The sequence below is a fragment of the Ahaetulla prasina genome, chromosome 5 (genome assembly GCF_028640845.1).
Source record: "Ahaetulla prasina isolate Xishuangbanna chromosome 5, ASM2864084v1, whole genome shotgun sequence".
NCBI classification, from domain to species: Eukaryota; Metazoa; Chordata; class Lepidosauria; order Squamata; family Colubridae; genus Ahaetulla; species Ahaetulla prasina.
Window position 1 is genome coordinate 31,621,149 of NC_080543.1, and position 226,838 is coordinate 31,847,986.

The 226,838-nt window shown below is 38.6% G+C and overlaps 5 protein-coding genes and 2 long non-coding RNA genes across 19 annotated transcripts; 4 read left to right on the top strand and 3 right to left on the bottom strand.

Annotated features, from left to right (window-relative positions):
- Positions 1 to 29,005: 29,005 nt before the first annotated feature.
- On the top strand, positions 29,006 to 47,422 carry SERTM1 (serine rich and transmembrane domain containing 1). 3 transcript variants are annotated; one of them, XR_009155441.1, is made up of 2 exons: positions 29,006 to 31,586; positions 46,389 to 46,528. XR_009155441.1 is itself a non-coding variant. In XM_058186072.1 (2 exons), exon 2 carries the CDS (start codon positions 46,535 to 46,537, stop codon positions 46,856 to 46,858), a length of 324 nt encoding a protein of 107 aa, XP_058042055.1. In that variant the 5' UTR covers positions 34,052 to 35,803; positions 46,389 to 46,534; the 3' UTR covers positions 46,859 to 47,422. The 3 variants fall into 3 exon arrangements, 1 of the variants encoding a protein (XP_058042055.1); XR_009155440.1 differs by lacking the exons at positions 29,006 to 31,586; positions 46,389 to 46,528 and adding exons at positions 34,052 to 35,803; positions 36,174 to 37,631; XM_058186072.1 differs by lacking the exon at positions 29,006 to 31,586 and adding an exon at positions 34,052 to 35,803 and having other exon boundaries at positions 46,389 to 47,422.
- On the bottom strand, positions 31,915 to 61,511 carry LOC131199849 (uncharacterized). The gene is made up of 3 exons (XR_009155442.1): positions 61,335 to 61,511; positions 33,959 to 34,030; positions 31,915 to 32,998 (listed from the first exon to the last, which is right to left on the bottom strand). It is a non-coding gene; the product is annotated as an uncharacterized LOC131199849 (long non-coding RNA).
- A 93-nt stretch (positions 61,512 to 61,604) lies between these two features.
- RFXAP (regulatory factor X associated protein) lies at positions 61,605 to 66,683 on the top strand. Its single transcript, XM_058186390.1, has 3 exons — positions 61,605 to 62,331; positions 64,322 to 64,429; positions 65,414 to 66,683. Exons 1-3 carry the CDS (start codon positions 61,786 to 61,788, stop codon positions 65,519 to 65,521), a joined length of 762 nt encoding a protein of 253 aa, XP_058042373.1. The 5' UTR covers positions 61,605 to 61,785; the 3' UTR covers positions 65,522 to 66,683.
- Positions 66,684 to 68,933: 2,250 nt separating this feature from the next.
- SMAD9 (SMAD family member 9) lies at positions 68,934 to 127,736 on the bottom strand. Of its 3 annotated transcripts, none has more exons than XM_058186181.1 (8): positions 127,364 to 127,735; positions 86,998 to 87,573; positions 85,023 to 85,277; positions 83,083 to 83,193; positions 80,649 to 80,870; positions 78,428 to 78,684; positions 73,327 to 73,419; positions 68,934 to 69,226 (listed from the first exon to the last, which is right to left on the bottom strand). In XM_058186181.1, exons 2-8 carry the CDS (start codon positions 87,407 to 87,409, stop codon positions 69,188 to 69,190), a joined length of 1,389 nt encoding a protein of 462 aa, XP_058042164.1. In that variant the 5' UTR covers positions 87,410 to 87,573; positions 127,364 to 127,735; the 3' UTR covers positions 68,934 to 69,187. The 3 variants fall into 3 exon arrangements, with proteins under 3 accessions (XP_058042164.1, XP_058042162.1, XP_058042163.1); XM_058186179.1 differs by lacking the exon at positions 68,934 to 69,226 and adding an exon at positions 69,251 to 72,348 and having other exon boundaries at positions 127,364 to 127,736; XM_058186180.1 differs by lacking the exon at positions 68,934 to 69,226 and having other exon boundaries at positions 69,256 to 73,419; positions 127,364 to 127,734.
- LOC131199908 (uncharacterized) lies at positions 127,075 to 140,756 on the top strand. The gene is made up of 4 exons (XR_009155469.1): positions 127,075 to 127,183; positions 129,041 to 129,170; positions 130,024 to 130,157; positions 139,841 to 140,756. It is a non-coding gene; the product is annotated as an uncharacterized LOC131199908 (long non-coding RNA).
- A 20,381-nt stretch (positions 140,757 to 161,137) lies between these two features.
- B4GALT4 (beta-1,4-galactosyltransferase 4) lies at positions 161,138 to 202,559 on the top strand. Of its 7 annotated transcripts, none has more exons than XM_058185489.1 (9): positions 161,262 to 161,278; positions 163,059 to 163,187; positions 163,938 to 164,120; positions 181,755 to 182,217; positions 184,390 to 184,622; positions 188,412 to 188,599; positions 193,923 to 194,045; positions 201,625 to 201,729; positions 201,995 to 202,559. In XM_058185489.1, exons 4-9 carry the CDS (start codon positions 181,947 to 181,949, stop codon positions 202,134 to 202,136), a joined length of 1,062 nt encoding a protein of 353 aa, XP_058041472.1. In that variant the 5' UTR covers positions 161,262 to 161,278; positions 163,059 to 163,187; positions 163,938 to 164,120; positions 181,755 to 181,946; the 3' UTR covers positions 202,137 to 202,559. The 7 variants fall into 7 exon arrangements, with proteins under 7 accessions (XP_058041473.1, XP_058041472.1, XP_058041469.1 ...); XM_058185486.1 differs by lacking the exon at positions 161,262 to 161,278 and adding an exon at positions 161,289 to 161,621; XM_058185488.1 differs by lacking the exon at positions 161,262 to 161,278 and adding an exon at positions 161,289 to 161,621 and having other exon boundaries at positions 163,941 to 164,120.
- Positions 202,560 to 203,323: 764 nt separating this feature from the next.
- On the bottom strand, positions 203,324 to 217,461 carry LOC131199570 (beta-1,4-galactosyltransferase 3-like). 3 transcript variants are annotated; one of them, XM_058185482.1, is made up of 8 exons: positions 217,305 to 217,450; positions 217,033 to 217,112; positions 215,194 to 215,666; positions 213,235 to 213,470; positions 209,789 to 209,979; positions 208,763 to 208,885; positions 205,319 to 205,423; positions 203,324 to 204,046 (listed from the first exon to the last, which is right to left on the bottom strand). In XM_058185482.1, the coding sequence occupies exons 3-8, from the start codon at positions 215,438 to 215,440 to the stop codon at positions 203,878 to 203,880; spliced, it is 1,071 nt and encodes a 356-aa protein (XP_058041465.1). In that variant the 5' UTR covers positions 215,441 to 215,666; positions 217,033 to 217,112; positions 217,305 to 217,450; the 3' UTR covers positions 203,324 to 203,877. The 3 variants fall into 3 exon arrangements, with proteins under 3 accessions (XP_058041465.1, XP_058041464.1, XP_058041466.1); XM_058185481.1 differs by lacking the exon at positions 217,033 to 217,112 and having other exon boundaries at positions 217,305 to 217,461; XM_058185483.1 differs by lacking the exon at positions 217,033 to 217,112 and having other exon boundaries at positions 217,237 to 217,443.
- Positions 217,462 to 226,838: the final 9,377 nt, after the last annotated feature.

The window sequence follows — 226,838 nt, forward strand, 5'->3', positions numbered from 1 at the left end:
GCATCCCCTGGGCAATGGTGATGTCACTTATTAATTCTTTCAATCTGGAAGTGCCTCGGTACTTCCGACAAAAATATGAATACAAATCGCTATACTGCAGAAGGTTTAAATTTATTTCCAAATAGAACCTTTATATTTCACTTGTCTTATTTCTGCAAAGGTGTAAATGCAGATAAAATAAATGCAGATAAAATAAAGCCAGCAAATCTGTTTAACACTGCATTGCATTAGAAATATATTAAAATGTGGAATAAAGGAATTGCTTCTATGGAGCTTAAAGGGGGTTAGAATCTTTCAGCTACTTCTAACATTATTTTCTTTAATAGTCAAATTTTTATTTCTTAAAATATAGATCAAATGTGACGCATCCCTTATTTAGAATGCAATACTTATTCATACTTTGACTTTAGATCTAAAGAAAAGATTGATTTCAACTGTGCAAACCAAATAAAATTGTATGAAGAATGTTCCCTCTAGATAATCTGCCTTTAGGAACCTTAGTTTATTCCTTATAAAGGGAAAATCTTTCTGATTCTCTGAGGCAGCTTGAGAAATGAGTTGCATGCGAACATTATTAATATAGACTAAGGCCAGTTCTGACTGTAAACTTCACTAATGAATGGTCCAGAAATAAATATTTAAAAGACCCTCAAATGTTTTCTACATCCCTTCCACATCATAGCACCATTTGCAAATTTGGAAGAAATATGTTGCTAAGCTGGGAACATCATTCTTCTAAAACCTAAAGGCATCCCATCAAGATGCATTAGCACTCTTGATTACAGAACTGAAAACATTTCAGGTTCCCCACCCCCATCCCCGCTACAGCTTGTTTTACATTTCCATGCTGCACCTTGGAATTTGTCTTGGAACTTATCCTGTCTGAATCCTGTCAAATATATTCTCTTAGTTATCTCTTTTCCCAGTGTCTCACTACCCCAATGAGTGCTCTGATGGAAATAAGTTAATGAAATGTGATGGTATCTTGTGGACTTTATAAAGAACCTCTGATACTGAACAGTTATGCTCACAAAGACACATGAAGGGGGGCAGTTTTTATTATTCAGCTCAAGGTTTTAGTTCAGATTAGCATAATTAAGGACTGCATTCAGTCAACCAGTTTTGCAGCCGTTTTTTTTCCTAGGCAAGAGAAAAGACATGGCAATTGTAAATAAGTATGACAGATGGGATAAAAGCAGTGGCATACGATTCCCCCGAAGTACCAATATTAGGCTGAATGAAAGCTCTCACAGTCATAGAGTGGGAGGTGTTGGCTTCAACTGTCACATCTGGATAGAAATCTCAAGGCTGTGACAAATGTTTGCAGAAACTTTTTTTTAAGGTCCTGAGCAAAACCAGCTACTTGGTAATTGGCTTCTTGCTCTGTAAATATATAAAGATACAAGGAAGATCAGAATGATCTTTGGATAGGCAGCCTGATCGAATCAGGTCAAATCTTTGGCAGATTCAACATGATTGCCATTCTGAAATGTATCCTGTTAGAATATAAACATCTGAGTAAACAACTTTTTAAATGTAATGTAGACGTGAGAAAATTGTTACTGCAGAATTTCCAAAGGCTTCTGGAATTGAAACAGGAAAACTTTACCCTAAGAACAAAAGTTGTACTGTAATTTTGTTATAGTGATGTCATTTTTTGTGTTTCAGTCTAAGTTTAGGGTTGTAGGAGTAATGGTCAATATCAGGGGTGGGATTCAGCCAGTTCGGACTTTGACAATCAGCTGAGAGCGAACCAGTTTACTCCAATGATCAGCTAGGCCCACTCGCCTGCCCCTGTGCTATAACGACCTATATTCCTTTGTTTGAAGCCCAGCTGATAGGTGTGGCAGAGCGGATTGCCACGTGTCGTGTCCCACTCCTCCGCTGACGGCCGGGTCAGGGAAATCCGAATCAGGCTTGCCTCTGCAGCTCTGCCCAAAGTCCTAGCAAAGTCCTCAGAGCAGGCAGGAGACCAGAAAGTGACTTCAGCAAGATAAGTTCGACTTTGCCTGACTCAGAGACTGCCAGAAAGCAGATCCTTTATATAGGCCATGGGGTGTGGCTCCATGACTCAGCACTCATTAAGGCCTGCCCCTCCCTTCCTTCTGTTGCCTCCGCCTATCCAGTCTTCTGATGCGAGGTCACTCCAATCAGCAGCTGTTGGAAATAAACTTTCCTCAGGCTCACATGCCGTGGAGGAGGGGGAGGGGTCTAGCTGCTCCGTTTGCCTGGGCATGGAGCCAGGGCTGGGGCCGGGGGTGCTCCCTCCTCTGCAGCCTGCTTGGGCATGGAGCCAGGGCTGGGACCGGGAGGTGCCCCCTCCTCTTCAGCTTGTCTGGGCATGGAGCCAGGACTGGGGCCAGGAGGCATACATTCCTCCGTGTTCGGGAGCAGATAAGAAGGCCCCGGCTGCTGTGAGAGCGGGCAAGACACAACACCACGTGTCAGCTGCTTTACTCACTGTTTTCAAATGCACTACTCATGCACAAGTGCATGTTTGGTGCATGCACGCTCAGTGAACTGGTTGTTACACTGGTTGAATCCCACCATTGGTCAATATCCACGCAACGTCCATTGATTAGGTTGATTGAGCATCCTTGTGTTTCTGCTTCTGACTCTTGTACTAGTTTGTAAACCACAACATAGCAGAAAATTGAAGAGTACAGGAAAATAGGAAGCTATTTAGGGCCCAGAGGTTTATTTCCTTCAACACACTCATCCAAGAAGATACATACTACATTCTTTTGACACAATTGCTTAGGAATTTCTGTTTGTGGCCTTATTCTTTTCTTGGACATTCTGAAATTAGAAACTCTCAGGTATATCTTTTACAATACTTGCTGGTTTTAATCTATTCCCTAAAAGGTAATCAACACTGAGTCCTTTTCTAGCAATGGGCAATGCTGAACCACTCCATTAATTAATATTAACGATGTTTCCTATCATGGCCTCATTAGAAAAGATTACTTATTCCCCACCTCTGATGCTATTGGTCTTCCTGCCTGTTTAAAGCCAGTTACCCTGCTGCAGTAAGAAATTGCCTCCATGGAACAAGTAAAAAAGCCAATACTTATTTTCTATGATGAGATGTAACAAGGAGCAGCTCCTGGTTCGCTCCGGTTCTGGAGAGCCGGTAGTAAAAAATTGCTGGCGTTCGGAGAACCGATAGTAATGGCTGGCTGGTCACGCCCCCAAACTGGTTCCCCAATCATCAGAGGTTTGTTTTTTTTATTTTTAAAAGCATCTTTTCTTCAGCCAAAAGAAGGCTTTTAAAAGTAAAAAAAGCCTTTGATGATTATGGGGCTGAGCAGGGATCATCAGAATCCTTTAAAAGTTGTTTTTTTTAACCTCTTTAGTCGAAGAGGTTTTTAAAACAAAAGGTTTTAAAAGGCTCCTGTGGCAATCCCAGTTGAGTTAAGAGCTTCTGGGCTGCAATTAGGCAACTTCAGCTGGGAGGAGCCTTTTAAAATCTTTTTTTCCTCTGGCCCACCCAATCCCCTCCTCACTTACCTAATTATTTACTGCTCCTTTTAAACTTGCCCTCCTTCGGCTTTTGCAATCAGTTGCATCAGCTAGCAACTGAATCTGCCTTTGCTGTCTGAGGAACTCTGGGAGTTGAAGTTCACAAACCTTAAAGTTACTAAGATTGGAGACCCCTGATCTAAAAAATATAAATAAAATAAAATAATAAAATAAAATATTTGTGCAGCTTTCTGAGATTTGGTGTGTTTTTGTAGTGTTTCTACATAAACACACAAAATCTCACAAAGCTGTATTTTGTGTGTGTGTAAGTCGTGTTGTGGTGTGTGTGTGTAAAGTGTGAAAGTTGGTTTTTGAGCTTTTTGTGGCTGTGTGAGTTTCCTGCTTGTGCAGGGGCCATTTTGGGTGAAGTGCAGCTGCTTTTACATTGTATGTGAGTCTGTTGTGTTGTGTTGTGTTGTGTGTCCCTTCGCAAGGACTTGGAGGCAGCTCCTCTGAGGAAAAGAGGAGGCAGCAAAGCTCTGGCTGTCCCCCAGGAGAAATCGCTCGGTCTCTGCAGCATTGGTCATGTGACTGAGTACATGTGGCCAACTTGATGTCACTCACAGCAAGGTGCAGCCTCACCTTGCCCTGAGTGACTTCAAGTTGGCCATGCCCACTCAGTCACATGACAACCAAGCCACACCCACCAAATAAGCCATGCCCACAGAACCGGTAGTAAAGAAAATTTGGAACCCACCCCTGAACAGGAGCAGTCTGCATGAGATTCAAGACATAAATGTCACTCTAACGTAAGACAAAAATCCAGCTGATTCCTGTCACCAACTTCTCCCAGCAGTTAGCTTAACAGTTATAATAAATACATTAATTTATTACATTATAATAAATACATAACTGTTTGTTATTATAACAAAAACAGTTATAATAAATACATTATCAAGTAATGATTGCCAAATGATTGCTAGACCACTGCCTATAAAACAACACCGTAATGCCCCTAAACTAAAATCTCTCTTTCTGCTGACATTCCTATGAATTTTCTTCTGACACTTTGACATTATTAGTGACAAGCTGATCAATATCACACACTATACTGCTAATTTTCCCCTTGTAATAATTGGACAAGCAAAAAAAGGATAACAGAAACCCAATAATAGATTCCCAATAAATGCAAGAAGGTGAAGAGAAATTAAGAAATAAATCTTGGCTGCAGATAAAATGAATATCAGAGGCATAGCAAAAAGAAAACAAAATCTTACCTCTTGGAGTTATCATCAAAAATAAAATAATATATTTAATTGACATGAGAACATGGTTGTTAGGGACTATTATAATTCAGCATATGCAATTATCTTTTATAAATATCTACGGTAATTATTTACTTGCCTAATGACACAGTGTTATTGTATTTCTGAAAAAGTGGCTGAGAAAGAGGCCTGCATTAAGCAGTTCCATTCACTACTTTAAAGGCTTTTAGAAATAATGAGAGCCAGGCAAGCTCATTTGGAAATGTCTATCCATTCTACTTTTGGAGCCTTTTTTTACTCCATTAACAACCTCACTGAATGGTGGAACATAAAGCAAAATATATTTAATATTGGAAGATCCATTTCTCTGGATCTGAACCCATCTTAACCTTAACTAATTGGCCACTCTCAGCAATAAATATAGAAAAGTTAATGTAGGAATCCCTACATTTTGATTATAACAAAATCATTTTTATAATATCAGGAGAACTGGAAGTGATAACAGTTCTGAGAATCTAGGCAAGTAGAGTAGGATGTCTCGTAGTTGATAACACTGTGAACCTCTATATCATGGGTGTCAAACTCATGGTGTCATATTGCCATCATGTGATGTTTTGAGAGCTGGGGTGGGCATGGCCTGCATGTGACACATCTGGCCCGGGGGCCACCAGTTTGACACCCCCACAATTAATGAATTGCTGTGAAACAAATGGCCCCAATAAAAGTAAGTATTTTCCTTTGGATAAGAGTTAAGTTGTGATCAAAGTGATAGGGCAGATTTATCTTAGCTGCCGAATAATACAAACTACAGAATATAATCCTATTCAAAATGCTGCTGGACATGCTGAGGTGGAATGTTAGAAACAAGAAAGCCAAGCACATAATTTGCATATTCATATTAAAATAAATTACATGGAAAATATCCAAAAGGTTGAGAATGTCATTTTGTCAAAAGACCATGCCCTCACATTGCAACTCTGTAATAAAGGATGCAAAATATTGAAAGGCACACTCTGGTTTTAGGAACAATAAAAGGACTGGAGCAACTAGATGTAAAAAGTGTCAGGAGTGGCTAAATTTGGTCTGTTCCACGATCTGCCCGAGGTAAATGAATGAATGATTAATTTTCTGCAGCTCCAAAATATTTTGAATTTGAGTTTATGCATTGCAAGGTAAATCATTTGCAGTGTCAGTTCAAAATTAACTTATATAAGAAGTGTGTAATATATTTCTCAAAATAATTGTTATTGCAATTTATAAGAGAAATACAGAAAAAAGAATTTAAAAGAATAGTAACATCTAACAAACTGAGAAACTATAATAACAAAATGAGACAGCCAGTTCAGTGTAGTGGTTAAGGTACCATACTAGAAACCACGAATTTGTGAGTTCTAATCCCACCTTTAGGCATGAAGCCTATTAGCCAGTACTTTCTTTCAGCCCTAAGGAGGAGTCAATGGCAAACCACTTCCCAAAAACCTTATCAGGAAAAATGCATGGATTGTCCAGACAATCACCAGGAGTCAAAACTGACTCAGCACCCCTCCCAGTCAAAATAATCAACAAAATAAATAAATAGCTTCGCTAAAATTAACACCAAAATTGTGCAAACAAATGTTTTTGTTCTTGTAAAATATCATGAAATCTATGCCACAAGCAAACACATTGTACCTTTTTTTTTATTAGTAGAAAAAATATCATCTTTAAAAATGGATAAGTAACAGATTTATTGAATTAAGTCTTTTATATAGTGGTGTAATGATTTTCTGATTCCTCAATAAAATTTTATCCATTCTTCACATCTGATGTAACCAATACTCCACAAAAAATAGATTCCACAACATGCAACATAATTCAAAATAATATTGACTTATTTAATTTGAAAACATTTATTCAGACATCTACTTACAAAATTTCCTCAAAAACAACCCCTAAAATTGGATATGACCACATCATATAAGTTAGCGTACTCTCAAATTTTTTACATCACCAACAAAAAAATCCCTATAGTCCATCCTAATGTAGCTTATGTGTCTAATAGGTTAAAAGCTTTGATGGAGTAATTTCAACTTTAGATCCAAAGAAACAAATGTATTATTTTAAGGACTTTTTTTTAAATTTACATTTATATCCCGCCCTTCTCCGAAGACTCAGGGCGGCTTACAGTGTGTAAGGCAATAGTCTCATTCTATTTGTATATTTACAAAGTCAACTTATTGCCCCCCCCAACAATCTGGGTCCTCATTCTACCTACCTTAAAGGATGGAAGGCTGAGTCAACCTTGGGCCTGGTGGGATTCGAGCCTGCAGTAATTGCAGGCTGCTGTGTTTTAATAACAGGCTATCTTACAGCCTGAGCCACCACAGCCCTTTGATCCATTGATGTCCTATTTATTTTATAAGTCATTCATAAGTCAAATTTAAAAATATTTTCCAATTTTTGATTTACATTCAAAAATTCCAACTGGCTTTTCTTGCTATATAATGACACAAATCATTGCTGGGATCTTCACAGCTGTAAATAATAATTTGCCAGTAAAAACATACAGGCTGATAGTCAATTAAATTTACATGCCATATAAACATAGATGATAAATTATTTATTAAATTAATAGGGCTGCCCAACTCACATATAGGTGATTTCAGGCTGCCCAATGATATTTTTAAAAGTCTGGTAAATTAAATCTTCCTTCTTCAAGAGATAATCTCAACTAAACCAATAAAATCCTTGGTGACCTGTCATGCCATATTTAAGAGCTGCCTCTTAAATCAGGCCAAAGTCAGTTGTCTTTAATTAAGATAGCTACTACCTTAGTTGACAAGGAGCCTCACTGAGCATCTTTGATCTGCTTTCCATACCTCCTGCCAAGTCTGAGGGCTTGGAGACTGTACTTCAACATCTGACTGCTCCAGCTGTTCTGATGGTTCCTGTATTTCATCAAATCCAGGTGATTCGTGGCTGGTGTCTTTTGAGGGTGACATTCTAGAAGTTCTGTTGGAGCAGCTTTTTCAAAGTCAGAGTCGGAATCCTGGGCCATGACACAAAGGAACCTTGGAGGTGTCTTTTCTCTACAGGGGTGTCAAACTGGCAGCTTGCGAGCTGGATGTATCATGCACAGGCCACGCCCAGCCCAGCTCCGCAAATGGGAAAAATATCATATAGAGCCAAGGTGGCACAGTGGTTAGACTGCGGTACTGCAGGCTACTTCAGGACTGCAAGCTGCAGTTCGGCAGTTCAAATCTTACCAGCTCAAGGTTGACTCAGCCTTCCATCCTTCAGAGGTGGGTAAAATGAGGACCCAGATTGTTGGGGGCAATATGCTGACTCTGTAAACCCCTTAGAGAGGGCTGTAAAAGCACTGTAAAGCGGTATATAAGTCTAAGTGCTATTGCTATCATAAAACATCACATGACGGCAAGTGATGTGGCGAGTTTGACACCTGTGCTCTAGAGATTTCTGGAAGAAATATTATTTTCCTCAAATTTGCAGATGATTTTTCAAAATATTTTTTTCACTTACCTTTTTAAAGAGAAAGTTGAAACATCACAGAGACAGCCAGACAGAGAAAGAAAGAAAGAAAGAAAGAAAGAAAGAAAGAAAGAAAGAAAGAAAGACAGACAGACACAGACAGACTTTTTCTGCACTGCAGCCTAGGTTGCTTGACTCCCTCTATAAATCAGCACGAAATGACAATTTAGGTATCCACTCCTTTGCTTTGGTCATAATGATAACCTGGTATTCTACTGAGATTGTTCTTACTACAATCCATGATTAATGTATTCCCTGGCTTCTTTACCCTTCACATTTTTACCAGAAAATTAAGTACCAAGGGCTTTCCTTTTCATGGACAGATTGGATGTAACCAATTTTTCACTTTAAATGAGATGCAAGAGAAGATATTCAATGCTATCAAATCAAGTTGGTTGCCAAGGATTTGTCCCAAGCATGGAGGATTATGTTGAAACCCTTGTGCCAGTATTGAAGCACACTTCCATCTGAATTCTTCTTAGCAAGCCTGTTGGATAACTTCTGAATATGAAGATATCCTGAAGAATGATATATAAAGCAGAGGTGGGTTTCAACAGGTTCTGAACCGTTCTGGAGAACTGATAGCGGAAATTTTGAATAGTTCAGAGAACCGGTAAATACCACCTCTGACTGGCCCTGTCCCCATCTATTCTCTGCCTCCCAAGTCCCAGCTGATTGGGAGGAAATGGGGATTTTGCAGTATCATTCCCCTGGAATGAGGATGGAATGGAGATTTTACAGTATCCTTCCCCTGCCACGCCCACCAAGCCATGCCACACCCACCAAGCCACACCCACAGAACCAGTAGTAAAAAATTTTGAAACCCACCACTGATATAAAGACAACAACCATAAGGTCTTAAGTTGAAGTTACAAAAAATTAAGTGGTTAAGAAATAAATTAAATGCTTCTTAGTTAGGGGTTTCCCCAAGGTAAAAATGAGACCTGTTTAATATGTGAGATGCATGTAGGAGAGGTGGACGATTATCTTAGGTTGCTGATTAATATTATGTTATCAAGATAAAAGGGATAGTCAAGATATAAACAAGCAAAGCAATGGAAAGAAATCTATTATCTCAGGATGCAAATTGAAAGAGAATTTGGAAGCATCTTCCTTAAACAGAAACAGAAGGCTCTTGATTCTTGACAGTATCATAGCCTACAGAGGTTAACTAAGTAGAAGACACTAAAATCTATTTGTTTGTTTATATTTATTAGTCACCCAATTCCAGAGGGATAAAGTCAGCGGTGGGCAGTTGCCGGTTCGGACTGATTCAGGCAAACCAGTAGTTCCAACCAGCGGCTGGCTCCACCCGCCCGCTCTGGTGCTATCACGTCCTATATAATCGCCAATTTTTCGATGTTGCACACATGTGCAGAAGGTCCACGCTCACATTTTCAGTTCCGGCCAAACCGGTTGTTACAACTGGCAGCAGCCCATCACTGGATAAAGTACTTTTCTAATAGACAACCACAAACTAGCTAACTCACATTTTACCCTATCTGTTATGTGTACACTGCTTAATTTATGGTTCAACTTCATGCCATGTAAATCTAGAAAATTGGCCTGAGATAAATTGCAGTTAAATTAGCCAGGCACGATCAGGCTGTATTGCATGTATAGCTAATGTTTGGATATTTGTATAGATAAATATTTTAGGCTGTTGGAAATGCACAAGACAAAAATAATCACCTTAAATATTTGTTTTATTATTTATTTAGCCACCAGCCATGGTGCACAGGAACTGAAATATTCTTTCCCATTTTTCCTAGGAAATATTGACAGTAGTGGGTGATGCTAAGAATTAAAGATCAATTACTGTTGCCAAAGATTGCTACTCCATTTCCATTACAATATGGTAGTCAGAATACAAGTTGCTACTAAAGTGACAACCTCCCTGTTGCAAAAAAATAAGTCCTGTTGCGCAGTTTTATTGGATCAACAATGCAGGAAGGAAAAATGAGTTTGGTTCATCATTTCAAATGAATTTTGCTGAACTAATATTCCACAAAGCAAAACAAAACTACAGGCAGTGTATGCAAAGATTTCTGCTATAATAGACAAGAGCAGAGGCTATTGTTTTCAGAAGTCTTTAGCTGATGATTTGGCTGTGTAGGTCATCTTCTTTTGACTGTATACTCAATATTTTAATAGGGTGTTCAGTCATGATTTTTTTTAAAAAAAAGAAAGCAAGTTGCCTGCACAAAAACAAATGTCTCCAGAAAATATGCTACACAAACCATGCATTTTGCGAAGTATCTTTGGCCAGCCAAGAGAAATTTATGCAAATAATCCAGCTGGCAAGTTGAAAATCTGTCACAAGTGCTTAATGAAGAAGAAGTATAGAAAACAGAGAGAATTTGTTCAAAAGTATTTAATCAAATTGTACATTCCAAGTTTGTGTGTCAGTGTATAATGAATTGTGTCTGGGTCTGGAAATGAAGAAAGTTTAAAACAATAGAGGATAATCTTTTAAAAGACTTATAAACAAGGCTTTTCAAATGGATGAAGGATTTATCTTTCTTTGCTAGATTATAGATTGTTAGCCTATATCAGTGATGGCTAACCTTTTTGCCATTGCGTGGCAGGAGGGGAAGGCGGGGGGGTTGCGTGCATGCCCACACCCATAATTCTATGCACCCTCCTGCATGCGCATGTGACCTCCCACTCACCCTGCTCCTGGCACACGATGGCCCGGTAGGCCCGTTTTTCTCTCTCACCTAGCTCCAGAGCCTCTCTATGAGTCTGGAGAGGGCAAAAACGGCCTTCCCCACACCCCCAGAAGGCCCTCTAGAGGCAGAAATGAACTGTTTGCCAACTTCCGGTTGGACAGGAAGTTGGCAAACAGGACGTTTTTTGCTGCCTCCAGCCTCCAGAGACTCCTAGAGAGGCTCTGGAACCAGGTGAGAGTGAAAAGCGGGCCTTCTCCACCACCCCACAGGCCCTCCGGAGGCAGGAAACAGCCTGTTTCCCTACTTGTGGTGAGCCCAATAGGGCTGACAATCATCTGGAGCTGAGCTCACATGCCCACTGATATGGCTATGCATGCCACCTGTGGCATGCGTGCCATAGGTTTGCCATCATGGGCCTATATCCTATCTTTCTTCCAGGGTTTTAAGGCAACTCACATAGATATCTGCTCACAAGAACCCTTTGAAGTGGATTGGGTGGAGGGAAGTCAAATGTCCAAAAATCACCTAATGACCTTCATTTGAATATATGTATTTCCTATCCTGGTCCTCTAGGTCACATTGTTTTTTTTAGCAAGATCATAATCAAGAGTGACAACTATTAATCAGATATTCATTTGTGTGACTGATCAAATAATATCTTATATTAGGCAGTGTTGAGCTTCAGGGTTTAATGACTGTGGTCTAGACAAGATTTCCTGATGTTTCACCAGCAACTGTGGCTGACATCTTAACACTTTGTCTCTGAAAATGCCAGCCACAACTGCAGGCGAAATATGAGGAATTCTACTGTCTAATAGTCACTAAAACTTGAAGTTCCAACATTGCCCAACCAAGTCTGACCCCAAAAACTATTGTAATGCACTGTATCTTATATTCTTGCCTTGCAATGTTAGTGTTGTGTCTTGCTCGCCCTCAGAACAGCCGGGGCCTTCTTACCTGCTCCCGAACACTGAGGAATGTATGCCTCCCGGTCCCAGTCCTGGCTCCATGCCCACACAAACTGCAGAAGAAGGAGAATCTCCCTGCCCCAGCCCTGACTCCATGCCCAGGCAAACGGAGCAGCTAGACCCCTCCCCCTCCTCCACAGCATGTGAGCCTGAGGAGGGTTTATTACCAACAGCTGATTGGTGTGACCCTCGCATCAGAAGATTGGATAGGCGGAGGCAACAGAGGGAAGGAAGGGGCAGGCCTTAATGAGTGCTGAGTCATGGAGCCACACCCCATGGCCTATATAAAGGATCTACTTTCTGGCAGTCTCTGAGTCAGGCAAAAGTCGAACTTATCTTGCTGAAGTCACTTACTGGTCTCCTGCCTGCTCTGAGGACTTTGCTAGGACTTTGGGCAGAGCTGCAGAGGCAAGCCTGATTCGGATTTCCCTGACCCAGCTGTCAGCGGAGGAGTGGGACACGACAGTTAGCATGCGGTTCATCTTTTGCTATTCCGTTTTTGACCAGCCATCCAAACGCTCCCTTCCATTCTTCCCTTACTGCATCAGATAATTACTTTATCCCTTCAGCCTTTTTGGATAGTATGTGAGGAGATTTCTTGCTTTATGGATCATTTTTCTACAGAGCTTTTTTCCCAGAATGCTTCACTCCATTTGTTCATGAGTAAGAACATTTTGATCAGAAACTTGGGGAATAGTTCATTCTTAACCTACAGCAGTCATTTTCATCCAGAAATTCTGGATGACTGATCCCTCCATTGTCCAACCTGGCTGAGGTTTATGGGAATTGTTATTTCAAACTTCCTGGGGATGGTTTTGCTTTAAAAACCATAGATAACTTTAGGGAATATGATTCTGCCAATAATAGTTACCAAACACCATTATAAGGGAAACTTTATTCTTAAATACTAGGAAAGTAAACGATGAACTTCACAAGGCAGCTGCCTCTCCATCTGAAGCAACTGCCTAAGTCATTATAGTTGGACTCAGTAACATTGGGAGTCAATGTACTTTTTTTGACAAGTCATTTATCACATAGATGAGCTTTCTCAGGTGCTTTCTAGATGTATTGCACTTAGCACTGTGCTGAAACCTTCCTTGTAGTTTCTCAGGGCCATTTTTTCCCCTGGGAAAGAGGCTTCTCTTTTTCTAATTTATGCTCTCTGAGCTTGAACATTTTGGATTTCTCTTGGCAGGAGAAGTGCTGGTTTTGCTGCTGCTGCTTTTTGTTACATGTCTTTTCATTGCTCTAAATGAAAAATTTCTTCACTGCCTAACCATCTTGTTCAGAGAAGGGAGCATAGAAGGAGCTTGTTCATTACGTCTCCTTTTGGGAGTCAACTGAAACAAAATATAGCAGATAGTTTATTGATTATTCTTATGACATATCAATATAAAGCAAAAATACAAGAGAAACAAGAGAAAAGGAAGGAGGGGGAAGGAACTAATGGAAATAGAAACCTTTAGTCCTATTTTTTTATGATAGAAATTTTGAAAACAAATTATTTCTTTTTAAAAATATAAATATTTTTTTATTAGTTTGTCTTTAAAAATCAATCACACATAGATAAAAACAAAACACGTTAAGACATAATGTATTGAACATTACGTACCATTAATGGTAATTTTACAGCATTCCCTATCGACATACATATTTTGCTTTTGTAGTTCTCTATTCTGTCATTTCTATTTACTACTCAATAGTAGGATAATCACATTAGTCCAATGTATATATATATATACATACATTATAATATTCATTGTTCTTATCTACGTATTTATATTCATTTATATTTACATCCCTTTATTTAATGTTATTCAGTTACTCCAATTTGTGCTTCACCAGTATTAAATTAAACATTTCTTGTTCTGTTTTCTGTTTTTGAGCCAACTGTACATTTTATTCCATATTTCATAATATTCTGAATCCTCTCTCTATTTCAACTCTATAGTCATTTTATCCATATCTGCGCATTCTAGAATTTTCCTAATTTCTGTTTCATCTGAGGGTACACTGTTTTGTTTCCAATTTTTTGCGAATGTAATTCTTGCTGCAGTATGTGTAGTGTAATGTATTGAAGGTTTTTGTTCATTTTTGGGTCCAGTATTCCTAATAAAAACAGTTCAGGTTTCAAATCCTGAGTCTCAATATCACTTCTTTCTCTCATATCATGTTCCAGTTCCTTTTCCTCTAGGTGTTGTTCCTCTTGACTTTGGGTTTCCAGTTCTTCTCTGCTGTCCAATTCTTCCTCTATATATCGTGCATAGAATTCCTGGGCTTTTTCTATTGTGTCTATCCTTATTTTCTTATCCTGCCATGTAATTAGCAGTCCTTCTGATATCAGCCAGTGAAACATTATTTTGTTTTTTATTAATGGTGTGATAAAGAACTGGTAGTCTCTTCGTTTCTCCCTAATTCTCTTTGGTATCTGTTTTAGGGTTATGATTTCTCTTCCTTTGTAAGTCAACTGGACGTCCCTCATTCTTCTATAAACTTCATCCCTGACCACTCTTTTTGCAAACCTCATATGTATCTCCCGTGGTAAGCTGTGTCTCCTAGCACCCTGTATACTTCATCAGCTAGAATATCCATCATCAATTTGTATAAATCTTCTCTTCTCTGTGATATTTTGAAACCTCAAGTAGAAAGCAGATCTCTCTAATTCCAAGTGGATAATTGCCTCTTCCAAGTCTCTGTTTGCTGCTACCAATCTCTCTTCGGTTTCTTCTAATTTCTTTTTGGTTTGTTCTGTTCTTACTTCTATCTCTTTTATTTTCTGTTCATTTTTCACTATTGTATCTTGAATTTTTCCCATTCTATTGTCCAATTTCTTTATGTCTTCTTTTATTTCTCCTAATTCACCCTTCATTTCTTCATGATTGCTTGTTATAGATTCCTGCATTTTTATCATAAACTCCTGAATCATATTTAGTGAAGATTGTCAACTTTGCAGGGTTTGTGTCGGCCCTGGTTTTTCACTGGATGCCATATCTGTAAACTTTTGCCCTGCTGGAGAAGCTGTTATTTATATTGGTGTTGTTGTTTTTTTGCCACTTTAATAAGTGGATGTATTTGACATTTTTAAATTTTTGAAAAAAATATTCCACAATACCATCAATTGTCACTTTTTTCACTCTAAACCTTCCTTATAATAATGATACAGTATTAACATCCAATTTCTTTATGTCTTCTTTTATTTCTCCTAATTCACCCTTCATTTCCTCATGATTGTTTGTTATTGATTTCTGTGTTTTTATCATGAACTCCTGAATCATATTTAGTGAAGATTGTAGGCTTTGCAGGGTTGGTGTCAGCTCTGGTTTTTCACTGCACACCATATCTGTAATTAACTTTTGCCCTGCTGGAAAGGCTGTCATTGATATTGTGTTTTTTTTGCCACTTTAATTACTGTGGATGTATTTGACATTTTTAAATTTTTGAAAAAATTATTACACAATACATCAATTGTCACCTTTTTCACTCTAGACCTTCCTTACAATAATAATACAGTGTTAACATCCAATTTCTTAAACTATTATATATATAAATCTCAGTTATAGCTTCTTATATTATTCTTATCATTAACTATATTGAATATGAAAAAATAGTATCTTAAATATATGAATATATATACAAATTATTAATCGACAAATGAGTATTTGATATTAATTAATTCATTTTATTATTTTTAAATCAATACAAAGTTTGAAGACAGGAGAATCAATATGTTTCTATGAACTGTTAAAGTTTGAAGCTAGTAATTCCATGTAAATATCTCAGTAATAAGTCTCTTTGGGACTTATCTAAGTTTTTAAAGTATACAATAAAAGTTTGAAATATCTTGGGTAATCACAATATACAACTATTTAAAAGTAGATCTTATTCAAAGTTGTTTAAATTACCACAGTTCTTTGTCTTCGGTCTCTCTGCTCACTCTGCAGCTTCCTTGTTCTCTGCTTTCTGAATGGTGGCTACCTTCAATTTGCACTGTCACTGTCATTGTCTTTCTCTTCACTTCTTTATTTTCTTCCATTTCTATCACCACTGTCCCAGAAAGGTAGCCTTTTCTTTCTTTCTGCCATGTTCCTCCACAGAATTTTGTCTCTTGAAACACTGTTTCCAATATATCAACTGTTCAATCCACACTCGCAATCAGTTTCCCTCTTCGCCAATCAACAATTCCGTCTTCTTCCTTCTCCGCTCCCACCACTAAGGCGCTGCCACCTCCACCTCAGAGACTCACTTTTATTCAGTAGTTTTTGTAAGTCTCATCCACCAGAGAGATAGTTCAATGTCACACGGTTTTTTTCTTTTCCTTTGCCGCTTCTCACTTTCTGCTTCCTCTTATATCTCACCCTTTGTAACAGGGGATCGCTCCTCTCCCATCACTCCTGGATGTTCCCCTCATTATAGCTGTCCCCTCCAAGGACCTGCTTTGCCATTACTGGCTTCCAAAATGCAGAAAATCAGGCAGGGAGAATGGAGTCTAGTTCTCCTGCACCGCACCACTGTGGCGCCACCCCGGAAGTCCTGAAAACAAATTATTTCCGTTAAGTTAAATTAAGTTAAATCAGTGGAATGACTTGCCTCCAGAAGTTGGGGGTGCTCCAACACTGGATATTTGTAAGAAGAGATTGTCTGACATGGTATAGGATTTCCTGCCTGATCAGGAGGTTGGACTAGAAGACTTCCAAGGTCCCTTCCAACTCTGTTATTCGGAATGAGGACTGATGGAAAAAATGCTTCTCTGTGGCACTAGTTGAAATATAAGTTCTATTGCCAGACTGTGAGTGACAGAGGTTGCAGTCTAATATTTCTGCAAGAGTTATTCTCAGAGAAGACTTAATTTTTGGCAAAGTTTCCTATAATCTTTCTTTATGGTGGTGTGATTTCAATGCTTATCCTTGTGTGTTAAAAGAAGTAAAGCAGACAGTGACTGTGGAACTACATTATCCTTTGGAGAAACCTCCAGGGAGATGCTGATGCTCTCAGGCAACAGACTCAAACAGAACATTGAATGGCACAATGAGTGAGCTTGATAGAAGTCTCTCTTGAATGATCAGGTGTCAGTGTATTTCAGCACAGAAAGTTCTGGCTCTGATCATACTGAAACAGGAAATTAATGTAAGAATTCCATCATCACAGTGGTGTCTTTCAATATGATGATGCAATGTAACAATAGCTAGGAAAACCAGCAAAAGGTGGGGAAAAATAATCACCAGTAACTCTATTTTAAAATATATATTAATTGTACAGAGAGGAAGACTTCCGCTCAGATATAATGGTACTTATATTCAAATACATTTCAATAGCCGTGTTCAAAACAAGGCAAGCTGGAAAACTGGAAATTGTGTGCAAAGGTATGTATGAAGGGGGAATATAAAGCCAATTAAATTTACAAAAAATGCCTTATTATATAAAACTTGTAGCAGAAAAAGAATGCCAATTGACCTAGACAGGTCCCCAACCTTCATTGCCAGTGAATCCAACAGGTTCTGCTTTTCCCATGGCATACTTAATTAACCTTAAAGTACCTAGCCACCTCTGGCACAATGTCATGCCCTCCCCTCACCTGTCCTTGAAGACCAGTGCAAGAAACACCTGGAGAGCCAATGCCCCTGTGATTCTGTACAGAGAAACAACAGAGCTTGTGCTCTACCAGTACCTGTACTACTGAGACATTTGTATTATCTTCATCTCACCAATACTGTATGAATACGGTACACAGATATCCAAAATGGTGTCTGCCAGGACTCATTGTTTAAGTGGGCTCTTGTCTCTACCCCTCAGTGTGACTCTTGACAAAATATCCATCACATTCTGTCCAAATGTCCATCAAGCGCTTGCATTGGCCCAATGTCTGATTTTTTCAGGACATTAACATTTGAACTACTGTAAATCCATGTATTTGCCATACGCTATAAAAAAAATGTGTGAATACCCAAGGGTGCACAGCATATACTTTTATACTTCCTTGCTGCTTTCAGGCAATAATCCTACTACAACATAAAATGTTACCTGAAATAATCAAAACCATAAAAAAGCGAAAGTTAAAATATTTTGGACATGTGATGCGACACCCGGAAAAATACGTCATATTTCACTTAATCCTCCAGGGAAAAATTGAAGACAAATGAGGTCCAGGCAGAAGAAGAACCTCATGGCTTCAAAATCTAAGAGACTGGTTTGGACAAATCTTAACAGCACTGGCTGTTGATAAAAATAGGATCACCAACATGATCGCCAGTGTCCAATAACGAATATGGCACAAGAAGAAGAATGATTAAAAATCATTAAACGATGACCTTTGCCACAAACCAGCTTTAATGAGTATTTAGTTTGCTAGTTAACACTGTATATTATAGATTAGCCAGCTATATATTAACATTATGTTTCCCTTTTTTAGATTTTGTGTGTGTGTGTGTGTGTGTGTGTGTGTGCAAGTATATGCATACTTTTAAAAATTTTCGAACCTTGTATATTTTATATTTTTTTAGTATTTAAAATTACTAATAGTTTGTATTTTATTTTTCTTATGCTGGTCTATGACATTAATAATAACGGTCTTGATATGATACTATATAAAAACCAAACTTTAATCTCTTTCTAATAACATTACAGTTTCCAAAATCTTTCCAAACCTATACCTCAAACCTGCAAAATCTTTTCTATTAAATAATACAGTAGTCACTAACCATTCAAAATCATCACTATTTTTTTTTTAAATGGCCAGAGACAAACAAAGCTATGTATTCTATGGCAGCCCCATAACAAAATGTTTTTGCACCATCTGGTCTTTTAAAATCCAGTGAAAGAAATAAAGGCTGTCAAATGTTCGGATACTTTTTGTAAGAACAAGCTGCCAATGCCCTGGAAGTACAATCACACACACACACACACACACACGCCTATGACTTGGTGAACTCTGAAAAACTGACACAGACTAATGAATTTTGCAGTTGAAGGTCTGAAACCATGAAACCATGTCCCAAGCAATATTTAACTTTTCAAATTGTAAATGAATGTAAGTATTACAAAATGTCATGAGCCTTCAAAACAAGCCAAAGATGTGAGTTTTGTGAGGCACAAAAAGGATTCAGGGGACACATATAATCCTGAGACCTGCCCAGAGTTGTGTTTTGTAAGATGGGTGATTGTATAAGTCTTTTGAATGAACAAATAAAATAAATAATTGGCCAATTTACCAAAAATCAATAGTGGGATATGTACATAAAAATGATACTCTAAACTCCAAAATAATCTTAACATTATTGCACCAAAACAGTCAACAAAAACAAAACCATCTTCTACCCTCATTAACTTGGCTGCTACACCAAAAGTTTGCCACTCTTGTTTACTGAGTATTAAGTAAGATAAAGTAAGTCAAGGAGTCATGAAAAATCTGGCCATTGTGGATCATCGCTGTTGAAATTTTGAGACAGAGCTTGGTTTCCCAGATTATACTTTTGTTTTTGGGTACTGAAGGATTTCATTCCTTTCAGGTAGCCTTGTGATAAAAGAACTTAATATAATACATAGTAAATATTTTTAAAAATAAAAAAGATTTCTTATTTATTGAGCTTTGCAAATTGTCAGCAGCCATGGGCTGAAAGAGATTAACAATTTGAATTAGATTTGAGTGGAGCTAAACATGACTGACAAGTGCATCTTATGTAAGCTTGCTTCTTTCATTAAGAGTATGTTTAATAAGAAAGGGAAACAACTAATTAGGGCAATATAATCAGTGAAAACAGTGGTGAAATACACTTACCTTTGCTACCGGTTTGGGAATGTGAGCACGTGTGCCTCTTCTGCACATGCACAGAGCCTTCTGCGCATACACAGAGGGTCAAAAATGGGACATAACGACGTACCAGTGAGTGGGAGGAGCCTCCCACCGCCGGTGCTACCAGTTCGCTCAAGCCGGATAGATCCAGCCAGATTTCACCACTGAGTGAAAAGCATGCTCACACTGAATACACTATACTTAAAAAGAGAATAATATTAAAGAATTATATCAGAATAATATCCTGGGGCCGTGGTAACTCACATGGTTAGCACACCGAGGCAGAAGACCATTGGGAGGTTGACAGTTTGGCAGTTCTAAACCTGAGAGCACAAGCTGAATGACTTTCCGTCAATTTGTCCCGGCTCCTGCCAACCTAGCAGTTTGAAAACATGGAAATACAAGTAGATAAATAGGTACCAGTTTGGTGGGATAATAACGGGGACATAAAAGGAGCCTCCTAAGGTATCCCCTGGGCAACAGTGATGTCACTGGCTAATTCTTTCAACCTGGAAACAGCATGGTAGGTGCTTCCGACATGAATCAGTATAATAACAATAAGTAAACTTCGATGGTGATGTTTGAAAATAATCTATATGCAGAAAATATTGCATCTGATCAAAGTATGTAACAGCTAGCCTGGAAAATAGCTTCATTCCATTTTAATGACTTCTTGCCCAGTGTTTTATAGCAGAGCTTTAGTATATTGAAGTTCATCACTGCAGGAACTAGGGAGATTATATTAATTACTAATTAGCCTAACATATAGTTTAGATATTGCCTTGATTATAATGAGACAGAGAATGGCAAATCATAGAGATATTTAATTTTAATCCAAACTATTTTTCTTTCATTGGGACTATAGGAAGCATGCATTCAAAAATAAATTGTTAATTTTATTATTTATTTGTTAGATTTATTTGCTGCCTAGTTCACCTCAAGGATCCTCAGTAGAGGTCGCCAATCCATAACCATATATGTAGTTTCCTACTAATTTATTGTATGATCAAAATTTAGCTGGGAAATGGTCATTTTTAATGAATTCTCTGGTTCTCTAGATCAAGTAGAAGCGGGAAACTGCTAGAGGGAAACTGCTTCCATTTTTATCCTTTTAACAAGTTGGCCAATTATTTATTTGTTCATTTCAAAGACTCATTTATTCATTTTCAAAGACTTCAAAATGTCATGAAATCATGACAGCAGCCACATTTCGTCTTCCGATATTTCTCTTTTTTCATCTTTGCATTCCTCCTGAACACAACACGTCCTGTGATATCATCAGCTTTCCAGTTGCTCATGGGAGCTGTTTGTGTTTGCCAGCCTTGGGGAATTTGTAATCCTAAATGGTAGAGATTATTAAATGGAAAATGAGGTAGTATTTCCTTTCCGTAAGACTTATTGATTCTTCCTACCTGTATATATAAATGATGTTGCTAAGGTTTTTAAGAAACTAGAATATTCTCCAGATATTTTTAGCTCACCACTGAATTTCCACACTATTATTTGCAAACCATGTGGCCATTCCTTCTGTAACTCCAGTAGGTTTACAAAGATGCTTCCAAGGCTTATCATTCTAGTGCTCCAAATAATTTCTTTAAATCAGCTATCCAAAAAGGGCAATGCGGGGATTCACTTCAACATCGGCATGAAGCTGGAATTAATTAATTAATTAATTAATTAATTAATTAATTAATTAATTAGATTTCTAGACCGCCCTTCTCCCGAAGGACTCAGGGCAGTGTACAGCCTTATTAAAACACATAGGAACACAATAAATTTAAAATACATTTAAAATGAAATATTTAACCGGCCAATTTAAAACTAAAACGGTCAAACGACCGATATAAACTATAAAATTATAAACTATAAACTAAACTATAAAATTATAAATAAATTAATACAGTTTAAAATTCAATTAAAACTAAGTTAAACTAAAATATCAAATTAAAATAATATTTAGGCTAGTCCCGCCTGATTGAATAGCAGAGTCTTCAGTTCCCGCTTGAAGGTACGGAGGTCGGGAAGTTGGCGTAACCCAGGAGGTAACTCATTCCATAGGGTCGGTGCTACCACAGAGAAGACTCTCCCCCTGGGGGTCACCAGCCGGCACTGTTTGGCTGATGGCACCTGGAGCAGGCCTGCTCTGTGGGAGCGCACAGGTCGTTGGGAGGCTATCGGTGGCAGAAGGCGGTCTCGTAAATGTAGTATCATCAGTACGCTGATGATATCCAGTTGCACTTGCCTGAAGCAGTCATGCTGCTGAAGTCTTATCCCAGCATCTGAAGGCAGCTGTAACCCGAATAAGATGCAATAGGTTGAATATGAACCCAAGCCAGACAGAGATGCTGATTCTTTTCTTTTATTGAAAAAGTTTTTACAAAAAAAAGCTTCCCCCCCTTTCCCCCTCCCCCCTTCTAGCCCCCCTCCCCCTCCCTTCAAAAACCCTCCCTTCAAAAACCAAAATGGATTGACTATATTCAAAATAGATATCAGACTAAGAGCTATCAGACTGCCTTTGAATGATTAGGATGTATTATTTTTGATTGCTATGGGGGAGGTTAGGATTTGATGAGAATTGCAGGAGTATAACTGAGTTAGGAGGAAAAAAATTTAGCATATGTTTGTTTTATCTTTAAACTATATCTTGTGTTTGTTCCGGGAAGTCAGGGAGGAGGAGGAGGGAGGGTTTTTTTTTGAAGAGATGCTGATTCTTCATTGAGATTCTCAATCTGTTCCAGCCTTGTCACTCAAGGGGATGGCACTGTTTGTGATGGAGCATTTAAGCTGTTGCAGTTTACACATTTATTATCATTATTATTAAGTTCAGTGATGTGTTCATTATGTTTGCAATCTAAATAATTGTGGCATACCTTGATGAATGTTTTGATAAGAAAAAAATATAATCTGGACCAATAGTGGTATCAAAGAATTTAAAATCTATTAAGATAATTGCTAGAAAACCTGGAGAGCCACATAACTAAAGTGATACACAATTGAGAAAGCAGGGGCTGACAGAGTGAGGAAGAAAATAAAAAGAAAATTCATATCCCACTTTATGAAAATGAAGAGGATGAAGGTTTTAAATAGCATAGAGTAGGAGTGGACAGTAGATAGTTGACCTGGATTCATAGATGGCACTGTGAGTGATTTGTAATACTTTAATTCTAAGCATATTTTTAAAAAAATTCCAGGCTCTAGCTGTGAGTTCCTAGTGAAAATATTCTTCTCCTTCTCTAATAAAAAAGATGAAAGCAGACATTTCACGATCCTTAAAATCCACCTATAATGTATCAAGAAAATAAAAGCCATGGAGAAATCTTTTCAAAAATGCTATGGGCAATAAAGATAATTAAAATGTAATTATCAGCCTCCCCTAATCTGGCTGGCACCCTTATTATGGGCTGAACTACATCCCCCCAAATTCCCAGCCAGTATAGTCATGATGCTTATTTGAAATTTGTGGAGTTGGCATTCTATACCTTCTGAGCAAGTTGGAAGATGCTGACATTTATTGCTTAAAATATAGAATCTTCGTTTACTGTATATATCTCAAAGGACTCATTGGACTATTTGAAGAAAGCTAAAATTATTACAAAGATGAAATTTAGGCAAATACAGAGGAAGAGACTTGAAAGAACAAAGGACAGATATGGAAAGAAGCTGGGATTCATAATATATACATATTTTATGTGTATCATGATAAAAGCAACATCTTACTTAACCTGAGGACAAGTTGTACTGGACAAATATATTTATTTCTTATATAATTTTGTTAAGGATTTTAATTACAATAATTAAAATTTAATTAAAATTAATTAAAATGTAATGCAAAGTGAAAGAAAAAAGAATAGAAAGAAAAAGTGAAAGGTGCAAAGGAAAAGAAGAGTAGAAAAATGATATAGTAAAGAAAAAAGAATTATAAAAATTGACTTCCAACTTTCATCACAAGTATAAACAATTTTTGTAACTCTTCACTCCTTCGTTTACAAAAAATGGTATCTTCATCCCACATCCCATCTTCTATTGATAAGCAGATCCATCTTTTTAATCCTAGAATGAGTAGGAAGTCTATTAAGGAATACCAGAAATAATATATCTTATTTTAATCTTGATCAAATAAATCAACCTTATATTCCTTCCTTTTACTTCTAACAGTCTTAATCTTTAGTCCATTCAAATAAATGTAGACTTTGAGTTTTTGTTTCTTCTTTGTCCCTTCACACAAGATTCTTCAAAACTTTAACAGGCCTCTTTTGTAAATCTAATTTTAAAAAAATTATCCAGGTCACTGGCTTGGTTTGTTATTTGTATTTCTGTTTGATTTTTGAAACATCAACCAATTTCTTCTGTATATCCGGTGAGTCATTCTTTTCTATGTCATTCTGCAGCCTGTCATTTGTAAACCATTTTCAATGCTATCTCTATCTTATCAAATAAGACTTTTCTTCCATAACATTTTTGAACATAATTTATTCATAGAAGCAAACATCACTATTGACACTGTTAATATTAACTTTTGATTCAATTTTTAAAATAGTCCTTCAGTATTTTTAATGCCATAATGTTTTGCATCCTTTATAGTACTAGTTAATTAACAATTAATGGGAGTTGTGTTTAGTTAAAAGAAAAAAATGGACCTTTTCCCTTTAACTAAAATATTTAGTTCCCTCTAGTGTTCAGCTTTTAAAATTACTTACATTAATTGTATCCTGAGAAAAATCCAAACAAATCTATTTTCCACAGGAAAAAATCTTTATAATTAATTCTCAAATTTTATTATAAATGAATCTGGACCCTTAATCTGTTTGCAACTTTCTAAGATCAGTCTTTAGTTTTTTTCTGTTCATTATAAACAATCTTAAGATTATACTTAAATTTTGACTGATGTCTAGAATTGAAGACAAACCGACCTTTTACACATTGAACAATCCAAATGTCTCTAATAGCTTAAAAGTAGTTAACAAGCCATTTCTGAATGTGATTCGAAAAGAAGTTTGTGAACTTAGTGTCCTTAAAAAGATGTTGACTATAGTGGTAAGCAAAATGGTTATTCTCATTGTTTCCTGCTCAAAACCCATCAGCAATCACTGCCATGTGAACATATCACAAGAAGCAACTGTTCAGAGTGCATGTAGGTGATCTCCAATCATCTCCTTGTCTGGAGAAGTTTTGAATAGCTCATCTACTCACGGTCATTGTTTCACTCTGCTTTCCTTCAGAAGTCATACTGGACCAATACATCTAGATAATCTTCAAAATTCTTCTTTGCTTAGTGAACAAAATTTTAAATACAAATTTCTAGGTACAGAAAATTCTCACTGACTGACCTTAACTGGGACAGGCAACTCTGTTGCTGAGTGACACAGACTAAATGAAACAAATGATCAGATCATACTTACATCAGTCATTAAGCAAATCACTGCGCTGAACAACTAAAACATGGTATTATATGACCACCACTTGTAACTTTTTGCTAGCTTCTCCATTGACCTTAAGATTGACCTCCTTTGGCAGCTGTGGAGGTCTTAAATGGCGATCATGTAACTGTGGCACTGTGAACTTTGCAGATGTGCACCAACTGTAAAGTGCCCAAATCGTAACCTTGAAGAGTTTGCTCCACAAGGTTTCAGTAAGCGAGGACAACCTGTATATTGAATCTCAAGCATTCTATAGTTAATGAATAATCAATTAATACAGGTTGGATGCTAATGAAATTGGAAAGCATAAAGCAGGAGCTGCTTATTTAGAACTAGAAGAAAGCATTAAAATAATGCTTAACTAAAGCATTATAGAAGTCTAACTAAAATACCAGGAAAACATTGTCCAAACAATTAATACCTCTTTGGCAGCTTGCCAGAGTTGTTTGTGATATATGAAGAAAACTTTTATACTTCTTTTGGAGTATTATTTCCCACAGCATACACACACAAAAAAACGTAACTTCTGTTATTACTAAATGTAGGCCGTTTTAGATTTTGAATCTGAATGGAAATTCAGAGTCCTCTTAAATCAGGGGACAGTGCAATATATCATGTAATCTCAAGAATAGATACAAACTTTATTATTATTTCATTCTCAGCCGGCAGCACAAATTGCATTATTGGGTGGGTTTGAGAGAAGGCGTTAAACCTCATGTAAGAGCCTACATAATCCTACTCTTGCCTTTTCAAAGTGCATTCTGTAGAGATCTTAACGTGGTTATATATTTCTGTTCCAATTTTTAACCCCAATAATTATATCACTGTAGTATATGAGACTGTACTATTCCATCTTACAGTGAGAGCAGACTACTTGGTTATCTTTTCTTTTCCTAAGGCCAAGTACTTATTAGAAAAGAAGAGGTGTACCTTAAAAGAAGACGAAAGAGGTATCATTTGACTTTTCATATGATATGTTTGTGTATGTTTGAGTGTGTGTCTAGATGGAGATGTACAAGCACTTACTGACAAAATGTTCCCAAATAATTATTATGTGAAGCCTTTTCTTTCCTTTTCTGTAACCCCACCACCCCAGAAGAATGAAATATTTTGGGAAATATTAAAAAAAAGGCAGGATAGAATATTTTTTCTGTTGGAAGTTAAAGCCCACCCCTCTCCTAGAAAAAATGAAATATTTTAGGATATACTAAAAAGGCAGAATATTTCCCCTAAAAGAGAAGCAGAAACTCATTCCCCCCACCTTTGTCAATGGGCCATTAAGGCCTCAGCATCCATCTGCAACACAAAGGACCCATCTAGCAACAGAAACTCCCCACATGGCACCTGGGAAGATTACATCAGCCAGCAAGGCTAGCTATGCCCTCTGACAGCAACCAATCAGGATACTCCTGTGCCCCAGGAAGTTCAAAGCCAGAGGGAGTATAAAACCCAGGGGCTCTCAGCATCTCTTCCCTTTTCTTCTTCATGAACTCAAGCCATGTGATCCTGTCCGTCATTAAACCCTCTTTCCAAAGAGCCATCATGTTTCCAGTGTCTTTTTCCCCACTTGGAACTGAACCCAGAAGGATATTTCTTCCAACACACCTAAAGGAGAAATGGGAAAAAATCTTAAGGGAGGCAGAAACCAGCACAAGTCTCCCTGCCTCCAACAGAAACTGAGGTCAGCTTTTAGAAATGCAGGTTTGGTAATCCATTCAAGGCAGAATATTTCAAAACTCCTTGGCAGAATGGTAGAATTAGAAAGCAGCTCCTCACCCAAGATCCAACACAGGAAGAAAGCCATTACCCAAATAGGAATTGCCCAACACCTTTCAGAACACATTGCATCACCCCCAGAACAGTCCAAACTTCAAAGTCACAGAAAGCTATAAAGATCCATCCACTCATTCAATCATTTGTTCAGCTGCACCAGAACCACAAACCCTGGTTGTTCCGTTCACCAATAAATGGACCTTCTTTTCAACCAGCCTACAGCCACCATTTTGTTTCCAGTGCCTTTGTCCCAGCTTGGAACTGAACCAGATGCATTTTCCTTCTGACAATGGCTTTCCAATCATGATCAATAATGATTCCATTTTTTGCTGGTACAATCAGATACAATAGAAGTATATCCAGTTCTAGATATCACATTTTAATTTTTAAAAAAATTATTGAAACTGTAGCAGAGAAGTGCAAAAATGATAATTAGAAAACTATAAACTAAACGTTATGAAGAGATTTAAGGGACTAGATGTTTTTAATTCTCAGAAAAGTCCAAAGGGAGATATAATAAATATAATAATTCAGTATAATTCATCTATCTGAAAGGACGTTACATTAAAAAATTGTTGTGCAGTAATGAATTTAAATTAAAGGTAAGTAGCAGATTCAATTTAAGAAGAAACTGCCTAACTGTAAAAGCAGTTTTGTTGTGGAGCCTATTAATTGGAGAGGTGGGGCTTCACTTCATTAGATGTCTAGTTCAGTGGAGACTAGACAGTCATTTGAAAAAGCTAGTTTGGCCTAGTAATTAAGGCCCCACACTAGAAAGTCAGAGACTGTGAGTTCTTGTCCCAACTTAGCCATAAAAACCAGTTGGGTGACCTTGGGCCTGTAACTTTCTCTTAGCCCAACTCACCCTGCATGGATGTTGTTGTGGAGAAAATAGGAGGAGGAAGGTTTATTCAGTATGTTCCTCAACTTAAGTTATTTATAAAAATAATAAAGGTGGGATAGAAATAAATAAATTTGTCTCCAATGCTTTAATTTAGATCCCTACACCAAACAAGAAGTTTGACTTAATGCAATAAATGACCCCTTCTAATGTTGTTTCTCAATGATTCTATGGAACATTGAGATGAAAAGCTCTGAAAGATAACTATTCTCCAGAAAAATGATATGCTTGACAAAGATATATGAATTACCTGCATTGATTTTGGAACTGCACCATGATTGCTACAAAGTCCTGACAATTTTCCATTGTTATCTATTTTTTAATACAGCTTATGATCAAATAAATGAGTGTAGCCAACTCCCACTCAAAGTTCTAAGAATGGAGAGCCTTAGCTGGAGCAGAGTTACAGAGGTGTTCTTGCATCAAACAGGTAAATTGCCACAGAAGACTTGAGCCAAAGTAATCCACAATTAATTGGAATATACCCTTGTGAATAAAAGAAACTAGATGGCCATTAAAAAGGATTCAAATTCACAGAAAATCATTAGTTTTTTTCTCATGCTCCAATAGAATCAAGATGAAAATTAATTCCTACAATGTCGCTTACTATGTGGTTGCCTGATATAAGGATTAGATCAATGCATTATTACTTCTGACTTCCACTGAAGCATTTAGCACTCAACCATTAGCACAAATGGAAAACTAATATAGTAGTTTCCATCTTCCATTATGGAATCTGCCCATTTTGTAGTGGGATGCAATTCAAATTGAATACAGAGATTCAAGGTCCACATGGTAAGCATGGATTAATTCTCTTAGTGAGCTTGCCACCTGAAAAGGACACGTTAGACATTTGTCATTGTCAGATTATTTCATCTGAGATTAGTCACCAGGTGGCTAGTTTGATTGATTGCCATGGCCAGCGAAGTGGTAGAAGTATTTTATTGTATATGGTTTTTTAAAAATTTTTGTAACCTACCCAAAGTCACTGAGATTGAGTGGGCAGCCATATAAATTTTCTAAACAAACAAACAAGCAATAAATAAATAAATAGCCATTGCCTCAACTTCCCACAAGCCAGGAGGGTTCATTAAGGTGGTCTATCCTATGTGCTTTATGGATGCAATCGGTTCCAACAGATTCATGGAGCATTCTCAGTAGTCTGGAAAGCAGTCCACTGACTGTCTGCTTCAACCATATGAAAGTGGTCTCTTCTGGTTCTCTGACCTTGAATGAAGCAAAAGTAATACAGGGAAGACGGATCAGAAATACATTTGCAAGCATCCTTATTCCTCTTATTGGATCAAGAAGTTTGTCAATGTTTTGCCTGTTTTGAAAATCTCACTGCCTGGCTTGAAAGAAGCCGATGTATGCTTAGTTTTGCTTTCTGATTACATTTGTGTAATGCCCTCTACTACAGGATGTCTTTAAGACTATTTAGAAGTTAAGTTGGTTCAAAATGCAGCAGCTCACTTATTCCTGGATGAGAACTGTACTGCTGCAAGAGCTAAACTGATTATCAATAGGATTCTCAGTGCAGTTGGTTTTGACATATAAAATCCAATATGGGCTGGCCAGGCACTCAGGATTCTGCAGACTATGAACTTTAAATGAAACCTACCCATTCAGCATGCACATCCTGAGTAGGAATGCTAAGGTTTCTCTCCTATTGGAAAAGTAAACAGTGCCATCATTCCCGATCTTCAGAAAAATTCTTACTATGGGGCTGTTCATAAGGGATTTGCAATTGGTATTTCTAATGTGCCATTTTAAATTTAGGATGTATGTATTGTTACTATATGCACTAGTATATTTAGTCAGAAACTCTACTATGCTGTGTGATGGTATATAAAACAAACAAATATAATCTGTACTTTAAAAAAAACCCTAGCACTGATGATGTTACTTAGAGTAGTTTGGGTAATGAAACGTTTGCAAGAAAATAACCAGCCTCAGAGAGCATCAAGGACCTCTCATTTCTACCCCAAGTCACAAATATTCTCCTTTATTGGAACCCACCCACCCCCGCTTCTTTGATTATTTCTAATCTGCCTTTAAAACTATAAACTAGTGATCCTTCTAACATATCTTGTAGCAGGAAATCTATAAGCTAATGACACATTGCATAAAGAAGTTGGAAAGTGGGGTAGAGGGTCTGCTTGGAACACATTGCCATTAAGATACACTAGGGTGTCACACTTAAACCTCAGTGTACCAATATTTAGTATGGCTGTCCTCAACCTAATATATTCTATATCTCTGGATACCACTGAGCTGTCCCCATTCACTTTCCCCATATGATTGTCTTTTCTTTTCATTCAAAGTTCAAGTCTAGTCCTTGGCCCCATGCATTTATATCCTTTTGCTCTGATCTACAAATCCCTGGGCTGTTGGATGTAAAATTTCCTCAGCCCACTATTCTGATTGACCGTTTCTGCATGTTTTTTAAAATTTTACACTACCTTTTTTAAAGTTCTGGATTTGATTGCATTTTGACAGTATCAGAATTGGGTTACTACCTATTTCATCTTTCACATCAGGAATCCAAGGATGAGAGTTGAAAATGAAGCTGTTCATTATATCTATTTTACATCATATATAATATTCACCCACAATGTAACACAATTCAGTTTGCTAAACAAGGTATCATGTCTTGAAGATTCACCAAAATCACCAGGTACCATTATCAGTGCCTTTTCAATGGGGACCCTCATTTCTGGAGTTCTCTCCTTAGATAAAATGAGTTACATATAAATTATAATATACTCAAGATCAGTGGTGGAATTCAATTTTTTTTTGCTTCTGTGGGCATGGCTTGGTGGACTTGGTGGCCCTGGCAGGGAAGGATACTTCAAAATGATGAAGGTATTTTTTTTCTTTTTCTTCTATGTACACTGAGAGCATATGCACCAAAACAAATTCCTTGTGTGTCCAATCACACTTGGCCAATAAAGAATTCTATTCTATTCTATTCTATTCTATTCTATTCTATTCTATTCTATTCTATTCTATTCTATTTTATTCTATTTTAAAATCTCCATTCCCACCCCACTCCTGGGGGAAGGGTATTGCAAAATCTCCATTCCCACTCCACTCTGGGGCCAGCCAGAGGTGGTATTTGCCGGTTCTCCGAACTACTCAAAATTGCTGCTACCGGTTCTCCAGAACCTGTCAGAGCCTGCTGAATAGAACCCCTGCCCAAGATGTGAAATCACAGATGCCGGTTCTTCAGCTGGTGTCGGTCTTCATTCAATTATTTAAATTATTATTATTACTATTCTTAGGTTTGAAATCTTACATTTTCTTGTTAGATTCCACCCCAACTCCCCCTCACCGTTTCTGTTAACTTCAGGTCTAGGATGAAGAAAGTGAGTCTCTAGTCTCGTAGTCATTCTCCAGGAATATTTTGAATTCATCAACAATCGCGAAGGAGGATTTCCTACAAGTTGGCAGTCGGAGGCAGTATGTATGAAACCCGGGTTCAAAAGCCCAAGCAGCGCAAAGCTGACCACTACCAAGTCTCCGGGTCACATTCCTATGCGGAGCCTAAGCGAAATGTGGGAAGCAAAGCAATCGGTGGCCCGCAGCTCTGAGTTCGGCTTGCCATTGCCGAGCTAATCGAGGCTGGCGCAGGCGACCGATTGGATGGAAGCGGCGGTATCGCTCCACCCAGGGAAAGGCTCGTTGCTCTGACCCGCCCCTCCGGCTTTGGCAGCTTCTGCTCGCGGAGCGTGTTGGTGGCTCTCCGGGAAGCGAGCTCCGTCCTGGACGGCGCCCTGCCTTGAAGAAAGCGCGAGAGGGTCCCTGCCGTCAGGTCAGTAGGTTCCTCTTCTCCCTTCCCATCCCTTTCCCTGAACAGGCGTGGCGTGGCGGGCTTGGGGAAAAGGTCTTCGGAACGAATGACCTCCGGCAGCATCTTTTTTTCTCAATCGCCGCCGCTTCCCGGGGTGGCCGAGAAAGCCGGTTCGCAATTCCACAGCATTTCTCAACCCAGCGCGGGATCCTGATTAGAATTCGCCGATTTCTTCCTTGGAACTTATTCTCAAGTGCAAGCGGGATACGAAATATATCCGAGAAGCCGTCGGATGCTATTTAAGACTTACTCCCCCCCCCCCCAAATATATATGCTCCGGAATGTTCAGCGAGAGTTGATTCCTAATTCGGCGTGAAGAGGAATGCAGCTTTTAGATGGGAAATGGATTATTTCGTTTCGTTTTTGTCTCTTTCCTTTCCTTTTCCCTGGGTTTTTATAAAGCAAGGTGGAGAGTATATTGGCTTTACCATCTTTAATAGGATTTGAAATCCTGCAATTGCCCATCTTTCCACACACCTGCAAAAGCCATCTAGCATTCCGGTTGTCGTTTTGACTTTACCTATCAGTTTAGTTCAGGGCAGCATCTGGGTTCCCCCCCCACCAAAAAAAAAAAAAAAAAGGCAAGCTCCGGAGACAGAGGGCATATGATTTGCCCTCTGGCTGATGTCTAGAGGGCAAAGAGTTCTGCCAGGGATTTTTGTACCAACTGCAACATGTTAGGGAGTGGTGTGGAAATACAGACGACTCTCCATTGCCATCTGTCTCTCTCACACACATGTACCAGCAATTCCAAAGCATCAGAATTGTTTTCCACAGCATGACCAATTTCTCACCAAATGAATTACTTGCAGTGGCTAAACAGATTAAGCAGTGTATCTGCTAATATTATAGCCATTTCATTTCAAAACTCAGTATGCAGTTTAGAGCTGGTCTGTCCTGGTTTCTCAGAAGCAACTCTACATTAATTAGCTTGCCTTTAAGAAAAATGAGTGAAGTGTTTACTTTTAGGGGTCTGTTGCTTTCTCTCATGTGTTGAAAAAGATATGCATCATTGCAGTAGTCTATGCTCATCTAGGTGGAAATGTCTATTTCTTCTATAAAAATGTGTTAGAATGTGCAGTCCTTACACTGAAATCCTGCAATCTCATACCTAAGATTTAGCACACTTAGCTGCACCTATTTTAAAGCAGATATGTATAAAATTAGATTAAAAAAACTTCATTTGGTAGCAGCATGAGCTGCCTTATATTTAACTGCTGGAGATTTTGTTAGGTGATTCATAAATAAATTCGGTCGTCCTCAACTTGTGAAGGTTGTTTCACACATGAGCATCATCAGTGCTACAGCATGATCCTGCAGTTATCCAATGTTGAATATAGATGTGGGAACTTCTCTTACAGGGAGCTTTATTTCTAATAAAGAGGTAAAAGCATAAAGATCAATATTAAAATATTGATATTTCATTTTTATTTTCAATTATGTAATTAGAAGTACATTAGGGTAGTTAAAAAGAACTCAGAAGAATATGAATTTTGAAATAATATTTTGATATCTTAGATCTCATTTAAGTTTCTTAAACATACTTCATGTACTTACATAGAGTGGAGAGTGTGAAAACAGTTGCAGTGGAATAGAACAGTTGTTTTATTTCAGTATTTTTACATTGATCTAATCACAAGTTAGAGTGTTATATAAATTATATTACATTATATAAATCAGGTTATTGTTTTGACTGCAGGTCATAACATAAGGGATATTGCTTAAAGTGTAAAAAGCATTTGGATATTTATGCTGTTAGGCCAGATTTTGTCATTCTTTCTAAGTAATTATTATTAGATTTTTTACTAGATAAAAAATCGCCCCCAAACTTAAAAGTACCAGGTAATATTTGCAACCTTACTAAAAGGTATACTCAAAGTTCTCCTTGCTTTATCCTAAACAATATTTGTTCTTTAAGCTCAAATACGAATTAGTGGCTATGAATACCTGATAGGCTTGTTATAATTATAATGCATAAAAGATTGCAAGAGCGACAATACTTTAGGAAACATTTGAGATTAGCCTACTGCTGCACTGAAAAATATACTTTTTAATGTATCAATATTATGGATATAGTATTTTATCTTTGTAGATTTTCAGTATTTGTATTTTAATTTTCTTAAACTTGTTAAATTAGAATCTTATCAATTTAAGCCAATCATAAATTAGAAGATTCTGGCCTTCACATCACAAATTATTCTGTTTCTACATTAAAAATGTACGTTGAAAAAGAAGAAGGAACCAACTAAGTAGTATTTAAAAATACTTCCCATTGCATTAATATGGTAGTACCTAGTATTATTAAAAAGTTATTGTTTTGGCTACTTGCTCACTTTTTCTTCTGTAATATATTTATATAGCTTCTGAGCATCTTGATTTAATCCAGCTGGCATTTCCAATTTACTCTGGAAGAAAATTGGCAGAAAGAGAGAGAAAAGTAAAAGATCTGCTTTAAAAAAAATATGGAATGTCATTTAAGATGTTTTCATTGCATTATGCCAGAAGCATTACTGCATTCTTGTTTTCTAACAACAATAAGATAATTTATGGAACATGTATCACCATAGTCTTTTGCATTGTGACAGGAAGGATCATGACATTTTCATTCTGTATAAGGAAAATCTTTATATTTCAGTTTTCTAGAAATGACTTCTCAGACTGCTTTTAGTATATTATGTATATTCAGCAGAATTGCACAGTGGCTAAGCAAAGCTTCCCAGAAATTCTGGCGCAGCTGATTTGGTCTATTGAAACCTCGTTTAGAATTGTCCTCATAATAAGATCTTGATAAAGAGCTTTAATTAGTCTAATTAAGCATCTATCCTTTTTCTATAAAGCATTTGTCGGCCATAATTTCTCCAAATTTAAAAGGTCAAAAGGTAATAGCAGGCAATAAATGCAGTTTACAGTTGTTGGCCATTATTGTACAAAGTGGCGTAGAATAAATGGGTATTAGTAGGAAAACTGCTTCCATACAAGCCAATTCTCTCATCAGTATACATTGTTCTGATTCTAAGCTAACTTGCAAATAATTAATGTAAACATTTTCATAGTTACAATGCAAATAACCAAAAAACATGACAAAAATGCCACACATTTCTCAAAGGAACTGTCAAATATTTTCATAAAGTTTTCCAAAAACGGCTAACAGCAAGATGGTTAAGGGAGTTTGTATAAAGGTAAAGGAGTCCCTGCAAATTTTACTCCGCTAGTTGTTGCCGACTACAGGGGGCTGTGTTCATTTCCATTTCAAGGCCATTGAGTCAGCACTCTCTGAAGACATTTCCATGGTCATGTGGCCAGCATGACATCACAGAACACTGTTACCTTCCCACCAAAGTATACCTATTTATCTACTCACATTGTATGCTTTTGAACTGCTAGGTTGGCAGGAGCTGGAGTGACGACAGGAGCTCACTCCATCGCATGAAGCTTGGGCCTCAAACCTGGGCTGCCGGCTTTCAGGCCAACAAGCCCAGTGTCTTAACCACTGTGCTACCATGCTGCTGTTTGTATAATGACTGAAGGCTAATTCTTAGTTGCAGGAAGCAAAGTCAGCATTGGGTTGCTGGTGGACGGCTGGCCCATGAGCATTTATAGAGGTGGAATCAGTATTGGAGCTGGAGCATGGACACTTCATGGTTGAATGAACACTTCATGTAACTCATAATATTTGTATGGTTTGGGATTAACATGTTATGAAAAGCCAGCTATTGTGTTTTCTTTCAGGGAAACATAATTAAAGAAATAATAGCTTAGCATAGTATAAATGCCCTGATAAACAGGTGAAAAAATCTGAATGTGACAAAATCTGAATCAATCTTGGTGGCTATAAGGAGAAATTTTACAGGGGCGTGGAGAGACTAGCAGACTTGAGAGGTAATAGAGATAGATAAACCCAGTCTGTGAAGCTGCCAAGACCCCTTATTTCAATTTTCCCTTGGGACTTTACAATTATAGTACATTCAGGATTCCAGATATTTAAATAGTATGGTGGTTAACATGATATTTATGGTCTCCTGCTTTTGCTGTCTGATTATCTAGAAACCTTTTCATAAGAGAAGGAACCCATTATGAGACTTTGGCCAACAATGGAGTTGATTTGAAATCATTGATCCATCTGCATCATTGAAGATAAAGGTGGTCTCTACACTGTAGAACCAAGAATCTCCGCTTAGGTTAGTAAACTGGGCAGGAAACACTTTTCTTAAGCCATCCATTTTCTGATGTCCATTTAGGTTACTATAATACGCTATCCTTTGACATTTTGGTTACATTCCAAGTACAATTATATGATTTATTTCTCTGCAGGCCCCAATCATTAAATGATTTAGAAGCTTTTTCTCGGTATTTTTACCAAATGATTATGACACTATTGCAGGAGAGAAGCTAGTTGTTGCTGTTGTTGAAGTAGTAGTAGTGTCCCAGCAACTGAATGTCCTCTTTAAATGCCTGCCTCTTGACATCAAATGAAGATCAGTTCATTTTCTCAGCTTGTTGAATTGTTTCAGCTTTCAGCTAGTTTTATTGTGTGATTTGTGTCTTTAGGCGGCATAGCAGAGGCCAAGGTTCAACTTCTGATGTCTCCAGGCAGCCTGGAGAAATGCATCTCTGAAATCATGCAGAGCTGCTGGCATTCAGTGTCATCGGAACTGGACTAGATGAAAGAATGGTTTAACTCAATAAAAGAGCTTCCCTGACATTTCATCTTCTTTACTGCCTTCTTAAAACACATGTACTTTTATTTAAACATTCAACTTAATTAAATGTGCATTTTGCGCCTGTTAAATATTTTTCCTTCGTATGTCTTTTCAAATTTTACATTATTGAATTATTAGTTGTATTAGCTGTCCTTAATATTTGTATTTATTAAATGTCATATGGTAGCACAGAAATCTTCTGGATAAATCCAAAATATCTACATTTTACACTGCAGAGAGAAAAATGTATGGTCCCTGTTAGGAAGGTGCCAGAATTATTTATGATGCATATTCTGTGCCACAAGTGAATATGATATCTGAATGCTTCATCATGTGTCAAATTATATGCAAACAGTCCATGTCAGTCTGAACATTCAGAATGACACAGTTTCAATGCTTGCAATAAGACAGAATCATTGAGTTGGAAAGGACCATCAACGCCAATTCTTTTCATGTGTACTAACTCCCAAATAAAATGCATGCTTGTGTTGCTGGTCCAAAGGGATTGACTTTCTTCTTTACTACAGATAGCGCTTGACCTGAGGTGTTTGTTAAGAGATTTAAGTTAAGTTGTTAAGTGTTGTTGGCTTCCGGTTGCTAAGTGAGCACATGATTTCATGACCTTTTTTGCCACATTTGTTAATGGAATCACTGTGGCCATTCAGGAGACATCACGTGACTGTGACTTGCAACCTTTCCTGTCAGCTTCCCTATTGACTGACTGGGAAGGTTGCAAATGGCAATCCTGTGTCCACAGGATGCTGTGGCCATCATAAATGCTTGATTGCCAAGCACCTAAAACACAATCACACAAACACAGAGAGGCTGCAACAATCGTTAAGTGTTACGAAAGGAGTAAGAAAGCAAGTCACTTTTTTCAGTGCTGTCATAACTTTAAATGGTCACTAAATGAATGGTTGTTAATGACTAACCATAGATGTTAAACATGATGTTTGATAGGCTCTCTTTTCAGCATAGCACTAGCTTGCTAATGGATTTACCTGTCACAGTACTGCAAAGAACAACAGCTGTATTGCAAGGAGAAACACAAATTTTATCACAATCTGTGATGATTTCAAAATGTCTAACATGCTGAAGTATTATGGAGGCTTCATAATATCAAGTATCAAATCCTTTCTAATTTCAATATTACCCAATGTTTTATTTTTAACATGCACTTATCTTGAGTTTCAAAAAATTTGCTCATTGCTACATAAGCAAATGTTAACGCCATATTGGATTGTTAGAAATTACAAACACAAGTGATTTTATTAAGAATAATGTGGGCATTTTAAACTTAAACCATTTTGTACCTACTTAGGACACTCAGTTATATTTAAAATACCATGATTAATTTAATATACTACATTTAGATTTAATCATTTCAAAGAGACCAATTGAAATCAGTGGAGGGTTAGTCCAGTGCAGTTCAAACCATCCATATAAATCACCAGAAATCAAACTGAACTAAATGACATCTAATTGTCCTTGGCCATTCTCCACAAGCTGATAAAGATCCTGGTTAATGCATAGATAAGAGGCGACTAGAAAATCTCAAGGCTAAGATTAGATTCAGTATGAAAGAAAATCAAAAAGAAAATGTCAAGTCATTTTATTGTTACTAAGAAAACTATAGAACTCACCAGGAGGCTAAGGAGATTGTATTTTAACTTTCTAATTTACGGGATAAGATTCTAAATTCTAAATCTGAACTCAACCTAATATTAACATGTATTAAAATAATATTAAAAAGTAATACAACTATAAAATGGTTTCTGGTTTTGTAGCAGTAAACCATTTATAGCTTTTCTAAAAATGTAGTGAATAATCTATTCTAAGTAATATCTGTTGCCATCAGCATAACCTCTGCTTAGGAAGCAGATTCCAATAAAACAGAATATATGTACTTTAGAGTTGAACTGTGGTGTCATTGGTGCTTTCATGTTACCTAGTCAGATAATGAAATGTCTGCAAGCAGTCCATGCCAGTCTGAACATTCAGAATGACAGAGTTTCAATGATTGCAATAAGACAGAATCATTGAGTTGGAAAGGACGATCAACGCCAATTCTTTTCATGTGTACTAACTCCCAAATAAAATGCATGCTTGTGTTGCTGGTCCAAAGTGATTGACTTTCTTCTTTACTACAGATAGCGCTTGACTTGAGGTGTTTGTTAAGAGATTTAAGTTAAGTTGTTAAGTGTTGTTGGCTTCCGGTTGCTAAGTGAGCACATGATTTCATGACCTTTTTTGCCACATTTGTTAAGCGAATCACTGTGGCCATTCAGGAGACATCACATGACTGTGACTTGCAACCTTTCCTGTCAGCTTCCCTATTGACTGACTGGGAAGGTTGCAAATGGCAATCCTGTGTCCACAGGATGCTGTGACCATCATAAATGCTTGATTGCCAAGCACCTAAATCACAATCACACAAACACAGAGAGGCTGCAACAATCGTTAAGTGTTACGAAAGGAGTAAGAAAGCAAGTCACTTTTTTCAGTGCTGTCATAACTTTAAATGGTCACTAAATGAATGGTTGTTAATGACTAACCATAGATGTTAAACATGATGTTTGATAGGCTCTCTTTTCAGCATAGCACTAGCTTGCTAATGGATTTACCTGTCACAGTACTGCAAAGAACAACAGCTGTATTGCAATGAGAAACACACATTTTATCACAATCTGTGATGATTTCAAAATGTCTAACATGCTGAAGTATTATGGAGGCTTCATAATATCAAGTATCAAATCCTTTCTAATTTCAATATTACCCAATGTTTTATTTTTAACATGCACTTATCTTGAGTTTCAAAAAATTTGCTCATTGCTACATAAGCAAATGTTAATGCCATATTGGATTGTTAGAAATTACAAACACAAGTGATTTTATTAAGAATAATGTGGGCATTTTAAACTTAAACCATTTTGTACCTACTTAGGACACTCAGTTATATTTAAAATACCATGATTAATTTAATATACTACATTTAGATTTAATCATTTCAAAGAGACCAATTGAAATCAGTGGAGGGTTAGTCCAGTGCAGTTCAAACCATCCATATAAATCACCAGAAATCAAACTGAGCTAAATGACATCTAATTGTCCTTGGCCATTCTCCACAAGCTGATAAAGATCCTGGTTAATGCATAGATAAGAGGCGACTAGAAAATCTCAAGGCTAAGATTAGATTCAGTATGAAAGAAAATCAAAAAGAAAATGTCAAGTCATTTTATTGTTACTAAGAAAACTATAGAACTCACCAGGAGGCTACAGTATAAGGAGATTGTATTTTAACTTTCTAATTTACGGGATAAGATTCTAAATTCTAAATCTGAACTCAACCTAATATTAACATGTATTAAAATAATATTAAAAAGTAATACAACTATAAAATGGTTTCTGGTTTTGTAGCAGTAAACCATTTATAGCTTTTCTAAAAATGTAGTGAATAATCTATTCTAAGTAATATCTGTTGCCATCAGCATAACCTCTGCTTAGGAAGCAGATTCCAATAAAACAGAATATATGTACTTTAGAGTTGAACTGTGGTGTCATTGGTGCTTTCATGTTACCTAGTCAGATAATGAAATGTCTGCAAGCAAATAACCAAGCTCAGAGAACACAAAGGACTCCATAGCTAGGCAGATAACTGTAATGTTTGGAAAACGAAGGAACTATATATAATGAAGCTGCTTAGAGAAATAGTCCATATTCTGCTCTCGGTTAGGGCAATATGGCACTATGAGAAGATGGAACTTACATTTTTACAGAAGGATTAAAAGATGCAAGAGAATGGTGGCTAGGAGAATCAAACAATAAAGCAAGTATAATAAAAAGTGTGTTGCTCATCCTTTAATCAGAAACTAGATTAATACATGTTGCTTTAGGATGTGTGATAAACTTTCCCTGAAAGATTGTGGATTCAGGATTGACCAGGATGTATGCTACTGGGTTATTTTCTGCTGGAGCTATACATATTGTAATACCTAATTCAATGGAATAGGTAAACTCAGCTCTTCTAAATTCCAAGGCTGTTAGAAAACAGTGTCCTGTATTATAACAGAAACTGAACACTTCTATGGTTTGATAAGAGGCCTATCTTTCTGATTATATGTGAACATGCCAGATAACTTGTGTAACTATAAGGTATCTTATCCAACCTTTGACAAACTATAGTTATTCTCAGTAACTTTGAATTGGGTTTGTTTCTCCAACATTATCCAACTGCTTTTCATGGTCTTCTTCTAAAACAATTCTATACATTTCATTTTAAGTAGAGTGAATGAACATATTTTTTCCCCAAAGTATATTTCTGCATGGTTTTGTTTTTGTTTTTCATTTTGTATTCCAGGACCAGCTCATGTAATCATTCAGGCAATTGTTGTCTCAGCTGTGATTGAAAACTGCCATGCTGCTTGCAGTGTTGGAAACAAATATTCAAATGCGCTGTAGCATGTGAAAAGAATTTATTAAAGAGACTTATAGGGCATGAAGAAGAAAAGGAGCAAAGGGGAAGAATTTATATTAGTTTCATACAGTGACAATGATGCACACATTCATTCTTAGTGAATTTCATTGGTTGAAAATAGAAACAATGAAGTGAAAACTGGAAGTGGGTTGGGAAATGATTTGAAGCATCTGGGGAGTAGATTGCGTGTATATTGCGTGCATGGTGAATTGTAGCTTTCTATTATATGAAGTGAGGCTTCCATAATTAAACTTGAAAGTATCATCAATTCCCAGTTCTAAAATAGAGGGTGTAGTTGAGTTCCATTATCTTTAATTTTTTGCAGTGGTATTTTGCACTAATAAATGCAATTATCCAGGGAGTTCATGATGTATTATGCAGTAGCTCTTGTTACATCAGGTATTTTTCTTTATTACATTTGGGCCAATTTTAGGGTTAAGTGATTCCAAGACAAAAGGGATAAAAGCAATATAACAAGGGATTCAAATCCCACCCCGGAAAATTGTTATCTGATTCTAAATATGTTTACAGCATAAACCATTGCATCTTTCAGAGATTCTACCAGGAAATTTGGGAGAAAAATCTATAGGCTGATTTATGAGTTGATCTTCCCTACACTCAAATATAGTCATTTCATATAAGATATGCCTATACCTTGGCAAATTTAAGGTGTGTAGAATTCAATTCCCAGAATTCCTCAGCCAGCATCGAGAACCACACATCTTAAAGTTGCCAACTTGAAAAATACTAGTTGATGTCCATTGTAACACTAACTCTCATTCCAGGATCTGTCATAGATTTTTCAACAGAATTTCCTGTCCTATAAACCTGTCAAGAATCTATTGCCTTACTCATATTAAACATCAGCATGTCATTCTCATATAACTTGTTTACTGATCAGTCTGCCTGGGAGTAAATGAGATTTGTACTCTGCAGTAAAGATACAATAATGTTTACATTATTGACATTAGTGACATTGATGCTTTAATGTGACATGAAAAATTATTTCTCATATCTTAATGGATATTCACAATCAAGGAGCTTTGGAGTATGTGCTTCATATGTAGCACCAATTTTTCTTCATTGTGAATATTGCTTTTTGTTTTCATTATAGTAAAATTAGAAGATGTCCTTATTTTCATTAAAGATGCATGAATTTGTAGCTTTTGTTTACTGAAAACTTGAAAATTGCTAAAAGGATAAATATATACATTGTTCAAAACTCAGGCAGAGATTCTCTTCATCTGTCTTGCTAAATTCCCAAAGTTGTTTAAAAATTTAGTAGCTGTAGTGCAAATTCTGCAAATATCAATCAGGCCACTGGCACCTCTTATACAGAAAAGTTAAAAATTTGTGTAAAATTCAAATAGTCACTGTTCCTTTCTGAATTTAATAAGCTAGAAAGAAACCAAGGAATTTTATTTCATGTAACTGTAAAACCAGGGACTGTAAGGAGTCATTTAGACTAATATTCAGTTCTTGCTTGTATGCCAGAACAGATGGCTGGCTAGATTTTTCTTAAATATAACCAATGAAATAGATCCCACCGCCTCATTGGAAAATCTGTTCTGTTATTAACTATTTAAAGATGTCCTATGTAATTTGGAATCTACTAAACATTAGTGACTAGTCAATAAAAGCCAACTCAAAGGTGCTTTTTCAGGAGGCAACTGGACTTTTTTTTTAAAGACAAAAACAAAACAAAACAAGGAAGTCCAGTTGCCTCCTGAAGAAGTACCTTTGGGAAAACCATGACTTGGATGACTGAGAATCTCTACAGACATTGAATTGGCACATGGTAATCTGCTTAGAGGAAATGCCACCACTGGGTTTGCTAGACTTCTCTTAAGCCGTACAAGATCATATAGCTTGGAGTGTTCCTAGATTCACTAATTAATGTTTGTTTGTTTTTTGTTTTTTTTAAAAAAAGCTTATCTTGGAGGACCAAAGTTACTTGGTATTAATGCAGATTTGCTCCAAAATGCAATTAAGCAGTTTTAACAGTTAATAAAAAGAATGAAAAGTATTGGAATACTTTTGTAGATGTAAGAAATACTGATAGAATTCTCCAGTAGATTCATGAGATTTTAGTCTGATCCTGATTGGAAGGTGATAGAGCAAGATGGTATAGCAAATTACTAGCACTGAGAACTTCTTTTCCAGGCAAAGTCCTAAATTGTACTGTATTTCAGTACACAATTTGTGGATAGGCTTTGCAAATCAGTAAGTTGTAAGTTGTTTTTTCACAGAAACAGGTGGATAAATAAAGAGAATCAAATTATGCAGAAAGGAATGAGGGAGACTGAAAATGTAAGAGAATTTATGTCACTGTGCAGACAAGCTTATCTGAATGAACATCCAATTTATTGCAGTAGTAGAAGAGTGACATGATCCCATCAGAATCTTATTTCAGATTCTCATATCTGGTCATATCTCTTAAATGTTACTTATCCTCTTTAGATATATTAAATGAAAAATTTAGTTTCACCTGCATTCTTTGAATATGTTTGCTCAATTATGCCTTAATATATAGGCATTCAAATATATGTAATTCAAAGAATGATTGCATGTAAATATTTCAGTTAGCTGAAATTATTGCATTGTCAACTCATTTCATATTTTGTGGATACGTTTTATCAATCTAGCATAAAAAGAAAATAAAAGAAAATATTATCAACTAGATTATCAAGTACTATCAACTAGTATAACACAAGGATAACTATTTTATTGCTTTGTTTCAATTGTTGATTGGAAAATTGGATAAACAAATAGTAACAGATACAGGGGGCAATGGGGCATTCTAAAGCCAATCCAGAATTTCATATGGTAAATCATTGATACCATATCGCTACTTACTTTTCAAATGCAATGTTTCCTATGCCTGCTGTTTTAGATAGTCAACTACCTTTAAATCTTAGCTCAAACTACTGTTTGCTATTAGGAAGTGTAGGAATTTAGCACCCACCCCCCTCCTAGAAGAATGAAATATTTTAAAAAATATTTAAAAAGGCAGAATATATTTCCCTGGATGAGAAATGGAGAAACATGTTTTAAAGACAAAGCAGCTTCCTGACACCCCCCCACACCTTTGTCAATGGGCCATTAAAGCCTCAGCCAAGCTCACTCATTTCCCCCCACCTTTGTCAATGGGTCAGAGGTAGAAACTCATTCTCCCCACCTTTGTCAATGGGGCTATCATCTGCAACATAATAGGACCCATCTAGCAACTGAAACTCACCACATGACACCTGGGAACATTACATCAGCCAGCAAGGCTAGCTAAGACCCCCACTCCCTGGGAGTCTGACAACCAATCAGGATACTCTTGCTGTGCCCCAGAAAGTTCAAAGCTCAGAAAAAGCATAAAGCCAGGGAGCACACAGGATCTCATCCATTTTCTGTTCAGGATCTCAAGCCATGTGATCCTGTCCACCATTAAACCATCTTTCCAAGCAGCCTCCATGTTTCCAGTGTCTTTGTCCCCACTTGGAACTGAACCCAGATGGATATTTCTTCCAACAGAAGTTTTTTCTAACATTCAGCTGCAATCTGTAGAATAAATCATTCCCTATATTATACTCTGAAGTCTTAATTTTCTTTTGTTTACATTCTTCCAGTAGTTGAAAAGAGATCATAAGCTTTTTTTGTTTCTTCAGTGTGAAATGGGCTCAGATCTTTCAACTTACAGTACATTAAAATCAAATATTGCTTTGTTTGAATAAAGTTAATACAGTAATTAAAATAATACTATTGAATAAACAATAAAAGCAGCAGCCAGAGTAATTAAAAAGTTGCTGGGCAATTATGCATACTTAAAATAAACATGTAAATATAGTAACAGGCCTGAATGAACATGAATAATTTTACCTAGCACCTCACTGGCAACAGCATTTTAGAGTGGCAGAATAATGATGGAGTAGTATGTTATATTTGCTCCCCAACTGTATCCATACCATGTTTAAATGTATTTTGCATTGCCTGCAGTAAGACTTCTCTACTTTGTATCTTACTATTCTATTCTGTTTTTCACACTTGTGCGTAAATAAAGTTATTTGCAGTATATTTTCTCTTTTCTCTGAAAAGCAGTACAAGTGATCTTTGTTAATGACACAATTGGGACCGGAATTTCTGTTACTAAGTTACAGGGTTATAAAGCATGATGTCATGTGATTGTGTCACTTTGTCACAGAACTTTTGGCGCTATTTGCAATTGTTAAGTGAATGCCATGCTGTCATTAAGCAATGATGTAGTTGCCATCATTTCTGCCAGCTTCCCCACTGATTTTGCTTGTAGGAAGCTGGCAAAGGAGGTCACAAATGATGATCCCATGACCATGGGACACCACAACCAGCGTAAGTGTGAGGACTAGTCATAAGTACCACTCACCATTATAAATTCAAACAGTTGCTAAGTGAGGAACAATTTTAAATTATCATATAAGAGTAGCAGATTACTATAGCTATACTTTCCTCAAGTCCCAAAACATACAAAACAATAAGGGTTTTTAAGCAAATGTTTTCTTGTCTCTCTGAATGCATAGTTTCAATGAAAATTAGCCCAATGAAAATTTGGTATATTATTATCACTTTTTGTTAAGCATTTCATGGTTTTAAAAAGCCAGTACAGGGTACTTAAAGAAACCAAAGAGAAGTGTAATTAAAAACACAATGAAAACTCCATTATGAAAACTCCAACCCAAACCTAACTATAAAAGACCACAAAGAAAGCCAACATTTCGTCAACTTTAGCAGCAAGAGACCAATTACATATGAAACCTTTGCTTAAATTAAAATGTTTACACTTAGAGGATTAAGACACCCTCTACATAAAACCAAAAAGTTCTATACTGCATTTAGTGTTTATAGATCAGCCATCTATTTCCATGCAGATTATCTCCATGAAAACAACTCGGAAGAAAAAAAATGAGTTCTTACTTGGGGTTATAACAAAGCAAAAGACATTCAAAGATATTTTTTGTGTTTTCTAAGTGATATTAATTTGATAAGGTCCTGTTAATCCTTGTTTGGGCAGTGGGTCTGTCTGTTTCTATGTCTATTTGTTTTTCCTTTAAGTATCTCTCTCAACCGGAGATGATATTTCTATCATTCTAATATGATGATGAGAGTTGTAGACAAAGATTTGAAGAGCAAAATCATGTCTGGAACAAGAATAAATAATGTAGCTTCCAAATCATAAACCTACGCATTGAATTACCATTTGACTGATCAAAAAGGCAATTCTCAAATATCTCAGAAAATTCAAACAAATGTGCTAATTGATTTGTACCAGATCAGTATTAAATAATAGCATTATAGAAATTAATTTACTGTGGGTTAATTGCAAGATATATAGCAGTATGCACAGCTCAGATTTTCAATCTATTAAATTACTTCCCTGGTTATAAATGTAAAATATGTATTCAAAATATCCATGCCTGTTTTCTTTTCATTTTAACCTACATGAAATAGAAATTGTTTTTATATATAACAATATATTATTTCAAAATAATATTGAATGAAACTGTCAACAGAAATTAATATTTAAATGCTATTGCTTCATTGTCTCCTTCAATTTTTATCTCTTTACAGCACCAAGACATAACATGCTGTTAAAATCAGCTATAAGGATTTAAAATGGCTCAAGATGCCACAGGTTTTACAGAAAATTCTTTTTGACTACTAAGTCTTTTTCATTGTGTTACTAAATACACATATTAATAATATTTTTTAAAAAAATGTCAGAACTCAACTCCACATCTGGATTAATAGCAAATATTGAAAATGGAACTTTTTTGGAGCTGTATCCCACCTCTCTCTCAACATCCATGGATTCACCTTCCAATCACATGTCAAACGTCTATGTTTATGTTTCAATCTTCCTTAGCCTCTTGGCATTCCTTCTTTTGCTGTTAATTATTGCACTTCAGAGATTGAAAAACATCATCTCCTCTAGCTCCTCCTATCCAGAATACACCAGTGATGCTGGGAGTTCCTTTACAAATTTAGAAGTCTGTAGCATTTCTTCCCAGAGATCAGCTTTTTCAAACCTTTCATCATGAGAAGCCAAGGAAGGAAATCTATTGTGCATGGAATAGCATCTCAGTCCAGGTCTTCAACATAGCCGGAAGACTAAGCCATGCAAGATTTGTCAGAGAAGAGACGATATTGAACTTTTCCTCTTAAGGTCACATACTGAGCTATGCCTCTTAATAGTCTTAGAATTTTGTAGTGTTTTTCCCAGCCCCTTCTGAAGATAATGAAAAGTACATTCTTTCTCAAATCAATCTGCTCCTTAAGTGATTATAAGAAGACATCTTATTTTCTTAATAACATTAGAAAAATTGTTTGCCTTTGACCTCTTCCAAGATTTTTTTTCAACTTCCCAGCTTATGATTCTGAGATATCTGGTGGTCTCTCATCAAAGTACTACCCAGGTTAAATGCTACTTAGGATTTCAAGATTATCCAAGTTTTAAAGGTGCTACCACCTGCTACAAAGGAGATACAGCTATTTAAACTGTACATGGGAATATCTGGCTTCCTGCTTCTGTTTACCGATCTCAAAGCTCAAGGATGTTTAATTGTATTCCATAGCAAGACCATTCTGCTACACAAGCAAGACAATTTTCCTGTAAATGTGAAAGAAAGAAAGAAAGCTAATATAAAATCTAGTTAATAATCATGTTCCTGTAATTTTCCCTACATTGCCTGATCTTTATATTTCAGTGGAACAACTATAATTAATGTATGTACTAATTACTTCAGACTTATTGCATTTGTTGGATTTGTAGATTTACATACTTTTCTAGATTATGCATCAGAATATTATGTATATAATATCCTTTTCAATATGTTCTGTGATGATCACCACTCACTGATCTATTTAATTTTATTTTCAAAAAAGGAAGAAAGAAAAAAAAGAAGGGAAGGGAAGGGAAGCTAACCTAATGTGAAACTAGTATTTCCAACAATATCCCAGACAGTGGTCCTGCAGAAAGAGATGTTTAAAAAAGGTGAACATGATGGCTATAACTATGTCAGTATAGGTAGTCCTTAACTTACAACCACAAATGGGACCAGAATTTGTTGCTATGCAAAGCAGTTGTTAAGTGAGTCACACTTGATTTTATGACCTTTTTGTCAATTGTTAATTGAACCACTGCAGTTTTAAATGAATCATTAAGTGTATCCAGCTTCCTCTGTTGACTTTGCTTTTTGGAAGCTCGCTGGGAAGGGTGCAAATAGTGAACCTGGGATGCTGCAACTGTCAAATGTTTGCTAGTTGCCCAGTTTCCAAATTCTGATCACTGTGCTACACTAGTTGTAAGTGTGAAGATTGGTCATAAGTCACGTTTTTCAATGCTGTTGCAACTTCAAACAATTGCTAAATGAATGGCCATAAGTCAAGGACTACCTGTAGACTGTGCCAAATACATAATGTACATTAAAAGGGGCAGGGCTTTGATAGCATGATTGGGGCTATTATCTTGACTTTTTTAAATCCCTCCCTCTGCCATGTAGATGCCTGGTCCCAGTAAATATATGATATATAATTAAAAAATGCAACTTCCAACAAATTTTGAGTTGAGGTACATTTATCTTACAGATAAGCAGGCTGAAACTCATGAACAATTGTGAGCAATTATTTATTAAAGAAATCTTTGTTGAACCTTCAAACTTCCTTTGGGTTTGTTATATAAAAGGTGCCATGAAGGACATGCTTTGGAATAGGCCAAGACAAAATTTTACATCAATGCACTATTACTCTAAATACAATTTTAACTTCCTGAATGGACTTGAGGACAGGCTGTTGTTGTTGTTGTTTGTCTGAGCCCATTTCCCAAATATGTGGACTTCAATTTTCAAAATTCTCAGCAAAGATGAACCTGGGCTGAGGAATTATGGGAACTGAAGTCTACAGGTCTGGAGGGCACCCAGGTTGGGAATGCTGAACAAGAGATTATCTTAAGCACAGGTGTTTCTGGTTGGGTTCAAAATTGGACAAGTTATGGAGTGTGTTGTTGTTACATCACAACACTCCCTTCCCATGACTTAAGTACTTGCACTCAGTGTTGATGCATATGTATAAAAGGCCAAGGTTTGCATCTTCTTCTTTTTTAATTAAAATTTACATTGGATGCCTATGATCCTAAGGTAAATGGCAAAGATGGAAGTCCTGGAGGAGCAATTGAAAAATCTGGATATATTTGTTTGGAGAAAATAAGAAGAAAGAAGCCCAAAAGTTCTTGTAAATATCTTTATATGAAGGACTATAAAAAGTGGAAACTCACTGTTCTTTGTTGCCTCTGCAAACAGAGCAGGAGTTAGATTGTTTCAGTGAGCAGGATGTAACCTGGAGAGAAGCAGACTTTGCTGAACATTCAGAAAAGCCATCTAATAGAAAGAGCTATCCAGGAGCAAAGCAGATTTCTTATACTGAGATATTTAAGCATAGATTGGACTCATTGGAACATCATTTCCCCACCTCCCATCAGACTTGACCTAGCCCTGCTGGCCTTTTGCAAGGCATTAAAAATTTGGGTTTGTCATCATTGCCATCAAGCCTGAGGCTCCAATAATATGGACGAGCCCATTTTGTAGTTATTTGGAGTGTGCGATGTTACGACTGTTCTCTGCTATTTTATGCTATTTATATTTCCTTATGACTTTAATTATTTTTACTATTTTTTATTCTGCTTTAATTGTTAGCTACCCAATCATTTATATGACATGGTCAGCCATATAAATTAAAGAAATAAATTTAGACATTCATTTGGAATCTTGCCATCCAGATGAAAATCCTAATGAAGATGCTTCAAAGATTTAAAAATTATTTTTATATCTTAATTTATACCCTACTTTCATATATTGCTATAAGTTAACACTATACAAATGGCTTTGGGATATTCCATTAGAAATTTTATGCATTAAGAATGAATGTATTAATTCCAATCTCTTAAATATTCCAACTGAAATTTTATGTATTAAAAATAAATAATATGTTAATGAGTTCCACTGTTTTTGTTGAATTTTATGATCTGAAAATACTTTCTTGATCAAAAATGAAACAGCCAATACCACTTGTGAGAAGGAAAATTATAGAGAGAAGTTAAACAATGAAAAGAACAATACTGGTAGCATTTAAAAGTAAGATTGAATTTTCTATAATCTGTTCCCTACTCCTGGTAAGAAAAATTCAAAAGCAGCAGATGTTGCTTAATTTGTTTACAAGAAAACAAAAAACATTTATTGAGGATAATTGTAGCTCCTAATGCAACATAAAGCCAAGAAAGAAGACTGAGAAAAGATTTCCAGGCAAGGAGCAAGCATATAAGCCTTCATGGCTCATATATCCTTGCAGAGCTCAAGACCTAACTATCTTCAAACAATTTTCTCCAAATTGTTCCTGCAGTCAAATCAAAGAAAGTTAGCAGGAACTTCAGAAGTCAGTCTTTTTAATCAATGCCTCTTTTTTTGGAACTTTGTCATCCTGTATGATCCCAGCCAGTGGTGAAATCTGAACCGGTTTACTACCGGTTTGCTGGCTGCGCATGCGTGTTAAACGCGCACTACACAGTGTACACCATGCACCAACTGTGAGGTGCACACGCAGTGCACACCAAAAGGAGGCATGGGGTAAGTAGAAAAGGGGGCGGGTGTGTGTGATCAGCTGTGGTGCGTGATCTTTTTTTTTTACTTTTAAAAACTTTTTCTGCAACTTATTCGGCTGAATAGGTTGTAAAAAATGCTTTTAAAAGTAAAAAAAGATTCTGACAACTGCGCGGCTCACCTGTGATCGTCAGAGCCTTTTTTTACAACCTATTTGGCCAAATAGGTTGTAAAAAAATGCTTTTAAAAATAATAATAAAAAAGGCTCTGATGATCGTGTGGCTCAACTTTACCTTTTAAAAGCATTTTTTACAACCTATTTCTACTATTCGGGCAGGAAAAGCGAGCGAGCCAGAAAGAAGCGGCAAACGGGAGACCGGGCGATTGGGTGGGCATCGGCGGGGGGGAATTTTGCTACCACTTTTCCAAATCACCTGTTGCCATCACGACCAGGAGCATTCACCACTGATCCCAGCTCTTACACACATTCCCTCTGTGGTTTATGGTATTTATTTTTAACTGAATTCTGTTGTCCTTGGTGTAGAAGTGGAATGTTAACTGACTGATGTTGTTGTCTACATTTTTAAACTTGCTATCAGGATGAGATATATAAGCCTCTGAAATGGGAGTATTTGGAAAGGTATATAAACCTAGAAAATAAATACAAGAATTGATCATAAGAAACGCCTTCCTATTAGTATCTCCCAAAGACCAAGAGGTCCTTTGGTTAATTATCCTTCCACTTACATTACCTATACCACGGGTGTCAAATTTGCTGTGTCACATGACATATTGTGACATTTTTTCCCTTCACAGTACTTGGTGGGAGTGGCCTGCACATGATACATCTAGCCTACGGGCCACCAATTTGACACCCCTGACCTACACTATCTTTCTACTTCTGAGTCTAATTTTCACAGATAGGGACAAAGCAAATAGGTTAACCTGGTTTAACCAATTTTAATTTAAAATTATAAAATACCTTGAAAGCCAACTACTGCCATTCTCTGCATAAGACAGCATGCTGTATCATGGCAAATGCTATTTAATAGCTTTGCAAAACCAGAAATATAAAAAAACTCTTTTCTGATGCTAAAAAGTTTTACTACTTAGTTGGCAGGTATTCCTAAATTTTAGTATAGATTTTCTTCTCTGTCTGATAGTTCTATCCTGTCATTTGGGCAAGAGTGAACATACTAATTGTTAATGTTTTTGTACTATTTTCTTTCACTTTGTATGACTTTGTGTGCCTTGACCTTGGTTATGTAGCTCTCTGTCTATTGCCTACAAATACTTTCCTTTAGGCTCAACTAACTCCTCAGAGAACTGTCGATGCAGCTGCACTTGTTTAATTGTCATTTTTACTTTTCATTGGAACAATTAGAGATTATGCTTATAACCTTCCACTGTCCCCTTCTTTTCTTCCTTTGAATTTCTAAATGGGGTGTCCCCTTCTGATTTTTCTTTGAAGCCCTTGAAATGGAATTTCTTTCTCAAAGTCCAACAAATCTTATCTTTCTCATTACTCTTAAACAGTCTTTCTCTAGATTAGAGAAAAAAAGAGGCAAGCAGGCAGTAAGGACAAGAAGAGCAGCAGATCTAATGGGCTGAAAGCTATGCCTCCACTTTGAACAAGGCACTGCCGGTACTAACGTCTAGCCTGCCAATTTGGCTTGAGCCAACTCAAAGAATTGTATGTTCTGGCTTACATATTTTGAAGCCCTTTCCGGTATATGATGACAATCAAATAAATAAATGAAATAAATAAATCCCGATTTATATCACACCTTGCACAAGTGTCTTACCCTGACTAGGTGCTACCATTATTATATTCCGAACTGTTAGTTCTGTGTTTTAGGAGGTACTCCTATTCTAGCAAGGGTTTTTGCATGCTGGTGTCTTTGAACCAGAGTTGACTCTTGATGAATGCTTAGACTCGCCTCTACAGCCTTCTTAGCAAAATTTTCAGAAGTGCTTTACCAGTGTCTTTTAAGAGCTATTAGAGAGACTGAAAGGGCCAAAAATCATCTAACAGAATAGAATTCTTTATTTGCCAAGTGTGGTTAGACACACAAGGAATTTGTCTTCGGTGCATAAGCTCTCAGCGTATGTGTAAGCAACAACTGATAAATCATGATCATAATCATAAAACAAAATCATCATAAATCATAAGATACAACACTCAATGTTAGATAGTGATCTAGCTAGTGTTTTACTTAAGAATGGAGTAGAATTCATGGTTTCCTGGTTTCTAGCCGGTGTCTATATCAAACTAGCTCTCAGCAGTTCTTTGGAAAGTATGAAGCATGAGTATGAAAAGTAGTCTTTTCATACTCCTGCTGCTCTAGGGGTGTGCTCTGCTTCTTTTCTGTGAAACTCTATAATCATGTAATTTTTTTATTTCCAACTGCCGCAGGGTTAGTCAGCTCCCCCAAATCCTGTCAGAGGAAGCAACATATGGTAAATGAAATTCTATCAAAATCTGCAGTAGATAGAAATGTTTTTGTCTCTATTTACAAATGTCATGATTTCCCTCATGCATTGCTTCTCATTTATATTTAGTGAAGCTGAAATAACAGTTGCTCTTCTGCAAATCTAAAAAAAATGTCACTAGTACTGTCAAAACAATTATTCTGACCGCTAGATCCTGTAGATTCTCTCCATGACAATCTGTCCCTAATCAGGTCTTTGAGGTCATCCAGTACCACTGTAATGAGTCTACCCGCTTTGCTGCTGCTCAGCCACTTATTTATTTATTTTATTTTATTCAATTTTTCTCCCGAAGGACTCAGGGCGGTGTACAGCCATGTAAAAGTCACAATATAAACATTAACTTCTCTTTCCTTTTGTATTATTTGCATTTAATTACACTTATTCAAGACAATCTTATGTCAGGGTATTGATAACATTATACCCCAATAATAGATGTACATTATAAAAGAACCAATAAAGGACCCCTATGGAAGTTCACTATTTAACATAAGGAACGTTAAAAAGACATCTTAATATGTTTGCTTAACTTATATATCTCATTCTCCTCCAAGAGCTCAAGGTAGCTTTCCTAGAGATTTCCCTTCATTTTACTTCCACAATATCAATATACTATCAAACTATCACCAACAACACAGAAAAGAGAGTTTTAGATATACATGAAAGGAATCCTAGAATGCTGTAAATATTCTGTTGCCTAAATAATAAAAGGGTGCTCCTTCTTCTTCAGTTCATATAAAGATGCTGACTAGATTGGTAGCTGAATCTTACTTAACACAGACCACGGGACAATACCACAACGCTTCTACTTTGAGAAGCCCAAGAATGCTTGTTCTATCTCTTCAACAACAACAACAACACAGCCTGATATCATTCTGACACTAGTGTCCTCCGGCTCCTTCCATCATAAGCATCAGGCGATGCCATAGGATTCAGCTATTAACAATAGATTTTTTAAAAAGATTTATTAGGTTTATTCCTTACCCGATTCTAATATTCATGCATATGCATATACACATCCATTTGCAGAGATCTAAAGTTAATCTTGTTTTGTTTTCAGTAAACCTTACAGGCTTTTTAATTTAATAAACTGTATTCGATACCTATAAAATGTTGGCAAACAAAAATGTTTGTTCTCCAAACCACTGTCAAAATACACAATCTGAGCTACAGACGTTTTCTACTATTTCAGAGCTATAAAATGTCTTCAGCCCAACTCCACCCCATGCTCAACTGGTAATACTGAACTTTATTTAGCTGCATATAATGCAGTTCTGAGTTAAAAACAAAGTAAAGCAGAAATAAACGATTGTTTACACAGAGAATATAGTGGAATCATTTTAAAAAAATGTTCACATGGACCCACAGCTTTTCATGACTTAAAAAAGGAACTACTGGTTTAGACTTATTGAAGAGATATGCATATCTTTTCCCATGTAACTCTGATGTTAAACTCAACTGGGAACAAGGGCTTCTACTTAAAAATTAATAGTTGCTACTTTGTACTCCCCGTATTTAGATGGTAACTTGCCACATGCCACCTTTAGTATATCCACTTATCTTTGAATTGCTAGAATAAAGACAAAAACAAAACCTGAGCTAATCCTTTAAGTCTCTATTTATCAACCTGTGTCCAATATGCAACTAATTTGACTTGATTCAACTGTGACATTAGTTCAGAATCTTGGGATGTTCAATGGCAGTGAAACAGACTGCTTTTGATAATGAAATGTTTTATTCAGCAAATGATTTTGGAAGAAAACAAATCCTCTGAGGGATAAGTATTTCATTGGCTTAGAAGCACTTCCTTGCCTATGAAACAAGAGGCTATCATCTGTGAGTGAGATGAATATTTAAGGGGACAATTTTAATTTTCCATGATATTACACATAATCTCAGCAGAATCATATCATATCATACTGAGGTACTTAAAAGAAAAGCTAAGGATGAATGGTTATGATCTACCATCATAAATCAACAATCATTGAAATATTCATAAGAACATCCTCTGTTGGTGGCAGCTGCATTCCAGAACTCCTTTCATATAAGGACATAATCACAAAACATAGATTTGAGAATAAATATCTCAGAGCAGAACATAATCATAACTGGAATTTCAAACCACAGTTGTGCTGTCTGATCTTCTCTTTATGTTTGATTACTTATGGATTATAAAGCCAGTCTAGACTTTTAGTAACTCCTTAAAACAGATTTCTCCAGGAGGATCCTTCTCTAATTAGACCTTTCAGGTCTGCCAATAATGGACCCATCACTATTGTGACTAAGTACACTCACCATCCTGCTGGTCATGTTCTTCTCTTGCTTTTCCAGCATTATGGTCTTCAGAAGGGAACAGGATTTTAACATAATGTATCCAAAATATGATAATTTGAGCCATTTGAGAGAATTTTGACTGAGAATTTTGGAGTGATATAATTAATTTGTTTGTTGTCTTGGCTATCCATATTCTCAGCAGTTATCTATAACACCATAGTTTAAAAGCATCGATACTGTATCTTCTTTCAAAATTTTGCTTTCATAGAGCACCACAGGAAAAACCATTGTCTGATTGATTCTGATCTTTGTAAGCATAGACACATCATGGGATCTCATTATCTTTTCCATGGCTTTCATTGCTTTCCTATCAATCTGGTCTATTCTTGGTTGTCAGTTCCTTTTATATGGATACTCAATCCTAAAAAACAGAATCTATCTATCACATCAAGGTCTTCATTGTCAGTTCTAAGGATGGTTGCTGTCCCTCTTGTCACAGGATTTTTTTGGGTAATTTTTTAAAATCTTAATCATTTTTTTATTGTGTTCCTTGAGTTTCATTATCAGAGCTTTTCATGTTTATTTGGTGATCCATCTAGCTGGATTGAGTAGGATTTATTCACAACTTTCTGAATTTCATTTTTTTTTTAAAAAATCACAACCTACATAGAAAGATTGTGATTGTGCATCTTTCACAGTCCTAGGAAAGCTATGGGACCCTGAAAATCCTTTGTATGGATTCCTAGGTATGGTGAATAGGCCCATATTAGGAATATGCATATGATGTTACCATAGTCAACTTACACACACACACACACACACACACACACACACACAGACATACTTTCCTCAACTGACGATAAAATTTGACAATAAAGTAGGTTCTGAAGAAACAATTTCACCATGTTAAATATTTGCATATGGCTTCATATTAAACTTCTAAAAATGTACAGATAACTTTTCTTTAAACAAATGGAAAATATAAACAGAGAAAAGAGAAATTCAGCCAATGAAGTCAGTAATATGTATTGTTTCCTTACATTAAACAAAATGAGATAATGTACAAGGTAAAATATTATGAAGCATCTTTTCATCAGTCTGAATGGGCTGTTGTTAAAGCACTAGTCTAACTGGACAAGTATTATAGTACTAATTTTAGTGTATGTATGCCCACCAGCATGTTTTATTTCTTAAAAATGAAAATAATTCAAACTTATTCAAAGTTCTAGTTTTATAGTTAGCACCAAAGGGAACAGATGGAAGCAGTTTTAATAACAATTGCTGCTTTGTATATAATTATCAACAAATTTTTCACAAATGCTAGTTTTCTGCATTTCTCCCCATCTAATTGTACAGAATTATTTTTAATTTTTAAATGAGAGGTGCCCAAGAGGAGATTGAGCCAACCAGTTCATATGAAGCAGCAACAGGTGGTAACATAATGTCAGATTGCAGTTTTCTCTTATTTCTGATTAGACTGTTTTAGCTAACATTTAAGGAAGCTGAAGTGAAGAAGTTTGGAGGGCAATATCTATTTAAAGTCTGAATTAAGGTATATTATCGTTTGTCCATGATTCACTGAACCATATATTACAAAGGATCATTTATATATTTTATATTTTATGAAGAAAACATAATTGGTATTGATTGACAATGACAAATAGATACTTACAATCTATACCTTGAGGTCTCTTTTACCCTGACTACTGTATATATTCATGATGGCGAACCTATGGCATGCGTGCCACAGGTGGCATGTGGAGCCCTCTCTGCAGGCACGCGAGCCGCCACCCAGCTCAGCTCCACTGCGCATGTGCGCATGCTTCCTGCCGGCCAGCTGATTTTCGGGTCTGCCCTGCAAGCAGGAGACACGTGCTCATTCTCCTTACTTTTTGCTTCCTGTGCCTTCCCAGATCTCCAGAGATTCCCCTCCCAACGCTGTTTTGGGAGGCAAGGCTTCCCCCCCCCCAGCCATTTTGGGAGACCTATCCCCCACTCCCAGTCGTTTTAGAAGGCAAAGCTTTTTTTCCTCTCCCAGCCGTTTTGGGAGATGAGGCTTCCCCCTCCCCCCAGTGCTGTTTTGAGATGTGAGGCCAAAAGGGGGGTGGTCGCACGCACATGCACAAGGGGGAGGGAGGGGGGTCACGTGCACATGCGCGGTGTGGTATGGTATGTGGGAGGGGCATTGCATTATGGGTGTGTGCACGCGCAATAGCGTACATGCGTGCTTTTGGCACCCAAGGAAAAAAGGTTAGCCACCACTGGTATATATCAAAGCAGTGTTCTGTACTGTATTCTCCATATCATATATGAACACAGAGAATGTGTACAGAAAATATTTACTCCTATAGTTTACCACTATTTATTAATATTTTTCAAATTCTCCCTATTTTCTCTAGGGCTCAGCTTCTCTACACATGGCTCTCGGTAGAAGTTTTGATCATGTGACCATGGGAATGTTGCAATGGCCATAACTTTGGGCACAAGTCAAAAGTCCGTTTTTTAAAGTACTGCCATAATTTTGAAAAGTTACTGAACAAATGGTCATAAGTCAAGGACTATCTATAATACATGGCAATCTATCCCACACAAACTGATTAGACATAACCAGAAATAGCAATTTTGATCAAATAAATCAACTCTGTAATGGTTCCCCTTTCTCATAACAATCTTTAGCCCCTTCAGAGTTTTCAAAATTTATTTTATTTTTGTTTGTCTCTTCTCATAAAATCATTTCACAAGCCACTTTTATAGATTCAGTATAAAGAAATTATCCACATCATTCCACACATTCTGACTCTTCTCATAAAATTGTCAAGAAGTTTAACAAATTTAAATGTTATCCACATTACTCTTCCCATTTAATATTTGCATGACTTTTTAAATTATTAAAGATCAAGTTTGGCCTTTTTTTCTGAAATCATATTAAGGTATATGTGGACTAGGAGTTTAAAAAAGAGATATAGAAATGTAGGGTGGCATGGAGTTGTGCAGCTCATATATGGACTAAGTTATATTTGCCCAATACCCTGGTGACTCTGTTGCAGAGTCAGATTGATTCAAATCTGTGAGCCTGCTTCATATTTGGCTGCTATTTCTAGCTAAATGCCCTGCCATTTTGTTAGATGTTTTCATTTCTAAGAATTACTTGTTTTCTTGCCTTTGGTTTTTGGGTTCTTCTCTGTTCACAGTAACTGTTCATCCTTTGAATATTTTGATTATAGTCTAAGTATGTATAACAGTTATGTTTTCCTTTGCTCATTGTGAACTAGCAATAAATGTTGATATCCTGTCCCAGTCGACACACACAGAGTACGAGCAGGGGTAAGTATGTTTATTTCACACAGCCAACCCCATAATCATTCCTCTAGTCCCAACTCTGCATGTGCAGTCTTTAGACTTAGTTTCGATGACCTCTCCAGAAAACACTAACCAGATGTAACAAAAGCAATAGATGCAAGACAAGCTGCACTTTCTTCCATGACTAAGGCTCGAGGGCAATGGCAGTAAGGTGAACTAAGAACTTCAGGTAGGACGATGGCAAGGTGAGTCAAGGGACTTTCGGCAGGACGATAGCAAGGTGAATTAGTGAACTCCAAACAGGATAACAGCAACTGCCAATTGTAAGCCCAACAAAAGCAACCACAACTCCCTGTACTCCAGGCATTGGGAAGGCAATTTGGCTTTGATGGCTTCAAGGCACAATAAAGGCACTACAACTCCAGCTGATTCAAGGCATGACAAAGTCAACTTGTTTTCAATGGGTGTAGGGCACAACAATGGCAATTTGACTTCAGTGGGTACAAGACACAATGACGGCAACACAGTCTCAATGAGTTCAAGGCAATATCATGCAACTGGGTCACTCTGTGATGCAATCCTTGCAGTCTCTGTTACCAATATAACCTTAAAAACGACAACAAAGAATGTTCCAAGGAGCAATCAATATCCAAGGAGCTGCTGATCCAGTTCTACAGAGGAATTAATGAGTCTGTCATTTGCACCTCTATAACTGTCTGGTTTGGTTCTGCAACCCAACAAGAAAGACACAGACTTCAGAGGATAATTAGAACTGCAGAAAAAATAATTGCTACCAACCTGCCTTCCATTGAGGACCTCTTTACTGCACGAATCAAGAAGAGGGCCGTGAAAATATTTACAGATCCCTCATATCCAGGACATAAACTGTTTCAACTCCTACCCTCAAAACGACGCTATAGAGCACTGCACACCAGAACAACTAGACACAAGAACAGTTTTTTCCCAAAGGCCATCACTCTGCTAAACAAATAATTCCCTCAACACTGTCAAACTATTTACTAAAACTGCACTACTATTAATCTTCTCATCGTTCCCATCACCAATCTCTTTCCACTTATGACTGTATGACTGTAACTTTGTTGCTGGTAATCCTTATGATTTATATTGATATTGATTGTTCCTGATTGCTTATTTGTACCCTATGATTATCATTAAGTGTTGTATCATTAAGTGTTAAATTGTACCCTATGACCATCATTTCTGTTGTAAATGTTGTACCTTGATGAAGGTATCTTTTCTTTTATGTACACTGAGAGCATATGCACCAAGACAAATTCCTTGTCTGTCCAATCACACTTGACCAATAAAAATTCTATTTTATTCTATCTATTCTTAAGGCTGCACAACTTGTTAACAGAGGACCTCAAGTGACAACAACATGGGAAGAGGCAGGAATTTCAGACAAACAGCTGAGAGCTGTGAGAGGGTGGGCATTGTGGGCAGTTACTATGGAGGATGTGCAGGTGCTGCAGGCAGATACTATGGAGTGCTGGTAGGTGTATGGGTAAGACCGCAATGGAACCAGGACTGACTTGCAATCTCCTGCCTTCTCTGTTGATTATATTTGTTAAGAAACTGGCAGGGAAGGTCACAAATGGCAATTATTGCAATTGCTGCAGCCATTGTAACTGTAAGCAGTAGCCAAGCCTCCAATTCATTATATGATTGTGGAGACACTGAGTGGGCCACAACACTGCAGGCAGTTGTAAGTCCCTCTTGTTCAACACCTTCTTAACTTTGAACTATCACTGAATGAATGCTGGTAACCATTACGTTTTTCTGTTGCAGCCCCTCTTTTGAGAATACCATCCCACCTGAGATTAGAATGGCACTCTCATTGTTGGTCTTCCAAAAACTTTTAATATTTAATTCCAGGGAGGTCTTTGGGAAATGAACAGCAACCAGTACACTTACTGCTTTGTGACTTCCTATGCTCTTATTTGTCTTTTATGTTTTTATTCTATTTCTCTTCGGTATCTTGCAAATTACTGGGAGTCATTTGTATTGAATATTGCAGAATAAGCATAATAACTAATAATAATTTATTAAATTTTTATGCCACTTGACTCAATGCCTATTAAATTATTAAATAAATTAATATTACTATATTAAATATTGACAAATGTCTCTAGATCTTAAAGTAGGGAAAATGTCCCCTCACACAATTTTAACTTCCAATGCTTGTTAGCCAGCCCTTTGAAATATTTTATTTATTTATCAAATTTATATTCTCTGAGATCTCCAGTAAACTTAGATAACATGGGTTACTATGTATTTAGTACTCTCATCTTAGGATCCTACGAAACTTAATATGTTTCTTATGGCTATTAGCTATAGAATATCCAACTTTTCATTACAGTATTATTGTAAATAACCTCTTTACCAACATTCTTCCACGGTTTATAAAATGATTAGATTTAGAGTAGTCTAAAAGCTACTCCAATGTGCACAGCAATCATAAATTTTACATATTTTTTACCAAACTCGGTTATCAAAAGTTTTAACTGGATATTCCGCTATTCCAGTTTCAGACAATACAACTGTTTCAAACAGTTTGATGTCTCCCAAATAGAGCCCGGACTTCACTGCTGACATTTAAAAGCTCTTGAAAACCTGGACTTTTTTTTTTTAAAAAAAAAAGAACATTTGGACATTGAGGTGTAATACTGTACCGCAGGGGTCCCCAAACTTGGCAGCTTTAAGACTTGTGGACTTCACTTCTGGGAGTTGAAGTCCACAAGTCTTAAAGCTGCCAAGTTTGGGGAGCCCTGCGTGTACCGCATACCTGGGACACACATTACTCACTCCAACTGTTTAAGCAGCGGTTTTCGGCCAAACTTACTACAGCTTATGAATAAAAATGTAACAAAAGATTCTTGGCTACAGTATGAAGGCGGTCCGCTGTCGCCCTTCCACTTGGAGCTTCCCACAGAACGAGGCATCTGGCGCGCCTCACGCAACCGACGAAGTCACCAGCGCGACAACCAGGCGCGAACCTAATCCACCGCGAACATTTGCGTTTCCGTCGACCCCCCCACCCCCACCCCGTCCGATTTCCGGTCTAGATAAGCGGAGGTGACGCGCGGCCGCTCTTGCGCCTGCGCATTAGCTGGCGAGCTGTCACGGCGCTCGCGTCTTTAGTTTGCCGTTGCTGTGGCAGCCGTGGCCTTTGTGGCCTGGCTGCGAAACGTGCGGGCAGGACGGAGGCCCCGGGAAACACCAGCGGCAGCTCGGCCGCTTTCTCCTCCTCCTCCCCTTCTCCATCCCCGCCGCAGTCGCTCACCTTGCTGGTGATGCAGCCCTGCGGCGGGGACGGAGAGGCGGTGGGCGCCATGCTGCAGCCTCAGGTGGTGCAGCCCGCGCAGGCTGTCTCCAAGGCGCCTTCCGCCCAAGGCGGCCTCATGCTCTTCTACGAGCTGGGGCCCGCGGGAGACGCCGAAGCGGACAGCGAAGCCGGCGCCGGAGCCACGGGCGCGGACGGGGCGTGTAGTCCTGCCGGCGGCCTGGAAGACCTGGACGACGAGGATGAGAGTGGCGCCCAGTCGGGGGGAGGCGGCGGCGGCGGGTGCAAAAACTGCACCTACGAGGGTTGCCACGAGACCACCACCCAAGTGGCGAAGCAGCGCAAGCCTTGGATGTGCAAGAGGCACCGCAACAAGATGTACAAGGATAAGTACAAGCGCAAGAAGAGCGACCAGGCCCTCGGAAGCGGCGGCGGCGGCGGCGGAGGCGGCGGCGGGGCAGGCGGCGGTGGAAACGCCCCCTGCTCGGCTACCGCGGTTGTGGCGGCGGCGGCGGCGGCTGGAGCGGCCCTTTCGGGGAACAGTGGGCGTATCGAGGTAAGGTTGAAGGAGCGATCGCAGGGACTGGCTTGAGTTTCTTCTTGCAGTTCTTGGGGTTAAACCGGTTCTGTGGGCGTGGCTTGGTGGGCGTGGTGTGGCTTGGTGGGCGTGGTAGGGGAAGGATACTGCACAACCTCCGTTCCCTCCCCACTCTGGGTCCAGCCAGGGGTGGTATTTGCCGGTTCTCCGAACTACTCAAAGAACCAGCTGGATTTCACCCCTGGTTTAAACGAATCAACGGCATAAAGCAGCCTACCGTGTTAGGCCGGTCTGGCTAAACCAGAAAGTGGGTTCGTTCAGTAAACCGTAACTCCGTATTTGTAGGCATGATTTTTTGAAAGCAGTTTACAGCAAGGAAAACTTTTGGATATCGCTTCCTGTCTTTTCCATGTAACACTGTAGTGAAGGTCCAGAAGTTCCTGGAAGGAATCCTCTATAGTTTAAACCAGGGGTCTCCAACCTTGGCAACTTTAAGTCTGGTCGACTTCAACTCTCAGAATTCTTCAACTCTCAGATTAGCTGGCTGGGGAATTCTGAGAGTTGAAGTCGGCCAGGCTTAAAGTTGCCAAGGTTGGAGGCCCCTGTTTTAAAACATGTACATCTTTTTCTAAATGGCAGCCTGTAGGCTGTTGCTACAATATCATTTACTTCTTTACCATCTGAACCCAAACTAGTCCATTAGGTTTGTTGATTGTGTTGGTGCGGCTATTCAGGTACATAATGCGATTCCACTTTGGTGGAATAGCCTATGTTAGCTTTCAACAGTATAAAAGGTAAAGGTAAAGGTTCCCCTCGCACATACGTGCTAGTCGTTGTCGACTCTAGGGGGCGGTGCTCATCTCCATTTCAAAGCCGAAGAGCCAGCGCTGTCCGAAGACGTCTCCATGGTCATGTGGCCGGCATGACTAAACGCCAAAGGCGCATAGAACGCTGTTACCTTCCCACCAAAGGTGGTCCCTATTTTTTCTACTTGCATTTTTACGCTCTTTCGAAACTGCTAGGTTGGCAGAAGCTGGGACAAGTAACGGGAGCTCACCCCGTTACACGGCAGCACTAGGGATTCGAACCGCTGAGCTGCCGATCTTTCGATCGCCAAGCTCAACGTCCTAGCCCTTGAGCCACCGTGTCCCTCTTCAACAATATAGCTACTTTAATTATTATATCCAAAACTCGCATCACTTTTTCTGGCATTCATTTGCTTTAGAACCATTTTACTAATATGTTAATATTTATTTGTTAAATTTATTGCTGCTGGGTGACTTACAACTATTATTCTGTTGCCTATGATGAAACATTTAGCACTCATCTGGATGAACAAGGAAACAGCTCTGGCTAAAGCTTGCAGTTTCCAATTGCTTTCAGGTTAATTTTTAAATGAAGCTGGTGGCTGATTTTTGAACACTTGGGGAAACTTTCATCTACTTATGAAGTTATAGGCCAGGGATATCAGTATAAGATTTTTTTTAACACAAATTTCGATCAGGTTTCTTAATGGAGTATGACTAGATCAATGCAGTTATAGCCTCTCTGCTAGAGCAGAAGCTATTTTACAAAAATAATTCTGTACGATTCTTAAATTTAAAATGTTTCTAATTTCTCAGAAATATTTGACTTTAAAACTAAAATAGATTTCACATGATTAAAGAATAAAAGAAATATATTCCGTGGAAGACTCAGAATCCTTTAATACTTTTATTCTTATTAGAGATTTAACCATTAGTTTCTAATATTTAAAACTCGGAAATTAGGCTATAGCTAAAGTTACACCATGTACCTGCTAGTCTGTGTTAAGTGCATTATTTGCTTGATAAAGAAAATTTATTTAGCATTCGGCTCTATTTTCAAAATATGTTTTACTACAGAGAGAAATGAAATAGTCAAATAATAAGTGGTTCACTTATACTACCTCTAAAGTAATGTCGATGTTTTTCTGATGGAACAAATACAATTTACTTTTCCTCTTTTTTGTGTTTGTGTATATGCTAAGGATTGCACTGAAACTTCCGTTTCTGTATCAAAGCAAAGAACAGGTAATATTGGAGATCGGCCTGCAAAACCTACACTTTTGGAACAGGTGCTAAATCAGAAAAGGCTGGTAAGTGCTATGATTAATTTCTAAAAAGATGCTTTATGAGATGTAAAATAGTAAAATAGGGTAAAACTGTTCTACGTTTATTTCATAAGAACTTTTAAACAAGACACATATTTGTGATGTGCTGTTAGCCCAACATTGAGAAACCCTGATTTTCAGGATGTTGTTGCATTGTAACTTTCAGCCTTCTTTGCTACTTACTGTTGGCTAGGCAGGTTGTTGCTGCTGAAAGTTACAGGTTTCCAAATATTGCTGAATTATATATACTCAACTCCTGTGGGTCAGTAACCTAATATATTTTGGAAGTGTTCTGTTGAAATTGGAGAAGCAAAGAAATTCTAAAGCAAAGAAATAGCAGGGCAGGTAACAGCATCTGAGGTGGTTGTTGACCATTTACAAAACATGAATGACTCAGTCATTTCTTTCCTAATCAAAATGACTCATTTTTCTGCAGTAGCAATGCATGATTTATGATTGTTGCCCATTGTTTTTATAATGGTGTGAACAGGATTGGCACCAGTGAAAATTGGTGGGAAGGAATAAATAAGGAACTTGGGAAGTTTATTCATAACCTGTTTCTGCCATTCTCTAACTCCTCCTCCAGCAATGAAATGGAGGAAAATGGAAATTAGAGTGGCAGTAGAGATTATGCTTCTAAAGAGGCCCCAGAGTTTTGTGGGTCTTAAATTACTGTTTCTATCTTGGAAGAGATAAGGGATAGTTAACTTTTGAACTGTAGAGTAAAGCTAATACAGATCATAGTGTAGAAGCCCTTAAGTTCATAACTATATGGGATCTACTATATAAAGGCAAACAATTTAAAATGAGAAAAAAAGCTTAACTAATGGGTAAATATTTTTTTATTTAATTGGTCTGTCCCACTGAATACAATATGTCTAATGTGGCCATGTGGTGATTCTGCATGTACAGTATTCGATGCAATTCAGGGATTAAAATAGGGGGACTTACATTTTCGTTTCTATCTAGTCACTTCTGAGAAGTCCTGAAGTTGTACAATTTCTTCAAAAACGACAACAACTGCTAAGTCAACAAGCATTGGAACAAAGACAACAGATTTCAGGAGCACCAATGTAACAGCAACAGTTTCATAGGAAGTAAACACTATTATATTGGGGTCTACTGAATTTCTGTAACTGTTGTAGTTGGCTTCATTTTCTGTACTGCCCTTTTGCTTTTTTCTTTGGTTTTATTTGAAATTGACGTTTTAAATTATTTTTATGAGCTTTGTGCAGCTTCTCCCTTCAATTACAAACTTCCATTGATTCAATTTGGAAGTTATATTGATGATTTTGGGAAAAGTGAACTGTTAAACAATAAGCTGCTTTTTATTTTATGCAAACTAACCTTGCATAAAGTTATTATTTTATGACATTCATTGAAGAAAACAATAGTTACTTTCTATGGAAGTTTTAAACAGTGAACTTTGAGCCACTCCAGTAACTTCTTGTTCAGGAAGCCACATCTGAGTTTATTTTACTAACTGGGGGACTGTAGCAAGATTTGGCTCACAGTCCCATTACTGTTGTTAGATTTGTCTGCCAGGCAATCTAATTGATAATTTTATATTACATTATAAATAATGTGTTCCAGGTTTGTATTAATGTTATGTACATTTTGTACACATGGTTGACTATTTAGTGTATTTCAGTATATTACTGCCAGGATTCATTAAGAGGCATTTATTTAAATTTATTTATATTATTGTTGCATTTTAATGACTTATTTGTACTAAGGAACACCCATAGTTTATATAAGACTATTTTAAAGCATCATTTTGTATATTTGTAATTTTTGAACTCTTTCTGAACATGCAGTTTTTTTAAAAAAACTTTTTGTAAAATGTCATTTAAGTTAATTTTTTTACATCAGACTTTTTAAAGATTTTGTAATTGTACAAATTAGGTTGACTCCAGTGTTAAGATCAATAAAATGAACCAATCCAAGGGCTCAGTCATTACATGGTTCTGTTGTAACTATAAATCTGAATCCAAGCCATCGTGTATAATTGGTATTGTCTTCTGTGTTATCATATCCTCATTACTTAGTATTTCTCAGCAAAGACCTTAGTGGGTGACTTTGGGCCAGTCACTCTCTCTCTCTCAGCCCAACTCACCTCAGTGTTGCTGTTTTGGGGAAAATAGAAATGAGTTTGGATACATTCTCTGCCTTATATAAATAATAAATGCAGGATGAAAAAAAAATAAATTGTGTCAAGAAACACAGATTTAAAGTGTGGTGTTTTTTTTAAAATTTCCCTTTTATGTTAAATGTTTTAACCAACTATTGTTAATTTTTTTCAATACTGTTTGAAATAATAGTTACAATCCAGTTGCTGTTTATATTCAACATTCTCTTTCATTGTCCATTTCTATATACATTATATGATATGACCCATAATGGAGTATATTTTGGTATAGCAAAGCCAATAGAGTGAGACAAGCTGCTCTTACACTACTAGCTTACCACCTTTATTAAGTGAGAATGCCTAGTCGCGATGCAGTTGAAATTACTTAAGAAACAACACCAAGCCAGTACAGGTAGTCCTTGACATATGATCGTAATGGAGTCTGCCCATCATAGCCATTACAATGGTCATAAAATACTTTTCTCAGTGAACTCCATGATTGTAAAGTGACCACTGCAGTCAATGAGCAAACCAATGGTTCTCTACGAGTCAGTTTTGCTGAAAACCAGGAGTAAATGCTGGTTTTCAGCAAAACCATTATAAGAGGTGATCATGTGACCATGGGATACTGTAAATTGGCTGGTAGCCAAGTGCGTGACATGGAGTCATGTGATCATGGAGGGCAGGCAGTTATTAGAACTTTGGAATCTAGTAAGCATTCTGAGATCTGTCATATCTTTGAAAAGTTGTTAAGTGACCAGTTGTAAGTTGAGGACTACCTGTAAGCTACAGAAACAGGAAAGAGGAAATGAAAGAACTGGTTGGTCTCAGATTTTCATGAAATACTCCCATTAACTCAAAAACTGTACTTGAGATAGATGCAAAAAGGGACCAAGGTCATACCCTAAAGAGAGCTGCTGGGCAACTGTCAGCAGATGCAATAAGGATAGAGGAATATTAATGTTTCATTGCCCTTATCTTCATGAGGATGTTCCAAATATTTACCCCATGTTTTTATCCCATTGGAGAGAGATGGTTCCTCAGATATCCTGGACCCATGCCATATAGGGCTTTAAAGGTAACAGCCACCACCTTGAATTCAACCCAGAAGCAGATTGGTAACCAATGCAGCCCTAAAGGTATGCAGCTCTAGGCTCCCACCAGCTGCAGCTTTCAAATACTCTCCAAGGGTAGTCCCATGTAGAGCATGTTGCAGTAATCCAACCAAAAGGCATGAGTGACCATATGCATGGCCTCAGGATCCAAAAAAGGGCATAACTTTTCTTGTGCTTCATCCCTTTGCTCTTTTCAGCAATCCACAGCACATCCTAGGATTGCTGCACTAGAAGAGGTCACATGTTGGCAATATAATCCAAGTCCTCTTTATCTAATGCCTGACCTATCCATCTGGTTCACATGAAAAATGCCAAGCTCCTTGTCAATTCCCATTAGACCAATCAGTTGTTGCGTACACATCAGTCGAATAAACTCCATCTTCCCACAAAGGAGCAGATTATGCGGATTGGAAACAATCGCAGAGTGATCTGTGGCTCCAAAGCAATGGATTGATAGTAATTTCCTCTTCTACCAGATCACACTGCAACAACCTCAAGGCAAAAACGTATCTAGATGACAAAATCCTTGATGTGATTTTGCATGACATGGATCCTTGAATATGTGTGGGGAAAACCGCCTATTATTCAGACCACTGCTTGCTATAATCAGATGCTTGGATGTTTACATATGCTGGTACTTAGAAATTTTGTGGTAAAAGTATGACGTAATATTCAATCCATTCAAAGGTAATGATGATACAAATAAGTCACTATTAATTTCCCATATTCTTCTTTTCAAATTTCAATTTATGAATCTGGGTTGAAATCTTTGTTTTAAAATTTTAATGTCTTTTAAGAGAGTCAGTGGTCTTCCCTACTTTTACAAACACATTTTATTTGGACATACAAAGACAGTCCTAGCCATTCTTTTAATAGGCCAACCTATTGATAAGAGTTAGTTCTTATGTATAGTTCTGTAGATAGTTAACAAGTATCCAGACTTAAATAAATCAGAGAAAAAGTGTAAGGTTACCCAGATTTTTTTAGGTTGCAATCCTATATAGTATTGCAGTCATCATTCAGTGCTCTGAAGGCCACTTTCAAAAAATCAAAGTAGAATTACAACCTGGTACTTTGCTTATAGCTGCAGCAGAAACTGTGCAGTTTCTTTAATGCTAAAGTTCTAATGTTATTGGGTTAAGGTTTAGATCTGTAGGACCCATATGCTTTTTAATGTTTCTGATTAATTGTTCCGTGGGTGGCAGATGGGGTGGGGGAGAATTTATGCAGCTCTGCTGCAACCAATCAGAAAGAAATCACATCAATAAATAAGGGAAGTGGAAGAAAATATCTTTCTTTTCATCTGGTTTTAAATAAAACTAGTCCAATCTCAATCTTTAACAGTATTGCTCCTCTACTATACTGGAGCATCAACTACCTTATTTATAACTGCCTTTTTATAAAATTCAATTTCTTTTAACTGTAATATTGGATTGTTTTCCCCTACACAATGCACCAAATAGCTCCTTCATGCTGAGAACTTTGATATCACCATCTGGATCATTCATGAATAATAGGTCTACTTCCTTCCATCAGCACCTAATGGAAAATAAGCCTGAGAATAAACAGTGTATAAGGAAGCCTCAGAATCATTAATAAGGTTCAATTTTTAATCAATAAAAACTGATGTCAATTTTTTCCTATAGATTTCTTAATAAAGAAATATAATAACAGACCATTTGGTTTTCTGTGAAGTCTTGAATATATTACAGTTTCTCACTGCTTCCAGATTGTTCCCCAGAAGATTGTGAATGCATTTTGAATAACAGTTTTTAAGAAATGTTTTTCCCGTAAACTTAGTTGCTGATAAATGGTTTTTCTGCCAAATGACTTAAATTTTCCAGTAGACTATTTCAAGGAATGGCATATTTACGAACACATTTAATAGTTTTAAATTTACAAATTGTAACAGTTATATAAAAACATTTGGACACAGAAAAATCTATCTAAACGGATCATTTTTATGCAGGCAGTCTTAGCTGAATTCTGAAAAGTAATCATATGATTATTTTCCAAATATAATTTAGCAGTCAATATTTTTCTGTACAGTATGTGTTGCATTTACCCATGTTTCAGGGCTGAGAGTTCTAGGTTTACAAATTCCTAGGACACTTCTTTTACATAGGCTGTATGCGGATATTTAACTATTTCCCCCCGTTTTATTAGTTCATATTCTACTACTCCAGAAAAACAAAGCGGGCTTATAATAATCATATATTAATAAGGATTTAAACTACTTCTGTCCCACATTGGTTGAAAATATCACACTGAAGTAGATGTCACCGAGATTTTTATTTGAAACACCACTGTTTGATATGTTTATAAATTGTTCACAAGTGTATAAACTAAGGAACTACTATGAATGCATATCCTAACATACATTACTCACTGATTAGTTTATGACCGTGTTCACACAAAACACTGAGGTAAAGTTACCCATAGTTTACCCAACCAAATTTCTTATATTTACATAATTCATTGAACTAAATTGGACAAGTAGGCTAGGTTTGCATTATTCACTAGGCTAAATATGACTGGCTAGTTTGTGGTTCAGTATGTCATGCACACGCAGCTTATAACAAATATATTTCCCCCGTTTTTTCTAAATCAGTTTTATCCCTTCCATACGAAAAAGGTAGCAACTGATCTATTAGATGATCAAAAAATTTGCTTCTATCATCGTTTGGCCTGTACACTCCCATCACTATTGTTTTAATCCCGTTAATTTCTATTCCCACTGCTATAAATTTACCATGATCATCTGCTTAAGTAATTTAGGTTTGAATTGGGTTTTATATATAAAACAATTCCACTAATCTTTTTTACACCAGCTGATATTAATTCTTCTCCTAATTATTTATTTATAGATATTTCTTGTCTTGTTTCTTTATATGTGTTTCTTGAAGACAGACTATGTCCAAATTAAGTTTCCTCAAATAGTGAAATAATTGTTTACGCTTAGATCAGTGGTGAAATTCAGCCGGTTCTATCCGAATTACACAATCCAGTAGCACCAGCTGTGGAAGACTCTGCCCATCCCCTGGATGTCATCACGTCCTGTTTCTGACCCTCTGCGCATGCGCAGAAGGCTCTGTACATGCACGGAGGAGGTGCGCGCGCTCATATTTGCAAACTGGCAGCGAAGTTAAGTGAATACTCCCCCTGGCTTAGATGGAGTATTTGCTCCATTTATATTCCATGTGATAGACTTAATCTCCATCTTTAAGCACCATAATAGATTCCTGTACAACTACCTTGGCCACATCTTCTTCTTTCTTTCTTCTCTCTGCCATGTCTTTTTCTTCAGTGCCAACTTTAGGGTCTTGCTCGACCACTAACTTCTTTTCCATCCCTATTTCGCCACATGGATCTGGAATTAACTTACATCTGATCAATAAATCCTTAGCTTTCTCTATGGAATTCAGCCTAAATCTTTGCTCATAGTAGGTAAGCATCACCCTTTCCAATCTATCCCAATGGAATAAAAATTTTCTCTGCTTCAGGATATCAGTGTTTTTCTCAAAATCCTGACTGGAATTTCCTTCAAAACAGTAGTATCTATATTTTCATTTTCAATCTGTACTTTATAATGGCAATCCAGAACCTGATCCCTTGTTATTTTTCTTGCAAAGTGAACTAGAACATCCCTTGGTAGCTTTCTCGTAATTTTATTATCTTAGTTTAGAGTTTTCTTCCAGCTGCACCTAAATCTGTATTTATCTGTAAGTAAAAATAAATATTTTATATATCTAATAAAACTGATTATAGTTCAGAGGTCACAAATTATATTTACCTGTCAGGTTATTTATTATAGGATCCCACTTTGGCAGTGCTATGAAGCTATCCTTTGATGCAATTATATTTAATACATTTTAACAATGCAATTGAATAATAAATTTTCTGATCGTACAGAAGCTACAGTCTTTATCAATTTTCAAAAGCTTATCTCCTGTCAAATCTTTAATTCTTCAAAAGACATTCTGCAGAAATCCATACATACAGGAAACCTAAATCCCACTCTTATTCTTTCAGGTGTTTTGATTGTACAATCTGATGTCATGAACCTATTTTTCTCTAAATCACTTGCTTCTATGTTAACAATGGAGGAGAGGTATTCATCTGTCAAAGGATCGGATTTGGACAGGGTTAGTCCAAAGGAAGAATAATTTTAAAAAATTAATTTGGTAATAGTACATTCAAGGGCAAGAAACCTAACTAAACTAATGTTCTGATAAGCAAAATTGTACAGATGTTATATTTAGACTTAAATATTTAACTGCTATCAGATGATTTTTCTCTTCTGGCAAATGTATTTTCAGGTTTGTTATTAAACTTGATCTTATTAAATTTGATCCCTTTTGCAACGACTACTACTTTTGGGCTATTCCAGTGTATTTTTTTTAATCATTCAATATTATGTACAAAGTGACTGATCAAATAATTAATATATAAACTGAAGCAAAGACTAGCATATATTAACAATATATTAATTACCTTCCACTCAGGTTCATTGTTTATAACAATTGCTCTCATTTATTATACTTATCAATAATTAAGACGTGGGAGGAAGAGAAGTAGTATTTTTACTGAAATGGTATACAGTATTTATTCTGTAAATGATGAATTTGAGGAGTCTGAATGAAGCTTGGCAACATATGAATCTGAAGATAGAAACATGTTTTGTATTAAGCAAATTGCAATTACCACTGGTCAACTATACATTTCTACTATCAAGTCCATAACATATGGGCAAGTATTAATGTCTTGGGGTTAATATATTGCATACTCCTTCCTTTCCATTGCAATTGTAACATGTGTGAAGGACTACAGTGCCCTGCTAGCTGGATAGAAATCATTCTGGGTATTACAAACAATAGAATTCAAAAATATTAACCATAGCAGCTTTATATTGCCTTTTAGCCACCCTGCTTCATCAATATTGAACAACATATTTTAGTAATTCTTGGAACTGGATAATGTTTTTTACATCACAGAGCCTCATTCAGTCTCAGCTTTCTTTTCAAACCAATGACAGAGATGGTATTTAGAGAAGGTTGCATTTGCAGGCTTATAATTGTTACTCAATTGTGCAAAATGTAACCTTTATAATTACAAACAATATAGTTTTATGTTTAAATCCACATGTCAGGAACAAAATGAAGAACCATAATCACAATGTTCTAAGTTTCCAGAAGCACCTGCTTGATGTTATCAATAAACTGCCAGTCTGAACAAAGCTACCACTTGCTCCATTTGAAATCAGCATTATTATTTTCAGAATTTAACTTTGATATAATATATATATTTTTACAAAGTGCAAGCAACACTGGTCTCGTTCCATTCGAAAAAGTAGGCAGCTAGGCATATTTCTATGGCTTCATTAATAGACAGAATACAACGACAAAGTACTGCACTTTTTGCAATCTTATTAACTAATAAAACATGTAATACAGCATGAAAAACAGTAATAGTGTGTTATATATATCTACAATCATATTTACAGCTATATACAGAAATTGAAGGGAGAATTCCACAAGCCAAGGCCAGAATGCAGTACTTGTCCCCTATTGTGTGTGTGGAGATGATTCTTATGAAACAGAGGATATTGGATTATGTGGGGAACCCATTTGTGTCAGCACCTTATCTAGCCACTGCAAAGGTCCATGAAGATGGATCTCAATCCAACATGGAGTACTTGTAACATCCTGGCGGTGGTATTCTGCTCCCCAGCCCTACAAGAGACAAATAAATGGCAAAGGATCAAAGAGATGGTTGTTTTATTCTTCATTTTACTCAAGACAAGACTGCTGTATCCACAGAAAAATTTCTGCTGCATCTTAAGATGGTATTCAGCAGGTTCTGACCAGTTCTGAAGAACTGGTAGTGAAAATTTTGAGTAGTTCGGAGAACCAGTAAATACCACCTGACTGGCCCCGTCCCCATCTATTCTCTGCCTCCCGAGTCCCAGCTGATTGGGAGTAAATGGGGATTTTGCAGTAACCTTCCCCTGGAGTGGGGTGGGAATGGAGATTTTGTAGTATCCTTCCCCTGCTATGCCCACCAAGCCATGCCACGCCCACCAAGCTACATCCACAGAACTGGTAGTAAAATATTTTGAATCCCACCACTAATTTTAACCATTCATCATTTTCTATATAAAGAATGGCCGCGTATTCATGTGTTCGAACATTTTTTTTACATCTTTTAGTGACTGTATTTGATTTGTGGAATGATTAAGTAAATTGTTACTTAAAAGGATTTTACTCAAAGTTTCCTAAAAAAACAAAAACAAAAATCTTGTGCTTGGAAGTCATGAGAAATAATGCAATTGTGGGTAGCTAATTTCTAAAAAACTGTGAGTTTTTATTTTATTCACACATTATGTGAATAAATCAAATCCATATGAGAGAATATCACATTTCCTTGGCTAGGTGGGGAAATGTACATGAATACTTGAGATGATAGATATTGCTGTTTTAAAAGCAGATTACTATCTTATTTTATATTGTCTAGATATTGGTTATGAAGGAATGTTTTAACTTTCATCTTCTATTTGTAAATGGGAAAATAAAGTATATATCTAATAAAAATATATGGACTTGGAAAAAATCCCAGCATTAGTATTAGTTCAACAATTTATACTGCATCCTTCAGCAAATATGAGTTATGGATCGAACTTTAATATGGAATTACATCTGTCAAAACTCTTGGTTCATTAAATGGTTTTCCATCTCCCTCTGGTGGAGGCTTGATAATCATTTCAGATTGATGTTGCAATAGCTCTTTTTCTATACAAAGGCACCCAGTATTGCCATTTTTGAAGATATAATATTATTACTGTAAGTAAAGTCTATATAATATAATCTCTCAAAATTTTTGAAACTTTGATTATGTTTTCAAAGTGAAACTTAAATCTAAAGAGAGTGAGTGACATTAATGATAAAGAGACCGATGTCAATTGCCCTTGTGGCAATTTAGATGCCAACTTCTTCCAGAAATCAACTTCGGTGTAAACCTATTCTTCCAGGTTAAAACTGAGGGAACCATGCAAAACCAATACAACTAGTTTGGTTTTTTGTTAATCAAAACTATTATTATGACTAATTAACTGGCATCAAAATCAAATTATTAACTTGATTTGATGCCATCCGATTCCAAATAACTGTAATGTAAACTAATTTAAATTGTTTTATAGCCTTGCTTATTGTTCTGTTCTGATTCTACCCACTTTATAGTGTGGCCTATGCATGCTACTCAAAGATTTAATACAGCCCTTTGCTGCTCAAAAAGGATACACATTTCTATTCTAACCTATCAGCATTAGGAATACAATAAATAATGAAAAGCCTGATGCACTGCTTGCTGTGTGATTCTGACAATGAATAGAGCTATGAAGACTCATCCTTTGCTTTATGAAGGAAGAATAGGAGTGCATTAATATGTTTCTTAAAAAACGTGTTGAGCAGTCTTTTAGTTGAGTAGACATGAAAAAAAAACCCCAGGAATAGGAAAGTTGGAGCGATTTAAAGCATAAGAATAGGTATAAAGATGCACCTTCACTGAAGAGGGAAAGCATGTGTTTATTGACAAGATAGTAGAATGCAAAAGTCACCCTAAAGCCGAAAATGCATCTCCTCCTGTTTCCAGATACGTGTGTATGTCCAAGTAAGTGCACTGTAGTATCATTAGATTTGGCCTTCAGAGTGTTAGGAAAACTACAAATCTGATATGAGACAGTTAATATAAAAATGTGACTATCTTTTTCTTAATAAATCTTCCAGGGCTGGCATCCCTTTTACGCAATTTAAATGTTTACTATATAAAAGGCGTAAGATAAACCCCAACCAATTACTATACCCAGCAGAAGTTTTCCCATTTGTCTTCAGTAGTACCATCACAGGAGAATAATAATAAAAAGCATGTTTTCCACAAATATGATGCATGTGCAAACTTTTAGTAAAAAACTAGTATGTATGGATTTTCTGAGTTACAAACATGAGGCTATTTTATAGAAATTATAGTAACAGCAACTGATAGTTTCCTTTGCTGTTATGCTTCAACATGACAATGTAAAAAAAGGGGGGGGCTCCAGAAATATGCAAATGTGAGGGACTGCATGCCTACACGTGCTGTTGAGTAAAACTAATTGTTTTTGTGGTTTCCCAAAAGTTTTCTACCCCTACGAAAATGATCTGGGAGTTTTTAAAAAAAATCTTATGATTCTTTAGAATTTTGGTAACACCTGAGCTTAATTTATTGTTAATGTGAAGAATATGACTGTTCTACATGTAACCAAATGTTCATTACTTTGTACTTTTCCTTACCTAAAATGATTGGGGAAATAAGGTTCTTATTATGTTTCCCTTTTGGATTTAGATGAAATATGAAGTTGGTCGGGGGCACAGCCGTGGAGAAAAGATTGCAATATGAAGCAGAAAGCTTACCCACATTCTCCTGCCACCTAATATTTAAAAATGTGCCAGAATTCCCAAAGCCCACCTATTTCACTCAGTGTTGCTTCTCTTTTAAAGAACATTTTGAAAGCACTCTTCCCCAGTCCCTCTTCCCATCAAATGGAAAGAAAAGGGTAGAATAAAAAACACAGAAGCAGTCTTTGTCAGGACTAGTTAAGAGTTCAATTTGGGTGAGCTGATTGAGCTCAATTTTCTCCTTGTAAAATCAAAGAGTTGTAGATCTCTCAGACCAGCAGTGTATCAAAATCATCCTTCATCTGCCACCTTGCTGATTTTGAACCCTGTCTTAGAAACACGACTGTCTCAAGAGGCTGAAATCATGGCTTGCATTTGCTTTAGTCAAAGGAAAGAATTTTGTATTAACTCTTTCTCTTCCAGTACAGATATAAACTTAGTTAGAAGAAATATAGCTCTTTCTCTATCAGAAAATTATGCTGCTGAAACTAAGTAGGCAAATGCAAATAAATTAGCATTAACATACCTATTATGTACAAATCCAGCTTTTGGAAGAAATGTAATCAAAGTTTAATTGCATGTATTCTTAGGGAGGTCTCTTGCCTTCCCTTTCTGTTTACTAACAAAAAAGCAGCTTCAGGTTACAAAGTATAAAATGTTTTATTCATAAGATGCAAATGTATGGTGTTTCCAGAATTTGCAGAGTTCAGACTAAGTAGGCAGAAATCAATTTGCCTCTGCTAAAGGATATCCTAATTGCATTTTGCAGGCCAATCCTAAAAAACAAAACAAAACAACCACCAACCTTCAGATACCACAAAAATGCACAACTTTGACTGGGTGATAACATCTAATACTTTTGGTAAGTGCAAGGGTCAGAGCAAATATAAAGAAAATGTAAAATATGTGTGATTAACATTGTCTCTGTTAAAGTACGTTTTTGAAAGAATGAAGCACTTCTCATCTTGAATTAAATACTGAAATTGAATAAATACATACACAAAAACCCTATCAGCTGAAATAACACCAAAGGATGGATTTGCTTTTCATTTCTAAGAACAAAATCATCAGGAGTATTTTAACCTTGATTATTTGGGGGGAAAAACTATTTAACAGGCTTCGCTTCCAAGAAAAAATGTATAGCAGCCTTTATAAATTATTTTAGCACAGCTCCAGTTCTGATAATCCCATAACCCAAAGATTCTGAGGATCACATATATGGATTTTAGTTTTGGGGATTTTCTAATTTTGCACACAATCTGGAAGAAATAATGAATAATTTATGTAAACCAAAAAGAAAATTGTCCTTATCTTTGTACCAAGAGTGTCAAATTTAGTAAAGAAACCCAAGAATTTTGTAATATTTCATTGAGTCTGTTAGAACAGGGGTCTCCAACCATGGTCCCTTTGAGACTTGTGGACTTCAACTCCCAGAGTCCCTCAGCCAGCAAAGCTGTCTGAGGAACTTTGGGAATTGAAGTCCACAAGTCTTAAAGGGACCAAGGTTGGAGAACCCTGTGTTAGAAGATCCTATATCAGTGTTGGTGAACCTTTTCGGCACCAAGTGCTGAAAGGGGAGCGCGCGCACATGTGCAGGAGACCACTGGAAACCCGAAGAGGAGGTCCGTGGCACGCCAGCGCAGGAGCACTGGAAACCTGAAGAGCAGCTGCCGGCACGCCCATGAACGCCAGGGAGCTGTTCTTCCGGTTTCCGGTGCTCCCACAAATGTGAAGACCAGCTAGCTGGCACCAGCTGAGCTACGGGCAATGGCTGGTGTGCCCAGAGAGATGGCTCTGCGTGCCACTTCCAGCAAGTGTGCCATAGGTTCGCCATCATGGCCCTATATACTCAAACCCTGGTTATGTCATTAAAGAAGCATGGTCATAAATGAGGGAGCTAGAATGCGGTTTGGGAAAGGCAAAAATCAGGTTTTCCTGATTCTGAATCAAAGGATCTGGTGATAATTGTCAATGAAACCCAAACACGGGTCAGAGCAGTAGCCCAATGCAAGTAGATTTCCAATTATCTTTTGCATGAGTAAAGTAGTGATGCTTTTTCATTCCCTCTTGTGAGAAATGAATCCTAATTGAAGAGACTACACCTTGTGATAAAGCAGTGTCACGAATTACAAATAGTTCTGATAATTTTTCACTTCTTACTCGTGTATGATGAAGTATTATGAAAACACAAAATTTAGCATCTCCCATCCATTAATTCATTCCAGGCTTTGTGTCTTTTAAAATGTCCTTGTAACAAAGAGGCATATTAAACCTTTTTAATTTCATAATTAAAACCAAAGGAAGTTCTTACTTTAACAAAGCTCATCCGGATGGTGCACATCTTGGTTAGCTCATACACCACCTCGAAGCCATGGTTAACTGACTGGGCAAGCAACTGAGCGAAGAGTTGGTTGTTGAAAATCTTCAAGCTGCATCCACTGGGGATTTTGCAGACAGTGGCTGGGTGGAAACCATGCTGATAGTTACAGTTGCGGCTCTGTACAAAAATGCTGCTGTCGCTCACACACTCTGCATATACTTCTCCTCCAACATAATACAGATGAACACCTTTAAGAGAAAAGAGGTAGCCAAATCTAATCTAACTTTCACCATAGATTAAAGCCAGACTTGTAACTTTTTTTAAAGTCCATGTTTTATTTTTTATGATATGCTAACAGTATGGCATTCTTATGTGATGGATAGAACATACTGTATATACATAAACTGGCAGGATGACCAATTTTAAAATGGAATCCTAAAAAAGCTGTTTTAGCTGTGTGATGGCCTTTTTAGCAATTTCTTCTATGGCTGGCAAAGCACTCCTACTTGGTGTGTTTTTTACATGGAACCCATTTCTATCTATGAAACCTAATGCAAAAATGAGGCTTAATAAAAATTCTGGTTAGTTAAAACTCTTGCTGACCAAACCACTTTCATTCTCTGTCCCCTTCCCTAAGTGTGACTAGAATAATTTTGTTCCTGCTCATACACCTCATCCTCTCTTCCATGAACACAAATCTTTTCTTACTTTGCTAGCATTGTGATGTCCTACGTAAAAAACCAAAATGACAGTAAACGTTTCACTGATATATTTTTTTTCAGTCCACAAAAAAGCCTCTTATCAAGTTGTAAGCCATTCAGAGTGACCTTCCTAAAGAGCTACATTTTTTTTTGTAATGGAGTTCAAACTTAGGCATTAATTGGCTGTTATTAGATGCTATACTACAAAGTGGGCAGTGGAGAAAAGAGTGGTATCAGGATGAGTAACTGATTAAATTGAATTAAATTATATTAATTGTTAAGTATAGCTAATGTGATAATTATATACCTATATCCTAATTTTCTGGTTTAATTGTATTAAACATAATAAGGTAACAATTTTTGAAAGAGCTTTCTATGTTGTTAGTAAAGTTTAAGGGTCCAGCCTGGAATTTTGCTAATGACCCCGTCTGTAACTTAAACTTCTTATATTTGTTTCTACAACAGCTGGCAGCACCTAGTCATTCTTGGCTAATGCCCCACACAGGCAGGATCAGACCTAGCTTGTATTTGGTAGGAGGCCACCAGCAAATTTCCAGGCTGCAGACAAATTGGGAAATAATAACAGTCCTATAAGAGACAAGTTTAAGACAACTCTGTTATTACTATGAATTTTACTATATATAGATATGTCCTTGTGGACACCAGGAGTCAAAGCAAAGGGAATCATCAAATTACAGGTTATATACACCTGTACATTGCACATAGATTAACCTGTGCCTATGTTTAAATGCAACAAGAGTATTTTATCATTGTGACATGTTCTAAATAATTAGGTTTTTTTTCCTGAGCCCCCTATATGTTTTCCTAATTTCTGCAGAATCTAGACAAGAAAGCATTAATTAATTTTTCTGTAAATATTTTCAAACTTACCTCAAACACTTAACTATATCTACTATGTATTTATACTTCATTTTTTATTATTGTCATAAATATGTAGTCATTTCATTCATTAGTATGGTAAATTATGTAGTAAATTAAAATATAAGTAATAATGCAGGTAGTCCTTGACTTACAACCTTTCATATAGTGATCGTTCAAAGTTACAATGGCATTGAAAAAAAATGACTTATGACCACTTTCACACTTAGAACTGTTGTAGCATCCTCATGGTCACGTGATCACAATTCTTGGCACTTGGCAACTGGCTCATATTTATGATGGTTGCAGTGTCCCTGGGTTATATGATCACCTTTTCTGACCTTCTGACCGGCAAAATCAATAGGGAAGTCAGATACACTTAGCAACCGTGTTACTAACTTAACAACTCCAGTGATTCACTTAACAATTGTGGCAAGAAAGATCATAAAATGGGGAAAACTCACTTAACAACTGTCTCACTTAACAACAGGAAGTTTGGGCTCCATTCTGGTTGTAAATTGAGGACTACCAGTATATACATTTTAGAAACATAGTTTTCAACTCAACAATTTTCTGAACCCAGATGCTTCCAAGCAGTGTTTCTTACTACTGCAGAAGGAATGTGCTCTTACCTTTTCCTATGTGCCTTCTGGTGTTTTCTATAGTAGAGTTCCTGTTAACGTTAGATAGCAATCCAAGGCAGAATCTGTTCTTATTGTTTGAAGGATCTGTAAAGCCATCTATTAGTATACTTCGAGAAGAGGCCTGAAAAGTCTCTCCGACTCTGTTATTAAGTTCATAGTATGCAACTGAACACCAGTGCTGTGGTTCCTCATAGCAAACAGGGCGGAAGTCTGGAAGAAGATTTTACAGATGAAGAAGATGCAACAGAAATGTAGAAAGAAGCATAACAATATCATGAAATAGTTATATATCCAAACTTCAAATATACTCTTGATACAGCAGGTAGTGACAGAACAGGAAGGAGATATAAAGACAAACAGCACAATTAAAATGTTAACTCACTGTGGTATTTCCAAAAAAAGGGAAGAAAGTAAGTGAATTTCATCATAGTAAACATTAGAAAAAGGATTAAAATACATTTTAATATAATGCTACTCGTATTTAAAAAGTGTCACTAAACCAGTAATGGTGAACCAGTGACACACCGTGATGTTTTGGGTGACACACCAGCATTCGCCAACACCTAACAAGAGTTATTCTCCCGGCCTGAGTTGCCAAAGAAACTGAACAAACATAGATACAAGCTGCACCACTCAAACCTTAAAGTGTAATCTTACCAGCCATATCACCACATTATGTTCTCTTCATATTTGTAATTCGAAGTGACATTAAAGGACAGCAACTTGCAAAATATGATAGGAATATAGCAGTTGCACGGTTCAGTTGTCTTCCAACCATTGCACAGTTGTTTGCTCATTTTCAAGAAACAAGTGCAGAAGACAACTGTGATTACAGTCTCCAAAATGAGCACTATCAGTGATCGAGTAACATCAGCATTTGCACTTGTGTGCGAGAGAATTGCACTTAATTTTAAATGAATATGTACAGAATTGTTCCTCTTTTCTTTGACGTGTATGTGTGTGAGACACATGCCAGCAGTCAAATTAGGCATTTATTAATTTTTGGCATAAGATTCACCAACACTGGACTAAACTCTGTATCATCTAAAAAGACATTACTGGACTAGTAAAGGTAAAGGAAAGAATAAAACTATTGTGGCCTTGCATGTTTATTCTTCAAGGAAAGATAATAAGTTCAAAACCTCAAGTTTTAAGTTCAAAAATAAGGCAAGCAAGGGCAAAATGTTATTAAATTATATATGATCATAGATGGTATGCAAAATGTGGATAGTTTTTCATCCATTCACAATTTTAGAAAATTTGGCTCATATCTTGAAATAAAATGCTGGGATATTCAGGAATGAATGGCAGATTAGTTTCTTTGTATAAGGCATAATTAAACTATGGAATGTGTTGTTATCGAATGGAACAGCACTCTGGCACACACAAATCTGGGTAACGTTCAAGGGCAGGAAAAATAGGTAAGTTTTAAAAAGTGACTAAACAAATCCATGGAGAACATAGCTGCATACTGGCTGCAGAACCAATGATGATTCTTGACTTGATTCAACAGAGTTTTTTATACCTTTTTCAGAAGACCTTTAATACTGTCCTTCTCAACCTTGGCAAATTGAGGATGAGTAGAATTCAATTCCCAGAATTCTCCAGCAAGCCAGCCATGCAGGTTGAGATTGAGAAAGGTGGAGAAACACTGATCTAGAACTTATTTGCTCTTTCCATTTTAAGTATGTATCCTAATTATTCTGCACCACATGGAAACTGTTTAAAAATGTTACCTTGTACCGTCTACTAGGGTATACTGGACAAAAGTAATAAAATTTAAGTTTTAATAAACTTATGTGCATTTTCAAAATCTATACACAAGCCAAAACATACTACACAATACTTGCAGCATTATGAATTGTGATATAGCTCAATTAATATATGTAAAAGAAAAATAGATGGGGAAATGTTTGTGAAAGGCTTTTTTTGTTAGGAAAAGTATATATAAAATCTGCATATTAGGAGAATGCATGCAAGTAGATACAAACTGGGGGGGACAATGTTTTTAAACAATTACAAAAAATGCTTTAACTATGTAAGGAACTGAATAGTAAACCTGTTCCAACCTCTTAGGAGTAAAATGGATTGAAGGGGGGATAAAAGTTGCATAAACAAACTAAAATAAACTCATGCATCACTAGTCTTTTCTTTCTTAAACTGTTCTTTGCCATGACAACTGTTTTGGCCCCCTAACTCAGAGGAAAATCATTCAAATTGTCAACAATACCACCAATATTCAAATCAAATCAATAGAAGATTATTCCGGTTTGAGTCTGCCAAGAAGTATTTGGTTAAGGATCACTTTGGATGAAGATTGAATAGTTTCTGGGCTACCAATCAGGTCTGGGCCAAGTCCTTCCAGCTACAGGAAAAAATACAAGTCTTTACATACTTTCAGGCTCTCCATCAGTAGATTTACCTCCATTGGGCAGTGACAGCACTAATGGACTCTCTATAACTGCATGTACAGGACATCCATTGTGGCTTCGTGATGTTTCTCTCATGTTATAAGGTGGAGGAGGTGTATCAGCTAGGAAAAAGAAAACAATGCTGGGCTTGGTATTTCATGACCTGCCTATATAAATACAAAGATGAGGCTTCAAAGACTGAAGCATAAATATTTACCATACACACTGTATTGCATTAGATCAGATGCTTACAAATAATTTCATTTTATCCACACATAAACTACAAAGAGTCCAGATTCTCTGTTACAACTTCCAAGAATACTGGACCTCCATATTAGTGTTTTTCTTGACTATCTGAATAAACCTTCTTGTGATAATTACGGTAAATTGAATTTATCACAACATTTTGTAACAAGTGCTCAGAATTGCATACATAATATTTTTTCCTAACACACACACACATGCATACATACACACAAACACAAAATCCTGTAAAATAAATTGGGCTGAGTAAGTGACTCAAAGTCAATCAGGGAGTTTCTGTGGCTAAAATAACTAGGCTTCCTTGCTCCTAGTTTAAGACCTTAAATACTACTCTATATTGGGTATCTTTAGTAATTTTTACTAGAATTATTTCTTATTATTGACGGTTTTTATATCTTTTTTCTGTTGTTGCTTTTATAATGTTAATATGTTGCAACCTCTACAGAAGGGGTCACCAACCTTTTGGACCTCAGGAACTACTAAATTCATAATTTTAAATCCCGCGGACCACTAATATGATCTGCCTAATGACCGGCTGGGTGGGTGTGGCTAGGTGATCATATGACTGAGTGGGCATGACCAACTCAATGTCACTTACATCAAGGGGCACCTCGCCAGCCTCTACTTGCCCCTCCCTTCCCAGCCACTCCTCGTCTCCCTGCCCGGGCTCCTTAGGCCCCCAACAGGAAGCAGTTGTTGAAACTAAGCAGCCACATGAGAAAAAGTTGGCCAAACAGCTCAGTTTAAATTGGATCTGGCCGAGAAGGCAGTTCAACAGAAGCACCTCACTGAGGTCTACAAGCATAGGCTTTCCAAGCAGAAGGAAGACCTGTGGGAGGCAAGGGCAGGTACTGGTGCCTGGAAGCTCAGTGGGCTGAGATGGTCAGCCAGTTCCAGGCCATGATGCAGTCCCACTAGAACAAGGCCCTCCGGTTCTTTGCCACCAGTGGCACTTCCCTCCAGCCTTCACCCAAAGCCCCACACCAGGAGACAGAAGCAGATCCCAAGTCAGAATTTCTGACTCCCTCTGACCCACACAAAAAGACCCCAAAGGGGGAGACTCTCTGCAGCAACACAAACATTCATTGCACATATGTGCCCCAGGGGCCGTAGTTTGAGGACCCCTGATTTAGTGGAATATAAAAAAACGCAAATAATTTTTCTGAGGACCACCAAAAATTTATCGTGGACCACCAGTTGGTGATCGCTGCTCTATAAGTCTTTAGAGCTGGCTGAATTATAAAAACTGATAAACAAATAAGCAAATTCAACTCAAATTCTCAGAGTAATACAGCTGTTATTACCAAAATTGCTTGAACTTGTAAAAACCAAGTACCACTGAAAGCTGATTTTTTTTTTTTTTGCAAAACTAGCGTGGCCTGGTGGCCTAGTAGTGAGGACATTTGCCTTCCAGCCAGGTTGAGAATTTAATCCTAGTATTGGCTGTTTTGTTTCTCTCTCAGGGTGCAAAGAGAAAATTATCTCCTGCTAACTCCATGTCGGCATCAGGAAAGGCATCAAACCAGTAACCACTCATCTCCATTCAGTCACCTAAACTCTACCCTGAATTAAGGGATAACAGGGTTGTAAAAAGAAAAAAAAATGATTCAAAACTCTGGTTCCTAAAAAGAAGTTACTGTAGACTCAGCATCACTCAACTAGTGTTCAGGAATAGTATTTTGCATACCTATGAGCTCATAAGGGCTCCCTGGTGCAGAAGAATTTCCTGGGGAGTCTGGGTAGCTCATACTGCTTGGTGACTGAGGGTACATATTGGGGGATGCTGGGAAAGGGGTACAGGGAGGCTGCTGGAAAGAATCAGGGTAAGTTGCATTGTGAGGCATCAGTGGCTCACTGTGGAGAGACGTGTTCCGGAATTTCGCAAGGAGGCTAAGATGTGGGTTGAATTCACTATGTCTTGGAACCAACACTGGAGGTAGCACTACAACAAAAGAACGAAACAGATGTTTTGAAAATAAAAATTCATCCAAGTCTTAGGCAGAAGTATCTCATTACCCATCTGTAGAATTTTTAAATAGATTGTAATTTACAGAGACTAGAATATGGTGCTTTAGCTCTAAACTATAGCTTTGCTAAAGTTACAAACCAAGATCTGGCACATTTGTAACATTATACAATATAATCTATTTTAGGTTGCTTTCTGAGCTGCTTGATCACAAGCATGTAAACAGAAATAGCAATTATTTGGAACCTCAAGTCTAGAGATTTGTGGCACAGCTTTAAGGCTAAAAACTGCAGCAAGTACAAAATTTCATTGCTAAGTTAATTAAAAGATAACCTACCAATATAATGAAGATACTTCATGGTGCCACACCACTATGGAGCAAAACTCAAGGTATTTTGGGGTAGCTAGCAATCTGTCACCATCCAGAGGGTCAAATGTTCCCCTCCCTCCTGCTCTAGGATTGCAGCAAAACTATACAATAGGTTCCTTCCTTTCCCTCTGTATTTTATAAGAAACACATTTGACCAGAAGTGATATTATATGTTTAAGATGTTCTGCACAAGGTAAAAACTTAAAGGACTCTCGAGGGACTTATCACCTGAAACCAAGAATGACTTGAAGTCACACAAAATCTAAGTACCAAACAGTGCTCAGCTACTACTCTTATCTAACACAGAGATCTTTCTTAGTGGTTTCCAATGAAAATGAATGCAACAATGATACATTTCCTGTATAAATAAAATTTAGTGTAGTCCTAAGTAAGAAGCTAAAAGAACTTTACAACTTCAGCACCTTGGACAAGAACAAGACATATGGAAAGTTACAAGCCAGGTACCCATAATTAAAATATTTTTTTAAAAAAGCAATTGAAAAGCATCTGTTTTAATATTTCACCTATAGTCGATAGTGGTATTATAATAGCTTTTAAAAAGCACAAAGTTTTGTTTTGTTTTATAACTGGTACAGAAGTTATCAACACCAGACCAATTTACATTAGTAAACAATCAGATTTAATATGATGGTAGAATTTACTAGGCTAAACTGCATTTGTTGAACAAATTCTTATGTTTGTATCATTAAAAATCATCTGCAATTTTAAAATACTTTTTAAAACTACCTGATTAAATGTAAATAATCCAGGGCCGGTTTAGCTCACACTGGTAAAGCCTGTTATTAAGAACACAATAGCCTGCAATTACTGCAGGTTCGAGCCCGGCCCAAGGTTGACTCAGCCTTCCATCCTTTATAAGGTAGGTAAAATGAGGACCCAGATTGTTGGGGGGGCAATAAGTTGACTTTGTAAAAATATACAAATAGAATGAGACTATTGCCTTATACACTGTAAGCCGCCCTGAGTCTTCGGAGAAGGGCGGGATATAAATGTAAACAAAAAAAAAAAAAAAATCTAAGAGCCACTAATTTTATTATTAATATATGCACTTATTACTATTATTGCTACACTATTTTCAGCCATTCCATCCAATAGATTAATAAATGTAGCATCAGAATTCTCCTTAAGTTTTCAGGATCTTGTTCTTCCAATGTTATCCTAGCTAAATGTTTGCATCTCTTTGACCTTCTTTGATCTACTTTTTCCAATCACAGCTTGCATACAGCTTCCCTTTTTTTGCAGATAGTGTAATTATGAAATATGCGATCAATACAGTGCTATCCTTCATTAAACATTTAGACTTACCTGGGGTTTCCACTCTTCGATAATGGTAAGGATTAATGCAGACGTCTTTCTGCTTCGAGCCAAATGGGAATTCACAGCATTCCAGAGGTTTTAACTCATGATGAGACTGTAGATCAGGCCAGCGCCACACTCTGCAGTAAATAACATGTGGCAAACCTTTGCGATGAGATACTTGCAGCCTTCCATCCAAAGAGCGTGGGATTGTCACACACTTACTGGGCTGCCCAGGACAGCTAAGTGCCCTCTCCAGTTCCTCCATGGCACCTTTTTTTTTCTTCAGCTTCTTTACCAAGGAGTCAACAGCTTTTTCTGCCCACTTTTCCTCTTCATCTCCTTGCTTCCAGCCCAATAGCCTCTTTACAGCTGGGCTGGTGAAGGAGAACAGAGAACTTATAGGGGTGCTGGAGTGCATAAGAATCCGAGAATACTGGTATAATTTCAATTATTCAACTTCTTTTTCTTTAATGAAGAATCTCACTACTTGAAGAGATACTCCTTCAAAATCAGCCTTTTCTCCACATACTCTGGGGTTTGCTGGATATATTTAATCCCAGTATCTTCAAGTAGAGAACAATTCTACAACAGAAGGGAAATATTGTCATATTTCTGTTTGCCTTTTTTTGCATTTTCACTTCAGTTTCTAAGCAATATCACATATTGGTCGCGTTGGTGGATGATCTCTGGAGGGCCAGGGATAGGGGCTGTTCCTCTGCCCTGGTCCTATTAGACCTCTCAGCGGCTTTCGATACCATTGACCATGGTATCCTGCTGCGCCGGCTGGAGGGATTGGGAGTGGGAGGCACCGTTTATCGGTGGTTCTCCTCCTATCTCTCCGACCGGTCGCAGTCGGTGTTGACGGGGGCAGAGGTCGGCCCCGAGGCGCCTCACTTGTGGGGTGCCGCAGGGGTCGATCCTCTCGCCCCTTCTGTTTAACATCTACATGAAGCCGCTGGGTGAGATCATCAGTGGTTTCGGCGTGAGGTACCAGCTGTATGCGGATGACACCCAGCTGTACCTTTCCACGCCGGACCACCCCAACGAAGCTATCGAAGTGCTGTCCCGGTGTCTGGAGGCCATACGGGTCTGGATGGGGAGAAACAGGCTCAAACTCAATCCCTCCAAGACAGAGTGGCTGTGGATGCCGGCATCCCGGTACAGTCAGCTAAATCCGCGGCTGACCATCGGTGGCGAGTCATTGGCCCCGATGGAGGGGGTGCGCAACTTAGGCGTCCTCCTGGACGAACGGCTGTCTTTGGAAGATCATCTGACGGCCGTCTCCAGGAGAGCGTTCTACCAGGTTCGCCTGGTGCGCCAGTTGCGCCCCTTTCTGGACCGGGATGCCCTGTGCACAGTCACTCACGCACTCGTGACGTCTCGCCTGGATTACTGCAATGCTCTCTACATGGGGCTCCCCTTGAAGGGCATCCGGAGGCTGCAGTTAGTCCAGAATGCGGCTGCGCGGGTGATAGAGGGTGCCCCTCGTGGCTCCCGCATAACACCCATCCTGTGCAGACTGCACTGGCTACCTGTGGCCTTCCGGGTGCGCTTCAAGGTTTTGGTGACCACCTTTAAAGCGCTCCATGGCATAGGGCCGGGTTATCTACAGGACCGCCTACTTCTACCGAATACCTCTCACCGACCCGTGCGCTCTCATAGAGAGGGACTCCTCAGGGTGCCGTCAGCGAGGCAATGTCGTCTGGCGACGCCCAGGGGAAGGGCCTTCTCTGTGGGGGCTCCCACCCTCTGGAATGAACTGCCCCCAGGACTTTGTCAGCTTCCGGACCTTCGGACCTTCCGCCGCGAGCTTAAAACATACTTATTTAATTGCGCAGGACTGAGCTAGATTTTAATTTACGGGTTTTAACTTGGGTTTTATTTTTTATATTTTTAATTATTAGGCTTTGAATAAGTTTTTTAATTGTTTTTAGATTGTATTTATTTGCTTTTAAATGCCTGTAAACCGCCCTGAGTCCTTTGGGAGATAGGGCGGTATATAAATATAAACAATAAATAAATAAATAAATAATATTGTCGAAAACCAAGAGTATTATCATAGTTGCTATATAAGATTGCATATGTGTCCATTAGATAAATTACAATAAATTATAAATGTGCATCTTATTACAAAATGTTTTTTTTTAAAAAAAGTTAGGAAATATTTATCAATAAAGTTGAACAATTCATTTTTCTTGAGGTATTTCTTACCTGGGAAATACTAAATAAAGAAAACTTAGCAGAACTTTCTGTAAATTCTATTTTCAAATTTTTGCAGCAGGCATCATTTTTCGCTTCTTGGATAGGCTATTAGAATCCACTGGAGTGGATGTCTACATTAAGTCGAATGATGACATTTCCAAAAAGAAAAAAATCAAAACACAAAGAAAAAAGCAGGAAGAAAGAAATAACTGAGATCATCCACAGTTCACCAAAATAAAAGCCCACATGAATCCCAGAGTGATATTATGGGGTAGGTCCTGCAAGGCTGGTGCAAATTATTCTTTCTTCCTTTCCCCAGAAAAAGATACCCAAAGTTGCTACTGCTTTCTTTACATAGCATGTATACCAGTGGTGAAATCCAAATTTTTTTACTACCGGTTCTGTGGGCGTGGCTTGGTGGATGTGGTGTGGCTTGGTGGGCGTAGCAGGGGAAGGATACTGCAAAATCTCCATTCCCACCCCACTCCAGGGGAAGGATACTTTGAAATCCCCATTCCCTCCCCGCTCCTGGGGGAAGAATATTGCAAAATCTCCATTCCCGCCCCACTCTGGGGCCAGCCAGAGGTGGTATTTGCCGGTTCTCCAAATACTCAAAATTTCCACTGCCGGTTCTCCGAACTGCTCAAAATTCTTCCTACTGGTTCTCCAGAACGTGTCAGAACCTGCTGGATTTCACCCCTGATGTATACTTATTTCTGGATGCTCCTGGCAGCTCCCAGAACAGTATGTCCAATGGACCTGCAGATCTCTAAATCGTCTTAATGCTTTGCCTTGCCTTGCTCCCCTCAGTTGTCATCACTAAAGAAATCCCTCAGGATTTAATTTTTCCTGCTCTTCCTCTCTAAAAAAACCTTTTCTGCCTAGAACAATTGATGTGCTTCTGGCCCAAAGCAGCCTTGTTGTTCACATGCCTTGTTTGTAATTGCGCATGAACCATCCAGAGCCAGTAGTTCTATGCAGAGAACAGATCATGCATGAATTAATTTGCACATCCCTACCTTCCCGTCCCTCATCCCAAATTAAAGGGGATGAGGGAAAAATACAAAATGTATATATTTCCAGCTTTGGAAATATGTTCAACAGGAAGATTTGAAGAGGAAACAGACATAATCTACTGATATATAGAATCTGTAATGTATAACAATAACGGCACAAATGAGTTCTTGGATAAAAGACAATTAGCAGAAACAACAAAGGGAAAATTGATTGCAGAATGTGCCATGTATTGATAAAATACATCCATGGAAAAAAAAAGACAGAGGTTATTTCTTATATTTCTTTTTTAAAGGAAGCAACACAATGACTTAACATTTTACTCCAAGCTTCCTGATAAAACAAAGTAACTCCTTAGGTAATAACCGTATGTTTCTGTTTGAGAGTACTGTCCTGCAGCTTCATTTTTCCACTTTCCATTTTCTACATTTTTTAAAGTCTAGATTAAAAAAAACTCTCTCCAGATCCAGGTATGACATCTGTAAAATTTGTAATATAGGTAGTCTTTGGTTTACAACAATTCATTTAGTGACCGTTCAAAGTTACAACAGTACTGAAAAAAGTGACTTGTTTTTCACACTTATAACTATTGCAGCATAATTCAGATTATGTTGCAATTCAGATGCTTGGCAACTGACTCATATTTATGACAGCTGTATTGACCTGGGGTCATGTGATCACTTTTTGCAATTTTCTGACAAGCAAAATCAGTGGGAAAGCCAGGTTCACTTAACAACTATATTACTAACTTAACAACTGCAGTTAACAACTGGGGCAAGAAAAGTCATAAAATGGGGCAAAACTCAGTTAACAAATGTCTTACTTAGCAACAGAAATGTTGGACTCAATTATGGTCATAAATTGAGGACTGCCTGTATTGTTGCAACAGGAGATACAGAAGACAAATGTAATATATAGGCATTAATGCAAACAACTAGGTGTATCAGAAATATAGTATATAGTGTTGGAATTCAAGATAATTGCATTTCTTAATTTTAAAAAGAAAAGAAATATTTTAAAAACTTCAATAATATTTAAAATAGATGAATATGAGTCTTCAGCTGTTTTTAGATTGCAAGTCCAATCATATTAGGAGCTATCCTTTCATTTCTTTTATTATACAAGCCTTAAATAACCCCTTTTTATTATTGTTCTGTACATTATGCATTGTTTTGATTGTATCATCATCATCTCCTTTAGTAGTGGCTTGGTGGATTTTATGTTTCCCCTTTCTAATCTAAACCATAATCACAATTAAAAACCTCAGAAATGTCAAAATCAATTTCCTGGAGAAGATTCTCTTATACTAAACGTTAACAGTGAAAAAGTCAGCTCTATGCATTGCCGATTTTGATCTGACATTCCCAGATACAAATCTATATTTGGTTCTGAAATATACTGAAGGGGATAAATAGAGTTCCTTTCTTTTTCAGCTTTACAGCAGAGTTCTCTACAACCTAGAGCACTGATGGCTAACTTTTTTGTCATCGCGTGCCAGGATGGAGTAGGTGGGGGTAAGGTTCACGCATGTGCGTGCCCACAACCATAATTCTATGTGCCCGCCCTGCACATACGCGCGCAACCACCCTCCCCCCCCGCTCCTGGCACATAGGCCCGTTTTTCTTTCTCACCTGGCTCCAGGTCCTCTCTATGCATCTGGGGAGGGCGAAAACATCCTTCCCCATCCCCTCGGAGGCCCTCCATAGGCCTGAAATGGCCCGTTTCTCAACTTCCGGTTGGACAAGAAGTGACATTTTTTGCTGTCCCCAGCCTCCAGAGCCTCTCTAGGAGTCTAGCCATCCCTAGATGCATAGAGAGGATCTGGAGCCAGGTGAGAAAGAAAAACGGGCCTTCCCCACCCCCTGCAGGCCCTCTGGAGGCAGGAAACAGCCTGTTTCCCTACTTCTGATGGGCCCAGAAGGCCCGAAAATCAACTGGCTGGTGTGTGCATGCCCGCTGGAGCTGAGCTGGCATGCCCACTGATATGGCTACACGTGCCATAATTCGCCATCATGGACCTAGAGCTTGGCAACTGGTACTATCTGGAAATACTGAAGACTTTCAGTTCCAACACATCCAGGAACTAATAAGGTTAGAAAGAGATACCTTAAAAGCTTGTATAAATAAAATTGCTTCTTTGGAAGGAAGTTAGCATCCCATGGTAATAAATAATAAATAAAAATGAAAACGTGTGATAGCATGGCCAGAAAAAAATAAGATTTGGGTAGTATTAATTTTTTAAGTAACATAATGCAATTTGGTAGTCTATCTTATATCCCTGTGAATTTGCTATTCTATTAGAACACAGCAGCCTGCAATTACTGCAGGTTCAAGCCCGGCCCGAGGTTGACTCAGCCTTCCATCCTTTATAAGGTAGATAAAATGAGGACCCAGATTGTTGGGGGGGCAATAAGTTGACTTTGTAAATATACAAATAGAATGAGACTATTGCCTTATACACTGTAAGCCACCCTGAGTCTTCGGAGAAGGGCGGGATATAAATGTAAATTAAAAAAATATATATTTTGAAATGACCAAACCTGCATTTCTTATTTAATGTAAAGAGTGAAATATCAATTAAATGTAATGCAGAATGCTTTAGAGCTGCAAATATTCTGAAGATCATTAAGAGAAGCCACTGGCATTAAAACGAGGTCTTAACTCTATTATAAAAGTGCTCCTTATCATTCAGGATGCAATGCGCAATTACAATGAGCAAACAAAGTATACCATCTACAAAACAGCACCAGTGGGAATTAAATTTTGGCAAACAGGAATGAAAAATTAGCGAACTATTGCTAATGAAGGATAAATAGTTTTGCTTCATCATGCCTTGGAATTCAAACACCACCATGATACAGAATATTATTACACAGATAAAAAGAAATTTGATTCAGTAATGCGTAGAACACACAGTCAGTTATCTGTACCCTGAGATTGTGCACAGATGTATATGTCTGATGTATCATTTATATTAGACACGCAGTTGTTAGATATGGAGGCTAAATCTGCATTTGTAACCATGCTTAAGGAATGCTAGTATTCTGATCAGATACAGAGCTATTTTGATAAGCCATTTTGATAAGCATATAAAGCACTGTAGTACATGTAGTATACCAAAAAGTTGGTGCTATATACTGGTTCAGGCTTTATGAAGAAACATAGGTTGTAACCAGCAGTGTTAAATATGAAGTCACAATGTGGAGTGGTCTGATGATCAAATAAGGGGATAGATTTTCGTTTAACTGAATCACCTTACAAAACTATCAGGAATGTCAAAAAATAAAAAGTAGCAGCCACCATATTCTATATGACTAAGATGATTTTCTGCTTGAGCAGGGAGTTGGATTATCATTAGAAAACCTCCAAGGTCTCTTCCAACTCTGTTATAGAAAATATTTGCATAAATCAGTCAATCAGAAAAAAAACACAACCTGAATTCCTAAGGATATAAAGGATCTAGCCTTTATACCTGTGATGGCGAACATATGGCATGCGTGCTGGAAGTGGCATGCAGAGCCATCTCTCTGGGCATGACAGCCATCGCCCGTTGCTCTTCTGGGTTCTGGCACACACATGTTCCCCGGCCAGCTGGTCTTTGCATGCACGGGAGCACTGGAAACCAGAAGACCAGTTCCCTGGCGCGCATGCGCATGCTAGGAAGCTAATCTGGTTTCCGGCGGGCACGCATGTGCTGGTCTTTGTGCTCACATGCATGCCACAAGCTGGAAGACCAGGTGACCAGTGCGCATGCGGACACCGGAAACTTGAAGCTCAGCTTCCCGGTGCACGCATGTGTGCCAGGGAACTGCTCTTCCAGTTTTCGGTGCTCCCGCGTGTGCACGCCAAGGAGCTGCTATTCTGGTTTCCAGCACTCCTGCGTGTGCACACCAGGGATCTGCTATTCCAGTTTCTGGTGCTTCCCTTCACGTGCATGTGTGTGTTCTCCTTTCGGCACTTGGTGCCAAAAAGGTTTGCCAACACTGCTTAGGAGTGAGTCTGGCCTTTGGAGGCCAAGTTTCAGGGGTCTTATACCATCACTTGCTACTCACTCAGAATTAAGCCCTCTGTTGTACTGGTTTTTGCTATACTCATCCAGACTCAGTCCCTTGCATGTGAAAACAAGAGCTGGGATAACCATTGTAAATCATGATCATATTGCAGACCAGTGAAGTAGAACTTCCAAGCCCATTCATCTAGCTTACCTAACTTGACACTTACCAGAACCTGGTCCATCTTGTACAAAACCCCTCTATTGCTATGTGTCCATGTTTTTATTCTTCTTTTCTCTACAAGCATCACTTCTGGAACAGTTGTCTTACAGTCCAATATCTTACAGCCCACGCAGTGATTGGTTTCCTTGTGCTTGATACCTTTGTAACTTTCCAAAGCTCTTTAAGAGCTTCTATACTTTTCAGGAGATTTTGTTCCTCTGGACACTAGAATTGAAGTTTCATTGTCATGGTCAGTACAATGTTATTATTTATATAATACCATTACTCTAATTACATGTATAATCATTTCACCCTTCCTCTCTTCATTAAGAAGGTGGATCCAATTGCTAGGTTATTTTCTGATTTGTTGGACAGTTAAATTACATCGGGAATGAAGGCATCACACTACTAAATAAGACAACAATTAGCCTCTACTATTATGGGTTCAAATTCCCATAAATGAAATTATGCTGGGTCATAACTAGATCTAATTAGGAAGCTAAAATGTTCTAATCTCTCAAACCATCATTTCTGGGGAAAAAATCTGCATTTGAAACCTAAGATTTTAGTCAACAGATAACAACTATTGAAGATTTTTGTTTATTTTTTTGTATTTTTAACCACCTCCCTTCCTCAGAGAGGGGCTCTGGGTAGTATACAATATAATCCATAAAATTAACAATTTTACAGTTTGTGGTTGCTGTCTTTGGAAAGTTTTTTGTTTGTTTTGTTTTGTTTTCCCCTTCTACATCTGCATTTTTAAAAACTTTCTCTTTGCATGTTTGGACATGTTTAAAGGAAGTGTTTCACAAGCCAACAACAAAACACCCTCAATTCTTCATAGAGAATCCTATGTTTGTATAGATGTATAGTCTTTTTTTTTCTGAAAAAGTTTTTAAAAATTTTAACAAATATCTACCCTCCTTCCCCCTCCCTCCTTCCCCACCCCCACCCCCAGACTTCCCAGTGCAAAATACAGGGTATAACAAACATCTAACAATCATAAGCTAAACATATGCTAACTATCCATAAACTCTCATCCTCCCTTAGGACCTTAACTCTCCTTTTACACGCAAAGAAATATAAATATAATTCTTGCAGTCTGTTCATTCAAAAGCTATTTGATATTTCTTGGTCTGGTATTTATTTTGAATGTAGTCAATCCATCTTCTCCATTCGACTATGTATCTTTCTTGTGAACAGTCTTTCAAATATGCTGAAATTTTTGCCATCTCTGCTAAGTTTGCAACTTTTAATATCCATTCTTCAATCGTAGGCAAATGTTCCTTCTTTCAATATTGCACTACCAATAGTCTGGCTGCTGATATTAAGTTTAAAATCAATTTACTCTCTATTGTACAATACGAGATTATACCCAATAAAAACAATTGTGGACTAAACTTTATCTTCTTTTTCAAAATATTTTGCATGACCCACCAAATTCTTATCCAAAATGGTTTGATTTTTTTACAAGTCCACCATATATGATAATAAGTAGTAGCGTCACAGTCAAAACTCCAACATTTAGCTTGCAAGTTCGGATACATACAGGCTAATTTTTTAGGGTCTAAATGTCATCTATAAAACATTTTGTAAAAAATTTCTCTTAAATTTTGTGCTTGTGTAAATTTAACATTTCTAACCCAAATTTTCTCCCAAGTTTCCAACATTATAGGTTCCTGTATATTTTGTGCCCATTTTATCATACAGTCCTTAACTAGTTCCGTTTCTGAATTTATTCCTCCCATAGCTTCTGTTTTAGTAATTTCTTGAGTTTTTGCTTAAGATTGTTGCATCTTTTCTTGTTCTTTACATTTAATAGCTGCTCTGGTCAATCTTTGTTCTTTTGCATCTCCTATTTTTTTCCATTAATTCTGGAATTTGGGGAGTAGCCAATGATTGCAATAAATCTTCTTCAGTAATCGCAGCTTCCACTTGTGCTTGTATCTGCTTTCCTTCCTTCTCAGACTTTTTTGCCATCTCTGCTTCTCTTCTTCTCCTAACATCTGGTGATGGTGGGCTTCCAGCCTTTAAAAAATTAGTATAGAAATCTCTTGCCTTCCAAACTGTATTAAGGCGATATCTTCCTCCTGCGTAAAATAATATTAGTCCAGTTGGAACATCCCATCTAAATTGTATCTGTTGATTTCTGAGTTCATTCACCAAGAAAGTAAACTCTTTTCTGTTTCTTAACATTTTAAGAGGAATTTCTTTCAACACTAATAATTCTATATGGATTTTATTTTTGTAGGAGGCTACAAAAATTTGAAATTTTTGAAATTTGAGGCTACAATTTCATTTTTAATCCTCCTGGTTGTAAAATAGATCACAATGTCTCTTGGTAATTGTCTCTGTCTAGTAGCCCAGGAGTTGACACGATAGATTTTATCAATTTGGAATAAAAGGTCTATTGGTTGCTCTCCAGTCAATTGTGCAAAAGCCTCTGAAAAAATCTCTTTTAAATCCTCTTGTTTATTTTCTTTCAATCCTCTCGCTCTCAGGGCAAACTCCATCGATCTATATTGTAACAAAACCACTTCATCATCTGCTCTGTCCACCTTGGTTTGGACCTTCTCCGTTTTATTTTCCAAATTCAAATTAGATTAATTTCTTCCAACCTTTCATCCATCTGGATCATATTATTTACCATACCTTGAAATGCAGACACTATATCTTCTCTTATTTCTTTATTGCGAACAGCTATCTCCTCTGCTATTTCTTTAAGTTTTTCTTCCATAATAGCAGTAGACAAGTAGTAGCTTGCTCTACGGATTATTTTAAAAATTCCTTCAAAGATTCTTGTAAGGCTTCCAAATTTAATGCTTGTGGGTTAGCTGTATGAGCTGGAGAACCTCCAGCACTTTTAGAAACTCCAGGTTTTAATTGCTTAGAGGCCATCTTTCTTTAAGTATACTTAGATAACTCCAATAAATCCAATTCTCCTTGCTTCTTCAAAAACACAGTAATTAAGTTAAATAAGTCAGTTCTATTGTCTATAAGGGTTTCAGTTTCCACTTTTAAGCCTCTCCAATTCAATGTAAAATCCAGCAGCCTTAAACAGCACTGAGAGCGCTAACAGCATTAACAAGCAGTTCCTTAACTTTCACTTTCACACCCTATCACATTACAGGCACCATTTCCTTTGTTCTTCTTATGTTGATTCAGAAGGAAACTATGTAGAAACAAAGTTAAGGTTTGGTACTTGCAGTTACAATTGCCAGCGCTCCTGTTTTTGCTCCGTCTGCATTGGGATCAGGTTAAAACTAATATTAGACACAGAAGTGGTGGGGGGTGTTGTTCTGCTTAAGCAGAAGCACCCTGGATCCAGGGCTCCATCAGGCTTCTAGGGAGCTCACACCCTCCAAGCCCCTGGCTTTATTCCAGGGACTTTTGGGGAGCTCTACCCTCCCCCGACTGCTCTCCTTTCCCTCTTCTCCTGGGGGAAAGGTTTCCAAACCATCAGAAAGCCAATTTACACTGTCCAAGCGGTTTTTAACGTGATCGTAGGGCTGGCAATCTGAAGGATCATTTTCAACGCCAACGGAAGTCCCCTAGATGTATAGTTTTTTATATCTTAAATTTTGTGTTTCTTGGCATTGAGCAAAGAAACTAAAGACTGGCAGAAAGGAAAGACTTGGAACAATGGATTGAACTCAGATGGACAGAGTAAAAGGACTCAATGGGACTTCAGTACAAGGTGATTGCAATAAAAAAACAAATAACACACCCATGCAATTTTGGGCTGCCTTAATGGAATCACTCCCTCCACTTTATTATGCTTTGGTCAGGCTCCATCTTTAGTACAATGTCTAATTCTGGGCACAGAAAAAGAACAAGGGACTTGGAAATTAAGACATATTAAGAAGTATTGAATCAACCGGGTATGTTTAGCCTTAGGAAAATATGACTATGTAAGGATATGAGACATTCCTTAAGTAACTGAAAAGGACATTATAGTTATTCCCTGCTATACAAGAATGCACGATGTGTAATAATGAATTCAAATTACAGGAAACTGATTCCAATTAAGTGGTAAGAAAATAAAACTCTGCCTATTATTGTACAAAGTTTGATAGTGAGAGATGGTGAGCTTCCCTTCACTGGATGCAATTAAGCAGAAAGTAGACAGTCATTTGTGGAGAGGCTTTAATTTGGATTTCTGCACTGATTGGACCTGACATCTTCCAATTCAATGATAGTTTGCTGTAATACTTGAATTAGGGTAGTTGTAAAAAAATAAGAAAAAACAAGAAAGTCCAGTTGCCTCCAGAAAAAGCACCTTTGGGACAACCATGATCTGGATAACTGAGAATCTCTACAGACTTCTAAAAAATAAATAATCTACAGGAAGTCATAGACTTAACAACAGTTCATTTAGTGACCATTTCAAGTTACAACAGCCCCCAAAATAGTGACTTATAGCTGTTTTCACACTTAAAACCGTTGCAGCATCCCCATGGTCACATGATCAAAATTCAGATGCTTGGCAATTGACTCATATTCATGACCGTTGGAGGGTCCCAAGATCATGTGATTGCCTTTTGCAATTTTCTGACAAGCAAAATCAATGGGGAAGCCAGATTATCTTAACATGTCACTAATTTAACAACTGCAGTGATTCTCTTAACAACTGTGGCAAAAAAGGTTTTAAAAGTTTCTACCTGACCTACTAGAGTGGGTCTAGTTCTGTAATTCTATTACAAGCACCGTGCTGCACCACAAAGAAAGGCAAGGAATGTTGTGGGTCCCATCCCCTAGGGAGATAAATCTGGTACGACCCTGAAGAAGAACCTTCTCCATGGTGGCTCCCTCTCTCTGGAACATTGTTCCTTCAGAGGTTAGATTGGCCCCCACTCTAACTCTCTTCAGGAAGGCACTGAAGACATGATTCTACCAGTGGGCATGGGCAACCCAGAGTAGATGGAACCCATTAAATGGCTTGTATGAATATCTGTTGTCGCTGGGATGGGGGTGGGTGAGTATTATTTTATAATTTTTTTATTTTCTTTTATGTACTTCAGGTACATACCTGCATTTAATTTCTGCTCGCCTATAGCTATCAAACTATAAAGATAATAATGACACACAACAAAATATACGATGAAACCAAGCAGGAGAGAGAAGAATAAGTGTAGCAGTAACCATCAATGGCTTTGATGATTAATGTTTTGTGAAAGAGTGCACACAATCGCAGATTTAATAACAGACACAGTCTAGATGCTGCATGAAACATAATATAATTTTTAAAAATCTTCAGTCTTTTGTTAAGGCCCAGAGAAGGGTTTTTTTTTCTTTATTGAATACTCTTTTATTTATTTATTTTTCATTTGATTTGCAACTGTGCAATATAGGGTCTTGATACCAATATTTAAAGAGGCTTCTGGATTATGTCATCGGTTTTAGTGTTACTGAAAGTGCCAAAATCAATCTAAAGACTCAAGAGAGTTGTCTAGACAGATAGTCACACTAAAACCATATGTACAGCTAGAAGATTTTTAAAAAAATCTTCCACAGTGGCAGTTCTACTATATATTTATTCCAAAGGATGACAATGTAGATCATTTCAAAAACTGAAAAAGAATAATGCCTGTGTGGTCACACTGTCAATCCTTCTGTAATTCTATTACAAGCACTGTGCTGCACCACAAAGAAATTCAAAACATAGCTAAATTAGATCTGTATTGCCTGCTTTCTAATTCTGAGACAAAGTCACCCCAATATAGCAAATGCTTTTTAACCATGTTACCCACCTTTCTAAATCTGTGCCTAAACACTTCAGAAAGCTTCCATGCAGACAGAATTGGAAAAACATTCCTAGAGCTATTTTACATTGGGCTCAATAGTGTTGCACAGATATATACTTATTATCAATTCCCCTCATTATGTACAACAATGAAATATTCTGGAGGTTATAATTCAGCAACATCTAGAGTTTCACTGTTTGCTTATATCTCCACTAAAGTTGGTGGTCCAACTGAATTTGGTATACATCTTAATATTCCCTCATTTGCAAAATATAATGGATATGTGGTTTTCTGTTGAAAGTTATTGACAATGCATTTTGCCTCTGAAATGCTTAGATCCCAGTCTGTCGACTGGCACTGGTCCGCAACATGCCAGAAACCGGCTGCAAGAACAAGCAAAGCCCCATCAGTGGGATGCAGGCAGCACGCAAAACCACGCCACTCCCTGGTCTGTGGAAAAACTTTTCTCCATGGAACCAGTCCCTAGTGCCCAAAGGGTCATTGATCCCAAGTTGATGGTAATTGATCCCAAGTTGATGGTACTATGTCATACATACAAGTAATTTTTTCTGGAATACTAATGGGACATTAATGGGGATTTGATAGAGTTTGTTTTTTAGTTACATGAAGATTTACACTAGAGTTTTCATGTACATACCATATGAAAATGGTACAAATTTTGGAATAGGGTCCTGGAGGTACTTGAATGTAAGAATTAAGTGTAGCTCTAAGCAGTGATTTGCAATTTAGGAATTTCCAGATGTATGGATTTCAACCCCAGAATTTTCATTTCCAGAATTCTGGAGCTTGAAATCTACACTTAAGGAAGTTATCCATATTGGCAAATGATGTTCTAGAACCCCCAATTGTCTCTTCTGTTTTAATTAATGTACAGTTTTTAAAAACTGGCATTCCTAGTTGTCAGTGTAATAATTGGCAAGGATGAACGTAAACAACTTTAGAATAACTATATTGTCAGAGCAGAAAAAACTCCATGTTTTGGAGATTTCTTATGGTGAGTGAGTGAACAAAATCCTCATATTCAATATCCTCTTTTACTTGCTTCTTGTGGATAATATATATCCTTGCTATTTTTATTGTTGATAGAAGTATTGAAAAAATATTATTAGACAGATATTAAATTTTACCTAGAAAAAGTATATGTCTGAATGCTGTAGACCATGGGTGTCAAACTTGTGGTGTCACGTTGCTGTCACGTGATGTATTGTGGCATTTTCCCTCTTCACAGAGCTGGGGCGGGCATGGCCTGTGCATGACACATCCAATCCACAGGTTACTAGTTTGACACCCCTGCAGTAGTGAATTCTTATTTGCTAGTAATCATCTTCTTGGAGAATTCTTATTTGCTAGTAATCATCTTCTTGGAGAATCAAATATATATAGGCAATGTACCCAAAAAGCTTTTTAGAAGGAAGCTCATGTGAATTCTGGCTTCCCAGGGAGCTTTTAAAAATTTCAACAATAGTCTTCCAATATTGTATTACAAACTGCTTTCAAAGCTCCCCTGAGCATCATTAGTCTGCCAAGAAACATAGTGGGGTACCTTCTCCGTTTGAAAATACTGTGAACTAAAAAACTGCATCGTGTTGATTCTTGGTCCTCTTGATTAAGGCTTTTTGTGTAGCTCTGAAATGTTTTACATGTATAGACTTAATTGATTTCAGTAGAAAGTAGAAATAAAAGGGACGCTGACTTACCTGAACGTTGCTCTTCTGTGTGTTGTACGGATGATCCACTAAAGGGTTAATCCACCATCCAATCGTCAGAGACTGAGTGAATATATTTATTTGAACTGCTTAGCCACGCCTCCTGCTCGTTAAGCTCCAGACTTTTCCACGAAGGCGTGATCCTCCAGAGAACCTGGATCCATTAAAAGAAACAGAAAAGGGGAAAAAAAACCCACACCCACACCCACATCCACCTGGGCCTAGTTGAGGAAGCCTAACGGGCGGGTTGGATCATCCTACCAACACATAGAAAAGCAACGTTCAGGTAAGTCAATGTCCCTTTTCCTGTGTGTTGTACGGATGATCCACTAATGGGATATACCCAAGCCTATGGACCCTGGGTGGGAGGCTGACTACTCCCTAGGTCCTGGGTGGAGTGTACACTCTGCAATACCCAACGTCCAAAAGATGCCTCAGCCGAAGCATAACTATCTAACTTATAATGACGTATGAAAGGGGATAATGACGACCAAGTGGCCACCCTACAAATGTCAGTAATAGGAGCCTGTGTGGCCCAAGCCGCTGTAGTTGCAGCACTACGAGTTGAATGCGGTAAAATTCTACTTGGAACTGGCTTAGATTTGACTTCATATGCCATGGAAATACACGTTTTCAGCCATCTGCCCACTGTCGACGAGGAGACCTTCTTCCCCATTGATGATGGATGAAATGAGACTAACAGGGCCTCCGTTTGACGAAATGACGCTGTACGTTTGATGTAATGGCGTAACACCCTCCGCACATCCAATGTGTGCCAATTCTTTTCTAGAGGATGACAAGGATCCGGACAAAACTCTGGAAGAATCAACTCCTGGGCTCAGTGAAACAAGGAGTTTACCTTTGGCATAAATGATGGGACCAATCGCAGAACAATCCTGTTGGAATGAAAAACACAAAGGTCCTTCTGAACAGATAAGGCCGCCAACTCCGAAATCTGTCTGGCTGATGTGATTGCCAGAAGAAAGGTAACTTTCAAGGTCAATAATCAAAGGGAAGCCGAACCCAGTGGTTCAAATGGTGCAGACATCAGTGCTTGAAGAACCAAGTGGAGGTCCCACGTAGGATAGCGATGCACCACTGGAGGTGTTGTGTCCCACTCCCCCTCCGACGACCGGGTCTAGGAAGTCCGTATCAAGCGGGGCAATGAAGCCTCTGCAGCTTTGCCAAATTCCTTCCAGGTTTCTCAGGGCAGGCAGGAGTCCAAGTTGTGACTTCAGCAAACTAGATGAGACTTTGCTTGACTCAAGGTTGGAATGCCACAAGCAGGTCCTTTATATAGGCTGTGGGGTGTGGCTCCATGACTCAGCATTTATCCAGGCCTGCCCCTCCCTCCCTTCTGCTGGCGTTGCCTCTCTGATTTCCGGAAGCGAGGATCCTCCCACTGTGAATTCTCTTCAGCTGAATCTGCTGTTGGTAATTCCAGCACGTGGCTGGCTCTGTTGTGTCTTGCCCGCCCTCAGAGCAGCCGGGGCCTTCTTACCTGCTCCCGAACACTGAGGAATGTATGCCTCCCGGCCCAAGTCCTGGCTCCATGCCCACACAAACTGCAGAAGAAGGAGCATCTCCCTGCCCCAGCCCTGACTCCATGCCCAGGCAAACGGAGCAGCTAGACCCCTCCCCCTCCTCCACAGCAGGTGAGCCTGAGGAGGGTTTACTCCCAACAACAGCTGATTGGAGTAATCCTCGCATCAGAAGATTGGATAGGCGGAGGCAACAGAAGGAAGGAGGCAGGCCTTAATGAGTGCTGAGTCATGGAGCCACACCCCATGGCCTATATAAAGGATCTACTTTCTGGCAGTCTCTGAGTCAGGCAAAAGTCGAACTTATCTTGCTGAAGTCACTTACTGGTCTCCTGCCTGCTCTGAGGACTTTGCTAGGACTTTGGGCAGAGCTGCAGAGGCAAGCCTGATTCGGATTTCCCTGACCCAGCCGTCAGCGGAGGAGTGGGACACGACAGGCTCCCTGCTCACACGCTGTAGGAGTGAGGCTTGTTTGTTCATTCCTGATATCCTGTCCGGGCATGGGGCCAGGGCCAGGAGCTGGAGGCATGACAGGCCATTCATCTTCATTATCAGACTCTGAGTTTGATAACAGGCCCAGGTGTAGATGGGAGGGGCCCGGCTGAGAAGAGGAGGGAGGACGAAGCACAACAGGAGGGCGAAGATTTGTAGCACCCTGAAGAAAACAGCACACCTTTGGATGTTGCAAGATCGTCGGGTAAGCATCACAGTTAAGAATGGTACACAAAGCTGCAACCTGACATCGAAGTGTGGAGGGGGCTAGCCCCCTGTTGAGACCAGCTTGTAAGAAGCCTAACACATCAGGAATCAATGCTGAGGTAGGGTCAATGTGATGCTTCAAGCACCATAGACAGAAGGCTCTCCAGGAAGCATTATAAATGCGATTAGTAGAAGCTCTTCTACACGCTTGCATGGTTTGAATTTCTTTCCATGGTAGGTTATCCTTCATCAGGAGGATCCTCTCAACTGCCAAACGGTCAAGTGGAGCCACTGAGGCTCCGGATGAAGTACTGCACCTTGGCTGAAAGAGATCTGATCTTGAGAAATCCTCCAGGGACGGCCATCGATAGGCCTACTAGGTCCCCGAACCAAGGACGGCGAGGCCAATATGGAGCCACCAGAACGACCTCCGCTGTTTCCGCCAACATCTTTCGAATCACTCTTGAAATGAGAGGGATGGGTGGAAATGCATACAGTAGACCCTGTGGCCAAGGACATCTGAGGGCATTGCAATCCTTTGCCTCTGGACTCGGAAACCTGGACAAAAAGTGTGGAAGCTGCTTGTTGTCCTGGCGAGCAAACAAATCTACGATGGGGAGACTGAACCTCTGCACAATCTCCTGAAACAGTTGAGGATGAAGACGGGTCTAGCTGTGCCCTGCTCAACCAATCTGCCTGAATGTTTAGAATGCCTGAGAGGTGTTCTGCTTTCAGGGAACAGAGGTACCACTCCGCCCAACTCATCAGCCTCTCTGCCTCCTCCATGAGGAGCCAGGAGCGAGTGCCGCCTTCTCGGTTGATGTGTGCCTTTGTCGTCATGTTGTCCATTAGGATCAGCACATGCTGACCCGTAACAGTGGGAGAGAAATGTCTGAGAGCAAGTCTCACCGCCCTCAACTCTAGCCAGTTGATGCTGTTCTGTTGTGTCTTGCCCGCTCTCACAGCAGCCGGGGCCTTCTTATCTGCTCCCGAACACGGAGAAATGTATGCCTCCCGGCCCCAGTCCTGGCTCCATGCCCAGACAAGCTGAAGAGGAGGGGGCACCTCCCAGTCCCAGCCCTGGCTCCATGCCCAAGCAGGCTGCAGAGGAGGGAGCATCCCCCGGCCCCAGCCCTGGTCCATGTCCAGGCAAACGGAGCAGCTAGACCCCTCCCCCTCCTCCACAGTATGTGAGCCTGAGGAAAGTTTACTTCCAACAGCTGCTGATTGGAGTGACCCTCGCATCAGAAGACTGGATAGGCGGAGGCAACAGAAGGAAGGGAGGGGCAGGCCTTAATGAGTGCTGAGTCATGGAGCCACACCCCATGGCCTATATAAAGGATCTGCTTTCTGGCAGTCTCTGAGTCAGGCAAAGTCGAACTTATCTTGCTGAAGTCACTTACTGGTCTCCTGCCTGCTCTGAGGACTTTGCTAGGACTTTGGGCAGAGCTGCAGAGGCAAGCCTGATTCGGATTTCCCTGACCCGGCCGTCAGCGGAGGAGTGGGAGACGACATGTTCTTTTTCTCTGCCCACGTCCACGTGCCTTGCGCCACCTGCGAATCCAGATGAGCCCCCCAACCTAGAAGGCTTGCATCCGATGTCACTGTGATTCGCTCCGGTTCCAGAAACAGACAGCCCTTCTGAATTGTTGCTGACTGCCACCACTTCAAGGACAGACACACCTATGGCTGAAGAACAACTTTGGACCTGGAATTGCTGAGTCCTGCCTTCTGGAACGGCAAGAGGAACCACTGCAGAGGACGAGTGTGCCGTCTGGCCCAGGGAACGATAGCGATACAGGAAATCATATTCCCCAGCAACTGTGACAACTGTATCAACAGAACCAACGCTGCCTCAGAACCTGCAACACCAACTCCTTTGGACTGGAAATCCTCTCCGGTGACAGGAACACCTGACCTCTTAGAGTCTATTACCGCACCCAAATGAAGGATGTGTGTAGCTGGATGAAGATGGCTCTTCTTCAAATTGAGAGAAAAGCCATGGTGCTGAAGCGCTTGAAGAAGGATCTTCCTGTCCGCTGTTGCTTGAGACTGTGACGTTGACAGGAGCAAAATGTCATCCAGGTAGCACAAAACGGGTACTGGAATCCCTCTGATAGACACTGCCACTGCTGCTAACAGTTTTGTGAAGGTTCTGGGGGCCGAAGAAAGCCCGAAAGGCATCGCCCGATATTGAAATGCCAGTTGGCATAAGTGAAGCGCAGGAACTTGCGATGCATCGGATAGATTGGCACATGTAAATATGCCTCCTTGAGGTCTACTGATTGTAAGAGGTCGCCCAGCTGGACGGAACTCAAAATTGACCTGAGGGATTGCATCTTGAACCTTCTGTAAAGGATGTAACGATTGAGGCCTTTTAAGTTTAAAATCCCCCTCCAGCCCCCTGAATTTTTTGGAACTAGAAACAGGGTGGAATAAAACTCTGTCCTCTCCTGAGCAACTGGAACTGGTTCTATTGCCTGTATGTCCAAGAGATGACTGATTTCGGCTTCCATGAGATGTCTCTTGACCATGTCCCAGGAAACTGGGCATGGAAAGAAATGGTTGTGGGGGCTGGAGCAAAATTCTAATGTGAGGCCATGCCTCACAGTCCGTAGCACCCAGGCATCGGTCATTGAAGTCTCCCAATGTTGATGAAATAACTGGAGACAACCACCTATGGGCGCCTGAAGAAAGGAGTGTTGTTGTTTTTTGCATTTATATCCCGCCCTTCTCCGAAGACTCAGGGCGGCTTACACTATGTCAGGCAATAGTCTTCATCCATTTGTATACTATATACAAAGTCAACTTATTGCCCCCCAACAATCTGGGTCCTCATTTTACCTACCTTATAAAGGATGGAAGGCTGAGTCAACCTTGGGCCTGGTGGGACTTGAACCTGCAATATTGCATGCAGTTGCTGTTAATAACAGGCTGCATTAGCCTGTTGAGCCACCAGAGGCCAGAGTAATTTACCTCGTCTGAAGAAACGGTTTCCAGCTCCTCGAAAAGGCTTTTTGGACGGTTGTTGCCAACGACCTCGATCCTGTCACCCCGATCGATTGACTGATTGTCCATATCCCTGTGAAAAGGGGCATTGAGAATAGGACCCACCTGAACCTGCTTCCACCCGAAAGGACTGGCGTTGAGAATAAGGGACATATCTGCGTTCCGACCTCCTGTAGGAAGGTGATGGTAGTGCCTTCCTCTTATCTTTGTCCTCAATCAGATTAGGGTCCAATGCCTCTCCAAAAAGGGCAGGCCCACTGTAAGGAGCAGCTGCTAAACACCACTTTGATTTCATATCCGCCTTCCAATGGCGAAGCCAGACCAGTCTGCGAGAAGTGATTGTGGATGCCAAGGCACGTGAAGCAAACTTTGCCGCATCTAAGGAAGCGTCTGCAGAATATTCCGTAGCTGCCACCAACTTGTTGATATCTTGGTGAACTCATGCATTCTCAGGTGGTATACGTCCCTGCAATTGACGTAACCAAATCAAAGACGCTCTATTAAAAAATGAGATTGATGTAGCAGCCTTGATGGCCCAAGCAGCCACTTGATGAGTCTTCCGAAAGACCATCTCAGCTTTCTTATCGTCTGCCCTCAGCCCTTCGCTAACATCACCAGATATAACCAAGGAGGGAGTTAGTCCAGCCACTGGAGTATCTACTGAATGTAATTGGAGAAGCTGATCAAGAGCAGGATCAGAGCAATACAATTATTTATCTTGACCACTAGGGGCCGCCAGGGAGCCGGGCTGAACCCATGGTTTTTGTACTACCTCTGTAAACAAGGTCGGGCAAGGAATAAATTCTTGTTCAGGTTTTGGTATCCTAAATAAATCTTCATTAGGATTATCAGAACCTTGAGATTGGGAAGTGGAGCTCTCTTTCAATCCCATATTAGTAGCAACTTTTGCCTTGTGTAGCAGAGATTTAAAAAGGGAAGGGTGGAAAAGGTCTGAAACTGATGGTTTGTCAGGAGCAATGCCTTCATCCTCAGACAGTTCCAACTCTTCTAATTCGTCTAAATTAGAATCCTCACTATGATAAGACTCATAATGATATGAAGATTCAGCAGCCCTGGTACAAAGCATCAGAGCCTGGGGCCTGGGCAAAGGCACATTATATTGAATGTGAGCCCCTTGTTGCATGCCAGCTGCCAGAAATTTTGAAAAGGCATCTGAAAACAAAGCCTGGAAATCCACTGAAGGAATTGGATTTCGTTCTTCTTTTTCACGTAAGCCAGCAGCAGTTGGCGTGAAGGTTGCCTCCGCCCCATTGCGCTGCGCCCAAGAGTGCAATTGAGAAGAGGCCACAGCTGTCGAGGGCAAGGCAAATGAAACCTCCTGAGTAGCTCCTACCACTGGCTCTTCTTGTATTCCTTCAGTCACCTGAGGGGGCAAAGGAGAACTTCCTGCCTGAGAGTGCAACTCAACCTCCCTGGCAGAAGCACACTGTGGTACAGACATCTATGCATTGCGTTGTGCAATTTCGAACTGGCATTCTAGGGCTTTGTGCCTTCTCTGGGCATCCCTATCCCCACCTGGAACTCCTTTAGCTGCCAAAACTGATTCAGATTGAGCAGTGCTCCTAGTTGACTTAGAACTTTTTGATTTTGAAGAATGCCCCTTGCGTGCTTTGAGGGGGCTGAGCTCCTGCTCCAAGTCTGAAGAAAGATCAGACTCAGCCATAACAAAAAAACAGAAACTGAATCACAATCCACAGGCAGCCAATTATAGCCCCAGGCAGCAGCAGTTTTAGCTAGTAAGTAGCAAATAATCACAGGACTCTCAATAGAAAGGAGTCCTGAGAACACAAGCCTCAGGAAAAAAACTTTGATCCCAAAAGGGGCAAACCTGGTGGCTCAGGCTGGTAAGACAGTCTGTTATAAACACAGCTGCTTGCAATTACTTGCAGGTTCAAGTCCCACCAGGCCCAAGGTTGACTCAGCCTTCCATCCTTTATAAGGTAGGTAAAATGAGGACCCAGATTGTTGGGGGCAATAAGTTGACTTTGTATATAATATACAAATGGATGAAGACTATTGCTAACATAGTGTAAGCCGCCCTGAGTCTTCGGAGAAGGGCGGGGTATAAATGCAAATTAAAAAAAAACACAAAAAAACCTGGCCTTTAAGTCTGGAATGATCTCCTCCTCCAGCGATGGCTACAAGAAATCTCAGCTCTGCTCCCCCCCCGCACTCAGGCAAGTCACAAATCCAGGCAGAAAGCGTGGACACCAGATAGAGTCCTGAACGCTGCTTCGCTCCTTCGAGGGCCAGCAGACTGCTTTTGTGAGCAAAAAACTTTCAAAACAGCCAATCGGTGCTAAAAACACCTCCCCAGCACCGATCTCTCCTCCCACGCTGTAGTCCTGGTGAAAAAAATGGCTGCCTCGACCCGGAACTGGCTCTGTGCAGCCTCTGTTGCTTCCCCAGCCAGTAACAAAAGGCGGGAAGACTCAACAAAGCCCTCTCAGCGCTGCGAAGACTTCCTGGCCCTCAGAGTGGAGCCACGGAATACTGGGCCCAGCTCCGGAGCTGCCCACAATAAGAAAAAAACAGGTGGGGGAGGCTTTTTCCGATGGACAGAGAAAAGCCAAAACCAACCCACCGGCGGCTAATTCAATCATGGAGGTGTTCTGCATAAGAACACAGCTCCGGATGGCTGCTTCCTTTGTTTCCCTGGGTGGGAAGGGGAAACAGCCTGTCCCCACCCCGCCACCAGCAACCCACAAATCACTTGCCTGATGCCAGAATGAAATCCTTAAATCCAAACAAAGTTAGCGCAGTTCAAAAAGAAACCCCCCCCAAAAATAAAATAAAATAAATACTCTGACTAAGGATTTGTCAGAGCAAACCAAAATTAGGTCTCTTCTGTTGTATTGAGTGAAAAGTCTGGGGCTTAACGAGGAGGCGTGGCTAAGCAGTTCAAATAAATATATTCACTCAGTCTCTGACGATTGGATGGTGGATTAACCCTTTAGTGGATCATCCGTACAACACACAGGAAAATTGTAGGGTGCTTTTAAAAATGTGCATGAAAAAAATAATTCCTCAACTCTGGCTTATTTGCAGTGGACTTATTCTGTACCTTTTTAGACCTTGACAGCTGGTGGAATTTCTGTTATCATACTGAAGAAATGTTTTGGCACAAATGGAACTCCTAAAAAATACTGTCTTCTCTCTGCAGAATATATAATAGACTTTTTTCCTCGGTACTGCATTGCATCAGACAGGTGTCTGCTTTGGAAGCCATACTAGGACGAAGGCTTCCACATGCTGCCACTTTTTCCTGTGTGGGAAAGTAGGGGAGGGAGGTGGTAGTACAAGGGACCATTAGACATAACAACATTCTTCCTGCCAGTCAAGGTCAGGCTGAGCTCGCATCTGGAGAAGGAGTGGCCGGAATGATGTCTCGAGATGGCATGGTTGAAGATTGGAGCATGTGATCGGCAAAGGGGTCATGAGGGTGGGGATTTTGGAGTTTGTATTACTGAGGGAGGAACCCGGATCCCCAGATTCGGATTTCAACCAACTGTGCCAGATTACCTATGTTAGTAAAAGAACTTTGAAAAATGTTTGCTTCTGAGTCTTTTCTGCAAGAAGGGTTTTCTGGAATGCTGACAACAGGTTGCATCCCCGCCCATTGCTCTATGCTCAATGGCATTATGAAAGAAAGGTACATAGCTTCACACACCAATGTAAATAAGGGGTGGAGTCATTGCTTTATCAAAAATTCTATATTTTAAGGAGAGTGGTTATCAATAGTTTAAATCCCAAAGGCCATCACTCTGCTAAACAAATAATTTCATCAACACTGTCAAACTATTTACTGAATCTGCACTACTATTAATCTTCTCATAGTTCCCATCACCAATCTCTTTCCACTTATGACTGTATGACTGTAACTTTCTTGCTGGCAATCCTTATGATATTGATATATTGACCATCAATTGTGTTGTAAATGTTGTACCTTGATGAACGTATCTTTTCTTTTATGTACACTGAGAGCATATGCACCAAGACAAATTCCTTGTGTGTCCAATCACACTTGGCCAATAAAAATTCTATTCTATTCTATTCTAAATCCAATTCAATCCTGCCACTTAAAAAAGAGATTAAATCACAAAATAACAAGACTAGAAATAATATAAGCTTGCTATGGACGCAATGTTTTCTTGCATTATACCTTTATCTCCACCTAGACCAAATAAATGAATTACACAAGTATTTATATCCAAAACTAAACATTACTATTTGAAAGAGTCAATGGAAAATCCCACAATTATATATATACTATTCTTTTTTTTAAAAAAAGCCATATTCAGCATTTTGATTGCTCTACCTTTTCTTTTAGAAGAAACATTTACTGAAAAAGAAAGATAAAATTTCAATAGCTTGGTTTCTTTGTGCCTTAAGACAAGAATCTTTTCAGTTGACTACTTTATACTTTGATAATGACATAGAGTAGTAAGCAGACTACAAAGACAAAACATGTAGTTGGCATGTAGCAATTTCCTTGTTTAATAATCAGCACTTCCAAGTAACCACAAAACAACCTGCCAACCAATATAGAAGTATTTAGACTAGATGGACCAATACTCTGTATCAGATAGACTGTTATGTTCCTATGAGATATGATGAAAGCCACACAAGTTTGTTCACAGCTACAAATTTTATATGTCGTACATATAATTTCCACCAAGATCATGGGGTATGTAGTTGTGTAACAAATCTGCAAAATACTCAGCAAGAAAAAATACTTTATACATAATTCATAGTACTTGCAGATTATTTTTTTGCCTGAAGACAGCTTCAGTCCTTTACCTCTTCCAAAAACCCGAACACACAACTTGTCTATTTGAGAAATGAATTTTTTTGAGTGTTCACTCTTCAGGGCAAACCAGAATTGATTTCCACAGCGGTTCAACCATTGTGCTAAGCAATAATGTAATCTGATTTTGGGTTATCAGAATGTGGGAAGCAATCCACTGTGGTTTGTAATGCATGGTTACAGCACTTGGCTTAGTTTTACTATTTGCAATCCAGGCAACAATGGCTTCATCAACAATGATTAAAAATATAGCTAAATAAACCATGATTTTGCTTGAAGTTTGATCGCAGTCATAAATCTGCATCTGAGGGGGAAAAAACTAGGTGCCCCAAAACTAGGAAACTGGGTGGAGTATACATTTTAATAAATAAATAAATTGTGCCAATGAAGACAGCTGCAGGAATTGATGAATGTTATTCATTAATATCATACTGGCTTAATATCCCACTGAATAATATTGAACAGTATAAAATATACTGGAAAAGGAGATTGAAGCCTAACTGATTCAATCCCAATTCTTAATTGCAACCGCTTTCTACAGTTCTATGCAATTTTCTAAAGTTACACAAGTGATTAGAAAATATTGCAAACATGGAAGAAGTTAAACAAATAAAATAGTTCTTGAATGTTACAACTTTGTTTTACAAAAGGGGTGGGCAACCTAGTGCCTGTAGAAACCAAGTAATAAGAGTCCTTTCTTGGCCTGACTTTTAAAATTATGATATACTAGCTGGACACCCGTGCTTCGCTATGAAACTATGTGCTCCGTCTTGATAAACTTACAGCCTGAAATGTAATGTAGAATGTGTAACTCCATAGCATCAGTGTGTTAATATAATGCAACTGGCAGTTGGAACAGAAGGGGAGGGAGAGTAGACTGTCCCAGCCCTCAGCATCCATTGGTATTCATCTGACTAGCATCCTGTCAATGTATGAGAGAGTTGAGAGATGTTTGGAAACTCAAGTATTTGCTGTGTGAGCAAGAAAGAGACAGGAAGGAGGCTGGCCGTGGCTTAGCTCAAGTGTTCTGTATTAAAGCTGCTTCCTGCTGTGAAAGTAAAAGTAAAACTCCTCTCCTCTGCTTGCGTTTTGCATTTGGAACAGATTTCTTTTCAGGTGGGGAGGGGGAGTAGAACTCCTTAGCATCAGAGCGTGTTAATAATAATACAGGAAATACTAATGCTCTGATGGCCATTTCAAAAAATCCTTTCTTAGTGAGCACCTAGAGGCCAAGAGGAACATACGTGGCAAATTTCAAGTTTGTAGGCTTTACAGTTCTAGAGATTTTATGATTATGGTGTGAGTAGTTTTCGCTATTAGATAGATAGATAGATAGATAGATAGATAGATAGATAGATATAGATATAGATATTAATATATTATTTTGATTAAAATAATATGAAATGAGGAGTTGGCATGCTGCATGGCAAACTACCAGTCTTCCGTTTCATCTTTATTTTGAAGAATGACCTTGTTTCCAAAGCGACATTCTTAAAATGGTGCATGGTTGCATTTTCTAGCATTCTCAGCCATCATGTTTTATGGTAATTCTGAGACCTCAAGATTGGAGGGAAATATATGAGGAAATCTAAATTAAGATGTAAGAATTGTCTTCCTTAAAGCAGAGCTGTGACTCATTTATTTCAGTCTTAAGAAGCCCAACCCATTATTATGGTTGGTTGCATAGTCAGCCCGATGTTTAGACTGGACTTAGCATTTTTGTCTACCTATTAAGTCCTTCCCAAGGACCTGGGATAGGCATCTGTTTTTGTTTAATAACATTAAAGATTCTATCACAGAATCTAAGATGTTCAAAGTAAAGCGGCCTTTTGCAACTCCTATAGTGACTTTGTCAATGCCAATAGTATTCAACTTGTTTCCCCCATGTTTTGGAACTACATCAAAGGAACCTATTACTATTGGTACCATATTTGCTATTTTTGCCACAGTCATTCTACTTCTATTTGCAGGCCTTTGTGTTGTGTGATTTTTTGACAGTTTTCTTCTGCTGGCTCCAGGCATTGCAACATCCATTATCCAGAAGTTTTGTCTTTATTATTGAGTTTGGGGTATTGTGTGACAGGTGCTTGTATATTTGAATTGTAAAGTCCCAGAGAACTTTAACTTCTTCATTTTCTATTACTTTGTTTAGTTTGTGATTCCATCAGTTCTTGCTTGTAGACAAATGTTATTTCTTGCAGATAATCCAATTACCATAGTTGCTACAACGTCATGCCTTTATTTGTTGTCAGTCTGTGTGATCTTCTTGCAGCAGCTAACTAGGTGGTCCACTGGTTCAGCTTCCTTGCAGAGGCACCATTTTCTTTCTGCTGCTTTCTTCTCAATTTTGCCTTTGTATGCATTTATTCTTAAGGCTTGGTTTTCTGTAGCCAGAAATAGCCACTCTGTCCCTTACTTAAACTTTCTTGCTTTTAGACATTGAACCATTGCTCTTAAGTCTTAGTCTTGTTATTTTGTGCTTTGCTTATTTTTTAATGTATTGGCCATGTAATGCTTCACTTTCCCATGCCTCTTTTCTGTTTTTCATTTGGTCTTGCTTGTAGGCCAGTCTGGTCTCTCCGGTACTCAGTAAACCTTCCTGCCAAACTTTAGTGCATCCTCTTCCATGTCTTTTAAATAATTCTTCCAATGCTTTCATAAGTAGAGTCTGTCAATATTGCTGCATCGATGAAGGATATGATTCATTGTCATTATTTTTCTGGTCTTCTTATCAAAGGCTTTTAGTTCTGCTTAGGTCCAGTCCAATATTCCAGCTATGTGTATTTAATGACTGAAATTGCATAGTATTAATTGTCTGGATTGGGTGTCAGTAACCCGCGGCCCGAGATCCGTATGCAACTCTTTGACCCTTCTCCTGTGGCTCCCTGTCTACCAGTCACGTGATCTGCTCTCCACCCCAAAAAGGTGCAATCCTCTTTACAAAGCCATGTGGCTGAAGTGCCCCTAGCAGTTTCTCTGCACTGCCCATGACCGGCTGCTTTTTGCAATTCCGTATCCTTTGCAGGTAGCTCAGCACCAGCTCAGGAAGGAGGGGAATGGGGAGGAGCAGCAGCTGCCATCACCAGATGCAGGAAAGGAAGAGGTCCAGCTCTGCTGCGCGGCTCTCCTGTGCTGCGCAGTTCTCCTGAGCTACGCAGCCAGCTACTCACCTCATTGCACAGTAGTGGTAGCGGGAGGAGGAGTCACTGTACCTGCTGCTGTTGATCCCAGTCCAGGGTGGTATTTCGCTTGTGCGCGCGTGTATTCGAGAAAAAGAGAGAGAAAGAAATGAGAAAATGATGGAGGGACAGCATGAGAGGAAAAAGAGAGAAACAATTTAGAGAGAAAAAACGGGAAGAGAGAGGGAGAGAGAAATGAAAAAGAGCTGGAGGGAGAGAATGAGAGAGAGAACAGGGAGAGACAAGGGGATAGAAAGAAAGAAAAAGGAACAAAGAAATTTGCCAGAAGGCACAAATTAGAAGTAAGTCTGATTTTTTTTTTAAGAAAATAACCGAAATGGCAAAAAAAGCATCTGAAAATAAGGTTATTTATAATTTTGGATAATGTATTATATTGTCAAACTCAAAAGAAATCAAAATATATACGCTATTGCTGTTAGTACAATCTTGCCAGCTTCTATCAACTTAAGAGTTCACTATGAAAAGATTACAGAGAAGCAATTTCCCACAATTTTTTTTAAAATTTGAATTTATATCCCGCCCTTCTCCGAAGACTCAGGGCAGCTTACATTGTGTTAAGTAATAGTCTCATCCATTTGTATATTATATACAAAGTCAACTTTTATTGCCCCCAACAATCTGGGTCCTCATTTTACCTACCCTATAAAGGATGGAAGGCTGAGTCAGCCTTGGGCCTGGTGGGACTTGAACTTGCAGTAATTGCAAGCAGCTGTGTTAATAACAGACTGCATTAGTCTGTTGAGCCACCAGAGGCCCCAATTAATAACTTCATTTTGGATTTGCTATAGTATTCAATGAGAAAGAAAAAGAAGGAAAGAAGGAAGGAAGGAAGGAAGAACGAAAGAAAGAAAGAAAAAAGAAAGAAGAGCGAGAAAGAGGAAAAAGAGAGAAAAACAGAAATAAGAGGGAGGGAGGAAGAGCAAAACCCATTTCCCACAGAAAACAGAGAGAGCCATGAAACCTGGGTAGGCATGGCTGGGAGAATGTCATGTGACTGGGAGGGAGTGATGTTGAGTTGACCATGCTTACCCAGGTTTTGTGGCTCCTGGTGTTTTCTTTTCTGTGGGAAACAAGTCCAAATGGCTCTTTGAGGGTATATGGTTGCAGATCCGTGGCCTAGATGATATCTGTAATGTATTACTGTAAGTTTTGGCGGGAGTTTTAGGCGGGAAGTATCTCGCTTCTGATTGGATGCAGCCTCTGGCTGAAGTGTATATAAGGAGAGGTTTTTCTCCAGAGTTTTGCTGGGTCACACTATATTAAAGAGCTGTTGTCACTAACCTGGTCTCCTGCCTCGTCAATACCCAAACATAACATTGGCGACGAGGATGGGATATTGAGGCAGAGCACCAGAACAGAGCTGAACTCACTACGAGAATCAAACCCAGCAAGGTGATGGCGAATGCAGCGATGACCGGCTACACGCCACCCACTCCGTTTGACCCTGCCCAGGAGACATGGGGAATATATATGACCCGTTTCGAAAGTTTCCTGGAGGCAAGCGAGCTACAGGAGTCTCCGACAACCGCAACCGGGCTTACTTCATAAGCCACTGTGGGCCCGCAGTCATCGCCGTCGCAGAAGCCCTAGCGGAGCCAACACCGCTGCACTCCGTATCGTGGCAGACCCTTCAGACCCTCCTGAAGAATCACTACGCACCAGCCCCGTCCAAATACGCTCGACGGCACGAGTTTGGGGAGCGAGGCAACAAGAAGGCGAGTCTATCAGCGACTACATGGCAGCCCTGAGACAAGCCTCCAAGCATTGCAGTACCGCGATCTGGACGAAGAGCTGCTGGAACAACTTATACGGGGGTCAGAGACATCCGTTTGAGGAGACGGTTGCTAGCCAAGAGCAACCTGACATTGGCAAACGCCTGGACGAAGCCAGAGCCCATGAGATGTCCAACCATGCAGCAGACACCTTACAAAGCGACTCACGCCGATGGCGGGCGCAAAGCCGAGCACAGTCCACCACGAAGAAACCTATCGTGAGTCAACCAGCGAAGAGGAGGAAGAAGTCCACTACACGGAAAATCGACAAGGGAAGACCCGGAGGAATGCGGAAGTTGCGGGCGACATCAGCGCCAAAGATGTAAGTTCAGGGCGCCATTTGCGGCGGTGTGAAAGGAAGGGCACCTGGCTCAAGTCTGCCGAGCACCCCAACCTTCCGCCGAAAATTCAAATCGGCCAATCAGAGCGGCTCTGAGTCAGAGATGCAAACCCCACATTCCGCCGAAATTTCAAACCAGCCAATCAGAGCGCGAGATCGGCGAGGCGACCAGCGATTGGCCAGGAAAGAAAGAGCGAAGTCAAACCGAATGACTGTTACCATAGACCACGCAGCTACCCGCATCGAAGAAAAGATCTTCACAAACCCGACAATTGAAGGCGTACCGTGCCGACTGGAAGTAGACACAGGATCAGCTATCACAATCATGTCCTGGGACACTTTTGTGAAAGCCTTGCCGACATCGCAAAGCGCAAGCTACAGAAACAACGGCCCGGGTGCAGGATTACCAGGGCAACCGCATCCCTGTTCGAGGGACAACGACCGTCCGAGGTCAAGTACGGGACATACCAGATGACCCTGCCCATCTCGTAAGTCGAGGCGTCCTTGCCAAGCTTGCTGGGGCTAGACTGGTTCCGGGCGTTGGGTATGGCGGTGACTGGCGTCCACGGAGCGGATGCAACCTGCAAAACGCCCTAATGGAGGAATTCGCAGACGATTCGAGGACCGTTTAGGCAAGTACAAGGGGACCCCTATCTCCTTCAATTTAGACCCCCAAATAGCTCCCATTAGGTTAAAGGCAAGGAGGGTTCCTTTTGCACTCAAACCTAAAATCGACAAAGAGTTAGATAAATTAGTCAGCCAGGGGATACTAGTGCCAGTTGACCATGCCAAATGGGAGACGCCAATCGTCACCCCTATAAAACCAGACGGGTCCATAAGAATTTGCGCTGATTACAAGGCTACCTTGAACAAAGCATTGCAAAAGAGCGCCTACCCAGTTCCAGTAGTGCAACACTTATTGCACTCACTAGGGCACGGACAAGTTTTCGCCAAATTAGACTTGGCACAAGCGTACCAACAGCTACCCGTAGATGCTAGCACAGCTGAAGCCCAGACCATTGTAACGCACCGGGTGCCTTTAAGTGCACCCGGTTACAGTTCGGGTGAGTGTGGCCCCGGGCTATTCCAAAATTTGATGGGCGGCTCCTACAAGGGTTACCGAGTCGTACCCTATTTCGATGATGTGTTGGTATCAGGGAAGATTTAAGAGAACTGGGGAAGCGATTAAGGAAAGTTTTGGCCATTTTAGGTCGGCAGGATTAAAAGTCAAAGCAAGCAAGTGTCAGATAGGGGTCGAATCTGTTGAATTTTGGGCTATAGAATAGACAAAAGGATTCACCCCACTGAGAGCAAAGTCAAGGCGATAAAGAGAGCCCCAGCACCCAAAAACAAGACAGAACTCCAGGCTTTCCTGGGTCTGGTAAACTTTACGCCGTGTTTTTAAAAGACAAGGCAACCGTTGCTGAACCGCTGCATAAATTGCTTGGAAAAAACACTGCTTGGTCGTGGGGGAAGTCAGAGAATAGGGCATTTGAGGCAGTAAAAAGTTTGCTATCAAGCGATAGCCTGTTAATACAATACAACAACAGACTGCCGTTAGTATTGGTTTGTGATGCGCCCCCCTATGGAGTAGGAGCTGTACTTAGCCACAGACTCCCAAACGGCACTGAAGCCCCTATAGCGTTCTATTCACGAACGATGTCCCGGCTGAGAGGAATTACAGCCAGCTAGATAGGGAGGCTCGCAATAGTGTCAGGGTGAAAAATTTCACGAATACGTTTTTGGGAGAGACTTTGAAATTATCACTGACCACAGACCGCTATTGGGGTTACTGGCTGGCGACCGCCCAACGCCAGTGGCACTATCACCCGGCTGACCAGATGGACTATTTTTTGGCCGCCTACTCTACAAACTGCAGCATCGACCTGGAAAGGAGCTGGGGCATGCGGACGCATTGAGCAGATGCCCATTGCCGGGAAATCGAGGACCCTACTCCGGGCACCCGTTCTACTAATTGACTCTTGGGACTCTGGCCAGTCACATCGCAGGAAGTGGCTCGGGCCTCCTACCGGGACGTTGTTTTAAGAACTGTAATCAGTTGGGTTCAAAGGGATGGCCCGCTACGCGGGCGACCGTTTTAGAGAGTTTGTAAAGAAAAAAGGGGAATTGTCTGTGCAAGGGGGGTGCCTGCTCTGGGGGGATAGGGTGGTAGTTCCAGAGAAGCTGAGAAAAAAAGTTCTGGAACTCCTGCATGAGGGTCACCCAGGAATTGCAAGGATGAAGGGGCTAGCCAGGAGCTATGTCTGGTGGCCCCTAATGGACAGGGAAATCAGTGACAGGGTTGGCCGATGCCAAGTATGTCAGGAATCCAGACCACTACCACCACGGCCCCAGTGTTGGAGTGGGAGAAACCCCAAGGCCCTTGGTCCCGCATTCACATTGATTTTGCCGGCCCTTTCCACGGCCAAACATTTCTAATTGTGGTGGATGCATTCTCCAAATGGCTGGAGATCATCCTAATGAAATCCACAACCGCGGAGCTGTCATTGCAGCACTAAAACACCTTTTCGCCACGCACGGGCTACGGACACCCTCGTGTCCGATAACGCCCACAGTTCACCGCAGCATTATTTGAAGGGTACCTGGCTGAAGAGGGCATCCGACATGCCTCTCAGCGCCGTTCCACCCTGCGTCGAACGGCCTTGCTGAACGCTTTGTTCGAGTGCGAAGAAGCGCTATCACGAAGCGGCCCGGCGATTGGCAGGCACAAATCGACGCATTCCTAACCGTCCAACACAGGACCCCCTGTGTGGCCACCGGCCGCAGCCCAGCCGAGCTATTAATGGGGCGGAAGCTACGGTGCCCGCTAGACCGGCTACACCCGAACTACGTGCAGGACGGGTTCAAAACAAAACCAGATAGAATCCGGGAATTAAACATAGGAGACTCAGTGTGGGCACATAATTACAGCGACGGCCCAAGCTGGAAGAGGGGGATAGTCATAGACAAACGGGCCCCAAATCTTATCTAGTGGAACTAGACGATGGCAGAATCTGGGCGCCACATAGATCAATTAAGAAACAGATTGAGCGATAAGGCAGAATTAGGCGAGACCAGCCCTGACTATGATTTAATTAACCCCACAGCTGACTGGAGCCAAGAACAAACAGAAAGCGTAGAACCAAACAGAGACTTATCTGAGTCAGGCGAAGTCCAGCGACACCCTCCGGTCCCTCTAGGGGACAGCAGGTCCGAGCCGGCGAATAATCCAGGGCCGGATGGCCGGGAGGAGGAGCTCAGAGGAACGAAAAGCCCCTCCGGCAAGCTCGACTCAACTCCAGAAAGTGAACTGCGCAGGTCCGGGAGAGTCAGGAGACGCCCCACGTACCTGCGGGACTACGTAGAGAAGTAATATGCAAATATTGGCAAAGTGCCTTCTGGGAGGGAAGGAGTGTAATGTATTACTGTAAGTTTTGGCGGGAGTTTTAGGCGGGAAGTATCTCGCTTCTGATTGGATGCAGCCTCTGGCTGAAGTGTATATAAGGAGAGGTTTTTCTCCAGAGTTTTGCTGGGTCACACTATATTAAAGAGCTGTTGTCACTAACCTGGTCTCCTGCCTCGTCAATACCCAAACATAACAATATCCTCCACTGAATTTGGACTTTTAAAGATCTTCTTCACTCTCATGACATTGATTTCTAGTTTTCTTTTTCATATCAGTGTACCTGATGTTGTCAGTTTGAAGGATGCCCAGGTATTTGTAGCAATCTTTTCCATCCAGACTCTTGATATTATTTCCATAAGGCATCTTATCCAGGCTATCCCACTTTTTTTACATGGACTATTTGAACACCATCTGAAATAGAATGCTGGATTCTTCCTAATTTTTCCTGAATGATGGTAAAGATGGCGCTTTTGACAGTATTGATCAGCATACTGGTGCTGATTCTTTGTAAGAAGCTTCAATGTAGGCAACCTTATTCTTTGCTTTTGTGCTATTCTAAATTGTTTATTTTAATTCTTCTGTTTTAGTTTTAGTTAAGAGATTTTTCTTCTTTCTGAGAAGGCAGAGCAGATGGTGCCAGGTTTAGGAACAAAAATGTCTCAATAACTATGCTTGCTTCCTCAATTGTTGTTTCCTCCAAGTTTGCTTTTACATCTGAATTACTTCTAGCAAGGCTCAGATTTCTTTGTCTTGGGTAGATTTTGCAATTCTTCAATTCTGCTTCTGTGAATATTTTATGTTATATTATAAATCCATGTTGATCTGCTAACCATTGTTCTATTATTTCCGATTTCTGGATGTTATTCTTTCCAGAAGTGGTACATTTTTTTCAGATATCCTCTTTTCATCGGACTTGATTTGTGTAACAAATCATCTTTTTTTCTCCAATTTTTGTATATTTGCAGCAGATCAGCAACATTTTTCCAGTAGTCCTGCAGCTGCTGGCCCTGGTTGCTCATCCAACAGTCCAGAGCTCTGTAACCTATTTGTCACCAAATGCCCAGGAACTCCAATACCTAGTATGCTCCTTGTTTACCTAGGTGATGACTGATCCTTTATGGGTTTCTGTAAATTATATCTCACTGTATTGTTTTAGGGAGATACTATCTGGGTTCTCAGATTGAAATCTGTCCTATATGATTGGTATAGCTTTCATCTTTCCCAGAGCACACAAGCCCCAAAATTATGTCAATACCCTTCACTGAGGGGTATCATCATCATCATCAACAACAACAGTTGTTCACAAAGATAATAGGCTTAGGCTTGGTGCTGGCATTTATATGCATCACATTCTTCCAATGAACTAGGATTTTGTAATTAATGTAGTGTAAGTGTGGATTCAGTGTGGCCCTTTGCAATTGACAGAAGAATATTTTATCAATGCACAAATTTTGTAAGGGCTATCCAAAACTTTTTGGTATGACACCCATTATGCCGTTTGGAAACCATCACAGCCATTTTATGCCATAATCTTTGATTTTCAGATCTTGACACTGTGATCTTCTCCAACTTTTGTCTTCTAATTCACTATCTCCTGGTATTGCCACATCAATCCAGTTTCTACTTTTCAACCACAATTAAACATGTTGTGTTATGAGCCAAATCTTTTATTAGTTTGTATTCAGAAATCCTATAATATTTTAATCTATTCATTTTTATAGCTTCTTCAACTATATGTTCCCACCAATTTTTCATTACTGGAATATTTTGTCAGATGTTCCAGTGAATCAGTTTAGCAATTCTGTTATGTCATTGTTTACAATCTGTTTTTGTGATTTTCTTGCATGATCTGAGTATAAGATCTATTGTTTCTTCTATTTCTTTGCACAATCTGAACTTTGAATAATGATAGTAATAGAATAACAAGAGTTGGAATGGCCTTTGAGGTCTAATCCAACCCCCTGTTCAAGCAGGAAACCCTAAATATTTTAGACAAATGGTTGTCCAATCTCTTCTTTAAAACCTCCAGTGCTGGAGCACCCAAAACTTCTGGAGGCAAGTTGTCTCACTGATTATTTGTTCTAACTGTCAGGAAATTTCTCCCTAAGTTCTAAGTTGGTCTTGATTAGTTTCAATCCATTGCTTCTTGTCCTTCCTTTGGGTGCATTGGAGAATAGGTTGATCCCCCTCTTCTTTGTGACAGCCCTTTAGATATTGGAACACTGCTATCACGTCATCCCTATCCTTTTTTTATTAAACTAGACATACCCAATTCCTGCAAGGGGTCTTCAATAAGGTTTAGCCTCCAGTTCCCTAATTATCTTTATTGTTCTTCTACACTGAAGGTCTTTTTTATTTCTTGGTGACCAAAACTGGATACAATATTGCAAAAGTGTGGCCTTACCAAGGCATTATAAAGTGGTACTAAAACTTTATGTGAACTTGATTATATTTGTCAATGCAGCCTAGGACTGCATTGGCTTTTTTGGCAGCTGCAGCATACTGCTGGCTCATATTTAACTGATTGTTCACTAGGACTCCAAGATCCCTCTTGCAGTTACTACTATTGAGCCAGATACCACCTATTCTATACCTGTGCATTTGGTTTTTCTTGCCTAAATATAGAACCTAACTTTTCTAAACATTGAATTTCATTTTGTTAGATAAGCCTCATTGTTCAAGTCTGTAGAAATCCTTCTTTATCTTGAGCTTCTCTTCTGGAGTATTGGCTATTCCTGGCAGCTTGCTGTCATCTGCATATGTGATGCGTTTCCCTTCTATCCCCTTCTCTAAATCATTGATAAAGATATTGAAGAGTACTGGGCCCAAGACAGAGCCTTGGGATACGCCACTGCATTCTTCCCTCCATGTACATGTAATTGCATTAAAGACTACAGGTTGAGTGCAGTTGGTCATCCAGTTATGAATGCTGTCTAATCCACATTTTTCTATCTTATCAAGTCGTAGGTTGTGATCTACTTTATCAGATTCCTTACTTAAATCCAAGTAAATTATATCCACGCCATTTCTCTGGTCCACTAATTTTGTCATATTGTGAATCATTTGATGATTATTCAATAGTGGCTTTGATTGTATTAATTTGAATAACTTGGCCTTGTGCCCAGCCTTCAGGTTTTTTTTAATGTTTTAATGTTCCAGTTCTAAATCATTTCAGGGTTTTATCCACTTCCCCCTCAAATCTTTTTTGTAAAAAAAATGACCATGAAATGTTTTTCTTGCCAGTATTCTCTTTTTGTTTTCACTATATTATTTTGATGTTTACAATTTGCTTCCTGTATACTCAGTAAGTTCCAATTTTTAATTGCATCAATGCTTGCTCTTGACTGTCTTTTATATAATAGCCAATGCATATTTTTCTTCTTTGACAATTTGACCTGAAGTAAACGTCTGTTTCCATTTCCATTTCTGAAGGGAAGGTATGATCTATCAGTATCATCGGGATATAATGCGTGGTGAATAGTCATCAGTTTTCTTGTTTTTTGGTCCAATTATTATTTATTTATTATTACTATTTCACATTTGTTATAGCACTCTACCCCCAATGACCTACAGTGCAGTAAAAGTTTTAAAAATTTACCACACTGTGGTAAGATAGTAATTTTTCACAATATTTCCAAGTCATTATGTCTTATTTACATAACTCCAGTAGAAAGTGGTTAGACCAACGGTGTCAAACTGGCGGCTCATGGGCCGGATGCGTCACACGCAGGCCACACCCACCGCAGCTCTGCGAAGGGGGAAAATGTCGCCATACATCATGTGACGGTATGACACGACAAGTTTGAAACCCATGGGTTAGACTAAAAGCAAGATATGATCACACATAGCTGAGAGCCAGTACCATTGTAATGGTTTTATTGTAACAAAACAATATTATTGAACGAAACTGATTCATATCATGAGCAAGCATAAACCACAGTGGCTAGTTCACACAACATGTGAAGCCGAATAAATCACATTAATCACTTCACTCTATTTGTTAACCCAGTCACTGAATAGTTTAAATTCGTAGTGCCATATATCCATTTTAGAATTATGGTCTCCTGCTCCCAATTGGGAAATGAAGTTTTCTTTACACTAGATTGATATATTTCAACTATAAAGATGAGAATCATTTGTAATGCATTGTAATGCTTTGTTTGTGAGAAACATTGCAAACTGCAATGTCATGTTACTCAAACTAGTATCAGTTTTATGATCATACAATATATTTAATCCCATAAAGAATGAATGTATTGCTGCTGCTTTGAAATGGTTTTTAATTATAATGAAATAGTCTGTGTTGAAGTGGTAATACAGAATATCATCATGCCAAATGACCAAGAAATGGGTTGTATACAAAGTCTCGATTAAATAGGAATGAGATTAGTTAGCATCTAAAATTGCTTTTAGATACATTCTCTCAGTGGTTTTTGCAATACTTACATATAGGTACTATTGTCATTGATTCACTCAGTCATTTGACTTAAACCATTTTAAAAGTCAAATATAAATAATGTTATAGTATTTAAGAGTTGCCACAGCAATTTATGAATCTGAATGGATTAAATTACAATTTATTTAAACTATTTTTTCCACTTCTCTAAAAACTTAATGTCTAAATTATTGCTCCACTATATCCTTTAAACTCTAAAACTCTCTTTTGAATCACTTACTTTCATAATTCTTAGTTACAAAATAGCAAAATATTTTCTTATCTGCAGTGCCCTTCCTGGACAACTGCAAACTTGGCTACATTTCAAGAACCTGTATATTATTTCCCATGTCTCTGGGCCATAAGATAATTCATTCATTGAGAGAGAATTACAGGTTTGTAATTTGTTCTCTTAACTGACAATGTAATTTGTCTACAGAATGTAAATGTCAACCTGATTATAGATGCATACATTGCTTCTCTACTCACAAAAGTCATAGAACTTTAACAGTTCAAGTATTTTTTTAAAATAAAGACTAACATTTCAGATATCAGTAAAGGGAATCAGCGTAAAATGCTGAAATGCCCAAATGTTCTGCTTCCTTTCATATGAAGAGTGTGGAGAAAAAAAAAACCCAAAACTTTGCAGAGGTTAAGAATTTACCTGTTACTAAGTCTTCCAAAATCAAAGAAATTCTGTGGTTTCATCCAGTCACGGGTGTCAATGACAAAACTCCCATAATTTCAGTTCTGTAGAATATAGTTTGCCTTTTAACCAGAACTTTGAGGAGCCAATTGTAAGAAAGGTTCTGAATATACATTCAGTCCACTACTGTTTTCACTGTCAATGCAAAGTCCATGATCCCTTTAAACTAGAATCATACCCGAGTTTCCCCAACATTTCTTAATTTTCAGCATTTTAATTTAGGTGAAATGGAGAGTATCTGTTTGGTGGTTTCTATTAAGAATTAAAAATATTTTTTTCCTATTTTTCAGACAGATCCTTATCTTCCTTTCTGGCAATGCCCAGATTTTGGCTTAGAAACAATTATCACAACCAAGATATTAAACTTTGGTTCATATGATGTTATTTATAACAGAAATTGACAAATTCTGGACCTTAGTATTCAAAGTCCCTAACATCAAACTGGAAAAGGTCTTCTAGCCCTATTAATACTATTATAAAAGAAATCCGCATTTATGGTGACTCAAGACTCCTGACGTTTATTTCTAAATATAATTTTTCTCCCTAACGACTTGATTTTATAGACAGGTAACCTCTAGAAGCTGAAGAGCAGCCTAAGGAATTATTTTCCGGCACGAACCCTTACGCTTTCGGTCTTAATTTAGAAAGCAGAGAAAGAAATCAAAATAGAGGCTGAAGAGCGCTTGACAGCGGTTAACTAGCCATAAAAAACGTTTCGCGTTGAGCCCCTCCTTCCGATCACAATACTGGCGTCAGTTTGTCTCCTATATCAATCCTTCCCCCCGCCACCATTCCTTCCTTTCTGCATGGATGTGGCGCGTTTCTAAGAACACTGAAAGGAGGACAAGCCCTCGCTTATGAGGGGAAATATTTCGAAAACAATGTCGACCATTAAGAATAAGAACAAGTCATTGCACGGTCAACTCTTCTCATTCTACTTTTATGAATGAATAACCTGGATTGCTTGGAGGAGCAACCCTTTTCTTTTCTTTTTGGTACTCCGCCAGCCTCGCTAACAGCAGGGGTTTCACACAGGTTACTCTACAGTAAAGGCCATTCTGTGGAAAGGTTTCCTTCTCAAATAGACTTCTCACAGTGTCACAGGCTACCAGCGTGAAGAGTATTTCCTAAAATAAACTATGCGCGCGCGCTCCCAGACACCTATCATAACAGAAGATCTTATTTTGGGGGGAATGAAAACACCCGGACATGAGAACAGCCAAAAGGAAACTGACGGCTGCCAAAAGTCCCCTCGAGAGCCTGGTTCAGGCTTACAGCGCCTTGTCCGGCGAAGGGCAGGGCTGGGCACCACGTAGCTGCTGGTCGAGGAAATTGACGCCTGCACTGCAGGCAACGTAAACAGACAGAGAGGACTGAAGTTTGCGAAGGGCTACCCCTGAGGCAAGCTGCCGCATAGAAAACCAAACTGGGCAGCCCGGCCGGAGACGAGGCAAAAGTCTCCCGAGCGGAACTGACATTTCTTGCCCGAGGAAAACAAATCAGCATATAAATGAGTTCAAACAAAAGCTTGGTACCTGCCCGTAGGTTGAACGCCTCAGCCGCCTGCCCTTCCCGCCGGATGCCCAGCCGTCGCCTTCCCGGGACTGCGCCAACTTCTTTGGAGCGAGCGGCTCACACTTCCCCCTCCTTCTAACGTGCGAAGGGACGCGGCTGCAGGAACTCGGCGGCGGCAGAGGCCAGAGCGAGAGCAGCAGCAGCAGCAGCCGCCAGCCAGCCAGCCAGCCAGGGAGCGAGCGAGCGAGCGAGCGAGGCGTCAGTCAGGCGGGAGCCTAGCAGCTTGTATTAGTGCGCCGACCTGGAACTCAGCCAGGAATCCCTTCTGAGTGGCTTGGCGGTCTGACTGACTGACGGAGTCTGGCTGCCTCGGGAGCGCGCGGGCGTGCACCTCTGAAGACCCCTCTGTCCAGGGAGAGGGAGGCGGAGGCGGCAGCAAAGGAAGGGGAATGAGAACGACGGGAGTTTCTTTGCCTGACCCCCCCAAGACTAGAGAGGAGAATGACTTTATTCTGTGATGATTGCCTGTAGGACAAGCTAAACGAGGGCTATGTGAATGGGTGGGTAGGCAGCCAGCAAGTAAGATCCGTAGGCTTGGACGGGGTTGGCCAACGAGCACTTGCCGAATTCTTTACCTGGAAAACCCCTCTAAGGAAGAGACGCAGGCGTAGGATAGTGGTCCAAGGGGTCAGACCGTTTTTCCTGCTCGGCCCAAGAATTTTAAGGAAACGCCAATCCTCGCGTCATTCTTTTTACCCTTCTGACTCTTGGCCTTTAAAGACTCCGTTGAATCCCATTTCGAGCGCCTCATTTTGACGTCGGAGTCAGAAACTTTTAAAATGGGTTTTTTTGTGTGTGTGTGAGTGAGAGAGAGAGAGAGAGAGTATATTGGAAATTTAGTGTATTGAGACCCATGCTTGGATACTGCAAATCAGCCTAACTGATGCCGCCCAACTGAAGGAGTGGATAGGTTAGGATGTTTCCTCAAAAATAGCAAATTCAATTTGGAAGGGCGAATTATGCATCAAATGGTGCCTCTTGGTGTACAGAGGAATCCAAATGGAAGCATTTTCACAAACACCTGTTTAACTTCTGCTTGAACATGTGCAGTGTGAGGAATCCTCCTCCCCAAGTACTGTAATTGGTTCCACTATCAAATTTTTGTCACTACCATTTCCCCCAAAATAAGACACCCCCTGATAATAAACTCAATCTGGCTTTTGAGCGCATGGCAATAAGGCCAAGCACTTATTTCAGGATTCGAAAAAATATAAGACAGTCTTATTTTCGGGGAAACACGGTATGAGGAATTACACTACTCAGAATCTGCCTAACTTAAATCCATTATTGCAACTCCTACACTTTTTTTCTGTTGGACATTCTATAAGGTATCTGAAAACTGGTATCAAATCCTTCAGTATTGCCAAATTTAAATGTACTCCTCTCCATAGACACTCTTCATTTATTTATTTATTTATTTATTAATCATACTTTTATACCGCCCTTCTCTGAAGACTCAGGGCGGTTTACAGCCAAAATAAAATTGTACAAAAAGAAAAAAGTTAAGAACATTATTTAAAAATCTGATTCTAAAAATTGGCCCCATAATTTAAAACTAATAAAATATAAAATAGACCCTAATAAAACCACTCATGAAGCTTAATTTCTAATTACTGCTTTTCCTAACCCTGTTTCAGGGGTGAACCAGTAGCGGTGGCTATGGGGAGGCTCCGCCCACCCGTGTGAACATCATGACGTTGCTTTTTTGCAACATTTTAAGCCTCTGTGCATGCAATACATGCACACATTGGCGAACCAGTAGGGAAGGTAAGTAAATTTCACCCCTGCCCTGTTTCAATGTTTTTAAAATTCTTCCTGAAGAGCAGTGTTCAAAAACTGAAGTGGGATCCAACCAAAGTAAAATGAAGTACTAAAGCCATTTGTTTTATGTCATTTGCAATTGTTAGTATGGCATTCCCCCTCTTTTTTTTGCATCTCATTGCTGACTCATCCAGTTGCAACCAACCAGATGATCCAAATGGCCTTCCAGTAAAATCCATCTTATATCTGTAAATTTGCACTGATCTCTAAATTTCATGATGCTGTTTTCAGTTAATTACTCTAATATTAGAGTAATTAAACCAGGGGTGAAAACTAAAAATTTTACCTACCGGTTCTGTGGGTGTGGCTTAATTGGTGAGGGTGGCTTGGGGGGGTGTCAGATGACTGGGTGGGCATGGCCAATAACAATAAATAATAAAAATAATAAAGTATACAAAACAATAAGAGGTACCAAAAAGCAACCTTCACACTGTACACACACACAACACAACACAACTGACTCACACACAATGTAAAAGCAGCTGCACTTCACCCAAAATGGTCCCTGCAACAAGCAGGAACCTCACACAGCCACAAAAAGCTCAAAAACCAACTTTCACACTTTGCACACACACAACGCAACACAACTGACTCACACACACACATACACACAATGCCACATATAGCTTTGTGAGATTTTGTGTGTTTGTGTAGTTAGAGTGAAACACTACAGAAACACACCAAATCTCAGAAAGCTGCACAAAGATTTTATTTTATTTTATTTTATTATTTTATTAATATTTTTTAGATCGGGGTCTCCAACTTAGTAACTTTAAGGTTTGTGGACTTCAATTCCCAGAGTTCCTCAGCCAGCAAAGCAGGCAGATTGAGTTGCTCACTGAGGAGATGGATTGCAGGCAAGCAGATTTAGTTGCTAGCTGATACAACTGATGTAAAGCATGGCTTTGCCAATCTGAAAGGAGCAGTAAATAGGTAAGTAAGTGGGGAGGGGGAATTGGGTGGGCATGGGTGGGGGCTGTTGTAAGAGGTTGTTAAAAATGATTTTAAAAGCCTGTGATGATCAGGTAACTGGGATCGCCAGAGGAAAAAAAGATTTTAAAAGCTCCTCTGATGATCCCGGCTGAAGTTCCCTCATCGCAGCCTAGACCCTCTTAAAATATTTGTTTTAACAAGCTCTTCGGCTGAAGAGTTTGTAGAAAATATGTTTTTTAAGGTTCTGGTGATGAGGAACTCAGCTGGGATCGCCAGAGGAGCCTTTTAAAACCTTTTTTTTACAACCTCTGCGGCCGAAGAGGTTGCTAAAAAAAAGAGTTTAAGGGTTCTGACGATCCCAGCGAAGCCGCGGGATTATCAAAGGCTTTTTTTTACTTTTAAAAGCATGTTTTCAGCTGAAGAAAAACTGCTTTTAAAAGTAAAAAAAAAAAACCTTTGATGATGGCACGGCTCAGCAGGGGCAGGGGGCGGGGGCAGGGATTTTTGCTACCGTTTCTCCAAACCACCAGCCGCCATCACTAGCGGATCGGGCGAGCTGGTTTGAACCAGGAGCATTTCACCCCTGAATTAAACTCTAATATAGATCTAATGATCTATAAAGATCATTTGGTATTTCCACTTTGCTCTTCTAGAATATTAGCTATTTTATTCAGTTTTGCAACATTTGCACATTTGATAAGAATGCCCTGTACCTCTTCCCCTAAATCATTAATACATAATGTAAGTAAAAGGTCTAGATTGGATTTTGTTAGCACCCACTTGATATTTCATCCTGGTTTCATACAATATCATTGATTAGCATTTCTTAAGTGTGATTCTTTCATGTCACCCAGCCCTCATTACTTTTTAAACATAATGTTGCCAAATCCAGACAGTGATAAAAAAGAAATTTTCCTCACATTTATAACCTTCATTGGTCTGTAAAGCAAAGGAAAGTTGAAGTAAGATCATAACCATTTGTCACAGTTTCACTTAGCAATTACTTTTCTTAATAACTGAACTGCTGGTCCCAGTTGTAGTAGCTAAACATGAACTACCTCTGTTACTTATTGTTGAGAACAAGTGAGCCTACAATAGTTAATGATGTCAACAATGGTGAGAATGACCAAAGTTCCGAACACTGGGCAATATGTGTCCACATTGTCACTAGTATTAACAAGTTGAGAGATGATTCATACATCAAGACTTTTGTATGCTAGTTTAAAACTGGAATACTTAAATAAACAAAGCTACCGAAAAGAAGTTAGTGGGACATCTTTGTGTTAAAGCTAGCAAGATATGAAGATAAATTCTTAGCAAAATGCAGCTGAGTAGCTCAAACTGTAGATTTGATTGCTATATTCCAATCAGGGTTATTCTACCAGGACCTCCATTATTAGCAGGCCTAATAAATCGTATTTACCTTCCTGTATTACAAACGTAAGTTCTTATTATATTCTGAACTTTAGTGCAGACATAGGCAAAGATTGTGAAATTCATGAGCCATTAATTCTGTCTGACTTTTATTTCAATATTTTTATATATTCTATAATAACAAATGTTTAAGATAATAATTTCAAGAATTTGACTATCAAGTATCACAAGCTGAAGTTTAATGTCTTCCTGGTAACTCACCATGTTTGGCCAAACACATTTTTACTAGTACTTGTGAGATACAATGCTATGACAACAGTACATCACCTAATTAACTGAGGCCATGGTCCTACAAAACAAATATCTCCTCTTAATACCATTTTGGAAGCTAACCATTTATTTGTAATGCTTTTTCCTTTTCTGATCCTTTTCTATGAAAGGATGGAAAAGAGAACAAATATAATAAATACAGAGGGTTATGGGAATACAATTGTATCTGTTTTTTGCAGTGTTATTTATCCAAATCTGCATAGACATCTGGTACAAGGTTTGTTGTGTCTGTGCTCCACGAGCCAGGCCCCCTGCCAGAAAGTGACTCGGAAAATGAGGGGGAAGGGCCATCAGGACTTATCTCTGGAGCACCGGCTTCCCTGGCTCAGCTCCAGGAGCCAGAGGCAGGCCAGGTGGAGGAGATAACGCGGCCTCCGTCCCCTGACTCTTCCCCCCCCCAGGCCACGCTTCCAGACCCGGCTGATGGCAAACAGGCATGGCTGAATCCCTAGGTTTCGTAGGCAGGAGAGGCGGGAACAACAGAAGCAAGGGTGGGGCAGGCCTAGGAAATGCTGACTCATGGAGCCACACCCCACAGGATATAAAAGCAGCACGGGCTGCTATACCACTTCGTGGCAAGCAAATCAACTGCTTAGAGGGAGAATTAGAGCTGAAGTCCTATTTGCTCCTGGTTTCCTGGCTGACTCATCGGCATCAAGAGAGATAACAGAGACACTTGGCAGATGCTTGCTAGTTTGCTGCCAGAGCTGATAGTTTCTGGCTAATTAAGTCATTGCTCGTGTCTCCCGAACTGTGGAGGGGGACAGAACAAGGTTGGTGAAAATGACTGAATCAGCAGAGATGGCAAAACTAAACTTATGCAGCTGCGACATTCCAAAGAGGAAGCCTACAGAAAAGGTGATAAAATGCTGTACAATCAGGCCAGAAATGCACTAACAAGGAGATTAGAGCAGCAAAAAGAAGCTACTCTGAAAAGCTAAAGAATCAGTTTTCAGCAAATGAACCAGCAAACATGTGGAAAACTCTTAAAAATATCACCGGCTATGGCAAACCTCCTTCCCAGGCTGAAGGTAATCAACAACTGGCAGATGACCTGAATGAGTTTTACTGCAGGTTTGAAAGGAAACTACAGCCACCTATCTCCACAACCCCCATCTCAGACACACCAACAACAGCCAAGCCTCCTACAACTGACCCCATTTCATTGGGTTCACAACCTCTAGTGATCACAGAAAAGGAAGTGCAGGACCTATTTCACAGACAAAAGCCAGGAAAAGCTCCAGGCCCAGACAAGATAACTCCTTGCTTAAAAGTCTGTGCTGACCAATTGGCATCATCTTCACCCATATTTTCAATAAATCACTAGAGATGTGTTATGTTCATTCTTGCTTCAAACGCTCTACCATCATCCCAGTGCCAAAGAAGCCCACCATCAAGGAACCGAATGACTACAGACCAGTTGCTTTAACATCTGCAGTCATGAAAGGCTAGTGCTTTCCTACTTGAAAACCATCATGGATCCGCTGTTAGACCCCTTGCAATTTGCATACCGAGCAAATAGATCAACAGATGATGCTGTTAATATGGCTCTGCACTACATCCTACAACATCTTGAGTCTCCAAAGACCTATGCAAGGGTCCTTTTTGTAGACTTTAGTTCAGCATTCAATACCATCATTCCAGACATTCTTCTAACTAAGCTAAACCAGCTACAGGTACCGGAACAGACTTGTAAGTGGATCACAAGCTTCCTAACAAACGGGAAGCAGCAGGTGAAGCTAAGCAAGATCACATCAAATACCTGTACAATTAGCACAGGGGCCCCCCAAGGCTGTGTGCTCTCCCCACTTCTCTTCTCTCTGTATACCAATGACTGCTTCTCCAATGATCCATCTGTTAAGCTACTGAAGTTCGCAGATGACACAACAGTGATTGGTCTCATTCGAGACAATGACGAATCCGCATATAGACGAGAGGTCGAACGACTAGCCTTGTGGTGCAACCAAAACAATCTGGAACTGAACCGTAGAAATGGTGATAGACTTTAGGAGAAACCCTTCCATACTTCCACCTCTCACAATACTAGACAACACAGTATCAACAGTAGAAACCTTCAAATTTCTAGGTTCTATCATATCGCAAGATCTCAAATGGACAGCTAACATCAAAAACATCATTAAAAAAGGACAACAAAGAATGTTCTTTCTGCGCCAACTCAGTAAGCTCAAACTGCCCAAGGAGCTGCTGATTCAGTTCTACAGAGGAATTATTGAGTCTGTCATTTGCACCTCTATAACTGTCTGGTTCGTTTCTGCAACCCAACATGAGAAACACAGACTTCAGAGGATAATTAGAACTGCAGAAAAAATAATTGCTACCAACCTGCCTTCCATTGAGGACCTGTGTACTGCACGAATCAAGAAGAGTGCCATGAAAATATTTACAGACCCATCGCATCCTGGACATAAACTGTTTCAACTCCTACCCTCAAAACGACGCTATAGAGCACTGCACACCAGAACAACTAGACACAAGAACAGTTTTTTTCTGAAGGCCATCACTCTGCTAAACAAATAATTCCATCAACACTGTCAAACTATGTACTGAATCTGCACTACTATTAATCGTCTCATAGTTCCCATCACCAATCTCTTTCCACTTATGACTGTATGACTATAACTTGTTGCTGGCAATCCTTATGATTTATATTGATATATTGACCATCAATTGTGTTGTAAATGTTGAACCTTGATGAACGTAGCTTTTCTTTTATGTACACTGAGAGCATATGCACCAAGACAAATTCCTTGTGTGTCCAATCACACTTGGCCAATAAAATTCTATTCTATTCTATTCTATTCTATTATTTGGTTAGAGAAGGATCAATAACTGCATTTATTTGTGACTAGGATCCTGTTATGGACTTTTTGCTGAAAAGTGAACATACAATTTATGGATTTGAAGATTAAAAAGAGTTTCTGGAAAGAAAAATATGATGTATCCTTAGAGAAAGAGAATAAAATATAAATATATCTTAACCGCTGTCAAGAAGATTGGAAGCTGCTTTAGAATCTTTTTATTTCCTTTTATATTTTTTTTATGTATTTTCTTTTCACTTATTACTTTGTTATATTCTTCTTTAATTCAACATTTGTACTATTTTTAAATCTGTTGAACTCTTCAATAAAAATTATTTGGTGTGCCTTAATGACATTGTCATAATGTCTTAATACATAATGCAAATTATGTAATTTGCTTTAGTTGCACTATGATGTAATTGATATATACTGTAATATATAATTTATGTTATATCCATATTGATATTATGATGCATATAATGCCTTTTACGTTCCATGTACGCATGGATAACAAAAAGAAATAATACCGGTAGGGGATTTGATAAGGGGATGCAATGGCTGAGCTGTTAAAGGCGCTGGATCTATCAGCTGAAAAGCTGACAGCCCAGATTCAAGATTCGAGGCTGTGCAACAGGGTGACTTGTTACTTGCCCAGCTCCTGCCCAACTAGCAGTTTGAAAGCATATAAATGCAAGTAAATAAATAGGTACCACTTCAGCAGGAAGGTAACAGCATTCTATGTGCCTCAATATATAGTCATGCTGGTCACATGACAGCAAAAGTGTCTTCAGACAACAATGAACTTTCTTGGCTAAGAAACTGACATGAGCGCCACCCCCTAGAATTGGACACAACTGGACCTTTGGGGAAAACCTTTACATTTCCGTTTTTTTATAAGTCTTACGTTCAAGTTGCTTGAAAACTATTTATTTTTCATATTTCTAAACTGCTCATCTGCTTCAAAGAGAGACTCTGGGTAGTGTATGATATAACATTCTAGGTTTCTTGCTTCTGGCTATTACTCCCATCTATCATAGTATTCTTTATTGTCTGATTCACTTCCTTATGGAGAATTGTTTTCTTTGTTGGTTTCTGTTATGGAGCATTCTTTCTTTGATCTGACAAATCCTACCCTCTCTCATCAGCTGAACCCTGGCCACACTTTGCTCCTCTCCTTTGATTTTGTTTTTCTCCAAGGCTAACCACAATTTACATTGGCTGCAAATACACAATATGCAAAATTGTTTTGGACAAGAACACAACATATCACAAGTATTTCAGGTCACAAGCACAGAATCCTGTCTTTTCATCATCCTGAAATAGGAACATATAAACTATACCGATAGCAGAAGCATTATTGAAAGGCACAACGCACACTTAGCATATGAACAGTCACATGTTTGATCTTTGGCAAATCAGGGTGAAATCATGGTCAGAACATTTGGAGAGGGGCATTGTGGGAATGGAAAATTCAATCGGGATGTTTTATGTGTTATATGGGCTATTTTTTATAACAATATACTTAAATTGGATCAATTACAAATCTAGGATTCACATAACCTGCTAGGTTTCACTGATATTAAACTTAGTTTGTTTTCGTACTAGTTATACAGACCTTATCTGTTTGATTAGTTAGTACCGTGATGGCGAACCTGTGGCATGCGTGCCAGAGGTGGCACGTAGAGCCAGGGTTGAAATTTAAAAATTTCCCCTACCGGTTCTGTAGGCGTGGCTTGTTGGGGGAGGTCATGTGACTGGGTGGGCGTGGCCAACTTGACATCACTCACATCGAGGGGCTCCTCATTGGCCCCTCCCCTCCCAGCCACTCCTTGTCACAAATGGCAGGAAAATGAGGAGGGGAATATTCCTGCCTACCTTCCTTCCCTCAGTCTGTGCTGAGATTGAGGAATGGATGACAGGCAGGATAATCCCCTTCCCCATTTTCCTGCCTTTCACAAAAACGGCTCCATTCCAGCTGCTCCCCCCTCCCCTTCCCTTCTGGGGACTACCTTAAAAGGGACAGACTGCAGCAGCTCTGTTGTGAAGGGAGGGAGAAAAGTTAGCGTTCTCTCTGCTGCATTTAACATTGAATTCTGTGGCAGAGATAATACTAACTTTTTTCCCTCCATTCAGAACGGAGCTGCTGCTCCTTTTATGGTTCCCTCCCGGCCCCCTTCCTCCTAGGGACTACTGTAAAAGGGACAGGCTGCAGCAGCTCCGTTCTGAATGGAGGAAGAAAAGTTAGCATTCTCTCTGCTGCATTTAATATTGAATTTGTGGAATATCGAGCAGCTGGAAGAGGTGAGCAGCGACTGGCTGGGTGTGGGTGGGGCCAAGGAGGGGTAATTACTACTGGTTCGGCAAACTGATGCCTATAATCCCTAGGGGTTTGGCCGAACCAGTCCGAACTGGTAGGATTTCACCCCTTTGCAGAGCCCTCTCTACTGGCACACATACTGTCACCCCAGGTCAGATCTTCGTGGTATTTCTTTTGTGAGCTTCTGTTTCCCTGCAAACAACAAAACAGAAGCTCACGAAAGAAAAAGATCTTACCTATTGCCCTGCCTCCTTCCAGCCAGAGATCTTTGGATCTCTGCTGCGCATGCACGCATGTCCATGCATGTGCGTGCATGTCTGCACATGCACATATTTACACATGTCTGCACATGCACAGTTTCACATGCACATGCACCTTTCAGTTTGGGCATGCGTGCACGTGCAGTTTGAGTACTCGGTGTCTAAAAGGTTCGCCATCACTGAGTTAGTAGTTCATAGTATGGTACAAATCGGGAAGATGGAAAATTAAGCAAATTGAGATTAATATGCAAACAATACAGTTGTACAAAACCACGGCAGCATCTTTGTTAAATTTTGCTCATTTTAATGGGGCATCATAATTTTTAGGTGGATTGTGTTCAATGAACCAGAGATTCATTCAGACTGCATTGATGAATAGTTGCTTCTCAAAATAGTGATACCATATGCCTCATACATTCTTTTAAAGTTTAACAATAGTAGATTTAAATCATTTGTGCTGCCGTGTGTTTGTAAATTCTAAAGCCATGAGTCACTTTTGACGTCTTTCAAAATGTATCTTGTGTATCTTAATGGAAATAAATGTTCTTCTAGAGAGATCTGGTAAATGTCACTATAATGTGTGGGGGAAAAGATGTCACAAACGTAGCTCTTCCAGGCTTCCCTTGCTTATCGTAACAGAATAAAAGAATAATAGAGTTGGAAAGGACCTTGGAGGTCTTCTAGTCCAATGCCCTGCTGAAGCAGGAGACTCTATACCATTCCAGACAATTGGCTTCTTAAAAGTCTCCTGTGATGAAGCACCCACAACTTCTGAAGGCACCGATTAATTGTTCTCACTATTAGGAAATTTCTCCTTAGTTCTAGGTTGCTTCTCTCCTTGATTAGTTTCCATCCGTTGTTTCATGTTTTGCATTCTGGTACTATGGAAAATAGGTTTACCCCCTCTTCTTCAGCTCAAATATTGGAACACTGCTATCATGTCACCCCTAGTTCTTCTTTTCAGTAAACTAAGGTAAAGGTTCCCCTCGCACGTATGTGCTAGTCGTTCCTGACTTTAGGGAGTGGTGCTCATCTCCGTTTCGAAGCCGAAGAGCAAGCGCTGTCCGAAGACGTTTTCGTGGTCATGTGGCCGGCATGACTAAATGCCAAAAGCGTATGGAACGCTGTTACTTTCCCACCAAAGGTGGTCCCTATTTTCCTACTTGCATTTTTACGGGCTTTCGAACTGCTAGACTGGCAGAAGCTGGGACAAGTAACGGGAGCTCACCCCGTTATGTGGCACTTGGGATTCAAACCGCTGAACTGCCAACCTTTCGATCGACAAGCTCACCATCTTATCCACTGAGCCACCACGTTCTGCTTCAATAAACTAGACATACCCAATTCCTGCAACCATTCTGAACCATGTTAGCCTCCAATCCCCTAATCATCTTTGTTGCTCTTTTCTGCACTCTTTCCAAAGTCTCAACATATTTTTTTATAATATAGTGATCAAAACTGGATGCAGTATTCTAAGAGTTGTCTTACTAACTAAGGCTTTATAAAGTGGTATTAATGCTTCAGGGGGTCTTGATTCTATCCCTCTGTTAATGCAACCTAGAATTGCACTGCTTTTTTGGCTGCTGCAGCACACTGCTAGCTCATATTTAAGTGATTTTCCATTAGGACCCCAAAATCCCTCTCACAGTTGCTGCTATTGAACCAGATTTCACCTAATCTCTGCCTATTTACATTTGTAAAACCTTATTTTTTTCTACGTTGAATTACATTTTCTATATTTTGTTAGATAGAGATGAGTGAAATTCAGCAGGTTCTGGAGAAACGGTAGTGGAAATTTTGAGCAGTTCAGAGAACTGGTAGCAGAAATTTTGAGTAGTTCAGAGAACTGGCAAATACCACCTCTGGCTTGCTCCAGAGTGGGGTGGGAATGGAGATTTTGCTATATCATTCCCCCAGTAGTGGGGAGGGGAATGAGAATTTTGCTGTATCCTGGAGTGGGGTGGGAATGGAGATTTTTCAGTATCCTTCCCCTGCCACGCCCACCAAGCCATGCCCACAGAACAGGTAGTAAAACAAATTTGGATTTCACCACTGGATAGGGCCCTGTGTTCAAGTCTGTCGAGATCCATCTGGATCTTGAGGGTTATCTTCCGGAATGTTGGTATTCCTGCCAGTTTAGTCATCTGCAAATTTGATGAGTTCCCCTTTTATTCCCTCATCTAAATCATTTATGAAGATGTTGAAGAGTACTGGGCCTAAAATGGAACTTGGAGTACCCCACTGCTTATTTCTCTCCATGCAGATCTATATAGTTTCATTAAGGATTACAGATTGAGTGTGGTTTGTCAGCCTGTTACAAATCCATCTAGTGGTAGATTGTCTATCCCACATTTTTTTAGCTTCCCAGAAAGTAGGTTGGGTCTACTTTGTCAAATGCCTTACTGAAATCGAAGTACACTGTCAACTGCATTTCATTGGTCCATTAATTTAGTCACTTTGTCAAAGAATGAAATAAGATTTGTTTGACATGATCTATTTTTGACAAACCCATGTTGGCTTCTGTTGTAAACTTTGTTTGCTTCTAGGTGTTCTCAATTCTGTTGTTTGATTATCTTTTTCCAGGATCTTCCCAGATATTGATGTCAGGCTGATTGGTCTTTAGTTTCCTGGATCTGTTTTTTTTCCTTTTTTGAAAATGGGAACCACATCGGCTGTTTTCTAGTCCTCAGTAAAAATATGATACAATAGTTCAGAGATCACATCTGTCAGCTTCTTCAGAACTCTGGAATGTAATCTGTCAGGTCCCGGTGATTTGTATTGTCTAGAACAGTATTGTTTATCTTATTTGTCAATGACATTGTAAAGCTTTTAGTGTCCTTGATTCTAACTTAACAAAATCAAAGTGAATGACCAAATCTGACCTAAGGTTCAAAAACAATACCTGCATCAATCTAATGATAACTTACAAACAAGAAAGAATGATTGTCAAGTCTGCAGAGAAATATTACAACTAGTACAACAATACTTTCACAATCAAATTTGGTCCATTATCAGATAGATAAAGAACTAATAGTAAGATGCTCTGACATATTGAATTAGTAACCATACAATACGCTCCTCTGTGTGTTTTCTTGGGGGTAGATAACCATGGACCCAATACACCACTCATTTAGATGAAGGACAGATATGAAAATTAGATGTAACTCCTTTTGTTAGTGCAAAATATCTTGCACTAAAGCTTTAGTCCTTAGTAAGTATGGATTAGATTGGCATTTGATTAACTGAGCCATACTATATGCTAGAATGAAAAACATTTATACCCACAGAATAGGACTTATGAAATAAAATAAATTATGAGACCTTATGAAACTCAGTAGCATACAATGTCAATACAGCAGACTCAACACCAGCCCGCAAGATTTGTAATGGTCCCCATCCTGGTTTATTTAAATGAGACTTTAAAATTTGGCTTAATCCCAAGATCTTCTGTTAGGATCATTAAAGGACCTCTTGTATGGTGTTCTGGTTTTTCAAAATGCTGGGAGGTTTTGGCATATAGTCATTTTAAAAACAGAAAGTAGCAATTGTTGGATGAGTTCCATCCCTTTCAGTTGAAATCAATCTGTCTGTGGGTTTAATTAGAATTATTGTTTTCAGTTGCTATTTCTTTCTCAAATGGTTTTGTTTATTTTGCCTATTTGGCCTTAAACCACTATAGGTTTTGCAGCAACAAAAATTCCTCATTCCTGCTTTGCACAAAAGAAAAACGCAAAGGAGACAAAGCCATGTGCCCCCAACACATAAAATTATGGTATCTATTTCATTCCTACTAAAAAAATGGACAAAATACTTCACACCAGTTTTGTTTGTTTGTTTTTCATTCCTGCTACTCTAAGTAAGAATTGCAAAGCCAGCTTTATTTATTAATTTATTAAATGTATATGTCACTCATCTCACTACTGAAGCGACTCTGGGTGCTTGAGAGAAGTGAAAGAACAGAACAACCCTTAGCTGATTTACCATGGGAAATTGCAAGTAAAAAAAAAAAGTCATGATCTACAGTGGAGACACTGGGGTTGCCAGGAAAAAGAACCCATCAGTTTGACTTCAATGTTTAGTGACTAACCAGGTATTTAATATTGAACTGTTTGAGCAGAAGCCCAAAGGGAACATTTGATATTCTTTATAAAATTATGATATTTTCTATTTTTTTAAAAAAACATACATTTATTGATGTCTAAGGAAAATATGCTCAGACTTTTTTTAATGGGTAAATGACACTCTCAACTTTCAGAGAATCAGCTTCGCAAGTTTTATTCATAAGGCGGAAAAAAAACCCTCCCAGCCTCTGCATAGATTTTTCGAACAGCCTATGAATTCTTTGTCCTACCAGCTGCAGTAAATTTACGGAGGAAACTCAAAATGTAAAAGGCTGCAGAAAAAACTATATGAAATAAAGATCCACTGATGAAGACTTCTTTAACACTGAGCTTTTCACAGAGATTTTGTTGTTGTCGTTGTTGAAGATGGTAGACATCGAGGAACAGTGTGTCTATGTGTGTATGTATGTACATGTATATGTATACATATCAGTGGTGGATTTCAACATTTTTTACTACCGGTTCTCTGGGTGTGGCTTGGTGGGGTGGCATGGCTTGGTGGGCGTGGCTTAGTGGGCACGGCAGGGGAAGGATACTGCAAAATCCCCATTCCTTTCTGATCAGCTGGGACTTGGGAGGTAGAGAATAGATGGGAGTGGGGCCAGTCAGAATTTTTACTACTGGTTCTCCGAACTACTCAAAATTTCCACTACCGGTTCTCCAGAACTGGTCAGAACCTGCTGAAACCCACCTCTGATACATATATACACCATTCCTAAGAAAAAGCAAGATGTTCATAGACAATAATTCAATATTTATAAATTAAACATTAAAAGTAGGGACTGAAACATTTAGTAAATGATGTACACTTGACTGAAAGGTCATACCTATTTAAACAAGTAATGCATTATTTTATTTTATTTTATTTTATTTTATTTTAACATGTCGTCTTCTTTCAAAAAAGGTAACTGCTAAAAGCAGAATGCCATCTTAGAAAAGGTGCTATCACTTCAGGCCCACCTTGAATTGAATTGTCTAACCTAAAATGTTCTTCTAAAAACATAGAACATCAAAGCTGGCTTAAGATGCTTTGCTGTCTGAAGGAAAGTACAAACCATGGCTAAGTGCTTTGTAATAACTTATAACAACTGTGTGGTAACTTGACAAACTCATTGCACATAGTATACTTTATTAATCCATTAATATGATTTATTTGATTTTGTGTTAATAGATTGCATGAAATGTAGTAAATTATGGCATGATTGATTTTTGAATTCAGCTAGTATGGTTAATTCCGTAATTTAAGCAAACTATAGCTTAGGTTGTGCGATAACACTTATCCACAGAGAGAGGGACAGAGGGAGGGAGGGAGAGAGAGAGAGACTTTTTTTACAAGCAAAGATCATAAAAAGAAAATACTATTGCAGACAATAAAAAAAATCAAGCCATTTATTAAAACATCTAGTAATATAAAGATGGTTAGAAAGTAAGTATAACTATAGGAGCTCTTTATTCAGTTGATGCCCTATTTTCACTGCTGCTGCACAGTATTTTACTTATAGTCTGAACTGTAGAGAGTTTTTGAAAAAAAAGTAAATCTATAATGTTATGCTCACTCAAATCATCATATCCTGCACCAAGCACATTGAGCTACTGCTCTTGGTTCATAGCTACAATATCTGCATCCTTCCATTTAAGGCTGATGTTTTTCATATCTTCCTGAAATGCTTGGTACCAGGTTTTCTTTGGCCTTCCTCTTTTTCTCCAACCATTTGGTGGTATCCAGTTAATTACAGTCATTCAATTTCTCACTCATGCGGAACACATTCTTCTTTCTGTTGCAATCTTAAGACAGTTTTCGGGAATTACTTCTTTGCAGAATTTTCCCATTTATGACATGTTCTTGATATGAGATACAAAGAATCCTTCTGAGACAATGTTGTTGGAACACTTTGATCTTATGAATAATTTCTTGTTGTAGATTTCCAGGTCTCACTGGGGTAGGTGGCAGTCATTATGATAATGGCATTAAATTACTAATGGTATTAAGTTATTAAATTACTCAGGCATAAATGGACAGATTTGTAGTTTTCAGTATGGAGCAGTATAATGAATTACCACTTGAAATAGTGCCATGTAGAAAAAAATTTACATTTTCCCCCTCCTATTTATTCATTTAATGAAAGAAATTTTGCTTTAAAAATACTTTAGTGAGTGGAGTATGATAATCTTGCACTCATATAGTTACAACATATATGTCTGTCATTCTTTTGCCATAGAATTATCTGCAACTTTTGTGGTTTCTCCAGCTTCACCAATTTCAATGAATTTTTCCATTGAGCTTTTTCAATAATGGTGCTGCCGTCATTCCCAAAAGGGAACTCCTGCCCCTAAGAAATAGTCAGAAAATTTGTCTATTCCTAAAATACAGTATTTTATATAGCTTTTTTGTCAACAATTTGTAGATTCTTTTTAATGTGTTAAGCTCTAATTTTTTACAATTGGCAAGTATGATGGATACAAGAGTAATCAAGAATTATGCATTTGCTTATTAAGGGAAAATTGATTGTATCTAGACTCTCCCATTCTTTATTATAAATTTGACTTTTAAGGAGAAAACCTAGAGTTTCAGACACTATAATTTCATCTTTTTGGGATAGGAGTAGTGAAATCTAGTTTCACTTTGTCCAATTCTTTCTGTCCAATTATTCATTTTTTCCCATTCAGGATTATATTATGCACTAATATAATAGGAGATTTAGTTAAAATAACTACTGAAATAATATCAGAGTACTAAATGAAGATTTGGTTATTTCAGAGATGTGTGTGTGTGTGTAGGTTTATAGAAGTGAACCTGCAAGTATTGCTGATAGATTCTTCTCCTTAAACGTAATAATTTTTTAGTCAAAGTTCTGTTTTGAGGGGGAAGAGCACCACCATTACTACTGTAACAAGTAAATTAAAATGAGAAACGTTGACATCAATCACTGAAGTGGTGTGAGGCTAGTCTCTGAAAATGGCATTGGAGAAATGTCTAAAAACACTTTCATTCTAAATATTTAGAATACACGTATTTTAAAGTAAACGTGCCAGTTTGTAAAAGTACTGAAGAAGACATGTTATGTGAAAGAAACTGAAAGAAGCAAACAACAAACCTTGGAGGTAAGAGTAAAATAAAATGTATACAGATATATCCACACTGCCCTAAAATTAAAGATTTTGTTAGATTTACAATAAGTAAAAAATGAATAGGGCACAACCACAAATATTTTCAATAAGCATTGGATGAAAGCCTCCTTGACTTTTCTGAATACAATGTTTCAGCAGCTTTATTGAGCTAACACACAGATTCACAATATAATTTACTTAGATTATTGTATGAACCATGTTTGCATGGTTGTTGCTGTTCTTGGGATTTATTTCGGTTTTTTTCTCTAGCAGTTCGAGGCAATTTACATGGGAATGATCCTTTCATTTATTTTCACAACCCTGTGAAGTGGGCTGGGTTGAGATTGGGTGACTGGCTCAAAAACATGTATTGAGTTTCTATGGCAAAGGCTTGGATTTGGGCCTCCCCAGTCCTAATCCATACACCATCCTAGATTGAATGCCTTATGCTAAGATATGGTTATTTAATTTTTATTTATTTAATAAACAAAACACAGTGACCACAGTGAACCTAAAACAGACATACTATTTGACACAATGTTCTATATAAAACAGGTCTCTTCCATTTTGTGCTAAACAATAATTTGATTTGTTTGGTTTGGGCATAGCATATTGTGCAAATACACTTGAAAACATAGTTAAAACAGCCCATAGCTTAATAAAAGTTGTGAGTTAATGTTTGTTTTCTAATTGGAACTCCCCTGAAGTTTTTAGTCTATATTTCTGGGTTCTATAAAGAAAGTGATTCTTGGAGACACAGTTTTAGCTGAGATGTTATTTATATAACTTTGTCAGAAAATGAAACAAAAGGAGTCGATTAAATGCCTTTATGCATTACCTAAACATTTTTTAAAAAATTTCCCTATCACATGTTGGCAAATCTGTGACTTTGAAACTACCATAAGGTGAAGAGTGCTGGGTTGGAGAAATGATCCCTACTTAATCCAGTCAGTGGGATGGTGAAGATGATTTTTCCCTCAACCTGTTTCAGTATCAGTGGGAGTCTTTATAGGCCTCTGCTGGCTACTTTTCAGACTCTTCCCAAAGAAAGATCCCACATTCAGATACGCAATGCTCACACTGTATTCTTATTTTTCCCTGGTTTTTTAATTAGTCTTGGGACCAACATACACAGGAATGTTGGTCCTAGAATCAATACAGTTCTGGAAATTAGAGGAATCCAGTCACCATCATCATTATAGCCATTGTCTATCCACTGCAGGAGGAAGGCCTCTTCCGCATGTTTCCAACCAATACTATCCTCAGCTTTCTTTTGCCAATTGGGGCTATAATACTTGCTGAATCTGATGTCTTGATTCATCTTGCTTTAGGTCTCTTTTGTGGAAGCTTTTTATCAAGTGGGATCCATTCTATGATTGCTTTGGTTAACCTGCCATCAGTTCTTCTTGCTTTGTGACCAGCATAATATTTCCATTTTTTGGAAACTCAGGAGGCAGAGAATAGATGGGCGCGGGGCCAGTTAGAATTTTTACTAACCTGCTGAAACTCACCTCTGTTGTTTTGTAATGCCAAGCATTTATCTTTCCATGGCTCTTTGCGTCATTCGTAACTTTTGTATCGATTGTGAGGTTAGTGTCCATATTTTATCAGCATAGGTTAGAGCAGGTAGCACACGCTGATCGAAAACTTTTCTCTTCAGGCACAGGGAGAGATTGTTCTTGAAAATTACGCTTAGCTTGCCGAATACCTTCCAACCACATTTAACATGCCATTCAATTTCCTTTATTGTATCACCTTCCATTGAGATCCATTGGCCAAGGTGGTCTAGTACGTCTAGTTCTTCTCCAAATATTAAAAAAAAATCTTTCTTTGTTGAATTTATCCAATATTCACTTCAATTTTTCTGAGACATGGCTTGTTGGTAGTTAATCAAAATATCCACCTATATACTATAGAACTGTCACTATTTTTTTATTTCTGTTAAATATTTCTTAGTCTTTATCTGAGTCCTTAATCAGGGCTAATAATTCTTAACCAGTGCAATCTGTTTTAATTAGGCCTAACGGTTACCCATGACAAGAGAAAGTGGTATGAAATTCATATATAGAGTATAAATGAACATTGCAAAGATGATTATCCTATGATGGACTATTTTGATTCAGCTTACCAAATTATAATTATGGAGATGCTGAATCATTCAGCCATAAAGTTTTCTTAAATTCCTTAATCAAACAGTGTTATTGTGAGGCTGCTGCTCCTTGTAGAAAGAGTGTGCTAAAAGAGCAATAAATACATAGTTTCTGTTGAAAACTCATAGGTGGCCTATTGGATGTAGCTTAAAAACAGAAAACAATGCATATGATGGATAGTTGAGTTTTTCACATTGGCACTTGGGTCCTCACTTTCTGCCAATCATTGCATTTTGTAATGCTTGAAATATAGGTGCTCTGCAAAACAAGATAATTAATGTAAATGAGCTAACAGCTTTAAAAAGAGAATTATGTTTGCTTTATTTTCAATTACAGTGAGTCCTCTCAAGAGAGTCTCTTCAATGCATCATTGCAGCACTTTCTGATTTAGGCTGTTTATTTCGTCCAAAAGAGGAAACGTTCTCCTCTATTTTTCTAGTTTCCTAGAGACTCCTTTGGAAATCAAAAGAGATCAGCCTCACAAAGTGCCAAAAGACTCAAAGCCAGTTAAACTATTTTTCTCAGACTCTGAACTCCTTGCTTGAATGATTTTCACGAGTTCTTAAAAATAAAGTTTTCTAAATGTTTGAATTCTCTACAACTTGTTACAAAGAAAAGGAGCTGATATTTACAGAGGAATTGAAGTGACTGCATGAACACTGTACTAAACTGTAATATAGTTAACATAAGAGCACTGTACAGAAGCTCAAATGTGCAGTAGATGGTAGCAGTGAGATACAGAAGACAATCTCTTTAGTGCCATCTAATGATTTAAGAGTTTTTCAAGCCAGATCTGCTAGTCTTAGTTACTGTAAGCCCAACTGTGGCTTACAAGCCATGAATTAAAGCTTAATACAAACTATATTCAGAAAATTGTGTGCCATTTGGTGAATCACACTTAAAATAATAGCTTATCATAATCTAATAAAAGCAATAAATCTAGCTAACAACGAGATGGCAGCAAAAAGACCCATACATACTGAACTCTATCGTCATCTGGTAATCCATCTGAAAACCTTAATGAACTCAACATGTACTGTATTTTTCGCACTATAAGATGCACCTCCCCCCAAAAAAAGTGGGTGGAAATGTCTGTGAGTCTTATAGAATGAATACTGTGACGGGGAGAGGGGGGTTGGTGCGGTGGGGAACGTTGGAGTCTTCACTGCTGAGCAGCTGATTGGTGGTTGGATCTGCCTCCTGGAATACTGCAGATCAGCTGTTCTAGGTGGCGGGGATTGCCACTGCTGCTGTTCATTGCCATTGTTCACTGCCGCCACCATTTGCTGCTGCCAAATGGCAGCGGCGATTGGTGGTTGTGGCAGCAGCGATAGGTGGCAGCGATCCCTGCCACCTAGAACAGCTGATCGGTAGTATTCTGGGAGGCTGATTCAACCACCAGTCAGCTTCTTGGCAGCAAAGGTTCTAGTATTCTCTAGCGGCGGCAGCAGCTCAGCTCAGTTGACCAGTGGTGGGAGCAATGGAGCAGAACCCTGATGAGCCACATGCTGGGGCTGCGATACTGTGCTGAAGCTGACCAGGCTGTTTGCTGTTTGCTGCAAGGATGCTAGCCAGATGAATACCGGATGGATGCTGGGAGGCAGAGGCAGATATTTTTTCTTGTTTTCCTCCTCTAAAGCTAGTGTGCATCTTATGGTCCAGTGAGTCTTATAATGCGAAAAATACAGTATGTGTTTTGTGAAATAATTAGAAAGAAAGGAACTGATGTTTGTGTTTACCTTAATTAAGAGAAAGGGATCACAAGACAGTAAGCAGTCACATGTGGGGAAAGACACATAGAAAGGAATGTGTTAACACCAACTGTTTGTATTACCTCCTGGGAGGCTTTAGTGTGAAACACATAATGATCTTGTCCATTTCAGACAGCAGCTATGTGCCATTCTAATCAACTAATTAAAGTCATAAAAGAGATTTATTTGTGGTTCGGATGTTTTAGGGATATGTAGTAGAGAAAAGTAGGTCAGGAAGATGTTGCTGGTTTAGACAATTACTCTGCTCTATGGAGGTTGGAATAGGTTATGCATAGGACATGTACTAAATGGCTGTAATGCAAAAACCTGACAGAGGCAGATGCTATGAAATTTGTAAATACAGGCATTAGTCACTCTTACTTTTCCATCACTGATGTAACTGAATGGTGGCTGTCCACGGCAGTCAGCAAATGAGGACTACAATGCTTCAATAAATGGTAATAGTTATAATTTAAAACAGAGGTATTTTAAACTTACAGGGTTTATTTTGATATATCCTAAAATCTGGAGGTAACAATGAAACATCAGCTTTTAATATAACACGGAGTTAGGCCAGAACTGAATTTGCAGACCTTTAACACAAAACTATTCTCTTATTCCTTTTTCTGTCTTGAACTTTAAAGTCTGGAAACTAAACCTTGATGAACGTACCTTGTACCTTGATGAACGTATCTTTTCTTTTATGCACACTGAGACCATATGCACCAAGACAAATTCCTTGTGTGTCCAATCACACTTGGCCAATAAAAAATTCTATTCTATTCTATTCTAAACTGTAGAAAGGCAATGAATTATATTGAACCCTAGGGATAATATCCATAGCTCATAGATTCATCCCTTACTACTCTTCATTACTCTTCTTGTGATTTAAAAAGAAAACTCTTTTTAATGAACTCTTAAACAGAAAATATGAGATTCTTGTAGAGACTTAGATTATTGATCATAAAAGGCCACAATACCCAGCAGATCCAGCTAAAAGATAAACTGTGCTGATCAAACGAGAAACACAGAAACCCTAGATGGCAGTAATAGGAATTGGTCCAAAGTTTATGGTTACACTAGATTGAGAAAGAAAGAATTGAACGTTCTTTCTGAGAGAAAGGTGAACTAATTCATTTTATAATAAAAATATTGGTTGCTTATGTATCTATCATGTTTCCTGAAAATAAGACCCTGTCTTATATTTTTTTGAACCCTGAAAAAAGCGCTTGGTCTTATTGCCATGTGCTCAAAAGCCCGATTGGGTTTATTATCAGGGGATGTCTTATTTTGGGGGAAACAGGGTTGGAGTGGGAGACTAAATCTTTTCCTATTTATGCAGTCATTATAGAAGTGTGCTGAATATACTAAAAAGGCCCTTAGATTTGGGAGAATGGTTCAATTTCTGTCTCATTTTTCTTTATAGGTTTATTTGTCACAGAAATCCTGTAGTATAGGAATAATCTAAAGCCACCCAATAAAGTTAATGGGTAATGAACAATTTGAATCCAGGATTATTTCCTAAAAATTCAGCCAGGGCATTATCCAAATTATGTTTCCAGTCTTAGTATTGTGTTTAGCTTCATGATAAGTACTGAAAACCTATGTGCAATTTATTGCAAACCAGAATTAGTAGCCCTGCTACTATATGCCCGAAAAAGCACCCCAATTCATAGCCATTGCTGTTCCTTCATGAAAGTTCCTTATATATATAGACTGCAGGCATTGAAAGAGGTCTATTGTAGCCACTCAGGGGTGGGTTCCACTTACCTTGCTACTGGTTCGCAATGGGAGTGTGTGTGTGTGCGTGTGTGCGCTTGCTTCGCTCACGCATGGTGCTTCTGCGCACGCACAGAGCATCCGTGATGACGTCTGGGTAGGTCGATGGAGCCTCCCACTGCTGTTACTACCGGTTTGCAAGATCCGAACCGGTAGCAACCCACTACTGTAGCCACTAATTCTCTAGGTTACCATTCAGTAAAGTTGTACCAAGTATTATTTAGAGAATGCTAGAGGACCAAAGAGTCTAAGAGACAACTTTTCTGTGTTGCTTGAAGTTCTTTCTATTCTTTTAAATTAGTTTAGTCTCTATTTAGTTTTTTTTTTTAATGCTAGAAATCACTGACTGAGTTTATATGTACTTTTAAATCACAATTTGCTGAAGTTCAGCAAGTGACTGGGTTTACACATAACAACTGGTTCAGTGGTGAAATCCAATTTTTTTTACTACCAGTTCTGTGGGCGTGGCTTGGTGGGCGTGGCAGGGGAAGCATACTGCAAAATCTCCATTCCCACCCCACTCCAGGAAAGATACTGCAAAATCCCTATTCCTTTCCCATCTGGGGAAAGGATATTGCAAAATCTCCATTCCCACTCCACTCTGGGACCAGCCAGAGGTGGTATTTGCCAATTCTCTGAACTACTCAAAATGTCCACTACCACTTCTCCAGAACCTGTCAGACTTGCTGGATTTCACCCCTGAACTGGTTGGGTTTACACAAATGTTAAGCAAAAGTGAACAAACCAGAATATAGCTGATTATGATATATGAACCTAGTCCAGAGGTGAAATCCAGCAGGTTCTGACAGGTTCTGGAAATCTGGTAGCAGAAATTTTGAGCAGTTTGGAGAACCGGTAGCGAAAATTTTGAAAGTTCAGAGAACCGGCAAATACTACTCTGGCTTTTGGAGTGGGGTAGTAAAGGAGATTTTGCAGTATCCTTCCCTTGCCATGCCACCAAGCCATGCCCACAGAATCGGTAGTAACAAAATTTGAATTTCACCACTGACTTAGTCATTTTCTATTTCATTTTGACATTATGTCCTTTACAAAACTGCACATTTCTAAGTTTTGGTATCTCTGTTCAAAAAAATTAAGAAACAATAAATCTTGGCTTTTTTTGTTAATGCATATAAATTTACGTACATGGAAAATAACTAACGTTCAATTGGTGATGATTTAAATATGCAATATTTAATTCAGTTCAATTTCATTTTGTGGAAGTCAGCTCTTCTAATCAACTTTACCCATTAGCTTAAAATTTTGCATAAACATTTGATTATAAATGCTCATGTCCCTCTCTCTACTTTGGAGAATTGCTAAGATAAATAGATTAAAAACAATATTATTGGATTAAACTGATATTAGTTGCAAAACATTACGCTATAAATGATAAAATGATACTTGTAAACTTGCAGCAAACAGGAATATTACTTCTATGATAATAGAGGTAAACAGTTTAAAAAGCTAGATATTCAGTACATTACTGTAGATGAACTAACATTAAAATTTGCTTAATTTTGAAGCTTTGGCTATGAACCTATGCAAATATTATAATTTGATGCAAACTGTTCATTATTTTAATGTCTGTTATTCAGAGGCTGTAATTGTATATCCTAGGAAGTCTTGCTCAATGGCACTTAATGGAGAATTATTCAAGATTGCACTGTTGACCTAAATAGCTACACTTATTAAATCACAAGGATGATGCTTAAAATTTAATTAATGGGAAATGCATTTTTGGATCTTTGCAACTACCTTTTTCTTGTACGTTTTATAATATTTGTTAACTATTTTGTGCTGGGGAAAAAGGCAACATTATTAGAATTCTCATTCCTCAATTTATCTTTCAAAAATCTCCAGATGTTTATATTTCTATAAGTGTTTTAATTAGGAAGAAAAACTAAAGTCTCTAAATAATGCTTGTTTTCTGATCCTTGTAGTTCTGTTGACTAACATACTTAGGGCATGCTTCTCCCAGTTTTACTCTGGCAGGTCTCTCTCCAAATTGATATCAAATAGTACTGGAAATCATTATTCAAATCCATTAGCACCACCTAGTGTTTGATCTATATCATGCATGTGGTTTGGTAAGATTTAACCAACCATCTTACCAATTACTTTTTTTTTTAATTTCATTTTGTCACAACAGAATACACAAACATCGACATAAAACAACAACACATCATAAAAGAAATATATATATATAAGCAAAAGTATGCAATAACTATGTTAGTTTGATATAATGAAGGGAACAATAGGACAGGAACGGTAGGCACTTTTGTGCTCTTATGCACTATGATCTCTTATTACGTTATTCATGATATGAGCATAGCAATCATACTGCTACAAATGCATATGTTGAATATATATATCAATATATGCTGCATTGAAGTGATACTATGATTCATTTTAAAACATTTTCATAAAAGTTATGCTGAGTTAGAACAAAGTCCCCAAAATGAATATCCTTGCTACTAAGCACAGACCTGGTAATGTTAAACTTGGTCTAAAGTTGTAGTGTTCTGTTCTCTTTCGCCTCCGTCCGAGTGATGGCTTAATTAGCCGGCACTATCAGCTCTGGCAGCAGAATAGCCAGCGTCTGCCAAGAGCCTCCGTTATCTTCCACGACGCTGGTGAGTCACCCAGGAACAAACTTCAGCTCTTAGTCAATCAGTGGATTTGCCTGTTACAAAGAGACACAGCAGCTCTCGCTACCTTTTTATAACCTGTGGGGTGTGGCTCCATGACTCAGCACTTCTAGGCCTGCCCCACCCCTGCTTCTGTTGTTCCCTCCTCTCCTGCCTACGAAACCTAGTGTCCAACCAAGTCTGATTTCCGTCAGCTGGGTCTGAAGGCGTGGCCTGGGGGGAAAGAGTCAGGGGACGGAAGCCTCATTATTTCTTCCACCTGGCCTGCTTCTGACTCCTGGAGCTGAGCCAGGGAAGCCGGTGCTCCCGAGGTAAGTCCTGACGGCCCTTCCCCCTCACTTTCCAAGTCACTTTCTGGCAGCAGGCCCGGCTCCAAGTCACTTTCTGGCAGGAGGGCCGGCTCGGGGGGCGCAGACACAACATGTGTCTAAGGTGCTGGTTTAGAAACCAGGAGACTGTGCATTCTAATCCTACCATAAGCATGAAAGCCAGTTAGGTGACTGTTCTGTCCTTCCTCGCCTCCGTCCGAATGATGGCTTAATTAGCCATCACTATCAGCTCTGGCAGCAGAATAGCCAGCATCTGCCAAAAGCCTCCGTTATCTTCTACAACGCTGGTGACACCTAGAAACAAACTTCAGCTCTTAATCAGTGGATTTGCCTGTTACAAAGAGACACAGCAGCTCTGGCTGCCTTTTATATCCTGTGGGGTGTGGCTCCATGACTCAGCACTTCCTAGGCCTGCCCCACCCTTGCTTCTGTTGTTCCCTCCTCTCCTGCCTACGAAACCAAGCCCGATTGCAGGCGTGGGGGTCTGCAGGCGTGGCCTGGGGGGGGAAGAGTCAGGGGATGGAGGCCTTGTTATCTCTTCCACCTGGCCTGTTTCTGGCTCCTGGAGCTGAGCCAGGCAAGCCGGTGCTCCCGAGGTAAGTCCTAACGGCCCATCCCCCTCACTGTCCAAGTCACTTTCTGGCAGCAGGCCCGACTCGGAGGGCGCAGGCACAACAGTGACTTTGGATCAGTCACTCCCATCTCATAGGGTTGTTGTGAGGAAAATAGGAGGAGGAGGAAGGAATATTAGGTATATTCTCCATGCTGAGTTACTTATAAAGTTATAATGGTGGGATAAAAGTGACAAAATCACCATAGATCAATTGCAAAAGGCAGCTTTTCATTGCAGCTTACATCCTACAATGATAGCTTTAACACCATTAAACATCAACATCTTCAAAGTATTCAATGGGCGGATGAGAATTCTCAATCCAATCTAAACATCTGTCTGGCTGTGAGACGAATCAAAATAAAAAGTACATTCAAAGCAGGGTGAAATCTAAAAATTTTCCCTATCGGTTCTGTGGGCATGGCCTAATTGTTGGGCATGGCTTGGTGGTCAGGTGACCAGGTGGGTGTGGCGAATAACAATAAATAAAAATAATAAAGTACATAAAACAATAGGAGGTTCCAAAACCAACTTTCATACTTTACACACACACAACACAACTGACTCACACACAATGTAAAAGCAGCTGCACTTCACCCAAAATGCCCCCTGCAACAAGCAGGACCCTCACACAGCCACAAAAAACTCAAAAACCAACTTTCACACTTTACACATATACACACAACACACCTCACACACACACAAAATGCCACAGCTAGCTTTGTGAGATTTTGTGTGTTTGTGTAGTTAGAGTGAAACACTACAGAACACTACAGAAACACACCAAATCTCAGAAAGCTGCACAAATATTTTATTATTTTATTTATATTTTTAGATAAAAGCAGTTAAATTTAAAACTTCTTTAACTTTAAATTGCTATATCTAAAAAAAAAAACCTCCTAAAAAAACCCTCCAATTAACTATTTTTTTAAAGCTCCAGGCCCAGTTACTTACCCAATTTAAGGGACGAGGCAGGCAGATTGAGTTGCTCAATGATGAGATGGATTGCAGGCAGGCAGATTGAGTTGCTAGCTGATGCAATTGATTGCAGCAGCCGAAGCAAGGCAGTGAGCGAGCCCGAAAGAAGCAGGAAGTTGCCAAGTAGGTAAGTAGGGACCGGGCAATTGGGTGGGCATGGGTGAGGGCGCCAGGGATTTTTGCTACCAGTTCTGTGAACTACTCACCCCCATCGCTACTGGATCGCTCGATCCAGTCCGAACTGGGAGCATTTCACCCCGATTCAAAGTGATTTCTGCTGTATATCTTCTTACAATCAATAACAGTACATTATTTCAGACAATTGCAAGGGGCATTTCACATATTGTACAAGTTTTGCCTATTACTCGAAATATTTGTGGTGGCAGTCAAAGTGTACCCTTTGCTTTTTATGCAAGAATGCGTGGTTTATGCAAGAGCCAGGGTGGCATAGTGCAGGGTGGCCTGCAATATTGCATTCTAACTTTGGTGACTGCCAGCAGTTTGATTCTGACCAACTCAATGTTGACTCAGCCTTCCATCCTTCCGAGGTCACTAAAATGAGGACTCAGATTGTTGGGAGCAATATGCTGATGCTGTAAACTGTTTAGAGAGGGCTCTAAAGTACTATGAAGTGGTATATAGGTCTAAGTGCTACTGCTCTTGCTAATGCTACCAAAAAATAAATAAAATATTAAAATTGAGTTTAATCAAAAATACTATCTGAAGTTTCTACAATTTTAATAATTTTTTTCATGTTTGTTGTTTATTTAATAAGAAATGCTATTAACAATGCTGAGCAGACTTTGTACTAAATCACAATTTTCTGAATTCAGATTAAAAATTAAAAGTGTTATTCTTTGAATATGATTTAATATAATGTATGTACAAAAGTGACACATAACAATTTTATGAAAGGAAAGGGAAGATCCAATTCTTCCTGATTTGACAGTATCAGCAAAATGCATGGATAAGCCACAAGGTGGTAGCAAACTGCTACATGTTGCTTTTTATTTTTATTTTAAAGAAAACATACTTTAATTTAATGGCCTTTAAAACATGTTTTTTCAATCAAACTTTATTTTTTATTTCCCCCCCACACACACCTATTTTATGAACAGAGTATTGGCCATATCATATCTTATACATCATATCATATCCAAATTCACTTTACATAGTTACAATTTTTGCCAAAATATTCTTTTTCCCTACTTTTTTATCTTATCTTAATACTTCTATACTTATTATATAAACAGCATCACCATCCATCTCAAATCCTAGTTTCTTAATATTATTTCAATTAGTTATCTTATCCATTGTTAATCATATATATTCTCTTTTAACTTTCATATTTATTCGTTCTTCATCCTAATAAATTTAAGCATGCTCAGGGTTGCCTTTTTACCATTTCATCTCCCTTGTTTTACAACAATTCTTCTCCTTCTTTTTCCCTGTCCTCCCTTCTTCTTTTTCTACTTTCTTCTTTCCTCCTCTCCTACTCCTTCTCTACTTCCCCTTCCTTTCCCCCTCCTTCCTCCGTTTCTAACCTTCTCTCCTACTCGTTTCCCCTCCCTTTCTTTCTCTCCTTTTCCCTTTCTTCTATTCCACACTCTCATTCCTCTCTTCTTCCTTCTCCCCTCTACTTCTCTTTCCATTCTCACTCCATTGTTGTATTCATTTTCAATTCAATATTTTCCACAATGGTATCCGGGCAACCCTGATTTTTTTCTCCACTCAATAACTATATTTTCAAAATCCACATCACAGTTTTTAATTATTAACAATGTATTTCAGGTTATTCCATTTTTATATTGAAACCCTTTAACTAAATTAACCTTCCATATCTTATTTTCTTTAGTTCCTGATTTCTTATTCCAACATCAATTAATTATTTTCCTCATTTACTAGCATTTCAATTTTGTATCTTAATTTCAGTTATTTTCACATTTAATAACTTTCACGCACCGTTTTAGGCATTTCCATTAGTTCCTCATATTCCCAATGTTGCATGTTGTCAATTCAAAAAAAATTTTAAATTTTAATTTATGTGTAGTTAAGATTCAAGTCCATGTAGTGTCTCTTTTTTTAAAATTTCCAAGTAGTGTCCAGTTCAGATATTTATCTAGATCGTTCCAGTTTAAAGCTTTATTCTTTTTCACTTGTTTTCATAGTCGAGATCCAGCTGTTTAAACAAGTACTCTTTAAAATTTCCTACCGTATCCAAAATTCATACTATTTCTTCAATGTTTAAAGTGTTCGTTGTAGTGCTTTCTTTCTACCAGCAGATTTCTCTCTTCAATGCATAAATCCCCAAGCAACAAGGTATCACTTTTAAATCCACATAGAAAGTATTTTCTCTTCAATTGCTTTTCCTTTTATTATTAAAAAGTGCTTTCTCTCCGTTTTCTTTTTCTTGTATGATTTCTGATTTCTCCAAATCCAATTTTAAGTCCAGGTAGAAAGTTTTCTTTTTTGGGCTTTAGTCTTAAGTCTTTGTTTTTTTCCTTCCAATTAAAATTCCCAAGTGCCAATTAGCCACTTATTTCACACTTGGACCTCTTTTAAACTTTTTTTTAAAAAAAATCTTTTTACCTTTGAGTTGGCCAATCGTTCATCCAGTAACAATACTCCATTCAAACATCGTTCCTGCATAAAGCTTAGTCCGGTTGTCCCAGCTTAGAGCAGTCATTTTAATGGCCACCACCCCCACCGCCAGATCAAAGAGCTGCCTTCAACTGTTCAAGGGACTTTCCTGTTTCTCGTCTTCCAAGGTGCCTCTCTTTCTTTACCGTCCCTCCAAGATGATTCGAAGACACCCCCCCCCCGGCAGCGGTTTGTCTGGCTGGATTTTCATGAAGCTCATCAGAGCTTCGCTATTTTCCAGCCAGTCTCGCCGCAACGCTTCTGGTTCCTCCGGCCTTTAGAGCATGTTTAATGGTGTACATATCAAAGTCTTTATTTGGAATGTTGTTGTAATTCTTCCTCCCATGAATGTGCTTTATCTGCAGATAGATCAAGTCACTATTTGTTTTTATTCAACAAAAATTACAAAATCCATACTGAGGCAGGAGCTTTAACAAAGTAATGTTTTTTAAACTTGTAGGATAAAAGTAGTACTTAGTACAACTATTTTGAAAAACCTCAACAGTATTGCCTCTATCTTACACAGAAGTACACAGCTCATTGTTTTTACTCAAAGCAATTAGAATTGCATTAATTTTATATACATTACAACTAAGACCTTATAAAGCCAGTATAATCTGTGGAAAAAAACCAAAAACCTTAGTGATTGGGATAGCAAAAGACATTCTGAAAATACTGTAATAAACATAAGAAGTTGATAAGAAGTCTAGGGAACTGAGAAAGGAATATAATACTATATAGGAATCCTGGAATGGTAAAATTGTTGCAAAAAACCTAAAACTCACAATTAGTTGAGGTTGATGAACAATGTTATGAATTAAAAAGGATGTTGTTAGATATATTCAAAATAACTTGAAAAAGTTTATTTATTTAGCATATGGCATATCATAACATGGATTAGCAACATATGTTAATATTTCACTTAGATCTATAAAACATAATAAAATGTAAATGTGAAGGGATGTGAAACTAATTCACCTCCTCGTTAGTTTGTGACAGTGTGAACTAAATGAACTACTAGCAGCCAAACTAATCTGCAGAGTTTCCTGGCTCTCAAAATATATGGCATTGAAAATGAAAACTATACCAGGTGCTCAATAATGTTAGAAAAATGCAAAGAATAACAAAGAAAAGATTGGCCTTCTCTAAGAAAATATGTATGTTCTATCAGGAAACTATGAAGACTAGTATGAACCAGCTGAAATTAAACATGGTCAGAGAATTTCCATTTACTTTCATTGTGTTAAATCTGTAGGCCCATGTGAATTTCATCTGGAGACATTGGAAAAAGTAGTCCGTGGTCTGGTCTTCTTTTCTGGAAATCCCAGAGAAAAGATGACGTCCCAGACAACAGGAAGACAAATGTCACTATTTTCAAAAAGGGGAATCTGGGGCACTGTAAACCACTTAGTTTACAGCTAATACTCAGGAAGGTTCCAGAGCCAATCATAAACAGATCAGTTCATAACTGCCTACAAAACAGTATATTATACACTACATCTCAGCATGGATCTGTCATTTATTTATTTATTAAATTTTTATACCGCCCTTCTCCCGAAGGACTCAGGGCGGTGTACAGCCTTATTTAAAACACATAAATACTCAAAAATCCCAGATTTAAAATACATTTAAAACGAAATATTTAACATGCCAAATTTACTAAAACGGTCAAACCCGATATAAACCCTTAAAATTTAAAATTATAAATAGATTAATACATTAAAATTAAATTAAAATTAAGTTAAAATTAAATTAAAATACTTAGGCTAGGCCCGCTCGATTAAATAATAGAGTCTTCAGTTCCCGTTTGAAGGTTCAGAGGTCAGGAAGTTGACGCAGCCCTGGAGGTAACTCATTCCATAGGGTCGGTGCTGCCACAGAGAAGGCTCTTCCCCTGGGGGCCACCAGCTGACACTGTTTGGCTGATGGCACCCAGAGCAGGCCCACTCTGTGGGAGCGCACAGGTCGTTGGGAGGCTATCGGTGGCAGAAGGCGGTCTCGTAAATAGCCCGGTCCTAAGCCATGGAGCGCTTTAAAGGTGAGCACTAACACCTTGAATTGCACCCGGAAGGCTACGGGCAGCCAGTGCAGGCCACGCAGGATAGGTGTTATATGGGAGCAACGTGGTACTCCCACTATTACCCGCGCAGCCACATTCTAGACTAGCTGGAACCTCCTGGTGCTCTTCAAGGGGAGCCCCATGTAGAGAGCATTGCAATAGTGAATCATGAACAAGTTTGTTAGGCAAACCTTACTTTTTGATTGGCAATTTCTTTCATTTATTGAGGAAATGCTGTCAATATATTAGCTCCCGATTTCTGCAAAACATTTGAAAAATGTCCCACAACATCAAGTTGATTAAGCATGAACTGGATTACATGATTGTTTTTACAGAGCTAACCCCCAAATCTATTCATTAGTAATTTTCATTAAATTGGAATAAGGAATCGTATCATACAATCTAGTGTGCCACAAGATTTGGGTTTCTGTGACATGAAATTTAACAGGGAGAAATGCAAAGTTTTTTTCTTAGGAAACAATTCAAATAAGATATACCTGGCTTAGTAATTGGCAAGAGGGGAGGTCAAAGAGGGAATAATTAAATCACTCTTTTGCCAATGTGGCATAAGCTCTACTCCTTTTATACACACATGACATCATACATATGCATGAAAAGGGCAAAGCTTGCACTGAAGCAACAGGACATAGCTTTGTCATTAGAAAGTGCTGAATCCCACAGATCTCACTGCAAACAATAGTAATTGATTGCAAACTAATATGAGTCAGCAGTGAAATTTGGCTCCTAAGGAGGCAATTGCAGCTTTAAGCTCTATCAACAAAAGTATTGTCTCCAAATTTAGAGGAAGTAACAGTACACCCGTTTTTTTTGTAAACTCACTTCAAGGAATCTATTCACTTCCTGACACTGCAGTTTTAAAAAGTTTGGAGAAAACTAGACAAATTCAGAGAAAGGATAAAAAAAAGTGTTAATGTTGTTGTTCAAAACTAGTGAAGGCAGGCAGACTTGGCACAAAAGGTTAATTAGAATATAAAGGAGGAGAACATAAATCTGATGGATAAATGAATGGGGGGAAATGCTCATCTCAACCTAAGCATTCTTAACCTGAAAGGATACAACACAGATATCTTTTTTCTGTTCTCTTGTCATTTCAGAATAAAGGACACATAATAATGGGTTTACATTACATGGAGACTAATTCTATTCGAATATAAGAAACAAGAAAGTTTCTAACTGAACAGTTCGACAGCTTCCTTCATGGAATACATTCAGAGGGTAGAGAACTGCCTAATGGCAAATGTATTCAAAGAAATTTTGTTATCTGCTCCCAGGATTGCAGCACTGGGCTTTATATTGTTTTCTGTTTTTAATTTTTAGTTTTGTTGTGCTCCACTCAGACCTGACTGCTGTGATGCGACACACAAACATAATCAGTGAATAAATATGATTTGTTCACTGAATAAGGGGGTCGAAGACCCTTTCCAACTGTTATTACAGCCCATACGTTTTGTGAGCTTTTAAATTCTCCAGAACTCTTAAATCCAGAGCAAGGAATGGAGGAAACAAGTCGGATCAGCCTTTAGGTTTGCGATTGAAAATCCATCCCAGAGGCGGTTTGGGGGGACGGGGGTGGGGGCTGAGTGAAACACAAAACAGCCATTTGAGATACGCAACAATCCTCTCCTACACCGCCCAACATTTAATTGCCGAACTCGAAAGACGGCTTCACTCTTCGTTGCCCTCAATTTTGACAAGAGCCTCATCAGCCTCAGGTGGCGCTTTCCTACGATTACGTCTTACGCCAAAGAAGAAACGGGAACGCGGAGGCTTTCGAAACGAGCGGCTCCGAACACAGCATGGAAAGCGAGTGTCCCACGAATGAAGGTCATGGCCATTTCTTAATGATAATTAAGGCACGGGTAGCTTTCATGCCATGCTGCGAAGACTGCCTCCTAGGGAGAGAGATACCGAAGACGGGAAGAGACGTGTCGAACAGAAAGCGGTGGGCTGGAGAGAGAGTTATCTGTTGCCAGGCCCCGTTTCTAGGCGACCACAGCGGCGGGACCAAGAACCGTGACGCTCTACTTGCAGGGAAGAGCCTCTATGGTTGCTAAATGTGGCCGTTCTGCCTTCCTCTCCGTGGTTGGTGGGGCGTTCGGCTGACAACCCGGGGCTTAGGAGGGGGCGATGGAACGGAAAGGAGCGCTTGGTCCAGCAACGCGTAAGCGTGAGTACCGAGCAAGCAAGCAAGGGAGGAGGAGGAGGAGGAGGAATGTTTGGTTTCGGGTGTTTAACACTTAACTCGGTTTCCTCTCGGACCCATGTGGACTTCTCAAGAAATATCGTGTTGTAATGGGATGTTAGGAATGTTTGTTGGGAGAGGAATCCTCAGAATAGAATAGAATAGAATAGAATACTTTATTTGGCTAAGTGTGATTAGACACACAAGGAATTTGTCTTCGGTGCAGAAGCTCTCAGTGTACATGCAAAACAACAGAATCATCATCATACCAATACCAATAAGAGGGGTAGTAAATAAGATAAGGATAAATGGCAATATTACAGCCGTCCTACATGGATAAATATACATAGTAGACATTAGAGAAATATAATGTGAATCGAGTACAGCTGCAGCTGTTGATCCGTTTTTTCCCCCGGAGTAAACCTGATTCAATTAAAAGGGAGGTCGGAATAGTCGTGCATGAGGTGGTATGGCAAGGCTACCCCTTCATGCTTCTCTTTGTGGGAAGGCTACTGAACAGATGTACTTACTCCTGAATATGAGTGCACTGATATCAGTTTCATGTATGTAGATCTGGAAGTGAATTCGCTGAGAGAGGTGGGATTTGGTTCTGAGCGCAGAACTAGAGTATAAAGCTTTATTGTTTTCAGTTAAGATGTGTGAGCAGTGCCAGGCAAAATCCATGAAATGAAAAGGAACAAATACCTCCCCCCACTGCCACTACATTTCAACAACTCATTCAGTGAGCTATTACCAGATAATTAAATGCCAATTTTTAAATGCCCAATTTAAGAGGGGACTATGTTGCCAGATATTTGGTGTTGTAATGGGCATCATACTGGTTCCCAATCAAACAAAAGTGGGGTAAGAGGTTATCTTTTTAATATTGCACAAAACAAAACCATCCACTTTCTCTCTTGTCATAAATAGATATAAGTTGTAAGAAAAAAGTTCTTAAAGTTTTTTTTTTAAATAAAATGCATGTTTCTGGAGTTTTGCAGAAGTTGAAATAGCTCAAAGAAAAAGATGAACTTTCTATGACATGAGGCATTTAGGGACTGAAGTGAGATACTTTTTTTAAAAAAAATATCACCCCAGGTGACTTTGTTAAATGCTCGATTCTGTTTGGTTTTATTCTAGGGAGTCTATAAGAAAAGTGGTTTTTATATATATTGTACATTTGGGGAATACATGAACACACCACAGAGACACACACTGGGGGAAATGTGTATGAATCTCTTTAATTTCACCAGGCTGTTCATATATGATTACTGATAATATGCATTTCTGTTTTGAATACCTAGTTCAGTAAATGATAAGTAATCACATCGGTTACAACATTTATAGCTCATTTGATTCTGTTTGACTCTTTCCTTCAATGTGACAAGTTAATGAATGTGCTCTCTGAAATCACTATTTTAGTTTGCTGCTCCTGTTAATAAGCCAGGATTGGTAAACAATAATTCTGAAGTATGGTCCAGAGGTGGTATTCCGCAGGTTCTGACCAGTTCTGGAGAACTGGTAGCAGAAATTGAATAGTTCGGAGAACCGGTAAGTACCACCTCTGACTGGCCCTTCCCCCATCTATTCTCTGACTCCTGAGTCCCAACGGATCAGAAGGAAATGGGGATTTTACAGTATCCTTCCCCTGCCATGCCCACCAAGCCACGCCCACAGAACCAGTAGTAAAAAAATTTGAATCCCACCACTATTGTCCTAGCAGGAAAGGGAGCATCATACTAGGACTCTGAGAGAGTTGTTTGGAATCGTATTTTGGTGACATTTGGAACAGTACAAATGGTTACATCTATCTTATAAAATCATTTTTAGTTTTTTTAGCTTTTGAAGAGCAACCAGGGTGTATGCTCATGTACAATTGTATATGAATGTGGCCTCTGTTATTTTGTTTTTTAATAGTATTCGGTTTGTGCTTTCTGCAATTAAATGTAACTAAACACAATCATGTTAGGATCATAGGAAAAATTTATTGAAATTTATAAGCCATGCTGGATATTTTAAGATAGAAAGCTATCTCTTTTTTAAGGGGATGGAGGTTATCTTTAAGTTGATCTCTGTTTCAGATGAGAGCCTAGAAAACCCATGCAGTTTTCTTCACAACATTTTCAGAAGTGGTTATTTCTTCCTAGGGCTGAGGGAAAATGGGCCAAAGTTGCCCAACTAATGTGGATCAGGGTAGGACTAGAATTAATAGTCTTCTTGTTTCTAGCAATAAGTCTATATAAGTCTAGCAATAGCACTGACTTTTACACCGCTTCACAGTGCTTTACAACCCTCTCTAAGCAGTTTACAGAGTCAACCTCTTGCCTCCAACAATCTGGGTCCTCATTTTACCCACCTCGGAAGGATGGAAGGCTGAGTCAACCTTGAGCCTGGTGAGATTCGAACTACCAAACTGCAGGCAGCCGGCAGGCAGAAGAAGGAGCCTGCAGTACTGCACGCTAACCATTGCGCCACCATATCTGGGTATTTTTATCCACTGGCTCTCAATAAATTAGTCTTTTTAATATTTGCAAAATTTTACTGTCAGTAATGTCTCCCCTTTTTCAATTATTTTATTATTTCAGTAAAAAAAGGTATAGATAGGTGTTTATTAAATACAGTTCCAGTAGGATTAAACATAATCCCAACAATTGATATTTCAGAAAGTTCATAGTAAAAAAAGATACATTTAATAATTGTATTTATAGAGCTACTAGATCTGGATTATAGAAATAACTGTTAAATAATAGCAAAGAGATGCAACCCCCAACTTTTTCCTGCCAATAAGTGATCATCAAGATTTTTTACAACTGTCATTTGCAAGTCCTATCCTTTAAAAAGTAACAGCATTGCAATTTCCAGGACATATAGAGAATTGCGTAATTGTAGTTACACAATTCTCTATCTGTCTTGCAAACTGGAACGCTGTTACTTTTTAAAATTCAGTATTCTGATTAGTTCTTTTTCTAATTTTCTTTCTGAAATCTAAAAATTATGCTGCTCATCTTTTCTTGCTATTTATTTTTACTGTTGATGACAAACTGCTGGTTAATATTAAATAACCTGGAAGTTTATGGCTCTTTTAAAATGAAAAATAGATGAATCATAAAAACTCAGAAAAACTTAACACGGAATATGAATATGAATGTATATATGTACATATATACATATATATATGAGAGGGAGAGAAAATAAGATATGTGGAAATGTACTTTTTCTAAGGAAGAAAGTAAAATTTCAGGTAAGTAATTTCAGATAAGTAATGACAATAACATTTTGATTTTCCATACTAATTAGGGGGAAAGATCATCCATTAAAACCACAGCTGAATTAAATCCAAATGTACATAATAACCATATATTTTAAATATTTATTTAAATTTTACTGAGCTGTTCTAGAGCTCTAGAATCAACAGCAAGAACCTGTTGTGGAAGGTTAAGTGAGCCGTGCGTGGATAACAAGACATACTTACATTTTTATTAGCATTTCTGTTTTGTTGGGGTCATCTGCTACTGAGTAGTATGGAGCCCTTAAGTCTATATTAGAAACATGATCATAACAAGTGACAACTATACTGGAGCTTGCAAAGGGCCATATGAAATGAAGGGACTTTAGCTGGTAAATGATGAGACTTAATTCCTGAAACAGCTTATAATTACAGTATTGGTGATCATGCTTAATTGCCAATTGCCAATATACCTTACAAATTTTATTTTAATGTTGTGTTCATGTAGCATATAAAATAGAAACATTCAATTGACAGAAATGCATGTTTCATCATCTTCACATTATGTGCTGTGCTTCAACTAACTCTATGGAGTAAAAATGGCTTAATATGTTGAATATAAAATGAAACTATCATTTCAAGCCAAATAAAAGTTTGGCTTTATTGTTACTGCAATTATAGTCATCTTCTTGTTCAAAATTGCAAGGCAAAATTCTTTTGAGATGTTTGTGTAAAACATTTGGCTTTTATTCTGTACATTACATGCCAAGACAGCCAGGGAGTTCTAGTTTTGTCTTAGGCATAGGTGATCATTGGGAGCCATTCTCTCCAGGGGTGAAATCTAAAAATTTTCCCTACCGGTTCTGTGGGCGTGGCTTAATTGCTAGGCATGGCTTGGTGGTCAGATGACTGGTGGGCATGGCCAATAACAATAAATAATAAAAATAATAAAGTATAAAAAACAATAAGAGATACCAAAAACCAACTTTTACACTTTACACACACACAACACAACAGACACACACACACACACACACACACACACACACACACACAATACCACATACAGCTTTCTGAGATTTTGTGTGTTTGTATAGTTAGAGTGAACACTACAGAAACACACCAAATCTCAGAAAGCTGCACAAATATTTTATTTTATTATTAAGGTTTGTGGACTTCAATTCCCAGAGTTCCTCAGCCAGCAAAGCCAGCCAGCATTAGTCGCTCAGTGATGAAATAGATTAGCTAAATTTAGATTAGTTCTGTCTGGTGCTGAAAGTGAAACTGGGGTTTTCGGGCTGGGAAAAAAGCCATGTGGTCAATCAGTAATCAGTTAAGTGCCTTAGAATCTCTTAAAAGGATGTTTTCTACAGAAAACATGTTTTTTAAGGTTCTGCTGATGAGGAACTCAGGTGGGTTTGCCAGAAGAGCCTTAAAAAAAAATTTTTTTTTAAAGTTTAAAGGCTCTGCCGATCTCAGCTGAGGGGCAGGATCCTCAAAGGCTTTTTTTTAACTTTTTTTTTCTTTTTTCTTTTTTTTTCTTATTTCTTTTTTTTTAGTAAAAAAGTTTTATTTCCATTTTCCAACAACCTATTCAATATACAGTCTCTTATTCAACATTAGTCATTAACTTTCATTTGTTACTTATTCGGCCCTTCCCAGCTACCACTTCCTTCCTTAACAAACCTTTCCTCCTCCCTTCTCTACTTTCTTCTACTTTCTTCATCCTTCCTCTCCTTCGCTTTTCTACATCCTCTCCTCCTTTCCTACTCTTCTCTTCCACCCTTTCTAACCCTCTCTCTTTCCCCTTTCTTCTTCCTCTTCTTTCCCCCTTTTCTACCTCTCTTTTTCCTAGCTACTTTCTTCCTTCACTCTCTCCTCTCCCTTTCCATTCCCTTCTGAAATGGTAGCTGAGCAGCCCGATTTCATTTCAAATTATTTCTATTTCTTAATTACATATCTTCAATCATTCCTTTACATTGATCCTACATCTCCCCCTCCCCTTCCCTCCCTCCCCTCCCACCCCCGAGACTTCCCAGAACAAAGTACAGGGTATAAGATTAACAATCATAAATTAAAATACAACATAAGTCATAATCCATAGTCACTCCTCTCTAAGACCTTAACTCCCTTCCAGAAACAAAAAGTACATTCTTCTTCCAGTCCATTATATATCAGTCCATTCCACTCCTAAAATCTTCAGAATCTTCCAATTAAATTAGTATTTCCAGTTCATCAATAAAATACATAGTTTTTAATATCCAATCTTCATCAATTAACACCAAATATATATCAATCCATTCCACTCCTGAAGTCTTCAGAATCTTATAGTTTTTAATATCCAATCTTCATCGATCAAGACCAAGACGATATTCCATCTTCCAGTATTCATAAGAAATTCTTTTATAATATACCTTTCTTCCTTAAACAGTCTCCCAAATATAATTCATATTTCCAGCTTAAATTCTTAAATTTTTATCCAATCTCCAAAAATAAACAATATTCTATCTTCTCATATCTTTAATATCACTTACATAAATCAAATAACATTGCTAATATTAATATTTCTTCAATTTACCTTACATCTGTCAAATAACATTATTAAAATTATAACTTATATCCAAAATATATCAATTATAACAATTAAATTCTATTTAACCAAATACCAACATTACATCCATAAATTTTTCTATCTGTCCTCCAAAACAATATTCCATCTTCCCATTCCTTTATACCTCACATATATCAAATAGTAACACCTTATACCCAAAATAAGTCAGTTGTAAAAATTAAACCCTATATATATATATCTTAAAAAAAAATACCATCAAAATCACATCTTAAGCATTCTCCTTCCCCTTGTCTTCTATCGTACACATTTTCCACCATCTGCTCACCAATCAGCTTAACATCTAACAATAAAGAATTTCCAATCTTTAATATATTGGTGTAAAAATCTCTTGTTTAAAAATTTATTAAGAAAAGATAAGTCTCCAAAAGTTCCTAAAAAAAAATAAATTCCATATTTGAAGTGAAGAAGTTTCCAAGATTTTAGTAGTTAGTTGTTTGCTTAAGAGCCATTCTTAAACTGTAAAATCTACCAAAAAGAGAAAAAAAAAATTCAATAAACTTTTCTTCTTAAACATTGTGATAAAGAAAAAGGTAAAAAGAAAAAAAAATCTTTAACAGTTCTTATTCATTCCATTTAAAAAGTAGCTTGTTATGTTCTTCTCTTCCTTTGTCCTTTTATAGTTTCACTTTCCTTTGTATATTGCAAACGCCATTTTAAATCCACTCACGTTGAAAGTTAGTTCAAAGGAAAGCTATTTAAGAGCTGAAGTTAAGATTTATTACTTGCAAATTCTTGCTACTCCTCCTACTTTGTTCTGTCTGTGTTGAGTTCTCTTTAAAAATAAATCTTGGCACAGAGATGGTCGCGGCTTCTCGTTCTGTATAAACAGAAGCACCCTGGGCACGGAGCTTCATCAGGCTAAAGGGGAGCTCTCACCCTTCGATCCCCTGGTTAAATTCCAGGGGCTCCCGGGGAGCTCTACCCAAACCTGACCACTCTTCCCTCCCCCTTCTCCCGGGGGAGAGAATTCCAAACCGTTTGACAGCCCATTTACGCTGTCAGGGATGGTTTGACGAAACCCAGGGCAGACGATCCCAAAGGAACGTCCACGAAGCCTGCGTTGCCAGCAGAAGTCTCAAGGCTTTTTTTTTTTTAACTTTTAAAGACCTTTTAAAGGCTGAAGAAAAACCTACTTTTAAAAGTAAAAAAAAACCACCCTCTGCTGATGGTGCGGCTCAGCAGAGGCAGGGGGGCCGGGGCCAGGGATTTTTGCTACCGGTCCTCCGAACCAGCAGCCTCCATCACTACCAGATCGCGCAAGCCGGTCCGAACCGGGAGCATTTCACCTCTGATTCTCTGTCAGAAGGAAGGAGACTATGGCAAACACTTAAGAAAAATCCTTGCCAAGAAAACTGCAGGGAATAGTCCAGGCAGTTGCCAGAAGTTAAATTTGACTTAAAGGCAATGAATAAACGAACGAACAAATGAACGAACAAATGAATGAATAAATGCCAGCCATATGCAGCTATTTTATCTGCAAGTAACATTAGGAGAGGTTATTATATATAATATACAAGGCAAGTATGCAAAAATGGTGCTCTTAAGAGGTTGAAAGAGAGGACAGCTGGTGTGATTACATATCTTGAGCGGGAATCCAAATCCTGTGGAAGTGTTTTTTGAGTTCTGGCCAAATTAATTTGCAGTATGACCAAAGGGAGAAATTATGAAATATGTATAGAATAAGTTATATTAAATATACTGAGTTTAATTTTAAAAACATATTTAAATTCAACAAAGCAACATTTATTTTTACTTTTCATTGGCTCTTACTTCTGGCCTGCTGTTCTTTTTGGAAAGGCCTTTTGGTTTGAAAAAGTTGCAGTCTGCTAGTTGAAATTACTGAAAAGGAAGTAATCTTTCAGATAGTAGCAATCTAATCAGGAGAATTTGAATTTCTGGCAATATTTATGCACAAATGAAATTAAATAAGACCTCTATCTGATTCTTAATTTCTCTGTCAACAAACCTGATAACAGAAAGAATCTTAGGCTGTATTTTTTAAATCTGTGTCACAATCTGATCATACTTTCCAAATGGAAACATGCCAGATAAATAGGAAGAATTGGAGGATAGGGAAAAGCCTCTACAAAAATCAAATACAAATAACTATGATTACTTTAACTTCTCAGGTAAATTTTGCCCAGATAGAGATATGTATATGTTTTCTAGCTAACTAAAACTTAATTGGTTTATTCTACCAATTAGCAAGTTGGGATTGAAATCCATCTCCTTTTTTATTCACTTGCAGTTTTTACTGTTCAGTTTCAGGATAGATAATGTGATTGGTCTGAGGCACAGATTGTTTTGTTTTAATATTATGTGCTATTTGAGAGCAGCATTTCTTTTTTAAAAAAATTTGCACTCTGAATGTTTTCCACTATCTTTATTTTTTAAAGATATAGCTGAATTCTTGAAGTATGTTTAATATGCAAATTCTGTCATAAAGGATCCTTTCTGTCCTCATGGGATCTCTCTGTACTTCCAGCTATTTCTGCTTTATTTTTAGTACAACTGTGCTCGCTTCTCTGACATATTTAAAATGTGATTAAGCTTGACCCAGCAAAGTTGCTTTACCTATTACTTTCAGAGAACTTTGCTTAATAGGGCCTGTAATGTTTTAACCTGTTTAACCTGTTTAATATTGACAGAACAAACTTGCTCCTTAAGGATGTAATTAAACTTCCTTTAGTTTAAAGTGATTAATGTATTTACTTATGATGTCTTACCGATTACGTTGTTGCTGCAGCCACACTTCACGTTTACGAGGAGTTGGGTGTTCCCTTTTATAGGTAGTCCTTGACATATAACCATCATTGAGCCCAAAATTTGCTAAGTAAGACAGTTGTTAAGTAAATTTTGCCCTATTTTATGACCCCTCTTGCCACAGTTGTTAAGTGAATGATTGCAGGTGATAGGCTAGTAACATGGTTATTAAGTGAATCTGACTTCCCCATTAATTTTGCTTCTCAGTAGGTCGCAAAAGGTCATCAGATGACCCTGGGACACTGCAATCAGTCAGAAATACATGCCAGTTGCCAAGCATCCAAACTTTGATCATGTGACCATGGGGATGCTGCAATGGTGTGGAAAAAAATCATAAGACAGTACTGTCACCCTTGAATTCAAACATGGCATATAAGTCACTTTTTTCAGTGCCATTATAAACAGGGGTGGGTTCTACTTACCTTACTACCGGTTCGCAACGGGAGAGTGCACAGAAGCTTCTGCGCATGCACAGATTGCCTATGACGATATCCGGGTCAGTGGGCAGAACCTACCACTGGTTTTACTACTGGTTCTTGTGAACCGGTCCGAACTGGGGGCAACCCACCACTGATTATAACATTGAACAGTCACAAAACAAATGGCATTAACTATTCCATGAGTGGGAGAGACTGTTTTGGAGGATCCATATCTAAATGGAAACTTGCTAGTATGGTCCTAACGTGTGCATAAAATATGCATGTTCCACACAAGGGCAAGAAGAAAAAAAGACAATAGTATAACTGATAGTAGTACAGTGATGGCTATGAGAAATAGAGAAAGGAAAGGGCTAAGAATAGTGAAGATGTGGGCAGAATGCTGTCACCCTTGAATTCAAAGATGGTATATCCAACTAGCCCACCATCCCCTTGCCCTGGGTGAACCAACTGTATATTCCTATCTACTTCTAAGACTTCTCAGAAATATGTCCCAGGATAACCAAAATCATTCACAGTTTCAACCTTCAGAAACCTAAAAAAGGACCAGACCATCATGATCCTACCCACAAAGGCCAAACCACGGTTATTATGGATGGAGCACAATATTTACAAAAGCAAAATAAATACTAGAAAACAAAGAAACTTACATCCCAACAAACATTCACAGAATACAAAAACTAGACAACCAAATAAAAATAACTCTCAGTGACTTCAGTAAGAAAGGCCAAGTTACCAAAGAAGAACAGTGGTGGATGAGAACCAGCCAACCCATCCTCCCACACCTTTTTTAAATAAAAAAGCTTGGGCACCTGACAAGAGTAAGCAAACACTCCATCAACTTTTCACTACAGTGCCTTCAATAGTCAGAAATGTGACTATAGATGAGGACGAAATCATGGCCTTATTTGATGTCATAGCCCTGTTCACATCTATAGATCTGGAAGTAGCCAAAGAATTCATGACCACATTGCTCCACAGCACATCTGACTTAACCAACCAACACGAAGATTGAAATACCCAGGATTATGGATCTTATAAACCTCTGCCTAATCACATACTTCCAATCTGATGTACAAATTAAAGGTACACCTATGGAATCACCCTTTTCAGGGCTTATAGTGGAGGTCATCATGCAAGCTCTAGAAGCCATAGCACTTCCAAAAATACAACCGAAAATATGGATCAGATATGTGGATGACATCTTTACCATAATAAAAAAAGACCAATTAGAGAACACTGATAGAACCATTAACCACATTTTCATTTTACCAGAGAAGAATTCACTTTACCAGAGAAGAAGAAGAAAACTCGCTAACCTTCCTGGACATCCTGATCAGCAGAGACCACAATGGCAAACTAGAAACACACGTTTACAGAAAAACCACTTGCACCAACCAAATGCTCCACTACCAAAGCAACAACCTAACCACCCACAAGAGAAGCTAAGTAAAACTTCATTTAGACGAGCACAAACTCATTGTAGCAACCCTGGAAACAGGAAAAAAAACAACAGAGCAACATTCAACATATCCAACAAAATGGATAGCCACACAACTTAATCAAAAAGTGCCTGCCTACTCAGCTTAATAGAGCACAGCCAAAAAAAAAAAGCGCTAAAAAACCCCCACTTCCATACATCAAGAACATATCAAATACCACCAACATACTACAACAACTACATCAGAGGTGGGTTTCAGCAGGTTCTGACCAGTTCTGGAGAACCGGTAGGGGAAATTTTGAGTAGTTCAGAAAACTGATAGTAAAAATTCTGACTGACCCCGCCCCCATCTATTCTCTGCCTCCCAAGTCCCAGCTGAATGGGAAGAAATGGAGATTTTGCAGTAACCTTCCCCTAGAGTGGGGTAGGAATGGACATTTTACAGTATTCTTCCCCTGCCACGCCCACCAAGCCACGCCCACCAAGCCACACCCACAGAACCGGTAGTAAAAATTTTTGAAACCCACCACTGAACTACATAAAGATCTTCAAAGCTTCCTAAGCAAACCAAAAGATCCAGAAGTCCTAGGGAAAAAAAAACACCCCAGGACTCATCTACATCATACAGTGACTGGAACAAACACCATGTAGGACAAACAGGCAGAAGACTGGCAGAACTCATCTCTGAAAACCAACTAAGAGTCAGAAGATACGATGGAAACTTTTTAATTTCACAACATAGAGACAGATTTAACCATAAGTCCAATAGTTTCAATTGGGAAACTGACCATCATAGACCAAGTCAAGTCCAAAAATGCTAGGGAATTTCTAGAAGCCTGGCACTTTGATAAATTAGTCATCAGTAGATACATAGACATAAACAATATCTATAGACTATGCAAAACAGACAATCAACAAGACAAAAAGGGATCAAAAAGACCCAAGCAATTGCCAGTCCTTACTGGCACTGATAATGTTTATTTATTTATTTTATTTATTTATTTAATTTTGTCATAACAATATACACAAGGATAACAAGCAAAACACAAAAGATTATATAATATATAAACATATATATGGGGAGAAACAAGGTAGTATAAGCATATATATATATAGGGGAAGAAACAATAGGACAGGAACGGTAGGCACATTTGTGCTCTTATGCACACCCCTTAGAGTCTTCTTAGAAATGTGGTGAGGTCAACAGTGGATAGATTTTTAATAAAACTTTTGGGGTTATGAGAAGAGACCAAAAAGTAGGTAATGCATTCCAAGCATAGATAATTCTGTTACAGAAATCGTGTTTTCTACAATCTAAACTGGTGCGGTTGACATTAAGTTTAAATCTGTTGGTAGCTCTTGTGTTATTGTAGTTGAAACTGAAGTAGTCATTGGCAGGAAGGACATTACAACGGATGATTCTATAAGCTAAAACCAGGTCCTGTTGAAGGCGACAAAGTTCCAAGTTTTCTAGACCCAGGATATCAAGTCTGGTGGAATAAGGTATTTTATTGGTTTCGGAGGAGTGAAGAACTCTTCTCGTAAAATACCTTTGGACACGCTCAACTGTATTGATATCGGATATACGGTATGGGTTCCAGACAGGCGAGCAGTAATCAAGAATTGGCCTAGCAAAAGTTTTATATGGTGTTTTTGGAAAAGAAGCTACGTAGAATTAAGTTAACAACTTTTAGAGCCTTTTTAGCTACATAGTTACAGTGGGCTTTGGCACTTAGATCGTTAGATATAAAAACTCCAAGGTCTTTAACTGGGTGAGATAATCAGTGAGATAATGTCCATCAAGCATGTATGTACTTAGTGATTGGGTATGAAATGTCTACAAGAAAACAACCAAGCTCAGAGGGCACCAAGGACCCCTCATTTCAACTCTGAGCTACAAATATTCTCCTGACTCATATTTGTGACAGTTGCAGTGTCCCAAGGTCTTGTGATCACCTTTTGTGACCTTCTGACAAGCAAAGTCAGTGGTTCACTTAACAAACATACTAACTGAATAACTGCAGTGGTCACTTAGCAACTGTGGCAAGAAAGGCTGTAAAATGGGGCAAAATTTACTAAATAAATGTCTCACTTAGTAACAGAAATATTGGACTCAATAAGTCAAGGAATATCTGTATTGGAACTCTGAAGTGCCTGGAACAGTTTCACTGAAGTTTGAAACCATAATGTACTTGAAATTTTTTCCAGTTTCCAGTTTCATTGTTTGTTTTTCTGGAATGCAGTTCCACAAAACTTAATAGTTTTGACAAATTGCTGTTTGCCAAACATAACACCATCACAGCTGCAAAAGGTTTTTTTTTTTTTTAAATTTATATTTCCCAAAAACATTCCTCTAGAACTCTGGTGAATTATTCAGGAACTTTTTGGAAACCTGAGATAGTTGCTTTTGCCTCCATACCCTCTCATGAATTCCATTGTTTTTTAATAGATAGGTAGATATTGGAATTACTAACATTGACTTTCAGCTGGATGAGAGATGATTCAGGTGATTGACAAGATGTTCACTCCTGGATACATTTAGTATTAACTCACATTGTTAACACATTTCAAGATTGCCTCTGACTTTCGGTCAGAGCTTTGGAAATGGTTTTGTGATATTGTCCAAACTAGTTAGGTAAAGATTCCCCTCATACATATGTGCTAGTCGTTTCTGACTCTAGGGGACAGTGCTCATCTCAGTTTCAAAGCCGAAGAGCCAGCGCTGTCTCAAGATGTCTCCATGGTCATGTGGCCGGCATGACTAAACACTGTAGGCGCACAGAATGCTGTTACCTTCCTACCAAAGGTGGTCACTATTTTTCTACTTGCATTTTTTATGTGCTTTCGAACTGCTAGGTTGGTAGAAGCTGGGACAATTAATGGGAGCTCACCCCGTTATGCAGCATTAGGAATTCAAACCGCTGAACTGCCGACCTTTTGATCTACAAGCTCAGGGTCTTAGCCACTGAGCCACCACATCCCTTATTAATAGGCATTACTTTTATATGGAAGATATGTCTGTAGAATCTCAGAAATTCCCAACAACAAGGGAAGCCTTAACTTATGAGATTGATAATGGCAGGGCTGTGAGGCCCAAATCACTATTTATTTTTTTATTTATTTAATGGCATAGTCTTAATATTGAATAATAAGAAATTAATGACTATTTCAGAGAATATCTGTTCTAAAAAATAGTTCTTCCAGTTTATCTTATTAATTAATATTAGCTTATGCCTCCACAGCTTTCCTGCTAAAAAAAACCATTAGTTTTAAATGCTAAAGCATGTCCTGTATGAATAGACCGCTAAGTGTAGTGAAACAAATGGCAGGTTTATGTTATCAAGCCAATATAGATCCTTGCTTTTTTCTGTTATGTTTCTCAGCACACACATGCGTGTGCACAAACACACACAAACATTATGGTTGGAATGCTGAGAAATTTCTTAATTACTTGCATTGCAAAATTGATTTTTCTTAACGCTGATCCAGCAGTACTCTGCAGCTTTCTCACTTTAAGGCTTATTTAACTTGATTGCAAAGTTTCATTTCCCTAAGTTATATTAATGTTATTTATAGTCAAAGATAAACTCTTAGTTATACATTGCACATAATCAGGAAGATAATCACAAGGAAATGAAAGAACAATTCATTGTCATGAACAATTAAACTAAATTAAATAATCTTTAACATAAATAAATATTATTTAGATTTTCATTATAACCGGTATGTTCACAGCTGATGTACTGTTCTTTCACTGTTGTGCCATGAAATCTAAGGTTCTTATATAGAATAGAATAGAATAGAATAGAATAGAATAGAATAGAATAGAATAGAATAGAATAGAATAGAATAGAATAGAATAGGCCAAGTCTGATTGAACACACAAGGAATTTGTGTTTGGTGCATATGCTCTCAGTGTACATGAAAAGACAAGATACATTCTTCAAGAAGCATAAGGTACAACATTTAACGATAGTCGTAAGGTATAAATAAGCAATCAAATCATACTAGGAAACAATATAAATCGCAAGGATACAAGCAACAAAATTACAGTCATGCAGTCATAAGTGGGAGGAGATGGGTGATAGGAACAGTGAGAAGATTAATAGTAGTAATGCAGACTTAGTGAATAGTTTGACAGTGTTGTGGGAATTAGTTGTTTAGCAGAGTGATGGCGTTCGGGATAAAACTGTTCTTGTGTCTATTTGTTCTGGTGTGCAGTGCTCTATAGTGTCGTTTTGAGAGTAGGAGTTGAAACTGTTTATGTCCATGATTCGAGGGGTCTGTAAATATTTTCACAACCCTCTTTTTGACTCATGCAGTATACAGGTCCTCAATGGAAGGCAGGTTGGTAGTAATTGTTTTTTCTGCAGTTCTAATTATCCTCTGAAGTCTGTGTCTGTCTTGTTGGGTTGCAGAACCAACCAGACAATTATAGAGGTGCAGATGACAGACTCAATAATACTGTTGTGACCCAGGCCCAAGTAGGTAGTAATAAACTTAGTCCATGGAAAAACAAACAAACTTTATTCGAACAGCTGGAATTTAATTCATTCCCAGTGTCGTTCAGCTCAAAGTAAAACAAATGCCTCCCAACACAAATTCCTCAGTTATCTCGCAAACCTTAGTCCAATTAGGCAAACTACCAAAGACCTATCCTGGCAAACGTCCAGAAGGACATTGTCTAGTATTGTAAGAGGTGATAGTATGGGAGGGTTTTGTTGTGGCCCGCCAGCAGCCTGCGGACGTGGCAACGGAGTCAGACAATGAGGAGGCTGGGGAAGACATTGGGCCAGTCCTGGAGTTGGGAAGGTCCGGATGAGGGCTCTGCATCAGAGGCAGAGTTGGGGCCAGGGCCATCTGGGAGTGATGCGCAGACTCTGGAGTCTCCAGAGATGGACAGCAGAGAGGCAGAGTACCAGGAGGAACCTGTTCCTAGTGCACACATGCGAAGAACTGCCAGAAGGCAAGAGCAGCTGAAGGACAACTTAGGAGTAACTTAGGAGTAAGGCCAGAAGTTGATTGGCCACTCCCATAAGGCTTGAAAGAGCAGCAACGAGTCATTGGGTTCTTTGTAGAAAAGCAGCGTTGATTTCCATGCTTCTTGTCAGCATCTCTTGAACTTTGTGGGGGTTTTGCCAAGAAAAGCCGTTGGCAGGTTGCCAAAGACATCAAGGTTGGTGATAAGGCCAAAAGACTGGTTATTAAGAATTTTGGACTAAGAATTAATTCATTCTCAGCTGTTTTAATAAAATAAGTTTGTTGAGGACTGAATTGTGTTTAGTAATCACTACTTGGGCTTGGTCACAACAGGTTTCTCCTAAAGTCTACCACCATTTCTACGGTTTTGAGTGTGTTCAGTTCCAGATTGTCACACCACAAGGCTAGTTGTTCAACCTCCTGTCAGTATGCGGATTCATCTTTGTCTCAAATGAGACCAGTCACTGTTGTATCATCTGCAAACTTCAGTAGTTTAACAGATATAAACAGCAATTTATATCTTGAACTTTGCACATTTTACATTTCCCTGGAAAAATGCATATTTATTTAATTACCTGTCAACCTTTGTTAATTACCTGTCAACCTTCGAGAGATATTTAATATATAAACTGGAACAGCTTTCCCCCACTTGGTATTTTTTTTTAGTAATATTGCCTTGACCATACTGATTTGTAACGCAGGAAGTGAAGCCCAACAAATGTAAAGGCCAGTAAGTTGGGGAAAAAACTGGTTTACCCAAACAGTCACTAGAACATGTGTTACTACATATTCAGCAGCTTTTGTCAATTGATGAGCGTTTGAGAAACAAACCTGAGCATGCTGTTCCTGAGCGGAAACCCTGCAAACTCAGCAATTTTGACTTCTTAGACCTCAATAGAAGCTGTGTGTCAATGTAATTAATTAAGTTTTGTGTTTTCCTACATTGTTTCGGTTACACATAGTGTAATTCTGAAGTAACTTCCTTTTTTTCTACTTAGCTGCTGTTAAAGAGAGATGCATCGCTGCATTCCTCAAAGCTGTGTAGTTTTCCTATCTATTTGTCATTAAAGTTAGAGTATGTGTGCCTCTGGCTTTGCACCTTCTTGATACCTTCTTGTTCCGGAGACTCAGCTGTGAAATTGGAAGTTGCAAGCCTTTCACTCTTTGTATGTGGCTTTAATAAACTCATTTCTGCACCTTCAGTATTGCACGTCTCTGACTATCTTGTTGGTACTGGATGGAGCAATATCTGCAAGAGTCACAAATTGATACTATGAAAAAAAGAAGCAAAAGTTATGTCACTTGATCATCCTGGGATAATGTCCACACAGGTAGCCCATGTTTAATAACCCCAACTGGGGGAACCAGGATTTCCTTTGCTAAATAGTTATTATGTGAAACCATATTTATTTATTTATTTATTTAATCAAATTTTTATCCCGCCCTATCTCCCGAAGGACTCAGGGCGGTTTACAGCCCGATAAAAATACAAATATAATACAAGATAAAACACTAATTAAAAAACTTATTTAAATAGGCCAAAATTTAAAATTACAATTAAAATGATAAAACCCCATTAAAATTAAATTTAAAATTAAAATTCTAGTCCAGTCCTGCACAAATAAATAGATGTGTTTTAAGCTCGCGGCAGAAGGTTCGAAGGTCAGGAAGTTGACGGAGTCCTGGGGGAAGTTCATTCCAGAGGTTGGGAGCCCCCACAGAGAAGGCCCTTCCCCTGGGTGTTGCCAGTCGGCACTGCCTGGCAGACGGCACCCTAAGGAGTCCCTCCCTGTGAGAGCGCACGGGTCGGTGGGAGGCAATCGGTGACAGCAGACAGTCCCGTAAGTAGCCCGGCCCTAAGCTATGGAGCGCTTTGAAGATAGTTACCAAAACCTTGAAGCGCACCCAGAAGGCCACAGGCAGCCAGTGCAGTCTGCGCAGGAGTGGTGTCACATGGGAGCCACGAGGGGCTCCCTCTATCACCCGCGCAGCCGCATTCTGGACTAACTGGAGCCTCCGGGTGCTCCTCAAGGGAAACCCCATGTAGAGAGCATTGCAGTATGACTGTACCACTTAGTTTTCTAATCCTGGTTGTGGTCATTAGGCCAGAACCTCACACGTCTCCTACCCACTACTTGTTGCCTCTACTTCAACTCCCCTCGCTCACAACCCTCTACAATCTCTTTGTCTTTTTGGCCACCCTGGACACTGCACTGCACTCCCACTGCTCTTATCTCTCCCTGCTGCCCCTTAGCTGACCTCTGCTGTCTTCCTCTTGCTGCTGACGAGGTGTGCCTAGCTGGTCCTATATTAGAATAGAATGGAATAGATTTTTTTATTGGCCAAGTGTGATTGGATACACAAGGAATTTGTCTTGGTGCATATGCTCTCAGTGTACATAAAAGAAAAGATCATCAAGAATTCTAAGGTACAACACTTAATGATAGTCATAGGGTACAAATAAGCAATCAGGAACCAATCAATATCAATATAAATTTTAATGATACAAGCAACAAAGTTACAGTCATACAGTCATAAGTAGAAGGAGATGGGTGATGGGAACGATGAAAAGACTAATAGTAGTGCAGATTTAGTAAATAGTTTGACGGACATTAGGTAGCTGCTGACCACACCAGGCCTTCCAGAACTACCATTTGTTCTGCACGGTCATAGCTTTGAGTGGTCCCTGAACAGATGGTCATTAAGTGAGGATCACCTGTATTGCAAATCTATCCCAATTTTTAGATCTTGAAAATCTAGATTGGGTTAATGCAATTTAATTTTTAAATATACATTCAAACAGGAATCTGATTCATATGTATTGCATCACATTCTATTAACCAGGCCTCACTTTTATATGTAGAAAACAATGATGGTACCTGCTGTTTTAAACCTTAAAAATTGCTTTAAGGAAATACGATGAAAACACTGAAGCTTTGGTTCACAGTTCTTTTGCTTCAGTTTGGCAGAATATAGCAGTGCGGCTGTTATTATAGAAGTGGCAGTAATTTGAAGAGTTGGCCATAAACCAAGGTGCTCGAAATTAAAAACCGGTGTTTTGAACAGGAGACCAGTAAACAATATTTTGAAACTATCTCTGCTTTGAGTATCAGTTTAAAATACCTGTTTTCCAGCTGAAGATATTGTTTTGTATTGCCCACAAATCTGAATTTTCTGATCATGCAGTTCACAGACTATTTTATTGTAAAATATAGGAACATTTGAAATTTTTAAATTTGAAATCAGATTCTGGATATGTAACAACAGGGCTAAAGTTTAGAGAACTCAGTACTTATTTTCCAGAAGTCCTCTGGGTCTACATATCTCATTTTATACCGCCATACTGGATGGTTGGAGAGTCCTTAATCCTGTCGCTTATCTTCAAGAACTTCCTGCCATAGGGAGTGGTAGTTCTCAGTGTATCACTTGCCTTTGAGGGAACATCTTACCTGGCCTTCTCCCTGCTAATACAGGTGTGACAGAGATATGGGATTTTGGTATTCGGAGTTTTTTTCCGCACTTTAAAAGAAAAAAAATGAGAAGAAATTTTATAGTGCCACTTCATTATTGATTTATTTAAAAAAAGGAAAGGAAAATATAGAATCCCTTTTTAGATAGTCATATGCATTTTACCATTCAGTAGCAAAAGGAAAATAGAATATAGAATTGTTCAAATCTCAGATTGCATCTCAAAAAGTTGGTCCTTTGAAAAATGTAAAAGAAAATATTAAGTTTACAAACCACAGGGGTTTGTCTGCTCCTTTTTAGAAGCAATTGGGCCATAAAATTTCAAGTTGCAAAAACAAGGAGTAGTTGTTGAGAAAACATAGAGCCAATAAATATAGAGACAAAATGTTAGAAATAATAATAATAATAACAGAGTTGGAAGGGACCTTGGAGGCCTTCTAGTCCAACCCCCTGCCCAGGCAGGAAACCCTACATCATTTCAGACAAATGGTTATCCAACATTTTCTTAAAAATTCCCAGTGTTGGAACATTTTCAACTTCTGCAGGCAACTTATTAATTGTTCTAACTGTCAGGAAATGTCTCCTTAGTTCTAAGTTGCTTCTCTCCTTGATTAGTTTCCACCCATTGCTTCTTGTTCTGCCCTCAGGTACTTTGGAGAATAGCTTGACTCCCTCTTCTTTGTGGCAACCCCTGAGATGTTGGAACACTGCTATCATGTCTCCCCTAGGCCTTCTTTTCATTAAACTAGACATACCGAGTTCCTGCAACCATTTTTCATATGCTTCATATGGTAAACACATACACTGTCAAAAACAATTAGTTTTTTACAGTAAATTTATTACTATTTTTTTAGGATAAATTGATGCATGAAGCTAGAGTCTGCATGCTTTTTACTCCATCTTCTTGTAAATTGTAACCTTTTATGAGTGACTCAGGAATGCTATACTGTACCTATGAACCAAGAAAATTATGTGAACTTTACTTCCCTGAATTCTTAGCAATTGTCATACTGGATTATAGGAGTTAAAGACCATAAAGCTGAGGTGTGTCCGCATTGCAGAAGACATTATTACATTTTGCACACATTTCTGCTCTTAATTTTGTGTGGGGCTGATCTCAAAGCTATTTGCATGTTAACATATTTTTCTATTTCTGTCTCATTCTGTACAGGTTGTTCCATTTGAAGTTTACTTTCCACTGCTTATTTAGTTAGAAACTTATGAGTTCAAAAGCCAGAAGAAATTTTCAGAATGCAACATCATACAACATCTTTCTTTAATTTGATTTTCCTGCTTTCCTGCACTGTGGTAGGACTCCATCAAGAAAAGTATCCAAAGAGAAGCTTCTAATCTATGAAGGGCCATGGGCTTTTGGTCTGCCAGCTTTCACCTCTCCTACAAACTCAAGCTATTGATGCTCATTACCCTCTGCGTCTTATTAATAGGCTGGGCTACCTCCACTTACCTCGTGGATATTTTACATGAAACTCCAGCCGCAAAAGGCATGATTGAAAGTTTCAGGAAGCCAACCACTATTAAGGAGGAACAAATGGAGAATTCAAAGAGGAAGGCCATGCTTATCAAGAAACTACCCACAGCAATACCCCCCTGTCCTTCTCTGTCTCCCTATCTGCGTAAGTCAATCCACATTTTATTCTTTCTGGAAAAAAAGTGGGGGAAATTAAGGCGTTGAGCTAATCCCACCCCTCAAGTTTAGTCTTTATGATGAAAATGCTAAATCCCAAATGTTCTTTTGAACAGGTTAGTCATCTTCTGTCTGCTGGTAATATATTACTGTGTCTGATAGAAAGCCTCTTAAGCAGAGGTGGGCAATTAATTTTCTGAAGGGGGTCACATGAAAAACTGGGAGTGTTGTGGAGGGCCACCACTACCCCCCCCCACCCCACTGCCACCTTCCCATCCAACATGGCCATCCCTGCTGCCACACTGCTGCTCCCCCCACCAAGCCGCTGATGCCAGGTCTCCAAACCACAAACGCTACTAGTTAGACCTGGTCTGCCAATGGGCCAGGTGTGGCTCATGGATTGTAAAACACTCAGGTCTGTTTTTAAGGATTATTTAAATACTTGGGTCATATAGCAAAGCTGCTATTGTTGGATCTTAAATTCCATAATTAACGTGACCCAAGGTAATGTTAAGACTTTTTAATATTTGTGTTACTTCCAGTAAAATGTTAGGAAATTCCAACATTTCCTCCATGATCTAAATATTTTTTTAAAAAAATTATTTATTAGAATTTATTAGCTCCCAAATAGGCATCCCACATAGTATTATCAAAGAATAAGATCCATTGATGGGATTCACCCATCAAAAAGCAGCTACTATTCTAATTTAGCAATGTATGGATAATAGCTTTAGTAAAAAATTGTAAACTTCACATACTCTGTTGCTTTTGCAGTTTTTTCTTTTGGATTTGAATTATAAAATGCTAGTGTGGAATTAAACTGATGTCCCATTTTAAATATTATAGTAGGAATTAAGAAGCAAAAGCCCCAAGAACATAGGGGTGGGACATCATATTGTAGCTATTTATTTAGAAATGCTTGTATCCTTCCTCAATCCTGAAAGATTCAGGGCAATGAGCCACAAAGAATATTGACATAAATACAGCAACAATAAAAACAGTACAGTTCAACTATAAAAATGCATATCAATGAAACCTATAGCCGTTGGAAAATTCATACTTAAACAGCAAGAAGGAACAGGACCAAATGCACCCCTGCAGGAATCATTTGTCAAAGTATGTGGCAGTACACAGAGAAAGCTTATTAGCCTGTTACCCTGCACATTTCACATATGTTGTTCATCCTTCCAGTAGTCTGGCTGCTATATTTTTTGCTGCTTGACTCACATAACCTGTTTTTGCAGCAGCCAAGCAAAATGACGATCATCATACGCGTTACTGTTGCCAGAACATTGTTGGCCAGCTGGAGTTTTAATTGACACACACTCTGTATCTGAGCAAAAGCCTACCTGGTCCATCTTCTGCTTGATTAGGGAGCCTGTGGTTAGTTTCCATTTATAGCTCACCTTTATTCAAAGACCCTAAAACCCTGTGCATAAATCTTTCCTAATTTATCCTCTCAAAAACAGCCCTGTGAGTTCACTGAATGGAAGTGGCTCAAAGTTAATGTGCTTTATGGTCAAATGAGAAGATGCAACCCCATCTTCCTGATCTAAATTGGGTACCTTAGCCATTGCAGGGCATTTACTTTTAAAAGACTGCACTGTGCAATATATTGCATGAAGTACATTGAAATTTAGTGCACTTCATCAACCTAGACAATGACGTGTTACAGTAAATTCAGCAATTATGGTTTGCAAACCATGTTTTATATTTTTAGCACTACCCATTAGCCAGGGTGCTATGCTTTGCTCAAAAAGCTGTGCTCCAAGAAGACAAATTCTAGCAAAAATGTAAAGCCAATCACTGCCTACCCCATTCTGTCCCCAGCAAAATTATGGGTAGCTTACCAGCTGTGCCAATTGTTTATGTGGCATTTATTATAATGGAGCTGAATTTCAAAAACTGGAAAACTAGATTCTATAACCATAGGAACTGACCAACAGTGTGATAAATGACCTTTCACTCACAGGAGGAGTTTAAGCAGAGGTTGGACAGCCATTTGTCAGATAGTAATATTGGGCAAAGTTTCAGACTAGAAGATCTCCAGCCCTTCCCCACCCCTTACAGTCTGTGGTTCTATCATCCCCAGTCACTTCCAGGGGCTCTGAAGTCTTACTGTCATGAGAGTTGTGAACATCAGGCTTGCCTTTTCCTATAGGAGGCCCCAGCAAGCTCATTTTCAGAGCATCTCTCACTCTGGAAGAACTGCAAAAAGAGAATCCTTCGGTAGCCAAAGGGCGCCATAGGCCAAAAGATTGCACAGCTCAGCAACGGGTGGCGATATTGATTCCACACCGCAATCGAGAGAAGCATCTGCTGTATCTGTTGGAGAATCTCCATCCATTCTTGCAGAGGCAGCAGCTGGATTATGGCCTTTACGTCATCCACCAGGTGAGTCCATATAGAGTGAGAAAAGCAAAAGCCTCCCTCAAATCAAGTGACTTCTGTGACTTCATGGGCATGTTCAGAGAGTTTGTTTGGTAACAGTATGGAAATGATTTGCATTCTTTGGTGATGGATTTTTAAAATGTAATTTAATTTTTTATTGTTTGGCTTTCCAGACTAACCTGAGGTTATTTTCTGGTATTCTTCCATCCAATACTAACTAGGTCTGACCCTGTTTGTTTAACCAAGAACTGAATGCTACTAATGCCCAGAGATATTTTTAGTGCCCTTTGCTTATTGTTTTTGACTGTGTAATTTTTTTCAATTAACTAGTAATATATTGGTTCAGGGAAGTCAAATATTATTTCTTTAGCTCCATTTACAAAACTGACCCAGGGTGTTACCAGTCCTGAGATGTCTTTGTGTGTGTCTGTATTAAATTTTGTCTTTTGCTGCAAGAGTTTAAAGCAGATTGCAAGAGCTTAAAGCAGATTGAACAGAGTAGGTGGCAAATTAAGTTTATGCACCATTGGTAGATTATTGTTGTTTTCTAAATTGCAAGTCCTAAATGTATATTGTCTTTATTGCCCGTTTGTATCCTGCTCATGGTTTGATGTCTGACTTCTTTTGCTATAGCTATCAATTCTTGTACTTACTTTTTTTTTTAAAGTCTGAAACGTTTTTCTTCTTGAATAAAAGTTCTCAGTCTATGAAAGCAAAAGCATTACAGCCCAAGAAGCAATAAAACTATACATTTATTCATTAATGTATTTATGGCCAATGTTTTGATGTTGGAAGACTCTTATCAACAAAGAGCTGTTAGTTCAATTTCAAAAATACTAGAACATCTGATTTCTCACCACCGTATGTGGCTTGCTAAGAACAAACCCTTTCTTACCATACAGCAAGAGACAAATAAATTGGGTATCATGACTTGCCCCCTAAACTTACAAGAACAACTTTTCACATTGGATGGCATAAAAATATAACACAGAAAGAAAGCATCCACTAAGCTTTGTTTGTTCAGTCATTTTTATTGGAAGAAGAGCCAAATGGAAATGATCAAGCAATGCACCAGTGCATTTAATAGTTCTTGGGATACCAGAATTAGCACCTACTTGGGTTATAAATTGATACAAAACAGACTCTGGCAATAAAGCATTGATGCTCTGGGTTTATTCTCTATGAAGCCATTCAGCTGGAAAATTCGAAGCAAAAGACATGGTTGCCTTAAGAGGTGCTATGAAGCATGGTGTCCACCAAGTCATTTTGGAGAAGAGAACATTGGTTCAAGGGAAGACATTTTTTTGTCTTGGATCTGCCAGGATCTTACCTCATAGAAAGATACATCAAGTGTTATAACTTTATCATCAATGGTACCCTGTAGTTAAGTAGAAAGACACCTGGTTAATATGAATAAGAAGTAGGAACAGTCCCAAGTAAGGTTAGGATAGCCTTTGCTTGCTAGGTGCTTTTTCTAAGGCAACTTGAAGCTTTCCAGCTAGCACTAACCATCATTGATGAACAGGATGGTAGAATTGTTGCCAAAACACTCTGGCAGGTTGGGAAAAACTGGCCTAAGGCAGCAATTATGTTCAGAATTGTATCTGAAACTTTTCTTTGAGAACTGCTCTCCTGTTCCCATCTCTGTTTTTGTGGCTAGGGAAAACAACTCTCTGCATCAACATTTGCAGGTCCCCCCCCCCCAGGTTGCAATATCATCTGTGGATCATGATGGCCTATCCAGGGAGATGAAAATGGGAACAAGGTTTCTTTTTTTAAAAAAAAAAGCAAAAGGAGCTTACAATATGACATTAATATGTCATACTTTGATTTTATAAAACCAATTACCTATGAAAAAAGTTTGAGGAGACTTTTCATCTTTCTTCATTTCCTGTTTAGTTGCTGATGGCTCTACAGAAGGACTCTGAATTCTCTTCTGAGTTTCTGCATTCATAACAATGCTTGGGTGCTTGCCAGAGCTATAGGCATTTAAATTGAGAATGGAGTTTACCTTAAAAATATAAAGTAAAATTCCATTTGAAAATAATAGTTACAGAAAACTAAGAGTAACGTGACAGTATAGTATCAGTTCACGTGTTTTTTAAACATTCATCTACAATTAAATTGTAAGATAAAGGAAAACTAACACAGTCTATTTTTAAAAGTTAAATTAGAAAATTGAAGCTATGGTTCTAAACAATGTAGTTTCCACTTGAGCATGGTGGATCTAATTTCTGGATAAGTATGACCATTCAGGAAAGAAATTTAAAGTTTATTCTTAAACATTAATTTGGAATTGAAATTGTGTCATAAATGCCTATTTTACAAATATTAAATAATTATGCGATACTACAATTTTTTAGGCTTGATGATTCTGGGATGAGAATATAACATCTAGGTAAAGTATATTTATAGTGTTAGGTAATCTTGGAATTCCTAGTATCATGTAAATGATCTGGAGACTTAAATTGAAATGTTCAATATGACACAGGATATCAGTTGATAATCGTGGCAAAATATTTAATTGTCAGATTAACTGGTCCACCAGTGAAGTCCTACAGTATAGTTCAACTTCCCATTGTGGGAGATCTCCATATGTGCTACCATATGGCTACTGGCCTTATTGGTGGGAATTCTGGGAGAATTGAACACATCTGTGGTTATTGGATTAGACAAGCTGTTAAAGTTTGTGTGTGCATTTGATCCAAGGCTTTTATATTCATCTCCGTGAATTAAGAGGATGGAAATGTGCATAATAATCTGTTTATTTACTGATGTTATATATTGTGTTTTTTTTCCAAGTATACAAATTGTTTCATAATCTGAAATAATAGATTTCAAGCCAAGAGACATGGCACAAAAGAAAAAAAGAAGGAGGGAAGAGGAAAAGAAAATAGACAGTTTTCTTGTCACGTCAAGAGAGCCAGACATAAAATGGCTGGCCTCAAATTTTTCTGATTTTAACCCAGTTAATTAATACTGGGAACTTGAATCCCAGGTCCCTAGATTATGGGAGGGCTGCCAACTCCAGCAGGGACTCATAAAAAATGGAAACAGAGAAATATATGGTTATATTGAGAAATAGCTGGTAGAGGAGTAGTTCTCAAGCTGAGAGCTTTCTGTATTTAAGAAACACCTTGGCTGCTTTACTGTTTAATCTTTCCTATCTCATATCTAGCACATACCTATACAGACTTCTTAGAATCTTAACCTTTTTTGACCTGGGTCTGCTTGCCCCTTGGATTTTGGCTGTGGGTAAACATTCTAACCCCTTTAAATTAGGATTTTATCAAACACTACAACCTTATCCAACAGGTTTATAATTTGAGTTGGTTATTCATTCAATTTATATGGTCACCATCTCTTCAGGATGATTCTCAGCAGCTAACTGCAGTTGAAAACCAAGAAAATAAACACAATAATCAATACATAATTGGTTGCCAATATAAAACCACAAACCCCCATTTACATAGCCATCCCATGGGCTCTGCTACATGTTCCATCCCTCATGCCTGGTAATGTCTTCAAGGCCTTACACAGACCAGTAGAGTCAGGATTAATCTGACTACGTCATCGAAATCTCAGACGGAAGGAGATGTGCTGGCAGACTTGAGAGGAAGAATCAAATAGCCCTGTGTTTTGTTTGAGGCAGCCAGGAGAAATAGAGGTCTTGGTTGTCAACACCATGCAGGGTGTTGACTTTTGAAGGACACTGTGAGAGTGCTTGATGTGGATAGAAGAAGCAGATGTATATTTATTGTTTGTACACTGATGTTTATTTATTGTTTTTAGGCTGGCAATGCCAAGTTTAACAGAGCAAAACTTCTAAATGTGGGATACCTGGAGGCACTGAAAGAAGAGAACTGGGATTGTTTTATTTTCCATGATGTGGACTTGTTGCCAGAGAACGACTTCAACATTTATCTATGTGGCAGTCAGCCAAAGCACTTGGTAGTGGGGAGAAATAGCACAGGTTACAGGTAAGAAACAATGTGTTACCAGATGTGTTTTTATGTAATTCAATATATCTATGAGTTATATTTTTGACCCTGGTTTGCTTGGCTTTGAAGTAACAAATTTTGCTGCAGCTAAATTTAGAACCTGTCACTAGTTCTCTGAATTACTAGCATTGTCCAAGTTGAATCAATGTAGAAATTAATGACCTAAAATGAGGATTTTCCAAATTCATGCAAATGTTTAGATGCCCCAAACTGTATATTGATTTAATGGATTGCAAGAATAACCTTGAGAGATAAGAGGAAGAACCTGCAACCTAGATAATGGTTTGATAAGAGATATCCAAAGTCTTTTGAACTCAGGAATGGTGGTGGAGAAAGTGTCTGTGAGACATAAATGTGGAGGAAGGGGAAACAGCTTTCAGACTTCCAAAATTATATTGCCATAATCTTACTATAGAGATAATATTATGGATAGTATTTTTGGTTTTGGTTTCTGATCTGGACTACCTTGAAGGTCTGACAATTTCACGGAATCCTTATATTTTTAATTGAAGACTAGTTAATAATAAAAAATATAACAATTCCATAATGCATTGAGGAAATATTTTTTTGCAAAAAATTTCAAGTAGAGAAAAATAAATTATGAAACTTTTCACCTTTGCTATACATAAAAAGCCTTACTGATACTGTAAGTAGATGTCTTAAGATAATGCCTGGAATCTGCCCAACTGGGCAAAATTTTGGTTCTTTTTAGCTTTTTTTTTTTAATTGAAAAAGTTTTTACAAAATCCCCCTTTTTCCCCTCCCCCTCCATCCCTCCCCCTCCCTCCAAAACCACCCTCCTCCCTCCCCACCCCCGACTTCCCAGAACAAATACAAGGTATAGTTCAAAAGAAAAAACAATCATACGCTAAATTTTCCCTAACACAAATTATAATCCTCCCCTTCTTCTCAAATCCTAACTTCCCCTTTTTAGCTTTTTTTACTTTATCTGTAACCTTCTCTAACATGGCACTCAAAGAAGCCTTAATCTCATTTGTTAGCTTGTGTAAGGTTTTCTGTTGTTCACCTATTATTATTTTAGCTGTTATACTTAAGTAAACAATAAGTTCTTTCATTTTTTTTTACTTTCAATCAAATAAGTGCAGTACATTCATTTTTAGTAATGAAGATATTTGAAGCTAATGAAGATGCTGAAGATTTTAAGTGGAAGAGTATAATTTTCTCATGACTACCGTAAATGAAAAATTCCTTTTGTAAACATCTTCTACAGCATTTAGAAAAATAAATATGACACATGTATAGTAATCTAACCAAGGTAAAATTCCAGCGAAGTGTAATCTTTTATTATTTATTTATTTATTTATTTATTCATATTTTTATACCGCCCCTGAGGTTCTTGCCTTGAATTAGAAGTAAATCCACTTCTAATCCGTTTCTATAATGTCTGCAATTTTGTTTCCTTTATACTTTTACCAAAATCAGTATTCCAAACTTCCTTTAATCTTAGGGATGAATCTCCCTTTTCTAATTGCAATGATTAATTTTGTATCATCAAATCAGTGTGGACTCTTAACCATATAGATAGATTTTTGTAAGATCATCTGTCCCTAACTTGGCCCTTAAACTCTTCCCTTGGCTCTCCCGAGGCACCCCCATTACCAGTGTTAAGTGTATCCATGTTGTTTCTGGCTGTCCTCTTCTCTTTTCTTCCATCTTTCCCAGCCTTCTCCTGAGAGCTTCGCATAATGTGTCTTGAGTAGGGCAGTTTGAGCCTAATTATTCATACCTCAAGTGTGAATTCTGGATCCCTTTGTTTGTTTTCTTGCCTGTAATGGTTTTCTCAGGAGTCTTCTCTATCACTAAAGTTCAAAAGCATCAATGCTTTTTCTAGCCAACTTCTTAAAAGTTCAATTTTCACTTTCGCCCAGTGTTGCAGAGAAAATAATTGCTTGCGCTGTTCTCATTTTTGTTAAACATACACACATTAGAACATCTGAATATGTTTTCCAAGACCTTCATGGGTGCCCTGTCATGTGCTAGATACTGGTATATTTCTTGGCTACTTGTTCCTTTTATTGTTGATGGTTAAAAGCAGAAACTATGATATTTATCAGTTACTCTTTTCATTGTCAATTACAAGGCTCATTATTATCTGATCTTTGTAATTGTAGTCTATTTTTTCCATTGTGGTCCTTGACTTTTATTACTAGAGCTTTCAGATCCTTCCTTTTTTAGCTCCCTGCAGTGGTGGGATTCTACTGGGTCGGGCGAACCATTAGCTCCAACTTTCAGCCGTGAGTGAACCGATTCTCTCTTCTTTGAAATTGGCCCGCCCGCCGCCCCTTCACTATACTCACCTATATTTCTGCTTCCGAAGCCTAGCTGATTGGGGCGGCAGAGTGGGTTGCCACTCCTGGCTGTTTTCCTTGTTCTCAGCAATGCGGAAGTTCAATTTTCTGCAAACTCTGCGCGCATAGTGCACATCTGGCACACAGTGCGCGTCTGGCGCTCTCTCTCTCAGTGAACTGGTTGTTAAACTGGTAGGATTCCACCACTGGCTCCCTGAGTAATATCATCACCATAACACACTTTGTTGAAGTGTCTTCCTCTAATTTTAAAAACATGTGTTTTCTTTCAAATTCCTTTAATATATTTTCAGTGTTTAGATTGAATAAATAAGTGGAGAACATACAGTCATCTCTCACTCTTTTGCTAGCCTGGAGCCTGTCATGTTATCTTCAGAATGTGACTTCCTAACCTCTGCATAGGCGTCAACATTTTTAACATTATTCCTTTTGATTGTGTCAAATAGTTAAATATGAATTTTCCAAAAGTGATATAATTTTGGATGTGCTCACCCCTAGATTCCTGAAGGGGAAAAAAAAATTATTCTGGATTTTACAATTAGATAATAAGTTTTAACCACTTTCTTAAAGGTGACAGAAATTGAACAGACCTACTTTCTTTCTCCTGGTTTCATTTGGTAGCATTTGCAGCATCTGTTTGTACTTGGGATTCAGGGAGGTTGAACTACAGTGCCAATGTAATTCAGATGGCAACTTTTTTAGCAAAGGAGGGGAAAGTGCCCAGTCAGCTGAGCGTCCTGTCTTCTAATCCGTTGCTGCCACCTACTGCTCTATGCTGGTGTTTGTAATAAAGGGCTTAAATTTTTACTTGCTCCATTTTGTTTTAAAATTATACACAATACAGGCAGGTAATGTTGCTAAAGTGTAATCAGCTTTGTTATTTTGAAGAATCATGGATGTGGTGAAATGTGGAACTGAGCAAGACTTACTTAGGTAAAGGTTCCCCTTGCACTTATGTGCTAGTCGTTCCCGACTCTAGGGGGCGGTGCTCATCTCCATTTCAAAGCCAAAGAGCCAGCGCTGTCTGAAGATGTCTCCGTGGTCATGTGGTCTGCATGATTAAATGCCAAAGGCACACGGAACGCTGTTACCTTCCCACCAAAGGTGGTCCCTATTTTTCTACTTGCATTTTTTACGTGCTTTCGAACTGCTAGGTTGGCAGAAGCTGGGACAAGTAACGAGAGCTCACCCCGTTATGCAGCGCTAGCATCTTAGCCACTGAGCCACCTCATCCCATACTTAAATGTCCACAATTTACTTAAATGTCCACAATTAGACAGAGAAAGTAAATTCTTATTTTGACCCAACAACATGCTTTTTTTTTGGTTGGCCAAAGTTAATATGATTTTAAAACAAAAAAAAGTTCTTTTTTAAAGCAAGCGTTGGCAACTATATTGGCCAGAACAGAATGATGGACAGATCTCACATCCCCTGTCTTGTACTTTGACATTCACTACCCTGTTTCACTTTGTATGGTAGGACTCTACATGGATACTTCTGAATTCAGGTATGAAGAAGAATAGAAAACTCCTAGTTGCTTGTGGAATAGGTTCATCTGCTGTTCCATGGAACAAATTATGCTGGTTACTGGTCCACCTGTTATTAGTCACCGCTCTAGGCAACTTGGTTGTAACTATAATTTTTGAATATTTTGGGTTAAGCACCAATTTGATGAGGGACATATTTGAACTTTGATGGGTTTATCATAATCACCACCCTTCATAATCACTCATGTACTAGAAGACGAGTAGTTGTCAACCTTGCAGCATTTCCACCTCCTATCAGAAAGTTATGGATAGGATAGGGGTTTCAAGGATCATCTTGGCCAGTCCTCTATAATGTGCAGCAAATTTTTTGTTCGAGGGTTGATTAACTTAACGTGGTAGGCTCATGCACATGTGCACAACTCCATTGGTGTGAGAGGAGGGTGTGCCCTCCATTCTTGCAAATGAAGCTTTGCACATTTTGGCTCACCTGCGAAGTTCCAGTCAGGTGAGCAGTGGGCACTTGGGCTTGTGTATGAAGCTCCATTTGCGCGAGCTAAGGGTGCTTAAGCAAAGGGGGCTTGTGCTCATGCGCAAAGCTCTGCTTGCGTGAATGGAGCTTTGTATGTGAGTGCAAGGGCCCACCATTCATGCTAGTGGAGCTTCACGTGCACAAGTATGCATCTTTGCCCATCACTCGTGTGGCCTGGTTTTGAACAGGTTGCAGTCCGGGGTTGGGGACCCCTGCTTTAAATGAATGTTTTGTTTTGGGAAAGGAGCACTCACTATAATCAGAACCAGCCTGACAGGGCCTGTATATTACCTAAATGGATTAAGCTAATTTGTTAGTATCTGCTGACTTTAAAAGAAAGCCCAACCGGCACCAACTCCTTTATTTTTCATCTTTCTCTACTTGCTACTGAAGTAGGTAAAGATGCATAATGCTTATACCTTGATTTACATGATTTTCCATTGGACCATCCTTTATTCTAAGTCAAGGAGTATAATATTAACTTATTTTTTCGGGGTAGAAGGAGTCAGAAGTGAATAAATTGAATCAGATAGACAAACCACCTCCTTGAATCTGTGATTTAGTGAATGTGAATCTCATGGCATATTGAATTAATCAGGGGGCTTCAAAGAGCCCCTTTCCCTAGATTCCCCACAAAGGGAGCTAAGTTAGATACAGGCGCTTAGTATATGAGTTTAATCCACCAGTTCAGAATAAATGGGTTCATTATAACCTCAAAGGGTAATGAAGAAGCTTGTCATCATTGTCAAAATCAACGTGCAGTGCTAGTTGATATAATAAAAGCCCAAAATCTTTGGCATACCTTTCTTGGGAAAACTTAGGAAAATGTATTGCTAGGTATTACTGCTTTAATTGTGTTTGTTTTAAAACTTGGAATTCTGCAAACTTTCTGTTTCTGATAAATATGTAAATGCCATTTTTTAAAAATAACTTTCCTGCCCCTGCATATGTGTTCATAGGTTGCGTTACCAAGGATACTTTGGCGGTGTAACTGCTCTGACAAGGGAGCAATTTCTGAAGGTGAATGGATTTTCAAACAACTACTGGGGCTGGGGAGGAGAGGACGATGACCTCCGGATCAGGTACATTTCAGTCAAATGCAAAGTGGGTGGCACGGAATGTAGGTGATGGGAATCTTTCCTGTGGTATGACTCACATTTTGTTAAGGCAAATTATCTTAAGAGAGTCTGGAAATTGAGATCAGAGTTGGCATGCAGGAAGCTTAATCAGAAATATGAAAATGTGTTTTAAAAACTGGAAGTCCACTCCACTAACTAGGATTGGCTGCACTTATATGAGATGATTTTCTTAAGACTGCTTGGCATAACCACAGACAACCTTCTTGTGACTTGTTTTTTTAATCACCTCTCTACATCTGGATTATTTCAGGTTTCTTCTTCCATGAAGCAGCATGAAAGTAATGCTGCCCTTTTAGTGCAAGGTGGGAATAATTCAGCAACAGATAAACAATAATCAAACCATTCAAAATTGTGCCAATGTATGGGAACCTACAATACAACTGTAGGTTGATGTGTTAGGCTTGTTCTAGTACCTGTCTGCACATTACTATAATTGCCATTTGCAGAACAATACAACTGCAACGTATCTGCTTTGGGGTTCAACAGTACTATTAAGAATAGAATAAAATAGAATAGAATAGAATAGAATAGAATTTTATTGGCCAAGTGTGATTGGACACACAAGGAATTTGTCTTGGTGCATATGCTCTCAGTGTACATAAAAGAAAAGATACGTTCATCAAGGTACGACATTTACAACACAATTGATGGTCAATATATCAATATAAATCATAAGGATTGCCAGCAACAAGTTATAGTCATACAGTCATAAGTGGAAAGAGATTGGTGATGGGAACTATGAGACGATTAATAGTAGTGCAGATTCAGTAAATAGTCTGACAGTGTTGATGGAATTATTTGTTTAGCAGAGTGATGGCCTTCGGGAAAAAACTGTTCTTGTGTCTAGTTGTTCTGGTGTGCAGTGCTCTATAGTGCTCCAACACTGGAAATTTTTAAGAAAATGTTGGATAACCATCTGACTGAGATGGTATAGGGTTTCCTGCCTGGGCAGGGGGTTGGACTAGAAGGCCTCCAAGGTCCCTTCCAACTCTGATGTTATGTTATGTTATGTTATGTTATATAGCGTCGTTTTGAGGGTAGGGGTTGAAACAGTTTATGTCCAGGATGTGAGGGATCTGTAAATATTTTCACGGCCCTCTTCTTGATTCGTGCAGTATACAGGTCCTCAATGGAAGGCAGGTTTATTTTATTTATTTATTTATTTATTTATTATTTAAATTTTTATACCGCCCTTCTCCCGAAGGACTCAGGGCGGTTCACAGCCTGATAAAAAATGCAAAATAATACAATATAAATATGATTAAAATACAATTAAAAAACTTATTAAATTGGCCATGGTTAAAATTTAGAATAAAAACCCATTAAAAACCCATAAGTTTAAAAACTAACCCAGTCCAGCGCAGATGAATAGGTGAGTTTTAAGCTCGCGACGAAAGGTTCGGAGGTCCGGAAGTTGACGGAGTCCTGGGGGGAGTTCGTTCCAGAGGGCGGGAGCCCCCACAGAGAAGGCCCTTCCTGGGCGTGCCAGACGACACTGTCGCGCCGACGGCACCCTGAGGAGTCCCTCTCTGTGAGAGCGCACGGGTCGGTGAGAGGTATTCGGTAGCAGCAGGCGGTCCCGTAGATAGCCCGGCCCTATGCCATGGAGCGCTTTGAAGACGTTCACCAACACCTTGAAGCGCACCCGGAAGGCCACAGGTAGCCAGTGCAGCCTGCGCAGGATAGGTGTCACGCGGGAGCCACGAGGGGCTCCCTCTATCACCCGCGCAGCTGCATTCTGGACTAACTGAAGCCTCCGGATGCCCCTCAAGGGGAGCCCCATGTAGAGAGCATTGCAGTAATCCAGACGAGACGTCACAAGGGCGTGAGTGACTGTGCATAAGGTTGGTAGCAATTGTTTTTTCTGCAGTTCTAATTATCCTCTGAAGTCTGTGTTTTTCTTGTTGGGTTGCAGAACCGAACCAGACAGTAATAGAGGTGCAAATGACAGACTCAATAATTCCTCTGTAGAATTGGATCAGCAGCTCCTTGGGCAGTTTGAGCTTACTGAGTTGGCGCAGAAAGAACATTCTTTGTTGTCCTTTTTTAATGATGTTTTTGATATTAGCTGTCTATTTGAGATCTTGCGATATGATAGAACCTAGAAATTTGAAGGTTTCTACTGTTGATACTGTGTTGTCAAGTATTGTGAGAGGTGAAAGTATGGAAGGGTTTCTCCTAAAGTCTACTACCATTTCTACGGTTTTGAGTGTGTTCAGTTCCAGATTGTTTTGGTTGCACCACAAGGCTAGTCATTCGACCTCTCGTCTATATGCGGATTCGTCATTGTCTCGAATGAGACCAATCACTGTTGTGTCATCTGCGAACTTCAGTAGCTTAACAGATGGATCATTGGAGATGCAGTCATTGGTATACAGAGAGAAGAGAAGTGGGGAGAGCACACAGCCTTGGGGGGCCCGTGTGCTAATTGTACAGGTATTTGATGTGATCTTGCTTAGCTTCACCTGCTGCTTCCTGTTTGTTAGGAAGCTTGTGATCCACTTACAAGTCTGTTCCGGTACCTGTAGCTGGTTTAGCTTAGTTAGAAGAATGTCTGGAATGATGGTATTGAATGCTGAACTAAAGTCTACAAAAAGGACCCTTGCATAGGTCTTTGGAGACTCAAGATGTTGTAGGATGTAGTGCAGAGCCATATTAACAGCATCATCTGTTGATCTATTTGCTCGGTATGCAAATTGCAAGGGATCTAACAGCGGATCTGTGATGGTTTTCAGGTAGGAAAGCACTAGCCTTTCAAAGGTTTTCATGACTACAGATGTTAAAGCAACTGGTCTGTAGTCATTCAGTTCCTTGATGGTGGGCTTCTTCGGCACTGGGATGATGGTAGAACGTTTGAAGCAAGAAGGAACATAACACATCTCTGGTGATTTATTGAAAATATGGGTGAAGATGGGGGCCAATTGGTCAGCACAGACTTTTAAGCAAGAAGGAGTTATCTTGTCTGGGCCTGGAGCTTTTCCTGGCTTTTGTCTGTGAAATAGGTCCTGCACTTCCTTTTCTGTGATCACTAGGGGTTGTGAACCCAATGAAATGGGGTCAGTTGTAGGAGGCTTGGCTGTTGTTGGTGTGTCTGAGATGGGGGTTGTGGAGATAGGTGGCTGTTATTAAGACAGGAATGTTCAAACCAACTTTAAAAAAATAAATATGAAGCTTTGAAGGCTGTCTCTGGCTTTTTGTGCATGTACTTCTGATGAGCATGGACTATTCATGGGGAGACAAGAGACAGTCTTCGGAACAGTTGTGCAAGGCTTCTGATGTTCTGGTGGTCCATCCAGAAGGATCTCATAGACTTAGATGAAAAAACAAAGGATTGTAGAGTAGATTTCCAGTAAAATGAATAACAATTAGCGTATTTTTCAGAATAAAACACACTGGAGTATAAGACGCAGCTTAGTTTTTGGGAGGAAAATAGAGAAAAAAACCCTGCCTACCAGGTCTTCATCTGGCTAGAGTTCTTGGTCTGGTCAGCTTCAGCACATTAGTTTGCTGTTTTTTATCCCCTGCTTGGGGATAAAAAACAGCTTCTAAAGCAGGGGTCTCCAACCTTAGCAATTTTAAGACCTTTAAGCAAAGCTGGCTGAGGAATTCTGGGAGTTGAAGTCCACAGATCTTAAAGTTGCCAAGGTTGGAGACCCCTGTTCTAAAGCACAACTGATCTTTGGAGAGAGAAGCAATGAGAAAAGCAGGCAAACCACGGAGATCGCTTCACGCGTGCTTCACTTGCTAGCGCCTCGTTAGGGCTGAAAAAAGCTTCACAGCTGAGAGTCTGAGAGAGCAGGCAAAGCACAGATCACTTCACTGACAAAAAGCTTAGTGTTCTGTCCCCTCCCGGCCTCAGCCATGTGAGCTGGCTAAACGAGCCAGTAATTGAGTTCACGGCTGCTATCAGTCCTGGCAGGGAATCTGCAGCTGCCTGCCAAAGTCTTCCCTTATCTTGGGGTTGCCAGGCAACCAGGTAGTCAGCAATCCAGGCCAAATGTTCAGCTCACTTCTCCACGAGTCAAATAGTTCAGCTCAATTTTTGCTCGTCACGGAGCAGAAGAGCAGTCAGGGCTGCTTTTATACTCTGTGCGGTGTGGCTCCGTGACTCAGCACTCTCCAGGCCTGCCCCACCCCTTCCTTTGTTGTAGCCGCTCTCGTATCTCCGAAACCTGGGATCTAGCCAGGCCTGGTTGCCTTCAGCCGGGTCTGGAGGCGTGGCCTGGGGGGGGGAGTCAGGAGACGGAGGCCTCGTTATCTTCTCCACCTGGCCTGCCTCTGGCTCCTGGAGCTGAGCCAGAGGAGCTGGTGCTCCAGAGGTAAGTCCTGATGGCCCTTCCCCCTCACTTTCCGAGTCACTTTCTGGAAGGGGGGCGCAGACATAACACTTAGCACGGAGATCGCTTCACTCACTAGTGCCTCGTTAGGGCTGAAAAAAAGCTTTGAAAAAGCTACATCCGGAGTATAAAATGCACCCAAATTTTCAGCCTCTTTTAGGAGGGAAAAAAGTGTGTCTTATACTCCGAAAAATACGGTATAAAATCCTTCTCAGGATCACATCAGAAACATCCGATGTGTTTTTCTGATTCTGTTGGCTCTGCCTGTCAGCAAATGTAGCGTTTAGAATTGGTTCATTCTGTTTGTCTTTCTTCCTAAAGGTCAACAGAACTGGGTTTTGCAAGAAGATAAATATTTAGCATTCAGAGGAACAGATAGTGCAGTCCCCATTTTTAAAGGAGAGAATGCTAAAAAAAGTGCTATGCTAGAATCAAGAATGCTTTGTTTGCTGTGGTCTGTTTTTCATTCTATAAATTGTGATACCAGCCTCTCCTAGTCTGGTGCCTTGCAGTGTTTTGAAATTATATCTTCCAAAATTGTCTCAGCGCATCTATATAATACTTGTCTGGCAAACACTGGACTAGATAAGGGCACTTCCATCACCCTCCTTTAGTCAACCTATTCCCAGTTAATTTGCAAACGATGAGTGTTGCTGAAATTAATCCAAAATCTTGGCCATTGAATCCTCCTGCTCAGTGTAGCAGTCGAGTTTGAAACATCCTCCACAGAGAATTATCCAATCTGTTTGACAGTGTCAGTGACAAGAAGCAAACCATCTCCCTATGGAGATGGTTCTGTTCTCAAACATCTGGTCTCTGTTATATTTTTTCTTTACAATCAGTGGCAGTCTTCCTTCCTGCATTCTCTCTCCTGTAGCCAGGAATGGTTAAGGACAAGACCATGATGTTCATACAGGTAGTCCTTGACTGAAGACCAGAATTGGGACCAATATTTTGTTACTAAACAAGGTAGTGTTAAGCAAATCACAAACATGCATACTTCTCTTTCTTCTTCCTCCTCCTGTTTTCCCCATAACAGCAACATGTGAAGTAAGCTGGGCAGAGAGAAAGTGATTGGCCCAAAGTCACCAAGCCACTTTTCATGCCTAAAGTGGGATTAGAACTATAAACCATCTCCTGGTTTCTAGGCCAGCACTTTAACCACTATACCAAAGTGGCTCCCTGTCACTGTAATTAAACAGTTACAAGGGAAGAAAAGAACTATAAAATAGTGGCTAGGATCTTCAACTCTTATAGATGTCACATGATGAATCCTATGGTTAATGATATCAAAAGCCCCTGTGAAGCCTAATAGGGTCACAAAGACTGTCCTTACCCAGTCAGGTCATCCACAGCAGCAATCAATGCAGTAATATATGATGATATATTTATCTGCTTCTTTCAAGGACCTCTGCAACTGAGCCCTAACTACAGACTTCTCACCATCCCATATGGTCATAGTGTAGGCTTCAACCTAGGCTTTTGCTTATGATTGGTTCAATTCCTTGTTTTGTTTTGTTTTTTCCATTGCTTTAAGGCAATAAATGGCAGATAAATCACATATAATATGGCAACAAGTTTCAGTCACTTGTGATAAGCTAAGAAAACATAATGCCTGCTCAGATTAATTATTTATATATGATTTCTATCTTGCTTTTCCTCTAGGACCTGAAGGTGGCATACATAGCATTCCTACCTTCAGTTCTTACAATAGCTTTCAGCGTGAAATGGACTGAGAGGTAGTAACAGGGTTTGGCTATCATGGTTAAAAAGGAACCTGAACCTGATTTTTCAATGTTCTAGCCCAGTACCTATTCCATCACACCAAAATGTAATATGAATTATTCTGCTCACTATTGGCAGTATTACATATATTACACATGGTTGCTACTTCTAGGGAAAAGCGGTTTCAAAGGCAAATTTAAAAGGCAGAAAAGTAACACATAAGTGAACAATTTTCCCTGCTTTGTTTTCCATTCTTTGTAGGCCTCTTCTTTCATTTTGTTAAGAATAAAAGCTCATCTGGAATCCTGAAAAACAAAAAATCAGCTGCAGAGTGAAGTGCAAGAACAAATTAATAGGCAGTTTTCTCTATTTCACATCCCACTCAAGCTATTTCACTTTAGAAGCAGCAGCAATTGGAGAATTAAAATTAGGAAAGACAGTTCTGAAATAGATCAAAAACTCATCTAGTTTAGGAATTTATTTCCAAGTTGACCAGTAAGTATATAAATAGTTGTGTTATCCTACTTATATATCCCGGTGATTGGTACAAAGAATCTGGTTAGTAGTTGTGATCAATAGCCTTATCCTCTGTCATTTTAATGTTATTAAAACTGCTGTAATTGCCATCCCTAGCAATGTATTCCACAGATTACAAATTCTATATCTACCTTCACAAATTTCTCATAATTTAGCTTCCTTGAACATTTGTTGGGGTACAAGGGAGAAAACTTTGATTTTATTCACCTCTTCATCAGCATGAATTTGTTGTATATAATTCAGCTGTGCAAATTTGGTATTTGACTCAGAAGAGGTACTTTGAAGCACAGATGCATCATCTACAACTCATTAAAGCAGTTGTATATTTCCAAGTTCACTCGGCTGCTATGAACGCTTTCCCAAAGCAGCATGATTCTGGAAAAAGGCATATTATTTTAATGAATTACAGCTAAATGCAGGGCTTGTATTCCTCTTCCAAATTAAATATATAGTATTGGTCTTAACATGCAATTGCAGCTTGTATGAAGATTGTCCTTCCCTAAAGCAAAATTTTATTATTTTCATCCATTTATCCAGAAAAGTGCCATAGGATTTTTCTGCCTTCAACATAGGACTTTTGGAAAGGAGGAAGTGGGATTCATGAAAATTGTGATAGTTCCACTTTTCAGTGGCAGTTTATGTAGCACTCATTCTGTGCTTGCTGCATTCTTATTCATATAGCATTATAGTTAGATTTAAGTGAAATAAAATGTGCAATTTGAGGAAGAGCCTTTATTCTAGGGGTTCTCTTCTTTTGACTGGAAAGTTGAGTTCATGTTCATGGTTGCTTTCATGTGTGCTTTCCTAGTCATTATCAGCAAGCAAAATGGCCAGGTAGCTCTCCATCATATTCTCTAATCTACCATAATGCTTGCACTTCACAACTTGTCATTACTCATAAATTGTCACATTTTTGTTTTCAGGGTTGAAATGCAGAAAATGAAGATAATCCGACCTTCCCCCAGTATAGCTAAGTACACTATGATCTTTCATACCAGAGACCAAGGCAACGAGGCAAATGGCCAGAGGTGAGTTAAGCGAACTGTATCTATGAAGCAAATTTCATTGAAGAGTATAATTGGCGATAGAAAAAATTAGACTGTGGATTGTGTTCCTGATAAGATACAGCATGTTTGGGAGACTATTGTATATCTGAGAATGGATGGATTGAAAACAAAATTGCTTATTATACAGCTTCTTGAGGTGCATTTTAACTATGCATTTTAATATTACTTAATATGTGACCTATTCTTTCTCTTTCCCTCCTACCTCCCAACATTAAAATCTCTTCAGAATGAATCTCTTGCGTCAAGTGTCTCGAGTATGGAAGACTGACGGGCTAAATTCATGCTCCTATAAACTGCTTTCAAAAGAATACAATCTTTTATATACAAATATTACAGTGGATTTTGGAAGGCAAACTAAGTTTTCATAATCATTTCTTATGGCTAATAAATTTTATTCAAATGGACCAAAAAAAGTAATGACTTGAGCTACAGCAGTGAAATATTTCTTTTTCTGTTGGTGGATACTCAACAAGTTCTTTACACACGGAATATTTTTTAAAACTGATAGATTTGTTAGTTACTTCCTTTTGAGCTATAAGACAACATTGAAAATAAAAACTTTCTTTGGATAAAAGTAATCCTTTGTAAAGAATTCTACGAACATTTTTTTTTGAAATGAAGAGATATAAGAACAATTCAACTGTTAATTTTTCAATGAAGCAAGACTTTTTTTCAGTCCAACTTTTTAAAATGTCTTTTTTTCATTTGAAGAACTGCTCAACATATTCTAAACAGGGGTGGTACATAATTTCTTTTTCTTAAACAAGGAAAAAATAAAACTTTGAATAAAGTTTAACTTTTGTTGATCTTCAGTTTTCATATTTATCCGAATATCTGTTAGTTTAAGAATGTGTGAGAATTTACTACTAAAAGAAATTGATTGTGCTTTTCATTTTTCAAAGGATAACAGCCAAACATATTTGCGTAGAATATACAAGTAGATAAACTGGTATTAAAATGATAGCATATACCTTTGCAAGGTTGGAGTGCAGAATGGTCTTAAAACATAGTGATATGTCTTCAGGAGGGAGGGGAAAGCTGGGAGACAATTAGTGCAACTAATGAATATGAGATCTTAGTACTAAATATACAAACGGTCCTATGGTTAAATGTGTAACCTCTTATTTTTTAAAAAATGAGCATAAAAATAAATTGTGTTCTAGCTACTCAAAGTCAAATTATTTTTATATTGTCAAGGTGGCTAGCAAACCACATGAATTTGAAAGGCAAACAATCCTTATTTTTTTTCAACTGCTTTACAAATGGACAGAGGGAAATAGATTCAACATTGATGTTTTGAGCAAACAGCAATTTTGCTTAAATATTTATAGATTTCCTACTCTGCCTTTCTATAGGATGACTGCTATGATGATTCAGTGAGCTATATATATGAAATATAATACAAGATAAATCTCCATATCCATTAATTCCATATTTTTAATATGGTAAATACATAAACAGCTGCTCTGTCTCGTTTCAGTTTACACAAATATATCAAACTTTTAAAAATAACATGCGACTCCAATGAAATGTGTTTAAAAAGCACACAATCAAATGCTTACATAAGATGTTTATTAATACTTTTTGATGTTTATTGAAATTCATTAAAATATTTTTAAAATAACATCCTGAATACAATTAAAAATTAGCTTTCTTAAAATATGGGTATAGAAAACTGAATTTTCTAATGAAAAACCTTTCAAGAGAGACCCATAAGTCAATTCCAAATTCATATATTTCCTGAAAAATTGGTAATAAGTAACAACGTAACTTTTTAAAATATTTGCCATGCAGAAGACTTGTGAAAGTTAGAAAAGAACACAGGATTCAGTAGATATTTTGCTATTGTTTATAGACCAATTTGTTGCTAGTACTTGACTATAGCTTCTAGCTCCTGATGGTTTACTGCAGAACAAGATAGAATAATTTCTGTTGCTAATGTCAACGAAGCAAAACCAATCTACCCCAGGTTTCTTTAGTACCCTGTATCACGCTCCTGCTTAAATTGGTCAAATGCACACAAAAGCAATGCATTTCCCCTCCTTGCATTCCTGGTGAGTTTAGCTTGTAAAAAGCTCCAGGATTTGAAAGCTTCAGATTATGGCAAAGTCAAGTGTTATTCCTTTTTCTTCTACTTGGAGGTGGTAATGCTGGCGTGGCTCCAATATCTACCATAATGCGTGTATAAAGATGTTTTTTCTTCTTTTCTAAGAGTTTGTAAACAAGGGAATTTGTTCCATCATCTTTCCATGTTTGAGAAGTATGCAATTCAGCAGGCCTAGGGAAAGGAAGATTCCAGTTTAGATAAGCCAGGAATATTTTGCATATAGAAATGCAAATCAAACAATGTTTCATTACTAACTTTTTTAGAAAGGCAAAAGGAAATTGTTTCTCGTATTAAAAACAAGTACAGACAAATGGAAACTTGTTTGTAATATATTTTTAAGAAGAATCTTTGTAAGAGGAAAAATTATTACTAAGGACATACTCTATATCAGAGTTTCTTCATGAATGGAACATCCATCATGCAAAATATATATTGTCAGAGTTTAAGAAGTAATCTAGGTGAGACCCCAATCATATATAGTCATTTGGGCTAATTTAAAAAAGTGAATTATAGCCAGAGAAGCCTAATTTTGGTGAAAAACATTTATCCTGACAAAGGTCTCATTGATGCATCTTGAACTGGGATTACACTCCATGTTCTAATTTATCATGCAAAATCCCGGACAATGGGAGAGGTGGGAAAAGGACAGCTAGAGCTAGCCTTCTCGGATTCTAACTAACTGATATAACAAATGTTTATTTTCAACCCATGTGATTGGTGTTCTGCTGCTTTTGCCTTTAACAGAATGTTTACTTTTGAATATTGGAAACCGTTTTTTAAAATATGTAGATAGGATTTATAGATGTCTCTCCCTCATTTCCAGTAATAATCCGTTTATCATGTACAAGATGGAGGGGAGTTTCTAGGTCAGATGATACACACTGCACTTGTTTGGCAGTTCTAATAAAGTTGCAATTCACAACAATAAGTTAACAATTATTGAATGTAACATTGCTGCTTAAAATTAATCATCAAAGGTCCTTGGGAAGAACCATATTTCCACCTTCTGAACGGCTAACAGTCCCTGTTTTATGAGGGCAAGCTATTTAAAGTTACAACATGCTGAAAAAATAACTTAACAATGGAGTTGCTGGTCCCAATTGTCACAAAGGAAGGACTACCTGTAGTGATCAGCCTCTTAAGCTGTACTGACAAATTTACTGGTAACCAGAGTAGCTCCCGCAGCATTGATGCAGTATTTACATTGATCTATTACATCAATGCTGCAGGAACTGCTCTGGTTACTCACAACTAACCACATCAATTCTGCCACTGCATTCTGGATCAACTGCATAATATGGTTCTACTTCAATTTAAAATAGATATATGACAGATAGGAATTTGATCTGCAGTGTTATACATGAACAATACTTCACATAAGGGAGAGAAAATTATGATTGAATTTGAGTAGAAAAGAAAAGAAAAACAAATAAATGCAATCACCTTTTTAGATTCAGCAAAGGGCTAGCCGTTTGTCCATAACCCATCATTTTGTAACGTCCAACATGAAGAGGAACCTGAATTATTTTCATTCCTGCTATACGGATCCTTTTTGAAACAAAACATGATAGGAAAATTACTTCCCTCAATAAGAAAACAGGCAAATGTACAATTGAAAAAGTTATGGCAACTACATTTTAGACAGTAAATAATGCTTCTACCTTATTTATTTATTTATTTATTTATTTATTTATTCAAATTTATATACCGCCCTATCTCCCGAAGGACTCAGGGCGGTTCACAGGCAGATAAAAAACATATATATACAAGTTAAGAAAACCATTAAGAAAACATATTCAGAAAGCCTAATTATTAAAAATAATATAAATATTAAAACCAATTAAAACCCCTATAAAATTTAAAAATTTAAAATTTAGAAAATTTAAAAAACTAGTCCAGTCCCGCGCAGATAAATAAGTGTGTTTTAAGCTTAAAAGCTTAAAAATTTAAGATAAAATAAGTGTGTTTTAAGTTTTAAGCTGACCTTTTCTGGCTAAAATAAATTTATAGCTTTAAATATTCCTTACAGCGCTGACCACTTTTCTTTAGTCTTTTGAGAAGAATTTTTTTTGCTGCAACTGGTTTTCATGTGGATTTATGGAGTGGTTGGGTGATACTCTCTGTATGAGTATGTGTGGACAATTGAAAACATGCTGTTTTCTCTAAGAGAAATTTTGCAAGAGTGACTGCAAAACTAAGACTAGTTCTTAAGTGTGCCCGATGAGGTGGTTGGAAGAGTTATATGAGAAGTGCAATACCAGGAAGGAAATAAGCAGATGAGAATCTTGATCTTCAGCAAGTCATTTATATTCATATGTGAGAAAGAAAGCTTATTGTATGTTAGAAATAATTATTATTTTAGAAATTATTTTAGAAATAAAATGAACAGATCAAATTATGGGTGGTTTTTCATAAGTACAGAATTGAACTTTGATTGCAAAATGAGTGGTGAATGATGCAAAAAAAGCATGTATAAATATAAATGTGAAGCTAATATATAGCTCAACTATATATTGCAGAAAGTTAGAAACTATGTACAATGACCTCTTGGTCATTTATTGCATTTATGGAAAAATCTATATGGAACATTTACAGTGGTGGAGATGGAAGCATAGATATACTTTTGTTTACAAATGATGCCATAAGCAACATACAAAACAAAAACAAATGTGAAGTAAATGTCAGGTTATAGTACGTAAAAAAGAATATGGATATGAAAATGTTTTGAAGACAAAGATTAATTGAAAATAGAGTTACATATAATGGATGAAAAACTACAGCTAACAGATGATTTCTCATATAGCTTGATATGTTTATTAAAGATGGGAAAAAACAGTCTTAAAATGCAAGAGTTTATTACAAATACTTTGACTGAATTCCAGTATGTACAAATTCTTACTTTCTGTGATGTTGTACAATTTGTCTTGGAGCTTGACTCTCCCTGTTTAGATGAAGGAAAAGAGTGCAAAGAACTGCAATAAAAAAATATAGAAGTCCCATGAACGGAACTCAAAATGCAGTTCTTCGAGTAAAAAGCCATTCAATGTATGGCAGGAAAAATACTGTTATAAAGTGTTTTAGCAGGAAAAAAAACCCAAGGAGGATATCCTTGCAGACTAATAACATGTATGTGTTCCTCAGTACTTGGTATGTTTCTGCTTTAACTTAAATATGATTTTTTAAAAAAAATATTTTTAAGACTTAACCTCTAGTATAGGCTGTATTGACTTTGGGCCCTATATAGGTCACACAAAGATTCTTAGAAAACAATAGTTTATGGCAGCCCAAAGCTTTGTCTTATGGTATATGGGGTATTGTAACTGCTATAAGAGATGCAGTCAATAATTTTGTTAGGGTACCTATATCCTGATTTTTGAATTTTGAAAGCCATTTTGAGGACTTCTTCAAAACCTTTTGAGGATATTGTAGTTTTTATTATTTTGAGAAATGGTATAAAGCAGTTATTGGAAATAAAATGCAGCAAACTTTCAGTGGCCTTATTTTAAGTTACTTAATTTATTAACCCACCCATATTTTAATTCTATTAGATGACTATCTAAATTACACCTTTTGAACTAGCTGAAGGAAAAAGAATTTGATATATTGTGGAAAATAGATTAAATACTGAGTGGATGTGTATTAGTTCTTCTATAATCTAATAATGTTCCAAACTGATTGTTAATAATGAAACTATTACAACTGACAGGTATAATTTGGCAGCAGCTGGTATGCAGCAGGAATGTCAGAATATGCTTGATAGAATTGTGCTAGAATTGCAGTTTCTTCTGAAAGACATGGACAAATGACAAAATATAGCGAGTTTACTTTCTTGTGAGAGGCACTTGTTGAAATTGTGCTTATCCTAAAATATTAAGATGCATGGGAAGAATATTTTAATTTCAGGTATGTGACTGTGTAAAATCATACACAGCAAAGAAGTTGCAGCATTTGCATGATTTAAAATGGTCCAAGGACTTAAGTATTTATTACAGTAATAAAGTAAAAAACAACAACAATAAAAAACATTTCGTATATTGGACAGTAGCCAGTCTTAATAATTTCGGATTTATTGATGCTAACAAAATGATCAGATGGGTTCTTAAATTAGACTTAAGAATTTTAGTTAAGGGCTTCCATCGCTAAGACAGGTTACTGTATCAGGAGCCTATAGAAGTAAAGCAGCACAGTACCTTTTAATTTAGTGTATAGACTGTGATAAAAATCACAAAATTCTTAGGTTTTGGTACTGAAGCTAATTTTTCAAAACATATAATGTGTACATACTGAATAAGCTTACCAATGAAGTATCAGCAGGCTTATTTACTATTAATTGGTTAAAAAACAAAAAGATACACAAGTTTTGGAATACAAATGAGTGTTTTGGGAAAACAGGCAAAAGCTGTTAAAAAATTCTAGTAATTTCCTAGTAAACTAGAATTAATTTTGACACAATTCCAATTGAATAACTATTTACTATATTATAATCTGACTGACGGAATTAGAAAGATAGCAACTGCAATAGCATTTAGACGTATATATTGCTTCACAGTGCTTTACAACCCTAAGTGGTTTCAAGATAACTCGAAATGCCAAGATAAGCAAGACAATATGTGATGATATTCAGATCCATTTCATCCTTTAAAAATGTTTATAATATGTTGTAAGTGCAAAATATGATGGCCTTAGCTTCGTTTTTCTTCAGACAATTTTAGGAAGAGGTATAAAATGGCATTATTTGATTGGAAAATACTTTCTACATATATAATATTCGCTAACTATAGCTGATGAAAAAAGGATGTCTTTGTTGCTTCTTTAATACCCACAATATTTATCTTACTTAAAACTTTAATGCTTGAACATACTTTTAACATTTCAGTAAATAAATACCTTTCTGCAATGTCATCATCTTCATCAAGACGCTCCCAGTATGTGTTTGGAAACCCATTTATCTTCATATAGTGGTCTGGGGTCAAAGCAGTAACACCACCAAAAATCGACGAATATGGCAGGCTGCACATAAAAATAAACTTAAGGTAATGAGTGTGATTTTATAAGTGAAGATACAGATTCATCATACAAGCACATGCACTTGGATACTTTTTCTTTACTCCAGCCCTTTCACACCTGTACTATATATTGCATTAATCAGAATTCTATTGTTGATGCTTTTTGTTGTACTAAACTAGGAATGAACATAGAAAAATCAATGTGCTGTAACGTTTAAAATTTTGGACTGGGACCAGAAAGACTTTAAATTTTTAACAGGTGACTTTAGGTCAATTATCAGTTTAAGGCAGATATACTTTACAAGCTGTTGTAGTTAGGGTAATATAACAGAAGAGACCTAGAACCCAGAGAAACAATTAAATTGTAAAAGAATTATTATGGAAACTTCAGGTCTTCAATAAACTTAAAAGCAAATTTTATATATAATTCTGAAGTAGATATAAATCTTTTTAGATATATAGGGTTGACGTCAAAATAATTATATTTAGTATTAGAGTTTAAAACACTACTAGGAAAATATTTCAGCATCCGAATTTACCCATATTGCAAATTAAAAAGTGACTATGATTTCTGAAAATCATTGCTTGAGTGTCGAATAAAATAAGCTCATGCAGTAACTTTTTAAAAATAAGATACTTATGTGCTGCCACACTTAAGTATAATTCCTAAATGTTTAAAACATTATTTAAAAAATATATAAATTCAATCCAAATGAAAACAGATCTCCTGGACAGAACATGAAAAGGTTTTGGAATTACTTTTAAAGAAGTGAAAGTGCATAAAAATCTATATGTTTATTAATTATACATTATTCAACTAATGAATTAGTAAATATATTCAATAAAACATATTTGTTCAGATTATTTTATTTCATAAAATATTTACTCTCATATTCTTAGACATTACCGGTAATATAACTTGTCAATAGCAGTGGATAAGTGTTTGGGATAATATTTATCACAGACATAAAGATTATAGTCATTTTCTGGAATAAGATCCATATTATGTAGAAGCAGACAGTCCCAATCATTGTCTTTCATGGCCTCGTGGACGCCAACATTAAGGAGCTTTGCTCTGTTAAATGGACCAGTTCCAGCCTGGAAATAAAACATGCCACTCAATCAAGTAACATAACAACATTGAAGTCTGACAGCAATGACTCTTCATAATATCTGTATTGTATTCATTTTACAAAAAGCTTCTGATGTGATTGGATGAGTTGTGTTGGTGTTGGATGGTCAGGGTTTGTGAAAATTGGATAACCTGTTAGTCCTATATTCATAAAAAATAAAATTAATGGTTTATCTGTGATTAACATACAATCTGAATACAGGGAAAAGAGCTATAGAGGAGAGACATAGGAGAACTATGTTAGTCTAAGCTACCCAAAAAATAAATCAGGGGTAGCAGTGTTTCTGACTAAATTTCAACAAGGTGCATAAGCTTAATGAGCTTCAGCACCCTTTACTAGAAGCATTCAGGTGTAAGATAAAGGGGCTGAACAATGAGCAGATAAAATAGAATAGAAAGGAAAATAGATAATGAAAGCAGCAAAGGACATATAATTTGAAACGAGAAAACCCATCCAACACTTAGACAAGATTCTTAATATCAGTACTAATAAAAAATAAATAATATACATATATATACAGTATGTATGCCAAATTTAGTCTAAACAACTAGCTAACTATGAAATGAACTGTAATAAAAAGAATGTATTAAATTTGTATGCTGCCTGACTTTCAATAACTCTGGGCGGCTCCAACAATCGGAAAATACAAACAACCCATTAAAAATAAAGCACAATTAATTCCATCACTGAAATCATTGGTAAAAAGCCAGGTCTTCATGATTCTAAATAACAGAAGAATAGAGTCCATTTGGTTCTCGGATCTTGTATTGCACTAAAGCTATTCATGTAAATTGGATGACAGTCCATTGTAATACAGTCATGGCCGAAATTGTTGGCACCCCAGAAATTTTTCCAGAAAATCAAGTATTTCTCACAGAAAAGTATTGCATTAACACATGTTTTGCTATACACATATTTATTCCCTTTGTGTGTATTGGAACAAAACAAAAAAAGGCAGGAAAAAAAGCAAATTGGACATAATGTCACACAAAACTCCAAAAATGGGCTGGACAAAATTATTGGCACACTTTCAAAATTGTGGATAAATAAGATTGTTTCAAGCATGTGATACTCCTTTAAACTCACCTGGGGCAGGTAACAGGTGTGGGCAATATAAAAATCACACCTGAAAGCAGATAAAAAGGAGAGAAGTTCACTTAGTCTTTGCATTGTGTTCTATGTATGCCACACTAAGCATGGACAACAGAAAGAGAAGAGAACTGCCTGAGGACTTGAGAACCAAAATTGTGGAAAAATATCAACAATCTCAAGGTTACAAGTCCATCTCCAGAGATCTAGATTTGCCTTTGTCCACAGTGTGCAACATTATCAAGAAGTTTGCAACCCATGGCACTGTAGCTAATCTCCCTGGGCGTGGACGGAAGAGAAAAATTGATGAAAGGTTGCAACGCAGGATAGTCTGGATGGTGGATAAGCAGCTCCAAACAAGTTCCAAAGAAATTCAAGCTGTCCTGCAGGCTCAGGGAGCATCAGTGTCAGCGTGAACTATCCATCTACATTTAAATGAAATGAAACGCTATGGCAGGAAACCCAGGAGGACCCCACTGCTGACACAGAGACATAAAAAAGCAAGACTACAGTTTGCCAAAATGTACTTGAGTAAGGCAAAATCCTTCTGGGAAAACATCTTGTGGACAGATGAGACCAAGATAGAGCTTTTTGGTAAAGCACATCATTCTACTGTTTACTGAAAACGGAATGAGGCCTACAAAGAAAAGAACACAGTACCTACAGTGAAATATGGTGGAGGTTCAATGATGTTTTGGGGATGTTTTGCTGCCTCTGGCACTGGGTGCCTTGACTGTGTGCAAGGCATCATGAAATCTGAGGATTACCAAAGGATTTTGGGTTGCACTGTAGAGCCCAGTGTCAGAAAGCTGGGTTTGTGTCCGAGATCTTGGGTCTTCCAGCAGGACAATGATCCCAAATATACGTCAAAAAGCACCCAGAAATGGATGGCAACAAAGGACTGGAGAGTTCTGAAGTGGCCAGCAATGAGTCCAGATCTAAATCTAAATTAATTCCATCACTGAAATCATTGGTAAAAAGCCAGGTCTTCATGATTCTAAATAACAGAAGAATAGAGTCAATTTGGTTCTCGGATCTTGTATTCCACTAAAGCTATTCCAATACATACAAAGGGAATAAACATGTGTATAGCAAAACATGTGTTACTGCAATACTTTTCTGTGAGAAATACTTGATTTTCTGGAAAAATTTCTGGGGTGCCAACAATTTCGGCCGTAACTGTATATAGAATCATCACGTTTCATTTAGTATCTCTAAATACATGTTTTTCATTTAGATAATCTCCCAAATACCCTAAAATTAAATAGTAAAACTAACAACTTTCAAATGAGCTTTTCTATTCAGTAATCTATTCTATTCATATCAACAGAAAATATAAATGGAACATTACTTCAAAAGAACATCAATACAATGATTTGGATAAGGCTGTAATCATAGTTTCTCCCAGACTGACATAGAAATTGTTTGATTTATTGGAATATGAACCATGCATATTTTGAAATGTGTTATCACTGTTGAGATTTCATCTTTCTTTATAACGTATAGAGCAGTTTCTACCTTTATGAGGACTTTAAAGCAGTCTTCTCCCTATGTATTTAGGCTTCTCAGAATCTATATACTACTAAAACTCGTGTCTATACCCTTTAACTGAAATGATACACCATAGGCAAAATTGTTTCAACCAAATGGGTACCTTAAATGGGCTACCTTACAGAATGCGTTAAAAATCCAGGACCCATGACTCCCATGAAATTAAAATTTGGAAAAATTTATAAAATATTGTCACATAAAAATATTTTGACATAATACAAAATGTCACAAAACATTTCCTATGGTCAGCTCCTAAAGTTTGACTGTACAATATGTTCAATGTAGGTTACTTTTAAGGCAGATATTTCTCTGAATATCACCCTGAATTTTTAATAAATTTTCAAGACATGCCCAGCCACCATTGAAGGCTTAAGGAATATGGTACGGAAATAGCTCTGAAATGATGACCCAAGGGATCATGGATTTGTCCAGTTTCCAAATCATATTGACTCAGAATATGAAGCTGGGGAAGACCTGTCCAGACCTGCTAAAATAGTCAATACAACTATATGTAATTATTCCCAATATCATCAGATACCATCTGTACTCAACTAGACACTTGCTTAATAGTTTAGCTTACCTGATGAATCAAGTAGATACAATAGCTAAGCTGTTGACGTTGGAGAAAGGGATGAAGGTAATAGAGAAATTGATGCAACTGCTTTTCATAGTTCCTGCATGGTACAATTATAGCAGTTTTGTAATGGGCTAGACAATGAGGTGGGCTGTAACAGCCACCCAAATGGACATATGGATTTTTGTTGATAATTGTTCTCTCACTGTGTAGTGTATCAAAGGTGATGGTTAAGAGTCCAACTTCATAAAATATGGATTGAAAATGAGAAAAAGAAAATTATGAAAAACGTAGCAGATTTATTCACATTTCAAAAAGCACATCTGAAAAAAAGATGACTTTTACTATTTTTTTCTCTAGAAGTATTTCTAAATATACTGTCATGGAAAATACTGGCTATGTTTGAATATTTCATTAAACAATGCTTTAGCATTACAGCATGAACTTTGGATCTCATCTCTCCTATCCTTCAGCACAGCTCTTAAAATTTCTTTTAAGTATGAGTATTAATTTGTCTTCTTTGGGTCAATTATACAAATTTGTCTGTTAGAATATTATGCCAAGCAGCAGTTAATATAAAATGGAAGATTTTCTGAAGCCTGTCTTACAGTCACATTAAGAAAAGGTGATAAAAAAGAAGTAAAAACTGTTATTATTGTAAAAACTAAACCATATCACATTGAAAGTTTTTTTCTGTATGAAAATCTGTATAAATACATTAAAAAATTAATAAACACCTTTCTTACAAAAGTATTTGAATTTTCAGTCCTATCATATTTAAGGTATACACATTTTTCCATGGTAAGTAAAATCACATAATGCATATAAATTACATAGAATACAATTTCCAACTAAACCATTTAGATCAAGTCAGATATTATCTGTTTTGAGTAATCAACTTGCCTGCAGAAGTTGTGAACCCTTCAACACTGGAAATTTTTAAGAAAATGTTGGATAACCATTTGTCTGAAATGGTGTAGGGTTTCCTGCCTGGGCACGGGGTTGGACTAGAAGACCTCCAAGGTCCCTACCAACTCTGTTATTATGATATTACATACCTTGTATTTGGATTGGAAATTCATAATGGCATTGAAATACATAATTTTACTGCAAAACTAATGGTTTCCAAATAGGAGTAAAATTCAGTAAACAGCAGTTGGTCTAGCTGGCACATTTTGACTGCTGATCAAAATGAGTTGGGTAAGCTTTGTGAAATAGAATGGAGGATATATTGTATTATGGTTCCCTTGCCTTTCTACTTACTTTACCATACTGTTATCTCTGCTTTGTATTTAAACAAAATATCAGACTATAAACACTATGGACACAACTACTGAAATTAAAAACAAAAGGTTTACAGAAATATTCATCCAAATCTATTCCTAATGCATTAATGCAAGTAAAACAATGTATAATTGAGTAAAAAAAAATAATCTGTACCACAAGACTTGTACTTACTGTTTTGCCAGAGATGGAAAAGGAAAGCAACTGAGATTATAATTTTACTACATTATGTTTTAATCTTATTACTACTTTGGGATGTCTGTAAATAGGATCAAGTATGACTGGAATGAAATATAAGCCTAGTCAAATGAATAAACTGTCATTTTACAAAACTAGTCTGTATTATTTTGAAGCAAACAGTGACAGCAGCTATTAATGCATATTGTAGTAGTAGCAGTCATGTTCGCAACAATGAGTGACCTCCAGAAAATGAATAGGGGAAATCTATACCAATTATTGTTGGTATAGTAAGTCTTACTAAATCTATACCAATTATTGTTGGTATAGTAAGTCTTAGGATCTTGTTTAACATGGTGCACTTCTAATCACCATTGATAGGCAAGAGTTGTCACAGAAGAACAAAAATAACCAAGTATAGCTTTCAAATGCTAGTCAAATCATACTGGCACAGATCAGCTTATTAAGGAAACTGAAAAAAAAATTGTATCAATTTATACATACCAAGTATGTTTGACTGAGGTGCACAAGTCCGTATAGTGGTCTTATGAGGAGCAGGAGTAAATAAACTAAGATTTATATAGACATCCTCTGATTTTGAATAGTCCAATGACTTATGTATTTCTAAATGACCCTGAAATAAAACTGAACTGCTGCCTCGGTAAAGTATCAAGACGAATATAACTTGAAAGATTACCAAGAGAAGCAGAAAGCAAGAATTTTCTGCTCGAGAAAAATTCATTTTTTTCATAAAGAATCTACTTCTTTAGTTCTTCAGAACTTTCCAGTGTTAACTTTGCAAGTACAGTAGCTGAAGTTTCAGTAAATGACTCCTTGAGGTAACAGAGTATGGAAATTGTCATTTTTTGGAAGTATTCTAGATTCTCAGCATGATTTCTTGTAACTCACAGGACGTTCTAGATCAAATGCTTTATATTTTAACAATCTTTGGTGAATCAATTCTTCCATTATCCAATCTGCAATTATAAAGGAAAAGGAGTAAAAACGTGCTAATAATATAGAGCTTAAATACAATTAACTCATCCAATTATATATTGGATTTATATACCAATTATATACCAAATTAGTTATATATTATAATATCAATTATATATCAAAATAGTTATACATGCCTAGTATTAATAATGCTCAAATATTATAGGAATTCCTATATCTCTTAATATTCAATTACAATTATAATTATACAATTCTGAGCATTTCTCAAAAGATTCTTTTTAATATTGAGAAGTGCCTTTTAAAAAGCATTTTTTCTTCTCTCCTTTTACTCTACCAGCTCAATCAAACCTCCCTCCTGGTTTAAAATCAGCTCATTTTCTGAGTAGATTAGTTAGGGAAAATCTGTCGTTCTATATTTAATCTCATTTATGTACACTGAGAGCATATGCACCAAGACAAATTCCTTGTGTGTCCAATCACACTTGGCCAATAAAATTCTATTCTATTCTATTCTATTTATATACTTGTTTTCTGTTTTTGCTACTTAGGAATATTTCTTCAGTACTTTTTGGAGATATTTTAATTACATTAACTCATACATCTCCAAATGTTGCAGTTTCTCTTTCAGATTCAAATGTTAATTTGTTGGTATAAATTATGAGGATAGAGTGAAATCTACTTTAGTGCTCCTTAGTTTATCTTCCTCATACATCTAAAAATACATGCTTCTTCCCTAAGGATAAATAAGTTGAACATAGTATTGGAATCTGCTGCTGGCTAGTAGTCCAGACAATTATTTTTATCCAGACAATTAATTCCAAATGGTCTTTGATTCCAAAGTTGACAAAATAATAATTTGAAATAGCAGACAGAGGCTCACTTCCTATTAATAAGCATGGCATATTCTGCTATATCTGATCCCCATAAAATGTTGTTCAATGTAACTAAAAAAAAGAGATATGCAGAACATTTGTGTTTGTGTCCAGTTTTCCTCACAGAAATCATTTCTTCATAACTTTTTCCAGTTTCAGTTTTGTGTATATGTGGGGGAAAATAAGTGTGAACATTTAATTTTAGGCTGGGCTAAGTGTACAACTAAGAGAAAAAATCTGTAATATTGTAGCCTGGCAGGTTTGGCTAATATTAAAGGTGAGGAAACTGAAGTTCTGAGAGGAAATAATACGTAACTTTATTCCAACAACAACAAAAAATCGTCAGGGAAAAGCCACCATGTGAGAGAAAGAGGAAAACATTTATCAAGAGATTTCTATCAGTGCTGAGGAAGGCAAAAAAAAAAAAAAGTTTTAACAACACCTCCTCCTCGCCAAGCAAAACAACAAACTTCGTTACAACTCTCCTGCCGCTCCAAAGCACCCGTCAATTTACCTCAGAAACGTCCTTCTCCAAGAATTTTTGGAGGGAGAATCTGTGCCTTAACTTTCTCAACGCTTGTCGCGGAATTGGGCCTGAGGTAAAAAAATAAAATAAAATAAAAAATTAACTACTTTTTGCGGTGCTGTTTTCGCCTGCCTGGTGAATTAAGCTAACAATTCCACCACTTTCCCCCACGTCGTCGCCGCTAGAGTTCACCTTCTTCCAATCCGAGGAGCACCCCGTAAACCCCAACCTCTCCTTCCTCGCCCCCAAAACGGACCCACCTCAGAAGCCGCACCAGCGAAGGGCTTGAAAGCGGAGAAGAGAAACCACCCCACCAGCCCGCCTTCCATATGCGCACGAGGCACTTCCTAGAACCGGCCGCAGTGCCACCACGGCCCCTTTTCTTCTTACGGTTTTTTAAAAAACGAAGCCGCATCTAGGACTACATTTACCAAGATGCAACGCAACATCTAGGCCTCTCTGAGTTAAAGCATGGAATTCTGGGAATCAGAGGCTGAAAGAAAGGGCTTTGCATAAGCGGCTTTCGTGAGAGGTTTGCGTTAAAATGTGCGTGACGCGAAGCGGTGACACAGACTGGCTTTCCTTTAGATTCCTTTTTATATGATATACACCTGCCCTTTTCGTTCCTCATATAAATAGCACCGTATGTATTCAAGTTATCATAGTTCGCATCCCGCGCGAAGTAAAACCAAACAACCACGTTATGGCTTACCGTACGTAAAGTGAAAGTAAAGTCAAAGTATTTTTTTTTTAAGTCAGTCTCAGTGAACTTCATAATCCTCTCAGTCAAATATGCACTCATTATAGGGAAAGCAGTTTTAAAGTTTATGGGACTGACTTTTGTATAGGGGACGGGAAATGTGAATGGGACTAGCCTATTTATTTTATTTATTTATTTTGTCGAGTACATATTAGATAATATATATAAGTATAAGCATGTATTGAATGCATAAAGTGAATACAATTAAAGGGAATAGTAGGACAGGGACGGTAGGCACACTGGTGCTTTTATGCATGTTCCTTACAGACCTCTTAGGAATGGGGTGAGGTTAACAGTAGACAGTCTTAGGTTAAAATTTTGGGGGTTTGAGGATGAGACCACAGAGTCTGAGGGCATCTGGTGGCTCAGACTGGTAAGACAGTCTGTTATTAACATAACTGCTTGCAATTATTGCAAGTTCAAGTCCCACCAGGCCCAAGGTTGACTCAGCCTTCCATCCTTTATAAGGCAGGTAAAATGAGGACCCAGATTGTTGGGGGCAATAAGTTGACTTTGTATAATATACAAAAGGATGAAGACTATTGCTTAACATAGTGTAAGCCGCCCTGAGTCTTCGGAGAAGGGCGGAATATAAATGCAAATAAATTTTTTTTTAAAAAGTCTGGTAGTGCATTCCAGGCATTAACAAATCTGTTACTGAAGTCATATTTTCTGCAATCGAGTTTGGAGCAGTTCACTTTAAGTTTGTATCTATTGTGTGCTTGTGTATTGTTGTGGTTGAAGCTGAAGTAGTCATTGACAGGTAGGACATTGTAGCAGATAATTTTATGAGCTATGCTCAGGTCATACCGAAGGCGGCGTAGTTCTAAATTTTCTAAACCCAGAATTTCAAGTCTGGTGGAATAGGATATTTTGTTGCGAGCAGAGGAGTGAAGGACTCTTCTTTCTGGATGGGCTCAATTGTATTAATTGTTTTAATTGTATTACTCATAGATCCCTATGAAAGGGATCTAGGAGTCCTACTGGACAACCACTTAAATATGAGCCAGCTGTGTGCTGCAGCTGCCAGAAAAAGCCAATGAAGTCCTATGTGCATCAACAGAATGACGGTATTAAGGTCATATGAAGTATTAGTACACTTTACACTGCTTTAGTAAGACCATACTTTGAATACTGAGTCCAGTTCTGATCACCGTGACTCAAAAAAAGATGTTGAGACTCTAGAAAGAGGGCAGAGAAAAACAACAAAATTGATTAGGGTGCTGGAGGCTAAAACATATGATGAATAGTTGCAGGAATTGGGTATGTCTAGCCTAATGAAGAGAATGAGTAGGGGTGACATGATAGCAGTCTTCCAATATTTGAGGAGCTGTCACAGAAAAAAGCACCTGCAGGTGGGACAAGAAGCAACGGATGGAAACTAATCAAAGAGAGATCCAATCTAGAACTAAGGTGAAATTTTCTGACAGTTCCAACCTCCCTTACAACTCTCTTATTCTGTATGTCAGTTTTTTTTACAAAGAATACAATCCTCAAAATATTTTTTCACTTATCAGGAAATATACAACTGTATAAATAACAATTATTATAGGGCTCTTTAAGACTCTTAAGAAGCTTGTGACAGCAGAGGATTGATTTCTGGTTTGATCCTTTCCTCTTCCACTTGGTTCTCATTGTATTCCACATCAGTGCACTTTTGTTTATTTTTGCTCATGTTAGTCAATGATCTAAATTGGATCCATACGTGGGAAAATCTGAAATAACTCTTACTATTATATTTTAACTGGCTTGTTTTTCTGCCTTTAATGAATGTTGATTTATCTGATTATTTTAAATATTCAATGATAATTGATACATTGATTATGTGCCTTCAAGTAATTTTCTACCTGATGGCTTTTCTCCATTAACAAATTTCACCAGGGCTGCAAAAATTGGATGACCACTAGATGGCACTAAAGATTTAGAGTATTCCAGAGGTTCCCAATCTTTTTCGCCCGCGGCTCCCCCGGAAATCCGACCTGCAACTGCGCATGCGCACCAGGCCAGCGCATGCGCTCCCGGACCTGCAACTGCGCATGCGCAGGCGCCCAGAAATGGCGCATCAAGAATCACTGGAGTATTCTGTATCCTTTTGTCACCATCTTATGGTAATTTTGATTTTGCACCGTAGATACTGCAGCCCTAATTGCACCTAATTGCCCTAATTGCACTACTGTAGGATATTATGATAGCATTGCATGAGGAATTCTCATTATCTTCTCTCTTTAAAAAACACTTTTTTTTTTGTTTACATTTATACCCCGCCCTTCTCCGAAGACTCAGGGCGGCTTACAGTGTATAAGGCAATAGTCTCATTCTATTTGTATATTTTTACAAAGTCAACTTATTGCCCCCCCAACAATCTGAGTCCTCATTTTACCTACCTTATAAAGGATGGAAGGCTGAGTCAACCTTGGGCCGGGCTCGAACCTGCAGTAAACATTGGCAGCTACATTGCTAGTATGACTCTTAAATTATCTTTATTTTATGAGTGCTTGTCAAACTCAGAACATTTTTGTCAAAGGGAAAATAGAAACCAAATAAATCCCTATAATTAATTTTTATGCAAGGTACAATTCTAGATGTTAAATGTTTACACTTAGTTTTAATCCGCAGCTCTCCAGATGTCCTACACTGAAAATTCCATACTCCTGTCCTCCAATTTTTAGCTATTGTTCTATTCCCAGGATGAACTTATTTATTTATGAACTTATTTAAACTCGGTATGTCTAGTTTAATGAAAAGAAGGACTAGGGGAGACATGATAGCAGTGTTCCAATATCTCAGGGGTTGCGACAAAGAAGAGGGAGTCAAACTATTCTCCAAAGCACCTGAGGGTTGAACAAGAAGCAATAGGTGGAAACTAATCAAGGAGAGAAACAACTTAGAACTAAGGAGAAATTTCCTGACAGTTAGAACAATTGATCAGTGGAACAACTTGCCTGCAGAAGTTGTAAATGCTCCAACACTGGAAATTTTTAAGAAAATGTTGTCTGAATGTTCCACTTGTCTGAAATGGTGTAGGGTTTCCTGCCTGGGCAGGGGGTTGGACTAGAAGATCTACAAGGTCCCTTCCAACTCTGTTGTTGTTGTTGTTATTGTTGTTATTTGTGTGTATGTGTATCTGTCTGTCTCTCTCTCTGTGTGTGTATTTGGTGCTTTAGTGTTGGCTCCAGGTGAATGCCTGGACAAGATTTCAGAAGTAGTTTACCTTTGCCATGTGCCAATTAAGAAAGAGAGTAGAAGCAAGGGTAATGACCCATAGGGCGATCAGGAGAATAGAAAACTTTGTAATGGATCAAATGTGTACAAAATGAAATGTTCCTCTAAAGAATAGGCAAAGATGGGGAAATTGTGAATAATAATTAAAAAAGAAAATTGAAATTGTGTGGTCACATGATATACAGTGAGGAATATCAACTATTTCAATTAATTATACAAGGGACATACATCACTGGATGGCAATGTATATTATACTTTGGCTGAAAAATCTACATGCATGGTTTGGCCAAAATGTAATTTTGTTCAGGACATGAATATCAAAAGACAAATTGCATTGACAGTTGCCAACCTCTACTAGAAACAGAAGAAGAGTTAGCATTAATTGGATTATTTAACAGGAAATTTTTAATCTTTTGTATCCTCCCAGATCCTACTTATAAAAGAATCATTTATTTATTTGATTGATTAGTAAGCCGTCCATCGCAAATTCATGACTGGGTGTACTCAAATAATTCTTTATGCATGAATTTCAGTCTTCTTGAATTAAAAGTTGAGTTTTTTAAAAAAAAATTAACTCTTCCTACTGAAGCATGTAAAGGATGCAGTAGCTATTCCGCACATCTACTGTGGGTTTAGAGGAGGAAGAAGTGGAAAAGGAACAATATTCCAAATTTTATGCACCGAGCAAGAAATTATTTTCCTAGCCAAAAATCTGTCTTTCTTATTTTGATGCATCTGCTTTAGAAACTAAAGTGATGCATTTTTGTAAAGAAATGGAGCTAAATACGGTCTTCAACAGAGCTTGAAATTAAGTTTGTGCAAAGTACTGTAAATATCTGAGGAAGGTGACAGCGTCTGTCCCCCAAATATAGCCTTCAAATATGTTTTTCCTTTAAATCAGAGTGGAGTTGGATAAAAGAAGCTATAATAAAAATACTTTACTTGTTTAATCGTTGTTAATGCCTGGAATGCACTACCAGACTCTGTGGTCTCATCCCAAAAACCCCAAAACTACCAGACTCTGTGGTCTCATCCCAAAACCCCCAAAACTTTAACCTAAGACTGTCTATTGTTAATCTCACCCCATTCCTAAGAGGTCTGTAAGGGGCGTGCATAAGAGCACTAGCATGCCTACCGTCCCTGTCCTAATGTTCCCTTTAATTGTATTCATTTTATGTATTCAATTCATGCTTATACTTATATATATTATCTAATATGTACTCGACAAAATTAAACAAACAAATAAACAAACAAACAAACAAATAAATGTTAATTACAAATAGAAACAGGAACATTGGACTGAAATCTATTCTGTAACTTCCCAAACTGTTTCTTCTTCCTCTGTTTTTCTACTTTATTTTCAGGGCACTGCCTGGCAAATTTTAAAATTTTGTTCTGGTGGTAAGTTCTTTGAGCTTAGTTTATACTTGCAAGTAGAAAAGTGTGCACCTGATAGCTTTGCTTTCGTTACACATCTCTCTGAGGTTTCACTAGCTGCCCAAACTTCTCAGGCTAAGAAAGGCCAGTGGAGGAGTTCACACACCATCCCTTTCACTGGGCTTTAATTAAGAAGCCTGGTGGGAGACCACTGGAAACATTATGATACAAACTTTAAACACACCATCATTAGATGCATTGCAACTAAGTAGAAGACCCTCGTCTTCCAATTTATGAGACTGTACCTGAAGTTCTCTGTTGAAAGGAGATTCTGAAAGAGAATTCTCTCTGATCGAACTGAATGAAGGCTGATAGATGGTTTCCATCATGTCACAAAATGATAGTTTGGTGGATCTAGCAGCATCAAGGTCTGTGTCACAGCAGCAGTGGTGTCTGGTAGAGAAGACAAGGTGGGGATCAGATTAATATCAGTGTTGTGGTGTTGTACACATGCATATCAAAAGAGGTAGAATGTGATGCTACAACACTGTCTTACCTTAGTTATTCTGGCCAAAGCTACAAGAAACTTGTATGGTACTATACAGACATGGGGATGGTAAATTCAGAATGGGAATTCGATCTTTGCTGTCATTCGACTGTTCTACTCCTTTGGACATTTTTTTAAAAATTTATTATTTATTTATTAATTAGATTTTTATACCGCCCTTCTCCCGAAGGACTCAGGGCGGTTCACAGTCAGATAAAATAGACAATAATATAAATACAATATAAAATACTAATTAAAAACTTACTCAATTTGGCCTTAATTAAGATAAATTTAAAATCATAAAACCCATTTAAAAATTAAAAACCATAAAAAATCTAAAATCCTATGCCAGTCCTGCGCGAGTGAACAAATAGGTCTTCAGCTCGCGGCAAAAGGTTCGAAGGTCAGGAAGTTGGCGGAGTCCTGCGGGAAGTTCATTCCAGAGGGTGGGGGCCCCCACAGAGAAGGCCCTTCCCCTGGAGGTCGCCAGCCAACATTGCTTGGCAGATGGCACCCTGAGGAGTCCCTCTCTGTGAGAGCGCACTGGTCGGTGGGAGGCAATCGGTAGCAGTAGGTGGTCCTGTAGATAACCCGGCCCTAAGCCATGGAGCGGTTTAAAGGTAGTAACTAGCACCTTGAAGTGCACCCGAAAGACCACAGGTAGCCAGTGCAGCCTGCGCAGGAGTGGTGTTACATGGGAGCCACGAGCGGCTCCCTCTATCACCCGCGCAGCTGCATTCTGAACCAGCTGGAGCCTCCGGGTGCTCTTCAAAGGAAGCCCCATGTAGAGAGCATTGCAGTAGTCCAAGCGAGAGGTAACCAGAGCATGAGTGACCGTGCATAGGGCATCCCGGTCGAGGAAGGGGCGCAACTGGCGGATCAGGCGAACCTGATGAAAAGCTCTCCTGGAGACGGTCGTCACATGATCTTCAAAAGACAACCGCCCATCCAGGAGAACGCCCAAGTTGCGCACCCTTTCCACCGGGGCCAATGACCCGCCCCCAACAGTCAGCCGCAGCTGCAGCTGACTGTACCGGGGTGCCGGCATCCACAGCCACTCTGTCTTGGAGGGATTGAGCTTGAGCCTGTTTCTCCCCATCCAGACCCGTATGGCTTCCAGACACCGGGACAGTACTTCGACGGCTTCGTTGGGGTGGCCTGGGGTGGAAAAGTACAACTGCATATCATCAGCATACAGTTGGTACCTCACCCCAAAACCACTGATGATCTTGCCCAGCGGCTTCATATAGATGTTGAACAGGAGAGGCGAGAGAATCGACCCCTGCGGCACCCCACAAGTGAGGCACCTCGGGGTCGATCTCTGCCCCCCTGCCAACACCATCTGCAACCGGTCAGAGAGATAAGAGGAGAACCACCGATAAACGGTGCCTCCCACTCCCAAACTCTCCAGCCGGTGCAGCAGGATACCATGGTCGATGGTATCAAAAGCCGCTGAGAGGTCTAATAAGACCAGGGCGGAGGAGTGACCCCTATCCCTGGCCCTCCAGAGATCATCCACCAACGCGACCAAAGCTGTCTCCGTACTGTATCCGGGCCGAACGCCAGACTGGAGCGGGTCTAGACAGACAGTTTCCTCCAGGTATTGGGGTAATTGACGTGCCACCACACTCTCTACAACCTTCGCCACAAAGCGAAGGTTGGAGACCGGACGATAATTTCCTAAAACAGCTGGGTCCAGGGAAGGCTTCTTGAGGAGGGGTCTCACCACCGCCTCTTTCAAGGCAGTAGGAAAAAACCCTTCCAACAAAGAAGCATTATTAATCTCCTGGAGCCAGCCTTGTGTCACCTCCTGCGTGGCCAGTACCAGCCAGGAGGGGCACGGGCCCAGTAAACATGTGGTGGCATTCAACCTCCCCAACAACCTGTCCATGTCCTCAGGAGCCACAGGGTCAAATTCATCCCAAACAGTCTCAACAAGACGCGTCTCCGACGTCTCACCTGGATCTACCCAATTTTGATCCAGTCCCTCCTGAAGCTGAATGATTTTATCGTATAGATAACCACTAAACTCCTCGGCACGTCCCTGTAATGGGTCATCCCGCACCTCCTGTTGAAGGAGAGAGCGGGTCACCCGAAACAGGGCGGCCGGGTGGTTATCTGCCGATGCAATGAGGGCGAAGACGTGGAGACATCTCGCTTCCCTCAATGCCACTAGGTAGGTCCTACTATATGACCTAACTAGTGTCCGGTCAGCCTCCGAACGGCTGGATCTCCAGGAACTCTCTAGGCGTCTTCTCCGGCATTTCATCTCCCTCAGCTCCTCGGAAAACCAAGGAGCTGGTTGAGACCTGCACCAGGTCAGAGGCCACAAAGGCACAACACGACACGGTCTAGAGCCCCAGCCGTGGCCAGTTCCATGGGCCAGACCCTCAGGTAACGGCCCAAGCTCCATCAGGAACCTCTCCAGGTCCATCAGGCGCCTGGGATGGAACCAACATATTGGTCCCGTCTCCCTGCGGTGTTGAGTGGCGGTCCGAAAGTCCAGACAGAGGAGAGAATGATCTGACCATGACAGAGGCTCGGTAACTAAATCTCCTAAATCCAGATCATTTAACCACTGCCCAGAGATGAAAATCAAATCCAGTGTGCTTCCCCCAATGTGAGTAGGGCCATCGACAACTTGTGTCAGGTCCAAGGCCGTCATGGAAGTCATGAACTCCTGAGCTGCTGCTGATGACACACCAGTCGATGGCAAGTTAAAGTCCCCCATGACCATAAGTCTGGGGGTCTCAACCGCCACCCCGGCAAGCACCTCCAGCAGCTCGGGCAGGGCTGTTGTCACGCAGCAAGGAGCCAGGTACGTGACCAACAAGCCCAACTGACCCCTATGACCCCACTTTACAAAAAGGGATTCACAGCCGGCAATCTGTGGAACAGTGGTCTCCCTTGGTTCTAGACTCTCCTTAATAACAACCGCCACCCCCCACCCCTACCTTGGGCCCTCGGCTGATGGAATGCTCAGAAACCTGGCAGGCACATTTCGACAAGGGGCACCCACCCTCTCCGTGCCCAGCCAGGTCTCCGTAATGCCCATAAGATCCGTGGCCTCCCCCTGTATAAGATCTCAAATTAGGGGGGCTTTATTAACCATGGACCGTGCATTACATAACATCAGCCGAAGGTCCAAGCCCTGAGGATACCAGCGGCATGGGGAACAGGAAAAGTCTGAGGGACCGGAGCGCGCCATCGCTCTTAAACAGCGAGTGCGTGCCCCCTGAACATGATACGGCCCTTCACTTCCGCCATATCTGCCCCTCCCACTTACCGTGCTGATGGAACATCCCTCTGGAATAGAATAGTGAACCTCCCCCTTCACCTCCGAACCCGATAAGAACTCACCACGAGCATTTGCGAGGACTGGCTCCCTCCCCGACGGGTTTCCCCCATCACCCGACTTCACCCTCCCTCCCCTTAAAAATCTATCTAAAAAACCCCAAAGTTTCTTTCGTGCCGCATGCCATCTCTCTGGGTCCCAAAACCCGTCATTGAGATAGGCCCCCGGTAACGTAGAGGGCCATTTCTGCGAGGCGGGGGAACCTCGCAGAAGACGGAGTTCAAACAAAGAGTATCTCATATCTCGTGTTGGACCAATCTGGCATAAAAAGAGTTCATCCCAAACCACATAATGATAGCATAGCAGTCATTTTTAGGGCCTATAACATGGAGCCCACAGATGGTAAGATGATAAAACAGGCTGGTGAAGACAAGATAGATGCTCTCTCATGTATTCCTCATGAAAGATGTTAAAGTGCAAGATGTTAAACGTGACGCAGGTGCCAGTCTTTTCCCTCAAAAAACATCCCACTCCCCACCAACAGGGAGTGCGGGGTGGGGGAGGGGAAGAACCAGGATAAGGCAGATCTTAAC

What these genes read in the sequence shown, in the direction of transcription:
- SMAD9 (XM_058186179.1), bottom strand. Translation starts at nt 87,409, where the DNA reads ATGCACTCCAGCACCCCTATAAGTTCTCTGTTCTCCTTCACCAGCCCA. An exon ending in TCGAAGAGTGGAAACCCCAG is followed by an intron (nt 85,278 to 86,997) that starts GTAAGTCTAAAT and finishes CTTTTGTTGTAG; the next exon opens with TGCTACCTCCAGTGTTGGTT. An exon ending in TCCGGATGAGCTTTGTTAAA is followed by an intron (nt 73,420 to 78,427) that starts GTAAGAACTTCC and finishes TGTCTCTTGTAG; the next exon opens with GGCTGGGGAGCAGAATACCA.
- B4GALT4 (XM_058185490.1), top strand. Translation starts at nt 181,947, where the DNA reads ATGGGCTTTTGGTCTGCCAGCTTTCACCTCTCCTACAAACTCAAGCTA. An exon ending in GACGATGACCTCCGGATCAG is followed by an intron (nt 194,046 to 201,624) that starts GTACATTTCAGT and finishes TTTTGTTTTCAG; the next exon opens with GGTTGAAATGCAGAAAATGA. An exon ending in AACGAGGCAAATGGCCAGAG is followed by an intron (nt 201,730 to 201,994) that starts GTGAGTTAAGCG and finishes AAATCTCTTCAG; the next exon opens with AATGAATCTCTTGCGTCAAG.
- RFXAP (XM_058186390.1), top strand. Translation starts at nt 61,786, where the DNA reads ATGCAGCCCTGCGGCGGGGACGGAGAGGCGGTGGGCGCCATGCTGCAG. An exon ending in GGAACAGTGGGCGTATCGAG is followed by an intron (nt 62,332 to 64,321) that starts GTAAGGTTGAAG and finishes GTATATGCTAAG; the next exon opens with GATTGCACTGAAACTTCCGT. An exon ending in TGCTAAATCAGAAAAGGCTG is followed by an intron (nt 64,430 to 65,413) that starts GTAAGTGCTATG and finishes GTTTCTATCTAG; the next exon opens with TCACTTCTGAGAAGTCCTGA.
- LOC131199570 (XM_058185481.1), bottom strand. Translation starts at nt 215,440, where the DNA reads ATGAAAAAAATGAATTTTTCTCGAGCAGAAAATTCTTGCTTTCTGCTT. An exon ending in ATTGACAAGTTATATTACCG is followed by an intron (nt 208,886 to 209,788) that starts GTAATGTCTAAG and finishes TTTTATGTGCAG; the next exon opens with CCTGCCATATTCGTCGATTT. An exon ending in GATGATGACATTGCAGAAAG is followed by an intron (nt 205,424 to 208,762) that starts GTATTTATTTAC and finishes TGTTTCAAAAAG; the next exon opens with GATCCGTATAGCAGGAATGA.
- SERTM1 (XM_058186072.1), top strand. Translation starts at nt 46,535, where the DNA reads ATGTCAGAACTCAACTCCACATCTGGATTAATAGCAAATATTGAAAAT.